The 215,676-nt window shown below is 39.7% G+C and overlaps 3 protein-coding genes, 1 long non-coding RNA gene and 1 pseudogene across 13 annotated transcripts; 2 read left to right on the top strand and 3 right to left on the bottom strand.

Moving 5' to 3' along the window:
- Positions 1-51,428: 51,428 nt before the first annotated feature.
- CCDC90B (coiled-coil domain containing 90B) lies at positions 51,429-75,468 on the top strand. Of its 5 annotated transcripts, none has more exons than XM_025355708.1 (9): positions 51,429-51,973; positions 57,936-58,055; positions 59,022-59,125; positions 62,000-62,101; positions 62,751-62,792; positions 62,879-62,950; positions 63,044-63,097; positions 70,249-70,363; positions 73,949-74,841. In XM_025355708.1, the coding sequence occupies exons 1-9, from the start codon at positions 51,874-51,876 to the stop codon at positions 74,002-74,004; spliced, it is 765 nt and encodes a 254-aa protein (XP_025211493.1). In that variant the 5' UTR covers positions 51,429-51,873; the 3' UTR covers positions 74,005-74,841. The 5 variants fall into 5 exon arrangements, with proteins under 5 accessions (XP_025211493.1, XP_025211494.1, XP_025211498.1 ...); XM_025355713.1 differs by having other exon boundaries at positions 51,447-51,746; XM_025355710.1 differs by having other exon boundaries at positions 51,485-52,299.
- Positions 75,469-75,497: 29 nt separating this feature from the next.
- Positions 75,498-153,260, bottom strand: ANKRD42 (ankyrin repeat domain 42). Of its 3 annotated transcripts, XM_025355705.1 has the most exons (13): positions 152,250-153,260; positions 148,499-148,575; positions 146,571-146,573; positions 142,717-142,824; positions 138,462-138,581; positions 137,118-137,253; positions 123,644-123,844; positions 120,953-121,078; positions 105,522-105,627; positions 100,787-100,962; positions 91,448-91,592; positions 83,297-83,379; positions 75,498-75,892 (listed from the first exon to the last, which is right to left on the bottom strand). In XM_025355705.1, exons 1-11 carry the CDS (start codon positions 152,305-152,307, stop codon positions 91,534-91,536), a joined length of 1,170 nt encoding a protein of 389 aa, XP_025211490.1. In that variant the 5' UTR covers positions 152,308-153,260; the 3' UTR covers positions 75,498-75,892; positions 83,297-83,379; positions 91,448-91,533. The 3 variants fall into 3 exon arrangements, with proteins under 3 accessions (XP_025211490.1, XP_025211492.1, XP_025211491.1); XM_025355707.1 differs by lacking the exons at positions 75,498-75,892; positions 83,297-83,379; positions 91,448-91,592; ... (3 more) ...; positions 123,644-123,844; positions 146,571-146,573 and adding an exon at positions 133,353-135,914 and having other exon boundaries at positions 148,412-148,575; XM_025355706.1 differs by lacking the exons at positions 75,498-75,892; positions 83,297-83,379; positions 91,448-91,592; ... (3 more) ...; positions 123,644-123,844; positions 146,571-146,573 and adding an exon at positions 133,353-135,578 and having other exon boundaries at positions 148,412-148,575.
- Positions 139,179-139,483, bottom strand: LOC112607254 (annotated as a pseudogene).
- A 2,546-nt stretch (positions 153,261-155,806) lies between the features above and the next one.
- Positions 155,807-163,563, top strand: LOC112605811. The gene is made up of 2 exons (XR_003115564.1): positions 155,807-155,921; positions 163,211-163,563. It is a non-coding gene; the product is annotated as an uncharacterized LOC112605811 (long non-coding RNA).
- Positions 162,257-191,440, bottom strand: PCF11 (PCF11, cleavage and polyadenylation factor subunit). Of its 4 annotated transcripts, none has more exons than XM_025355701.1 (16): positions 190,803-191,440; positions 187,002-187,127; positions 184,594-184,782; positions 184,015-184,209; positions 181,702-182,816; positions 181,109-181,292; positions 180,522-181,005; positions 178,421-179,988; positions 176,480-176,576; positions 171,036-171,155; positions 170,451-170,556; positions 166,770-166,953; positions 166,037-166,192; positions 165,553-165,645; positions 164,979-165,014; positions 162,257-163,385 (listed from the first exon to the last, which is right to left on the bottom strand). In XM_025355701.1, the coding sequence occupies exons 1-16, from the start codon at positions 190,992-190,994 to the stop codon at positions 163,170-163,172; spliced, it is 5,061 nt and encodes a 1,686-aa protein (XP_025211486.1). In that variant the 5' UTR covers positions 190,995-191,440; the 3' UTR covers positions 162,257-163,169. The 4 variants fall into 4 exon arrangements, with proteins under 4 accessions (XP_025211486.1, XP_025211487.1, XP_025211488.1 ...); XM_025355702.1 differs by having other exon boundaries at positions 170,451-170,553; XM_025355703.1 differs by having other exon boundaries at positions 180,915-181,005.
- Between the last annotated feature and the right edge of the window lie 24,236 nt (positions 191,441-215,676).

Genomic DNA, 215,676 nt, shown 5'->3' with positions numbered 1-215,676 from the left:
AAAAAAAAAAAAAAAAAAAAAAAAAAAGAAACTAGCCAACAACTCCTCTAGCTTCAATAAACTAATAGTAAGTTCTAGTGTATGGTGCATTTCATTACTAGTGAGAATTACACATTCAGATATCCCACATTCTCTAACATACAACAACAGAAGCCTAGAAGGGACATTGTCCAACAATTCAAAGGAATAAATAAACAACATTGATATTGAACCACAACACCCCCTAGCATAAACAACAAAAATAAGTCCTCATTTTCTCTTTTAAAAATCCTGAGCCTTTGCTTCAGCAAACCATTTCTTTTTTTTTTTCCTTTTATTTTTAATTGGCACAAGATAAGTATACATATTTATGAGATACAGAGTGATATTTCAATAAATGTGTAATGACCAAATCAGGGTAATTAGCATATTTATCACCTCAAACATTTATCATGTCTTTGTGTTGTGAACATTCAAAATCCTCTCTTCCAGCTTTTTGAAAGTATGCACTAAATTGTTAACCATAGTCACCCTGCACTATGCTACAAAACATTAGAACTTATTTCTCCTATCTAGCTATAACTTAAGTGTTAAATATTCTTTATTTGATACTACACGTAAACCACACTAAAATGCCTTTCAATGAGTAAAATAAACCATTTTAGATACAGGGAGTTCTAATTGGACTGGCATAGTTAAGACCAAAAATGTAAAGTAGACATCGCTACCTTATGTTCAGCCCTTGCCTTTAAGAGGCAAATGAACACAAAGCACAGATGAATCTTGCTTGGTTCTGAGATAGTGAAGGAATTTCCCCAGTATTTAAATATATTCATATAATCAGTTACATAAATCTAAATATAAAACCAATTTCCAATAGATTTTAAGATGGCATTCACCATCTTTGTGAAAATTTGAACATTACTAATGAAGTTCAGTCCTCTCTTTAGAAGTAGAAAACCATGATAGCATTTACTGAATTAGAATTACTTTTAACATTTAAAAAGGCAAGCTTATTCATTTAACCACAAGTCAGTCTTAGTTAAACCAGGACTGTTCAACAAAAAATATTCTGTCATTCATGATATGAATTCTGGTTTATGAAATCAAATATTAACATACATAAAAAAGTTATGAGACATTTCTGTTTTGTAACAAATAAGGCAGTGGCCAATTCTTACTCCTTAGTAGCTTTTTTGAGATAAGCTATCAAGCCTACCCTTTCTGCCTTTCTTCTTAATGCTGGTGAAGCTCATTTTTGTTCCAGAGATATACTTCTTAGTATTCTCCAAATACTCCATCAGTGAGTACATCCTCTCCCTAGGTGGTACCTTTATTCTTATTGGCATCTGTGTAAGAGAATCCGGCATCCTGACCTGTCTTCTGCCCAAAGGTACCGTGGATATTTGACCCTGTCTTGTGCTAGCCTCCCTTTTCCATGGTGTGGCACTGGACACACTTCTCAACAAAAGTCTTCTTGCCTTTCTCAACATCACCTGTATTTAATTCTCTTTTTTGTCACTGGTGCTACGAAGGTTCCCATTTGGAAGCTGGACATCCCACTCTCTCTAGCTGTATTTTTTGTATCCATTACTGTACCTTTACTTATCTTTCTTTCTCCAACATTTCTTATGCTCTCACAACCACAATTCTACTCTTTACTCCTACAGGGTGTCTCTCCCTCTCCTTTTTTTTGCGGCGGGGGGGGGGGGTCCCACTGTATTAGTCCATTTTCACACTGCTATAAAGAACTTCCTGAAACTGGGTAATTTATTTATTTATTTTTATTTTTTTATTTATTTTTTTTTTTGAGACGGAGTCTTGCTCTGTCACCCAGGCTGGAGTACAGTGGCCGGATCTCAGCTCACTACCAGCTCCGCCTCAGAAACTGGGTAATTTATAAAGGAAAGAAGTTTAATTGACCCACATGCCCACACAGCTGGGGAGGCCTCAGGAAACTTACAATCATGGCAGAAGGGGAAGGAGGAACCTTCTTCACAAGGCAGCAGAAGAGAGAGAGAGGGTGTATGAAGGAGGAACTGTCAACCACTTAAACCATCAGATCTCATAAGAACTCACTATCATGAAAACAGCAGGGGGGAAACTGCCCCCATGATCCAGTCACCTCATACTGGGTCCCTTCCTTGACACATGGGGATCATGGGGACTATACTTCAAGATGAGATTTGAGTGGGGACACGGCCAAACCCTATCACCCACACATGAAGGAGATGTGGCATTTATCTTTCTGCACTTGATTTACTTCACTTAACATAATGTCCTTCGGGCATATTTGTGTTTAGCAAAGCAATTATCAACTACAAACCTGAACAAAAAGAAATCCTCCTGCATTAGTCAAGATTCTCCAGAGAAACAGAACCAAGAGGGTGCATACATAGATTCATTTTAAGGAATTGGCTCACATAATTGTGGGGACTGGCAAGTCTGATACCTCCAAGACAGGCCAGCAGGCTGGAGACTGAGGGAAGAGTTGATGTCATAATCTTGAGCCTGAAGGCAGTGTGGGGGCAGAATTTCTTCAGCCTTGTGGGACCTCTGTCTTCTCTTAATGCCTGCAACTGATTAGATGAGGCCCACTCCCATTATGGAGGGTAATCCGTTATACTAACAGTCTACTGATTTAAATATTAATCACCTCTAAAAAATACCTTCACAGCAACATCCAGATGGGTGTTTGACCAAACAACAGGATATGATAGCCTAGCCAAGTTGATACATGAAATTAACCATCACATTTTCCATTTTCCAAATCTCAGTAAATGGCAGTACCGTGTACACAAATGCCCAAGTAAAAAACATAGACTCTTCTAGATCCTTTCTCCTCCCTCACCTTGCATACCCAAGTACTGAAAATATGAATTCCCAAATATTTCTAGACTTCATTCCTTCCTTTTCTTCCCCATGCCTACTGAAAAACCATGGTCTCTTACCTGATTTGTTAAAATAGCTTCCTAACAGTTCCTCCTGCCTCGAGTCTCACCTTCCTGTTAAATTTCAAAACCATTAAATTGATTTCTCTCTGAAAATGCTTCAGTTATCCTCCATTGTTTACTAAATAAAATTTAACTTCCATAAGGTGTGGCCCACAAGACTTTTCATGATCTAGCCCCTGATCACTTATCCAGCTTCATCTCTCATCACTGCATCTTATTTACCCCAAACCTAGACACCTACTTGCAGGCTCCAAATGCCCTGTGACAATTCAAGTGCTGCTCCCTCTACTAGTAATGTCTTGCCCATCTGGAAAATGTTCACTCCTCCATCATCACATTCCAAATTTTCCTTCTTCCCTGGCCATGCCCACTTTCCACCCACACTTCCTATAATACAGACTTACATTCTCTTTTTTCTGAGTTTCTTTAGTATTTGGCTTACACTTCTATTGATCACATTTCATGTGGACATAAAAATATATTTACATGGTTGTCATCACCATTCGTGTGTGATCTTGTTAAAGGATTATGTTTTTGTCTTTATTCGTCTTTTTGCCTTCAGTTCAAAAGACAAAGCCCAAGAGGGGCTTCAAGATAGCTGACTAGAGGCATATTGTACTTGGCTTCCTCCAAAAAGAACCAAAATAGTGAGTAGATCATCACACTTCAAATACATTGTCCAAGAGAAAACACTGGAATTCAATCGAGGCATGACAGGAAATACCTAAAGCAAGGCAGAAAGGGAAGTGAGGTGGCCTGCTCAGGCGAGACTGGCTGGAAGCCTGGAGAGACTCCCCAGTGTGGGGAAAGGGTAACTGAAAGACCCTCTGGTGGTTCACATTTCCACTGTGGACTACTGCAATCCTAGCCACAGGAGAACCCCTTAACCTTTGTGGGCCTGAAACTGATACAGAGAGCTGCCTGGGGAGCACACAAAGGCACTGCTCCAGAGTGGGAGCTCATGCTTGGCCCCCCAAACACCCTGAGTCATAAACAGCTATAACATGGTACCATTTTGAAAGCCCAACCACCAACAGACCACACACTGCCCTGAGGCTCAACAGCACCTGCATCGCCACATTCCTGGAGCTCCACTGACATTCCGCACCTGCATCACTGCCATGGCTGGCTGCTGCCACCTGGGCCAAAGTGCAAGCCATAGACAGTCACTCTACGGCCTCCAATAGTGGAGCCATCACATATTTTAGTGTACCCAGAGAGAGTCCCCCACCTGCCCAGCCTGGCTTTGCCCACATCCACCCACTCATGCCACAGCACATAGTCTGGGGAACTGGGGATCACCCAGTCCATCACCAATGGCACCTGAGCACTCCTGCTGGGGGCCTAAAGTTGGGTCCACCCACCCTGCTGCTACCACCACAGCTGGCACCTACTTGCATACACGACTTGCAGGCCTGCAGAGTGGTCTGTCTAGTCTATCACAGCCACTGCTATCACCAGCACACATCACTCGAGACACAGAGGGTATTCTTGCCACTGCTAGTGCCATCACTCACACCACACCTGTTTCCCAGGAGCCCAGGAACCCATTCACTCACCCAACTCACTGCTGACCCTATGCAGCATCTGAGCAAGCCACTCAGATGCCCAAGAATCAGCTCACTTAGACCTGCTGACACCAGTGCCAGCATATGCCTCTCAGGAGCCCAAGGACGAGAATGCTTAGCCTACTACTGCCACCACTGGGGCCCAAAGACTGGCCCTCCCATTGTTCCAGTCCTCAGCAAAACTTCATCACAGCCTCCACCAATAACCACACCCTAAGTTACCAAGGAAATCACAGATACCACTGACACTATTTACAGCCAAAGAAATCACACAAAGACTAGACTACTATGTGCATTCAGTATCAAGGCCAAAGTGCCCTGTCTAAACAATACCATAGATATGTCTTCAGGAAAAAGTCTTCCCCTACAAAAGTAAATTCAAAAAATTGGAAGAAGCAACTGTTACACCAGATGTGCAGACATCAATGTAAAAACAGGAAATATGAAAACATAAGGAAATATGACCCCTCCAAAGGAACACAATAATTCTCCAGCAATAGATACCAATGAAAAAGAAATTTACAAAATCCTAGAAAAATAATTCAAAACGTTGGATTTTTAAAATTTCAACATTTGAAAAATTCAACAATAGACTAGAACAACAAGAAGAAAATGTCTCAGAACTTGAAAACAGGTCTTTTGCAGTAACACGGTCAGATAAAAAAAAAAAAATGAGCAAAGCCTAAATAACATATGGGACACCATAATGTGACCAAATGTTAGAATTTCTGGAGTCCCAGAAGGCACCAATCAATAATAACCTTAAATGTAAATGGATTAAGTTTTTAACTTAAAATTCATTCACTGGGTGAATGAATTTTATTTTAAAAAATGGCCCAGTGATTTACTGGTTACAAGAAACATCTCACTTGTAAAGACACATATGACTGAAAGTTAAAGGGATGGAAAAAGACATTCCATGCAAACGGATCAAAAGCAAGCAGGAGTAGCTATACTTTTACCCGATAAAACAGACTTTAATTTAAAAAACATGACAAAGAGACACATAAAGGGATCAATTAAGGAAGATGATATAATAACTTTAAACAGACTTATTTATGCACCCAGCATGGGCGCACCCATATGTATAAAGCAAGTATTACTAGATTTAAAGGGAGAAATAGACTCCAATACAATAACATTTCAAGACTTAACATCTCATTCTCAGCATTAAACAGATCATATAGACAGAAATGTAACAAATATTGGTTACACTGTATTAAGCAAAGTAAAAAATAAAAATAAGAGGGAAACATTGGATTTAAACTGCATTTTAGACCAAATGGACCTAACCAACACATACAGAACATTTCCTCTAACAGCTACAGAATGCAGATTCTTCTCATCAGCACATGAAACATTCTCCAGGATAGACCATATGATAGGATACAAAATAAGTCTCAAAATTTTAATATCAAAATCAGATCAAATACCTCCTCAGACCACAACAGACAAAGCTAGAAATCAGTAACAAGAAGACCTTGGAAACTGTACACGTACATGGAAACTGAACAACATGCTCCTGAATTAGAGTAAGGAAGAAATTAAAGGGTAAATCAAAAAAATTTTGAAAGAGATGAATATCAAAACATAACATACCAGAACCTATAAGATCTAGCAAAACCAGTGCTAAGAGTAAATATTATAGCAATAAGGGCTTACATCAAAAAACAGAAAGATTTCAGATAAACAATCTGGTGCACCTCAAGGAACTAGAAAAGTAAGAACAAACTAAACCAAAAATTAGCAGAATGAAATAAATAGTAAAGATCAGAGCAGAACTAAACAAAATGGAGACTTTTTAAAAAATTACAAATGATCAATGAAAAACTACAAAGGATCAATGAGATGAAAAATTGAAAAGATGAACAAAATTGATAAACCACTTGCTAGACTAATCAAGAAAAACAGAGAATAACTATATAAACAAAATCCAAAATGAAAAAGGAGACATTACAACTGATATCACAGAAATACGAAAGATCATCAGAAACTATTGTGAATAACTATACACTAACAAACGGGAAAACCGAGAAGAAATGGAAAAACTTCTGTGCATACACAACCTACCAATATTGAATCAGGAAGAAACAGAAAACCTGAACAGACCAATAACAAGTAATGAGATTAAAGCAGTAATAAAAAGTCTCCAACAAAGAAAAGTCCAGGACCAGATGGCTTCACTGCCAAATTCTACCACACTTTCAAGGAAGAACACACACCAGTTCTCCTCAAACTATTCCAAAAAATTTAAAAGGAGGGAATTCTTTCTAACTCATTCTACCAGCGTTACCCTGATACCAAAATCAGACAAAGACACAAGAAAGAAAGAAAGCTGCAGGCCAATCTTCCTGATGAATATAGTTGTAAATATCCTCAACAAAATACTACCAAACTGAATTCAACAGCACATCAAAAAATAATATAGAGCAATTAAGAGGGATTTATCCCAGGGATGCAGGGATGATTTAAAATATGAAAATCAATAAACATAATATATCACATCAACAGAGTGAAGGACAAAAACCATATGATCATCTCAATAGATGCAGAAAAAGCATTTGATAAAATTCAAAATCCCTTCATTATTAAACACAAAAAAACTCTTAACAAACTAGGCATAGAAGGAATGTACCTCAACATAATAAAGGCTATACACAACAAAATCTCAGCTAACATCATACTGAATAGGGAAAAGCTAAAAGCCTCTAAGAACTGGAAAAAGATAAAGATGCCCACTTTCACCATTCCTATTCAAGTTATTACTGAAGTCCTAGCCAGAGCAATCAGGCAGGAGAAAGAACTAAAATGTATACAAATTGGAAAAGAGGAGGTCCAATTGCCCCTCTTTGCTGATAATACGATCTTACATTTAGAACAACCTAAAGACTTCACCAAAAAAAAGCTTTTTTAGATCTGATAAATAAATTCAGTATAGTTGCAGGATATGAAATCAACATAGAAAAATCAGCATTTCTATACACCAATAATGAACTAGCTGAGAAAGAAATCAAGAAGGCAACCCCATTTACAATAACTACAAAAAAATTAAAATAGCTAAAAATAAAGTTAACCAAGGAGGTGAAAGATCTCTACAAGAAAAACTACAAATTGCTGATAAGAGAAAGTGAAAAGGACACAAACAAATGGAAATAAATCCCATGCCCAATGATCAGAAATAATATAGTTAAAATGATAACCATTCTGCCCAAAGCAAGCTACAGATTCAATGCCATCCCTACCAAAATACCAACATCATTTTTCAGAGACTTACTTTTTAAAATCCTAAATTCATGTGGAACCAAAAAAGAGTCCAAATGGCCAAAGCAATCTAGAGGAGGAAGAACAAAGCTGGAGGTATCATACTGCCTGACTTCAAAATATATTACAAGGCTATAGTAACCAGAACAGCGTGATATTGGTATAAAACCCACAGACTAGTATAACAGAATAGAGATTCTTAAAATAAACCTACATATTTACATATTTACTTTGATTTTCAGCAAAGGCACCAAGAACATACATTGGGGAAAGAATATCCTCTTCAATAAATGGTGCTGGGAAAAATAAATATCCATATGCAAAAGAATGAAACTAGATTCCTGTCTCTTACTATACACAAAAATCAACACAAAAGAAATTAAAGACTTAAATATAAGTCCCCAAATTATAAAACCACTAGAAGAAAACATAGGAAAAACACTTCAGGACATTGATGTAGGTAAAGATTTATGGCTAAGACCTCAAAAGCACAGACAACCAAAACAAAAATAGACAAATAGGACTACATTAAACACAAAGCTTCTGCACAGCAAAAGAGTCAACACAGTGAAGAGATAATCTGTTGAATGGGAGAAAATATTTGCAAACTATTCATTCAGCAAGGAATATCCAAAACATACAAAAAAAACTCAATAAAAAATGAAATAATCCCATTTAGACATGAGCAAAGGACATGAATAGACATTTCTCAAAAGTAGACACACAAATGGTCAATAGGTATATTTAAAAATGATTACCACTAGTAATCATCAGGTAAATGCAAATCAAAACTACAATGAGATACCATCTTACCCCAGTTAAAGTGGCTATTAGTTAAAAAAACAAGAAACAGACACTGGAGAGGATGCAGATAAAAGGGAACTTATACACTATTCTTGAGAATGTAAATTAGTATAGCCACTGTGGAAAACAGTATGGAGATTTCTCAAAACACTAAAAATGGAGCTACCATATGATCCAGTAATCCCACTACTAGGTATTTACCTAAAGGAAAATAAATCAGTACATCAAAGGGATAGCTGTACTCACATGTTTATTGCAGCACTAATTTACAAGAGGAAAGATACAGAGTCCATCTACAGATGAATGGATAAAGAAAATGTGGCATTCATATACAATGGAATACTATTAAGCTATAGAAATGGATGAAATCCTGTTAGTTGTGCAACATGGAGGAAACTAGAGGTCATTATGTCAAATGAAATGAGCCAGGCACAGAAAGACAAACCTCACATAGTCTCACTCATATGTGAGCTAAAAAGTTGATCTCATGGAGGTAGAGAGTAAAAATGACTGATAGCAGAGGCTGGAAAGGATGTGTGTGTAGGAGTGAGAGATGAAGAGAGGTTAATGGGTACAAACATATGGTTAGATAGAGATAGAAGATATACATTCTTGGGGAAAAATCTAATTGGATTAAAAATGGGCAAAAGATCTGAACAGACATTTCTCAAAAGACATGCAAATGGCAAACAGGTATATGAAAGGTATTTAACATCATGAATCATCAGATAAATACAATAAAAACTGTAATAAGATATTGTTTCACCCCAGTTAAAATGATATATCCAAAAGACAGGAATAACAAATGCTGGTGAGGATGCAGAGGAAAGGGAATCCTTGTACACAGCTGGTGGGGCTGTAAATTATTACAACCACCATGGAGAGCAGGTTAGAAGTTCCTCAAAACACTAAATATAGAACTACGAATGATCCACAATCCCACTGCTAGGTATATATCCCAAAGAAAGGAAATCAATGTATCAAAGAGAGATCTGCACACCCATGTTTGCTGCAGCACTATTCACAATGGCCAAGATTTGGAAGCAACCTGAGTGTCCATCAGTAGAAAAATATATAAGGAAAATGTGATGCATCTACACAATAGAGTGTATTTAGCCATGAAAAGAATGAGATCCTGTCACTGGGAACAACATGGATAGAATTGGAGATCATTACATCAAGTGAAATAAGTCAGGCACAGAAACTTTGCAAGTTCTCACTTATTTGTGGGAGCTAAAAAAAAGTTAAAACAATTGAACTCACAGTGATAGACAATAGGATGATAGTTACCAGAGGCAGGGAAGGGTAGTGGTGGATGGGAGAAGTGGGGATGGTAAATGAATATAGATATACAGTTAGATATAATGAATAAGATGTAGTATTTGATAGCAAAATAGGGTAAATGCAGTCTACAATAATTTGTTGTATATTTTAAAATACCTAAAGAGTACAGTTGGATTGTTTGTAACACAAAGGATAAATGTTTGAGGAGATGGATACCCCATTTATCCTGATATGATTATTATGCATGGTATGTCTCTATCAAAATATCTCATGTACCCCATAAATATGCACATCTCTTATGTATCCACAAAAATTAAAAAAACATTTTAAGTAGAAGTTCTAATGTTCAATAGCAGATTAGGGTGACTGTTATCAGCAACAATGTATTGCATGTTTCAAAGTAGCTTGATGAGAGGACTTGAAATAGTCCCAATAAATAGAAATGATAAATGCTTAGAGTGATGGATAACCCCAAACCCGACTCGATTACACATTCTGTAACAAATACTCACATGTACACCACAAATGTGTATAATATTACGTATCAATAAATACATCAAAGGGAAAACTTATAAGACAAAGTCCAGTATAGTGCTCATCACTTAGTAAACACCCAACAAAGGTTTGCAATGACCTTTTCACTTGTTTGTAAACATCTCCTTCTAGAACTAAGCTTCTTTTGGGGAATAACTGTTTGGTTTACCTTGTGCCTTGCAAAGTACTTGGCAAATAAGAGACATCTAATAAAGATACTTCAAATGATTGAGCACTTCAGTCATTAAATTTGATCATCTCAACCTCATATATGTTCCTCATTTTTCTTATACTGAAATATTCAACTAGGTAGAAAGGTTCTCCTTGGCATGGACTAGTCTTCTACTTTTTTGTGTTCTTTTTTCTACCAATTCCCACCCATCTTAGGGAGTAGCATGGTATCAGGTACATGGTAGGAATATAATTATTTTTGTGGATGAAATGATGAATAGGTTATACACTTGTACATTCTTTTCTCTGAATCAGAGCTTTCTCATGTCAAAACTTATGCCTGGCCCTTGCATCATGAACTATGGAAAACCAGGCTGAGAGAGTCTATCCAACTAGGTCAACTCTGCCCAGGAGAGATGAAATCACTGTCTCTTGTGATTAACCTATACACATCTCAAGAAGGCATGCACTCATACTCTCCAGGAGGATTATATTTCATCTTGATGATCAGACGAAGGATGAGGACAGGAAGAGTCAGAGGGAGGAAAGCCACTGCTAAAGAAGAGATACATGTACCTTGGGACTAAAATGAAGCCATAGCTAATCAGGGTGAATTAAAGGAAGTTGCAGCTTCATATAGAGCCAAAAAGCAATAGCTCACCTTGAACGCAGAAACACTATTACATCTTGGGCAAGCAGCACCAAAAAGGTGACAAGCCCTTTAAATGGTCTTTTATCAGAGTTCCAGGTTTCCTGGCCCTATTTACAGCTAAAGTCCTGGACTCCCTCAGTTTATTCCCACCTTTACTCCTTACTTCTCTATTCCTTCTGACTGTATCTTCTCTTTTGAGGTCCAAGGTCAACTCTCCAGACAAATATGACTTCTCCAATGTGATCCTCAGCCCCTCTCTTGGAAATGCTTTTATAGGATAAGCAGTGTAGCAGAATGGAAAGAGTAGGGGCTTTGGGGTAATCAGATCGGCACTTAAATTCCACTCACAAGCTGTCACCTTGGATAAGCATCTTAACCTCCAAAGCCTCTGTTTCTTAATGAGCTTAATAATATCTAACCCATAGGGTGGTTTTTTGTATCAAATGAGATTAAAAAGAGTAGTTGCTATAATCAACATCATTAGCCCTCTTTATTTATTGGCATCTGTCCTGAGGTAAACACCTTTCCCATCTGGCTTCAGTCCTGGAGAGTCAACCCTACTTTTCCAGGTACCCCTGGTGAGGAATAAATTCAACAGAAAAGTTCTCTGTTTGGGTTATTGTTGGTTCCTTAAAACCACCTTGCTGTCCACAAGAGAGCTTTTAAAACTTGAGCACTTACTATATACACACACCTCAATGAACATGCCCATCCACTGTAAGGTTCTTGAATGTAAGATAAGGTGCTCTGCCCTAGAATGGTAGATGAGAATGAAGTCCCCACCTTTCCAGAAAGGGCTCAAAGCTTAGGAAAGTCACACAGATTGACAGAGATCCAATAGCTGCTGTCTCCCTCCTGTTTAAAGCATAGCCTGGAGAGTCTGACTTTGCAGCTGCCCAGGTTTCTGGTGCTAATTCACAGTCCCTAAGAAAATCAGCACCCTAGGGCACATTAATCATTCTCTTTCACAGAGATAAAATATTTTCTCTACTGATCCTGGACACGGAGCTTGCCTAGAAATGATCTGCATTCTAAGGTGACTCCTTTTAATCTTCTTGTCTCATGGAAATGTTCCAGGGTTCTGCCTGCATCCTGGCACTTCTCCTCATCATTTACCATGGTACTATGGTATTCAGAGATCTCAGAAGTTATGTAATTTAACCCCAAATCTGTACATAGAAAGAAACTGAGGCTCAGAGAGGGGATAAGGCATGACCAAGAGGCAGAGCAGTCAGAAGCAGACTCAAGTCCCAATACTTGTCCAGCTGCCTGTCCCACTAGACAAAGGGCAATCATGCATTGCCAGTACTGCCAATACCACACATTAGAAACCAGCTACTATTAAGAGACTAGGCTTCAAGGATCTTTCTTTCTTTCTTTCTTTTTTTTTTTTTTTTTTTTTTTTGAGACGGAGTTTTGCTCTGTCACCCAGGCTGGAGTGCAATGGCACAATCTCGGCTCACTGCAAGCTCCGCCTCTCAGGCTCACACCATTCTCCTGCCTCAGCCTCCTGAGTAGCTGGGACTACAGGTGCCCACCACCCCACCTGGCTAATTTCTTTTTGTATTTTTAGTAGAGACAGGGTTTCACTGTGTTAGCCAGGATGCTCTAGATCTCCTGACCTCATGATCCACCTGCCTCGGCCTCCCAAAGTGCTGGGATTACAGGTGTGAGCCACCGTGCCCGGCCAAGGATCTCTTTCTTACATGCTATGTGATCCTGAGCAGGTCACTTCTCCTCGCTCCTCAAATGATGGTCCCCAGACCAGCAGCCTCAACAGCACCTAGGAGCTTGTTGGAACTGCAGAATCTCAAGCCCTACCCCAGACCTGCTTTTAACAAGACCCCCAGATTGTATAAGTTGGAGGAGTGCTGACTTAAATTATCTGAACTTCTATTTCTTCATCTGTTAAAGGGGATAATAGTGTCTGCCTTATGAGTTTGTTCCCAAAAAATTGACAATAAGGTAACTTGCAAGCAGTAAGATGCCTTTATTTGAAAGCTCAGAAAATTTTTTTCAAGGAAGTTTAAAACTCAGACACATAGCAATAGTAAAAATCTCTGTATACTGCTTCAATTTAATTCAAATATCTTATAACTTAAGATAATGAATAAAGCAGAAGCTAGAAACTAATTCAAATTATGAGGCAATATATAGTTGTTGGCTCTTGGGTGAGACTGCCTGAGTTTGTGATTTTTTTTTTTTTTTTTTTTTTTTTTTTTGACGGAGTCTCGCTCTGTCACCCAGGCTGGAGTGCAGTGGCGTGATCTCGGCTCACTGCAACCTCTGCCTCCTGGGTTCAAGCGATTCTCCTGCCTCAGCCTCCTGAGTAGCTGGGATTACAGGTGTGTGGCACCATGCCCAGCTAATTTTTGTATTTTTAGTAGAGACGAGGTTTCACCACATTGGTCAGGCTGGTCTTGAACTCCTGACCTCATGATCCACCTCAGTCTCCCAAAGTGCTGGGATTACAGGTGTGAGCCACTGTGCCCAGCCTGTTCATTTACTAGAAAGATAAGCTTGAGCAAGCTTTTACCTTTACCAACCTCTGTTTCTACACCTGTAAACTGAAGCTAATAATGCATCATGTGGTGGTAATGCATCATCTCAGGGAGATAATCAGTAAAGTACTTAGCACAGGGCCTGGCACATAGTATACATTCCCACCATCATTGTAATCATCATCATCATCGACAATCATGTCGATGTTACTCAACAACTGCAACTTGGGAAGGTTTCCACATAGGAAATTTGGGGAAGGCTTCCTCATCAAGAAACCATTCCACTTGGGACGTCTTCTTGATGAGAGACAGGACAGGAACTTCTCCTTCTAATGTGAATAATCAACTGCAGCCTTCATTTCCTTCCTGTGAAGACATGTTTTTGAGTGGTAAGTAAATGCAGCTTTCTCCTATTTAAGCCAGACTTCTTTAACTCCTTACTAGTTCCCTTTAGCCTATTAAGTAAAATTTTATTTTTGTCATAGCTTTTTGTAGGGAAGAGTTCAAGATACTTACACATAGCCTGACAAATATCCTTTTCTCCTTCTTCAACTGCACACACATAATGGCATTTCAGCAACTGAACAGTTATGTTTAGTTTACAATTACTAACTAGATTTTGACCAAGTTTTCATGCAATCTGCAATGTGAATTCTCCATGAGGGCTTTGCAGAATACTAGGATTCTAATTCCCTAACTTATGCCCCTGCCCCCAAAATTATACTAATTGAGCTGCCTCTATCTTTCATATCAGAATAGGTTCCAAAAAAGGAGATTCAACTCAGCTCACATTTTAGTGTAAGCACTATATTAGCTCAGTGCAATCCTTAGGAATAAAGCCTAGAGACCTTTGATAACTTAGTAAACGACATCTGAGTGACCTTGGTAACTTGCCCAAAGTCACACAATTGGTCAGAAAAGATGACACCCAGGTCTTAAAACATACTAAAGTTGCAGAGTGCAGTGTCTCCCAATTCCAAACACCATGTTTGTTCTTCCCAGTGTTTAACCTAACCTCTCCTACTTTGGTCTATGCCTATCTATCCACTCTTACTTTGCCACTGACATAGCACTAAAGATTTCTAAGTCCAACCCCATTGGTCTCAGAGTTCACTACCTTTGACTGAGAGGAGGTGAACCAAGGTGTGGTATGTTCATTCCCTTAAGAGCTGGGGTAAAGAAAGGGGCATCCTGTGAATTGTGAGGATCCTGACATGATAATCTAGGTATCTGTCTCCGAGCAACAGAGAGCACAGGGAGTAATTATAGGCTCTTGCTTTTGTACTGCACTCAACAATTTTCAAAGCACATCCACATCCTGTTGAGCCTCCCAACCATCCCATGAGGAGGGCAGAGCAGGAATTATGATTAATGAGGCTCAGAAAAGGCTAAATGATTTTTCCAAAGTCACAAAGCTAGTGAGCAGTCAGGCTGGGACCAGAGCCTAAGCCAGGGCTTTCTCTCACACACATTGGAAAAGAAAGCTCAGGATGGATCATCCCTTAAGCTATTATTAGAAATTCTCTGATCATCAGCTGATGCTTTAATGGGGCTGAGCTAGTGGTCAGCTGTGAATAAGAATGGTACACAAATCTACCACCATGAGAAAGCTTGGGGAGGGGTAGGATAGAGAAAAGGAGAGAAGAGGAGGGTTCCAAGGACAAACATCTTAAACTCCAATCTACCCTTTTATCAAAGACTAGATCTGACAGTGCCAAACCAACCCCTTTGCAAGCTTTTTCTCCCTCGGTTACTAGACTAGGTGCTCCTGGGAAACAAGAGCTTTGCATCTCCAATGGTCAGTGCCTTGCTGGGCACAGGGCAAAGTCTCATATAGATTTGATGAATGGATAAATGAATGAATCACTATGTGTCCACACTAACTCCAGGTTTTGTCTTTCACAAGGATTCTTACACGCACCTCTGGTTCCACCCCTCCCCAACCCTGCATCATCTCCAATGTCTGACCCAGGTCAGTGTCAGGGCTCCAAATCCAGAAAAGAATTATAGTCTAATAAAGGTCTGAGCACAAGCCCCTGTCATCCTGAGACAGCAGTTTTCAGTTGAGACAATCCAAGCAATTCTATTGCTCATTCTCTTCAGGCATATCAGATTGACATTTCTCCTAGCAGGGGGATTTCTTGTTTCAAAACAAAACAAAATCAATACAGTTTTATTAGCCATCCAATGTAATAAACTTGCCACAGATGACAGCTTCTAGGTCCAAATCTGACCAATCCAAGATGAGTCTGAGATACCAAAGGAATATACCCAAATAGTCTCCAGTTCCCCCGCCCTCCCCTCTCTCTCCTGAGCACCATCAGCCTGATCTTGTTCTTTATCACGTCTGCCTGACCTTCTGCACAGTCTCTTAATCACTCTCCAGGGCTCCAGGCTCTCTGCTCTCCAGTCTTTCTTCCATCTCATCTGAATTTTTTCCTCCTCTCTATGGCATTTGAGGTCCTTCCTAATGTGACCTACCTCTCCTGACTGATTTCTCTCCACTCCTCCCAATCATGCTACAGATCAACAGAAGCATTCCCCAGAAAGCACATGAATTCCCTATCAGGAATTCTCAGCAGGAGAACTCCTCATTTTTCAAGGCCCACTTATTCTGGGAAACCTCCTTCAAAGGCCCCTAAAAAGGAAGTTACTCTCTTTTCCATGATCTGTTAGTATTTTATTCATATCTAATACCTGGCACATTATCATAATTTTGGTTTACAGGCATACTTCATTTAATTGCACTTTGCTTTACTGAACTTTACAGATACTGTGTGTTTTTTAACAAATTAAAGGTTTATGGCAGCCCATGTTGAGCAAGTCTATCAGTGCCATTTTTTCTGACAGCATATGTTTACTATGTGTCTGTGTCATATTTTGGTAATTCTCACAATATTTCAAACTTTGTCATTATTATTGTGTCTGTCATGATCTGTGATAAGTGATCTTTGATGCTACTATTGTAATTGTTTTGGGGTGCTATGAATTGAACCAATATAAGACAGCAAACTTAGTTGATAAATGTTGTGTGTGTTCTAACTGCTCCAATGACCAGCCATTCCTCCAACTCTTTCCCTCTCCTTGGGCCTCCCTATTCCCTGAGAAATAACAATATTAAAATTAGGCTAATGAACATCCCCACAATGACCTCTAGTGTTCAAGTGGAAGGAAAAGTAGCATTTCTCTCACTTTAAATCAAAAGCTAGGAATGATTAAGCTTAGTGAGGAAGGCATGTTGGAAGTCAAGATAAGTGGAAAGCCAAGCCTCTTACACCAGTTAGCTGAGTTGTGAAAGCAAAGGAAAAGTTCTTGAAGGAAATTAAAAGTGCTGCTCCAGTGAATACACAAACGATGAGAAAGCAAAACAACCTTATCACTGATATGAAGAAAATTTTAGTGATCTGGATAGAAAATCAAACCAGCCACAACATTCCCTTAAGCCAAAGCCTCATCCAGTACAAGGCCCTAACTCTCTTCAGTTCTATGAGGGCTGAGAAAGGTGAGGAAACTGCTAGCAGAGGTTGGTTCATGAGGTTAAAGGAAAGGAGTTGTCTCCAGAACATAAATGCACAAGGTGAAGTAGCAAGTTCTGATGTAGAAGCTATGAAAATTTATCAAGAAGATCTAGCTAAGATCATTGATAACAGTGGCCACACTAAATGACAGATTTTCAATACAGATAAAATAGCCTTCTGTTGGAAGAAGATGCCATTTGGGACTTTGATAGCTAGAGAAGTCATTGTCTGGCTTCAAAGCTTCAAAGGACAGACTGACTCGCAGAGGCTAATGCAGCTAGTGATTTTAAGTTGAAGCCAGTGCTCATTTACCATTCTGAAAATCCTAGGACCCTTAAGAATGATGTAAAATCTACTCTGCCTGTGCTCTAGAAATGAAAAACAAAGGCTGGATGACAGCACATCTGTTTACAGCATAGTTTACTGAATATTTTAAGCCCATTGTTGAGACCTACTGCTCAGAAAAAAAAGATTTCTTTCAAAATATTACTGCAGGCCAAGCATGGTGGCTCACACCTGTAATTCCAGCACTTTGGGAGGCCAAGGCAGGTGGATCAGTTGAGGTAAGGTGTTCAAGACCAGCCTGGCCAACATGATGAAATCCCATCTCTACTGAAAATACGAAAAAAAAATTAGCCCAGTGTGATGGTGCATGCCTGTAATCCCAGCTACTAGGAGGCCGTGGCGTGAGAATCACTTGGACCTGGGAGGTGGAGGTTGCAGTGAGCTGAGATCGCATCACTGCATGCCAGCCTGGGTGAAAGAGCGAGACTCCATCTCAAAAATATATATGTATTACTTCTCACTGACAATGCCCCTGGCCACTCAAGAGCTCTGATGGAGATACACAAGGAGATTAATGCTGTCTTTATGCCTGCTAACATAACACTCATTCTGCAACCCATGAATCAAGGAGCCATTTCCATTTTCAAGTCTTATTGTTCCAGAAATATATCTCCTAATGCCAAAGCTGCCATAGATAGTGTATTCCTCTGATGGACTGGAGCAAAGTAAATTGAAAACCTTGTAGAAAGTTTTCACCACTCTAGAACATTAAGAACATTAAGAACATTCATGATTCATGGCAGGAAGTAAAAATATCATTAACTGGAGTTTGGAAGAAGTTGGTTCCAATCTTCATGGATGACTTTGAAGTGTTAAGTGGAGCTCAGGTTGGACTCAGTGGCTCATGCCTGTAATCCCAGCACTTTGTGGGGTGAATCACTTGAGCCCAGGAGTTCAAGATCAACCCGGGAAACATGGCAAAACTCCATCTCTATAAAAAATACAAAAATTAGCTGGACATGGTGGCACATGCCTGTAGTCCCAGCTACTCAAGAGGCTAAGGTGGGAGGATTGCTTGAGCTCAGGAGGCAGAAGTTGCAGTGAGCCATGATCGTGCCACTGCACTCCAGCCTGGATGACAGAGTAAGACTGTCTCAAAAAGAACTGGAGAGATGTGACTAAATTGCGGCAATCTCATGATAAAACTTGAATGGATGAGGAGTTGGAGTTGCTTCTTATGGATGAACAAAGAAAGTGGTTTCTTGAGATGGAATCTACTTCTGGTGAAGATGCTGTGAATATTGTTGAAACAACAATATTAATAAAACAATAGGAAGCTTTGAGAGAATTGATTTCAGTTTTGAAAAAAGTTCTACTGTGGTTAAAATGGTACCAGACAGCATCATGTGCTACAAAGAAATCTTTCCGTGAAAGGAAGGCTCAATTGATGTGGCAAACGTATTTTATTTTACTTTATTTTATTTTATTATTTTATGGTAGGATCTAACTCTGCCACCCAGGCTGCAGTGCAGTGGTACAACCTTGAATTCCTGGGCTCAAGCAACCCTTCCACCCTACCCTCCTTAGTAGATGGTAGTATAGGCATGCACCACCACACTCAGCTAATTTTTTTTTTATTTTCTGTAGACACAGGGTCTCACTATGTTGTCCAAGCTGGTCTTAAACTCCTGGCCTCAAAAGATTCTCCCACCTCAGCCTCCCAAAGTGCTGGGATTTACAGGTATGAGGCAATATACCCAGCCTGTTGTCTTATTTTAAGAAATTGCAACAACCACTCTAACCTCCAGCAACCACCACTCTGATCAATCAGCTGCCACCAAAATTGAGATAAGACCCACCAACAGTAAAAACATTACAAGTAGCTGAGGGTTCAGATATCATCAGCATTTTTTAGTAAATAAAGTACTTCTAAATTAAGGCATGTACTTTTTTGTAGATATAATGCTTCGTGCACTTAATAGAGTTTATAGGGTAAGCATAACTTCTATATGAACTGGGAAACCAAAACATTCTTGTTAATCCCTTTATTGCGATATTCACTTTATTGTGTTAGTCTGGAACTGAACCACATTATTTCTGAGCTATGCCTGTACTTGTCTCTTCCCCTACTCATAAACTCCTCTAAGGAGAGAAGTTGTCTCCAGAACATAAAAGTACAAGATGAAGGAGCAAGTTCAGGTGTAGAAGCTGCAGCAATTTATCCAGATGATCTACGATTATTGATAATGGTAGCCACACAAAACAACAAATTTTCCATGTAGATTAAATAGCCTTCTGTTGGAAGAAGATGCCACCCAGAACTTTCAAAGCTAGAGAAGAGAGTACAAAGCTCAACTTCAAAGCTTCATAGGACAGACTGTAGGCTAGGTTTGGAGTGTTATTCAACCTTCAGACATTCTCGAACACCCCATGCCTACCATAGTATCTGTACCGTGCACACAAAGTGTGTTGGGCTAGACTAAAAGAGGTTACCGAAGATTGTCAAAATGTCAGGTAATTCACATGTTGCATACTGGTAAGAGCTCTTGAAAGTTAAAGAACACCTACCTAAGAGTATGTAAATTATTAAAACATTTTAGAGGGCAATATAGCAATACATTCCAACATTTTAAATATGCAAACTCTTTGACTCAGCCATTCCATTTCTAGTGCATTCTTACATACATGCACTAAGAAATATCTACAAGGATGTGCAGTACAGCTTTGTTTTGTTTATAATAACAAAAAAAGAATACAAAGTATCCATTAATAGGAATACCAGTTAAATATATAATGTTATGCTTATACCACGTAATATTATTGAGTTATTAAGAATGAAATAGGGCCGGGCGCGGTGGCTCAAGCCTGTAATCCCAGCACTTTGGGAGGCCGAGGCGGGTGGATCACGAGGTCAGGAGATCGAGACCATCCTGGCTAACATGGTGAAACCCCGTCTCTACTAAAAATACAAAAAACTAGCCGGGCGTGGTGGCGGGCGCCTGTAGTCCCAGCTACTCGGAGGCTGAGGCGGGAGAATGGCGTGAACCCGGGAGGCGGAGCTTGCAGTGAGCCGAGATCGCGCCACTGCACTCCAGCCTGGGCGACACAGCGAGACTCCGTCTCAAAAAAAAAAAAAAAAAAAAAAAAAAGAATGAAATAGAATTATAGGTGCAAACTTGGGAAAATGTCCAAGATATAATGATAAGTGAGAAAATTAAGCTCCAACACAATGGAAAGAAAGTGCACCAATCCATTAACAATATTATCTTCAGGGTAAGGAATAAGAGAATAATTTTATTCTGAACTCTATATATTTTCATACCTTTTTATTTCTAAGGAAGCAATACATTTATAATAAAAAAATGCATTTTCTTAAAAAGTAGAAGCCCACCCTCCACTCCATCCCCAGATTCCCTTTTGGATGCAGTGGAAGATAAGCACTGGGCTGTTCATGGGCTGGAAAAGCTAGAATCTGCTTTTCTCCAGGTGCTCCATGAGAGAGGCACAGCTCTGATGGCCGCTCCCTCCCAGCTGCCAATCACGCCCTCTCTTCCTCTGATGATTCTACTGTGGGATGGGGGGAGAGCACAGAACAGGATAGGCAGGAGAGGGGCAGGTAGGTGGGAGAGCTCTAACATCAAAAACTGCCTCTGCCTGTCTTTCCCCTCAAGTCTGACTTGTCAAGCCCAAAATTAGAAGAGAAATGAACTGTAGCTAAATCAGCTAACTGAACCAAGAAACAGCCCTCCACCTTCACTTCCAGTGGCATCGATCCAGTGATCCTGGACAGTGGCCCCCAGCAGTAGAGAGTTCTGCAGACACACAGGCTGACCTGCCCAAGTACTGCCTGTAGAAGGCAGATGGGAACACAACTACTTGAAAAGGAAAGGACAGAAACAATTGAATGAATTCCATGATTGGGAAATTGCCTAATCTAATTTTTCTCTTTGGATGAGTGTCCTTTGTCTCTGTTTCAAATGGTGGAAAGGGGCACCAGAGTGAGGCTGCTGCCAGCTTTCTTTAATGACATGCCGGGACCTAGGCCTGGTATTACCAATATTTCAGAATCTAAGGAAAGGGCATTATGCCAGATGAGCCTCTCCCTCCCTCCCACTGTGTAAGCTTTAGAATCTGAACTGGACTGAGAGGGCCTGAAGATTACACTTCTGGTAAATAAAAATAATTCTAATATTATATTATTAGCTCTAGTAATGCTATTATTAGTTAGGTAATAGCTCAATAAATACCACCTTCTTACTCTGTGTCAAATACTGTGCCAGGTGCTTTGTATGCATTATCTCACTTTAAAACAGTCCTATGATAAGTACGATTATTATTCCACTTTTAAAAATGAGAACACTAATGCTCTATAACTTTCACAACATCACTCAACTAGTAAGAAGCAACACTAAGACTGGTTTAGTTCTGTTCTTAACCATGAAACTGTGGTGGTTTGCACAGTAAAATCTTGGCATTCATGAGGAATACATCAAAATGAAACCAAAATACCCTACTAAGAAAACAAACTTACCTCCCTCTTAAAATTTCGTAAAACTGCAAGGAAAGATATTTTGAAAAAAATAATAAACCAATTAACATGAGAGGCATTGGGTATATTGGGTAAATACCCAGACACTAGAGTCAGACTACCTAGGTTCAAATCTCAGCTCTCTACCATCTACCAGCTATGTGACCTTAGCAAACCATTTAACCCTCTGAGCCTCAGTTTCTTCATTTTTAAAATGGGTTGTTTTGGCCGGGCATGGTGGCTCACACCCATAATCTCAGCACTTTGGGAGGCTGAGGCGGGCAGATCACTTGAGGTCAGGAGATCATGACCAGCCTGGCCAACATGGTGAAACCCCGTCTGTACTAAAAATACAAAAGTTAGCTGGGCGTGGTGGCACACACCTGTATAATCCCAGCTACTCAGAGGCTGAGGCAGAGGTTGCAGTGAGCTGAGATTGCAACACTGCACTGCATCCTGGGCAACAGAGTGAGACTCAATCTCAAAAAAATAAGGATTGTTTTGAGGGTTAGAAGAGTTCATATAGTAAGTGTATTTGTTTCCTATTGCTTCTATAACAAATTACCACAAACTTATTGGCTTAAAACAACACTAATTTATTACCTTACAGTTCTGGAAGTCAGAAGTCCCAAATGGGTCTTACTGGGCTAAAGTCAAGGTCTGTGTTTCTTCTGCAGGTTCTAGGGGAGAACTGATTTCTTTGCCCTTTCCGGTTTTTATAAACCACTTGCAGTCTGTCTTCAAAGCCAGAATCTTCACATCACTCTGACCTCTGCTTTCCCTGCACATTCCTTTTTCCGACTCTGACTCTCCTGCATCCCTCTTTCCCTCATAGATATCCTCGGGTCCACGTGGATAATCCAAGGTAATCTCCTCATCTCAAGAGCCTTCATTTGCTCACATCTGCAAAATCCCTTTTACTATGTAAGGTAACATAGTCATAGGTCCCAAGGATTAGGATTAGGATGTAGATATCTTTGGAGTCATTATTCTACCTGTCATAGCTAGATATATATAGAGATAGAGATATATATAGATATATACGTACTAGTAGCAACACTAAAAATGTAAAAGATTACCCATAACCAAATCAGAACTTTTAGGGAATTCCTGAAAGATTAAAACAACAACAACAACAAAAACAAGTGCGATCATATTGACAATATAATCATAGCTCAAAATACAATGAGAAGATTACTAGGGATAGTTCCAGAGAAGCACCAAGCTTGGAGTCAAAATATATAAGGGATAGAAAGGACCCTGCTCAATTAAAGCACTTCAGTAGCAGTATTTGAGTCTGTGGGTCCTGCTGCACCTGCTGCTTCTTCTAAGAGGTAGACGCAGAGTTTTCCCGGTAAGGGTGAGTTGTGTGACGTGATGGTCTAGACAGATGGGGAGCCCCACACTCAGCACACAAGCTACCAGCACAAGCCTATTAGCAGCACCTCTTGCCTCTCCCCTGCCACAGTCACAAAAGCAGAAAACATAATCAGCATTCAAAGACTCTAACAGTGACAAGGTATCAGAAAAAAAAAAAAAAACACTACAGCCCCAAATGTATTTATTAGAAAATAAAATAGAAACTAGATGGAGGAAGAACAACAGTAATTAAACCCATGAAAAGTAAAAAACAGAAATTTTAAAAGTTTTTAAAAAGCAGAAAAAGTTAAGCTGATTAACAAAAATCAAAAGCGAATCCTTGAGAAAACTAATAAAATAACAAATCTCTAATGAGTCTAATCAAGAAAAATAAGACATCAAAGCTAGTGTTAACACAAACATAGGGTGATAACTATAGATATGGGGAAGATTAAAATTAGAAGAATACCTTTTCGAATAGATTTGAAAATCTACATGAAAGGGACTGTTCTGCTAAAAAACATAAATAATCAAAAATGACTCAAGAAAAGGTATGATTCCTGAATAGACCACATATAACCAGAGAAAATACTAAAAGTCCCAAAATATCCCCTTTCAAAAGACACCACATCCAAACAGTTTTGCCAGGGAATTCTACCAAACCTTTAAAGGAATAAATAAAATGCAATAATGACAACAAAGAGCTATAAAATATAAAGAAATAAGCTTATGAATAATATAAACAATAATAGTATAAAATATTAATATGAAATAATACCATGAAAATAAAACTTATTGAATGACATACAGTAAGGTTAGTCACACTATATACTGAATTGGAAGGCTCAATAATATCAAAACGTCTATTCTCCCCAGTCTGTAAATGCAGTTCGCAATCTTAAGTTCATTTCCAAGGGTAACTCCAGCTGGATTTTTAATGGAATTTGAAAAGAATACAGAGTATAAAATGTTATTTACCTATTGGCAAAATTATTATAATTCTGGAGAATCCAATTACAGTATTACTATTATTAAGGACCTAGAATGTAGAAATGACAGTTTCTAATAAGTTGTTTTAAAAGCCAAAAAGCATTTAAGTGTCTTACTAACTTTTGCATTCCCCAAACTTATCATGATATTTAGCCCTGAGCAGATGCTCACCAACTGTTTATTCAATAAATGAGTGATGTATTTAATTAGTTGAGCCTTTCCACTTTAATGCCTTAAATTGTCAATTAACTAGAAAGTTCAAATCAACTCACTTATGTTGAGTTAATAACAGGGCTAAGAATGTGTTGGGTTTTGGTGGACACAAGGATGTAATGTGTTGTACTTAATGTAATTCAAAATCTAGTGACATAACTACCTTTTAATTAGACAAATTAAATAAAGTTAATTTTCATTAATATAAAAAAAAAGAATACAGAATACAAAGATCTTTCAAGTCTGTAAGTTACAAATATCATCTTTGCTTATAATTTTCTTTAGAAAACTTCTATTTTCCAGCTAAAATAATCACTTCTCTATTGCCTCTTGATTTTCATAAGCAGTAATAACAATTGGTTTTCTTTTAACTATATTCTGCAAAAAGACTACATTTATGATATTTATGAGATTAACATATTTAATATTGATTATATTATTTGCATGATATTTATTACATGCCTCACCCTCTGCATGAATGTATAAGGCATCTATTATCTCACGTAATTCGTGCAATCCTGTGTTAAGATATCTTCCATTTTAAGAGGTACCATTGCCAAACACGGTGGCTCACACCTGTAACCCAAGCACTCTGGGCGGCTGAGGCAGGTGAGTTCAAGATCAGCCTCACCTTTTAGAGATGAAATCCCGTCTCTAAAAAAATACAAAAAATAAGCCAAGTGTGGTGGCACATGCCTGTATTCCCAGCTGCTCGAGAGGCAGAGATGGGAGAATTGCTTGAGCCCCAGTAGTCGAGGCTGCAACAAACCATCATCATGCCACTGCGCTCCAGCTCGGGTGACAGAGCCAGAAATATCATTTATTTATGTACCACCAAGAAAGAAACATCCTTGTCATCTTGTCATTTAATCTACACATATCAATTTTACAGTTGATAAAACTAAAACAAAATGCACCTTGGAATCAATGAAGGATGGTAATATCCCTGTGGTAAAAGTAAGAAAATGGAAGCTTGTTCAGGGATTGAAGTAACTTCTCCCTGTTTCTTCTGTGCTCTAGCTTGGAATTGTCCTGCATGGATTGCATTTCTCCTCCCATCCCTGCTACACACCTAAGAGACAGGTGGCGTTTTTTCATTTGTTTTCAATCAAGCATGTCCGTAAAAATTACACCACACTTTTCCTACTAGAAGCATCCCTACCTGAACAACTCCAGAAAGGTCATGACTGCCTGGGGGATTAGGGTTCCTTGTGTTTAAAGGTATTCTAATGTTTCATATGACCTGAAGACAGGACCTCACTCAAATAGTATATTTTATGTACTAACTAAGGCTTTTCTTTTTATGTCAAATATCCCAGTGTGTAGGAGAGGATGACCTGAAAAGAAAAGTAGCCTTCTCTGGTAGAAAGAGCACTTAATAAGGATCCAGAGGCCTCATTCTAGGCCTGATCCTTGGTCCACAGAAGTGGTGAGAAACTATGAAAAACAGCAGCTGCACACCCCCTGCATGCCCTCCTTCATCCACTCAACTTGGAATTGATCCTCCAGGCCCTGTGCTTCAACCCTCATGTTATAATGAGAAAACTGAGGCCCTGATGGAGCAAGTGATCATCCTCTTCACATAGTCCATGGGAAGAGCATGGGTTTTAAGGTCCATCGCAGGCCAGGGATAAGCTCCGATTCATTTACTGGCTATTTATGTGAACTTAACCTCTCTGGAAAAGGGTATAATAATTGTTCCCTTAAATGATGAGAAGTAATGAATATCTGGCACATGGCCTGGCATAAAGCACATGATCAATACAAATCACTTATTATTTTTACTGCCTACGACTTCCCATCATTTACCCCAGTTATGCCTTCTCGAACTGTGCAGAGTAAGTTTGATTTCTCTTTAATACAGCAGCGCAACCTGGTACGATGGCTCATGCCTGTAATCCCAGCACTTTGCGAGGACAATATGGGAGGATCACTTGCACTCAGGAGTTTGAGACCAGCTTGGGCAGCATAGTGAGTTCCCGTTTCTATAAAAAATAAAAAATAAATAAATAGCCTGTAGTCCCAGCTACTCAGGAGGTTGAGGTGGGAGGATTGCTCGAGCCTAGGAGGTCTGGGCTGCAGTGGGCCGAGACTGTGCCACTGCACTCCAGCCTGAGTGATAGAGTAAGACCCAGAAAAAACAAAAACAAAAACAAAACAAAAATATTACAGAAGCCCTTCAAATAGTTTAAGAACACAGTCCTGTCCCCCTAGGCTTATATAGACTAAACTACACAGTCCCTTCAATCCTATTTTGTGTTATGTGATTTTTCGACACCTCAAGGACCCAGCTACCCTCATGGAAAATTCCATTTGAAAATGTCCCTTTAGAATGATACATACCACTGATGGTCAATATAGATAGAAAAAAACTGACAGATCCCCCAAAAATATTCAGAGCCTAAAAAAGAGGAAGAATTATTAACACTATCTCTCTGTTTTAGAAGTGGGGAAACATTCTATACCATACATTACATTAAAAAGAAAAAAAATCAGGCCAGGTGTGGTGGCTCACGCCTTTAATCCAAGCACTTTGGGAGGCCAAGGCAGGAAGATCACTTGAGGTCAGAAGTTCGAGACCAACCTGGCCAACATGGTGAAACCCCGTCTCTACTAAAACTACAAAAAAAATTAGCCAAGCATGGTGGCACGCGCCTGTAATCCCAGCTACTCAGGGGGCTGAGGCAGGAGAATGGCTGAAACAGCCAAGATCACGCCACTGCACTCCAGCCTGGGAGACAGAGCAAGACTCTGTCTCAAAAAAAAAAAAAAAAAAAATTAAGAGCCCCAATTATATGGTTTGGCTTTGTGTCTCCACCCAAATCTCACCTCAAATTGTAATCCCCATGTGTCGAAGGAGGGACCTGGTGGGTGATTGGATCATGAGGGTGGATTTCTCCCTTGCTGTTCTCATGATAGTGAATGAGTTCTCATGAGATCTTGTTGTTTGATAAGGTCTGGTGCTTCCCCTTCTCTCTCTCTCTCTCTCCTGCCTCCATGACTGTAAGTTTCCTGAGGCCTCCCCAGCCATGCAAATCTGTGAGTCAATTAAGCCTCTTTTGTTCATAAATTACCCAGCCTCAGGTAGCATCTTTATAACAGTGTGAGAATGGACTAATACACTAAATGTTAACTAGAAAAAGGATATGAACCCAAAATTCAAACAAGAGGAATTACAACTAGTGAAAAGTTAGAGAAATAATTAACCTCAATAATCAAAGAAATGAAGATTTAACATGATTATGAGATGCCATTCTATATGTCAAATTAGGAAAAAAAGGGGGTTTTACAATGAGTACACATGAACATACAGAGTAGAATAATAAACATTGGAGACTTCAAAAGGTAGGAGGATAGGAGGAGGGTGAGAAAAATTACCTGTTGAGTATAATGTTCTATACTAAAAGCTCAGACTTCACCACAATGCAATATATGCATGTAAGAAACCTGCACTTGCACCCCCTAAATATATAATAATTAAAAAATTAAAATGAAGAGAGTTTTGTCATGATAATATTCAGTGTGGGTGAGGGTATAAGACACTGATGCATTTGAAAATACAAACAGCAGGATAAATTTATACCACCTAATTGGAAAACAATTTGGCAAAATATATAAAGAGCAATCATAAGTGTTTTCTGTTTCTGTGAAACAGTCTCACTCTGTCACCCAGGCTAGAGTGCAGTGGCACAGTCATGGCTCACTGCAACCTCTAACTCTTAAGCTCAAGCAATCCTCCCACCTCAGCCTCCCAAAGTGTTGCTATTACAGATGTAAGCCACCACACCCAGCCTCATAAATGTTTATATTCTTTGATCCAATAAAGTCAATTTTGGAAATTTATCTTTAAAAATAAAAACATTTTATATTGTTTATAAAAGAAGACCAAAATGACCAACAATAAGAGATTGATTTAAAAAATTCAATCTACATTGTTTAATGGTTTAAAAGTCCCTATAGCCACATAAGAAAATGGCAATAATACACAATTTGCATTGAACAGTTAATAAGCAGTTAATAGTTTCTTTAAAAGAAAGCTACAAAATTATATATACACTGTTAAGTATTGTAATTATATTTTAATGAAAAAGACTCATAAAAGACTGTAAAGAAATACACTAAAATGTAAACATTGTTTTATTGGGATAGTGGATGATTTTTTTTCCTTTCACTTCATGGAGGAATACATGGTAGTTGTACTCTGGTGTAGTGTGTATCCATGTACTCTAGGAGGCTATAACTGCAGAAACATCTAACACCTCCACAGGAAAATTCAGTTAAATGAATATTTGCTTTGACTAAGGAATTTTATCAAAAGGGCTTAAGAAATAACAACACATTTATTTCAAAAGCAAGGATGCCAAAAACAATTTTCTTAAAATCACTTTCCTCCAGTATCTGAAGTCTGGTGAAACATACCGGTTTCTGAAGGATGCATACATATTTATATGAAAAGATGCCATGGCTATTCTCATTTGGGAACAGATCTTGTAGTGGGGATTATAAGGCCACTTTGTTTTTCAGTTTTACCAGAAGAAGATAAAAATATTAAAAGGACAACCTGGGTAATATCTCATTAGGAATAACTTCTCAAGCAGCTCTTTGAGAATATTTTACTCTAATACATTTGCTAGGGATGGTGGAGATGGTCTGAGAAACTTGGACCCTAATCCTAATTTTGACAATAAATAAGACCTTGAGCAAGTTATTTAACTTCTGTAAGCCTCAGTTCTCTCATCTGTAAAATGGGAATGATGATAGTTACAAAGGAGCTGCAAAGAATAAATGAGGCCAGGCGCAGTGGCTCACGCCTGTAATCCCAGCACTTTGGGGGGCTGAGGCAGGCGGATCACCTGAGGTCGGGAGTTTGAGGCCAGCCTGACCAACATGAAGAAACCCCATCTCTACTAAAAATAGAAAAAATTAGCTGGATGTGGTGGCGCACATCTGTAATCCCAGCTACTCGGGAAGCTGAGGCAGGAGAATGGCTTGAACCCAGGAGGCGGAGGTTGCAGTGGACCGAGATCGCACCATTGCGCTCTAGCCTGGGCAACAAGAGTGAAACTCCGTCTCAATCAATCAATAAGAAAGGGTATGACCTTTCAAGGACTTATCAAAGTGTATGAGGCAAATAGTTGGGCACAGCACCCCATGCCCTCCCAATGCACAAGGTTCCTGAGGGAATATGCATGCATGGCAAGGTCTGGCAAAAGAATACCCCTGGCTATGAGACCATAAAGGCCAATGCAGCCAGGACTAGGTGAAGCATTCCTTTGTCTAGACAGCCTGGATCATGGTTTCAAAGCTAAGTGGCCTCTGTTAGCCTACAGAAGAATGCCACATCCTACCACTTGGGTAGGGAGGACAGACCAATGCAGAAAGAAAGAGTACAATCAGATAAAAGAGCATGCATAGCTTGCCACGGTGGCTTACACTTGTAATCCCAGCATTTTGGGAGGCTAAGGCAGGCAGATTGCTTGAGCCCAGGAGTTTGAGACCAGCCTGGGCAACATGGTGAAACCCTGTCTCTACAAAAAATGCAAAATTAGCTGGGCATGGTGGTACACAGCTACTTGGGAGGCTGAGGTGGAAGAATAGCTTAAGCCCACGAGGCAGAAGGTGCAGTGAACAAGATTGCATCATGGCACTCCAGCCTGGGCAACAGAATGACAGAATGAGACCTTGTTTCAAAAAAAAAAAAAAAAAAAAAAAAAAAAAAAGCATGCATGGCCAGGCTAGAGAGCCTAGGCAGGCCTGCCTATGCCAGAGCTGGTCTGGGCTGCATTGTCAAGGCCTTCACAGGCTAGGGCAGTAAAATCAGCCCCTGTCCTGTTCTTGCCTCTACAGAGCATGGGAAAGATGCTAAAAGGGCATAAGAGACCAAGAAAGAGAGAAAGCTGTGGTCTTCACTAAGCAGGAGAAACCCAACCCTTCTGGAAGGAAGAGGCTGCCAAGAAACCAGCCCTACCTAAGCTCTGACTTTAAATACTTAGCTAAACTCAGTGGACACTCCACTCTCCAGTCCAACAAAATGAGTTCAGACATGAGTGATCTGTACAGCTCTCCTCCTATGTAGGGTGGGGAGAATAAGGCAGCAGCAGGGACTGGTGAGTCTTCCCCAGTGATTCACACATAGGCCCAATGCACAGTCAATTGCACAAATGCTGTTTCTCTTCCCCACTGAACTCCTGACGTTACTAATAGAGAAGTAACTGTAGAGCTTCTCTATTCCAGGAAGCAGGGCTAGGTCACAGTTAATTAGGAGTAGAGAGGATTCCAGAGCAAGCCTTCACCAACTCTCACTTGGAAAAAGCTCCAAAGAGTGTACCAACCCTGTTGCTGATCTCCTCCTCCAGTCTTGTTCTCCTCATACCCATCGTCTACACTACAACCAAGTTACTTTCACTCATTTGATAATGAGGTATTTCCAAATTACTAATTTGATCATGCTACTCCCCTGCTGAAGGTGCATCACTGTTCTCACTGTATACAGAATACAGTTCCAGTGCTTTGGCCTGACATTCCAGGCCCTTGCCTTCCATGTCAGCCTCATCTCCCACCTCACCCCTGACACTCCACACTGTTGCATGCTCTGCCACTTACTAGCTCTATGGCCTTCAGTGAGTTCATTAACCATTCTATGATTTTGTTCCCTCATTTGAAAATTAAAATAATATGGTCCCTATCTCACAGAGATTGTGTAAGGATTAAATGAGATAACACATGTGTGGTGCTCAGAACAGTGCCTGACACATGGGAAACACTCAAGACTTTTTAGATATCATCATCATCAACACTATCAATATTATATGTTTTTCCCTTTTTATGGAATAACCTACTTGCCCTTTTATATCACCCAGCTCCTACTCACCCCTCAAGATTCAGTCTAACACTTTCACACTGTCTTCTCCAAGCCCTGCCTGGATCCCCTAGGCTGGGCTAAGTGACCCTTTTTGTAATGCAAAGTTCTCATTGCTTAGTTCTATGTACGTGTCTCTAATCTGTCTCCCTCTCCAATCTGGTGAACTCCTCAAGGACAGGGACTGAGTCTCATTTATCTTTGAAGTGACAGGCCCAACAGCATAAACGACACATAGTAAGTAGTCAGTAAATGTTTGCTGTATTGAAATGATACTGAAAGTATCACGTATCCAGCAGCATGTAACATACTGTGAGGGAGACAAGAGGAGACAAGAATGAATCCTTGGACTAGAAGAGTAGATACGCTTATTGGCCAATCCCAAATCTCTGAGTTGTACATAGAAGAGCTCCAAGGTGGTTGTGAGACGAGGTACATTCACTCCTAAGGCCTGAGGACACATGGACTGCCCACCCTGGGTCAGACACCAAGTCAGCCCATGCAGCCTGGGCTCCAAGGGTCTCATCGCCAACAAGCTGAAAAGGAGGCTGGCTGTGACCACACACTTAAAACCATCTCAGAGGGCTGTGGGGCCATAAGTCAGGTCCTCACTGCTGGTGGCTCTGTAAAGTTGTCATAGCATTTGGACAAGCTCAGTTTACTAAGGCCAATTCTGAGGGAAATTGCCCTGCCCACACTCCCTACTGAGGAATGAAGTCCTGCTCTGAGCCCCAGATTTGTCCTTCCTTCTCTGGCCAGATGGTTTAGAAGTGAGAGGACAAGGATTAAAGGACAGCCAATCCAGAGACTGGCCAGCAACCTGTAGAGGAAACTCTACCCAGACAGGGACAATGGTAGTTAACTGAATCCATCTGATTCCCTCAGGAACTTGGCTGGAGAGGAAGGAAAGTCAGACATCTGGGAGAGAAGACTCTAGAATACCTTGCTAGTTATTCTCTGCTTGCCCTTGGCCCCACCATCCCTGATCCAGTCTCCATTCTCCTCTCCTCTCCTTGCCTGTGGGGCTGACCTCTATGAGTGCATTCCCAGGGTCCCTTACCCTCTAGCTTCTAGCCAATGGGGCAACTGGCAGGAGGCTGAAGACTTGAGGAGGGAAATTCCATGGTATTTATTCCCCCACCCACTCCATCCCACCATGTCTGCCTTCCTCTGTGGCCACAGTTCCTGTCAGGCAGCCTTTAAATGGCTCCAACTTCCAATAAGCCTCCAAGACCACCATCTCCCCAGGCCTCAGAGTGATAATGGCTCCTAGTGTTGTGAGAGTCTCTGCCAACACCTTTGCAAATAGTCCCTGCATTAAAAAGTTGCTTCAAAAATCCCAGCCAAGGAATGCCATCTGTGTCCTCCTGGTCCCTAGAATGATCCAAAGACTTCCAAGAGAAACCTAGTGGTGCAGCAACACAGCGAAGAAGCTACAAAGTCCTACTCCTGCAGCCCTGGATCCTGAACGTCCCTCCTGTCCCAGGGCTCATTCTGCCAAGCTGTGCTGAGGACCCCTCCCTTCCCCTGAGCAGAGGCTGTGTCTCTGCACCTAGGGCTGGGCCCACACCTCTGTTTTCCATATTACTACCTGTCTTTTTAATAAATGTTACTGACAGGCAGTTCCCTCACAGCTGCTGTGGCTGGGAGAGCTGGCATAGCATTTGGGAAAGCCTGCTTTATAGCAGCCACCTTTAGCTTAGCTCTGGGATCATCAGAAAGAGGAAAGGACCATCGGAGCCTGGATATGGACTCAGACTTGGGCCCAGAGACTCCACACAGTTATCAAGGAGATAAAAATAAACAAAGCAGGAGCAATTAGTGCCCTGTTAAAAGGCAGGCTCATGGCCGGGCGCGGTGGCTCAAGCCTGTAATCCCAGCACTTTGGGAGGCCGAGACGGGTGGATCACAAGGTCAGGAGATCGAGACCATCCTGGCTAACACGGCGAAACCCCGTCTCTACTAAAAACACAAAAAATTAGCTGGGCGAGGTGGCGGCGCCTGTGGTCCCAGCTACTCGGGAGGCTGAGGCAGGAGAATGGCGGGAACCCGGGAGGCGGAGCTTGCAGTGAGCTGAGATCTGGCCACTGCACTCCAGCCTGGGCGACAGAGTGAGACTCCGTCTCAAAAATAAAAATAAAAAATAAAAAAAATAAAAGGGAGGCTCATCCACACACATTTCCTTCTGTTTAAGGTGGTATCCCCTCAGCCGTTTTTCCTGTGATGATTATCTTCCCATCTCATGTCCTTCAGAGGGGACTCAGCTCAACCTCACAGATTTGTTCACAGCTTCAAAAACCTAGCAAATTAACGAAGCTGCTGTGGGAACTAAACTCTTGCAATTCCTTTGTGTCCTGATTTCATTAACATTTTTAAATTCGCTGTTACTAAATTTTCCATTACACCTGTTTGCATATTTTATCTGGGAGGCAGCCTGCCACAGAGTATTGACCTGTAAAATGAGAACCTAAAGACTAAAAAATAAACCAAGAATCTAGATAAAAGCTAAAAATAACTTCAATCACTCTTCAGAGATGCTGGAGAGGAGAAAGTTTGTGCAGCCATCACAGTTGGATTAACGAACTTCTAAGTCCCCTTCCAGCTCTGAGAATGCTTGAGACAGTGGCTTTTGCCTAAAAGGTTCAGTATCATGCTGGTAGGCCCAGCCACATCCACTGCCAGGATCTGCACCCCTCGTACTCCGGTGATGAGTTGGAGAGTGTTCCTTAGCTTCTATCTGAAGTAACATCCTTACCCAGCCCCTAAGACAGGCATGATAGTTTCTTCCTGACCATCTCTGCACTGTTCCCTTGGATTGTCAGTGTCCCAAGGGCAGGGACTGTGTCTCTGCACCTCTCCTTGCTCAGGTCCTGGACACGTAGGCTCTCAGAGAATGTGTGCTGAATGGATGAGTGACCCTCCCTATGCCTAACCCATATCCTCGTAGGCTTCCTAGCAGCCCCAGACACCATGAGTTGGTTTATTCGAGCCCCTCTTTGGTGTTCCACAAGAAGACTACAATAGTAAACACAGTATTTTCCAAACTTTTTGTCACCTAGATTATGACTGTGATTCAGTTTCTCTAATCAGAAGCACTAGTCTGAGGCTAAAATTCAGAACTGAGTTGCATGGGGAAAGAGCCATAGCAGGAGGCGACAATTATCTTGTACAGATCAGAGCCGAACTGACTTGGCTGTGGAGCCAAGAACTGGGGCAGCAGCTTCCTAAGAGTGCAGCTGCCTGATTTTGGCAGAGGCAGCAACTCTGCAGTGTGATTTTGGGGAGCCATTTCTAGAAGGTCAATTTAGATTGCTTCTTCAACTCTCCCAGCAATTCTGTGAGCTACAAATGCTTTCTCATAAACCTCTTCCTGCTTAGCCAGGTAGAACAGATTCTGTTATTTCTAATTGCACTGCCCTGACTGATCCCTTCACACCCTCTCAAACTGTTCCTGGCCTTCTACCTTTCAAAGTTCTTTCCCACACTCAAATTCTCAAACTCCAGCACAGCTTAGCTTACCTAAGCTATATTAAGAACTCATTCTGCTCCAGGCCCTGGGCTAGATGCTGTAATACATGACATTATTTATGTGAATGGGTCCCTGCCCTCCTGGAGTTTGCAGTCTAATGAAGCAACTAACCATGTAATCAAATAATTTATCAATCAGAGACAGGGAATCCAAGACCGTTTAAATGGAAGACACTGATGTTTCTGCATGTCTTAAATGGGAGATGCTTACATTTTGGGAAGGCAGCTCATCTCTGGTCCACAAGTGTTCATGCGCACTACTCTGAGCATCTTCTGGAAAGTAAACCAAGGACCAGTAAACATTTTATGAGGTGATAGATTTTGAAATCTACCACAAACAGAAAAGAAAACACGGCTCACCACAGTCAGGCTGACTTCCACGAGCACAACAAAATACATCCATGCTCCACTGACTCTAGCCTGTTCCTTAATAACAAAGGCTTTCTCACTCATTGCTTACAACAATGTATGGGACCCTCAAAACTGTTACCCACATTTTCCTTGGAAGGAAAATGCTGTCTGTCTTGGGGTTCTGAGGATTTTGTAGCATTCCAGCTTTATCTCCCATTAATTGCTCCATTCATCCTGAGCTTTGGGCATATCTGACCTTCCCCACCCTGAAAATACAAACTGCCCTGTCCCCATCCCCATGCCTCACTCTAATCCTCCATACCACTCTCCTGCTTTGTCAAAATCCTGTCCACCCTCCATGGCTCTGATAAATGCCACCTGCACCAAAAGCCTTCAACCAATTACTAGAGACAGGATTAATTTGTTCTACATCTGTACTATAGACTCTTGACATTTACAAATTTTAACATTTTCTATTTTGACTATTTTCAAGCAACCCTAAAAGTCCAAGACCCAGACTGATTCGGAATTTCGTTGAGGATAGAATTTGAATTGAGCTATTGAGAGGCAGGTGTACAGGAAAATGTCACTGAGCCAAGAGGGTAGTGAGAGGGTTTGGTATAAATGAGGCCCTGGAGAATAAAAAGGACAGAGAATGACAGAGCATCCTATTTCTACCTTCACCTTTAACCCACCCAGACAGAGAAGTTGGGATTGGTAAGAGAGTGGGATCTAGTTTTTAAACCACAGCAAAAGGGTCTGGGGGTATCAGAAGTTACAGGCAGACCCTCTAATAAGGCAAAAAAGGAAGACTGCCTAGGGGAAATGGTCAAACACTGAGGGAGCAGGACTGAAGTACTGCTGGTTAGGGGCCAGGGCCCAGGCACCAATTGTTAAGTAGGAGCTCAGGGCTGTAGAGCCAATGGACTGACCAGGTACCCAGGAGCTATGCATCTCTATTTCCATAAGCCCTTGTTACATCTACTGATCAAGCCTGTCCTATGGAGGATGCCCCAAGAGAATAGGTCCCAGAGGCCTTGGCAGGTGCCCTCTAAATGTGAATGTCTACTGGATTTGGTGAGTGCCTCCCTCGCAACACCCATCATCTAGGGAAGAGGGGATCCTGCCTCTTCCACTTCTAGACTGGCCAGGCCTCATCGTGGTGATCCTTGTATCTATATATAAGATCACAGATCAAAGTGGAATAATCATGCACTTGTCCACTTGACCAGGTTGATTGGGCCAAGAGTGAAACCAAACTCAACTTGGCCTCCAACTCTTTTCCCCTCAGACATTTGGACTTGGAACTAGGGAACATTTAGTCAGTATCTCTCTGGTGCCTGAAGTCAGATGTAACATGTAAGAGCTGTCAGAGCCTATTTTCCTACCATCTGGAAAAAGACAGTCTGCATTCAAATAATATAAATAACACCAATAACAGCTAACACTTACTAAGCACCTTCTATGTACCAGGGACTGTGCCAAGCCCTTTAAGTGCATTAACTCATGTAGTCCTCGCAACAACTCCAGGAGATAAATGATATGATCATTCTTGTTTATAGATGAGAAAACTGGGGTGCAGCAAGGTTAAGTGACTTGCTCAATATCACATGGGTAGTAAGTAACAACAACCCTCTGGCTCCGGAGCCCATCGTCTCAACCACTACTCTATACCTGGTAGAGCTGGTAGGGAGAAGGGAGTACCACTGAGAGATGGCAAGAGGCATGGTCATTTTCAAGCCCCTGTTCCAGTAGTTCCTGAAGCCAGACTGCATCTGCAACCATGCTACCATGTATCTATAGAGGAGGAAGTTTGTGCGACCAAAATGGGGTTGGTTCACAACATAAGTTTCTGTCACTAGCAACTAAAAAATTCCTGACAAGATACTATCTCTCTAGCATGTAGCATGCTGCCCACCAACAACCTTCTCACCCTGCATCTTATTCTTCCCATCTCCACTGGGCAGCCAAAATGAGATTTCAGTTCCAAATGAAATTGTATCCTTAAAACCCTTCTATATCTTTCTAAAATCCGAGGAGAAAGTCCAAACTTTTCTTTGTAACATACAAGTCCTTTCAGGACTTTTCTCCTGCTTCATTTCTCACCATTCCCTCCTTTCCATGGCACTCTACACCTAGAGGGAGAAAACAATAATTTCTGAACTCCCCTGGGTTCATCTCCCTGCCACCATTTTGTATAAGTTCTCTCCAGTGGCTCACAAGTGGCTCTCCTGATTAGCATCTGCCTTGCTATTTCCTACTCCAGAGGCAAAAGCCAAAGACTATAAGGTCAGGACCTCAGCACACCCACATAAAGACTGCTTACCTGGCTGACTCCCAAACATTGTACCTCGTCATTTCTGTCCACTGTGCTTCAATTCCCTGGGACCCTGATGCCTAATTGAAATGACATATGAGGAAATGCGCTGCACGGTACCTAGATCATAGTAGTCGCTCATCATGTGATATTTCGCTTCCCTCCTTCTTCTCTTCCTCTCCTGGTAACCCTATTATCAAAGGATTATTGTCCTCATCCTGCCGTGTGAAAGCATCTCAAGCCAAACTCCCCACATCATCTGCCCTGTGGCATATCTGAGAAATACCAACTCCTGTCCAAGTTCAGGGATCTGACAAGAACAACTTTAAGCCCTAAGGCCTTGGGTTACAATTGGTGCTACTTTGGGGTCTGGTTCTGTGTCTGCAGGTGGGTGTCAAAGGGTCCGGCCATGCAGAGAGAAGAGGGAAGAGTTCCAGTGGTGCCCACACAGCTCCTTTCCCTGACCCTAAATTCACTATAAAAAGAACTAGCTCAAAGCAAGCTGTTCTTCAAGCATCATTCCATCTTCATAACAATTCTATTTGTGTCTGCAGAAGAGGGCTGGAGCACCTCATTCTGCTACAATTGGAACAATTACCCCATAAATGTGATAATTACAGTTTGATCATTTTGTAGGCAAAGGGAGACTGGTTCCAAGATTTGCTCCTCCTTGTAAATTTCTGTGAAGAAACTGCTTATGTTCCAGGGCCACAGACTTCATATTTCAGAATCAGATGAGTGTCTTCTAGTTCTTTCCTTTCCAAAAGGACAAAGATTTGGACATTTCTCTTTTGTGCTGGCTGGACTGCTAAATTTAAGGGTATCGTCTAAGGCAATTGTCTCAATAATTTAAGCCAGGAGGATTAGGCTCTTTGCACATGCCCGTCAACTCAAGAGCCAGCTGTCTTGTCAAAAACCATACTGTCATCTTGGCATCAATTTGACCAAGGTGGCAACATAAGTGGTGTCTCTCTCAAGGCCCTAAATACAGAAAAAAGCTATATTCAGATTGCATTTTTTATGGCAAGCTGTGTACCTGATCTGCCCATTCTTGAAAACAGAATCTTATCTGTAAAATTCAAAGTGTGGAACCTTACAATGCCTGCAAAAAAAGTTGAGAATAAGCAAGCCCATGCTATGGAATAACCTCTATACATACTACTATGTAAATTATTTAATCTTAAGTATATATATTAATAAAACCAATTATAACCACCACAGTGGAGGATGGGATCTTCAGGAATGGTGAATCCCCTTATCTTTAGCTATACCTTCAGGTATGTCTAAAGACACATTTCTACCCCATTCTTGTCCAGAAGGTCTCCATCTGTCATCCTGATTCTGCATTACGATTCTTCTCTAGGCCCCACAGGGCCCATGTTCTACACATCTGACTTTAATGGCCACCTCCCAGTTTTGAGAATTTGAGAATTTTTCATCTGTCTATTTGTAGCAGTTCCAAGTTCATACCTTAAGTGTGAATTGGGTCACTACCTCAATATTCTAATGGGTCTAGTGGCTTTTATTCCTAATATACCAATGCAAATAACTACAAAATGTTCAAAGAGGTTCACAGCCCTGCTGGCATCTCTGCAGCTGCTGTGGAGCTGAACAGTGTTGCATGTGTCTCCTTTTAGAGAGAACACCACTTACAGATGCAAGTGCCACCTTTAGAAGTTTCCTACACTATCCAGAGGTCCTCTACTATAGAGGCTACTTCCAGTGTTTCACAGACACCCCTGTCTGCCTATAACAGCTTAGAGTATTGGAGTTTCTCCATTTCAAATTCTCTCATGTCTGGTTCACAGATGTTCTCGTGAAAGCTGAAGAGGATATGCTTTGTCATCTCTGGGTCTTCCACCAACAAATGTTCACCTCTTTCACAAAGGATTATCAATCCGCTTCCCTCCAAATGGTCTTAGCAGGAATGTATAATGTGGTTCTCACAGTTTTCAGTCAAAGATTAGGTGACCAATCTAAGCAGAGCCAATCATAGTCCCTTCCCTGGCAACTTGAAATTGGAACTAAGTGATGCCAGACTCAGCTGGCTACTCCCTTAAACAGGGGAGATATAAATGCAGACACTGTGGCATACCATTTTCTATCCCATGCACTAGATATCAGAGAAAACCAATCAACGTAGAGAAATAAGGCAGCAGACATGAGAGAAGTGTGGGTAAGAAATAGAGATAGAAAATTTCCTGGTTCTTAGAAACTTTCCAGGCTCCACTTCCAATCCTTTCTGAGACCTTCATGCATTACTGCCTTTGGATTTCCTGAACTATTCTTATACAGTTATTATTTTATATTTCCCTTCTATGATTTCTGCATTTACCAGTCAAAGTGATCCTGATAAATGCTATGCTGTTATTGTGAAAAATCCCATAACAAAAGCTGGCTATTCATTTCTCATGAAAGGTCAACAACATAGCTGACAGCAGCAGCCTAGAAAGTTCTTGAGGAAGACTGCTTGGTGTAGCAGAAAGACATTCTTTGGGGTCAGACATCCAAAGCTTCAAATCCCACCACTAGAAGCTACATGGCACTGAACAAGTTCTCTAACCATTCTAGACTTCAGCTTCCTTATCTGTAAAAGTGTTGTTCTGGGGACTAAAGCTCATGTCCAAAGAGTGTCTAGCACTGTCCTTGGCACATAGGATGGATGTGATAAGAGAGAACTACTATTTCTTTAAATGCCTATTTTTGGGTTTGCCTCAGGGAAACTGTAACTGTAATGGGTAACCCTGGTTTAAAAGTTTCCAAAATAAAGCCAGATGTCAAAATTGTATAGCTCAGAAAAGGCTGGCTTTCTTCATGATCAACATGTACATCTACACCCAATAAGATCAAATAAATAGAAGTGGATCTTTTAAACGTAGAATTACCACATGACCCTGTAATTTCACTCCTACATAGATACTTAAAAAACTGAAAAAAGATATTCAGACAAGTACGTGTATGCACATGCTCATAGCAGTATTATTCATAATAGCCATAAAGTAAAAAGACCCCAAGTTTCTACCAATGAATGGATGGATAAACAAATCACGGTACTGTATTATGTGCACTAGAATACTGGCCATGAAAAGGAATGAAGTACTGATGCATGCTGCAACGCAATGAACTTCCAAGACATTTTGCTAAATGAAAAAAGCCATATGCAAAAGGTCACATGTATGATTCAATTTACATGATATATCCAGAATAGATGAATCCATAGAGACAGAACGCAGATCGGTGTTAGTCAGGGACTGAGAGGAGTGGGGAAGGGGAAAAACCTGCTAAATAGGTCATGAATTTTACTTTGGAGTGATGGAAATATTTTGGAACTAGATAGAAGTGGCAGTTGCACAACACTGTAAGCGTACTAAATGCTACTGAGTTGTTCACATTTAAATGGTTAATTTTATGTTATGTGAATTTCTCAACAATTTTTTTTTAAGAAATGACCTAAATTACACAAAGAGCTAACAATAAAAGAAAGACCTTCTTGATGATAAGAGCTGAAAACAGGGTAAGGCTGGCAGGAGTAAAATCAATCAAGGGCCTCCAAATTCTCCCCACAGTAGTATAGATCAGTTCTTAGAGATAGCTTTGTGGAGGTCAAGGGCTCTTCCCCAGAGCCTAAGGTAATAGCAGGAAAAGGCCTGAGGTAGGAGTCAGGAGCTGTGATTGTGTCACTAAATAATCAGTGCCTCTCCCCTGAGCTTCAAGCACCCTCAATTGCAAACCCAGAGAACTACCTCCTGGGGCTGTTGTGAGGCTCAAAGCACACAGTGAATATGAAGATTTTCATTACCCATTATAAAAATGCAAAGTTTTCCACGTGGTTCAGGGTTGAAATTCCAGCTTGTTGTGTGTCCCTGGACAAGCTACTTAACCCCTCTAAGTCTTGTTTTTGTCTCTACCTACCTTACATGATTGTTGGAGAATTAGAAATAATATACGCAAAGTGCCTGGCACCCAGTACAGTTGTTGAAGCTATTGTTAAATGGGTGAGAACAGTTTCAGCAAGGAAGGGAAGGAATAAGAGAAAATGAGCAAAATGGGTGTTAGGATGATGATGGGAGTCAGTGAAAATGTCATGGCCAGTGCAGGATTATGGCAGCCCAAGGGGAATATAAGATCTAGAAATGGCTTATGTGCTGCCTCCTTTCTCTCCTGCATTCATAGCAGATATTACCAATCAATCATGTATTCTTTACTGCTGCACCAAGGTGTGGCCTCACAACACTCATCACTTTGTTCTAAGCAGCAACGATCAATTGAAGGGTGTTGGCATGAAGATGAAATCCATTTGTCATTCCTGTACTAACATTTTCTTGGAGGATTAGAGATGATGTGTCCCTAAGAGTACATATAATTTCACAATTTGTGCCATGTACCAAGTGAAAACAAATTGGTGGAAGGAACAGGGGTAAGTTACCTGTGCATGTGCAGCATGATCAATTATGAGTTCTACCACATACTTGCTCTGTGACCTGGGACAAATTACTTCAGCCTTCTGAATCTCAGTTTTCCCATCTATAAAACAGGAGTGATGGTACCCAGCTCATGGAGTTGCCAAGGAGCTCAAATGAGCTCATGTGTGTGAGATAGGAGATAAGGCAACACCTACATATGAGGAATTTTTGAGGAAGAATGCCCCACATTTTTGTTGGGGACAGGAAAGATACAGGCCATGCTGAGAGTTTAGTGAGATTTTTCAGCTCTGCTATACTCCAGTGCAGAAAATGAACTCCAAAGTTAAGACCCCAAAATCCTATTTCCCTGGTCTTTCCTAGTGAGGTCCAAGGCAGCCAAGTCATACAATGCGGAGGACTTCTCCAATCAGGTACCTTGAGGCTGGAGCTGTAGGCTCTGCCAGGCCAGGGGTCTTCTCTGACCAGGAAAGGGGCAGATGTCTAGGGTTTTCCAGATCAGTAGATAGGACAGGGAACCTAGGTGAAATACACAGCTTTGACGGCTAAAGGACTCAGCAAAGGGCAGGCAAACACCCTTTTGGTTTTTTCCCTTTTCTTTTCATGTTTTTGTTTTCATTTTTGAGACAGGGTCTCTGTTGCCCAGGCTGGAGTGCAGTGGTGCAATCAGGGTTCACTGTAGCCTTGACCTCCTGGGCCCAAGAGATCTTCCCGCCTCAGCCTCCTGTGTAACTGGGACTACAGGCATATGTCCCATTGCCTGGCTAAGTTTTTAAAAAATTTTTATAGAGACAGGATCTCGCTATGTTGCCCATGCTGGTCTCAAATTCCTGGGTTCAAGTGATCCTCTCACCTTGCAAACTGCTGGGATTACAAGGTGAACCACCATGCCTAGCCACCTTTCTTTTCAAAACTACTCCCTAGCCTAATGCCCTTCGGTGATTCCTCTTACTCATGAATTAAGTAAAAAAGACCTTGAAGTCATCTTTTCCAACCTCACCTACTGAATTTCCCTACCCTTAACCCATTCCAGCCATTCTCTCCATTCCCAAATGAACCAGGCTCTCTCGCACATACTTCCTGGCTTTTGCAAGTGCTGTTGCCTTTCCACACAACATACTCCACACCACCATTCACCACATCCATTTAACCAAACTATCTTTCACACATCCTTTCAAACTAAAGTCTTCCCATGGATCCCTGGTTAGGGTAGTATAAGCCTCTCTCATGCATTGCCTTGGAAGCCTATACTACCCTTCATCATATTTATTACAATAGACTGTTGACAATCTGAGAGCAGGACTGTGTTTTATATTTATATCTTCATGGCTTAGCACAGTGCCTGGCACGATAAATAGTGTTCAATAAAGAGTCATTCAAAGAATAAATGAGTAATCAATGAGAGACACCAGGTTATGATGTAACATTACAAAGTATATAATGTTTTCACAGCTCTTTCTTCTTGTTTTCCACCATTCTTTTAACCATTCTTTGATTTATTTTAATGGGCAAACTCAGAATCAGGTGTCATTGCCAGCTTCCCTGTAAAATTAGGGAAAAAAAAATCCCCAGATTTGCAGGGAATAGGGGCTGATAGTCACTTTCAAGCCATGCAAAATGTGAAATTAACATAAAGCTACACAAAGCTTTTGTGACAATGGGCCCTCTGACTCAGCTTCAGAGACGAGAGCAAAGAATTGTCTTTTGTTCTTTTCACATACTCCCCCTAGTGGCAAGTAAGCTAAGGAAGAAAATGAAACCCATTTGGTCCAGAGCTCTCTCTTTCTCAATTCCTTATTCACAGGCTTTAAAACACATCGAGATTCCTTCACATCACCTATTCCAAGATAAAATGACTGACAAACGTGAGTGGTCCAGGCTGCATCCTCTCTCCGTGAAGTCACCAGAGCTACAGTCGTAGTCCTGAGTGATCTCTGGTCATCTGATACAACTGTGCCCAAGCTGGGACCCCAACCTCTAAACATCAGAGGAAATAGTACTGGGGCAATGGGGTCCTCAAGAGGATTTGGACATATTAAAATGCCTCAAAAAATTGTATTATCGCTGGAGATAAAATTGGAAACCACCGAAGAAATTGGCAAGTATCTTCGCCTTCCTCTGTAAACGTATCAGCTTACTGTTCAATCAGCACTGCTTATCTCCCACTTACCAACAGTAGCTTATCTTGAATTAATGGAAAATAGGAAAATAAGTAGTGGCTTCATACGTGTCGTTGGTAAAGAGCATAAGTTGTGTTTAAATGGGAGCTTATCAAGGTAAAAAATAATACAAGTGGTTCTTTGCAATGAAAAAAACCAGGACCCACTTCCCTGCTACCCTGTTGGCCTTTGAGGTTTAGATAAACTAGGCTTCTTTCAGCAGGAGAGCATTTCTCATGGCCAGGCCACCTCATCAGACATTGGAAGAGGAAAGGATTCATTTGCCTACACTAGCGAATGGCAAATAGTTATTTTCTAGAAAGAAACTCAAACTGATTTTTATCTATGTTAGCTCAAAAAATTTCAAAATCTCCTGCAAGTCCACTATATGAAATTCAATTTCCTTAGTCTTTTTTATTCTACCTTTTTCATTTTATTCATCCAAATTCCACCCAATCTCCATATAATTCCTATGCCCCAGTCTACCAAGTTTCCTCACCAAACTATGACCATATTTTGAACATTCATTCATTCAACACACATTTACCAAAAGTTTGTTATGGCCCAGGCATGGTAAGCACTGGAGACACCATGACAGATATGGTCTCTGCAATCATGGAGAAAACAAATATTAATTGCAGAGACATGGGAAGACTGGGCTGCTGTATGAGTCCATAACAAAAGTACCAAATCTGCATGTTGTTTGAGTGGGAATGACTTCTTAAAGAGTCACTCTAAAGAGTCACCATTTAAACAGGGATCTGAAAGATATAAAGGAATTGGCCAGATAAAGAGGAGAAAGGGCTCCAAGTTGAGTAGTGATGCCTTACCATATGCAAAGTCCCTGAGGAGGAAGGAGCAAAGAGATGAGTAAATTGTACTTGCTCACTCCAATCCTCTCTCCTGGACTTCTTGCCTTACAACCTCTACTAACAAAAAACCTTAAGGTTCAAATCCTATCTCTTCTTGATAACCATTACCACAAAGCATTTAACCTTCAACTGAAATATAGGATTTATTATTTTCTTAACATTTACGTGACACTGATCTATTAAAGCTGTGTTGAAGGCTGCTAAAATGCTTATTCTATTCTCTCAGTTATTAATATATTACAAATTACTGGAGAGCAGAAATTTTTTCTATCCTTGTGTATCCCAGCAGAAATCCTTGAACATAGTAAGAACTTGAATAGTTGTTGGATTGAACTGGTTTTCTTTACACTCCTCACAACATCTAGCCTTAAACCTAGCTGGCACTCAGATATTTCTGTAAGTAAAATTGGAAAAATGAAAAATGTTTAAAAGTTCAGAGAAGAAGAATACTGTGAAGGGTCCGAGATCTTACCCTACTGGCAAACTATCAAGTTATCCTGTCATAGTTGCATGGATGCTGGTAGAAGACATAAGATTCCTTGCTAGAAACAAAGAACTCAATTACTGATGGTGCAGCGAGCAGCACGAGTATCAGCATACTTGTGTCAGCTCCCCTTGGCCCCAAGTTCCATGGGGATGATGCAGCTGGGGCTACATAGATGCCTGAGCATGTGCAGTACATTGCATTACAGAGAGGAACCCTGACCTATGAGAACACAAATCTTTTATAATAGGCAATAAGCATGAGGCCTTTTGCTCCAGAGAGAGATGCTATATTTCCTAAGGTTGCTCATTATACAAAACTGCCACAACAAAAGGCAGAGAAGACCTCTGGAATTTGCAAAGCATACAGAAACATGAGAGACCTATGGAAATTATTTCCTAACACTGAGTAAGCACATATTATTATTGTTTATTGGGTGCTTGTATGTGCCAGGTCCAGTGCTAAGTATTTTATATGCATCATCATCTCTATTCCTCTCAACAAACATATGAGAAAACATTAACAAAGTTATGAAAAAATATTTTATAAATTAAGATGCTTAGCAAACAAACCATCGCAACATAGGAGAATCTGAAAACAAGAGCATTAGGAGGTCCCTGAAGGGGTGGCCTCCCCCTCCACACTTGTGAGCATTTCTCATTAGGTGGAACGAGAGACTTGAGAAAAGAAATGAGACACAGAGACAAAGTATAGAGAAAGAAAAAGTGGGCCCAGGGGACCAGCGCTCAGCATACAGATGACCCACGCCAGCACCGGTCTCTGAGTTCCCTCAGTATTTATTGATCATTACCATCTTGGAAAAGGGGAAGTGGCAGGACAATTGGGTCATAGTAGGGAGAAGGTCAGCAGAAAGACATATGAATAAAGATCTCTGTGACATGAATAAGTTTAAGGAAAAGTGCTGTGCCTTGATGTGCATAGGCAAACATCTTCATAAACATTTTCAGTGCATAAAGAGCAGCATTGCTAGCACGTCCCACTTCCTGCCCTGAGGCGGTTTTCTCCTATATCAGTAAATAGAACATACAATCTGGTTTTACACCAAGTCGTTCCATTGCCTAGGGACGTTCAGGAGACAGATGCCTTTCTCTATCTCAACTGCCAAGAGGCCTTCCTTCCTCTTATACTAATCCTCCTCAGCACAGACCCTTCACAGGTATCAGGTTGGGGGACGATCAGGTCTTTCCCTTCCCACGAGGCCATATTTCAGACTATCACATGGGGAGAAACCTTGGACAATACCTAGCTTTCCTAGGCAGAGGTATGTGTCCATGGGTACTTGAGATTAACAGAATGGTGATGACTTTTAACCAGCATACTGCCTTCAGGCGCTTGTTTAACAAAGCACATCCTGCACAGCCCCAAATCCGTTAAACCTTGAGTCACCACAGCACATGTCTCTTGCAAGGACAGGGTTGGGGGTAGGGTCACAGATTAACAGCATCTCAAATACAGAACAAAATGGAGTCTCTTATGTCTACTTCTTTCTGTATAGACACAGTAATAGTCTGATCTCTCTCTCTTTTCCCCACAGTTCTCAGAGAGGAGCTGTATCTATCAGCTGAATACCATCTGAACTCACTTCATCTGCTATTCCTGCTTTTCCTTCCTGTACTCCTCTGGCCCGCATGGTAGGTTATGGATGCCTCAAGCTCCTGAACTCACTTGATATAGTTCCAGCCAGCCTCAGAGAATGATTAAGAATCCCTGGATCTAATTGCCAGTTCCATCAAAGACAATATGATTGGCCCAACTTTGATAATCAACACTGTATATTTGTGTTACGGAGATAGCTTTATGGTAAAATAAATAATAGTAACATGTATTAATATATAAAGAGATCCACTTTTTTCATAATTACTTAAAGTAAGTAAAATATTGTGATAACACTTACTGGTCTGTATCTTCCGCTAGCCTGTGAGCTCCTCCAGAGCACGGATCCTATCATTTAACAGAATTATAATCATGTATATAATTATAATTATAATCTTGTATATAAGAATTATACAGAATTAGAATTATGTATACACATGTATAAGGATTTTCCTGTCTCTAAGATTATTTTTAAAAATACTTAATTTTTGTATAATATTCCAAATTGGGACACTTCTGCAAGTTATTTAATCACTTTTGAATATTTAGACTATTTTCAATTTTTCACTATAAATAACATTGCAATAGTCATCCTTTTCAAAAATCTTAGCTACAGATGTGATTATTTACTTTGGATAGCTTCTTAGAAGTGAAACTCTGGGCCGGGTGTGGCGGCTCACACCTGCCTATAATTCCAGCACTTTGAGAGACCAAGATGGGTGGATCACCTGAGGTCAGGAGTACAAGACCAGCCCAGCCAACATGGCAAAACCCCATCTCCACTAAAAATACAAAAGTTAGCCAGACGTGGCAGTGCATGCCTGTAATCCCAGCTACTTGAGAAACTGAGGCAGGAGAATTGCTTGAACCTGGGAGGCAGAGGTTGCAGTGAGCCAAGATCACACCATTGCACACCAGCCTGGGTGATACAGCAAGACTCTGTCTCAAAAAAAAAAAGTGAAACTCTGGCTATTCACTTTTTGGAGTTTCATAAATATATTACTAAATTGCTACAGGCCCAAACTGGAAGCACATTCCCCTTGAGAACTGGAACAAGAAAAGGATGCCCATTCTCACCACCCTTATTCAACATAGTGCTGGAAGTCCTAACCAGGATAATCAGGCAAGAGAAAGAAACAAAGGTATTCAAATAGGAAGAGAGGAAGGTAAACTATCTCTCTTTGCCAACGATATGATTCTGTAGCTAGAAAACCCTAAAGACTCTCCCAAAGGCCCCTGGAACTGATAAATGAATTTTGTAAAGTTTCAGGATACACAATCAATGTACAGAAAATCAGTAGCATTTTTATATACCAATAATGTTCTGGCTGAGAATCAAATCAAGAACACAATCCCATTTACAACAGGCACAAAGAAAATGGAATACTCAGGATCACCTAACCAGGGAGGTGAAAGATCTCTGCAAGGAGAACTACAAAACACTACTGAAAGAAATCAGAGACAACACAAATAAATGGAGAAACAGTCCAAGCGCATGGGTTGGAAGAATCAATATAGTTTAAATGGCCATACTATCCAAAGCAATTTACAGATTTCACGCCATTCTTACCAAAATACCAACATCATTTTTCACAGAACTAGAAAAACCTCTTATAAAATTAATTTGGAACCAAAAAAGAGCCTGAATAGTCAAAGCAATCTTAAGGAAAAAGAACAAAGCAAGATTTCAAACAATACTGTAAGGCTAAAGTAATCAAAACAGCATGATAATCATACAAAAACAGACACATAGACCAGTGGAACAGAATAGAGAACGCAGAAATAAAGCCACACACCTAAAACCATCTGGTCTTCGACAAAATCAACAAAAACAAGCAATACAGAAAGCATTCCCTATTCAATAAATGGTGGTGGGATAACTGGCTAGCCATATGCAGAAGAAAGAAACTGGACCTCCCTACCTCTCACCATATACAAAAATTAAGCCGGATTAAAGATTTAAAAGTAAGACCTCAAACTATAAAACTCCTAGAAAAAAATTAGGAAATACCCTTCTTGACATAGGCTTTGGCAAAGAATTTATAGCTAAGTCCCCAACAGCAATTACAACAAAAATAAAAACTGACAAGTGGGACCTAATTAAACTAAAGAGCTTCTGCACAGCAAAAGACACTATCAACAGAGTAAACAGATAGCCTGCAGAATGGAAGAAAATATTTGCAAACTATGCATCTGACAAAGGTCTAACATCCAGAATCTACAATGAATTTAAACAAATCAAGAAGAAAAAACAATCCAATTAAAAAATGAGCAAAGGACATGAACACACACTTCTCAAAAGAAGGCATACAAATAGCCAACAAACGTGAAAAAATCCTCAACACCACTAATCATTAGAGAAATGCAAATCAAAACTACAATGAGATGCCATCTCACACCCATCAGAATGGCAATTCTTAAGAAAAAAAATCCACATATGGGTTAGGCTATGAAGAAAAGGGAAGGCTTATACTCTGTTGATGGGAATGCTAGTTCAGCCACTATGGAAAGCAGTTTGGAGATTTCTCAAAGAACTTAAAATACAACTACCATTCAATCCAGCAATCCCACTACTGGGTATATACCCGAAGGAAAATAATTCATTCCATCAAAAAGACACAGAGCTGGGCACCGCAGCTCATGCCTGTAATCCCAGCACTTGGGAGGCCTAGGCGGGTGGATAGTTTGAGCCCAGGAGTTCTGGACCAGCCTGGGCAACACGGCAAGTCCCCATCTCTACAAAACATACAAAAATTAGCCAGTTGTGGTAGCGCACACCTGTAGTCACAGTTACTTGAAGGCTGAGGCAGGAGGATCAGTTAACCCAGGAAGTTGAGGCGGCAGTGAGCCATGCACGACTGCACTCCAGCCTGGGTGACGCAGCGAAACCCTGTCTCAAGACAAAAAAAAAAAAAAGAACACATGGAATTGTGTGTTCATTGTGGTGCCATTCACGATAGCAAGGACATGAAATCAACCTAAGTGCCCATCAACAGTGGACTGGATGAAGAAAATGTGGCACATATACACCATGGAATATTATGCAGCCATACAAATAAGGAAATTATACTCTTTATAGCAACATGGATGGAGCTGGGGGCCATTATCTTATGCAACCTAATACCAAGAACAGAAAACCAAACACACATGTTCTCACTTAGGAGCTAAACATTGACTATATGATGGTAAACATGGAAACAAGAGACACTGAATATCATTAGATGAGGAAAGGGGGAGAGGCACAGAGGGGTATGGGCTGAAGAAGCACCTGTTGAGTACTGTGCTTACATCCTGTTGGGATCGTTGGGACCCCAAACCTCGACATACTCTAAGGTTTTGCTTTTTGTGTTTTGAAACTGGTGAGATTAAACTTTTTTACCTTTTCTTTTTTTTTAGATGGAATCTCGCTCTGTCGCCCAGGCTGGAGTGCAATGGTGTGATCTCGACTCACTGCAACCTCCGCCTCCAGAGTTCAAGCAATTCTCCTGCCTCAGCCTCCCGAGTAGCTGGGATTACAGGTATGTGCCACCACGCCTGGCTAATTCTGTATTTTTAATATAGACAGGGTCTCTTCATGTTGGTCAGGTTGGTCTCGAACTCCCGACCTCAGATGATCCGCCCGCCTCGGCCTCTCAAAAGTGCTAGGATTACAGGTGTGAGCCACCACTCCTGGCCATCCTAATGTTTTAAATAGCGATTTATATTTCCTCTTCATGAATTGTCTGTTAAAGCACTTGTGGGCGGAAATTAAGTTTTGTTCTTCTTTCAGTGTGCTTCGGGCCTTAGAAATGGTGTTTGTTAGGTAGCTCTCACAAAGCTTTTAATACATATAGATAGAAACCTAGCCGTAATTGTTTAGAATCTTGCGAGAATAAGCCACTGCAACCGCACAACTGTGTGCCATTTTAGGATTTACCGAGAATATTCATGAGTATTGGTGCATTTTAATACAACTACTGTGCAATGTTGCTTTCAGCATTTTACTATGCGGAGCAAAGTCTTGAGTGAGGTCTGGGAAAGATAAATGGTGAAAATTTAAGGAATTTCTCGCAGAAACGGAGGAATTCATCTTCCCTAAAGAAAGGATATACCGACTAAAATTAGTTGGTCCTCCCGTGCACCAGACGGCGAAGCAGCAGGATGTGACGCTGCACGGTAAGTGAGCGACTCGCTGGACTACACTTCCCAGAAGGTTTCTTTGGCCTCCGCACTACGCAATCGCCCAGAATGCTCAGCGGCCGAGAACTTCAGGTCCCAGACTGCTGTGCGGCTAAATACGACTCCATCTCCCCCGACCCAAGCGCTTAATGGCCGCTGGCAATCTTGGGGGAGCCAGCTGTTGGACTATGCCCCGCTGCCAGGAAACAGGCGCCGGAAGGTTCTCCGACAAGATCCCGCCTTCCTAAGACGGTAAAGGCGTTCACAGGTCGGGAAGGGGCGGTGGGAGTAGCGGGACAGCGCTGAGCATTGCTCGTGAACTGTGGGTCGGCCTGCGAAGAGGCCCAGTTTCGTGGCACCACTGTGGCGCCCGCACTGGAAGGTGGTCTTGTGACCGAGCGAAAACTACAATTCCCAGCATTCCTGCGGTGCCAGAACTACCTTGCCCGAAAGCCTGTGCGAGATTTACCCCGTCTTCCGCCTCCCGCCCGCCGGAAAACTCTGAGGCCATGAATAGTCGCCAGGCTTGGCGGCTCTTGCTCTCCCAAGGCAGAGGGGATCGTTGGGTTTCAAGCCCCCGCGGGCATTTCTCGCCGGCCCTGCGGAGAGGTGAGGCAAGGCGTCGTGTCATAGATGTCTGAGTGCTCTCTAGGGTGACGATGCCCGTGGGTCGCGCCTGCTCGAGCGAACGGGAAGAGAAGGTGCCACACCCTCCTCCCCGATTCACGCCTTGTGCTGGCGACACAGCTGCCTGCTGCCCCGACTTGCCCAGCTCGCCCGAAGGGGCGAGGACTGAGGAAATCAGTGCCTTTCTGTTCTTAAAGCGAACCTTTGAAGGCCAGGGCTTCGCGCCCGGCTTCTTTCTCAGCCCTTGTTTCCCTTTTTTGGTGACAAGAGGCTAGTAATCTGGTAGGTTTGTCTGGAGGCAGCGTAAGGTAATCTGTGCTTGAGGGTGTCCTGATTTCTTTTGTGGCCTTATCTTTAGATTTTGTTTTTTTAAGTGCTGGCCTCGAGCCCAAGTTTTTGGTAGACAGCATCATAAATTTCAGATCACGTCTGCCTTATTCTCGCTGGAATTCTCAGTACTTTTCAGTCACATTGTAGACTTTGGGAAAAAAAGTGAATACTGGAACCTACAAGTTTCCAACCGGTTGGCACCCCTGTTAACAGAGTGTCCTCAAGACATCTAACTTTATTCCGAGAAACGTTTCTAGGGCTAGGTTTTTCTTGTTGTCGTTTTTTACCCCCCGTTTTTAAACTTCCCTCCTAGTTTTTAAACCGTTTTAAGGTTGTCCACAAAATAGGCGAATAGGCACCTCTTATCAACCTTAGCATTCTCTGTTCACCTTTTTGAATCTTCAGTGCCAGGTACACTGAGCCAGTCGGTACCCAAACACTTCCACGCTGTTATTTATGCTCCGTGTTGTTACTTGTGCTGTTTTGCTCATTGTTTAATTTTAATCCACACCAGTAACAGCTGCAGTCAAAACTGCAGTTGTTGATCATCCGTCTGTAAGATTGCTCTTTAGCTGCCAGGATCATTCACAAGGTCTCTTTTGTTAGGTATTTGGGTGTTTAGCATAAATACACATTATGATGGATTTTACAAAAAGGAGGTAGCACTTTTGAATTCCAGGAAATCATCCAACTTTCATCTTTGTTGACTTTTACAGGTGTGCTTCACATATCCAAATGAAAACAAAATTAAATGTTTTTAGAGAATGAACTTTGAAGTGCATATCATAATGCGAAATACATGACCATAAGTAAATGTTAATGTTTTAACATAAAAGTTTTCCCACTTGAGTCTGAGTGTTCTTGGAGAAACTTTAAATCTCTTCTTACAACTAGTAGGATTTGTGTCCTTCCTCACTAAACAAATATTGAATGTTTATTGTGTACAAGTAGTTTAAACTTGCCTAATAATGTCAATAATCAGGGGATTTGAAAACCTTGACCTCTGACCAATGGAAGGACCTTAGTTATTATGATGCAACTAGTGTAGCACATTAGTAGACCAGCATGTAAGAATATATGCTGTAATGCCTGTTCTTTTGAGTTCCTGACAGAAAAGTAACTGACTATACACTGAAGTGTTTCAGCTGTAAAATTAGCAGTAAATTCATATAAAACTTGCAACTTAAATTTAGTGGGACAACATTTTACATATTTGTTTGTTTGTTTGTTTGTTTCAAAAGTAAAATTTGACCTTTTCCAGCAAAGAGGAGTTTGGTGCAAGATAGGCCAGAGTTCCAATCCGCAATCTATGACTTAGTAGTTTTGCCAAACTGGTTAAACCTTTAAACCCTTGAGTTTGTATCTCACTATTACAAACAAACAAATCCGTAAGATATAGCTATCAAAGAATCAAAAGTAGTAACAATGAAAGGAAAGGTTTGGAGTTTTGTACAGATGTTTAAGCCTGTACAAAACTTTTCAAGCTATTAAGGATCTGTTGTTCCACTATGAGCTAGAAACACTGATTCTGGGCACTTCATTTCCCCTACCTATTAATATGGCTGCGAAGACTTATTTTTTTATTTTTTTTATTATTATTATTATTTTTGAGACAGGGTCTCTGTCACTCAGTCTCATGTGCCTTGGTGCCATCTCGGCTCACTGCAACCTCTGCCTCCCAGGCTCAGGTGATCCTCCCACTTCAGCCTCTCAAGTAGCTGGGACTACAGGCACATGCCACCGTGCCCAGCTAGTTTTTGTAATTTTTGTAGGGACAGGATCTTGCCATGTTGCCCAGGCTGATCTCGAACTCCTGGGCTCAAGCGATCCGCCTGCCTTGGCCTCCCAGCTGCTAGGATTACAGGCATGAGCCACTGCACCTGGCCTGTAAAGACATTCTTAATGAGCGCTTATGCATTGAACTGCTCATGACCAGTTGGAATAGTGATTATGAAACCCTACTATGAATATCCAATGGTTTTTCTAGTTGCTTATGGCTTCCAAAGTGGAGTGAAACCCAAAGTTCTACTGCCAGTGGGTGTCAATACCTACCTCATAGGATTGGGAGGACTAAGCAAAGTATTATGTGAATATCTTAGCACATTTAAGGAATAATGTTTTACATATCCTTCTGCATTCTCAGCTCTCCTTAGCCCCATAATAAATAGAAGCCAAGAGAATAGCAAAGGCAGCCCGTGCCTAGATTCTGCTGATTTCATTCATCCTGTCTGGATAACTTCTTTAATATTTAATGTAGCTGTACCATAATCCAAATAGCCATTCTCGATCCTTTATTCTCAAGGAGGGCCAAATGCGTCTCCTTTGTATTATTCATCATTGTGTATACATAATGCCAAGCACAGTGCCTTTCATTCAGCAAGTATCTATGGAGCATCCAGATTTGTGTAGGCATTGGGGATTCAGTAGTGAGCAAGAACAAATGTGGTCCCTGCTCTCAAGAACTGTATAGTTTAGTGCAGGGGTTGACAAACTTTTTCTGTAAAGAGCCCAATAAATATTTCAGGCTTTGTAGGCTGTAAGGTCAGTCACAACTATTTGCTTTGTAGCATGAAAGTAGCCATAGATTAATCCATAAATGAATGAGCTGTGTTCTAATAAAACTATCTAGTTCTAATGAATAAAACTAGAAAAACAGGTGGTGGTAGTCTACAGGCTATAGTTGGCTGACCACTGGTCTCTTGGGGAGACAACTGAGAGTCACATAAATGTGTAAATTGTGAGAGGGTTTGCAAAAGAATCCTATGCAGTACTATGAAAAACCATCACAAGAGAGACTTAACCCAAAGGACTCGTCAGGCTTTCCAGAGGAAGAAACATTCAGACTGAGCTCTGAAGGATAAACATGAGCAGGCAAAGAAAAAGAGAGCTTTCTGAACAGGGCAGGGGCTGGGCAAAGGCCCTGAGAAGGTAAAGCACATGGCATGTTTGTGGAATTAAAATCAAAGAGCCCTTGAAAGCAGAGGACCAGAGAGAGCATAGCAGGACATGAGACGAGCTACACCCTACAAAGATTTATTGGCTTGTTAAGGTATTTGGTCTCTATCCCAAATTTAGTAGGAAGCTGCTCTTTGTGTAAGATATTCAGAGTGTCTGTTGACTAAGTCAGAGGAACTGTACTAATACGCCTAGCTATGAGACCATAAGATCTTGGACTAATTACAGACAGTCCTCAACTTAAGATAGTTTAACTTAAAATTTTTCGACTTTATCATGGTGCAAAAACAGTATGCATTCAGTAGAAACTGTACTTTGAATTTTGATCCTTTCCTAATCTAACAATAATGCATTGGCAGGGGCAGCAAGCCACAGCTCCCCCAGTTAGCCATGGATCACAAGGGCAAATAACCAATACTTAGTATTGCCAGGGTTTTTTGGGTTTTGTTTTTGCATCCCATAATGTTTACAAAATGCCCATTTGGGTGTCTACATGAAATATTCAACACTTTATTGTAAAATAGGTTTTGTGTTAGATGATTTTGGCCAACTATAAGCTAATGTAAATGTTCTTGGCGTGCTTGAGGTGAGCCCAGCTAAGCTGTGATGTTCAGCAGGTTAGGTGTATTAAATGCATTTTCAGCTCAGGATATTTTCAATTTATGATGGATTTAATGGGACATAACCCTTTTATAAGCTGAGGAGCATCCATACTTAGCCCTGAGCCTCAATTTACCTCATCCATAAAATGAGAATTTTAAGGATGGGGTAATAGATGTGAAAACAGTAAAATATTATATAAATATTATTACTGATTTTTTTTCTAAATCCAAATAAACTTCTAATCAGGGATATGTAACTAAGAGTACCATCACTACTCCTAATGCAGTTGTTATTGAAATTACTGAAATCTGCCCCTCTTTCCTCTAATTTTTCTTTTTCTCTCCTACCTTAGGTCTGATATTTACACACAAAGACATGTTTCTTTACCCTACTAGATGACATTCAAGTGAAAAAGATTACTGACCAGTGTACCAATATGTGTGTTTTAAAACATTGCTCCACTTTTATTTACAGCTACTTGCTTTTATCTCTTCAGTTAAATAGAATTTTTTGGAGTATTTTAATAAATCTTTTATCATTTGAATTTAGAGTTTATTGTTAGGTTTTTTTAAAAAACAATATCTCTTTCCCGCCTTCTAGTCTATAAAATCAGTGAGAACATCATTCATGTCTGGTTTTGCTTATCATTTTACCCCTGTGCCTGGCACAAGTTCTAGCACTCAATAAATATTCATTAGGCTAGAAGGATATAAAGAAGGAATCACATTTGTTCTACACAGTACTGGTGGAAAAATAATGCCTGAAGTTGCAGTCTTTTTTTTTTCTTTCTTTCTTTCTTTTTTTTTTTTTTTTGAGACAGAGTCTCGCTCTGTTGCCCAGGCTGGAGTGCAGTGGCGTGATCTCAGCTCACTGCAAGCTCCACCTCCCAGGTTCACGCCATTCTCCTGCCTCAGCCTCCCTAGTAGCTGGGACTACAGGCGCCTGCCACCATGCCTGGCTAATTTTTTTGTATTTTTAGTAGAGACGGGGTTTCACCGTGTTAGCCAGGATGGTCTCCATCTCCTGACCTCGTAATCCCCTGACCTTGGCCTCCCAAAGTGCTGGGATTACAGGTGTGAGCCACCGCACCCGGCCTGCAGTCTTTTAAATATCTAGATATTTTAAGTGGCTTAGGATAAATAAGAGAAACAGCATGGAGTGTAAGATTTGAAGTCAGAAGAATCTGAGCCTGAATCCTAATTCTACCATTGGCTCTGTAAAGGTAACTCCTTTACCTTTCCTAGAAGTTGTTTATGGGCAGAGTACCTTATAATAAATTCATCAGCAATATACAGAAAAGGTCTTTACTGTGTCTAGGTTAAAACTTGGGGAATTTATTGAAATAGGACAAGAAGGGTTATTTCAGAAATGAGAATTTTTTCTTAGGGTTCTTATGTTGATACCAGTAAATATGCCCATGATTTCAAATCAAATTCATTGATTGAATCAACAGTAAAACTTTGTGGCCCAACTATGTGCCAAAGCACTGTTCTAGGTGCTAAAGATACAGTAATGAAAACCACAGTCAAAGCATCATGGAACTTCCATTCTGATCCAGAGATACAAACAGCAAACAAGATAATTTCATATTGGAGCTGAGAACTATGTAGGAAATAAACTGTGGATATATAAGTGAGTGGGAGTATGGAAAGCTACTTTAAACAGGGATGTAAGTGTAAAAAATTCTCATAGCTCTTGAAAGACTGAGCACAGAGAAGAATTGAATTGTGTAGTTTCTGCTTTACAGTAAGTAGAGCTGAGGTGGTGATATCCAAAGCATTTGATGTGTTTTATTACAAGTTTATACTAACTCTTAACATTCCTGAATACCAAAGGAGGGAAAAGAAACATTTATTGAATGTTTAGTATGTACAGAAAAAAGTCAGAGACTTTTCAGATAAAAGAGAGGCTCAGAGGAGTCAATTAACTTGGGTGAGATGACAAAACTAGAAGAGCTGGAACTATATCATAAATGGATGGGGAAAATGCTTTGTAAGCTAAAGTAGGAAACCTTTATCAGTTACTATAAGAGAAAAAAAATGTCTTCTCTTTTCAGACTTCTTCACCACCACAACCAAGGAGGGATATGATAGGCGGCCAGTGGATATAACTCCTTTAGAACAAAGGAAATTAACTTTTGATACCCATGCATTGGTTCAGGACTTGGAAACTCATGGTGAGAAACATGGATACCTCCTGAAAGAAGAAAATTAATAGCACTCATAATAATTGCCTAGTCAAGACAGTATCACTGTTATGAACAATTAAGAGTATTTAAATAGACAATCCAATGAAATATTTTATAGTCACTAAAAATGATACTATTTGAGAAATATTTACTGATATGAGGAATGTTCAAGATATGTTAATTGAAAAAAGCATTGAAATATGTACAGAATGATTCCAATTAAGTGAAAAAGAAACTAGTTTCTAGGCTAATACTAAAGTCCATGTGGAAGTACAAATGTTTGAGATTAAAAAATCGGAAAATAAGCACAAAAAATTACCTGATATCAAAACAGTAATTTAAATTATGTGATATTAAAGGAATAGACTAATAGAACAAAATAGTATTCAGAGACACAGACATGAATTTAATGTGATGAAGGCATTACAAATTAGGGAAAGGAAGGACTATTTAATAAATGAGATAATAAATGACTAGCCACTGGGAAAAAATATATTAGATCCCCTTACTGAAAACTAAATTTCAGATAGATGAAAAGCTAAATAAATGTAAAAGAATAAGCAGTTTTATAGAAAAAAGGGGGCAAATGCTATAAACAAGCATAACACAGAAAAATAAATATAAATAACAAAAAGTATATGTAATGCTTAACCTCTCTACCAACCAAGGAAATGCAAATTTAAGTAACATTAAAATAACAATGTAATACAATTTTTTTTGCCAATTACTCAAAATAAAAAGTCATATCTAGTGTTAATGTAGATGTGGGGAGATACAGAATGGGAATTAAAATTGTAGAGTACTTTTGGAGAGTAATTTAGCATTATCTGTCAATTTTTAAATTGTAACCATTATTTTAAAAAGAGTATAACAATTTAAATGTTGAGGAGTTACTCTCGCTGTTTATTTTGATAAGGATATATACACTTTAAAATACCTATTTGCTGCCTACAGGATTTGACAAAACACAAGCAGAAACAATTGTATCAGCATTAACTACTTTATCAAATGTCAGCCTGGATACTATCTATAAAGAGATGGTCACTCAAGCTCAACAGGTAATACACTGATTACTACCGCTTCTGATACTTTCATTAGACAGTCATTTCATAACTACGTCTCTGTCTACCTAGTGACCTTCCAAACACGCTCGTATCTTCCTTGTTCTGTCTAAAGGGACCACACACACACACAAAAAAACACTGAATAAAGTCAATATTTAGAGAGACTGAATAGTTAGAATAGTTGTAATAATGTTGTGGTAACAGAGATGGTATTTTGCCAAATCTTTGATGGGATGAGATCATTATATTGTGTTATTCATGAGTGGTGGTAGATTGTTAGTGAAACAACTTTTTCCCTCAAGAAAGCTCACCACAGAAGAGCTAATCTTTCTATATATTAAGTATGTTTTATTGCTGCTATACATACATATTGGTTAATTTTCACAGACATAGCTGGAAAGGACTTACATGACTGAGAAGGACTTTATAAATTCCCTAAGACGCTTTAATTTGACTGAATATAAAAATCCTAAAGTCAAATATAAGAATTTAACATGTAAGCGGCACAATGCTGTGTATTTTTCATATATTATTTAATCTCTAACAACCTTGAAAAGTAAGCAGAATTCTATTTGGCCACTGAAGACAGGCTTAGAGAGACTGAGTAATTTACAGGAGTTTTCACTGTGGTGATATGGACAAAAAGCAATCATTTTACATAAAGGACTGAATAAATGAACTTAACTAGAATAATTTCATACTTGATATGAAACTAAGTCAGCTAGCAGGATGGGGGGAGAAAATAAAGTAATAAAGTCTTATTCTGAGAATTTGATTATATTGTGATTCTGATTCAAATCTGAATATTCTCTGATGGCTCCATAGTAGTTACAAAAATCACACTTTTAATATATTTGGCTACTTAACAATAGATTATGTCTTTACATTTAAAGTTGTTAAAGATGGACACCTGTGCAGTTTTGTAGGCTTTTTGAGTCTGTATTTAAAGAATGAGGTAAAAAGAAGCTCTTAAGAGCCACATTAAGGCCGGGTGTAGTGGCTCACGCTTGTAATCCCAGCACTTTGGGAGGCTGAGGTGAGCAGATCACTTTAGATCAGAAGTTCGAGGCCAACATGGCAAAACCCTGTCTCTACTAAAAATACAAAAAAAAATTAGCCACGCATGATGGTGGGTGCCTGTGGTCCAAGCTACTCGGGAGGCTAAGGCATGAGAATTGCTCGAACCCAGGAAGCTGCAGTGAGCCAAGATCATGCTAGTACACTCCAGCCTGAGTGACCGAGCAAGGCTCTATCTCAAGAAAGCCACAATACAATCCCTTATTTTCAGGTTCAGACTCCACAAGTATGAAGTCTGTAATTAGCTTTCCAACTTTTGCCTATGTAATAGGCAAAAATCTCAGTAATAAGAATACATTATTTTTAATGTCATATAATTCCTTTATAGTGATATTTGGGGCAAACAGGACTGCCAGCCCTTAGAGGCCACATCTGTGTGACTTCTGAATTAATTCTCATAAATATGTCACACAGAATTGAATAAAATGAACAACCCTCCTGAGTAATATATGAGGGTTAGAAAAGGCATGCGTCAGCAATGTCTGTTGTACACAGTTAAAAACTTTTATATAAGAAGTCCAAACTTCCTCCACATTAATACATTAGCATTAGACTATCGTGCTTCAGTCATTAGATCTCTGTCCCATCGGTAATAATAATAGTTAACATTTCAGTGATAACCATAGGCCAAGTACTATCTTAAGCATTATACATACATAATCTCATTTAATCCTCAGAACAACTCTTTAAGGTGTACCAGGTACTGTTACTATTTCCATTTTACCAATGAGGAGACCAGAGAAGTTAAATGACTTGCTAGCATCTCACAGTAAATGGCAGAGTTTGGATTCAAAGCTCGACAGCCTGACTCCAGAACTCATACTGTTTTTTTGGGAGGCTTTCTTGTTTTATTTCTAAACCGTTATACAGAGTCCTTAATAAGGTTGTACCTCATCTGCTTTTTCTTTTGGTAAAGGATAGATAAATTAGCAAGCTACATGATTTTAAGAAGTGTAGTGCTACAGGTTGAATATCCCTTATCTGAAATGCTTGAGACCAGAAGTGTTTTAGATTTCAGATTTTTTATTTTGGAATATTTCCTTTACACTTACCAGTTGCACATCCCAAATCTGAAATCCAAAATACTCCAATGCACATTTCCTTTGAGTGTCATGTCGGCACTCAAAAAGTTGCGGATTTTTGGATTAGGGATATTCAACCTGTAACAGTTATATTTTCTTTGTAAGACTGTCTTAAATCATTTCTACAAAATTGTCCTCCCTAATGAAGCAAAAGCTTATAGATCTATCAGGTAAATGCTACCTTTTCTTTCACATATTCTTTGTAGTGCCAAATATAGGGAAGATACCCAGGAATTTAAACAAAATTGGTTATGTTGTGCTGACAAAGGGCAATTATTTTAACTACATATCTATTTTGTTTTACTATCTGACTTCTGAGTCGTATCCAATACCATGGAATTTTCCAGTGGTAGAAAATCTCAAAATCAAAGTAATAAGAGATAAAACCCTTTCCATTTGGTTATTCAAAAAACAAGAACAAAACATTATTGTTTTGAGGAACTCTTAGGGTCTAAGGAAGCATTTTATTGAGATTCTTTTCATTCAAAGACTTACACATTTCTCTCCCCTAGGAAATACCTTTTTCTTCCTTGAATCTTTTTCTTTTCATATTGATATTTCAGATATGTAAGTTTCATATTTACTTAACCAGTCAGCATTATACCTTGTAGCATGTTAACAAATTCATTTAAATTTCATGAAAAACAATTCCATAAATAAAAGATGGCTTTCTGTGGATCACTAGGTTATTTTTTGTTTTGTTTTCTAGGAAATAACAGTACAACAGCTAATGGCTCATTTGGATTCTATCAGGAAAGACATGGTCATCCTAGAGAAAAGTGAATTCGCAAATCTGAGAGCAGAGAATGAGGTGATGCAAATTTTAATTTATTACTCATAAAATAACTGATCTCATAATAAGCATCCTACTTAGTGAATAAGTTAATAAGACCAAGTAATAATTCCATGTGGTTAGTAAACAATAAGTTTTTAGATGTAAAAAGTACTATTTGTTTAACCATACCTAATCTTTTTCTATATAAATCATAGTGCTTTGCATACTGACGAAAATAAGAGTTACATTTTATACATATAAAACCACATAAAACAGAAAATCTTTGAGCTATGTATATAAAATTTCTATATAATGGTTTCAGAGCTGAGAGTAATGTGGCATTTTCTATTTTATTTAATCCTGTACTAAATGTCTTTGTGACTTAAGAGAAAAGTGTATTTCTGTAATTAAGTCAGAATTTTAAGTTATGTTATCCACTGTAGCTTTTTAAATTTAGAAAATCAATTTTTAAAAGTATAATACAAAAACAAATGCATTTTGCTCATAACAATTATTTTCTGAATACAGTGGCTTACTAGTTTCTTTTGAAGATTTTTTTCCTTATCAATTGTGTATTAGAAATCCATAGATTGTCCAAATTTTGGTAATCTAGGGTTTCAGATTTTTTTAATCATAATACAGATTTGGTTTAATGCTAATTACATGTGATCTTTCCTGTACCTAGAAAATGAAAATTGAATTAGACCAAGTTAAGCAACAACTAATGGTAAGTGAATTTTTTTTCTAGCTGTTAATTTCAGAACAAATATTCATAATAAGATCATTTTTTAAATATCTTTATTTTCTTTAAAGCATGAAACCAGTCGAATCAGAGCAGATAATAAACTGGATATCAACCTAGAAAGGAGCAGAGTAACAGATATGGTATTGTGCTTTTAAATGTACTTTCTTGGTTACTTACTCCTTTTTAATTTTAGTCTTTTTTTTTTTAACTTCCTGCTGCTTCATATCCTATAGTTTACAGATCAAGAAAAGCAACTTATGGAAACAACTACAGAATTTACAAAAAAGGTAAGGTAATATGTAAAAATGTCTCTTTTGTACAGTTCTTGTGCCTTGTATAACTGCTTTTATGTGTACCAGTTTATAAGTTTGGACTTTTAAAAACTAGCCCTGTAGAATCTCTGGCTTCCTCATAACTATTATAGTTAGCCAGCACTTCCAGGGAACCTGGCACCAAGTAGATCGTCATCCATGAGCCATGACCTTGAAGTAAGAATCAAGCTTTCCACATAGTGTGCCTTTTTAAACTAAATTACTTCTATAATAGAAAATAACTATTTTTTGGGCTAGGCACAGTAGCTCACACCTGTTAATCCTGCACTTTGGGAGGCTGAGGCAGGAGTTCAAGACCAGTCTGGGAAATAGAGCAAGACCCTGTCTCAAAAAAAAAAAAAAAAACTATTTTTTAAAAGACAAAGATTCACTATTGGTATTTCATAATTGGTACTTAAATGAGTGCCTAGGTTCAGTTAAATAATTATCTTAAGGTTTTAAAAAAGCTATATATTAATAATATATAAACACTTATATTTAGTGTTTATTAATGTGCCAGATACCATTTTACATGCTTTACTTATATCTGTTACATCTGTCAATTAACTTAATATTCATATCAGTTTGTGTGATGTAGGCACTATTATTCCCATTTAAACAATTTGGAAAATGAAGCACAGAGGGGTTAAGGTCCCACAGTTAATAAGTGACGTCACTAGGGAAAGAACCTGGATTCTAAATCCCTAACTTGGAAGTACTGTTCTCCTTCTCAGTAATGCTACAATGTAATCATGACTTCATCTCTGTGGCTTGAGTAAAACCCAGCTTTCTGACTCAGCTTTGTCCTTTTCTTAAAAGTTCAAAGCCATTTGTCCACATTCTAACAGAAAATATATCACTCTTGCTTATAATTTAATAGAAGAGAAGGTCACATTTGTTCTTTCAAAGATCTTACTGTCTTCCCTTACTTCTTGGCCAGATAAAGGAGACAAGCAACGAAATCATCTTATATATTTAGGTATCAAATATGTTATTATGAGGGTTTTAGAATATGCCCAGTATGTGATACTCCTAAAAGATGATCTCCAAATATGAAAGTAGAAGGAATGTAATTCGTCAGTTTATAGTGTTTTTTTATAATTTTTTTTTGATACTTTAAGTTCTAGGGTACATGTGCACAACATGCAAGTTTGATACATAGGTATACATGTGCCATGTTGGTTTGCTACACCCATCAACTCATCATTTACCTTAGGTATTTCTCCTAATGCTATCCCTCCCTCAACCCCTCACCCCCCAACAGGCCCCACTGTGTAATGTTCCTGTATCCAAGTGATCTCATGGTTCATTTCCCACCTATGAGTGAGAACTTGTGGTGTTTGGTTTTCTGTCCTCGTGATAGTTTGTTGAGAATGATGGTTTCCAGCTTCATCCGTGGCCCTGCAAAGGACGTGAACTCATCCTTTTTTATGGCTGCATAGTATTCCATGGTGTTTATGTGCCACATTTTCTTAAACCAGTCTGTCATTGATGGACATTTGGGTTGGTTCCAAGTCTTTGCTATTGTGAATAGTGCCGCAGTAAACATATGTGTGCATGTGTCTTTAGAGTAGCATGATTTATAATCCTTTGGGTATATACCCAGTAATGGGATGGCTGGGTCAAATGGTATTTCTAGTTCTAGATCCTTGAGGAATCGCCACACTGTCTTCCACAATGGTTGAACTAGTTTATAGTCCCACCAACAGTGTAAAAGTGTTCCTATTTCTCCACATCCTCTCCAGCACCTGTTGTTTCCTGACTTTTTAATAATTGCCATTCTAACTGGCGTGAGATGGTATCTCATTGTAGTTTTGATTTGCATTTCTCTGATGGCCAGTGATGATGAGCATTTTTTCATGTGTCTGTTGGCTACATAGATGTCTTCTTTTGTGAAGTGTCTGTTCATATCCTTTGCCCCCTTTTTGATGGGGTTGTTCTTTTCTTGTAAATTTGTTTGAGTTCTTTGTAGATTCTGGATATCAGCCCTTTGTCAGAAGGGTAGATTGCAAAAATTTTCTTCCATTCTGTAGGTTGCGCATTCACTCTGATGGTAGTTTCTTTTGCTATGCAGAAGCTCTTTAGTTTAATTAGATCCCATTTGTCAATTTTGGCTTTTGTTGCCATTGCTTTTAGTGTTTTAGACATGAAGTCCTTGCCCATGCCTGTGTCCTGAATGGTATTGCCTAGGTTTTCTTCTAGGGTTTTTATGGTTTTAGGTCTAATATTTAACTCTCTAATCCATCTTGAATTAATTTTTGTATAAGGTGTAAGAAAGGGATCCAGTTTCAGCTTTCTACATACGGCTAGCCAGTTTCCCAACACCATTTATTAAATAGGGAATCCTTTCCCCATTTCTTGTTTTTGTCAGGTTTGTCAAAGATCAGGTGGTTGTAGAAGCATGGTGTTATTTCTGAGGCCTCTGTTCTGTTCCATTGGTCTGTATCTCTGTTTTGGTACCAGTACCATGCTGTTTTGGTTACTGTAGCCTTGTAGTATAGTTTGAAGTCAGGTAGCGTGATGCCTCCAGCTTTCTTCTTTTTGCTTAGGATTGTATTGGCAATGCAGGCTCTTTTTTGGTTCTATATGAACTTTAAAAGTAGTTTTTTCCAATTCTGTGAAGAAACTCATTGGTAGCTTGATGGGGATGGCATTGAATCTATAAATTACTTTGGGCGGTATGGCCATTTTCATGATATTGATTCTTCCTATCCACGAGCATGGAATATTCTTCCATTTGTTTGTATCCTCTTTTATTTCGTTGAGCAGTGGTTTATAGTTCTCCTTGAAGAGGTCCTTCACATCCCTTGTAAGTTGAATTCTAGGTATTTTATTCTCTTTGTAGCAATTGTGTATGGGAGTTCTTCACTCATGATTTGGCTCTCTCTCTGTTATTGGTGTATAAGAATGCTTGTGATTTTTGCACATTAATTTTGTATCCTGAGACTTTGCTGAAGTTGTTTAGTTTAAGGAGATTTTGGGCTGAGACAATGGTGTTTTCTAAATATACAATCCTATCATCTGCAAACAGGGACAGTTCGACTTCCTCTTTTCTTAATTGAATACTCTTATTTCTTTCTCTTGCCTAATTGCTCTGATTGGCCCAGCCAGAACTTCCAACACTATGTTGAATGGGAGTGGTGAGAGAGGGCATCCTTGTCTTGTGCTAGTTTTCAAAGGGAATGCTTCCAGTTTTTGCCCATTCGGTGTGATACTGGCTGGGGGTTTGCATAAATAGCTATTATTATTTTGAGATACATCCCATCAGTACCTAGTTTATTGAGAGTTTTTGGCATGAAGGGCTGTTGAATTTTGTCAAAGGCCTTTTCTGCATCTGTTGAGATAATCATGTAGTTTTTGTTTTTGGTTCTGTTTATATGATGGATTACGTTTATTGATGCATATGTTGAACCACCCTTGCATCCCAGGGATGAAGCCGACATAATGGTGGTGGATAAGCTTTTTGATGTGCTGCTGGATTCGGTTTGCCAGTATTTTATTGAGGATTTTCGCATCAATGTTCATCACAGATATTGCTCTAAAATTCTTTCGTTGTTGTGTCTCTGCCAGGCTTTGGTATCAGGATGATGTCAGTCTCATAAAATGAGTTAGGGGGATTCCCTCTTTTTCTGTTGATTGGAATAGTTTCAGAAGGAAACTATTTTGTACAGCTCCTCTTTGTGCCTCTGGTAGAATTTGGCTGTGAATCTGTCTGGTCCTGGACTTTTTTTGGTTGGTAGGCTATTTATTATTGCCTCAATTTCAGAGCCTGCTATTTGTCTATTCAGGGATTCAACTTCTTCTGGTTTAGTCTTGGGAGGGTGTATGTGTCCAGGAATTTATCCATTTCTTCTAGATTTTCTAGTTTATTTGCATAGAGGTGTTTATAGTATTCTCTGATGGTAGTTTGTATTTCTGTGGGGCTGGTGGTGATATCCCCTTTATCATTTTTTATTGCATCTATTTGATTCTTATCTTTTCTTCTTTATTCGTCTAGCTAGCGGTCTATCAATTTTGTTGATCTCTTCAAAAAACCAGCTCCTAGATTCATTGATTTTTTTGAAGGGTTTTTTGTGTCTCTATCTCCTTCAGTTCTGCTCTGATCTTAGTTATTTCTTGCCTTCTGCTAGCTTTTGAATGTGTTTGCTCTTGCTTCTCTAGTTCTTTCAATTGTGATGTTAGGGTGTCAATTTTAGATCTTTCCTTCTTTTTCTTGTGGGCATTTAGTGCTATAAATTTCCCTCTACACACTGCTTTAAATGTGTCCCAGAGATTCTGGTATGTTGTATCTTTGTTCTCATTGGTTTCAAAGAACATCTTTATTTCTGCCTTCATTTCGTTATGTACCCAGTAGTCATTCAGGAGCAGGTTGTTCAGTTTCCATGTAGTTGAGTGGTTTTGTGTGAGTTTCTTAATCCTGAGTTCTGATTTGATTGCATTGTGGTCTGAGGGACAGTTTGTTGTGATTTCTGTTCTAAGTCTCTAAGGACTTGCATTATGAATCTGGGTTCTCTTGTATTGGGTGCATATATATTTAGGATAGTCAGCTCTTCTTGTTGAATTGATCCCTTTACCATTATGTAATGGCCTTCTTTGTCTCTTTTGATCTTTGTTGATTTAAAGTCTGTTTAATCAGAGACTAGGATTGCAACCCCTCCTTTTTTTTTTTTCTTTCCATTTGCTTGGTAGATCTTCCTCCATCCCTTTATTTTGAGTCTGTGTGCGTCTTTGCATGTGAGATCGGTCTCCTGAATACAGCATACTGATGAGTCTTGATGCTATCCAATTTGCCAGTCTGTGTCTTTTAATTGGGGGCATTTAGTCCATTTACATTTAAGGTTAATATTGTTATGTGTGAATTTGATCCTGTCATTATGATGTTAGCTGGTTATTTTGCCCATTAATTGATGCCCTTTCTTCCTAGCATCAATGGTTTTTACAATTTGGCATGTTTTTGCAGTGGCTGGTACTGGTTGTTGCTTTCCATGTTTAGTGCTTCCTTCAGGAGCTCTTGTGAGGCAGGCCTGGTGGTGACAAAAATCTCTCAGCATTTGCTTGTCTGTAAAGGATTTTATTTCTCCTTCACTTATGAAACTTAGTTTGGCTGGATATGAAATTCTGGGTTGAAAATTCTTTTCTTTAAGAATGTTGAATATTGGCCCCCACTCTCTTCTGGCTTGTAGAGTTTCTGCCAAGAGATCCACTGTTAGTCTGATGGGCTTCCCTTTGTGGGTAACTCGACCTTCCTTTCTGGTTGCCCTTAACACACTTTTTCCTTCATTTCAACCTTTGTGAATCTGACAATTATGTGTCTTGGGGTTGCTCTTCTCGAGGAGTATCTTTGTGATGTTCTCTGTATTTCCTGAATTTGAATGTTGGCCTCCCTTGCTAGGTTGGGGAAGTTCTCCTGGATAATATCCTGAAGAGTGTTTTCCAACTTGGTTCCATTCTTCCCATCACTTTCAGGTACACCAATCAAACGTATATTTGGTCTTTTCACAGACTCGCATATTTCTTGGAGGCTTTGTTCATTTCTTTTTACTCTTTTTTCTCTCACCTTGTATTCTCACTTTATTTCATTCATTTGATCTTCAATCACTGATACCCTTTCTTCCACTTGATCAAATTGGCTATTGAAGCTTGGGCATGCATCACAAAGTTCTGGTGCCATGGTTTTCAGCTCCATCAGGTCATTTAAGGTCTTCTCTATGCTGTTTATTTTAATTAGCCATTCATAATCTTTTTTCAAGGTTTTTAGCTTCCTTGCGATGGGTTCGAACATCTTCCTTTAGCTTGGAGAAGTTTGTTATTACCAACCTTCTGAAGCCTGCTTCTGTCAACTCGTCAAAGTCATTCTCCATCCAGCTCTGTTCCATTGTTGGCAAGGAACTGCAATCCTTTGGAGGAGAAGAGGCGCTCTGATTTTTACAATTTTCAGCTTTTCTGCTCTGGTTTCTCCCCATCTTTGTTGTTTTATCTACCTTTGGTCTTTGATGTTGGTGACCTATAGATAGGGTTTTTGTGTGGATGACCTTTTTGTTGATGCTGATGCTATTCCTTTCTGTTTGTTTTCCTTCTAACAGTCAGGTCCCTCAGCTGCAGGTCTGTTGGAGTTTGCTGGAGGTCCACTCCAGACCCTGTTTACCTGGGTATCACCAGCAGCGGCTGCAGAACAGCAAATATTGCTGCCTGATCCTTCCTCTGGAAGCTTCGTCCCAGAGGGGCAGCCACCTATATGAGGTGTCTTTCAACCCCTACTGGAAGATGTCTCCCAGTTAGGCTACACGGGGGTCAGGGACCCACTTGAAGAGGCAGTCTGTGTGTTCTCAGAGCTCAAACGCAGTGCTGGGAGAGCAACTGCTCTCTTCAGAGCTGTCAGAGACATTTAAGTCTGCAGAAGTTGTCTGCTGCCTTTTGTTCAGCTATGCCCTGCCCACAGAGGTGGAATCTAGAGACAGTAGGCCTTGTTGAGCTGTGGTGGGCTCCGCCCAGTTCAAGCTCCCCAGCTGCTTTACCTACTCAAGCCTCAGCAATGGCGGACACCCCTCCTCCAGCCAGGCTGCCACCTCACAAGTTCCATGTCAGACTGTTGCGCTAGCAGTGAGCAAGGCTCCGTGGGAGTGGGACCTGCTGAGCAAGGCGCAGGAGAGAATCTCCTTGTCTGCTGGTTGCTAAGACCTTGGGAAAAGCACAGTATTTGGGCGGGAGTGTCCCGTTTTTCCAGGTAGTCTGTCATGGCTTCCCTTGGCTAGGAAAGGGAAATCCCCTGACCCTTTGCGCTTCCTGGGTAAGGCAACACCCTGCCCTCCTTCAGTTCACCCTCTGTGGGCTGTACCCACTGTCCAACCAGTCCCAATGAGATGAACCAGGTACCTCAGTTGGAAATGCAGAAATCACCCATCATCATCTGCATCAGTCACACTGAGAGCTGCAGACCGGAGCTGTTCCTTTTTGGCCATCTTGGAATGCTTAAAATTTTTTTATACCACTATGCTTTTACTGTTTCCCTAATTAAGACTTTTGTATCACAATTAGCCCATAAGTGAGGGTTTCTAATGTAAATGCTTTTGTCCATTTAATACAAAGGAACAAAATTAAGTTCTCTTATTTATTCTGGTTTACTACAGGATACTCAAACCAAAAGTATTATTTCAGAGACCAGTAATAAAATTGACGCTGAAATTGCGTCCTTGAAAACACTGATGGAGTCTAACAAACTTGAGACAATTCGTTATCTTGCAGGTAAGACTGTCAGAGAAAGAAATTGCTGCCATCTCATTTTCCTGTTAGTTCCTACCTACCAAGGTAACTGAGCAGGCACAGGAGAAAAAGGAGGAGCTATAAAACACGGCTCCTTTATTGCTTGGTCCCCTGTAGTGCTTAAAGAAGGTTCTAGTCTCAGGATATTTTTTGGATTATTGGGTTTTTTTTTTTTAAATACTTCTAATTTTTATTATAGCAGATTCCAAATTAGACACAGCCAAAGGAAGGAACATATAGGATGTAGTATGGGACAGTTCTAAATGTTAAGCTGCTTTCGTCCTCACAGATAGATGTGTTACCCTTCAGAATATAAGTTTAGCAGGCAATTCTGCAGCTTACTAATAGAAAAAGCATGTGGATATAAAAGAAATATATAAACACAAGCACAAAAATGATAGAAGGATAAACTCTGTATTCTACAGTGAAAAAACAAAATGAAAATTTTCTTTGTATTGCTTATGTTCTTCCATAAAGATTCGAATGAGGTTAGAGAAAAAAGATCAAAAAAGTAGATATAAGCCCATTAAAAACCTGGAGGAGGGGGAGATGACCTTACCTTAAATCAACTGATTCAGCACAGATACTACCCCAAAATTAGATTATTTGTCACATACTGAGCTCCTCAAGTACCATTTGACCTGACCCAATTACAGGGCCCAGCCCAGTGATTTAGAAAGAATGCCCTAGTCAACTATTACTTGTCTTTTTTCTTTCCTTTTATAAAAAGTAATGTATTTTCATTATAAACTATTCACAGAATTCAAAAGCAGTAAAAGTGAAAGCACCTCCCTATGTATATTTACTATTAGTAGTAAACATTTTCTAGTCTTTTTCTTCTATATATAAACATCTTATATACTTTATAAAAATAATTAGATCACGTATTTTTTATAGTCTACAACTTTTGAAAATTTGACCAAATGTCCTATTTCTTTCCACATCAATACACACAGACATCTTTTTATTAGAAAGCACAGTATTCCCTATATGAAAATGCCGCAATTTATATATCCAGTCCTCTATTAACAGGCATTCTCCCTCCAGTTTTTCATTATTAAGGACAATACTGTATTGAACAGCCATATATATGTGTTATGTTTGAGTAAATATACATACACACACACATATCTTTGTACCCCCATGCTAGTATTTCTATATAACAACTTGCTATGTACATTTAAATTTTGGGGTCAAAAAGATATGCACATTTAAAATGTTTGATATTAACAAATTGCTGTCTAAAAGAAAACTGCTGGTTTATACTCTTAGTCATTTTCTGGGCAGTCACCACTGATGTTGAGGTGCCAGCAGGGTTGAAGATGGAGCCCCCAGCCATCAGCTGAACCATGGAAGGGGCACAAGTGAAATAGCCTACCTACAAGCATAATTGGAATCAGAACTTACTGTTTACATCTGTGAATGTGTGCCTCAATTTCTCATACCAGCTTTCTCCATAAGTTGGAAACATTAGCACCTAGACTCTTTTATCATTCCACTTTAACTAATCAGGAGAGATTGCCCTCTTTGCTTAGTTCCAATTTGTGAAATCCTCAGAAAGAAGTCTGAATGGTTCATCCTGGGTCAGACACCACCTTTTGATCCAGAACACTGCCACCAAGGAATAATAGCAATTTCCATTTAATCTATGTAGATAATGTGGCAGATTTTGCTCTTGGCAGATAAATAATGAAAGCTAATGTTTACAGAGTGCTTAAAATGTACCAGGCACATGCTCACCTAAGCATTTTACATATATGTAGAATGTCTCCCTAGACAGGGTATAGAGGATAAACAGCAAACTTAAATAATTTGGAGATGGCTCCATAGTTACTACAACAACAGCCATGAGAAATAAAAGCTGAAATAACAGCAGCAAGACATGAGAGAGAAACTTAAATGCAGTAACGATTCTATACTCTACTGAAGGAACAAAATACCTCCTACCTCACAATAAGTAAGTGTTCATTTGGTTATCTAAAACTTAATTTATCAGCTGTTGAATCAGCAAGGATGTAACCACTTAGATAGCACTATGTGACTCAAATAAATGACAGATTGAGTTTTTCAGGTGTCACAGTATGTAATAAGGATAACAAATTTTTTGTGTGTTTTTTTATTAAAAGAAAAAAAAAAAACGGCGTTGGAGTCAAGTACACTTAGTCTTTTTTTTTTTTTTGAGATGGCGTCTCACTCTGTTGCCCAGGCTGGAATGCAGTGGTACAATCTCAGCTCACTGCAACCTCTGCCTCCCAGGTTCATGCCATTCTCCTGCCTCAGCCTCCCAAGTAGCTGGGACTACATGCGCCCGCCACCATGCCCAGCTAATTTTTTTTTTTGTATTTTTAGTAGAGACGGGGTTTCACCGTGTTAGCCAGGATGGTCTCGATCTCCTGACCTCGTGATCTGCCTGCCTCGGCCTCCCAAAGTGCTGGGATTACAGGCGTGAGCCACCGTGCCCAGCCCAAGTACACTTAGTCTTAAATCCTGCCTCCACTATTTGCTAGCGATGTAACTGGGTATATTACCTCGTCTGTACAACAGGGATAATACCACCAATCTCCTGGTTACTGTGTAATTGCTCAGCATACTAGCATACTACCCAACACGTGGCAAATAGTAGCAGGATCAAATGGGAGAATATATAATTGCCCAGTGGCAGTAAGACTAGAAACTTTGTGTTATTACTTCTCAAATGTCCTTCTCTGTATTTCTTAGAGATGCCTAATCCCATTTATTAAAACTGAGACAATGATCTTATCATTAACCAAGTTTCAGTAAGTAGTAGGATCAAATGGGATGGTGTACAAATGGGTTTATACATTATGAATAACTTTACTTTGAAAGGCTAATTTCTTGTGTCTTTATTCACAAAAGTTTTCTCTTCATCTCTAACTTGTTTTTAAAATTCATTCATTGGTATTTTAAACAAACTGGAAACTAGGGAGTCCCTAAAGGCCACACACAGACTTACCTTCTAAAAGCTGGGAAAACTGAATTTTTTTTTAATCCAAAATTATGTAACATAAAGTACAGGTAGTATATTAACTATTTTAAAAACCTGATGCTGCTTCTGCCTTTTCTTCTACCTCATTGAGTTTAAAGAGTTTTTATTAAGATATTTTTTTTAACAATTATGAGAAATTATTTTAAAATGCACTGAAAAGGCAATTAAAATTCTCTTCTCATAGATATATGTATATTTTACTAGCCTAACTACATAATTTTTAATACAAGAAAGATTTCATTTATCATGAGATCTGAAGTTAGAGCTTATAATTCTTTATAGTAGTCAATAATGCTAATGTTAATGATTTTAAATACAGTTTATATGTTCTAAATGACATATAATTTACATTTGAATATACAGGTGCTTTTAAGAATTGGGCATTAATGCTGTCCTTAAGAATGTCTTTCATCCTTAATTTTCTAGGGAATAAAAAACAGGATAGAAAATTGCTTGGATTTCCTGGTTTTTTGCTCTTCACTTAAAGATAACATTATTCTCATTAGCTCTGCAAAATAATACAAATACAAGACCTATAACACAGTTTCTTCTTTTCACAGCTTCGGTGTTTACTTGCCTGGCAATAGCATTGGGATTTTATAGATTCTGGAAGTAGTAGTAATGCTCATACTGCCATGGCTGTTGGCTTCTTAGAACACCAAACCAGGAGAGATTTACTTTGAACATTGTCAGTTGCAGCAAAAATTTACTACACAAGATTATTCAAAGTATATATGGACTAAAAGAGGACTATTTTAGAAAGAGATATTTTGTCTTTATTGTGTGTGTCTTTAGTATATTGAAAAGCTGTCATTCAGACCTGGTTTGAGATGGAAGAGCATTTCGCCCTTTTTGATAGTTCATAGAAATCGAACCAGAGTTTTCTTGTGTTTGCTTGAACAATTGTGTAAATCATACAGGATTTTGTTGGTATTGGTTGAATATTTGAAAACTATTCCCTAGCCTACATATTTATTACTGAATTAACTTTCCTGATAACCATTGCATAATTACATTTTTTTTTTATAAAATAAAAGACTATTACAACAAACTTGTGTGGGTTTTAAAAGTGACTTACCATATAGCTGGAGATTGATTTCTTTTTGGTAATGAACTAAAACAATAAATTTTAAAATGATTGATAGGCCAGGTGCGGTGGCTCACACCGGTAATCTCAGCACTTTGGGAGGCTGAGGCAGGCGGATCACTTGAGGTCAGGTGTTCTAGACCAGCCTGGCCAACATGGTGAAACCCTGTCTCTACTGAAAATACAAAAATTGGCCAGATGTGGTGGTGCATGCCTGTAATCCCAGCTACTTGGGAGGCTGAGGCAGGAGACTTGCTTGAACCTGGGAGGAAGAGGTTGCAGTGAGCTGAGATAGCGCCACTGCACTCCAGCCTGGGTGACAGAGCAAGACTCCATTTCATAAATAAATGTGTGCTTTAGTGCAAATGTACACCACTTAATATGAAATCTGTAGAGTTGCTAAATATTGAGCTCTGATTATTACATGTATTTTTAAAATATCTGATACTCAAAAACCAGTTTATCCCTGCTTCTTAATCTAGTTTAAGTTAACCCATCTTAAATTTATTACATAAAACAAAACTTTCCTTAATGACTTAAATTCAGCAAACATTTATTGATATCTAGTACCTACTCTCAAGAAACTCATAGGAAAATTTAAATTCTAGTTTTGTTATTAGATGTATATTTTTTCTTACAAAGTAATATCTATTAGTAAATCATAAGTAATTTCAAAGAAATTTTAAAATGTCCTTTTCATCTTGGTTCTTCAGTTTTATCCAGATCAAGAAGACAAGACCAAAAAGTAAACATTTTGATTTCATAATGCCTTGGTAATAGCTATAAAAGTTGGACAAAATCAGTTATTCAAAATAACCTTGTCATTTGTTTAGCTATAAACAAACAAACAGGGAATCTGCAGCATAGAGTAGTCAAGAGATTGGTCCATATGGTCCAGTGAGTTAGCGAGTCAGAGGCTTTCCAACTATATTTTCCTCAAAAATCTAACTGCTGCTTTGTTTTCAAAAGAAAAACTCTTGACATTATCCTGTTGCATTGTGATTCATTTTTATCTCACAATCCTATTGCCTAAGAGAGTTCTTAGCACATTGTACATGAATTTCTACTGGGTCAATTAATAAGTGACCATATATATTAAAGTCCACTGTAACAAAGTACACTGCATTTGTTCAGTTAACCAGTATGACTGCCTGCTATATGCCAAACAGCATGCTAGTCCCTTTGTGCACAGAGATAAACATGGTTTTATTCTTATTGAATTGATAATCTTAGTGAAGAAGAGAGACATTAAGCAAGTAAATAAATTAGTAGTCTGTTAAGATTTAAAATACTCTAAAATATTAAGAGGGAATGTGTCTCTCCTCCATGTGAAGGAAGCTCCAGTAGCATAACTATCGTCATTCTTCATCCCCTTATCCAGTCTGCCCTGGGTAAAGTGACTTGCCCAATTGTAAATCTAGTAGAAGAAACAAGGCATAATTAGCCTACTTCCTCCCCACTCCTATTTGGGACCAGCCTATCTGAAGAGACATTCATTCTATTCTGCTTCTGTGGGATCAGGCTCTGCCTCTGCAGAGACAGGGTCTCATCTGTTGCCAGGCTGGAGTGCAGTGACTATAGGCATGATCATCTTTAGCCTCGATGAACTCCTTGGCTCAAGCAATCCTGCTGCCTCAGCCTCCAAAGTAGCTAGGACTACAGATATGTGCCACTGTGCTCAGCAAGAGAATATGGGTTTTATCTTAAGGCCAGTAAGCTTCCTATCACTGAACTCTAGAATTGGACAGATTTACCCTGTCTCAAGCATTGCTCTACTGGGCCAGACCCTTAACCTGCTGAACTGGTTTCAGCAATCAAATGCACTGTTGTCACAGCAAACTATTTCTGGTGATATTAGGTCAGAATGACTTTAGTATCCACATGAAGTACATGCAAGGGTCCAAAGGGTGGGCAGTCTATGGAATGGTGAGATGGCTGCTGCCACGGAAGCCCAAAACCAGTGACAGATCTTCAGGGGGAGACAAGAGCGACACAGCTGGCCCCAAGAGAGTCATAAATCTTTCCTAGCTCATGGAGGGAAGAGAAGAGAAAAGAGAGGGGGGTAGGAAAAAAGAGGGAATTGAAGTCAGAACTGAACTGAAAAGCCATAGCTGTTTTTTAGTTGGCCAAGCACTACTACTCTTTAAGATCAAGGGGAAAAAGAGGAAAAACTAAAGCTAAGTGTTTCTTATCCTGACCAATCTGCCTCTTCTCTATATTCTTAAAAACCTTGCAGTTATGTCATTTGAAAAAAAAATTTTTTTAAACATGTCCACACTAGAAGTGAAGGGTACTCTCTAGAAAGTGAAAGAAATAGAAGATGGCCGAATAGGAACAGCTCCAGGCTATAGCTCCCAGCATGAGCGACACAGAAAACAGGTGATTTCTGCATTTCCAACTGAGGTACCGGGTTCATCTCACTGGGGCGTGTCAGACAGTGGGTGCAGGACAGAGGGTGCAGCCCACCGAGTGAGAGCCAAAGCAGGGCAAGGCATCGCCTCACCCAGGAAGTGCAAGGGGTAAGGGAATTCCCTTTCCTAACCAAGGGAAACCATGACACACAGCACCTGGAAAATTGGGTCACTCCCACCCTAATACTGTGCTTTTCCAAGGGTTTGAGCAAACGGCACACCAGGAGATTATATCCCACACTTGGCTGGGAGGGTCCCACACCCATGAAGCCTCTCTTATTGCTAGCACAGCAGTCTGAGATCTAACTACAAGGTGGCAGTAAGGCTGAAGGAGGGACGCCTGCCATTCCTGAGGCTTGAGTAGGTAAACAAAGTGGCCAGGAAGCTCGAAAAGGATGGAGCCCACCGCAGTTCAAAGAGGCCTGCATGCCTCTGTAGACACCAGCCAAGTGTAGACTCTGGAGATAAGGCATAGCCAGGGACAAGGCACAGCCAAACAAAAGGCAGCAGAAACCTCTGCAGATTTAAATGTCCCTGTCTGACAGCTTTGAAGAGAGTAGTAGTTCTCCCAGCACGGAGTTTGAGATCTGAGAAAGGACAGACTGCCTCCTTAAGTGGGTCCCTGACCCCAAGTAGCCTAACTGAAAGGCACCCCCGAGTAGGGCAAACTGACACCTCACACGGCCGGGTACCCCTCTGAGCCGAAGCTTCCAGAGGAACGATCAGGCAGCAACACTTGCTGTTCAGCAATATTCACTCTTCTGCAGCCTCCGCTGCTGATACCCAGGCAAACAGGGTCTGGACTGGACCTCCAGCAAACTCCAACAGACCTGCAGCTGAGGGTCCTGACTGTTAGAATGAAAACAAACAGAAAGGACATCCACACCAAAACCCCATCTGTACATCACCATCATCAAAGACCAAAGGTAGATAAAACCACAAAAATGGGGAAAAAACAGAGCAGAAAAGCTGAAAATTCTAAAAATCAGAGTGCCTCACCCCCTTCAAAGGAATGCAGCCCCTTGCCAGCAACAGAACAAAGCTGGATGGAGAAAGACTTTGACGAGTTGAGGGAAGAAGGCTTCAGATGATCAAACTTCTCCGAGCTAAAGGAGGAGGAGATTCAAACCGATCGCAAAGAAGCTAAAAACCTTGAAAAACGAATGGCTTAGACGAATGGCTAATTAAACAATGTATAGAAGTCCTTAAATGACGTGATAGAGCATGGCACAAGAACTATGTGACAAATGCACAAGCTTCATTAACCAATTCAATCAACTGGAAGAAAGAGTATCAGTGACTGAAGTTTAAATGAAATGAAGCAAGAAGTAAAAATAAAACAAAGAAAGAATACAAATAAATAAACATAAAAAATAAAACGAAAGAGTAAAAATAAATGAACAAAGCCTCGAAGAAACATGGGACTATGTGAAAAGACCAAATCTACGTCTGACTGGTGTACCTGAAAGTGACAGGGAGAATGGAACCAAGTTGGAAAACACTCTTCAGGATATTATCCAGAAAACTTCCCCAACCTAGCAAGGGAGGCCAACACTCAAATTCAAGAAATACAGAACACCACAAAGATATTCCTCGAGAAGAGCAACTCCAAGACACATAATTGTCAGATTCACCAAAGTTGAAATGAAGGAAAAAATGTTAAGGGCAGCCAGAGAGAAAGGTCAGGTTACCCACAAAGGGAAGCCCATCAGACTAACAGCGGATCTCTCAGCAGAAACTCTACAAGCCAGAAGAGAGTGGGAGGCCAATATTCAACATTCTTAAAGAAAAGAATTTTCAACCCAGAATTTCATATCCAGCCAAACTAAGTTTCATAAGTGAAGGAGAAATAAAATCCTTTACAGACAAGCAAATGCTGAGAGATTTTGTCACCACCAGGCCTGCCCTACAAGAGCTCCTGAAGGAAACACTAAACATGGAAAGGAACAACCGGTACCAGCCAGTGCAAAAACATGACAAAATGTAAAGACCATCAATGCTAGGAAGAAACTGCATCAAATAACAAGCAAAATAACCAGCTAACATCATAATGACAGGATCAGATTCACACATAACAATATTAACCTTAAATGTAAATGGGCTAAATGCTCTAATTAAAAGAGATACAGACTGGCAGATTGGATAAAGAGTCAAGACTCATCAGTTTGCTGTATTCAGGAGACCCATTACATGTGCAGAGACACACATAGGCTCAAAATACAGGGATAAAAGGAGATCTACCAAGCAAATGGAAAACAAAAAAAGGCAGGGGTTGCAATCCTAGTCTCTGATAAAACAGACTTTAAACAAAGATCAGAAGAGACAAAGAAGGTCATTACATAATGGTAAAGGAATCAATTCAACAAGAAGAGCTAACTATCCTAAATATATATGCACCCAATAAAGGAGCACCCAGATTCATAAAGCAAGTCCTTAGAGACTTACAAAGAGACTTAGACTCCCACACAATAATAATGGGAGACTTTAACACCCCACTGTCAACATTAGACAGATCAATGAGACAGCAAGTTAACAAGGATATCCAGGAGTTCAACTCAGCTGTGCACCAAGCGGACCTAATAGATATCTACAGAGTTCTCCACCCCAAATCAATGGATTATACATTCTTCTCAGCACCACATCACACTTATTCCAAAATTGACCACATAGTTAGAAGTAAAGCATTCCTCAGCAAATGTAAAAGAACAGAAATTATAACAAACTGTCTCTCAGACCACAGTGCAATCAAACTAGAACTCAGGATTAAGAAACTCACTCAAAACCACTCAACTACATGGAAACTGAACAACCTGCTCCTGAATGACTACTGGGTACATCACGAAATGAAGGCAGAAATAAAGATGTTCTTTGAAACCAATGAGAACAAAGATACAACATACCAGAATCTCTGGGACACATTTAAAGCAATGTATAGAGGGAAATTTATAGCACTAAATGCCCACAAGAGAAAGCAGGAAAGATCTAAAATTGACACCGTAACATCACAATTGAAAGAATTAGAGAAGCAAGAGCAAATACATTCAAAAGCCAGCAGAAGGCAAGAAATAACTAAGATCAGAGCAGAACTGAAAGAGATAGAGACACAAAAAACCCTTCAAAAAATCAATGAATCCAGGAGCTGGTTTTTTGAAAAGATCAACAAAATTGATAGACTGCTGGCAAGACTAATAAAGAAGAAAAGAGAGAAGAATCAAATAGACGCAATAAAAAATGATAAAGGGAATATCACCACTGACCCCACAGAAATACAAACTACCATCAGAGAATACTATCAACACCTCTATGCAAATAAACTAGAAAACCTAAAAAATTGGATAAATTCCTGGACACATACACCCTCCCAAGACTAAATCAGGAAGAAATTGAATCCCTGAATAGACCAATAAGAAGCTCTGAAATTAAGGCAATAATTAATGGCCTACCAACCAAAAAAAGTCCAGGACCAGACAGATTCACAGCCAAATTCTACCAGAGGCACAAAGAGGAGCTGTACAAAATAGTTTCCTTCTGAAACTATTCCAATCAACAGAAAAAAAGGGAATCCCCCCTAACTCATTTTATGAGACTGACATCATCCTGATACCAAAGCCTGGCAGAGACACAACAACGAAAGAATTTTAGAGCAATATCTGTGATGAACATTGATGCGAAAATCCTCAATAAAATACTGGCAAACCGAATCCAGCAGCACATCAAAAAGCTTATCCACCACCATTATGTCAGCTTCATCCCTGGGATGCAAGGGTGGTTCAACATACGCAAATCAATAAACGTAATCCATCACATAAACAGAACCAAAAACAAAAACTACATGATTATCTCAACAGATGCAGAAAAGGCCTTTGACAAAATTCAACAGCCCTTCATGCCAAAAACTCTCAATAAACTAGGTATTGATGGGCCATATCTCAAAATAAAGAGCTATTTATGACAAACCCACAGCCAATATCGTACTGAATGGGCAAAAACTGGAAACATTCCCTTTGAAAACTGGCACAAGACAGGGATGCCCTCTCTCTCCACTCCTATTCAACATAGTGTGGGAAGTTCTGGCCAGGACAATCAGGCAGGAGAAATAAATAAAGAGTATTCAATTAGGAAAAGAGGAAGTCAAATTGTCCGTGTTTGCAGATGACATGATTGTATATTAAGAAAACCCCATCGTCTCAGCCCAAAATCTCCTTACGCTGATAGGCAACTTCAGCAAAGTCTCTGGATTCAAAATCAATGTGCAAAAATCACAAGCATTCTTATACACCAATAACAGACAAAAAGAGAGTCAAATCATGAGTGAACTCCCATTCACAATTGCTTCAAAAAGAATAAAATACCTAGGAATCCAACTTAAAGGGATGTGAAGGACCTCTTCAAGGAGAACTACAAACCACTGCTCAATGGAATAAAAGAGGCAACAAACAAATGGAAGAATATTCCATGCTCATGGACAGGAAAAATCAATATCATGAAAATGGCCATACTGCCCAAGGTAATTAATAGATTCAATGCCATCCCCATTAAGCTACCAATGACTTTCTTCACAGAATTGGAAAAAACTACTTTCAAGTTCATATGGAACCAGAAAAGAGCCCACATTGCCAAAACAATCCTAAGCCAAAAGAACAAAGCTGGAGGCATCACACTACCTGACTTCAAACTATACAACAAGACTACAGTAACCAAAACAGCATGGTACTGGTACCAAAACAGAGATGTAGACCAATGGAACTGAACAGAGCCCTCAGAAATAATGCCACACATGTATAACCATCTGATCTTCGACAAACCTGACAAAAACAAGAAATGGGGAAAGGATTCCCTATTTAATAAATGGTGCTGGGAAAACTGGCTAGCCCTATGTAGAAAGCTGAAACTGGATCCCTTTCTTACATCTTATACAAAAATCAATTCAAGATGGATTAGAGAGTTAAATATTAGACCTAAAACCATAAAAACCCTAGAAGAAAACCTAGGCAATACCATTTAGGACATAGGCATGGGCAAGAACTTCATGTCTAAAACACCAAAAGCAATGGCAACAAAAGCCAAAATTGACAAATGGGATCTAATTAAACAAGAGCTTCTGCACAGCAAAAGAAACTACCATCAGAGTGAACAGGCAACCTGCAGAATGGAAGAAAAGTTTTGCAATCTACCCATCTGACAAAGGGCTAATATCCAGAACCTACAAAGAATTCAAACAAATTTACAAGAAAAGAACAACCCCATCAAAAAGTGGGCAAAGGACATAAACAGACATGTCTCAAAAGAAGACATTTATGTACCCAACAGACACATGAAAAAAATGCTCATCATCACTAGCCACCAGAGAAATGCAAATCAAAACCACAATGAGATACCATCTCACACCTAGTTAGAATGGCGATCATTAAAAAGTCAGGAAACAACAGGTGCTGGAGAGGATGTGGAGAAATAGGAACACTTTTACACTGTTGGTGGGACTGTAAACTAGTTCAACCATTGTGGAAGACAGTGTGGCGATTCCTCAAGGATCTAGAACTACAAATACCATTTGACCCAGCCATCCCATTACTGGGTATATACCCAAAGGATTATAAATCATGCTGCTATAAAGACACATGCACACGTATGGTTATTGTGGCACTATTCACAATAGCAAAGTCTTGGAACCAACCCAAATGTCCATCAGTGACAGACTGGTTTTAGAAAATGTGGCACATACACACCATGGAATACTATGCAGCCATAAAAAAAGGATGAGTTTATGTCCTTTGTAGGAACATAGATGCAGCTGGAAACCATCATTCTCAGCAAACTGTCGCAAGACAGAAAACCTAACACCGCATGTTCTCACTCATAGGTAGGAATTGAACAATGAGAACACTTGGACACAGGGTGGGGAACATCACACACCGGGGCCTGTCGTGGGGGAGGGGTAGTGGGGAGGGATAGCATTAGGAGATACACCTAATGTAAATGATGAGTTAATAGGTACAGCACACCAACATGGCACATATATCCATATGTAACAAACCTGCACGTTATGCACATGTATCCTAGAACTTAAAGTATAAATAAAAAAAAAAGAAAGTGAACTATAACTAGATTTCTTTTGATTACTATACCAGCTATTTTAAAGCTTATGTAAATACTTGTAAAATTAATTACTCATAAATCTCTTGTCTTGCCTGTGTAGAGTTATATAAGAATAATATCGGGAGAAGGTGTGCAACTGAGTCCATGTCATTTAAAAAATCTCTAAATCTCTGTAACATTTCTGCCTTCAGAATTGGAATAGAAGCATATCAGAGTAATTCTGAGAGAGTTTGTATAGACTTACATTTATATCAATTTTTTTAATGAAAGAGAAAAATCTAGCAGGTTAATTTAGTCATTTCACTGATTAGTACCTTCTCACAAACACTCCTCCAGAAGAAACCTTTTTTTTTACTCGCCTTTTCTCTTTGTTTGACTCACAAGAAGCGCTGTCTTCCTATAAACAAAGGAAAAGAGGGTCAAATACAATTTTCATGCTAGCACACATTTTCGTCTTTCTACATTGCCTATTCAAAAGAAAAAAAATTAACCATGCTAGTATTTTCAACTCTGATTAAATTTCTTTTAGGATTTTTTGTGAATAAATTCCCAAATCTGAAGTACCAGTGTATTATATTGTGCTGAATCGTATGACTAGGAGGCAACTTAAGAACTAGAGAAAGAATATAGAAAATTTAGTGGGTAAGAGGTGGCTACTTGTCAGATATAGCCAATTTTCAATGTTATCTCATTCAGTTTTATCTCTACCTAAAGATCCCCAGACACTAATATTTAACAAGATATTGGTAACTGAAAGTGTTAGTATGTCATCTGGATTCTTTTGCCAGTCCCATAGTGCTGCGAATCATTCCCTAGCTTCCCCATTCCCTCTTTTGTTTTTGTACTTGATCCCTCTACTGCTCTAGTCTCATTGTGCACTTTGCCTAGTCTCCTGGTCTCACTGTTTCTGAATATTTCTTGTCCATCTTGGTATTCTTAAGACCCAGCACGGAAGAATCAATAAATACTATGGTAAGGAGCAAGCAGGGCTGGAAACACAATGAGTGGTCACTAGATGTTAATTATCTTTGAGTAATTCTTCCAATCAAAAATGCTCTGCATCTAGTTAGGCAGGACAGCTCTGAACACAGACGCTCTAAGAACAGCACAAGGACCATGTCCCTGGGGAGAGCCCATGGCTGGAGTTAGTTCCCCAGGGTGTTCCTGCCCACACCTTTTCTAATGAGTCCAGTTAGTTTAACTCAATAGTGTGTGAACATGGAAGTAAGCTGCCATTATCCAACACCGCCTGGAAAAACAACCATGCATCTGGTCCCTCCCATATCCCTCAGCTGCAAACTTGAGAGTAGGATAAACTTCTAGCTTTCTCTTATAGTGGCCAGGTGTTTGTGGGCATAGGGCAATACAGATGGTCTCTTCTCTTGGAAAAAAAGCTTAGCGGCCAGTCTGAAGAAAAATAACAAACCTTTGATTGGGACTCAGCATATGATACAACTGTTCTTCGTACTATACATAAAAAATAAAGTGTAGTGAGTAGCATTACCAATATTTTAAAGATGACGCCAGGTGCGGTGGCTCACGACTATAATCCCAGCACTTTGGGAGGCCAAGGCAGGCAGATCACTTGAGGTCAGGAGTTCAAGACTAGCCTGGCCAACCCTATCTCCATTAAAAATACAAAAATTAGCTGGGCTTGGTGATGCATGCCTGTAATCCCAGCTGCTCAGGAGGCTGAGGCATAAGAATCGCTTGAACCCAGGAGACAGAGGTTGCAGTGAGCCGAGATTGTGCCACTGCACTCCAGCTTGGGCGACAGAGCAAGACCTTGTCTCAAAAGAAAAAAGAAAAACACTCAGGTGGGGCAGGAGTTTAACCTAATCTAACTAGATGGAATTAGAGAAAGAATATAGAAAATTTGGGGGGAAGAGGTGGCTACTTGTCAGATATAGCCAATTTTCCAGTGCTTTAATAAGAGTTATGACTTCCAGAAACAGGCAGGGTATGGTGGCTCACATCTGTAATCCCAGCGCTTTAGGAGGCTGTCGTGGGCAGATCGCTTTGAGCTCAGGAGTTTGAGACCAACCTGGACAACAATCCCCCCTCTCTACAAAAAATACAGAAAAAATTTAGCTGGGCATGGTGGCTCATGCCTGTAGTCCCAGCTACTCACGAGGCTGAGGCTGGAGGATTGCTTAAGCCTGGGAAGTGGAGGCTGCAGTGAGCCGAGATCATGACCCTGAATGCCAGCCAGGGCACAGAGTGAGACTCTGTCTCAAAAAAATTAATTAAAGAGTTCCAAAGACAGTAATACTTATTTTTCTTTACCTTTTATATATTAGAAGAGACCTTAAGGATTCCAAATTTTCTAGAAACAGTGGTTAAATAACAAAGTCCCTCCTAACACCAAATATGTAACTTGTTCTATCAAACCAAGTCTTAAAATACAACTACTTCAAAAGAAAATATGTGCTTGGCATTCAACAGGCCTTCCATAATTGTTCACTGAAGGTTCCATATCTCCAAATTTCTAAAAGCTTCTGCATTTGGAGAACATTTTTCACCAAGATTACTCGTTTCTTTATCTTACATTATAGCCAAGAAGTATATTTCTCCCTAATACATGTTTTCTCCTAAACTCAACAGAACTATATATTAAGATACTAAATACATGAATCATAATGCTTAAGCACCAAAAGCAATTCTAAATGTAAATGCAATCTATTACTACAACAAAATTAGACAAAAATCCTTGTGGTGAAAATGTATATATTTTTTTACCCTGAAAGAATTAACAGGTTTGTTGAACAGATTAAAATTCTACACATAAAACTGTTGACTTTGTGGATCTACCAATTATTGCTGGGATATATGGAATTCTTATTTTTCAAAAAGCCTATGCACTCTGAAAATTTTAGACAGCATATGAAACTATAAGAGAATTCCACCTTCTTGCTTACCAGTACAGACTCTTAACAGTGTCAAAACCAACCCTTCTCCCCCAAAAAAGTAGGGTATAAACAAAGAGAAAGAAAGGCAAATCACAAACTTTTAGAACTTCCCCAAGCCAAGAGTTAAATGTGGATAAACTCCCTGAAATCCTCAAATTACTCCACGGGCCACTCTAGGTACATAAGCTAGGATGTCATAGGTCAGAGAGAAGCCCAGCAGAAACCATATCAAAGTTCAACCTTATTCCAGACCTTTGTAGGTAGAAAATAAGGTTAAGTGAAACATGGAAGGTAACCGTGGAATATTGCCAGTTCCCGGTTAGCCATTCTTGATTAGCAAACATGGCCCAAAGCTGTAGATCAAGGACTTCCTGAATAATACTGGTTCTGGAGACAGAAGCTATGAGTTCAGTGCTACATAAATCTCTCTGTGGACAGACAGCTCTGCCAAAGCTATTACATTATATTTAAGTATATATTTAAATATATATATATATAAAAAATACTTAAAACATTAGTTTAAATTTACTGTTTTAAGTACTATATATATATATATCAAAGAGCACAAAGGAAAAAAAGGTACAGCTTGATGCATTTTGTGACCATGACTGAGATCAAGAGATTGGACATTACCAGCATCCCAGAAGCCTCCATTTGCCCCTTCCTAGGCACTACTGACTTATCTTACCGATTTGTGGACTACATGGAATCATACAGTATGTACTCTTTCATATTGCTTTCTTTTAGTCAGCACAGTGTTTGTGAAATTCATTCATAGTGATGTGTAGAGTAGTAATTCATACATTTTCATTGCTATATAATATTCCATTGTATGAATATAGCAAAATGTATTGATTCTTACTGTTGAGGGAATTTTTAGATGATTCTAGTTGGAGAGATATATATAATAAGGCTGACAAGAACATTCATGTATATATTTTTTGGTGTCCACCTGTGTACACAAAGAAACATGTACTAATTCCACTAGGAATTAATTTTCCAAAGTGGTAAAGCCAATTTACACTGCCACCATTGGTATATAAAATCTCCAGTTGTTCCACATCCTCACCAACATTTGGTAACGTCCATTTTAATTTTTGCCATTCTGATGGGTATATATTGGTATCTTGTTTGGGTTTTAATTTACATTTCTAATAACCAGTGATTTTGAGCACAATTTCATGTTTACTGGCCCACTTGGATATCTTCTTTTGTGAAGTGCCTATGCAAGTCTTGCCCAGTTTTTTTACTGGACTGTCTTTTTCACATTGATTTGTATAAGTTCTTTATATATTCTGGATACAACTTTTTCAGATAGGAGTGAAGAAAGAAAAGCAGAGAGAAAGAAAGGAAATATGTTTTTCTACACTTTGGCTTGCCTTTTCAAATCTATTCATATAATCTTTGATGAACTGAAGTCTTATTTTAATGAAGTCCAGTCTACCCATTTTTTCCTACCCCAAGGTCATGAAGATATCCTATGTTATATTTTATCATCTCAACTTCCAATTTAAGACATATCTTGAAATATATGTTTGAACTTATAGTGTAACATTTTAACAAAATTATTACCAATTTTTAAGTTTTCATAAGTAAATTAACCCTATTAAAAAGCTATCATCAGGCCAGGCACAGTGGCTCACACATGTAATCCCAGCACTTTGGGAGGCGGAGGTGGGTGGATCACAAGGTCAGGAGTTCAAGACCAGCCTGGCCAAGATAGTGAAACCCCGTCTCTATTAAAAATACAAAAAAATTAGCCAGGCGTGGTGGTGGGCGCCTGTACTCCCAGCCACTCGGGAGGCTGAGGCAAAGAATTGCTTGAACCTGGGAGGTGGAGGCTGCAGTGAGCCAAGATCACGCCACTGCTCTCCAGTCTGGGCAACAGAGTGAGACTCATCTCAGAAAAAAAAAAAAAAAAAAAAAAAGCTATCATCAGAAGTTTTCAAAGAAACAGTTTCAAAATAAATGTTCCTAAAAGCACAGAAAGAGGGAGTGTGAGGGGTTTATAATAGCAGTAACAAGTGGTGTTAAAAGCATAGACTTGGGGCTAGACAGGTTGAAATCATGGCTAGCCATCTAACAAGCTTTGTAACTTTATAAATTGTTCATTTTATCTGAGAGTTGATTTCTTCATTTGTAAAATGAAGATGGTATCTGCTGAATATAAAGTCTTAACACTAAGCCCAATATACTCAAAACCTGTTGTTAATGATGACCAAGATGATGTTATTAACATAAGTTAAATGATCTCAAAAAACTTAGATTTTCAGTACTGTGGGTAAACTAAGTACCCAATCATGCTGTACTACAAATGACAAGAAGCCCTCAGACCAGTACAAGGTGCTTGATGGAAGGAGAGATCACGTGTGACCAGGGAGACTAGGAAAGGGGTGATAAATGAGACGGTTCCTAGGGGATTTTACAGAGTCAACAGGCAGTTTTCAAGGTATATGGATAAATTGAACAAAGGCTTAATGATGGGAAAGCATAGGGTAGCTTAAGAAAAAATAAGCTATTAATATATGTAGGAGAATAGACAAAAATAAGGTTGGTGAGGTAGGTTAGGGCTGAATGTCAAACTGAAGAATCAGTACTTATTCAGGTAAGGAAGATTTTCAATCCAAGGAGTGACAAGAAAATCAAGCTGACCACTGTGAGTCAAATGGATTTGGATAGGGAAGGAGTAAATACCAAAATTCTATCACAGTAGTTCAGAAAGAAAGATATAGAAACCTAAACTAGGGAAGCAGTGAAAGTAGAGAGCATGTTCCCACCTACGGGATGGGCTCACTTTTTGTATGACCTAAAGGAGAAAACATAGCTAATCATTAAGAGTCCAAGACTGGGTAGTTGAGAAAATAGTGATGCCATTAATTTAAATGCAGAGATAGGGGAGAGAATCTGGTCTTGATATTGAGCTTGGTTCTGAACATTTTTTTTTTTTTTAATTCAAGCACCACCGGGAATTTCAGGTGGAAATGTCCAGTTGACAAGCAGTGAGAAATACAGGTGGGGAGCCCTGGTGGGGACAACAGTACTAAAGTATGGATTTGATAGTCATTTCCACAGAAGTATTAGAAAAATATAATCTGGAGGCAGAGATTCTGAGTTTGCTCTTGCCTTATACTAGCTGTATGCTCTAACAAGACTCTCAACTTCTCTGAGCCTCTGCTTTCTCATTTATAACACGGGATCAAATATATATATATCATTCTATCTCCTCATAGGGTTGATGCAGACTAAAATGAGATAATATCTGAGAAAGTGCTATAAAAACAGCTGTTATCAAAAAAGTGCTTTATATATGTCAAACTATCCTAGGAAACTATTCTAAGATTTTTTTTCTCAGTAAAAATTGTACTATTGCTGATTATTTTGGGGTCTGAGGATCTTAAGGTACAATAGAATGCAATCATAGGTCCTGACCAGAAGGTGGCAGGAGAAACACTTAGAGCTTCTTGAGGATTCCATATTTATAGTTCTGAATGATAAGTTCATTTTACTTATACTTTATATATAATTAGACTCCCAAATAAATTCTTCCTATCCTTAGCTGCATGTGGCTCTACACGTTTATTTATCCACTGACCGTATCAATTCATCTGTAATACAGAAAATGGAAAAAAAGAAAGGGAGTAAATAATACAACGACTACTACTATATAGTGAATACCTCTGTGTGCTAGAAACCGCATTCAGGATTTCTACACAATATTCCATTTAACATCAATACAATCCTATGAGGTAGGTATTATTATTCCTCATTTTAAAGACAAGGAAATTGAGATTCAAGCTTTTGCAAGTGAAAATAAACAGTGCCAGAGTTGCAGCTGCCATGAAAGCTCAGTGACATTTGCTTATTTACAAAAATTAGGTATAACCTAAAGCAAGAATGCAAAAAACAATGAATTCTGAGCACAGGGACCTTGAGTCAGCTCTCCTGAAAGCCTACACATTGTTGGTAAAGTGAAGTTTTAGGGAAGCAAAACTGTGGAGTATGAAACCAGATCCAACCTGAGAACAGATGCTTCTGAGTAAGCAACGAGAATTTCTAAATAGCTAAAAGACAGAAAACATTTCTAAGTAGACAGTTTGGAATGGTTCAAAAGAAAATGTGTAGCTTGGGTGACCACCCCAAAATATTGTCCCACCTAGGCAGCTGAAGAACAACAACTTAGCCTTGACAACAAAGCAAGATCCCGACCTTACAGAAAAAAAATAAAAAAAATAAAAAAAATTAAAAAAAATAATTGGCCAGGTGTGTTGGTGCATGCCTATAGTCCCAGCTACCTGGGAGGCTGAGGCAAGAGGATCAGTTGAACCTAGGGAGTTTGAGGCTACAGTGCCCTATGATGGCACCACTCCACTGAAGTATGGGTGACAAGAGCAACACCCTGTGTCAAAAAAAGAAAAAACAAAGAACGACAACTTACCTTTCTACTTTTGAGGAGACTGGGAGTCACAGAGTCCCTGCCACAAGGTGGAGAGGTAACAGATTTGATTGGAAGCAGTAAGTTATAAATGGTACTGTGTCCTGTAGCCCTCTAACCAACACATGACTGTATAGCTGGCCTCTCTGATACTAAAGTTTCCCCATGTGCTAAAGGTTGTACAAGAAGAGGGTTGCAAAATGAAGAGAATAGATTAATTATTATAGTTAATTATATTTCTTGGAAAATCAACCACTGGTGAGACACCAAAACCCAGAGAAACTGAGGAAGTGATTATATTTGCATATGCATAGAAATACACATGCATGTTTGCAGATAAATAGAATTTTGTCTAATATGGTATGTACTAAATTGTTAACAATAACTTCTTCTGGAGAGTGGAACTTAGTGTCAGAAGGAACATCTATCTTGTTTTTAACACTATACAACAAACATGTTTTATTATTTTAATATTTTTAAAGTGGTTATTGAAGAGACCAATGACTAGTTTGTGCAAAATAAAAAGAAGCCAGGAAGATTCTATAATATTAATAGATCAGATTTGAGGTGACACAAGCCTCAAACAGAATTAATTCATCCATGATGACTGATGAAGAAACTTCCCTATGGAAAGAAAATATGGATTCCATTCAAAGCACTTTATTTTGGTTATTTAGAATATTAAAATATACATATCCTCTAGCTGTCTTAGAATTCTTATTGATTACTCTGCTTATGAGAATATTTTCTCCTTCTATGGTACAATATTAAAAATAATACTTAGGAACCAGGCTGCTGTTTGAAGATAGATAGATAGATAGATAGATAGATAGATAGATAGATAGATAGATAAGACAGATGTGTGTGTGTATATAGAAAGTTACATAGTTACATATAGTGTGTGTGTGTACATATATTCCTTTAATCCTGTCATCAGCTCTAGAAAGTATAAGTTATCATCGCCAGTTTATAGCTGAGGCACAAAAAGGTTAAATGAGTAGCCCAAATCAAAAAAGACTATAGCCAGGATTCAAGTCCAAAGAGCCCCAGCCCAAAGCTTGTACTCTTAGCTACTCTTGTATATATTTGTTGAGAAAAATAAATGTATTAAAAAGGACACCAACCATAGCCACAAAGTTGGGGACTTGAATTTTTTCCAGTGTTTCCCTGAGTTGATCAACCTCTGCTCGATATTCATCAAGCTGACATTCTAATTTTTCTCTGCGTAGTCGCTCATACTCCAGCTGGCCCTGCAGTTCTTTGATGGTCCTATCAAAAACAAAAATTTTTAAAAATCAATCACCAATGTCAACTAACTATTTTTAATAGTGGAAAGCATTCATGCATTGTATTTAAGGCAAATAAAACAAAGAAATCATTTATTCAACAAATATGTATTAAGGTTCTACTATGAACGAGCACTGACCTAGGTACTAGGGATACAGTGGTGAACGAAAGGCCCAAAATCTGCCTTCCTGGACCTTACTACTGCATAGTAGAGATATGCAGACAATAAGGAAAATAAATAAGTAAAATATATGGTATGTTGGAAGGTAGTAAGTGCTAAAGGAGAAAACAAAAATAAAGCAGGAAAGAGTAGTATAAAATGTTGTGGAAGAGGGGCTTAACATTTCCTACAGTGGCTAGGGAAGGCTTTACTGATAAGGGGGCTTCTAAGCCAAGCCCTGAAGAAAATAAGAGAGAGAACCCTGTAGACATTAGAGGAAAAGCATTCCAGACAAAAGGAACAAGTACAAAGGCCCTAAAGTAGAAGTATGCCTGAAGAAGTACAAGAAAAACAGAGGCCAATGCAATAGAATCGTTTAAAGAATAAAAGGGAGGCCAGGCATGGTGGCTCATGCCTGTAACCCCAGCACTTTGGGAGGCTGAGGCAGGTGGATCATTTGAGGCCAGCCTGGCCAACACGGTGTAACCCTATCTCTACTAAAAATACGAAAAAAAAAAAAAAAAGTCAAGTGTGGTGGCACACACCTGAAATCCCAGCTACTTGGGAAGCTGATGCATGAGAATCACTTGAACCCAGGAGGCGTGGATGCAGTGAGCTGAGATCATGCCACTACCCTCTAGCGTGGATGACAGAGCAAGACTCTGTCTCAAAAAAAAAAAAAAGAGAGAGAGAGAGAGGCCGGGCACAGTGGTTCACACCTGTAATCATAGCACTTTGGGAGGCCAAGGCAGAAGAATTGCTTGAGCCTAGGAGTTCAAGACCAGCCTGGGCAACATAGTGAGACCCCCATCTCTACCCCCAAAAACATTTTTTTAAAAATTATCTGCGGTGATGCACACCTGTAGTCCCAGCTACTTGGGAAACTGAGGTGGGGGGATCCCTTGAGCCCAAGAGGTCAAGGCTGCAGTGAGCTGTGATCATACCACTGCACTCCAGCCTGGGTGACAGAGTGAGACCCTTTCTAAAAAAAGAAAAAGGAGAGGGACAGTAGTGTGAGTCAGAGATGTAAAAGAGAACCAGAGTAAATAAGACCTTTTAAATCATAGTAAAGACTTTGGCTTTTATGCTGAAGGAAATGGGAAGCCACTGGAGGGTCCGAGCAGAAAAATGGCACAATCTGACCTGTAATGATTGCCCTGGATACTGTTTTAATATGATTACAATAGATATGATAATGAGTACCCTGTTTTAATATGATTACTCTGGATACTGTGTTGAGAATAGACTACAGGGTAGGGGAGTGGGGGATATGAAGGCAGGGACAGGAAGTAGGAGACCGATCAGGAGGATGTCGCAATAATCCAGACAAGAGGAGATGTAATTTGAACCAGGATTTTTCTACCTTATGGCTGGATGGTGAGGGGAAACAGAATTCCCAAGGCATGTTAGGTTGGGTCCTGGAAGGGCAATCTAAGAATATACAGTAGTAGCTCTGGTACAAAAGTGAGTAAGGTTAAGATTGGGGATAGAGAGGAAGAATGTCAATTGTGGAAGTCTAGAAGTTCGGCAAATAAGAAGGGAATATCATCCCCAGGACAGAGTAACACAAATATGTTTTATTGTATTGAGAGATTGGTCTAACTGATGGACAACAACAAAAATCAAAAGATATCCCTCAAGCCAATACTTGTCCAGTTTTTCTTTACAACTATATCCAAGATCAGGAGTTTGTACCCAAAGAATAAATGTCTTAAGATGCACTTAACACAGCGAGGTGTGGTGGCTCATGCCGGTAATCCCAACACTTTGGGAGGCCGAGGCAGGTGAATCACTTGAGGCCAGAAATTTGAGACCAGCCTGGCCAACATGATGAAACTGTATCTCTACTAAAAATGAAAAAAAAAAAAGTCAGTGTGGTGGCTCACGCCTGTAATTCCAGCACTTTGGGAGGCTGAGGTGGGCAGATCACCTAAGGTCAAGAGTTCAAAACCAGCCTGGCCAACATGGGTTTCCCTACAAAAATACAGAAATTAGCTGGGCATGATGGCATGATGGCAGGTGCCTGTAATCCCAGCTACTTGGGAGGCTGAAGCGGGAGAACTGCTTGAACCCGAGAGGTGGAGATGGTGAGCTGAGATCACACCATTGTACTCCAGCCTGGGAGACAGAGCGAGACTCAGTCTCAAAAAAAACAAAAACAAAAACAAAACAAAACAAAACAAAAAAAAGATGCACTTAACGCAAAGTGGAGAACAAATGCTAGAGAAGAATTAAAACTCACTCAGGGTGGAATTTAGAAGAAACACTGCCATCTCAGCTGATATGAAAATGCATTCTGGCATAAACATAAAGCAATTTTTTTAAAAAACTCTGTTCAAAAATCACTTACATTAATAATATTTCACACTGAGCGACTAATGCATAACTAGTCGACTAAAAGTTCCATTAAAGACTATTAAAATTATAATGATCTTAAACAGGGTTAGAATCATAGACTTAGGCTCAAATCCTGGCTCTACCCCCTCTGTGACTTTACCCAAGTTACTTAACCTCTATATTAAGTCTTGGTGTCCTAATCCGTATAGCTCATGGAGTTGTGAGGATTGCCTGAGATAAAGTATGTAAGGGGCTTCTCTGGTGCATAGCATATAGTAGTGCTTAGAAGTAATACAAATAGCTGTAGTGGTAGTATAGTAATCTGCTTTAGAAGAAAAGTAAAGGAAACCAAAATTTAAAGCTCATTAGTAGGAAATAATTTTTCCACCATGAAGTACTTTTCTAGACTACAAGGAATCTAAGAACTTTCAGCTAGGCTCTTAGACCAAGGTTAACACTAAAAAAAATTCTACATCTCAAAACACTTCAAACAATGTAGAGGCAGTGGACAGCCACCTATACGATATGATTTGTGAGATACCAAGAAAGCCCCTGATTTAAAACAAACAAACAAAAAAAATCAGTCTGCCACAGCTTCCTAGTGTCTAAAATCAAAATCACATCAAGAAGTAGTTTCAGTTAATAGGGTAGCAGGGAAAAAAAAAACAGAAAAAAGAGTATTTTGGCCTAATGTTTTGCCTTCTGTTTAAATTCCCAAGTACCTATCCATGGAAGAATGACACATTAATCCTTATATTATTTTTTATTTTCTTTCTTTTAAACTAGAGCCAAATGTCAGCTTAACTACATTAATCCTTATCAAAGATTTAGATGTTACTCTGAATACAGTTAGCAGACCTCTTTCAGAGCTAGATTCGGAAGTGGGTGGAAAAAGGGAAACAGGCAGTTCTAAGAGTGTGACGGAACAAGACACAACCAAAGGAAAGGGCAGGAAAAGCAGAGAACAAAGAAGGGAATCCATGTGTGGTTCTCTTTCCGGACCCATGTTTGATTAAATCCAAAGTTTCCTCTCCTATCTCTTTCTGTTCCCTGTCCATTCTGGAAAGCAGATAGACAAGCAGAGAGACAGTAGGATGAAAGAAGCTCACAGCATCCTCTATCCCAGCAGCTATTAACTACAGTAGTCCCTCAGTATCAAAGAGGAATTGGTTCCAGGAAGCCCCAGACACCAAAATCCATGGATGCTAAGTCCCTTACATTAAAATGGTACAGTACTTATGTATCTGCATATAATCTATATGCATTCTCCTGTATACTTTGAATCATCTCTAGATTACTTATTGTAGTAGTATACAATAAGTTGTTGTAGCACATTATTTAGGGAATAATAACAAGGAAAAAAAAGTCTATAATGTTCAGCAAAGACACAACCATAGTTTTTTTTTTCCCCTGATTATTGTATCTCCAAGTTTGGTTGCATCCACGATGTGGAGCCCACAGATACAGAGAGCCAACTGCAATTAGAGAGGTACCCATCATCCAGAGAGCCAATTTAGGGTGCAGGAAGTGAAAGGTAGAGACAACCATCCACTTGCTCACTGCCTCTAGATGCAAGAGCATTCTCTGATGGGTACTATAATCAGTGAACATAAGACCTAGTCTCAGATTTATGAATGGGCAGTGTAGCCTGATGGAAATGTTCAGAGACTACATTAGAATGTCAGTTTTGCAAGATGAAGAGAGTTCTGGAGATTGGTTGCACAACGATGGGAACGTACTTAACACTACTGAATGGTATACTTAAAAATGGTTAAGATGGTAAATTTTATGTGTATTTTATCACAAGTATTTAAAAATCTTAACTCCTTTGCCATCTGGAAGCTTAGGAGAAAAGCAGGATGGAACCTAACACCCTTTGGCAAGATGAAAGAAAAAGTTGCTGATGAACAAACCCTCACATGGCATTTACAGAGGTATTTAAAAACAAATCATTAAAGTTTTGAGGACATTACTTTTCAGACTCGAGCTGTTCTTTCTTCTGCTTTAAATCTTCTTCTGTTATGCCTCCCAAGTGTTTGTAGTTGCTCTCGGCAATTTCCAGGAGGTGCCTCAATTCTACAATTTTCTTGTAAGCTCTCACTGCAAAACAGAGTTGAATAGGAACCTAGTTAGACATGTAACAGCTCATGTGTCCACTGGGTGCTGGTCTTCTTGAGCATATTCTTCCTCTAGACTAGTGTCTGTATGGTTTGGAGAGGGGGTGGAGGAAGGTTGGTATATACAAAGAAGGATAAATATAAGTAACAGAATACTAAAATGAGCATGCAATGAAATACCTAAATGGAGGATTCTTTCTCTGCTACTGGAGCATGTATCAGGTTGTTATGACTATTAATGCTATGAACAAGAAGGTTTTAAAAGACTAGCAGTATTGGCCAGGCACGGTGGCACAGGCCTGTAATCCCACCACTTGGGGAGGCCGAGGTGGGTGGATCACCTGAGGTCAGGAGTTCGAGACCAGCCTGGCCAACGTGGTGAAATCCCGTCTCTACAAATAATAAAAAAAGTAGCCAGTGTGGTGGTGCATGCCTATAATCCCAGCTACTCACGAGGCTGAGACAGGAAAATCACTTGAACCCAGGAGGCGGAGGCTGCAGTGAGCTAAGACCATGCCACTGCACTCCAGCCTGAACAACAGAGCAAGACTCTGTCTCAAAAAAAAAAAAAAAAAAAAAAGACTAGCAGTGTTTTAGGACTAATGGTGGATTACAGGACCACGTGCAATCTACTATGTAACAGAAAATTAGAAAAACTGAAATAAGTACCAGCCACAAATTTTGTGATTGGTCACTTGTAGCACCTATGCAAGAGAATAGTAAGAGAAGGAAGTATATTGAGAGATACTCTGAACTATTCTCCAACTATCAGAACCATGACATCTCCATCTTTTATGGCAGTGGTTCTCTATCTGGGGTGATTTTCTTCCTCAAGGGTCATTTGGCAACCTCTGAATAAGTTTTGCTTGTCACAGCTTGGGAGTGGGAACAGGGAGGTGCTGCTGGCATCTAGTAGGCGAAGGCTCAGGATGCTACTAAACATCTCACAGTGCACAGAAAACCCTGCCTCAACAAAATAATTATCTGGCCCAAATTGTCAAGAGTATAGAAGTTGAGAAACTCTGCTTTACAGGACCAGCTTAGCAAATCACAGCCTCTTCTTCCTAACACCAATGATTTATCTACCAACAGGTTAGAGCTGCAGGTTCTAAACTGCATACACCTGAATCAAATGGGATGCTTTTTAAAAATGTATGTGCTTGAGCCCCATTCCAGACCTACAAATTCAAGAATATGTACTTAATAAAAGCTCCTCAGTCAGGAGCAGTGGCTCACGCCTGTAATCCCAGCACTTTGGGAGGCGGATCACTTGAGGTTGGGAGTTCAAGACCAGTCTGGCCAACATGGTGAAACCCCGTCTCTACTAAGAATACAAAAATTAGCTGGATGTGGTGGCACATGCCTGTAATCCCAGCTACTCGGGAGGCTGAGGCAGAAGAATCACTTGAGCCCGGGAGATGAAGGTTGCAGCGAGCCGAGGTCATGCCACTGCACTCCAGCCTAGGCAACAGAGTGAGACTTTGTCTCAAAAAAAAAAAAAAAAGGGCAGCCAGGTGCGGTGGCTCACCCCTGTAATCCCAGCACTTTGGGAGGCCAACGCGGGCAGATCACGAGGTCAAGAGATTGAGACCATCCTGGCTAACACGGTGAAACCCTGTCTCTACGAAAAATACAAAACAAAATTAGCCGGGCGTGGTGGCAGGTGCCTGTAGTCCCAGCCACTCGGGAGGCTGAGGCAGGAGAATGGCGTGAACCCGGGAGGTGGAGCTTGCAGTGAGCCGAGATGGCGCCACTGCACTCAAGCCTGGGTGACAGACCGAGACTCTGTCTCAACAACAACAAAAAAAGGCTCCTCAGACAATTCTAAAGGGCAGATGGGTTTGGGAACCACCATAACCACTAGTAAGAAGGTAGAGGGGATTAAGATTAAAAATGTCAGAAAAGAGTGAAAGAGCAGTATTTAGCTTATATAATAATTTCTTTATTATTTGAAAGTCTGTGTTTTGTAAAGCCTGTTCTATGGGGTCCTCAGAGGCAAGAACTAAGATTAATTGGAATTAGCTCCAGGAAGAAAGATTTCAATTCAACAAAAGAGGAAGTTTCCAATGAAAACAATAAAAATCATGTATTTATGCAGTGTCTGTGATGTCGAGATACTACACTAAGTACCTTATACATTTTAATCCTCACAGAGAAGAAATGCTTCTCAGAAGAAGACATACACACAGCCAACAAGCATATGAAAAAATGCTCAACATCAGTAATCAATAGAGAAATGCAAATCAACACCACAGTGAAATGCCATCTCACATCAGTTAGAATGGCTATTATTAAAAAGTCAAAAAACAACAGATGCTGGGGAGGTTGTGGAGAAAAGAGAACATTTATACACTGCTGTTAGGAGTGTACGTTAGTTCAACCATTGTGGAAAGCGGTTTGGCAATTTCTCAAAGAACTCAAAACAGAATTAACACATGACCCAGCAACCCCACTATTGGTATGTACCCAAAGGAATATATATCATAGTATATTCATACTATATTCACACTATATTCATACTAGAAAGACACATGCACACATATGTTCATCGCAGCACTATTCACATAGCAAAAACATAGCATCAACCTAAATGTCCATCAACAGAAGACTGGATAAAGAAAATGTGGTGTGGCCGGGCACGGTGGCTCATGCCTGTAATCCCAGCACTTTGGGAGGCCAAGATGGGCAGATCAGAAGGTCAGGAGTTCAAGACCAGCCTGACCAACATGGTGAAACCCCATCTCTACTAAAAATTCAAACATTAGCTGGCCATGGTGGCACACACCTGTAGTCCCAGCTACTCGGTAGGCTGAGGCAGGAGAACCACTCGAACCCGGGAGGTGGAGGGTGCAGTGGGCAAGATCGCACCACTGTACTCCAGCCTGGTGACAGAGTGAGACTCTGTCTAAAAAAACAAAACAAAACAAACAAGAAAAAACTTACTACCATTCACCGAATTCCCCAGGCCAGAAATCTGTCATCCTTGATTACCCTCTTTTTCTAACACCTCATAGCCACATCTATCAGCAAATCCTATCATCTTTCTCTTCTAAATACACCCAAATCTCACCACTTCTCATTATCCCCATCATCTCCACTCTAGTCCAAGCCATAAACAACTCTCTCCTGAACTATAGCCATAGCCCCCTAACTGATTTCCCTGCTTCCACTCTTGCCCTATGAAGGAAAATGGGCTTTCCACAACACCAGAAATCTGGAGGCAAAAACAGTCAAGGCCAACAAGATCTTGGCTTGGCTTTCACTCTATCTTCCCAACAAGGTATGATCTTACTGATGCTGATTTTTTTCAAGAACCAGGATATATATATAAATATTGCCTTAAACAAATACATAGAATGTTAATGTAAGCTCTTCTTAAATGGTGATGAAAGCCTCTAGTATAAAAAGGCGGAAGCAAAACAAGAATGGAGATATCCCATATCACTGGTAATTACAGGCCTACATCAGGAACTCTAGGAGCCCAGGAAATCTGTGCAGATATTCTACATCTGCTCTTGTACAATTCTAATTTAGTATCCTTGGCATCAGGATATAATTATATCAGGAACTTCATCCAACCTTATATAGTTAGGTGGAGTATGTTCTTTTCCCACCTAATTCATACCCCATATGAAATGCTATGCTCTTGTCCACCTCCTAGTCTATCACCCACTCAACAGGTAGAGTGACACTGTTTTTAAATGTGAATCAGATCACATCATTCCCCACCCTGAATCCCAACAATAGCTTTCTATTTAAAATAAAATTTATATGCTGAGATTTTATAGTGAAAAACGAGGAAAAATGAACAAATAAAAATCTAAAACTAAAATTCTTATTAGGCCCTAAATAATCTGACTGGGTCCCTGCTTACCTTTCAAACCTGTCACCACTTTCTTAGGGATTCTACTCAAGCCACACTAACCATTCTCAATGCTACATAATGGCCTTTACATGCACTGCTCCCTCTGCTGGCATGTTCTTCCAAGATCTTAATATGACTCATTCTCATCACTCAGGTCTCTGCTCAAACATCACCACCTCAGAGAGGCCTAATGACTTTCTTATCTATAGCACCACTCTACCCTATTTTCTTTATATATCTATTTTCTTATCAATTATTTATCACCCTCCCCCTGACTACCACCATTCAAATGAAGTTCCTTTGTATTGTTCACCATTATTTCAATACCTACAACAGTGTCTGGCACATAGTAGACAATAAATATTTGTTGCTATTATTATCTATAACAATCATTTGCCAACTAACCATGGAAATCCTTGAGATGTCTCTTTCCCTGTTTCCTTGATCCACTAAAGAAAATACTTGAGTATTTTCTTATATAACTTTCTACCCCCTGAGGGACAGAGGTTATGTCTTATACTTTTTATATGTTCAACAACCCTAGTACAAAAACTTATATTAGTTCTGGTTCCTGCAAAAATATCAAATTATTTTACTTGTAGGCAGTATTTGTCTTTAGAATAGTTTCCAAACTTGTGGTAAAAAGTGGCTATGTTATTTCTGAAAGGATAAATCACAACAGAGGCAGCATACTTACTTCTGGCATCTGTTTTATCCAAGTCACTCAGACATAAATCATCCTTGGCATCAGTGCTTCCCTCAACACCATGTCTTATAAAATATTTCACATCATTTTCATCAATTTCATTTTCATCATCTATATCATATTTCTGTAGCTCCTCTAACAGCTTCACTGCTGCCAAATGGGCAAACCTGTAGAAAAGAATCAATAACTAACCAGATCCACAATCTTCCTGAAACTGAAACTGCAGCTTGCACTTAACTTAGGGAATTACACTCTGTACACTCTGCCATCAATCCACTCACCAGGCAAGGAGCCAAAATCTGAAGGTCAGTGACAATTTGACATATATTCAACTATATGAGAAACTTAGTTACTTGACACTAAGGACAATTATTCATATTAAACACTGATTCCATAATTTTTACTGGCAAAGATACACTGGGAATGGAGATCCAATATCAAAGGAATATGTGGTATGCTCTCAAGCAGAGCTGCTCAACTGAATAGAAGACCCAGAACCACCCTCCTTGATTACCTACAGTTATTGCCTTTTCTTGGCCTAATTTAGATTATAGAATTCATTTTCATTTCAGTTTTAGGGCTAACTATTAATATAGCTCTAGCCCCCTCTATCTTCACCCTTCCTCAAGCCAAAGCATTTGGTATGACTTTGAAATTTAATGAAAAAATAATGACCTTTCCATTCATGTTTTCTAATTCTCCTTAATCTTTCCTGCATCTCTATGAAGGTTCCAGTAAGGTACTCTTAGTTTTGGAGTTGTTGTTGTGATTGTATGTAACCTGCATATTTTTCCACAATTTTTCTAACTGGAATTTTTAATATATTTTCTTACAACTTGAAGAATTACTAAACATAAAAATCTTAAATCCTGTTTTCTTATATTTACATAACCAAACACGCACATTACCTTCTACCAGGTACTGCATATCATTAAAGACATAGTAATAAACATATGCAGGAAGTTGTAAGGTTTATAGAATTCATTATCTCTACTACTAGGTTGTAATTTCACAACTGTCATTTACTGAGTGCTTACTTTACGCTAGATTCAAAGTTATATCTAAAATAACACTACACCCACACCAAGCATTTTGGTGCATGAGAAAAAAATGTGGGCCCAGAAATTATGGAAAACTTCAGATACACCTATAGTATTCAATCACCTATTTGATGTTGATACAAAAATATACAAATAGATCAATGGATAAAATAGTTCAGAATTAAGCCCACACATACATTGAGAACTGATTTTGACAAAGGCAGTGTAGAAATGATAGTCTTTTAAACAAATAGTCTAGAACTGGATATCCATATGCAAAAAAAGAACTTGGACTCATACTTCGTATCATATACAAAAATTAACTCAAAATGATCACAGACCCCAATATAAAAGCTAACACTATATAACTTCTAAAAGAAAACATAAAAGAAAAATTTTATGACTTTGTGTTAATCAGACTTCTTTAGATATGACACCAAAATCATAATCCATAAAAGGATAAATTAGTAAGAAATTTTGCTCTTCAAAGACATTAAGAGAATGAAAAAACAAGACACAACTGGTAAGAAAGGGAAATCTTTGCAAAGCATATATCTGAGAAAGAACTAGTATCCAGAATATACAAAGAACCTTTAAAACTCAACATCAAGAAAACAATTCCATTTTTTAAAGTGGGCAAAAGATCTGAATAATCACTTCATCGAAGAAAATATACAGATGGCAAGTATGTATATTTAAAAGATGCTCAAAATCATTTTTCATTAGAAAATGCAAATTAAAACCACAATGAGCTACCACTACATACCTATTTCATTACTGGAATTAAAAAAAGACCCTAACAATACCAAATGACGGTGAGAATGTGGAACAACAGAAACTGACATCCATTGCTGACAGAAATGCAATTTTTTTTTTTTTTTTTTTTTTTTTTTTGAGATGGAATCTCGCTCTGTCACCCAGGCTGGAGTGCAGTGGCGCGATCTCGGCTCACTGCAAGCTCCACCTCCTGGGTTCACGCCATTCTCCTGCCTCAGCCTCCCGAGTAGCTAGGACTACAGGTGTCCGCCACCACGCCCAGCTAATTTTTTGTATTTTTAGTAGAGATGGGGTTTCACCATGTTAGCCAGGATGGTCTCGATCTCCTGACCTCAAGATCCGCCCGCCTCAGCTGCCCAAAGTGCTGAGAGTACAGGCGTGAGCCATCGCGCCAGGCCAGTTTTTTTTTTTGAGGGTCTAGCTCTGTGGACCAGGTTGGAGTGCAGTGGTGCAATCTAGGCTCACCACAACCTCCTCCTCCTGGCGTCAAGCAATTCTCCTGCCTTAGCCTCCCAAATAGTAGCTGGGACTACAGGTGCATGCTGCCACACCCAGCTAATTTTTTTATTTTATTTTATTCTATTCTATTCTATTCTATTCTATTCTATTCTATTCTATTTATTTATTTATTTATTGAGATGGGGTTTCGCTCTTGCTGCCCAGGCTGTGGTGCAATCTCGGCTCATGGCAACCTCCACCTCCTGGGTTCAAGCAATTCTCCTGCCTCAGCCTCCCGAGTAGCTGGGATTACACGCATGCACCACCATGCTTGGCTAATTTTGTATTTTTAGTAGAGACGGAGTTTCTCCATGTTGGTCAGGCTGACCTCGAACTCCCGACCTCAGGTGATCTGCCCACCTCAGCCTCCCAAAGTGCTGGGATTACAGGCGTGAGCCACCATGCCCAGCCTGAATTTTTCTTTTTTAGTAGAGACGGGGTTTCACCATGTTGGCCAGACAGGTCTCAAACTCCTCACCTCAAGTGATCCACTGCCTTGGCCCCCCACAGTGCTGGGATTTCAGGCATGAGCCACCGCGCCCAGCCCCTAGAAACGCAAATCTGTATGGCCACTTTGGAAGGCCCTTTGGCAGTTTGTTATAAAATTAAACATACACTTTGCATATGGCCCAATAATCCTACTCATAGATTTACCAAATAATTAAAAACATGTTAACACAAAAACCTGTATAGGAATGTTTACAGCAGCTTTATTCATAACCACCAAAAAATGATACAATCAAAATGCCCTTCAACCTGTGAGTGGATAATCGAATTATGGAATGCTATGGAATTCTACTCAGCTGTTAGAAGGAAATGAACTACAATCAAGATGTCCTTCAACCTGTGAGTGGATAATTGAACTATGGAATACTATGGAATTCTACTCATCTGTAAGAAGGAAATGAACTGCTAATACACATAGATGAATCTCAAAATAATTATGTTGAGTGAAAGAAGCCAGACATAAATATATATTGTATGATTCCATTTATATAAAACTCTAGAAAATGCAAACTAATCTACAGTGACAGGAAGCAGATCAGTGGGAGCAGTCAAAGGGAGAGAGATTATAAAGTGGCAGGAGACTTTGAGGGTGATGAATATGTTCACTATCTTAATTTTGGTAATGGTTTCACAGGATATGCATATATCAAAACTCATCAGTTGTACCGTACAAATATATGCATTTTATTGTATGTCAATTATACCTTAATAAAGTCATTTTAAACCAATAAAATAGACTTGAGTTGATAATGATCCCAGGTACATGGTACAACAAAACCACACTCCAAGGCATCAAAGAAATTCCATAAACAAAATTGTAGGGAACATGAGCTCACAAACAAAAGTTGCATGGCAACTTAGCAAATGATTGGACCACAGCATACTGTCAAGCCTCATCTGCCATTGTTAGCCCATACTCCTAGTTTAGATTCCAGCTTTCTACTCCACATGCAGTTCTTCAAACATACAAGGTGTTATCTTACAACTCCTCCTTAGGTTTACACTTATGCTTACAAGTATCAACATAAATGTTTTTTTCTTTGACCTCTATCTAAATTCCGTCCCCATGCAGTTTCCTTCATAACTTTTACCATCCTCTGTATTAAAGTTTCTCCCTTACAACTTTCCAACAGAAAGACTTTTTTCTATGTTCTTAGTGTACCTTACACATACCATGTAATACAGTATAATGATTAGAATTAATAAGAATTTTATTTGCATATTTCTCTCTCCACGATACTGTAAGCTCCTTGAGGGCAGTGACTGTGTCTTCTCCCCTTTGTATTTCTACCACTAATCACAGAACTTGGAACATGGTAAATATATGGGAAGCTGAATGAAAAAACAACCAAATGAACAAACAGATGGACTAAATATTTCTTGAGAACCTAACTTGAATGAGCTGGCTATGTTTAATAATACGTGCTATATTTAATTCAGATGTAAACTGCAAAATATGTTTCAAAATCCATGTCATTTATTTTTCTATTATTAATGCTATTTATTTTTATCACATAGCATTTCTTAACAGGGAATGCTACAGGCATTTGGATGGGACAAATAGTGCATTACTGTTCTGAGCACTGCAGAATATTTAGCATTCCTAGACCTGACCTCCAGTTGGTGAAGGTCTCCTGACCTCCAGTTGGGGGTCTCCTTCCCCAGCATTTCCAAAGACCCCTCCCATGAGAAAAGGGGAAAATATTACCTCCCAGTTGAGAATTACTGCTTTAAAGAGAAAAGCTGATATAATGATGGCTGTAAATTCAGCTTGAAAATTGTCATTCCATCTATATTTGATTGAGTCCTCTAAAATTCCATCAAATCTTCAGAGATTTTTGAGTCCAAGAAAGTATATGCAAAAGTATATGCAAAAGAAAGGAGTAAAGAAGACAGATTTATACCTCTTTGCCACATCACTGGGTCTCTCCCCTGCTTTGTTGGTAATATTACTGTCTGCTCCCATTTTAATTAACCATTGCAAACACTCTATGTGGCCTTGTCCAGCAGCTGTTCAAAAAAAGGAAAAAGAACAGGAATTACAAAAAAAGTTATAAGTAACAATTTTCTAAAATTTTGGATAGTACCATTATAGAGTACTTACCTAAGTATTGATCCTTGCAGTAACTGGCAAAAGTACATTGGGCAAATATTATTTTCTCTATTTCACTTACTAATTCATTAGACAAACATTTAATCAACTGTGTTCAGGCCCCATACAGATAATTTTACATACGGATATAAAAGCTGAAACTCAAAAAGTTTTTTTATATATTTATTTAAAATCACACAGCTAGTAAAAAGTAGTTTGAAACTAGAACCCAGGCTTTTCTAATACTATCCAGCACTTATCTCCTACTATAAATAGCTTCTAACCAATCTTGTATTTCACAAGAACGTGAGCACATTCTAACCATAAGAACCTACACAGACTTCAAAAAGTCTTGCTTCAGCATATATTTATATGATAGATGTATGGTATATATGTATTCTTCTGATTCTTACAACTCAAAATTTATAGGCCTGTAAAACCACACTTGATTACCTCAACTGTTTACCACCTTTGTCCAAATCTTTACCTCAAAACACATGCTGTCTTTATTTTCACCTTCACAACTCTGCTTAATGTGTCTTCCCACCTAAAGCCAATCACTCAACAATGTGCTCATTTAACCTGTAACTATTCTTCTTTATCCATCTTGAAACTCAAGGAAGCTGAAGAAAACAAACGGAATAGACTTAAAAGAAAGACTTGAGTTTAAGTCTTTTAAACAATAAGATGTGAGGACAAGGCTGTAATCTTCATATCCCCAGAACACAGCAAGTGGCTGCAACTTATAGACCCTCAATAAATGTCTAAATAGAGTTGATGAGTGAATGAATACATTTAAAAAATGAAATCTCAGCTCTGCTATTACTAGCTATATATCTAACCTCAGTCAAGCCACCTGACTTCTCTAAACATCAATTTCCTCATCTTTTACATAGATGATTATTTCATAAGCAAAGCACACTGCTGCTTTATAAAACTGCAGTAAGGATTAAATGTGATAAGAGCTTTTCACTCTGTAAAGTAGTATATAAACATCAGGTATTATTACCAAATCCCTATGAACAGTTCCTCAATAATTTGATCCTTAGCAACTTCTTCACCCTTCAATTCCTATTCCTATGACATGTATTTTAACAACCTAATTATTTTTTGCCATTAATTGCATCCTATCTTAAAAGAAATCTCTAGTTCTTTTATGGTATAATTATGTAACTCTTTAACAGTAAGGTCCAGATCTCATTTTGGCTCACAGTACAGGCACATGGTTGGTGCTGAATATGTATACATGACCTTGCAAAATGAATCAAAGAGCGAGAACTTTTGGTATTTATTTGGTGCTTTAAAAAGCAAACCCACCTCCATTACTGGCAACAGAGAGGACACAGAGCAATATCAAGGGACTAAACAACCCTATCACTACAGTCCCACAGCCCAGCTGGCAAGTCTGTAAGAACTCTTGTTCTGTTGTCCTCTGCCTCAGAGCCATCTGCCAAATTACAGGCTGGCTTCTGCAGAGTCTGGGGCTTCTCTCTTTCCCACAGAGTCTGGGGCTTCTCTCTCTCCTACAGCCTATCTAACCCACTAACACAGAAACTTCACAATTTCTCAGACTTCTATTAATAACCCCACTTTAGACAAAAATGGCAACATATTGATCTTTCTGTCATTAACAGTCACAAAATCATATTTATGAGCATGGATAATGCTGAATTTTACAAGACAGAATGAATTTAGCCCAACATTTCATTTTATCACATGGGAAATGTTTAAAAACAGGAGGGAGGGAGGTTAAGTTATATATCTACAATGAAATGCAATAAAAGGATTTACCTAAGATTTTTACTGAATATTGATTAGGATATGTTGACTAATTTGACCAATGTTTTATAAGGAACAAGACAAAATTATACAGGTGTTAGAAATTTTTAAGAAATGACTTGAAATAATTATGATTTAAGAGCAAGTTTAAAAAGGGGAAGTCATAGATCTAAACAATTATTAAATAACTAAGAAGAATGCCTCAATAATAAATACCACAGCTTATCTCCTAAATGCAATTAAAACTAAAGGAAAAGGCAGTCTGACAAAATGTGAGAAACATGAATTAAATTATAAACAGATATCAACTTTTATATGACCAATTTTAGTACAGTATAAACATACAGATGGTACCCAAGAAAAGGCTAATGTCTTAATGTACTTCTGAATGACTGGAGGATCAATGAAAAAATTAAGAAGGAAGTTGAAAAATTTCTTGAAACACATGATAATGGAAACACAACATACAAAAACCTATGAGATACAGCAAAAGCAGTACTAAGAGGCAATATTGTAGTTTTAAGCGCCTACCTCAAAAAAGAGAAAAAACTTCAAATAAAAAATCTAATGAGGCCAGGCACTGTGGCTCATGCCTATAATCCCAGCACTTTGGGAGGCCGAAGCAGGTGGATCACCTGAGGTCAGGAGTTCGAGAGCAGCCTGGCCAACATGGTGAAACCCTGTCTCTACTAAAAACACAAAAATTAGTCGGGCATGGTGGTGTGTGCCTGTAATCCCAGCTACTCGGGAGGCTGAGTCAGGAGAATTGCTTGAACCTGGGAGGTGGAGGTTGTACTGAGCCAAGATCGCACCACTGCATTCCAGCATGGGTGACACAGTGAGACTCCATCTCAAAACAAACAAACAAAAAATCTAATGATGCATCTTAACAAGAAAACCAAGAGTAAGCCAAACCCAAAATTAGTAAAAGAAAAGAAACAATAAAGATCAGAGCAGAAATAAATGAAATTAAAATGAAGAAAACAATGCAAAAGATCAATGAAACAGCTGAGTATTTTTTTGAAGAGTTAAACAAAACTGACAAACCTTTATCCAGACTAACTAAGAAAAAAAGAGAGAAGATCCAAACAAATAAAATCAGAAATGAAAATGAGATATTACAACTGATACTGCAGAAATTCAATGGCTCATTAGTGGCTACTCTGAGTAACTATATACCAATAAATTGGAAAATCTAGAAGAAATAAATTCTTAGACACATCCGACCTACCAAGATTGAACCGGGAAGAAACCCAAAACTTGAACAGACCAATAATGAGTAATGATATCAAAGCCATAATAGAAAGTCTCCCAGTTAAAAAAAAAAAAAAAAAAAAAAAAAAAGCCCAGAACCTGATGGCTTCACTGCTGAATTCTATCAAACATTTAAAGAAGAACTAATACCAATCCTACTCAAACTATTCTGAAAAATATAAGGGAAAGGAATACTTCCAAACCCATTCTACAAGGCCAGTATTACCCAGACTCCAAAACCAGACAAAGACACATCAAAAAATAAAACTACAAGCCAATATATCTGATGAATATTGATGCAAAAATCATCAACAAAATACTAGCAAACCAAATCCAACAATACATTAGAAAGATCATTTCATCATCACCAAGCAGGATTTATCCCACGATGCACAGATGATTCAACATATGCAAATCAATCAATATGATACATACCGATAGAATGAAGAACAGAAACCATATGATCATTTCAATTGATGCTGATAAAAGCACCTGACAAAATTCAACATCCCTTCTTAATAAAAACCCTCAAAAACTGGGTGTAGAAGGGACATACCTCACCATAATAAAAATCATATATGACAGACCTACAGCTAGTATACTACTGAATATGAAAGCCCTTCCTTTAAGACCTGGAACACAAGGATGCCCACTTTCTATTATTCAACACAGTACTGGAAGTCGCAGCTAGAGCAATCAGACAAGAGAAAGAAACAAAGGGCATCCAAATTGGAATGGAAGAAGTCAAATTATCCCTGTTTACTAATGATATAACCTTATACTTGGAAAAACCTAAAGACCCCACACAAAAAGACCTATTAGAATTGATAAGCAAATTTAGTAAAGTTGCAGAACATGAAATCAACATACAAAAATCAGTAGCATTTCTATATGCCAACACTGAACAATCCAAAAAAGAAATCAAAAAAGTAATCCCATTTATAATAGCCATAAATAAAATTAAATACCTAGGAATTAACCAAAGAAGTAAGGGATTTATATAGTGAAAACTATAAAACATTGATGAAAGAAACTGAAGAGGATATCAAAAAATGGAAAGATATTCCATGTTCATGGACTGGAAGAATCAATATTGTTAAAATGTCCATACTATTCAAAACAATCTACAGATTCATTGCAATCCCTATCAAAATACCAATGATATTCTGCACAGAAATAGAAAAAAAAAAAACAAAAACCTAAAATTTATATGGAACCACAAAAGACCCAGAATAGCCAAAGCTATCTTAAGCAAAAAGAACAAAACTGAAGGAATCACATTACCTGATTTCAAATTATACTATAGGGCTATAGTAACCAAACAGCATGATACTGGCATAAAAACAGACACATAAACCAATGGAACAGAATAGAAAACCCAGAAACAAACACACCTACAGTGAACTCATTTTTGACAAAGATGCCAAGAACATACACTGGGAAAAAGAAAGTCTCTTCAATAAATGGTGCTGGAAAAAAACTGGATATCCATATGCAGAAGAAAAAAACCAGACCCCTATCTCTCACCAGATACAAAAATCAAGTCAAAATGGAATAAAGACTTAAATCTAGGACCTCAAACTATGAAACTACTAAAAGAAAACATTGGGGAAACTCTCCAGGACATTGGTCTGGAGAGTTTTGAGCAACACCCCACAAGCGCAGGCAACCAAAGCAAACATGGACAAATGGGATCACATCAAGTTAAAAAGCTTCTGCACTGCAAAGGAAACAATCAACCCACAAAGTGAAGAGATAACCCACAGAATGGGAGAAAATATTTGCAAACTACCCATCCAACAAAGGATTAATAACCAAAATACATAAGAAACTCAACTCTATAGGAAAAACTCTAACAATCTGATTGTTTGTTGTTGTTGTTGTTGTTGTTGTTGTTGTTGTTACAGAGTCTCGCTCTGTCACCCAGGCTGGAGTGCAGTGGCGAGATCTTGGCTCACTGCAAGCTCCACCTCCCGGGTTCACGTCATTCTCCTGTCTCAGCCTCCCAAGTAGCTGGGACTATAGGCACCCGCCACCACGCCCGGCTAATTTTTTGTATTTTTAGTAGAGACAGGGTTTCACCGTGTTAGCCAGGATGGTCTTGACCTCCTGACCTCATCATCCGCCCACCTCGGCCTCCCAAAGTGCTGGGATTATAGGCATGAGCCACCGTGCCCAGACCAATAATCTGATTTTTAAATGAGCAAAAGATCTGAACAGACATTTCTAAAAGAAGACATGCAAATGGCAAACAGACACATGAAAAGGTACTCAGCATCGTGGATCATCAAAGAAATGAAATCGAAACTACAAATAAGATATCACCTCCCCCCAGTTAAAATGACTTATATCCAAAAGGCAGGCAATAACAAACGCTGGTGAGGATGTGGAGAAAAGGGAACCCTCGTACACTGTTGGTGAGAATGTAAATTTGTACAGCCACCATGAAGAACAGTTTGGAGGTTCCTCAAAAAACTAAAAATAGAGCTACCACACAATCCAGCTATCCCACTGCCGGGTATATGCCCAAAAGAAAGGAAATCAGTATATCACCTTCACTCCTATGTTTGTTGCAGCACTGTTCACAATAGCTAAGATTTGGAAGATTTGGAAACAATCTAAGTGTCCACCAACAGATAAATGGATAAAGAAATGTGGTACATATACACAATGGAGTACTAATCCACCATAAAAAAAAAAAAGACTAAGATTAGCCGGGTGCAGTGTTTCACACCTGTAATACCAGCACTTTGGGAGGCCGAGGCAGGCGGATCACGAGGTCAGGGAAACAAGACCATCCTGGCTAACATGATAAAATCTTGTCTCTACTGAAAATACAAAAAATTAGCAGGGCGTGGTGGCACACCCCTGTAGTCCCAGCTACTCAGGAGGCTGAGGCAGAAGAATTGCTTGAATCCAGGAGACAGAGGTTGCAGTGAGCCGAAATTGCGCCACTGCACTCCAGCCTGGGCGAGAGAGCGAGACTGTCTCAAACAACAACATGGATAGAACTGGAGATCATCATGTTAAGTGAAATAAGTCAGGCACACAAAGACAAACTTTGCATGTTCTCAGCTATTTGTGGGATCTAAAAATCAAAACAATTGATCTCATGGACATAAAGAGTAGAAGGATGGTTACCAGAGACTGGGAAAGGTAGTAGGGGAGTCAGAGGGAGGTAGGGATGGTTAAAGGGTACCAAAAAATAGAAAGCATGGGACTGCATGTAGTGGCTCATGCCTGTAATCCTAGCACTCTGGAAGACCAAGGCAGGCGGATCACTTGAGTCAGGAGTTCGAGGCCAGCCTGGGCAACATGGCAAAACCCTGTCTCTACAAACAATACAAAAAATTAGCTAGGCATAGTAGCATATGCCTGTAGTCCCAGCTACTCAGGATGCTGAAGTGAGAGGATCCCCTGAGCCCAGGAGGTCAAAACTGCAGTGAGTCGTGATCGCCCCATTGCACTCAAGCCTGGGCAACAGAGCGAGACTATCTGGTAGCACAACAGGGTGACTATAGTCAATAATAACTTAATTATACATTTTTAAATAACTAAAAGAAGGTAACTGGATTGTTTATAACACAAAGGATAAATGCTAGAGGGGATGGATACCCCATTCTCCGTGATGTGACTATTTCACGTTCCACGTCTGTATCAAAACATCTCACATACCCCATAAATATATACACTTACTATGTACCCACAAAATTTAAAAAGAAAAAAACGATAAATGTCCCCCAACAATGCCCTTTTCCAGCTGTAGTGACTTATAATCCCCCTCCACCACACCATCTGATCCACTTCTAGCCGTAGGTATACTTGATGGATGGACTCATGAAGAGAGGGTGAAAAGCAAACTCTTTTGGCTCCTCATCACGTTCACCTTCCCACCTTCCAATATCTATATTAAAAACACCTTGTTGTTGTAGAACAGTCTCTTTAGAACCTGCTTCCAGATTCCTCATTTCTCTCTCAGTTCAAGTGGTGAAGAAATGACTAGGACAGGCTAAAAACTAGCCATCAATGAAATTTAATTTACTGTCCCCACAAAGATGCACTATGAGCACCATGAGTGAGCCTATCTTTTGCTACTGTGTCTAAATGACACTCCCACACACACATTAGCAATCAAAAACATATCTAGGATATGAAATGGGGACTGTAAAATGGATGTGTTATAGGAGGAATTGTGTTCCCCTCAAAATTCATATGCTGAAGTCCTAAACTCCAGTACCTCAGAATGCAACTGTATTTGGAGACAGGGCCTTTAAAGTGGTAACTAAGGAAAAATAAGGTGATGTAGGTGGGCCCTAATCCAATTTGACTAATTTACTTATAAGAGGAGGAGATCAGGACACAAATATGGTCATGCACAGAGGAAAGACTATGTGAGGGTATAGCAAGAAGGCAGCAGGCCTTCTATAAGCCAAAGAGAGAAGCCTCAAAAGAAACCAAACCTGCTGCCACCTTCATCTCAGACTTCCAGCCTCCAGAATTCTGAGAAAATAAATTTATGTTGTTTAAGCCATCCAGTCTGCAGCATTTTGTTATATCAGCCCTAGTAAACTCATACAGGGGTTTTGCTCCAAGAAACCACATTAAAAAAAAAAAAACTTGGGGGCGGAGCAAGATGGCCGAATAGGAACAGCTCCAGTCTCCAGCTACCAGCGCCAGCAACACAGAAGACAGGTGATTTCTGCATTTTCAACTGAGGTACTGGGTTCATCTCACTAGGGAGTGCCGGACAATCAGTGCTGGTCAGCTGCTGCAGCCCAACCAGTGACAGCTGAAGCAGGGCGAGGCATCGCCTCACCTGGGAAGCGCAAGGGGGAAGGGAATCCCTTTTCCTAGCCAGGGGAACTGAGACACACAACACCTGGAAAATAGGGTAACTCCCACCCCAATACTGCGCTTTACCAAGGGTCTTAGCAAACGGGCACACCAGGAGATTATATCCCACACCTGGCCAGGAGGGTCCCATGCCCACGGAGCCTCCCTCATTGCTAGCACAGCAGTCTGCCATCTAACCTCAAGGCAGCAGCGAGGCTGGAGGAGGGGCACCCGCCATTGCTGAGGCTTAAGTAGGTAAACAAAGCCGCTGGGAAGCTCGAACTGGGTGGAGCTCACAGCAGCTCAAGTAGGCCTGCCTGTGTCTGTAGACTCCACCTCTGGGGACAGGGCACAGCTAAACAACAACAACAACAACAAAAGGCAGCAGAAACCTCTGCAGACGCAAACGACTCTGTCTGACAGCTTTGAAGAGAGCAGTGGATCTCCCAACACGGAGGTTGAGATCTGAGAACGAACAGACTGCCTGCTCAAGTGGGTCCCTGACCCCTGAGTAGCCTAACTGGGAGACATCCCCCACTAGGGGCAGACCGACACCCCACACCTCACACGGTGGAGTACACCCCTGAGAGGAAGCTTCCAAAGCAAGAATCAGACAGGTACACTCACTGTTCAGCAATATTCTATCTTCTGCAGCCTCTGCTGCTGATACCCAGGCAAACAGGGTCTGGAGTGGACCTCAAGCAATCTCCAACAGACTTACAGCTGAGGGTCCTGACTGTTAGAAGGAAAACTAACAAACAGGGAGGACACCCACACCAAAACCCCATCAGTACGTCACCATCATCAAAGACCAGAGGCAGATAAAACCATAAAGATGGGGAAAAAGCAGGGCAGAAAAGCTGGAAATTCAAAAAATAAGAGCGCATCTCCCCCTGCAAAGGAACGCAGCTCATCGCCAGCAACGGATCAAAGCTGGATGGAGAATGACTTTGACGAGTGATGAGAGAAGAAGGCTTCAGTCCATCAAACTTCTCAGAGCTAAAGGAGGAATTACATACCCAGCGCAAAGAAACTAAAAATCTTGAAAAAAGAGTGGAAGAATTGATAACTAGAATAATTAATGCAGAGAAGGCCATAAACAAACTGACAGAGATGAAAACCATGACACGAGAAATACGTGACAAATGCACAAGCTTCAGTAACCGACTTGATCAACTGGAAGAAAGAGTATCAGCAATTGAGGATCAAATGAATGAAATGAAGTGAGAAGAGAAATCTAAAGAAAAAAGAAGAAAAAGAAATGAACAAAGCCTGCAAGAAGTATGGGATTATGTACGTCTGATTCGGGTGCCTGATTCGGGTGCCTGAAAGTGTCTGATTCGGGTGCCTGAAAGTGAGGGGGAAAATGGAACAAAGTTGGAAAACACTCTTCAGGATATCATCCAGGAGAACTTCCCCAACCTAGTAGGGCAGGCCAACATTCAAATTCAGGAAATACAGAGAACGCCACAAAGATACTCCTCGAGAAGAGCAACCCCAAGACACATAATTGCCAGATTCACCAAAGTTGAAATGAAGGAAAAAATTTTAAGGGCAGCCAGAGATAAAGGTCGGGTTACCCACAAAGGGAAGCCTATCAGACTAACAGCAGATCTCTCGGCAGATACTCTACAAGCCAGAAGAGAGTGGGGGCCAATATTCAACATTCTTAAAGAAAAGAATTTTCAACCCAGAATTTCATATCCAGCCAAACTAAGTTTCATAAGTGAAGGAGAAATAAAATCCTTTACAGATAAGCAAATGCTGAGAGATTTTGTCACCACCAGGCCTGCCTTACAAGAGACCCTGAAGGAAGCACTAAACATGGAAAGGAACAACCGGTACCAGCCATTACAAAAACATGACAAAATGTAAAGACCATCGAGGCTAGGAAGAAACTGCATCAACTAACGAGCAAAATAACCAGTTAATATCATAATGGCAGGATCAAGTTCACACATAACAATCTTAACCTTAAATGTAAATGGACTAAATGCTCCAATTAAAAGACACAGGCTGGCAAACTGGAAAAGAGTCAAGACCCATCAGTTTGCTGTATTCAGGAGACCCATCTCACATGCAGAGACATACATAGGCTCAAAATAAAGGGATGGAGGAAGATCTACCAAGCAAATGGAGAACAAAAAAAAGCAGGGGTTGCAATACTAGTCTCTGATAAAACAGACTTTAAACAATCAAAGATCAAAAGAGACAAAGAAGGCCATTACATAATGGTAAAGGGAATCAATTCAAAGGGAAGAGCTAACTATCCTAAATATATATGCACCCAATACAGGAGCACCCAGATTCATAAAGCAAGTCCTTAGAGACTTACAAAGAGACTTAGACTCCCATACAATAATAATGGGAGACTTCAACACCCCACTGTCAACATTAGACAGATCAACAAGACAGAAAGTTAACAAGGATATCCAGGAATTGAACTCATCTCTACACCAAGCAGACCTAATAGACATCTACAGAACTCTCCACCCCAAATCAACAGAATATACATTCTTCTCAGCACCACATCACACTTATTCCAAAATCGACCACATAATTGGAAGTAAAGCACTCCTCAGCAAATGTACAAGAACAGAAATTATAACAAACTGTCTCTCAGACCACAGTGCAATCAAACTAGAACTCAGGACTAAGAAACTCAATCAAAACTGCTCAACTACATGGAAACTGAATAACGTGCTCCTGAATGACTACTGGGTACATCACGAAATGAAGGCAGAAATAAAGATGTTCTTTGAAACCAATGAGAACAAAGATACAACATACCAGAATCTCTGGGACACATTTAAAGCAGTGTGTAGAGGGAAATTTATAGCACTAAATGTCCACAAGAGAAAGCTGGAAAGATCTAAAATTGACACTCTAACATCACAATTAAAAGAACTAGAGAAGCAAGAGCAAACACATTCAAAAGCTAGCAGAAGGCAAGAAATAACTAAGATCAGAGCAGAACTGAAGGAGACAGAGACACAAAAAACCCTCCAAAAAATCAATGAATCCAGGAGCTGGTTTTTTGAAAAGATCAACAAAATTGATAGACCGCTAGCAAGACTAATAAAGAAGAAAAGAGAGAAGAATCAAATAGACGCAATAAAAAATGATAAAGGGGATATCACCACTGACCCCACAGAAATACAAACTACCATCAGAGAATACTATAAACACCTCTATGCAAATAAACTAGAAAATCTAGAAGAAATGGATAATTTCCTGGACACTTACACTCTCCCAAGACTAAACCAGGAAGAAGCTGAATCCCTGAATAGACCAATATCAGGCTCTGAAACTGAGGCAGTGATTAATAGCCTACCAACCAAAAAAAGTCCAGGACCAGACGGATTCACAGCTGAATTCTACCAGAGGTACAAGGAGGAGCTAGTACCATTCCTTCTGAAACTATTCCAATCAATAGAAAAAGAGGGAATCCTCCCTAACTCATTTTATGAGGCCAACATCATCTTGATACCAAAACCTGGCAGAGACACAACAAAAAAAGAGAATTTTAGACCAATATCCCTGATGAACATCAATGCAAAAATCTTCAATAAAATACTGGCAAACCTGACCCAGCAGCACATCAAAAACCTTATCCACCATGATCAAGTGGGCTTCATCCCTGGGATGCAAGGCTGGTTCAACATACACAAATCAATAAACGTAATCCAGCATATTAACAGAAACAAAGACAAAAACCACATGACTATCTCAATACATGCAGAAAAGGCCTTTGACAAAATTCAACAGCCCTTCATGCTAAAAACGCTCAATAAATTCGGTATTGATGGAATGTATCTCAAAATAATAAGAGCTATTTATGACAAACCCACAGCCAATATCATACTGAATGGGCAAAAACTGGAAAAATTCCCTTTGAAAACTGGCACAAGACAGGGATGCCCTCTCTCACCACTCCTATTCAACATAGTGCTGGAAGTTCTGGCTAGGGCAATCAGGCAAGAGAAAGAAATAAAGGCTATTCAGTTAGGAAAAGAAGAAGTCAAATTGTCCCTCTTTGCAGATGACATGATTGTATATTTAGAAAACCCCATCATCAGCCCAAAATCTCCTTAAGCTGATAAGCAATTTCAGCAAAGTCTCAGGATACAAAATCAATGTGCAAAAATCACAGGCATTCTTATACACCAGTAACAGACAAACAGAGAGCCAAATCATGAATGAACTTCCATTCACAATTGCCTCAAAGAGAATAAAATACCTAGGAATCCAGCTTACAAGGGATATAAAGGACCTCTTCAAGGAGAACTACAAACCACTGTTCAGTGAAATAAAAGAGGACACAAACAAATGGAAGAACACACCATGCTCATGGATAGGAAGAATCAATATCATGAAAATGGCCATACTGCCCAAAGTAATTTATAGATTCAATGCCATCCCCATCAAGCTACCAATGAGTTTCTTCACAGAATTGGAAAAAACTGCTTTAAAGTTCATATGGAACCAAAAAAGAGCCCGCATCTCCAAGACAATCCTAAGTCAAAAGAACAAAGCTGGAGGCATCATGCTACCTGACCTCAGACTATACTACAAGGCTACAGTAACCAAAACAGCATGGTACTGATACCAAAACAGAGATACAGACCAATGGAACAGAACAGAGTCCTCAGAAATAATACCACACATCTACAGCCATCTGATCTTTGACAAACCTGAGAAAAACAAGAAATGGGGAAAGGATTCCCTATTTAATAAATGATGCTGAGAAAATTGGCTAGCCATAAGTAGAAAGCTGAAACTGGATCCTTTCCTTACTCCTTTTACAAAAATTAATTCAAGATGGATTAGAGACTTAAATGTTAGACCTAATACCATAAAAACCCTAGAAGAAAACCTAGGTAATACCATTCAGGACATAGGCATGGTGAAGGACTTCATGTCTAAAATACCAAAAGCAACAGCAACAAAAGCCAAAATTGACAAATGGGATCTAATTAAACTAAAGAGCTTCTGCACAGCAAAAGAAACTACCATCAGAGTGAACAGGCAACCTACAGAATGGGAGAAAATTTTTGCAATCTACTCATCTGACAAAGGGCTAATATCCAGAACCTACAAAGAACTCAAACAAATTTACAAGAAAAAAACAAACAACCCCATCAAAAAGTGGGCAAAGGATATGAACAGACATTTCTCAAAAGAAGACATTCATACAGCCAACAGACACATGAAAAAATGCTCATCATCCCTGGCCATCAGAGAAATGCAAATCAAAACCTCAATGAGATACCATCTCACACCAGTTAGAAAGGCAATCATTAAAAAGTCAGGAAACAACAGGTGCTGGAGAGGATGTGGAGAAATAGGAACACTTTTACACTGTTGGTGGGACTGTAAACTAGTTCAACCATTATGGAAAACAGTATGGCGATTCCTCAAGGATCTAGAACTAGAAGTACCATATGACCCAGCCATCCCATTACTGGGTATATACCCAAAGGATTATAAATCATGCTGCCATAAAGACCATGCACACGTATGTTTACTGCAGCAAACATACGTGTTTGCAAAGACCTGGAATCAACCCAAATATCCATCAGTGACAGACTAGATTAAGAAAATGTAGCACATATACACCATGGAATACTATGCAGCCATAAAAAAGGATGAGTTTGTGTCCTTTGTAGGGACATGGATGCAGCTGGAAACCATCATTCTCAGGAAACTATCGCAAGAACAGAAAACCAAACACCGCATGTTCTCACTCATAGGTGGGAACTGAACAATGAGATCACTTGGACTCGGGAAGGGGAACATCACACATCGGGGCCTATCATGGGGAGGGGGCAGGGGCAGGAGGGAGGGATTGCCTTGGGAGTTATACCTGATGTAAATGACGAGTTGATGGGTGCTGACGAGTTGATGGGTGCTGACGAGTTGATGGGTGCAGCACACCAACATGGTACAAGTATACATATGTAACAAACCTGCATGTTATGCACATGTACCCTAGAACTTAAAGTATAATAATAATTTAAAAAAAAAAAAAGGCCGGGCGCGGTGGCTCAAGCCTGTAATCCCAGCACTTTGGGAGGCCGAGACGGGCGGATCACGAGGTCAGGAGATCGAGACCATCCTGGCTAACCCAGTGAAACCCCGTCTCTACTAAAAAATACAAAAAACTAGCCGGGCGAGGTGGTGGGCGCCTGTAGTCCCAGCTACTCGGGAGGCTGAGGCAGGAGAATGGCGTAAACCCGGGAGGCGGAGCTTGCAGTGAGCTGAGATCCGGTCACTGCACTGCAGCCTGGGCGACAGAGCGAGACTCCGTCTCAAAAAAAAAAAAAAAAAAAAAACTTTATGTACATGTTAAGCCTCCTCCCCATACACATATCTCACAGTAGAGAGTTTAACTCCTGGATGACCAGCAGAAATGGATGGAGTGAGATATTCCAAACATAGGGCACAGAGCTCACCAATCTGTGGACTCTTTCTGTGTAGGAGAAAACATCTTCTGCATCCCATCTCTTCCCATTTCCCCTGCTTATAAAACTATTGTTACACATAGTGCTTAGATTCTATACTTTGAGATACATTATGGATTAAACAATGTAAGCTAAAAACCTAACCAATGGGAACATAATATATGATCTGAGGACTGCCAGAAGTTAATTTGTGAAATAAAGTCCAATTTAAACACATGATTATATTAATAAGCCTACTATCATTTTACTCTAAGAGTTTAGTAAGAATCACCTGCCATCAGGCCAGGCTCACGCCTGTAATCCTGCACTTTGGGAGGCCAAGGCAAGTGGATCATTTGAGGCCAGGAGTTCAAGACCAGCCTGGCCAACATGGTGAAACCCCATCACTATTAAAAAGACAAAAAAATTAGCCTGGTGTGGTGGCACATGCCTATAATCCCAGCTACTCAGGAGACTGAGGTGGGAGGATGACTTGAGCCCAGGAGGTCTCCACCTGCACTCCAAGCCTGGGTGACACAACAAGACCCAGTCTGCGAAAAAAAAAAAAGAGAGAGAGAGAGAGAGAGGGATGATTTCTATTTTAGTATTAATTAAAAGGTCATTTAAAAAATGTTATCCTAAGAAACTTCTCTAGCAGTACATTTCACATTTAACTAACATAACAATGTCGCTATAGAAATTTTATTGGAATTACCCTTGAATAAGATAATGCATGAATATCTGGCATCATAAAAGAAACATTACACTTGAATAGAGAATTAGGCATTCTATATACCACACAAGGTAGACTGATATCTGCTAGGGCATCAGAAAAAAGTTTTATGTTTCATGTGTTTCTGATTGATATTTACTTTAAAAGATTAATAACTCAGCAGCTATTGTATCCAAACTGAAAGGAGAAATCATAACTCACCTTTATGCATAGGAGTTGATCCATTATCAGCACGCTCATTAATATTGATTACTCCATCTTCTACTAACTTCTTAAGCATCCCCAAATCACCCTTAAAGGCAGCCACATGACCTGGAAATGCTAAAGCTATGAATAAAAAAATTCAGCATTTCAATAAATATCAGAGTTTATTCTTTTCCCTGTCTTAAGCTGTCATATATTTCAGGTTTCAATATTTTCTCAAATAAAAGGCTGTTGTAATGGAATGAGTTCAGTTGATGACTAGCAGTAAAAAGAGAATTATCAAATAAGATTATTACTAATCATTCTACTCTTTTTCCCCTCAGGACTTCAAACATGCCAGAAGTATTGTACCAGGACAATTTTTAGCCACATTCTCTTTCTCTCTCATATCACCACAAAACACAGGGGATGGTCATTTAAAACCCTTTGTATAAAGACACACTTGGAAGCTGGGCATGGTGGCTCACGCCTGTAATCCCAGCACTTTCGGAGGCTGAGGTGAGTGAATCATTTGAGGTCAGGAGTTCGAGACCAGCCTAGCCAACATGGTGAAACCCTGTCTCTACTAAAAATACAAAAATTAGCTGGGTGTGGTGGCTCATGCCTGTAATTACAGCTACTCAGGAGGCTGAGGCAGGAGAATCGCTTGAACCGGGTTGCACAGACCGCTCCTTCTCTACTTGCAAGACAGTGAAGACAGCAAAATAGACTAGAAGCAGATAAGTGTGTATGTGCACATACATATAGAGTCATCCCTTGGAATCCTAAGGGTTCTAGGACCCCCCAAAGATACCAAAATCTGTGGATGTCCAAGTCCCTTATATAAAATGGTATATTTGCAGATAACCTATGCACATCCTCCCTCCCATATACTTTAAATAATCTCTACGTTACTCACAATACCTAATACAATAGAAATGCTATGTAAATAGTTGTCACACTGCTTTGTTTTGTTTAGAGATAGGGTCTCACTTTGTCACTGAGGTGTGGTCACAGCTCACTGTAACCTTGAACTCCTAGGCTCAAGCAATCCTCCCGCCTCAGCCTCCCAGGTAGCTAGGATTACAGGGATGCACCATCATGCCGTACTCTTACTGGTCTTTGTTGTATTCTGTCTTACTGATCTGTATGTCTGTTTGCCATTACTACACACTGCCTTGATTACTGTAGCAATATAGTAAGTCTTAAAATCAAGTAGTGTTAAGTCCTTCCAACTTTGTTATTTTAAAAATATTCTTTGGCTATTCTAGATTGTTTATTTCCATATGTAAAAATGAGAAAAGTCACATTTCAGATTTGTTGAGAGGGTAAAATTATGCAATTCTTTGGTATCCAAGTATCAAGAAGATCTTATTTTTTAAAAAGACAAAACAATGCAATCCTTGCAAGTGCTTACTACCATGTCTGGCATTTTTAGTAAGGACTCAGTTTATGTAGTTACTATCATTAAAGACATTTTATTAAGCATCAACTATATGCTAGGGATAAGGTTAGGTGCTTTCAGTTGTGTGTGTGTGTGTGTCTGTGTGTACACATGTATGTGTATAGATGCACAGCTGGCCCTCCATATCTGCAAGTTCCATATCTGCAGATTGAACAGATGGAAAATACTTGAAGGAGAAACCAATAAAAATAACAATACAACAATAAAAAATAATGCACATAAAGAACAACACAGGGTGGATGCAGTGGCCCATGCCTGTAATCCCAGTGCTTTGCTGGGAGGCTGGGGAAGGAGGATCACTTGAGGCCAGGAGTTTGAGACCAGCCTGGGAAACATAGTGAGACCCCAACTCATATACACAACTAAAATATAAAACCACAGAATGGAATGAAAAATCTAAAATAATAGTTCACCCTTGAGGAGGAAGAAAAGGTGATGGTAATTAGGGAGAGAGATCCAAAGGGCTTCAACTCTATATTTTATTCTTTTCTTTTCTTCCAAGATGGAGTTTTGCTCTTGTTGCCCAGGATGGAGTGCAATTGCGTGATCTTGGCTCACTGCAACCTCCACCTCCCGGGTTCAAATGATTCTCCTGCCTGAACTTCTCAAGTAGCTGGGATTACAGGTGTTAGCCACCATACGTGGCCTCTATATTTTATTCTTAAATTTAGTGATTCACTGCTCATTATGTTAATTTTTTTTTTTTTTTTTTTTTTTTTTTTTTTTGAGACAGGGTCTCATTTTGTCATGCAGGCTGGAGTGCAGAGGTATAATCAAGGCTCAGTGTAGCCTTGACTTCCTGGGCTCAATCCATCCTCCCACCTCAGCCTCCCAAGTAGCTGATTACAGGCATGCCTCCACATCCAGCTAATTTTTGTATTTTTTGTAGAGATAGGGTTTTACTATATTTCCCAAATTGGTCTTGAACTTCTGGGCTTAAGCAATCCACTCACCTCAGACTCCCAAAGTTCTGGGATTACAAGCATGCGCCACTGCAACAAACCTCTACACATTTTTGTCTAAAGTATTTTATAATAAAGAATCTGGATGAATGTATTGGCAATGATATGTAATAAATTTTAATATGTTATATATTAAACATGTTTATATTTTTACATATAACATATATAACATTTGCCTTATATCTTCTTTTCCTATTTCATTGATTCTACATCAATGAAAGTATATCATTATATCATCATCATCATCATTACATTATATGCTAGAACATATCACTTACTTACTTTCCTGATCTTCTAAATCTTTTCCTTCATACTCAGCCCCCTGGATAAACTGTAAAATGTTCTGCTTGAAGAACCTCTGGGCCAAATCCAATACATTTTCTCCGTTATCATTGAAAGCTTTTAAAACTTGTGTCGCACTGCTCATTCTACTGAATAGGAATTTGAAACAGTGAAGGTGGCCTTCCATGGCTGCTAAGTGAACTAGAGGAAAGAAAAAAAAATTTAATATTTTTAAAATACGTATGTATGTATGTATGTATGTATGTATGTATGTATGTATGTATTTAGAGACAAGATCTTGCTCTGTAACCCAGGCTGGAGTGCAGTAGCACAATCATAGCTCACTATAGCCTCCAACTCCTGGGCTCAAGGGATTCCCCCCACCTCATCCTCACAAGTAGCTGGGAGTACAAGCAGGAGTCACCATGCCTGGCAGAATTTATTTTTTAAATTGAAACTAAAATAACTTGAAAAAAGAAATAACACATTAGCTCTACTCCTCATAGGGAGATAATTATCCCTGCCCCAAATGACAGGAGCAGAGATGAGACCTTTTTCCCAGCCTGCATTTCTTTACAGTCAGCCTTCTAGTCACTTCAAAGCAGTGAGTAAATGGTTCAATAGTTACACTTACCATGAGTCTAGAGAGATCAGATGAGGGTCACCAAAGAGCAGGCCCAGAAAGTTATGTTAGAAAGTGAAATCCCAATTATACAGTTTATAATTACATGATAAAATGCTTATTATGTAAGTAAAATAACTAAGTAAAATTTAATATTTTGGGAAAAAATGGAAGAAACCAATCACTGCAAATAAGAATATTATAATATTTTATCACTATGCATTTGTCACTTTTCTATAATAATTTATTCTTTTTATTATAAACAAGAAGAATGGATTGAAATGCAGACTAGGTATATACACTGACTTCATCATTTACAGCCTTTCAGAAAATAACAGAAAAGGTATTTTTTAAAGCTATAAAAAACTAAAGAAACAAACAGGAATGCTATGAACAGACAAGAAATTTTAAGGAATCCCTGAAAGAAGTATATTGGATGAGACTCAGGGACAGCCATAACCTAAAATTTTATGGGAAAAAAAAAAAAAGGAATGCATCTGGAGTTGTTACAAGCTTCGAGGCAATGATTACAAAGACCACGACAGTCTTTACACTTAAGAAATGACCGCTTGGGAAATAAGCCCAATTCACATATCTTGATTATGGAGAGGCAGGGTAATGCCCAAGTGGCCAGTATAATTGAGGTGAAACAAGAAGTCCCAGATAAGAAGTCCAGAAGACAAATTGCTGGCACATATCAATCTATCCTCCCTCAGCTGCCCCTCATACTAACCCCTGCCCCCCTGAAACTGCAGATTCCTCTAACTGCTTACTCATCGTTTACACTTAAAAGTCTTATAGGCATTTCTAACATATGTCAAAAGTTGAGCTCCTTAGCCTCCTCACACACATTTTCCTTATATTGTCTCCCCATCTCGGTTAATGGAAGTTCTCTCAACATTGTTCAGGCCCATAAGCCTTGGAGCCATCCTTGACTCCCCTTTCCATTACTCCCCACATCTAATCCATCAACAAATTTTACTGGCTCCTTCAAAATATACACAGAACCTGATTACTTCTCAGTACCTTTGCTGCCTCTATACTGGCCAACCCAAATAGTAGCCTGAATTATTGCATCAGGTTCCCAACTGCTCTCCTGTTTCTTACCCATGCCACTACCACACCCTCAACTGCAGTCTATTATAAACACAACAGCCAAATGATTCTTTTATTTTTGTTTTGAGACAGGGTCTTCCTCTGTTGCACAGGCTAGAGTATAGTGGCACAATCTTGGCTCACTGAAACCTCCACCTCCCGAGTTCAAGCGATTCTGGTGCCTCAGCCTCCCAAGTACCTGGAATTACAGGTATGTGCCACCACACCCAGCAATTTTTTGTATTTTTAGTAGAAACGGGGTTTCACCATGTTGGCCAAGCTGGTCTCGAACTCCTGGCCTCAAGCAATGCACCCGCCTTGGCCTCCCAAACTGCTGGGATTACAAGCATGGGCCAACGCGCCCAGCCCAAAATGATCCCTTTAAACAACAGGTCAGATCATGTCACTCCTGTGATCAAAACCCTCCAATAAGGCTGGGCATGGTGGCACATGCCTATAGTCCTAGGTATTCAGGAAGCTGAAGCAGAAGGTTTGCTTGAGCCCAGGAGTTCGAGTCTAGACTGGGCAACATACTGAGAAAGATAGAAAAGATGGAAAGAAAAAACAAACAAACCCTCTAATGGCTCCTCTTACTTCTCCAACCATAACATCTAATACCCCCTCACTTCTGTTGGAACTACACTGACTTACTATTACTCAAACACACCATGCACATCCCTGCCTCAGGAGATTTACACTTGCTGTTACCTCTACCTGAAATGTTCTTCCTCCAGGATATCCACAAAATCCGCTTCCTTAACTCCTTCAGGTGTTTACCCAATTGTAACTTCCTCAGTGAAGGTTTTCTTGATGACTTATTTCAAATTTCATCCCCTCTCATACTCTCTACTCGCCTTTCCTACTTTACATTTATCTAAACACATATCTCTATATAATATATATTTTGCTCATTCATTTAGATGATTATCTGTCTCTCCCCTCACCACCACATGTAGGTAGGACTTTGTCTTTTATTTGCTGTAATATCTCCAGCACCCTGAAGAACTGAGACATAGTATGTGCTCAATAAACGTATGTCAAATTAATAAAAATTTTTGAGAGGGTTTCTACTTCCAAAATGGCCCTGAAGACGCAAGCTAGTTTCACACTCTACCAAAGAAAACAAAAACAAATATACAGCACTGAGATTATCACTAGCAATAGCCCAGAATTCAAATATGAGGATGAGACAGGTCCTGGGGCCACAGTCAAGTGAAAAACCTCTGAGCAGACAGTAACAGAATCGGACTTCCATATCCAAGACATGCCTCCCCCAATTCTGCCCAGCACAAAGCTCATGAAAATTTCCCCCAACTCACAGTTTTTATACTGGAAAAAGTGAGATCAAAGTAAGCAGCTTCCCTATCATCTTGGGCTCCCTGGAAGAAGACCTGTCCCTGCCTCAAGCCACAGGAAGCACTGGGAGTGCCTGAAGACAAATATATCCCTGAGGATAGCCAGAGACAAAGGGGAGAGGTAGGACTACCATCCTGAGTCCTGGAAACTCTGCTCTGTAACTAAGCCAAAGGAGACACCAAATCAGAGTGGCTGTTTAGCATCACCATACTAGGGTTCTTTCTACAGGTCCCCTCGGCACAAACTGCTAGCAAGCATTCCCATACTGCTGAGATCCCTTTTGGGACCTCCCCAGTTTGGAATGGGCTACACTCTGATTTATTTACTAGAGTCAAGGCAAACCTGAGCAGAAGGTGCCATTTAGGGCCAAAAAGGAAGCAGAGACCTACCTGGAAAAAGAAAGAAAGTCAACAAGAAAATTACAAAGAATCTCTAAATGAACATACCCCATAAAAACCAAAAGAAGCCAGACAGCGAAGACTGGAAAAACTAATCCCTCAATGCAAAAACATAGATGTACATCCAAGGGAAACACAACCTACCCAAACAGACATAGTAATAAACCACTGACTGACTCCAACAAGATGGCAATATGTGAGTTCTTGAAGAATTCAAAATAGCAGTTTTAAGGAAACTTAGTGATCTCAAAAAAAAAAAAAAAAAAAACATAGAAAAGCAATTCAGAAATTGATCACAGAAATTTAACAAAAAGATTTTAAATAATTTTTAAAATCAAACAGAAATCTTAAAATTGAGAAACATATTTGCCAAACTAACAAATTCATTAGAGTCTCTCAATAACAGAATGAATCAAGCAGAGGAAAGAATCAGTGAGTTCAAAAATAGGCTAATTGAAAATACCCAGTCATAGGATAAAAAAAAATGGAAAGAAATGAAAATCACCTACCAGAAATAGAAAATTATCTCAAAAGACCAAGTCTAAGAATTACTGGTGTTCAAGAGAAAGTGAGCAAGGACAAGTGGTAGAAAGCTTATCCAAAGAAATAATAACAGAAAACTTTCTGAAACTTGAGATAAATATAAATATCCACAAATAGTAAGGTCTCAGAACACCAAACAGATTCAACCCTAGTAAGACTACCCAAGGCATATAATAATCAAACTCTCAAAGGTCAAAGACAAAGGAAGGATCTTAAAAGCAGAAACAATAAAGAAACAAATAACATACAAAGGAGCCCCCGTTCGTCTGGCAAAAAACTTCTCAAGAAAAACCACACAGGTCAGGAAGGAACAGGACCTTTTCAAAGTGCTGAAAGGAAAAAAACAAAACAAAACCCTGCCATCCAAGAATCCAGCAAAGCTTCTTCAACTATAAAGAAGACAGAAGGGCTACCCGTTCCGGACCCCTTCCATGCTGTGGAATCTTCGTACTTTCACTCTGCTCAATAAAGCCTACAGCTTTTTCTCTCTATTGGTTCATGACTCACCGCAGTCAGCTGCCACACCAATTCTTTGGTGTGGCTAGGCAAGAACCTTAGGTGTTACATTTTGCGAGGCAGCCAGGAGTCTCCAGGAAAGGCATCTACATCGTCACGTGGTGAGTACAATTAGACCTCTTTCACTTGCTATTCCGTCCTGTCCTTCCTTAGAATTCAGAGGCTAAACCGGGCACCTGTCAGCCACTTAAAGGCAACTAGCACAGCCACCACACTAAAGACATGGGTGTCAGGCTGTCTGGAAAAGGGCTCTCTAACAACCCCCACCCCTTTGGGGTTGGGAGCGTTGGTTGGCCTGGAACCAGTTCCAATTCTTTCGCTTTCCGTGGTGGTCCCAAAGTACACCCAGGAGTGCCCAGTGGACGTCTTAGTCTCCTAGATATCCTGGTTGAGACCATGGTCCCACAAGAATCTCTCCCTGCACGGGTTACTGAGCGTGAGACAGCCACATCTGTCTCCTGCCTCCTGGGTCCTAATGTCTGCCGGCTAGACTTCTTTCCTCATCTTACAAGTAAGGTTATTCCCCCTGGGCAGGATCAAGATTCCCTATTTAGAAGTCTTGAATGCTTGGGGTGGTGCCCAGAAGATCCCTGTTCATGGTGCCCTCCAGGGTTTAGGCAAGTGTCGCCATTTCATGGCCATTTTGAAGGGCCAGTTCCCCACCATAGTGTATGGTCCCCCACATCAGGACAATTTAAAGACAGGTCTGTAATTTTCATGTGGATAGTAGAAAAGCCTTAGGACATTTCCTCCATTGCTCCCCAGATAAACTTACCCCTTTCTTGGGGCCTCTCAAGTACAATCTGGTGCATAGGCACAGGTCTTAAAGCCATTGTTGTTTCAACCATTCAATAATTGGTATTGGAGGGAAGAAAATACAGTCATTTGGGACACAGGATACTGGTACCACCTTGAAAGGGGGGCTTACTCCTTTGATGGCAAGTGGGGACAGAAGGCTAAAGTACAGCAGCTGTTCTCTCAGCCCTGGCCTAGAGGACATCCATCACCCCCTTTAAGCTTACTATACACCTCCTGTCACTAAGTCAGAGATTTCTCCTTAAAGGACAGTTTTATAGCCAGGACCACATAAATTGGGCCTTAGCATGCAAGCATCAGTGGTGTCCCAGACCCAGGCCTTGCCACCCTGGAACAGGTAGGACGCATTGGCAGAAGGACCACAATAAATCCAACAGTCCTTGTGCCCCATTTAGTGGTCAACAGGTGCATGGCAGAGGCAAGGGAAGTTTCCATCCCGCCGGTAAGCATGGTTAAATCCGGTAGATGAAGAGCTCAGGAAAAGGGACCATGAGCTTTGAACACAATTGGACCTGACCCTTATGGGATGCCCTTAGGGAAGACGAGTCCCAGGACTAACCAGGGTGCGGACATCCCTGTGTTTAAAATTCCGGATAAGCACCACACCTTCCAAACTGGACACTCCCTTAAGATGTATCCTGAATTACTGGGACAAATTTGACCCTGAAACCTTAACAAAGAAGTGGCTAATTTTCTTCTGTACCACTGCCTGGCCACAGTATTCCTTACAAAATGGAGAAACTTGGTCCCCTGAGGGAAGTATTAATTATAACATCCTTCTACAACTAGCTCTTTTCTGTAAACAGGAAGGTAAATGGAGTGAAGTTCCTTATGTACAGGCTTTCTTTGCCTTTCATGACAATACTGCCCTGTGCGAAGCCTGCAAGCTTTGCCCAAATGACAGAGGCCCACAGTTACCTCCATACTCAGGGCCTCTTCCCTCAGCCCCACTCTCCTCCCCCACTGACTCTCCTCCATCCAGCCCCACCAAAGTGTTAAAGGCACCCCAGAAAGAGAACACAAACTCCACAAGCCAGGCACCCAAACTATGTCCCTTACAAACAGTAGGAGGAGAATTTGGGCCCATTCACTTTCATGCGCCCTTCTCACTCTCAGATTTAAAACAAATAAAGGCAGATTTAGGGAAATTCTCGGATGATCCCTCTAACTATATAGATGTTTTACAAGGGTTAGGGCAGTCCTTTGATCTAGCATGGAAGGACATCATGTTGTTCCTTAATCAGACCTTAAGTCCTACTGAAAAGGAGGCAGCTTTAGCAGCAGCCCAGCAATTTGGAGATTTATGGTATCTTAGCCAGGTAAATGATTGAATGACTCTGGAGGAAAAGGGAAAATTCCCCACAGGGCAACAGACAGTACCCACTGTAGACCCTTATTAGGATACTGACTCAAATCATGCAGATTGGAGCCACAGGCATTTGCTAACTTGCATTTTAGAAGGGTTGAGGAAGACTACGAAAAAGCCTATGAACTACTCAATGTTATCCACAATTATGCAGAGAAAAAGAGGAAAACCCTTCTGCTTTTCTAGAAAACTAAGGGAGGCCCTAAGAAAGCACACCTCCCTAACTCCGGACTCCCTGGAAGGCCAACTTATTCTAAAGGATAAATTTATCACCCAATCAGCGGCTGACATTAGGAGAAAACTCCAAAAGTTTGCCTTAGGCCCTGAACAAAATTTGGAGGCATTATTAAACCTGGCAACCTCGGTGTTCTATAACAGGGACCAAGAGGAACAGGCCAAAAGGGAAAAGCGAGATAAGAAAAAGGCTACAGCCTTAGTCATGGCCCTCAGACAGGCAGACCCTGGTGGCTCAGAGGGAACCAAAAGAGGAGCAAGCCAATTTCCTAGTAGGGCTTGTTATCAGTGTGGTTTGCAAGGACACTTTAAGAAAGATTGTCTAACCAGAAACAAACAGCCCCCTTGCCCACGTCCAATATGCCAAGGCAATCACTGGAAGGCACACTGCCCCAGAGGATGAAGGCCGTCTGGGCCAGAAGCCCAACCAGATGATTCAGCAACAGGCCTGAGGGTGGCCAGGGCAAGCGCCAGCTCATGCCATCACCCTCATAGAGCCCCAAGTAAGTTTGACCATTTAGGGCCAGGAAGTGGACTTCCTCCTGGACACTGGCGCGGCCATCTCAGTTTTAATCTCCGGCCCCAGATGACTGCCTCAAAGTCCGTTACTATTCAAGGAATCTTAGGACAGCCTAATAACCAGATATTACTCTCACCTCCTCGGTTGCAATTAGGAGACTTTTCTCTTTTCACATGCCTTTCTTGTTACGCCCAAAAGTCCAACACCCTTATTAGGTAGGGACATGTTAGCCAAAGCTGGGGCTATTACCTACAAGAATATAAGGAATAAATTATCCATTCATTGTCCCCTACTTGAAGAAGGAATCAACTCTGAAGTCTGGGCCTTAGAAGGACAATTCGGAAAGACAAAGAATGCCCATCCAGTTCAAATCAGGCTAAAAGACCCCACCACTTTTCCTTATCAAAGGCAATGTCCCTTAAGGCCTGAAGCTCACAAAAAATTACAGGATATTGTTAGACATTTAAAAGAGGAGAAGGAGCTTGAACATTCAGTACCCTGGAATATGTTTAACCAATGGATATCTGGCCTCCTCCCCTTTCTAGGCCCTGTGACAGCCATCCTACTTTTACTCATCTTTGGGCCTTGCATTTTTAACCTCCTTGTCAAATTTGTTTCCTCCAGGATCATGGCCATCAAGCTACAAATGCTCTTACAAATGGAACCTCAAATGAGCTCAACTCACGGCTTCTACCAAGGACCCCTAGATCAACCTGCTGGTCCCTGACTGGCCTAAAATGTTCCCCTCTGGAGGACACCAAAACTGCAGGGCCCCTTCTTCGCCCCTAACCAGCAGGAAGTAGCCAGAACGACTGCCGCCCAGTTCCCAATAGCAGTTGGGGTATCCTGTTTTAGACGGGGAACTCAGAGGAGGGGCTAGCTGGGCATCCTGGGTCAAGTAGGGGCTCAGAAAGCTGTGAAACTCACTCATTTCCTGCATCAGAACTTACTTTGGTCCTGGATAGATAATATTGAAGATATATGGTTAAAATATTCCTAACACCAAAAAAAAAAAAAGAAGAAGAAGAAGACAGAAAGCCTTTCCCAGACCAACAAAACCTGAGAGAGTTTACGATCACCAGAACCATCTTATAAGAAATGTTAAAGAGAGTTCTTCAATCAGGAAGAAGAAACACTAATGTGCAAATGGAAAACATTTGAAGGTATAAAAATCACTGGTGAAATTAAAAACATGGACAACCCTAGAATACTCCAATAATGTAACTGTGGTGTGTGATAACTCCAGTATGAAGACTAAAAGACAAATCTAACAAAAACAATAATAGCTATAGCAATCTGTTAAGAGATAGGAAATACAAAAATATATAAATAGGTGGGGCGCAGTGGCTCACACCTGTAATCCTAGCACTTTGAGTGGCCGAGGAGAGTGGATCACTTGAGGTCAAGAGTTCGAGACCAGCCTGGCCAACATGGTGAAACCCCATCTCTATGAAAAATACAAAAATTAGCCAGGCGTGGGGGTGGGCGCCTGTAACCCAGCTACTTGGGAGGCTGAGGCAGGAGAATCTCTGGAACCCAGGAGGAGCAGGTTGCAGTGAGCCAAGATCGCACCACTGCACTCCAGGCTGGGTAACAGAGCGAGACTCCATCTCAAAAAAACAAACAAAAAAACCTCAAAAATATGTAAATAGAGACAACAAAAAGGCAAAATGTGGGAGAAACAGTTAACATGTAGGGCATTTTGGTTTTTCCTTGTTTCTATTCCTTTCTTTGTGACCTAAGGTAAGTTGTCATCTCTTTAAAATAATCTGTTATATCTATAAAATGTAAGACTCATGGTAACTACAATGCAAAACCTATATTTACTAAAAAATAAAAAGCAAAAAAAAAAAACATACTACCAGAGAAAATCACTTAACCACAAAGAAAGACAAGAAGAAAGGAACATAGGAGTTACAAAACAACCAGAAAACAAGCAACAAAATGGCAGCTGTAAGTCTTTACCTACCAATAACAACACTGAATGTACATAGACTTAACTCTCCAATTAAAAGGCACAGAGTATAAAGAAACATGACCCAACTACATGCTGCCTACAAAAAACCCACTTCATCTATAAAGATACACATCAACTGAAAGTGAAGGAATGGAAAAGATATTCCATGCAACTAGAAGAAAAAAACAAACAAGAGTAGCTAGATTTATATTATATAAACTATAAGTTAATTCCACTACTGTGTATATATCCACAAGAAAAAAATGTCATTATATCAAAGAGATAGCTGCACTCTCATATTTATTAATACACTATTCACAATAGCCAAAATATGGAATCAACCTAAGTGTACATCAATGATGAATGAATAAAGAAAATGTAATGTATATTCACAATGGAATATGATTCAGACAAAAATGAATGAAATACTCTCACTGCCACAAGATAGATGGAATTGGAGGTCATCATGTTAAGTAAAATAAGTCAAGCACAGAAAGACAACTATTATATGTTTTCATTCATATGTGGGAGCTAAAATATGCTGGTTTCATGAAGATAGAGAGTAAATTGATTGGTGGTTATCAAAGGCCAGAAGGGTAGCATGGAGAGAGGAAGAACAGAGTTGATTAATGGGTACAAATATAAAATTCAGTAGAAGAAATAAGATCTAGTGTTTGACAGATCAGTAGGGTGATTATAGTTAACCATAGTCTATCGTGTATTTCAAAATAACTAGAAAAAAATAATTCGAATGTTTCTAGCATAAAGAAAAGAACTATTTAAGGGATGGCTACCCATATTACCTTGATTTGATCTTTATACATTACATGAATGTATCAAATTATCACACGTACACCAAAAATATTTACACTTATCAATAAAAAATAATTTTATGAGAGTGATTTGAACACAAGCAGTCTAGACCTAAGGCCACATTCTTTCTTAACATCTATATTATTATAAATACTCTACTGGTTATAAATAAAAGAATTATACCTGTTTAAAGAAACAATTGGATTTTTTAATGACCAGACAAGACTAACAAAAATGATCAAGTATACTTGATAAAGGACAATACAAAAATAAAACTGACCCCTACCTTGTATTACACACAGAAAAGTCACTTCTAAGAGGATTGGGAATATAAATGTGAAAGTAAGATAATAACATTTCTAAAAGATAACATAAAGGAATGTCTTCATGATCACAGAATAGGGAAAGTACAAAAAGCACTAACTACAAAGGAAGAGATTATTAAAATGGATTACATTAAAATTAAAACCTCTGGCCAAGTGTGGTGGCTCACACCTGTAATCCCAGCACTTTGGGAGGCCAAGGTGGGTGGATCACAACGTCGGGAGTTCGAGACCAGCCTGGCCAACATGGTGAAACTCTGTTTCTACTAAAAATACAAAAATTAGCCAGGTGTGGTGGCGCATGCCTGTAATCCCAGCTACTCGGGAGGCTGACGCAGGAGAATTGCTTGAACCCAGGGGGCAGAGGTTGCAGTGAGCCAAGACTGTGCCACTGTACTCCAGCCTGTGCAACAGAGCAAGATTCCATTTAAAAAAAAAAAAATTAAAACCTCTATTTATTAAAAAATACCAAAGAATGAAAAAGCAAGCCATAGAGTAGAAAGATTAGAAAGATATTTGCATGAAAAGATATTGGTAATAAACATAACTGACAAAGGGCTTGTATCTAGAATATATAAAGAACTCCTACGACTCAATAAGAAAAAGACATACTCCAATAGCTAATAGGCAAAAGATCTGAACTCCTACTTCACAAAAAAAAATAACTAAATAGCCATTAAAAATATGAAACGATGTTTGACATTTTTAGTCATCAGGAAAAATGTAAATTTGAAACTGCAATGAGATACATCCATCAGAAAGACTAAAACTAAAGAAAAACTAATAATACCATAAATAATACCATATGCAAAAATGGAGCAATTGAAAGCAGTCTGAAAAAGTGAAGGAAGCCTAGCATAAAAGAATTTTTTTTTTGGTTTTTGGTGTTTTGGGTTTTCTTTGCAGTTTTTACAGGTTTATTTAAACATAAAGCATGCCCATGAGGTAGCTACTCATTTTCTTCACTGCGCAGCCTGGCATTGGGGTTGGTGACTATGATGGCCAGCTGGGCAGCTCATTCCACGATGGCTTTGCGGTTCTTGGAGGAAACATCTCAGCACAGTAAGATTTGTTGCACATCAGCAGCACTTCCAGCTCCTTGACGTTGTGGACCAGGAACTTCCAGAAGCCACTGGGCAGGATGTGCTTTGTTTTTTTTTTGTTGCTCCCACAACCAATGTTGGGGCATCAAGATCGACCCTTGAACCTTCTATGAACCCTGTTGTCTATACCTCTGAGTTTCTGCCAGTTACACTTAATTCTGACATATTGGTCAGTCTGGTGCCAGATGAACTTCTTAGTTCTCTTTTTGACGATCTTGGGCTTTACAAGGGGTCTAAGGGTGGCCATGATGCCAAGGAGGAGATGGCTGCCACCTCTGTAGGCACTGCCGAGAGAGGGGCTTTTTGTTTTTTGGGACTTTAATTTAAATTTTACTTTAAACAAACAAACAAAAAAAAAACTTACAAAATACAAAGTAAAAAGAATGAGAACAAAATAAATTTTCAGATACACAAAAATTGAAAAGTTCATACCAAAAGACTTCACTAAATGAACACTGAAAGATGAACTTCAGAAAAAAGCAAAATGATCATGGACAGTAATTTAAAGATATAGAAAGATGAGGCCATGCAGGTAGGTAGGAGCCAAATTATGTAAGTCCAGCATGCCAAGCCAAGGAATCAGAGGCTCCACAGTGATCCAGGGAGGTTCTAAATGGGAAAGTGATTTGATCAGTCCTGTTCATATTATTCTGCCCTTCCTCTTTCTATGTTTGCTTCTTTAAAGTATCATTTAAGTATCATTTTCACTCCAATCTCACTGTGATCTATCCTTCAGAATTTCTAGACCACTTTTTAAAGAAGGTGGAGTCTAGGTCTCCACTGGCCACTTTACTGTAGGTTAGACAACTGAAGTAGCAAATTAACTAGTATCCTCCACTTATGCAGTACTGTTTAAAAAATGAAAAAGTTGGGCCAGGTGCAGTGGCTCCTGCCTGCAATTCCAGCACTTTGGGAAGCCGAGGCAAGCAGATCTCTTGAGGCCAGGAGTTCGAGACCAGCCTAGCCAACATGGTGACACTCCCTCTCTACTAAAAATACAAAAAGTAGCCAGGCGTGGTGGCAGGTGCCTGAAACCCAGCTACAAAGGACGCTGAGACATAAGAATCACTTGAACCTGGGAGGCAGAGGTTGCAGTGAGCTGAGAGCACACCACTGCCACTCCAGCCTGGGCAACAGAGCAAGACCCTATCTCAAAAAAAAAAAAATTTAAATTTAAAAATAAATAAGTTGTCTATGAGGCAGAGACAGGTGAAGTTAAAAAATAAAAACACTAGATAGCAGATGAAGGAAACAATTGGCAGGAAGAGCAAATCTATGCTTAATTTTGCCAATTTATCTTTTGCTGATATGGTTCCAGAAAAAAAATCGATCAAACGTAAGGTACATAAGATGGGTGTGATGTAAGATAAAAAGTGTTCATGTCAATATATACACTACTTCATTTTGTGAGGGACTAACAGAATAATTGGTTTCAATGTCTTTATTTTTTAAGAGATGGGGTCTCACTTTGTTGTACTGAAGTGCAATGGTACAATCACAGCTCACTGTAGCCTCCAATCCCTGGGCTCCCAAATCCTCAGCCTCCCAAGAAGTTAGACTATAGGCACACATCACAACACCCAGCTTTTTTCTTTCTTTCACTTTTTTTGTAGAGAGAGGGTCTCACAATGTTGCCCAGGCTGGTCTCAAACTCCTGGCCTCAAGTGATCCTCCTGCCTCAGCCTCTCAGAATGCTGAGATTATAGGTGTAAGCCACCATGCTCAGCCAACAGTTTAAATTTCTTAAACAAGATCAAACATTTAAAAGTTTATATCAATGAAAAACTAAAACATTTGCTTTATTTAAAATACCTGGAAGGTTTCCATTGTAGTCCACATCTTCTATGCTACAACCCCATTTAACAAGAAGTTGCAAGCAGCCAAGCCGTCCATGAAAAGCTGCATAATGTACAGGTCTCCATTCTCTCTTATCGGTCACACTGGGATCCTAGAGGTAACATTCACAAGGACTTAGTTTCTCCCTATTTTGTAGGGAAAACACTAAACCTAGCAGCTTAATTCTATAAATAAGAATTGGAGGCTGCTCTTAATACAAGAAGGCAAACACTTAACATAATAGAAAAATGCACTGCAACCACTAATTTGAATATATGAGCTAATAAAATACTAGTAAAATTTTATAAAACAGGCTTTTCAAAAGAACGAGTCACATAAAATAGTTTTTAAAAAGGAACTTAACTAGTCATCTTACCAGTTAGATTCCTGACCAATAAAATGAAAGGGATAGATTGAATGATCAAATACTATCATTGAGAATATAAACAGAATTAATAAAAAATATTTAATAAGTTTTCACTCTTTCTCAAACTATAGAAACACCAACTCTCAGCCGGGCGCGGTGGCTCAAGCCTGTAATCCCAGCACTTTGGGAGGCCGAGACGGGCGGATCACGAGGTCAGGAGATCGAGACTATCCTGGCTAACATGGTGAAACCCCGTCTCTACTAAAAAATACAAAAAAACTAGCTGGGCGCGGTGGCGGGCGCCTGTAGTCCCAGCTACTCGGGAGGCTGAGGCAGGAGAATGGCGTGAACCCGGGAGGCGGAGCTTGCAGTGAGCAGAGATCCGGCCACTGCACTCCAGCCTGGGCGGCAGAGCGAGACTCCGTCTCAAAAAAAAAAAAAAAAAAAAAAAAAAAAAGAAACACCAACTCTCACCACAATGTCTTCAATATATGTAGTTCTCTTCTTCTATGTTATTTATTACAACTACTACAGATAAATATTGCAATAAACAAAATTTCTGAAGAAATAAATCACTTTATAAATCAGTATATGAAATAAGAGTTTCAAAACAAACACATAGGTAGACATACAAAAATTCATAAAGATTTACAATCACCTGGTTAAGATTTGTTTGAAGCTTCGTAATCTAACCAGTTAAACTCTGAACTGGCATGAAGAACCCAAAACCTCTCAAGTACTTTGTAATACTAAATTGTTTTTTGGGGGAGAAGAGAAGATTTGTCTGAATTATTGCTTCTATGTTTAAAGATAGAAAAGGTAGAGAGAAAAATTAAATTAGCTTCCCAAAGTCATATAAGAGATCTAAAAAGTCAGGAAGAGACAACTAGACTACCAAATGCTATTCCATCTACATTATCATACATTAGCACATATTAATAGGAGTCACTCACCACTCCACTTCGGAGCATTATTTGTAAAGTAAAAGAATGTCCGTGAGTTGCAGCAAGATGTAAAGGAGTGCATCCCCGGTCATCCTGGGCTGTCAGATTTGCTCCATTCATTATAAGAGCCTAAAAATAGAGAAATAGGAATGACTTTACATGAGTATAGATGTTAAACCATAAACGCAGATGCAGATTATACAAAGGCAATTTATTAATCTATAGCTAAATTATTATGTATGTTCTTACATGTGTGCTACAAGCAAATCGTAAGAAATTCTTAGCTAATACTAAGAAAATGTTTTGTTTTGTTTTTTAAGATTATAGAAACTTCCTCTCTAATCAAGGCTTTTAACATGAACAGGTTTCTCGAATAAAATGGAAAGTTTCCAGTACACTGAAACATAAATCCACAAGTTGCCTGGCAGGATAAAACACCTGGCAGGATAAAACAAAAACAGCAAGTTTACATGATCCCTGTAACACCCATGGTCTCAAACTCAGATGCTTCCTCCATCTGCCAACTGTGTTCTGGATACAGAGCACATCGTGGCTTCTGGGATCACACTCAGCTGAGGCTCTGGGTCCACAGAGCACTCATCTGGCTGGGCTATGGTGGAGGTGGCTCTACTCAAGAAGCAAAGCAGTTACTAGCACATTCAAACAGTGTATGGAACATATTTTAAATATCAAAGTGAGAAACAAGAAGGCAACATAATAATGTTATCAGAAAGATGTTAGGAAGTAAGGAGAGCCGTGTAAAGCTTGAGGCTGAAAAGCAGCTTGCCAGCTTCCTTTCTTTGGCTTCTTGGGTAGTGGGTGCCAAGACAGCAAGATGTGACGTTCTGGTTCATGGATCATATAATGGACCCATCCCTGACTCTGCTGAATGCCAAGATTCCTCCATTCAGATTCAGACATCAAATGGGTTTTACGGACCAGCTTGGCTGTGTCCGTGGGCAGCATGACATGTTGATACTCAACTCCTCATCGTCATATTTGTCCGAATAGTAAATTTGTTTGTGCAACATGATCACTTGGTTTGCTAGCCTTCAGCCCCGTGCCGCCAAGCAACTCCCAGCAGCACGTGCTCCCACCCACTTTGGCCTCAAGAAAATGTTTTAACATTGCCTAGAAGACATTTATAATATTGGTTTTACATTTTGATTTGAGCATGTGTATATAATTTATAAGACACATCTTTCATGAGCACAGATAGCCACTAAGTTAAATTCTTTAATTCTAACCTAATAAAACTGAAATTTAAACCTTCACTAATTCAAAAGCAGAATCCTTTGTTAACAAGGTTTTGGACTCAATCAAAGAATTAATTAAAGTGACAAGTTCTAAGCTCCAAATCAAGTTTCTAAGTACATCTAAAGAGGTCCCATCTGAATTTGCAATTGGCCCAGTTTCTATATATGGGTTATACCATATACAGAGTAATTGGCTTAAAAGAATTATTAGTCCCGGCCAGGAGCGGTTGCTCATGCCTGTAATCCTGACACTCTGGGAGGCCGAGGTGGAAGGATGACTTGAGCCCAGGAGTTTGAGACTCTTCTATACTTCACCATTCCTGTAATCTTTATCTCCAGCCCCCTTTTCAACCGCCTGGACCCTCTTCTACCTGGATGACCTACAGACACATTAAACTCAATGTATGCCAAAATGAAATCAACATCTGTCTTCCCAGTGTTCCTTGCTTTTCAGATTTCCCTATTCATTCCATCATAATTATCTGTTATTCTGACTCGAAATTTGAATTTTCACTACACTCTGTCAATGTTTGCTTTGCAAGATATCTTGCCTCATTTTCTTTCTTTCCCTCTGCCACCACCTATTTTTACCCTCTCTGGTTAGTGATTACAGCAAAAAATCTCTAACTGACCTTCTTGTCTTTAAACTCTTCCTTCATCCTAGTAATCCTGGACACATTTTGCTAGAATAATTCCCTGAAATACTGTTTTCATTATCTCATTCCCCTGTTAATGTCCATGTGGATGTTTATGTGTATGTATAAATATATATACAGACATATTTACACACACACACACGCACACACACATATAATGTATATAAAAACTCTCTTTTCGCAGCCAGATGCAGTGGCTCATGCCTGTAATCCCAGCATTTTGGGAAGCCAAGGCAGGAGGATCACTTGAGCCCTTGAGTTCAAGACCAGCCTAGGCAACATAGGGAGAAACCCCTGACAGACATCTCTACAAAAAAAATTAGCCAGGCATGGTGAAGCATGTTGGTGGTCTCAGCTACTTGGGAGGCTGAGGTGGGAGGATCGCTTGGACCCGGCAGGTTGATGCTGCAGTGAGTCATGACCAGGGCACTGCGCTCCAGCCAGAGTGACAGAGCAAGACGCTGTCTCAAAAAACAAAAACATAAACAAAACCTCTCTTTTCTTTCCAGGTAATCACAGGGTTGAGGAGGGGGAAAAAACTATCTTTCTATAAAATGAATCCAAAATCTTCATTCTATTTCTGAGGCACTTTACAAAACTGGTCTACCCAAGCATGGTTCTTAACAGTCCACACCATAAATAATCTAAACTCAGTAAAACTAACATAATGGTATATCCTCTGAACATAGCCCAATTTTCTAATTCAGGAGCTTCTTACAGAAGTATAGCATAGAGATTAATGGGACAAGTCTAGGTTCAGATCCTAGCTCTGTCACTTGCTTAGGCAAGGTACTTAACACTCTGAATCTGTTTTGTAACCTATACAAAAGTGAACTCATAGAACTGTTTGTGTTGGATGAAATGATACATGAGAGACTGACTGACACACAATAAATCTTCAATGAATGACAATTATTATTTTTATTTGCTCCTAACGTATTGCCTGCCTCTATAATACTTCCTCATTACTTAATCTTTAAAATCAACCCACTCTTTTGGGCTTAACTGATGTTTTATTTCCTCCATTTATGATCCCTCTACCTCCTCCTAAATTATACAATTCTTCTCATCTGTATTTTTCATTAGAACTTTAATCATAGATTTTGCTTTGTATCGTTTTGCAACTCACTGAGTAGAGCTCCTGACCCTTCAAACAATCTCATGCTTCCTCCTGGCAGGAACTGTGATGTGGATTGGCTGTGTCCCCCCTCAAATCTCATTTGAATTGTAGTTCCCATAACCTACATGTGTCATGGGAGGGACACGGTGGGAGGTAACTGAATCAGGGGGTGGTTGCCCCCATGCTGTTCTCATGATAGTGACTGAGTTCTCACGAGATCTGATGGTCTTATAAGAAGCTTTTCCCCCTTTGCTCAGCAGTTCTCTCTTCCTGCCATCCTGTGAAGAAGGACGTGTTTGCTTCCCCTTCCACCATGATTATAAGTTTTCTGAGGCATTCCCAGCCATGTGGAACTGTGAGTTAACTAAACTTTTTTTCTTTATAAATTACCCAGTCTCGGGTATTTCTTCATAGCAGTGTGAGAATGGATTAATACCAACTGTTTGCTTATATGACTCTGTATTCCTCCAAATTCCAGTCTATTTCAAAACACTGAATAATAACAATTACTCTAATATACTAGATCCCACCATATATTAATGTGTCACCCTGGTCAGGCAATACATTAAATATGAAATTTTAGGCATGGCCAAATGTCTTAGTCTGTTTAGACTACTATACAAAATATCATAAACCGGGGAGCATATAAACAACAAAAATTTATTTCTCATAGTTCTAGAGGCTGGAAAGTCCAAGATTAAGGTGCTGGCAGATTCTGTCTGGTGAGGGCTCATTCTGCATGGATAGTGCCTTCTCACAGCATCTTCATATGGTGGAAGAGGCTAGTGAGCTAGCTCTCTGAGGTCTCTTGCAAAAGGACATTAATCCCATTTATGAGGGCAAACCCCTCATGACCTAATAACCTCCCAAAAGGCCTCACCTCTTAACACTATCACCTTGGGGTTAAGATTTCAACATATTTATTTTGGAGGACACAAACATTCAGACCACAGCAGCAAGCTATAAAGGAGATAATCTGGTCATGACTGTGAGATCTCACAAAACAACCCAGATAGCCAACTACATCAGAGATAAAAGGATTTCTGGTTGCACACCATTTATTTAAGTGGATAGCTGGTATCAGAATATCTGAGTTGTGGAATCCAGTAAGTTATTGTTTAGAACATAAAACTAAATCTATTGAGTCAAATAATTAGAATAATAGCAATAGCCCAATAGAACTATGTTAAAGTAATTGAGCTTACTGAAAAAAAGTAATAAGGTATTATTACCTGTACACAAGCATCCTGACCCCTGATTGCAGCTATGTGAGATGCTGCCCAACCTCTCGTTGTTACGTGTGTGATATCAGCTCCATGCCAGAGCAGCCAATGAAGACACTAAGAAAATAACCATGTTAACAAGTGATAAGGTGGATGTTTTTAACATTTTTATCTTTTAAATTTGGTGTGTTATCATAAAATAACAGACTGTAGCACAAGAAGTATCACAAGTGAATGAGAGATCCATGTATAAGAAAAACAAAAGCACAAGCACAGTGACACAGCAACCAACATTTGGCCTCACTGTTGGGTAAACAATAGAGACTAGTGGGAACTGTGGCAAACTGGAGACCATATTTCTTGTCTGTAAGGTGTAGATACTACCAATTACAGTTAGTGGTTGCTATGAGTGAAATGCTTATCTGATGTTTGTAAATATTCTGTTTGACCAATACTGTGCAGGCCAAAGAAAACAGATTTAAGAATCAAATTCACTTAAAGGCTGCCAGTTTTCAATCTCGAACATAGATCTTTAAATGGGTCCAGAGTTTTTGCATCGGAGCACACATTGTTATTCTAGTGATTCTAAAAAACAAATAATTTAAAAAAAAAAAAAAGAGAAGTCAAATGTATCTTTCAAGATTTTTAAAAATTAATCTAAATCTCAATATAATACAGTACTTAAAGGTCTGTACCACATACAGTGTTACTGTCTTTGTATAATCAAGTTTGTATATTCTACCACCTTTCTTTTTAAAAGAATTGATCATATCATTGGGATACATTGTCATAGAAGTCATAATCATATTATTTGATAAAAAGGCTTATCAAGTAAATATCATTTGCCTATCACAGAGACTAATGACAATAAAATATAAAAAAAACCTCAATCTCAATAATTATCATAGTAAGTCATTCATTTATTCAACAATATTTATGGAAAGACTATTATGTGAATTGTTCAGGTACTAGAAAATAAAGCCACTGTCAACATTCATGTACTGGTTTTACATTTGTCTTGGGTGATTATGTAGAAGTGAGACTGCTAGGACATAAAATAAGTATATATTTAACTTTATTGTAAAAACTCCAAACTGTTTTCTAACATGGCTGTACCTCTTTACATTCCCACTAGCAATGTATGAGAGTTCCAGTTTCTTGATATCCTTGTAAACACTTTATATTGTCATTTTTTTCAGGTTTTGTTTTTTCTGCTATTCCTATAGGGATGCACTGGCATCTCATTGTGGTTTTAATTTGCATTTGCCTAATGGCTAATGATGTTGAACATCTTTTCGTATGTTTAATTGCCATCCATATGTACTCTTTGAGAAAGTGTCAATTGAAGTCTTTTGCCCATTAAAATTTCTTTCTCTTATGCTGAGTTCTGAGAGTTCCTTATATAATCTGGTTACAAGTTCTTAGGTACATGATTTGCAAAGGTTTTCTTCTCTATTTTCTCTATAAGTTTTATAAGTTTCACATTTATCTACAATCTGTTTTGAGTAAATTTTTGCATACGATACCAAGTATGGCTCAAGTTTCATTTTCTTTATTTTTTTAATTTTAGATTCAGATGGTACATGTGCCAAGTTCGTTCATTTCAAGGATATATTGCATGATGCTGAGGTTTGGGCTTCTATTGAACCCATCTCCCAAATAGTGAGCGACCAGGTTACCAAACAGGTAGTTTTTCAACCCTTGCCTCCTTTCGTATCTACTTTTGGAATCCCCAGTGTCTATTGTTCCCATCTCTTTGTCCATGTGTACCAAATATTTAGGTCCCACATATAAGTGAAAATATGTGGTTTTTGGTTTTCCTTTTTTGTGTTAATTCACTTAGGATAAAAGGTCCATTTTCTTACATATGAATATGTGTAACTGTGCCAACATCATTTAATGAAAATATATCTGCTCTCCACTGAATTACATTTGCATCTTTGTTAAAAATCAATTGACCGGCCAGGCGCAGTGGTTCACGTCTGTAATCTCAGCATTTTGAGAGGCTGTGGCAGGTGCATCATTTAAGGTCAGGAGTTCAAGACCACCCTGGCCAACATGGTGAAACCATGTCTCTACTAAAAATACAAAAATTAGACAGGCATGGCGGCAGGCACCTGTAGTACCAGCTACTCAGAAGGCTGAGGCAGGAGAATCACTTGAACCCAGGAGGCAGAGGTTGCAGTGAGCCGAGATCATGCCACTGTACTCCAGCCTGGGCAATAGAACCAGATTCTATCTCGAAAAGAGAAAAGAGAGAACAGAGAAGAGAACCGAACCAGATGGAAATCTGGAGTTGAACAGTATATCTGAAATGAAAAGTTTACTATGGGCTCAAGAGCAGATTTCATCTGAAAAAAACTGAAGTCCAATAAAGCATAGTTTTCACCAATTGTTAATTTAGTGATTATTTCTCGCAACCAATATATAAATACCAAAAATCTTAAGAAAATTCAGAAAGGATAAAAAACTGTAAAGGTGTTAATGTAGTGCTCAAGTAAAGATTTAGGGCCAGGCGCGGTGGCTCACGCCTATAATCCTAGCACTTTGGGAGGCCGAGGCAGGTGGATCACAAGGTCAGGAGTTTGAGACGAGTCTGGCCAACATAGTGAAACTCCGTCTCTACTACAAATACAAAAATTAGCCAGGTGTGGTGGCACGTGCCTGCAGTCCCAGCTATTCAGGAAGCTGAGGCAGAAGAATCATCTGAACCCAGGAGGCAGAGGTTGCAGTGAGCAAAGACAGCAACAGAGCAAGACTCCCTCTCAAAAAAAAAAAAAATTTAGGAGATGACCTTTAAGTGGGAATAGAGGAAAGCACTAAAATCTTTGGTTTCTGTTTATGTTTGATAAAATCCAACAAACAGGCTGGGGCATGGTGGCTCACACCTGTAATCCCAGCATTTTGGGATGCCAAGGCGGGTGGATCACTTGAGGTCAGGAGTTAGAGACCAGCCTGGCCAACGTGGTGAAACCCCATCTCTACCAAAACTACAAGAAATTAGACAGGCATGGTGGCACATGCACCTGTACTCCCAGCTACATGTTAGGCTGAGGTGGAAGAGTTGCTTGAACCTGGGAGGCAGAAGTTGCAGTGAGCTGAGATCATACCACTGCACTCCAGCCTGGGAAACAGAGCGAGACCCTATCTGGAAAAAAAAAAAAAAAAAAATCCAACCAACATTTATTGAACATCTGCTGGGCACTGTGCTAGACACTAAAAATATGAACAAATAAATTTAATTCAACAAATTCAGCAACATGAGAAACATTTATTGTGAACCTATGATGTGACTCCTATAATATGCTAGACACCACGCTAGGTATTGTGGAAAAAAAGACGAATAAGACTCAAATGGTATCTTCAAAGAGCTCAAAATCTAACAGAGAATAAAATTTAAAGTGATACACTTTTAAAATTTATAAGATTTAGAGGTAGCAGTAAGGAGTCAGTAACCAGTTGGGAGATATTGAGGGCAAAAAGAGAAAGCTTTACCAAGTGGATACTGACTGACCTGGATTTCAACCAGGTAACCAGTGGGAAGAGATGAGACAGGCAGATAAAACAGCACGTGCATACTGCCCAAAGTAATTTACAGATTCAATGCTATTCCCATCAAGCTACCATTAACTTTCTTCACAGAATTAGAAAGTACTTTAAATTTCGTATGGAACCAAAAAAGAGCCCATAGAGCTAAGGCAATCCTAAGCAAAAAGAACAAAGCTGGAGGTATGATGCTACCTGACTTCAAACTATACTACAAGGCTACAGTAACCAAAACAGCATGGTACTAGTACCAAAACAGATAAATAGACCAATGGAACAGAACAGAGTGCTCAGAAATAACACCACACATCTACAACCACCTGATCTTCGACAAACAGGACAAAAGCAAGCAACAGGGGAAGGATTTCCTATTTAATAAATGGTGCTGGGAAAACTGGCTAGCCATATGCAGAAAACTGAAACTGTATCCCTTTCTTAAGCCTTATACAAAAATTAACTCAAGATGGATTAAAGACTTAAAAGTAACACCTAAAACCATAAAAGCCTTAGAAGAAAAACTAGGCAATACCATTCAGGACATAGCCATGGGCAAAGACATCATGACTAAAACACCAGAAGTAACTGCAACAAAAGCCAACATTGACAAATAGGATTTAATTAAACTAAAGAGCTTCTGCACAGCAAAAGAAACTATCATCAGAGTGAACAGGCAACCTACAGAATGGGAGAAAATTTGTGCAATCCATCCATCTGACAAAGGGCTAATATCCAGAATCCACAAGGAACTTAAATTTACAAGAAAAAAACAAACCACCCCATCAAAAAGTGGGCAAAGGATATGAACAGACACTTCTCAAAAGAAGACATTTATGCAGCCAACAAACATATGAAAAAAAGCTCATCACTGGTCATTACAGAAATGCAAATCAAAACTACAATGAGATACCAGCTCATACCAGTTAGAATGACAATCATTAAAAAGTCAGGGAACAACAGATAATGGAGAGGATGTGGAGAAATAGGAATGCTTTTACACTGTTGGTGGGAGTGTAAATTAGTTCAACCATTGTGGAAGACAGTGTGGCAATTCCTCAAGGATCTAGAACTAGAAATACCATTTGACGCAGCCATCCCATTACTGGGTATACACCCGAAGGATTATAAATCATGCTGCTATAAAGACACATGCACACATAAAAAAATAAAATTAATTAAATCTAAGGACATGGTTACGAGGATGGAGCCCAATGTTCAGATTTGCATTAAAATACTCACTAAGCAGTTTGTACTAGCTAAAAATTGAAACCAAATAAATATCCAACAATCCAAAAACAGATAAATTCTGATACCAGTCTAAGAATAGAAAAACAACATGGCTGAAGGAAATGAACTAGAGTACATATATGTAACCACATGGCTAAAACTCAAAAACATATTGTTGAACAAAAAAAGCAAACTAAAGAATAATACACATAATGTGGTATCATTTATATAATGTATAATGTCATTCAAAACAATGATATAATCATATGTAATAACAGCATAAAACATAGATGGGAATAATAAACACCAAAATCAGGGTAATAGTTATCTCTGGAGTTGGAAGCAGAGGAATGGCACCTGAGAGGGGTACTTAGGGACTTCAAATGTACCTGCAACATTCTATTTCTTTTCTAAAATCTGACGCTACTAAAGCAAAAATGTTAGAATATGTATTCATTATATTATCCACTCCAAGTTATCCTCTATGCTTGCCTCTGGAACCCAGTCACCATATTGTAAGGAAGTACAAACCAGCTCACATGTAGAGTCGTCACAAACAGGCCCACAGGAATGAAGTTTAAGGTGCCTAATCCATAACCAGCATCAACCACCAGAGACATCTTGAGTGAACAAGCCTTCAGAAGAATCTAGCCCCAGCTTTTTAATATTCCAGCTGAAGCCCCAGATATCATGGAGCAGAGACAAGCTCACGTTTGTTCACGAGTATAACTAAATCATTATTTTATTACGCTAAATTTTGGGATAATTTGTTATAAAGTCCTAGCAAAGTGGAATACCCAAATATTAAATGACTATGACTGAAAAGAAAATATATGCAGTACCTACCAGAAGGTCTCAACCCTGTTTGCTAAATTTACAAAACTGTTATTGCTATAAACTTAACCTCGGTTTAGTGGTATGTATAGTTCCTTACCTCCAAACTTCCAGAATGTGCTGCCCAATGTAAAGGGGTAAACTTATGGAGAACATCAACTTCATTAATGCTGGCTCCATGTTCCACTATTTCTGAAAGCTGCTTTACATCTCCAGCTCGTACTGCGTCATGTATGCTGCCAAAATGCACCTTCTTCCTGGAACCTACTGAAAAATCAAATTATTTACAATGTACTACAAAACTGGGAAAGAGAAAAAAAGACTAAAACAGTGATCTAACAGAAAGCACAAAATTACTTTGGTTTTCCAAATAATTTACTACAAAGACGTTTGTCATTAATATCTTAAACAGACTTCTGGTTTCAACACTGACATGTAAAAAGCATGGAAGTTGACATTCCCATCCTTATAGGGAAAAGTGAATAAACAGAAAATGAACAACTTTTCTTGGACCCATCAGAGAACTGAGGTCTCAGGGCAAACTGCTACCCCAAATCTGGAGAGACAAATACAGAAAAATATAGTCCTAGAGCAGAAGCACTGGAGTCATAAAGTGATAGAAGCACTTACGTGGTATTTTGATGACTTGCCAGAGGTTGAGTACATACTGGTCAAAGAATGAGAAACTTCTAGGGGTCACACTCTTACTTAGGGAGCCACTACACTTTCATAGATTTTACCTTCACAAACCTCACCAGGTTACCATGGTGAAAAGCCAGGAACTCACGTATTTGGCAGTGAGAAGGAGAAAGTAACCATTTTGAAATATGCCTAATGTGTTCTCCATAACAAAGGCCTCCCTAGTGAAAAAGACTTCACCAGGGCCGCCTCTCATACATGCAGATATATTTTATCAACATCTTTCTTACATTTCTAATTTATGTCTTACACTATGAAAGGAATGGCAGGCTACAATTTTTAATTCATATACTGTTAGTGCTTCATATTTTATAATTTAATTAATAAGCATTGTGAACCAGAGGCAATAAAGGTATCTAAGCATGAACAGACAGCTATTAGAGAAGGATGAAGGAGTAAGCAGTTCAACTGCAGCATTCTCTAAATAAAACAGGCATGATTCCTGACCTGAAGCTGATTTGAAAACAGCTCACCAACACTTCTGGCAAATGATCTGTGCAACCTTGTACTACTATTTATCTATGTACCTGTCCTCTCTCCACAATCAAAATATTAATTTCTTAAGGGCAAAAATCATATTTTACACTGGAATTATATCTTACTTTTATTACATCTTTTTATATACTCTAATTATATCTTTGCTCTTAGCAAAATGCTATAAATGTACTCAAAAAGCCTTTCTGAACATCTACCGTGAGTCAAGCACATCATAGAAAATGGACATAGATTTAATACTTTTTTTTCCACCAACACATTAAAATCTATTTGGATAAATACATAAAGAAAACAAAAACCTGACAGCAATGTCCTCAGAGAGTACAGGTAAAATTAAGGAGAAACAAAACAAGTCATACAGGAGGAAACATTCGAGCAAGACCTTGAGGAACAATTAAGATATATGGCAAATGGGAACAAGAGCTTATGTAAGGTGTGCACACAGACACATACACACACACCCCCCTTTAATAAACATTCAATGATGTTAATCCCTAGGCCAGAACTTCATTCTTCTCCTTTAAACTAGCACAGCTAGACCTACAAGTGATGTTCTATCCACTCTACTTATTTTACACAGACACTCCTCTAATCCATCTTATACAGACCAACTATCCTGATCACTTCATGCCCCTACTCTAAACTGCTACTGGTTGGCCACTGCTAGTCTACAAAACAAAACCCAGACTCTCAGTATGACCTCTATGGCCTCCCATAATTTGGCTCCATCTAATTTTATGGCCTTTTTTCTCACCACATTCCATCCCAATTTATTCACTCATCCACCCATCCATCTACTCAACATAAGTTTGGTATCTACCATAAGAATAAAAAGATGAAGACACCCTCAAGGAACTCACAGATTAGTAGAGAAAATACAAACACAAAATACAAAATAATGTGGTAAAAGCAATGATGGAAATACTCATAGGAACTTGTGGAAGCACAGATGACTTCAAACTCAGCTAGGGTAGGAGGGAAGGGGAACAGAGAAGGATTCCCGGGGAAAGTAACATCTAAGATAGAATCTTCAAAGATTAACAGGAGTTTGCCAAGGAAAGTGGGAGCAGTGAAAGGCATTCTAAACAGCATGAACTGTCAAGAAATCTCACACACACATACACACACACACACACACACAAATCCTATTACTAAAGTATTAAGGGGAAATATTGCCTAGAACTAGACAAGATACAGACAATGGTGAAACTTATTTTTAAAAACTTGGACTTGAGCAGACAGTGGAGAATCACTGAGGAATTTTAAACAGAAGAATTATAATGATTGAGAGTTGTAAGGCTGAGTATACAAGGCTAAATTCAGGGAAGAGAATTTATTGAATGGGGAGCAAAAAGGCAAAACTAGAGAGTAGGTTGATTGGTCCGGCACGGTGGCTCACGCCTGTAATCCCATGAGGTCAAGAGATGAGACCATCCTGGCTAACACAGTGAAACCCGTCTCTACTAAAAATACAAAAAATTAGCCGGGCATGGTGGCGGGCGCCTGTTGTCCCAGCTACTCGGGAGGCTGAGGCAGGAGAATGGCGTGAACTTGGGAGATGGAACTTGCAGTGAGCTGAGATCGCATCACTGCACTCCAGCCTGGGGGACAGAGCGAGACTCTGCCTCAAAAAAAAAAAAAAAAAGAGTAGGTAGATCATGTAAGAATACACTTTACAATAGTCTAGACCAGAAAAAATGAGATCCTGAACAGTGGGAAAAGAAAAGCAGACAGATTCAACAAATATTAATAAAATTAGAATGAACTAAACTAGAATGGATTCAGTGGGTGAAATAAGAGAAAAGTAGTGAGATAACTCCAAGATGTCTGGCTTTGTCATCTGAGTGCTGTGGTGCCATTAGTTGAGACAGCAAACACTGAAGGACAGAGAGGATATATAGATACAAAATTACAATTTGGACATGCTGTTCTTGAGGTACCCAAGGAAGATTTCCAGAAGGGAGACACATGTATACATCTGCAGCTCCGAGGAGAGATACAGAATTCAGGTCTCAGTGTTACGTATGTCTCTGCATTACAATGTTTTTTCTGACACCCATACTCACCCGCTACTGGAATCAGTGGCATTCTACCATCCTTTATAACACTCACCTTACTTGTCATTATTTGCTCAGTATTTATCTTCCTCACTAGAAGGTAAAGAATGTGCCTTGTCTTCTTTACTGATAGTTCCTTAACACAGAGCACAAAGTAGGCACGCAGTAAATATTTACTGGATGGTTGAATGAGTAACAGATTTGAGGGCCATCAGTAGGACTGAAGTCACAGTAAATGACAAGAAGAAGAGAACCAATGATGGCATCATCAAGGGGGGAAAGCTGCATTTAAGAGGGCAGAAGAAAAGAAAACGGCAAAGGAAAGGGTCACTCAATAGAGTGAAAGAAGAAAACTAAGTAAGTACTAATTTGTCGTCTCCACAGGGTCAAATGCTTCAGGGAAACCAAGGAAGAACTTAAAAGAGTCCATAAGACTGAACAAGAGTTGATGTTAAGCTGGGCAAGAAGACTCGGAGGACTGGTGTGGATGGAAAAAAGGAAAGAAAGCTGAAATAATACAGAACAGGGGAAAGTTGACAGCTTTGGTATCTCCAAAAACAAATTAGAAAGGGAAACGGGGAGCGACACCTGAGAAAAGGAAATGCCAGAAAGGGCTAAGACTGTTGCACGCTTAAGTAAGAAAAGGAATGTGGCAGAGATGAGGGCCAACGACATAGTCTGACTCACAGGGGTTTGCAGTCTCCCTAGAGGAAGTGGAGGGGCCTGAATTAGCCACCCCGGGCATGATGCAACACCTCCGACTCTGGGGAGTAGTTGAGTCCAGGCCCCTGATGCTGCCGCGGTCTTCACTTGCTCTCACCCACGAGCCACGGCAGGGGCAGCGGCCCTCTTCTCCGTCGTCACTAGGACGGGGCCCAAGGTCCTCTCTTGCTCTCTCCCAGAAGCTGCAGCAGAAACCTTCGTCTTCACTTTCTCTCTCCCAAACGCCACTGAGGCGGCAGCTGGCGTCTTCACTGCCGCTCACACCGGAGGAGTCGCTGGCTGCGTAGCCGCAGTCTTCACTTACTCCCTCCCAAGAACTACCGAGGCTGTGGCCGCCATCGACACTCCCTCCCTCCCAGGAGCCACTGAGGCGGCGACTGCGATCGTCACTGACTCTATACCCGAAGTCACTAGTTCGCGGGTCCCGGACGTCACTGACTCCCTCCCAAGTATCACTTAGGCGGAGGCCTCGGTCTTCTCTGGTAGTTCCCCTGGAGTCGGCAGTTTGGTGGCCTCCAACTTCACTAAAATTCACGTCGCTGCTGCAGAAGCTGCGGTCTCCCCTAACTCTCTCCCAAGAGCTTCTGTGACTGCAGCCACTATCCCCCCTAACTCTCTCCCCAGAGACGCTGCGGCAGTGGCCGAGGTTTTCACTGACCCTTCTCAAGTCACTGCGGGACAAGCCGGCGTCTCCACTTAGGCTTCCCGCAGCGACCCTGGAGCGGCGGTCACCCTCTTCACGTTTTCTTTCCCCGTCGTCGCTAACTCTTTCCCTTGACTCGGCGCTGGAATGGCCGTGTAGGCCGTTTATCCTCCACACGTGGTGGCTAGTGCGGCGGCCGCCGTCTTCGTCTGCTACTCCCTGAGAGTCGCTGTGGCGGCGGCCGCCTTCGGCTGGTACTTTCTCGGAGCTGCTTTCCAGCCTCCCGACTCCAGTCACTTGGCTGGAGAGGCAGCAAGGCCGTCGCCTTGGAAACGAGTACACTTCCGACGTGCTGAGGTCATTTCCCGTTCCTCACTGCTCACGCCATTTCCGGTTTCCTTTCCCTCAGCTGTTTCTTGGCTTTTCGTCTGGACGAATCGGGTGGTGGTGTGAACTGGTTTTCGGTAAAATTCGGCTCGGCCTCTCACGAGCCTATCTAGGTCCGTCTCTGGAGTGGCCTGTCATCGATCGCGCCCTCCATCGCTGAGCGACACAAGTGGAACCTCCCAGGACTGCATTCTGCGTAGGTGACCTGTGTGGCGCGGACCGGGCGGGGCCTTTTTGTCCTTGAGCAAACCTAGTATACTTTCTCAGTGGTGGTTGGAAGGAAATTTGTTACCCTGTCATTTCGCAAGTATGGAAAAAGACCTAAAGGAGAATTTAGCGGCTGCAGCCGCTGTTTTTATTGAGTACTTTACTAGCGCCAACTCTTAAATAATCGCTTGTTAGATGTTACCCCTATTTTATAGGTCAAGAGACTCAATATGTCGGTACGTTGGTAAGGCCAGGCAGCAGGTAAGTTGTAAAACCAGTATAAAAACACAGGTCATTAGTCAAAAGACTGCTTCAGGTCTCCTGACTCCAAATCCGAGGTTCCTTTCACTGTAGCATGTTTACTGCTCAAATATTTCTCTACAACCCTATTGCTTAACAACAGGAATGAATTGTTTCATCATTTGTTGGAAACATATGGGTCACGTTTTGTACCAGCAGCAGAAAATACAGAAATTAGTAAGAATTCTCTGCCCACCAGAGGCATCACCAACCCAGATTCCCCTCTCGGCCCAGTTTTTCCACCCTTATTGCCTTCTCCCTTCTGGAATAACGAACTGGTCCTAGAAACATACCATACTTTTTAATATCTCTGTGCCTTGTCATGTGCTGTTCGTCTTACCAGGAAACTACCCTGCCTTTCCCCCAGTTTTTGTCTGTGAACACATTTGGGGAATTCTCCTGATCCTACCTCTACTCTCTTGAGGTACAGTAAATTGTCTTTGACTTCCATCACCTTTTGTAATATTACTAATTGCCATTTATTGAGTTCCTATGATCTGCCTGGTACTGATCTAAGTGCTTTATATTAGTTTTCTTGTTCATTTTTTTATACCAACATAAATGAGTTTGACTCAATTCTTATTATAACCTGCCAAAATAAGTATTCCTCTTCCTTTTTACAGAGAGAGAAACAAGGAACAAAAAAGTTAATTGCCTGAGGATACACTGCTAGTGTTGCGGGACAAATGAGAGACGGGAGAGGCCGAACAGAGTTCAGGAGAGCTCTTTATTATTAAGGTGATCACTGGCTCAGTCGGACTAGGGTCCAGAAAGACTGAGTCCGGAACAAAGGGATCAGTTACCTTTTAAGCAGTTTGTGGCGGGAGTTTCGTGCTGCAGGAAGCCTGCTTGCAGAAGCAAGAACAAAGGCAGATAATTACTCTTTTACATTTGTTACAGCACATGCCTTATATCCTTGGGAATACATGCTTTTGTAGTAATTGCTTATCAACCTTGTGACTTTACAGCCGCGCTGGGGAGGGAAGCAAGACCTCGCCGTGCCTCAAGGAATGTGAAACCATGGAACACAGATAAGCCTCTCCGTGCATAGAGGAGAAATAAGCAGTTAATATTCTTTCCTAACCCAGGCCTCCAGACCAGGGGGCTATATTACATTCTACCTCTAAGGAAAAAAATAAACTTCTTGACTAACATACTTATAAAATTCATTAATTCCCCCTTCAGTAGTAAGTATTAAATACCTGACTTAGGATTCCAACATAGGTCTTGGATTTTGCTGCAGGAGCTCCTCAAAGTCTCTGAATTCCCACAACCTTTTATTAGATCACTTATCCCGTTGTATTATAATTATCTGTTTAACAATTTTTCCTCAACCCTCAAGGACCCTGAGCTTCCGGAAGGTAGGGATTGTATCTTAAAATCTTGGCATTTCTGACATCTAGAATATTTCATTTAAGAGAAGGGCTTAGTCACTGTTGTGTGGGTGAGTGGGTGGGTTGATCAGTTGACTGTCAGGCAGGTGAACTAATAGGCTGAAGATAAAGTTTTTCACTGTTGGAAGTGAATTTGGGATTAGTTGTCCTAATCCCCTCACTTTTAGAAATGGGGCAACTGGGTCGGGCACGGTGGCCTGTAATTCTAGCACTTTGGGAAGCCAAGGCGGGTGGATCACCTGAAGTCAGGGATTTGAGACCAGCCTAGCCAACATGGTGAAACTACTAAAAATACAAAAATTAGCCAGTCGTGGTAGAAGGAGCCTGTAATCCTAGCTGCTAGGGAGGCTGAAGCAGGAGAATCACTTGAACCTGAGAGGGGGAGGTTGCGGTGAGCTGAGATCGCACAATTGCCCTCCAGCCTGGGTGACAAGAGCAAAACTCTGCCTCAAAGGAAAAAACAAAACAAGAAATGGGTCAGCTGAGGCCTTTTGCATACCAGGCATTTATCGAGTTACTCATGTGGGCCAGTTTCTGTGATAAATGATTTGCAAATAATACCCAACCTAATGTGTATTGTTATTTTTATTTTTACAGACGAAGAAACAACTCAGATTTGACCAAGATCACACAAGTAGGAGTTGAGGAATTGGAACCCACTATGACTTCAAATTAATAGTGTTTATAGCCACTTACATAGTAATGGTAAAGGTTTTATTTTTTTCACTATACAATATGTAGTAGATAAATTTACTGAGGAAATGAGACAGCATGTCACAAATCCTTAAAGGATACACACATAACAGGAAGGATTAGAAGAGGAAACAGAAACAGGTAACAGAGAAGCAGAAAAAGTAAAATCTCCCAAAATAAAAGTAGAAGGAATTAAAAATAAAAACAGAGTCCAGGTGCAGTGGCTCACGCCCGGCACTTTGGGAGGCTGAGGCAGGTGAATCACTTGAGGTCAGGAGTTCGAGACCAGCCTCACCAACATGGTGAAACTCCATTTCTACTAGAAATAAAAAAATTAGCCGGGTGTGGTGGCATGCACCTGTAATTCCGATTACTTGGGAGGCTAAGGCAGGAGAATTACTTGAACCCAAGAGGCAGAGGTTGCAGTGAGCCAAGATTGTGCCATTGCACTCCAGTCTGGGTGACAGAGCAAGACTCCATCTCAAAAATAATAAAAGCAGAAGTTAATGAAATAGAAAATAAAATTGATGATAGTAATTAACTGGTGTGTGAAAAGAACAATAAATAGACACTCAACAAATCTGAGGAAGAAAAGGAAAGAAAATGATATTGGAAACAAAGGAGCCCATGGAGGGAGGATGACTTGAGCCCAGGAGGTTGAGGCTACAGTGAGCCATGATTGCACCACTGCACTCCAGCCTGGTCAGCAGAGCTAGACACTGTCTCAGAAAAAAAAGAAACAGGCCAGGCATGGTGGCTCATGCCTGTAATCCCAGCACTTTGGGAGACCAAGGCAGACAGATCATGAGGTCAAGAGATCGAGACCATCCTGGCCAACATTGTGAAACCCCATCTCTACTAAAAATACAAAAATTAGCTGGGGTGGTGGCAGGCACCTGTAGTCCCAGTTACTCTGGAGGCTGAGGCAGGAGAATCGCTTCAACCCAGGAGGCGGAGGTTGCAGTAAGCTGAGATCGCGCCACTGCACTCCAGCTTGGCAACAGAGCGAGAATCCGTCTCAAAAAAAAAAAGTGAGGGTAAAGGACATAGTACAGATATGAAGGAGACTTTGAAAATCAGAAGCAAATTATTTTGTGTAACATACACATTGAGCACCACTTACCCAAAATGCTTAGGACCAGAGTGTTCCAGATTTTGGATTTTGGAATGTTTGCATATACATAATGAGATGTCTCGGGTATGGGACCCAAGACAAAACATGAAATTCATTTGTTTTATGTACACCTTATACACAAAGCCTGAAGGTAATTTTATACAGCATTTTAAATAATCTGGTACATAAAACAAAGTTTACATTAAGTATTTATGTGTGGAATTTTCTACTTGTTGCATCATGGCAGTGCTCAAAAAGTTTCAGACTTTGGAGCATTTAGGAATTTGGATTTTCAGATTAAGAATGTTCAGCCTTTACTAATCTTGAAAATTCGGCTGGGCGTGGTGGCTCACGCCTATAATCCCAGCATTTTGGGAGGCTGAGGTGGGTGGATCACTTGAGGTCAGGAGTTGGAGACCTGCCTGGCCAACATGGTGAAAACCCATCTCTACTAAAAATATAAAAATTAGCTGGGCATGGGGGCAGGCACCTGTAATCCCAGCTACTCAGGAGGCTGAGGCAGGAGAATCACTTGAACCCAGGAGACAGAGGTTGCAGTGAGCAGAGATCATGCCACCACACTCCAGTCTGGGTGACAGAGCAAGGCTCCATCTCAAAAAAAAGAAAATTCACTTGGCTAATTTTCTTGGAAAAGACGAGTTTCAAAATATTGGCTCAAGAGTCAAAAAACTTTAATAAATTGGTAATTATTAATGTCATAATCAGTCCCCAATAAATGTCACCAGGAACAAAGCATAGAGAAAGATGGAGTACTTCCCAACTCTGAAGCTAGCATAACCCTAACAGCTCTAACCATGGTAAAATTTCATTCACATTGCCCATGAACCAACTGGTTGTGAGATCTTCAAAATAAGTTGCTCAGATGTATGTAGTATGATAGTCACCATAAAACTTTGTGATTGTGAATAATTAGAAATTTTAATATCTATCAGTAAAAGAATAGCTAAATTATGCTGCAGTCATCATACAAAATACTACACAGTGGTAGAAATGCAGATCTGTGTACCTTAATCTACATGGAAAGAGTTGTAAGGTATAGACAATGAAAAATGGTGCAAAACAATACATATGTGATCTCATTAAATTTTTAATTTTTTTTTAATTTGGAAAGGGTCTATACTGAATTGTTAACCCAGTAGTCACTTTATAGACCAAGAAAGAGGGTATAGAAGGAGACTATATTTTATACTTGCATTATTTGATTTTTAAAATGTTAATCCTAAGTAAAAATACAGAAGAAGAGAAAAACATGTGCCATCACATGAAGCAAAAAAAGATAGTTCTAAAGTGAGTGTGGGCTGGGCACAGTGACTCACGCGTGTAATCCCAACACTTTGGGAGGCTGGATTACTTGAGGTCAGAAGTTTGAGACCAGCCTAGCTAATGGGGAAACCCCGCCTCTCCTAAAAATACAAAAATGACCTGGGTTTGGTGGCGGGTGTCTGTAATCCCAGCTACTCAGGAGGCTGAGGCACGAGAATCACTTGAATTTAGGGGTCAGAGGTTGCAGTGAGCTGAGACCACGCCACTGCACTCCAGCCTGGGCAACACAGCGAGACTCTGTCTCAAAAACAATAAAGTGAGTGTAGTCCAGAAGAGATTAAAGAAGCTAAGAAAAGCACACTGGTTTTAGCAAGAAGTCATTGATAATAAGTAATTTTAATTAAAAAGCTAAGATGCAATATCCAGACTGCACAGGATTTCAAGGTAAGTGCCTGACTATGGAAGAGGTTTCTTACGTGAAACAGGGTTCCGAATACATCCTGGAGTGGTCATCTCAGTATTCTCAAGAATTGGAACTTCTAGCGAGTAGGAAGGTATGATTCCAGTTAGTAAATATGACTAGTCCTCCACTTCTACCTCAGTATTTCCAAAGTGGGGTGATAAAGCAGGAGATCATAAATCAGCTTTTTACATCTCGTTTCAGAGAAGGGAGCAGGGCCAACCCCAGGCAAAAAAAAAAATGAAGTGGATATTGGTGACGGTCTGTACTTCTTTCTGCCTATATGCCATTTTCTCTTGTTTCCCAGTCATTCTTGTTCTCCCTTTGGTGCTCACTCCCAAATCCTCACTGGGATACTTCATGGGTACCTTTTGGCTCTTACTTAGCTACTCTTCCCCACCTGCTCAACATAATGCCCATTATCTCTGGGAGCTGACCCCATTTAGGATAAGGAAAAAACTTCCCAATTCTAAAAGAGTTCAGATCTTTCTTGATAATAGTCTTTATTTTCCATTTCTACCTCCAGTTTACCAGAGTCAGCTACATTTTTCCACCTGCAGCATGGTAGATGCTTCCTTAGAGTTTCCTGAATATTTTGTATAAACCTCCATTAGGGTACTTAGTACTGAATTGTAAGGTCAGTCGTATAAAAAATATGTATATACTAAGCTGTTATATGAGAATGTTTTAATTTTTTATATGTAATTATTTTTCTTCTCAAAGCTTATTTTTAGCTGAATTGCAATGAGATTGCTTTCTATTTTCCAAAGCATCGAAGTTGGAAATTTTCAGTGGGAAAATTAAAACCAGGAGTATATATACTTAATGAAATCTTTAGATTTTAGGAAACATATGCTATTCCTTTTATTTGTTCTCTAAAACTTCAACTCAATTTAAGAGAAAATGTTCCATCATTTCTGAAGCTTCCTTTAGTTTACTGCACTTTATGGTGAGAGATTACTAATTCTAGCTAACAGTGTTATGTATTGACTCTATTTTATCTTTGGGGATGCTGTTGATCTGATGCTGATTTCTGAATTATTTACCAGATCTGGCTGTTCGTTAGAAAAAACTATGGAGCTTCTTAAATACTAGAAGTGCCCTGGATGAGAATCAACTCAATGAGACTCTCCAAAGATTAGGAATCTCTTAATATTCACTAATTCTAAGCCAGGTGTAGTGGTATGCACGTGTAATCTAGTTACTTGGGAGGCTGAGGTGGGAGACTGGCTTGATCCCAGGAGTTCGAGGCTAGCCTGGGCAACATGGTAAGGCCCCATCTCTAAATTTTGTATTAAAATTCGTTTTAAATTCACTATAAGTAATTCTAATGCACAGCCAAATATGGGGCAGAACTGGATCACTGCCTTACCTCTGGCCTTCTACCTCAAAGAGAAAATAAGAATTGAACTCAATCCCAACTGTAAATACTAGTGGCCATCTTGGAGAACACTGGCCCACCTCCATTCCAAAGCTAATCCTTCCTGTGATTTCATTTTTTTTGCAACGTTCCTCTGGTTTTTCATATATTTGGTAGAGACGGAGTTTCACCATGTTGCCCAGGCTGGTCTTGAACTATACTCAAGCAATCTACCCACTTCATCCTCCCAAAGTGCTGGAATTACAGGCATGAGCCACTGCCCAGCCCTTCCTGTGCTATTGTTGATGCTATCTCATTACAACCTTGAGACTGGTATACTGGTCATCTCCATCTTCAACCCATTTCTCCACTGAGCTCCTCTTAACATGCTAATGCCTTTCCTATTTGTCTAACTACAATTTAATCTCTGGAGTTAAACTTCATTTAAAAAAAATAGCTTTTAATATTTTGTTACCTCTCATCCACACTACCCATTGCACCAGGTGTTGGCACCCATACTCAGCTGTTCTTGGGTCAACAGAGTATTTCTCAGTCTTACATATTTTCTTGACTTTATTTTGTTGACTACCTTGTCCATTGAAATTTTCTTCCCGCTCACACCTGTAATCCCAGCACTCTGGGAGGCCAAGGCGGGCAGATCACTTAAGGTCAGGAGTTCAAGACCAGCCTGACCAACATAGTGAAACCCCGCCTCTACTTAAAATGCAGAACAGCCAGGCGAGGTGGTGGGCGCCTGTGATCCCAGCTACTTGGAAGGCTGAGACAGGAGAATCACTTGAACCTGGGAGGGGGAGGTTGCCGTGAGCCGAGATTGTGCCACTGCACTGATCAGCCTGAGCAACAGCAAGACTGTCTCAAAAAAAGAAAAAAAAATTTCCCATTGCTGGTTTTCCCATTTGCTTTCTGACCTTCTCACCTACCAGTCTTTGTTCCCCTATCCTTGACCCTCTTCTCCATGTGGATACCATTGATACACTTTTAGGTTTGCATGTCACCTTCCTTTTAGAATGTTCCATACCTGTAAGCAGTTGATAAAAGCTATGATGGTTTCCCCAGAAAAATGTACAACAGGAAGGTTTGCCTGCATTTTTGGATTCACAGACCTCAGTTCTATGGCAGTGTTCATATACTTAAGTGCAGCTGTCACCTGTATTTACAACTCAAATCCAATGGCTACCAGTTTTCCCACTGGACCTCTCTGCATTTAGCAGTCTCTAAAATTGTATTCACTTGATTCTTAAAAAACAAAAACTTAAATGCAGATAGGATGTCACCTCTGTTTAAAATTTCTAGTTGCTGCTCTGGTCATCAGTTTAATAAAAATTCCTTAACATGACCAAGAAGGCTCTTCACTACTTACAAATAAAGGCCGGGCACGTGGCTCATGCCTGTAATCCCAGCACTCTGGGAGGCCAAGGCAGTAGGATCACTTGAGCCCAGCAATTCGAAACCGGCCTGGACTACATAGTGAGACTCCATTTCTACTAAAAAAAAATTAAAAATAATGGTTCATCATAATATCCTATTCAAAACTGAGTTTTAACCATAAGAAGTCAACTTTTGAAAGCACAAAGTATTTCAGGCCTTTACATTTGCTGTTCATTTTCCAAAGATACCCTTCCTATCAGTATGGACTCTACTCCTGGTTATCCTCCAAGACTCAAATATCACCACATTTGTAGTATCTTCCTTAAGCCACCTTCCAGTAGTTTGGTGTGCTTATTTCTATCCTAACAATTTGGGGGTATCTTTTGAAATTGCAGAAATTGTATGGAATTAGATGAAACAAAGCCACGTTCAAATTCTAATAAAAATTTTGAAGTGAGTGGCTTAATTTCATCTGTAAACTGGGGACACCATCTACCACATAGTTATTGGATGTGAATACCAGAGAAAATACATGTAGAAAGTGCTAGTGCCTGCCACATAGTATGTGCTCAATAAAACTCAGTGTTTTATATGCTTATGTCCAATAAATGGCAGAAAAGACTAACCTGTCTCAGAGTGCCTGGCTCATAGCAAGTACCATGTTCATGTTTTAAAAAACAGATGAAAGACAACAAAAAAGTCACATTCTAAAGCTTTTCAATAAAGAAATACAAACAAAGTTTCTTCATCATTCTATTTATTACATGTATGAATATTAACATCTCATGGTGTCCATCTAAGTCAAAACCAACAAAAGAAAAAAGTTAACCATATCTCAAGCGAACATTCTTACAGATTCCCGTTACTTAAAATAGAAATATGTTCATCTGCATTAAATCATTTGACAATTTGAAAAATGTCTTCCAAAAAAAATCACCTTTAGTACTTAAATATATTTGTTAATTGTTTGATGGCATCAGTGTCCAAGTTCAAGAATAAAAGTTGCTTCATTAGATATTTTCAAAAGTGAACATCTGGATGGTTCTCTATAGCTGGAGATGTGTGTGTGTGTGTATATATATATTCATATATATATATATCTGCAAATATGTCCTATTTTGTCTTTAAAATTTTTTCAAAATCTGGCTTTTCTATTTGAGAAAAGCCCTATGGTGCTCTCTCACAACCCCCTTTTGAAGGATGAAACTTCAAACTTTGCTTCTTTAATCAGTGGGAGGCTACTAGAAAAAAAATCTTATGTTGAGGTTGCTGTTCAATTCCATTTTTACCCAATAAAAAGTACAGAAACTATTTGATGGTGTGCATAAATATTACACTCCATGAATAGCAAAAATATTTTTTATTTATAATTTACAGTTGCACAGTGAAAAATCGTACATTTTTACACATACAATTTCATTTTGTTAAATTTGCACACATCTACAGAACTTTCACACAACAAGCACCTGAAACTCTGCAGGCAGTAGGAAATGCAAATACTAAAATGTATTTATTAACCAAATGATAGCTGAAGGCCCTGCCTCAGCTAGACAATTTATATAGATATGTCTATATATACATAAAAAAATTCTTCACCTTCTAGATCCAACAGCAGCTTTTTTAAAAAAGAAAAACATACCTTTCTCATTTTATTTAAACTGACTCAACTGTGTCATTTTCTGTTTTAATTTCAGAGGGTGTTGCTATGCTTTCCTCTGTACAAGCTGGTGGTGTATCAATTCGTTCTTCCTTAACTTTGGGACTTTCACAGGGTTCCTGCAATTCGTTTTTGACAATGTTCAACATAATATTCAAGGGGTTTTCAGCTGGTGTCTTGCTGGGAGATGGTGTACAATCAAATGAAGATGTCTACAAAATGAAAGGCCCTATGAGTACTGATGAAAGTTAAAAATTCTCACATTAAATGACATTTAGTTTTGTAAGACCCTTGTATGGACAAGAGAACACACAACCAAATGCAAATGAAACACCTGCCTCCCAACAAAATGTGCCATAAAGACAACCAAAAATAAAATATATATTGCACATTCAATATGTACTCAGCAGTGAGCTAAGCAGCAGCTAAGTTGGAGGACATTATACAGCCAAAAAAAGTTGATTAGACATGCTTCTACATTTTAATCTCTACATAGATGTTAAACTCATACATATATCCTGGGACTTGTTACTACCCTAATTTCAAATAGTCTGAGGATTTTTTAAATCCCCACAAACCATGATCCTCAACACTAGTCTTCTGACAACTTAAATAAACCTTCCAAAATGCCTCCAACCCATTATCTCTAAAAACCTATTTGTTCCATTACTTGGTTTTAAAAACAGCCTACAAATATGACCATTTGAACTTTTTTTTTTTTTTTTTTTTGAGATAGAGTCTCACTCTTGTCATGCAGGCTGCAGTACAGTGGCATGAACTCAGCTCACTGCAACCTCCACCTCCTGGGTTCAAACAATTCTCCTGCCTCAGCCTCCCAAGTAGCTGGGACTATAGGCACCCACCATCACGCCTGGCTAATTTTTGTATTTTTAGTAAAGACAGGGTTTCACCATGTTGGCCAGGCTGGTCTCGAACTCCTGACCTCAGGTGATCCACTCGCCTCGGTCTCCCAAAGTGCTGGAATTACAGGCGTAAGCCACCACGCCCAGCCGACCATTTGAACTTTTAAGGCCAAAAACGTATCGTTTTTAGATTCCATATGTGATCATTAAATAAAGTATACCTATTTTGGCCGGGCACGATGGCTCATGCCTGTAATCCCAGCACTTTGGGAGGCCAAGTGGGGGTGGATCACTTGAGGTCAGGAGTTCAAGACCAGCCTGACTAATGTGGTGAAACCCTGTCTCTACTAAAAGTACACAATTAGCCAGGTGTGGTGGTGCACGCCTGTAATCCCAGCTACTTGGGAAGCAGGGGCAGGAGAATCGCTTGAACCCAGGAGGTGGAAGTTGCAGTGAGCTGAGATCGCTCCACTGCACTCCAGCCTGCCCAATAAGAGCGAAACTTTGTCTCAAAACAACAAAAAGAATATACCTATTTAGATGGCTGAATAGAGATGGAAGAAAAAAAAAAGTAAATGCTACCCATAGCTCTAGAAACCTATCTCCACCATGATCCTTATCTTCACTTTTCCTCACATTTCTTTGGGCCTAGTGGACTAGTAAAAGATACCATGATTCAAGTGAATAAAATGCAAGGAATGATAAATTTCAAAATTTTAATTGTTTGCGTATCACAGAAAATGATATTCATATATGTCAATTCTGTCACTCTGGCACCAGTTTTTACTGAACAACCTAAGTGCTACATCAAAAAACAAAAACAGTTCAATATATTAAGTTTAAAGTAACAATACTGCTCTGATGCAAAAAAAAAAAAAAAAACTGAAAAGCAAAATTTATTAATGCAAATGAGAGCAAATACAGTAACCAAAAAGAACTTACATTTTGATAATCTTCATAACATGATGGATGATAAATCTGAAGCAAAAAGAAAAAAAGTAAATATGTGCATATTCATTTCTAGTGGGCTATTCTGATACGATTTTTCTTTTTAACTTTAAACCAGAAGATAGTCTTTGGAAAGAAGACAAAAATTATTTGGTCCTAAAATGGATAAAACCAAATTTTCATCCTTATGCTTAAAGAGTCTGAAAAACTCTTGGCCCTAGTATTTAAGTATCTTTGCTTTGTTTTCAGCACAGTACAGTTTGATGATGAAACATAAATCCACAATCAAAATAGTGTGGGTGGAGAGAAAAACGACTAGATTCAGAAGACCTAGTCCTGGGTCTGTCACTGACTAATAGTGCAACCTCCTATGTAAAGTGAGTACAGAACCGGGTAACTGCTAAGATCCCTTCTAATTCAAGCATTCTATTACTAAAGTCCAATACCTTTTTTATTATGACCAAAAATCAAACAAAAAGTATTACAAACCCCCTCCTTTCAAAGTAATGTGTTAACCCAACAAAAAAATACTAATCTTAACACTTCCTTATAAAGAAATGAAAATTACCTTTCCATCTACTCTAATAGCATTTTTCAAATGCCATTCCTCCTCCTCTTCATCCCAGTATTGTTCAAATTGTTCTTGACAGATTTCACAACTCTAAAATATAATCATATAAAATGAAATTTACATAATAGGCCATATTTAACCCCATTAAGTAAAAATATACAAACATTTTGTTAAGTGGAGTAAGCAATTTATGAGCGTTCCAAACGTTTGAATAATGTCCAATATATACTATGATTCAAAATACATTTACAGGATTCTGTCAATCTTTCCAGCAAAAAGAGTAAACATTTCACTTCTTGTGGCCACTGTAGTTATGAAACTCAAAGCTAGATTATAAAAATAAAATTGAAGAGTAGAGCTTTCAAGAAGTCTTAAAATCATTAAAACAAGGATATAAATATAGTGATATGTTTATGAGTATTTACTTAAAGGAAGTGAGGGACACTCCCACTGGGAGAAAATTTAAACGTTCTTCTCTTACCTCAACTGCTCCAGCTGGTCCAGCAGGTACACTTTGGAACTCTTTTTCTTTAGCAGCCTCTTGAGTTTTGAGCACAACTTCTTCATGCACCTTTTCAAAAAACTGGCTCTTTGCCCGTTCTTCCAGATCAGCTATCTCCTCAAATTCTATCCAGTCCTTAAAAGGAGTTGATTTTCAAAAGATTATTCCATTTATTTCTAAATTTTTACTGTGTATCTTCAATATAATGCCATTTAAAGGTAGGGGTACGTTATTTTCTACATTATGCTCTAATATTATTTAAAATTATACTTTGAGACATATAACTAATGACAACATAAAACAACCAATAATTAAGATCTTTTCCAGTAACTCTATAGTTACAACTACTAATTCAAAAAAGGTAAGTTTCAAATACATTGTTTTTTACAAAAAACAGCGCCAGAGCCTTGGAATTTTAGAGCTAGAACAAGCCTGTATGCTACACTCTAATCTTAATTAAAAAATTAAAAAAATCTTCAAAATTCATTTTTTTAAAAATCTGTTTATATTCTAGAGGTCAAATTTTATTCAAGAAATTTACATGTTAGAGTCCAACAATTATTAAAATTATTAAATTTTAATTATTGAATTATTAAATTATCTATTAAAATCATTAAATTTTAATAATTATTAAAATTACTAAAATTAATATACTTTTAGAATGATATAATTTAAGCCTAAAAGATACTATGGAGGCACATGGGTTACTTACTGTTAAACTGTAGTACCAACGTCTATGAGTGACTTTTCTGCTAACATCCTTTTCAGTTCTATTTTGCCGATAATGCCAGTCCAAATGATCCGCATAAACATCTGTCTGTGATGTTGTAAACCTCATTCCACAAGAGTAACACTGAATACCAGTGTACAGTCGATTTATAACACTGTCATAACGTCTATTTTGAAAAAGAAATAATCTTTAGTGTTGATAATATGGCTTAATGGCCTTTAAAAGCCAATTAAAAATATTTCAGTTTTCCATATCGTAACAATGGTGAAACCAAGAGCTGGCTGAAACAGTTAATACCCAAAGATCAGTATTATTCTCTAACAATGTGATTGACCTTCTTTACCTTAACTTTGGTGACTTTTGCAACATGGAGCCTGTCTTCTTATTGATAGCCCTGACCCAGTTATTTATTTCCTTTTAGCTAAAAATGAAATGATCCTGTGCTAGCTAACAAGGCAATAGTTAGCTTATTCTAGTTTGGAGTCAAGATGGACATGCAGTACAGTTAAATTTCACCTCTCTAGATCTTTGGCATTCTGAATAATTCAACTTCTCCACTCTGGTGTAACAGTGAAAAAAGTACAGAAGAAATAATACTATGGATAACTAAAGAGAAAACTTAGAAGACCACTGGGAAACACGTTTGCCGTGGTCAGCAAATAATTAAGTTTTTTAAATTCTGGGCTCCCTATTTGGGAAGAAACAGGTATATATAGAAGACAAAGTAAGAGAACAAACAGAGCAGTTATTAACTCCAAGAAAAAAAAAAATAGTCGGTCACGGTGGCTCACACCTGAATTCCAGTACTTTGGGAGGCCAAGGCAGGAAGATCACGAGGTCAGGAGTTCAAAACCAACCTGACGAACGTGGTGAAACCCCGTCCCTACTAAAAATACAAAAATTAGCTGTGTGTGGTGGCACACGCCTGTAATCCCAGCTACTCAGGAGGCTGAGGCAGGAGAATCACTTGAATCGGGAGGCGGAGGATGCAGTGAGTCAAGATCAGGCCACTGTACTCCGGCCTGGGCGACAGAGTGAGACTCCATCTCAAAAAAAAAAATGGTAGAATAAAGCAAAGAACACGGGTACTTTGTTATAGCAACAAATAAACATCTAGTCACAATATTAATACTGAATAATAAAAAATAGTCTTATAACTACATGGAGGGGAGTTAGTAGGACAGGACAAGAGTTGGCTAAATCCACCCCCTGCCCATTTTTTCGGAGACGGAGTCTAGCTCTATGGCCCAGGATGCAGTGGCCCGATCTCAGCTCACTGAAGCCTCCGCCTCCTGGGTTCAAGCAATTCTCCCTGCCTCAGCCTCCTGAGTAGCTAGGATTACAGGTGCCCACTACCACGCCCAGCTAATTTTTGTATTTCTAGTAGAGAAAGGGTTTCACCATGTTACCATGTTGGCCAAGCTGGTCTTGCACTCCTGACCTCAGGTGATCCACCTGCCTCAGCCTCCCAAAGTGCTGAGATTACAGGCATGAGCCACCGCACCCGGCCTGAGCCACCGCACCCGGCCTAAATCACTTTTGGAAAGTTAAGAGATTGGCCGGGCGTGGTGGCTCAAGCCTGTAATCCCAGCACTTTGGGAGGCCGAGACGGGCGGATCACGAGGTCAGGAGATCGAGACCATCCTGGCTAACACGGTGAAACCCCGTCTCTACTAAAAAAAATACAAAAAAAAAACTAGCCGGGCGACGTGGCGGGCGCCTGTAGTCCCAGCTACTCGGGAGGCTGAGGCAGGAGAAAGGCGTGAACCGGGCAGGCGGAGCTTGCAGTGAGCTGAGATCCGGCGGCTGCACTCCAGCCTGGGCGGCCGAGCAAGACTCCGTCTCAAAAAAAAAATTAAAAAAGAAAGTTAAGAGATTATGTCCAGATGTGATAAATCAAGAAACAGAAAATTATATATATTATAAGAAATAGGTGGCTCAAACCTGTAATCCCAGCACTTTGGGAGGCCGAGGCGGGGAAGATCACTTGAGCCCAGGAGTTTGAGAACAGCCTGAACAACATGGTGAAACCCCATCTCTACTAAAAATACAAAAATTAGCTAGGCGTGGTCATGGGTGCCTATAATCTTAGCTACTCAGGAGGCTGAGGCAGGAGAATCACTTGAACCTGGGAGGTGGAGGTTGTAATGAGCCGAGACAGTGCCACTGCACTCCAGCAAGGGTGACAGAACAAGACTACGTCTCAAAAAAAAAAAAAAAAAAAAAAAAAAAGAGGTAAATGCCAGAAAAAATAGTTTGAAAAGATAAACAAATAAAATGATTGCCTCTAGGGTACAGTGTTGGGTGAAGGAAAAAGGCATGCCATCTTGTATTAAAAGCTTTTATGTGCAAGTATTACTTTGAAAAAAATGATTTTACATTATAGTATCCAATTCAAATTAAAAAAATGATTCTGGCCGGGCGCGGTGGCTCAAGCCTGTAATCCCAGCACTTTGGGAGGCCGAGACGGGCGGATCACGAGGTCAGGAGATCGAGACCATCCTGGCTAACACGGTGAAACCCTGTCTCTACTAAAAAAAATACAAAAAAATAGCCGGGCGATGTGGCGGGCGCCTGTAGTCCCTGCTACTCGGGAAGCTGAGGCAGGAGAATGGCGTGAACCCGGGAGGCGGAGCTTGCAGTGAGCTGAGATCCGGCCACTGCACTCCAGCCTGGGCGGCAGAGCGAGACTCCGTCTCAAAAAAAAAAAAAAAAAGAAAAAAAAAAAAAAAAAATGATTCTAAGAATGAAAAACTCATTTGCTGTTTTATTTTTTATAAAGTACTCACAGGATTAATGAATTCATTCACTAGAAAAAGCTTTAAATATTTTTTATAATACAATAGAAAATTATGAAAAGATATGCACCATATGTTAACATCTGTTATCCATAAAGTGAGAGTTGTGTTTTCTTGATTTTATTTACAGTATGTTCTAATTTTCCACAATTAACATTACTTATAAAATGAAAAATAGATTTTAATTGTAAATGCTGGACTACGAAAATCTCATTTCTAAACCTCAAAAATGTAAGAATATCAATACAGAAACAATGATAAACAGAAAATGAAACTAAACAGGAATACATGAGTTATCAATACCTAGTATTTAAACTCCCTAAGTTTTCTGTATCACAAATTAAAAAATGAAAACTTTGAGGGGCCGGGTGCGGTGGCTCACACCTGTAATCCCCAGCACTTTGGGAGGCCAAGGCAGGTGGATCACCTGAGGTTAGGAGTTCGAGACTAGCCTGGCCAACATGGTGAAACCCTGTCTCTACTAAAAATACAAAAATTAGCCAGGTATGGTGGCACATGCCTGTAGTCCCAGGAGAATCGCTTGAACCTGGGAGGCAGAGGCTGCAGTGAGTCAAGATCATACCACTGAACACCAACCTGGGCGGCAGAGTGAGACTTTTGGGGGCGGCCTTTGGCCAAAGTACTTGTACACCAGACATATTTTAAAAGAAGATTTAAAAAAAGGTTTCCCAAAGACTATGTTATGTATATTTTACCACAGTGAAAAAAAAAAAAAAAGACTTCCTCAATGTTAAAACAGTAAAAGGGATAAGGGAAAGGGAAAGCACTAATAGTAACAATGTCCACTGTAACAGTGTTATTAAAGTCACTGCCTCTTTATCTTAAAGAAAATTAGATTACATACTGTTTCAATTCTTCAACTGTAAAATTAGTAAGATCTGGAACATCTTGATCTTCATTTTGATCTTCCTCCTCTTCAGGGGGAGGCTGAGCAGCTACTTCACTTACTTCTTCAATTAAGAAGAGACACACAAATTTCTTAATACCATTCTCCATATATTCTTATAGAGAAATCTACCTAATCTATTCAGTGCTTCTGATCTCAAGTTTACTGGCCAACGAACCTAATACAATTTTTTATTTTGATATATGATGTTAACTCTGTTCTCTTAAAAGTCATCTATAATAAAAGTCATTTATTTCATCAATATTCAAAATCTTTTCAAAAGTTAAATTAACATAAAATTACTGGTAAAAAGCCTGCACATTAGGTATGTTAGTTAACTGAAAAATATGTCCACTATAAGATAGTTCAATCTTAGGAAATCTAAAAGAATTTCATTATAAACCAAAAATCAAAACTAAAAGGTATACCTACGAATTCAATTATTGTAAGGACCTTTATCATAACTTATATCATTATATTATATCATACATTTCAAAAACTTAATGAAGCTTTGTGTACATTTAAGTATAAAATCACACTTACGTGTTGTAGCTGAATCAGGTTGGGACAATTTGAGAATTCCTGTTTTTAGCAATTTTGAAAACAATTCATTTACATCCACTTGACTGAGATGATTATCAGGATACGCCTTAGGGAGTGCTCCTAACAGAAAAAAAAAAAAGAAAAAGAAAAAAAACCACTCTTAAAGTGAATGTAGAACTTAAAGATGCAAATTATACTAAGCATTTTTCAAAGTTTTCTTCAAGATGTCCTGCCAACAGTAAATTTGACAAAACCTTATTAATTAGTTTAATTTCAAAAGTCCCTAAGATTATCCTTTTAATTTAGGTCTACAAGTCAGCACGACTTGAGAATGTATTCCTTTTTCCTTTTTTCATTTTTTATTATATTTTTAAGTTCCAGGGTACATGTGCACAACGTGCAGGTTTGTTACATAGGTATACATGTGCCATGTTGATTTGCTGCACCCATCAACTCGTCATTTACATTAGGTATTTCTCCTACTGCTATCCGTCCCCCAGCTCGCCACCCCCCGACTGGTCCCGGTGTGTGATGTTCCCTGCCCTGTGTCCAAGTGTTCTCATTGTTCAATTCCCGCCTGCAAGTGAGAACATGCAGTGTTTGGTTTTCTGTCCTTGTGATAGTTTGCTTAGAATGATGGTTTCCAGCTTCATCCATATCCCTGCAAAGGACATGAACTCATCCTTTTTTATGGCTGCAAAGTATTCCATGGTGTGTATGTGCCACACTTTCTTAATCCAGTCTATCATTGATGGACATTTGGGTTGGTTCCAAGTCTTTGCTATTGTGAATAGTGCTGCAATAAACATACATGTGCATGTATCTTTATAGTAGCATGATTTATAATCCTATGGGTATATAACCAGTAATAGGACTGCTGGGTCAAATGGTATTTCTAGTTATAGATGCTTGAGGAATCGCCACACTGGACTTGAGAATATATTCTAAAACAAATGCTGAGAACAGTGAAAACAATGACCCTTTATGCTCCCTTCTCCCATGCAATGCAGCACCACCCCATCTCCAACTTTCCACCTTTCTAATTCTCTCTTCCTCATCTTCTAAGTATACTGGAAAAGGTAGTTTTATATAGATGAAATAGTTTATCACCTCTTAGCACTAAGCCTAAGTGGAAGTACTCCTGACCTCAATGCTCCCTGACATAACAGAAGAACTGAAACAGGGAGATCAATCAAATGGCTCAGAGTATACCTGCTCCTATGACCTTTGCTAAAAAGTATACTGCCCTTGCAAAGCAGCTCAGGCTATTGCTGAAAAGGTGTCATGGTTACTAAAGCTTCAATAACTTGAATAAATTAGATAAGCCTAACAATCTTGTTTTGCTTGATGAGGAATCCTCATTGGTGAGGAATCATTCCAGTCCCATATTTTTCCAAGCACTATTCTAATAATTGTGATTCTTTGTGTGTGTGTGTGTGTTTTGAGATGGAGTCTCGCTCTGTCGCCCAGGCTGAAGTGCAGAGTGCTCGGCTCACTGCAAGCTCCACCTCCTGGGTTCACGCCATTCTCCTGCCTCAGCCTCCCGTGTAGCTGGACTACAGGTGCCCGCCACCACGCCTGGCTAATTTCTTTTTGTATTTTTAATAGAGACGGGATTTCACAGTGTTAACCAGGATGGTCTCGACCTCCTGACCTCGTGATCTGCCTGCCTCAGCCTCCCAAAGTGCTGGGATTACAGGTGTGAGGCACCGCGCCCAACCATAATTGTGATTCTTTAACTCAACTATGAAAACAATACTTTAGGCCAGGTGCAGTGGCTCACAGCTACTCGGGAGGCTGAGGCACGAGAATCATTTGAAACCGGGAGGCGGAGGTTGCAGTGAGCCAAGATCTCACCACTGTACTCCAGCCTGGACAACAGAGCGAGAAGACCCTGTCTCAAAAAAAGAGAAAACAATATTTTAATGTATTCGTATGTCACTGTGATGCATCTCACTACACCTAAAGTTCTGAACCACTAAAAATTCCTCTTAATGGCAAAAATTCAATTTGCATCCACATACACATAATCCCTACCTTTAGACACTGTATACTCTACACTTACTCTACTGCCTTATATATAGTAAGCTAATTAATGTCTATTCAAACTAAATGTCTGAATACATGAATGAATAGATCAACTTCAATAGTTAATCAATTACAGTAACATTTAGCTCACTAGTTTAACCTTTACTTTCCATTAAATCTAAGATGCATAATTAGCTATTCACATGTCTGAGGGTAGGCAAGTCTAGTAACCAAGCGCATAAACTGTGGAACCAGACTCCTGGGATTTTAACCAGAAATTCCACTTTCTAGTTGTATGACATAATCAAGTTCCTTGTCTATGCCTCAGTTTCCCATGCCTGTACAAAGGGTAATAATAGTTCCTACCTAAGTACCAATCCTAAGATTGTTATGAGGTTAAATGAATTAATATTTGTAAGGAACTGAGGTGTTTAGCATTATTATGTGGTTTTTGTTAAACCAAAAAAAAAAAAAAAATCAGTAGCCTTTCTATACTATAAAGCTCTTTGAGGTCAAGTGTGGTGGCTCCCAATACTTTGGGAGGCTGAGGTGGGAGGACTGCTTGAGCTCAGGAGTTTGACACCAGCCTGGGCTACATAGTGAGCACCCTCTTTAAAAATAAATAAATAAATAAATAAAAATTTAAAAAAAACTTTAAAAATAAAGCTCTTTGAAGGATGAACCTTATTAAATTCATCCTAGCATACAGCAGATGACTAATATATGTCTGAATGAATAAATGAACATGGGTATATTTCCTACTAGAAAAGGGATGTTTACACTTTCCAGTTAGAGAAGGAACCTTGAGAGAAGCTAAATATAGCACACTGAAAACTGCTGACACCTCTTGTAAGAGTAAGAAGAACTTGAAGAACGAAGACACACCTAATGTCCCATTCAATACATCCAAACGAGGGGAATAATTGTGATTTCCTCTGTGACACTGCTATGCCCTGTACACATACAGATAGAACCCAAGGTTGTAAAAGCAAAACAAGGCTGGGCACAGTGGTTCATGCCTGTAGTCCCAGCACTTTGGGAGTCAAGGCAGGTGGATCACCTGAGGTCAGGATTCAAGCCACCCTGACCAATATGATGAAACCCTGTCTCTGTTAAAAATACAAAAATTAGCCAGGTGTAGTGGCATGCACCTGTAGTCCCAGCTACTGGGGAGGCTGAGCCCGGGAAAATTGCTTGAACCCGGGAGGAGGTTGCAGTGAGCTGAGATCGTGCCATTGCACTCCAGCCTGGGTAAGGGAGCAAGACTCGTCTCAGAAAAAAAAAAAAAGAAACAAGAAAATTTGTGGATTCTGTAAAGCATCTCATGCCACTAACGCCAATATAACAAATCCTCTGCTCAAAACAAAAACTGAATTCTAAAGGAAAATACATTAACATAACACTTGACAAGTTACAAAGTACTTTTGCATATACTGTACCATTCGATTCTCTAAAAAAAATAAAAAATAAAAAAACTGATACTACCATATCCTGCTTTTTTTTTGGCTCCTATTTTTTTGTTTTTTGAGACAGAGTCTCACTCTGTTGCCAGGCTTAAGTGCAGTGGCATGATCTCAGCTCACTGCAACCTCCTCCTCCTGGGTTCAAGTGATTCTCCTGCCTCAGCCTCCTGAGTAGCTGGGACTACAGGGGCCTACCACCACACCCAGCTAATTTTTGTATTTTTAGTGGAGATAGGGTTTCACCACATTGGCCAGAATGGTCTCCATCTCTTGACCTTGTGATCCACCCGCCTCAGCCTCCCAAAGTGCTGGGATTACAGGCATGAGCCACCATGCCCGGCCCATATCCTGTTCACAGAGGAAAAAACTGAACCTCAGGGGAGATACCTGCTTAAAGCCTGCCCATTTATAAAGTAACAGAGTAGAGATTCCAATCCTGGTCTTCTGGGCTTTAGATCCCAAATTCTCTCCTTCTCTTTTCATTATAGTAACAAAATAATAATAATAACAAATATTAATTAGTTGTAATTGTCCATGTAGAAATTAAAAATTAAAAGCTTCCAAATTAATTGAATTTCTTGACACAATTTAAGAACTAATGTATACTGGCCGAGCACGGTGGCTCACGCCTGTAATCCCAGCACTTTGGGAGGCCGAGGCTGGCGGATCACGAGGTCAGGAGATCGAGACCATGGTGAAACCCCGTCTCTACTGAAAACACAAAAAATTAGCCGGGCGCGGTGGCAGGCGCCTGTAGTCCCAGCTACTCGGGAGGCTGAGGCAGAAAAATGGCGTGAACCCGGGAGGCGGAGCTTGCAGTGAGCCGAGATCATGTCACTGCACTCCAGCCTGGGTGACAGAGCAAGATCCCGTCTCAAAACAAAAAAAAAAAAAAAAAAAAGAACTAATGTATAAAAAAGATATTGGCTAGGATTTCCTAATTACTTCAGAAGTTTTGGAAAACTCCATAAATTTACTGTAAACTGATTAACTCAACGCTACAATAAAACATGTTTCTGAAACAGCTGTTTCAATGATTCAGAAATGAAAGCAAGTATCACTAATGTATATACTTCCCATTTACCACATATTAAAACTAAAATTCATTCTGCCAGGCATGGTGGCTCACACCTGCCATCTCAGCACTTTGGGAGACTGAAGGGGGCAGATCAGTTGAGGTCAGGAGCTCAAAACCAGCCTGGCCAAGATGGTGAAACTCCGTCTCTACTAAAAATACAAGTTAGCCGGGTCTGGTGGCACGCGCCTGTAGTCCCAGCTACCCAGGAGGCTGAGACAGAATTGCTTGAACCCTGGAGGCAGAGGCTGCAGTGAGGCAAGATTGTACCACTGCACTCCAGCCTGGGTGAGAGAGCAAGACTCTGTCTCATAAATAAATAAATAAATAAATAAAACTAAAATCCATTTTAAAAGTCCTTTTATCTAGTACTAAGCCTCACCCCATAGTAACAAAGATGCTTATCAGTGAACCTGGCTAGGAAAGCCACTTTTTGCTGTTTGAGTGCCCATTAAAAACATAAAAATTAATCAACTTTTTAATGCAGTATCCTCAGTATTCACTTAATAAATTTTTACTGGATCATAACACGTACTCGAAACATCAAATAATTGAGATTTCTGAGGTTTGTCATTTATTTCATTCTATCTCAACACAGATGTCATACCTTCCTTCCCACCTCCCAGTTTCCACCCAATAGGTTTCCTTCCCTCTGTTCTGTGGACTACAAGTCCCCGCTAACCATCTCTAGCTGTAAATAGGGTCATCCACAATGTAAATAAACTTAGAAAAGGAACAAAAATATGTCAGCCAGATTAAATTTCTCTAAATTAAATATACCTTTGCAAAACTGTCATTTCCTAAAATTCACCAAGTTAGCTATTCAACAAAACAATAATCATTTGTCTTTTGAAAAACAAAGTTCAGAAAGTACATACCTGAAGGATTCTGAACAAATCCAGGATTTTGTGGATGAACTGGTAAAAACTGTTGTCCTTGACCAAAAGCTACTGGCTGAGCAACACCACTCAGAACCTTTAAGAAAAACCTTAATTTTAAGAACATACTTTCTACATTTCAAGTAAAACTTTGAACATCCTAATTACATAAAAATATTCATAGATGTCACAAGGCCTGGCTTAGATTAAGAAAGATAACTAAAGATTTAGTTAGTTTTAGATTTAGAAAAGTAAATCTAAATAAATAAATAAAGATTTAGAAAGGTAACTTGGCTGTGTCACTTCACTTCTAGGTCTTCTACAAACAGGAACAATAAAATCTTCCCTTACCCGTTTCACTGAGGTATAAGTTACTGAGAATGGGTTAAAACTTCTTTGAAAAGTTTAAGGTACCTACTAGAGAGGCAAAGTAAACCCTCAAAAAGGAAAATGTAAGATACCACGCAAACATAAGGTAACTAGCTGTGTTACTTTACACAAGTCACTTTACCTTGCTGGTGCTTTCCCTTATTTCACAAATAGAAGAACTGACATAGAGCAATATGACCTATACACAATCACAAGGGCTAGTTAGGAGCAAAACTGAGGCCAGAACTCCTCACCCTTGCCCGTTTTCCAGATATCAAAAGCCTGTTTTAATTAGCAATCTGAATTACCAAGCAGGTAAGTATCCTGCTTGGCCATTATCTTTGTGTACAGTTATAGCTACATTACAAAGTAATCCTGTAAAAGGTCTTGTAAAAGATGTCAAAGGGAATGTTAAAAAATAGAACAACCATGGAGCAAGAACTGCACTGGCAGACAAATACGGTATTTGCAGTCCAGAGGGAGGCAGGACTTCTACATGTTGCTGGTATGTAAATAAATGTCCATTTATAATCCTTCTTCAGTATACATGTGGACTTTTGGTGGTGAGTACACATAATAAAAACCCCACCAATTCTGTGCAATGTAGAAACAAAACTAAGTACCATTCTAGAGTATGTGTCAATTTCTTTCAAGGGTATACAGTAGAATAGATCTAGACAGGTCAACTGTTTTTTCATACGATTAGAGATGAATAGAAGGACTACTTTCTATTAATAATGTTCCTAATGTGCTTTTAAAATCTTTCTTATTTTGTATTTTCTTCCATACAATCTTACTACTATAAAATAAATCTGTCCTAGTAAGAAAATGTCAGCACCTGGAAAAGAAATAAAACTCGGCCCAGGAGAATTTCAGCACGCAAGCAAAAGTAGTCATTCAAAACCAACCAAGTTAATCACAAATTGTAAACATACTACCTTAAAGTTATTTCAGTATGCATTTTAAAATGTATACAGAACAAGTGTAAAAGAATACCAACAGGTAACTGCATGCTTCATAACCAGAGTGTATTTGGAAGGCTATTTGCTACTAAGTTTGCTATGTTGACATTAATATCAAACAATTGTGTTTAACTGAAGTGACTGGAAAGGTGGTAAAAAGTAGAAAAACAGGACAAAGAAAAAAATTGCACACTGTGAAAGCATGGACAAAATCTGATCTTCTTATTTAACTCAGGTTAATGAAATTCATGGTTAAAGAACAGTCCAAGCAATCAGTTCCATGGCTACTTTAAAGCACATCAGGGCCCAACAGTTCTACAATGCAGACCTCTATGAAACACAATTGTGTAATATTTCAAAAGCTTTAAAGCAAAAACAAAACAAAAAAAAAAGCAGAGTTGAAGGTGGGGGTTTGAAACAGCTAAAATCAATTTTGGATTTAAGCTGCAAATTTCATCCCCAAAAGACGTCCACTTCCTTAGCAGGTGGCTTTAGAGTACATTAAAAACTTCTTTCCAATCTATACAATAAACTATGTCCTGAAAATCTTTCTAGAAAGATTTAAAAATGGTTATCTGCATACAACCCAAATTTAGAATAACAGACTTACCTGTTGAGATGCCTGAATATTTCCTACTGTCATTGGAGCAGGTATATTGCCAAAGTTTCCAAATTGAGAACTCTGAAGATTTTTTTCATCAAAATAGTGTCCAGAAGCTCTGTTAAGTGGATTAGAGAAACTCTGGTTTCCAGGGCCATGTGGTCCATTAAAATTTGGTCCTTGAGGTGAATCAAATATTTGTTCATGTCTTTGGAACTGCAGTCCTTGAGATGGGGCATTAAAAGCATTGCCAGGTGGATCATTATATGGACCAGTCTGATTGAAAGATACTGATTCAAGCCTTTGTGAAGGATGATTGTCAAATCTTGTGCCTTGAAGACCAAGAGGAATATCAAACCTTGATGTCTGCTGATGTTGTGGACCATCAAATCTTTGAGGTACACCATCAAATCTGGGCTGAACCTGCTGTCCAGGTGGTCCATCAAACCTCTGAGGGCCTGGCTGACCAGGAGTCCTTTCAAATCTAGGACCTGGCTGACCATGTAATCCATCAAATCTTGGCAAGAGTGAAGGCTGACCTGGCTGCCCATCAAACCTTAAAGCATGACAACCTTCAAATCTTGGACCACCTTGACCCAGAGGCCCTTCAATTCTCAGGCCACCTCCTGGTACAGAAGGACCCTCAAACCTCATTCCACCTCCTTGTTGGACTAAAGGGCCTTCAAACCTGATACCAACCCCTGGTTGGCCATGTGGACCCTCAAACCTAAGGTTTCCACCAAGTTGATTATGTTGTCCCTCAAATCTCAGACCAGCTACTGACTGACCATGGGGGCCCTCAAACCTCATTCCAACTCCTTGCTGTAGCAAAGGGCCCTCAAATCTGATTCCACCTCCTGGCTGACCATGAGGTCCATCAAACCTAATAGCAGCCCCTGATGGACCATGACCCCCTTCAAATCTAAGTCCACCTACAGGCTGACCTCGGGGATTATCAAATCTAAGTCCACCCACAGGCTGACCATGAGGTCCCTCAAACCTTAGACCACCCACGGGTTGACCACGATGTCCCTCAAACCTCAGACCACCCACAGGCTGGCCCCCTGGTCCCTCAAATCGTAAACCACCTGCAGATCCCTCAAACCTCAGACCAGGGGAACCTTCAAACCGAAAACCACCTCCTCCTGCTTGACCAATTGGGCCCTCAAACCGCAGAGGTGTCCCCACTGGTCCTGGAGGACCTTCAAATCTCAAAGGACACCCACCTCCTAGCTGACCTTGTGGCCCTTCAAATCTCAAAGGGCCTCCTCCCCCCATTTGTCCTGGTGACCCATCAAACCGAAGAGAAGCTGGTGTGGGAGGTCCATCAATTCGAGGGCTTAATTTATTAGGTCCTTCAAAAATCATCTTGGTTGGGCCATCTCTTGCTACTGATGGCCTACTAGGTCCATCAAATAATGGTCTGTCTTCAGCTAAAGCTGTAAGTCGCTGATTTGTATCCAGGCCGGCGAATCTTGATGCTGGGCTATCTACAAATGGTTTATCTGAATCTTCATATCGAGGTCGCTTAAGTGGAAAACGATCATTGAATGGAGATCTCTGCTCTTCTCGCACACCTTTTAAAAAGGAAAAAAATTATTTTCACTAAATCTAAAGTTATCTTAAAATCTTCTCTTTTCATATAAATGTTTAGCCAAAGATATAACTATCTCACTATATTAGAGGGGCAGGAAGAGACAGACAGCATAAAGCAGCAGATAAGAGGATGCCCTCTAGAGTCAGACACACCGAGTCACAAAAAAATTCCCATCCTATCAACATACTAATTATTTCATTTTGAGAGCAAGTTATTTAACCTCTCTTTTATTTCCTCTCTGTAAAATGGGGAGAATATATACTTCGTTGTGTTGTTGTGAGGATTAAATCAAATTACATATTTAAAAAACCTAATGAAGTACCTGACACACAACTGGCCTTAGAAATATTAGCTCTCTTCCCTTCCCTTTCCTTAAAGGGAAAAAAGTAACAAAATAAATGGGAAAAAAATGGTACTCTGAACAGTCACAAAAATCCATCCCCACTTAGCTTGTTCATTTTCCCTTCACTGCTGTGTGATTCAATAGGCATAATCTGATTTAACTTTTTCTACCTTTAGCAGAGACTTGCTCGTCATGTCTTCTCCGGCCCTCATGGGGTGAAAGATTCTCAGCATAAGTACGACTCCCAGATATAGGAGAAAGACGTCTTGCTCTTTCACTAAATTGTTCTTTTCTGTCAAACTGTGCTCCACTATTCCTACTTGCATGTTTACTTTTGGATGGCTCACATTCTATTCCAGACAACAAGGCATCAGTCAAAGGGTAGTCAAAAATATCAGGATCTAAGAGATCAAGTCTTGGAAATGAATGCTGAACCTGTGTCCTTTTCAGTTTTGCTTTATGTTCATAGTAGGTTAATTCAGCATCAGATAAGAGAGGTTTCTTTTTTAATCCACCTTTATTTTCTTCTGTAGGACTATCCCGTACATTGCATCTATGTTTACCTTCTTGATACTGAAATAGCTGTCGAATTTGATGCACAACAACAAGGAAGTCATCCTGTGTAATTTCACCAGATGCTAAACGTTCACTCGTCTGTATAGGGGTGATAAAAGGAAATAAAATATTTTAAATATAAAAAAATACCAAAAAAATAGACAAAAGAGAATAATGACATGGGATTAATCATAGTAACTACCTTTTGAAGTAATTCTCTTTTGCTTGCAAGAGTTAACTCTTTAGGAATCTGAAGATTGGCATCTACACTTAATCGATGCTGTTGCTGCTTTGGGGCTCGAGGCGATAAAATTCCTTTAGTGCTTGACCAGCTCTCCCTATGCCTCAGATGAGGAGGTTTACTATGTTCATCAACCTGCTGTAAGCTGAAACCATAAAAGCAGTATGTTACTTTGAAATGTTTTTTAAAATAATACTCAGGACCATATTTAAAGATTCTTTTCAAAAGGATATGGTTAAAATGGGCATATGTAACCACAAAAAGTAATTAATTAAATGATTAAGAGCATGAAATATGCAATCAGCAAAAACAGATATGAATTCTGACTCTTGCATGTCCTGGACTGCAGCGTTAGGTAGATTAGTTAACCTTTCTAAACTTCAGTTTCCTTATCTGTAAAATAGAAATAATAATAGTATTTAACCCACAGAGATGTAAGAATTAGATGGAAAAAAGTACTAACAGCACCCAATAAACATTTTCCAATTTTTAAATTAACACTATTTTTGACACATATACACTATTACACTTGACTTAAAATGTTAACATCATACCTTTTATTTTCTTCCCAACCAGATTTCCATCTTTTGGCAGACTTGGAACTTTGCCAGTTTTCTACATTCTCCTTTGGTTCAGTGCCTGACTTTGTAGAATGCTGATTTGTAGTTTCTTGTGGCCGCTCCTCTTCAGTCTTTTTCATTCGCCTTGGATCCCGAATATCCTGTTTAGTACTTCTCTTAGCATTTCTGTCTTCCCTAGAAGGTGGTGTAAACTCTTCCATATGTGACTGCTTAACTCCAGATTGGCGAATCTTTCCAGCTTTAGGTGTCGATGTTGGAGATATACTTCTTTGCCTTCGTTTGGGTGACCGCCTATCTCTTCTCTTTGGGGAATGTATAATTGGTGACCTAGACTTGGGTGATCGAGATCTTGATCGCTTTCTAGTACTCGATCTCCCTGGTTTTGTCCCCTGTTTTTCTGACTCTTCTGTTATTGTATCCTGTTTTTGTACAATGCCATTTATGATTTTATTTCTACTTCCAGCCACTCTGTGTTCGGATGACTTCATGTGCTCATCTTTATCCTTTTTTTCTGCAGTTTTTCTCTTCTCTTTCACATCATCGTCTTTGCCATCAGTCTTATCCTGAAGATGTTTTTTTAATCTTGGGTCTCTCTTGTTCATATCAGACAACCTCATACTTTCTGATTCTTGATTTTTCAAGTCTTTTGTGTGAGACAATTTGTTTTTCAAAGGTGATGGTGATTTCGATTTCGATTTCGATTTAGAATCTAATTGTTCAAGTTCTTTCTTGGTTATTTTTTCACCTGATTTACTTTTTTCTTGCTTGGATGAATTTAGTTTTTCAGAGGGTATAGTTTTACTTGTCTTAATATCAGACTGGTTTAATGTGTTCATTAGAAATTCTTTCCTGTGACTTTGATCTTTTCCATGAGAATGTTGGCTTATCCTGTTCAGACGAGGATCCCGGTTAGTTCCTTTCACATCCTGAATTTGTAAGGATGGTCCTGGACGGCTTTTCTCAGATTGCACAGGAACCTGATGAGGAGCTTTAACTGCCATAGGGGGAATCTGTGAAACATGTAATTTAGATGGTGCAGATCCAGGACCTAAATTGGATGTTTCCTGCTGAACACTAAGAGAAACTGCCTAAAACACAAAATAAATGTTCATGTCAACACTGTGAAACATGAAGATTGTCAAGAAATTGCAAACAACTGAAGAATATAATGCTTTATTCAATAAATATATTTACTCAACACTATATTTAAATTGTACACGTCTAATGTATAAATTGAGATTACAATGAAAAGAAAAAGTCCATGATTTAAGTTGCCCATTATTTCTTACTAGTATTTTTTGAGATTTTATAATATAATCTCTAAATAGAATGAAAAAAAATTGTTTCTCTTTCTAATTATTCAGGATTCTGAGCCATACTGCTCCTAAGTAATTGCTAAATCACTATACTCCAGCTGCACAAGAATCAGAGTCATTTCAGCTAAATTCTAAGTCCTAAAATTTAGTTTCTCCCAAAGTGGTGCTATTAATGAACTTATAAAATTCTGCCTTCCTGTACCTCACTGTCGAATAAGCTCAGATGCTAAGCAAAATAACTTAGTATAAAGTCATTTCATGTGTCGAAATATATAATCTTCCTGGCCTCTTTAATTTTGTCATTTCTGCTCATGAAGTATAAGCTCATAAAACATTGAAGACTATGCAGAAATATTTGCCACAACATGCCTACCATCTTGGGACTGAAATATTAAGTCCACATAATGTAATGATCAAACAAAACTAAGATGCTAATTTATAAGATGGCAATCTAACAGAAAACTATTTGGAGGAAATAGTGTAGTTTTTTGTTTTGGGGGGTTTTCTTGAGACAGGGTCTTGCTCTGTCACTCAGGCTAGAGTGCAGTGAAGCAATCATATCTCACTGCAGCCTTAAGTGATCCTGCCAACTCAGCCTCTCAAGTAGCTGGGACCACAAGCATGCACTACCATACCTGGCTAATTTTTTTTGTTTGGTAGGGCCTCACTATGTTGCCCAGGCTGGCCTCAAACTCCTAAAATCAAGCAATCCTCCCACCTCAGACTTCCAAAGTGTTGGGATTACAGGCATGATCCACTGCACCTGGCCTATGTGGTTTTTAACCAAGTGAATTTTACAATAAAGATATAAAAGTATTATCTAATAAATATACTATGATTTGTTAAAAAAAAAAAAGTTAAAAGAGTACACTACTAATAAAAGTAACATTAATAAAATTCAAACATAAACATTACTTCTCTATTGTTACACAGGTTTAAAATATTTAAAATGCCAATCTCCCTTACTTACCAGTTGTGCCTTAGCTTGCTCTAGCTCAAGCTCCAGCTTTTTCTGCTGAAGTTCTAACAACTGTTTTTGCTTTGCCAGTAACTGCTGCCTTATTAGTTGTTCTTGTGTAAGATTCTTTTGTATATCAGGAACAATTGGAGGAGTGGAGATGCTAGGGGAACTGACCACTGTACCAGGTGTTGAAGGCTCCTCGGGCTATAAGAAAAGACAATTTGTTTAAGAAAAATACATCAGCTAAAAAGGAAGCTAGGGAGTAAATAAAAATTATCAGTTTAACTCTCAATAATTATCCAAATTCCTAAATATCACACAGAATTTAACTCTTTAATAATTATCCAAATTCCTAAATATCACACAGAAAACTTATCAGGAATTTAAAAGCCAAATTAAATGTTACATAATACCTAAACAAGGTGAATACATTTCTAAATAAAAATTCCAAATATATACATATTATTTTTTTTTCAAATTGAACCGATTCACTATATTCTATTTTGGCTTTCTGGCATTAAGTTCTCTAAAAGAATTCAAAATGTGATACTTAAAAGCATGTTACATACTATTCATATTAAAACTTACCGATTTATTTAAAAATTTAGGATTCACATGGATGCTAGACGTATTCACATTGGGGGGTAGAGGTTTAATAGGCCAAGCAGGATCTAATGAATTGACTCTGACATCCAGGGCATAAAGTTTCTTCAAAGGGAATATTTCATCCCATGTGGAACGTAACTTAAATAAACTTTTCCTAGTATTTTCATCCACCTAGAACAACAGAACAATTCTATGGCTTGTTAAGTTACTATAGAATATTTTCTATATTAAATGTAAGTTATATAAATCTGCTCTACTTCACATATAGAACTGTACTACCCATTGGTAAGTATATTCAACAGTAATAATTTATTAAAGGTGCATTTCTCCTTCAAAAACAGAATAATTAAAGCCATTTTCACCTAGCCTTCATGCAAGCAACCAACCAGGCGAGCCTTTCTATATACAAAACATTTCCACATCTTAGAGCGTAGTATAATATTCCTAACATTACTCTTACTCTGGAAAAAAATATAAAACAACTAGAAAATATAAAACTAAAAAATATAAAACTACTAGAAAAATTGATTACCTGATGGCTTAAATGTTTTAAATTATTTACATAGTAGTACAAAGTTAAAATTAAGGCAAAACTATCTCACTAACCAATGCTCAGCAATACTGTATGGTTGGGTACCTAGGAATAAGTTATTGTGGTATGGAAAGCACTTTAACAACTGAAATTTACAAAATCTTAACCACTGATAAGCCTTAGTTTTAAATAACTTATCTGTTCACGTTTGTGATGGCCTAACAATTTTTAGAAAATCTGCCACTGCCAGGCACGGTGGCTCACGTCTGTAATTCCAACACTTTGAGAGGCCGAGACAGGTGGATCACCTGAGGTCAGGAGTTCAAGACCAGCCTGACCAACATGGTGAAACCCCTTCTTTACTAAAAATACAAAATTAGCCAGGCATGATGTCTCATGCCTGTAATCCCAGCTACTCCAGAGGCTGAGGCAGGAGAATCATTTGAACCTGGAAGGCGGAGGTTGCAGTGAGCCGAGATGGCGCCATTGCACTCCAGCGTGGGCAACAAGAGCAAAACTCCATCTCAAAAAAAAAAAAAAGAAAAAGAAAGAAAATTCACCATCAAGAAACCTAGGACTTGTGAAAACTGAGTTACATTTTCAACATTACAACAGACAGTAAAGCCTTAACTATATTTTAAGTCTTCATATAATTATTTATTATAAGGTCATTTTAATCAATTGTCATGTTAATGCCCACTTAGATTCAGTAAAGGTATGCTACCAAACACCCAAGTGAATTTGAACATACTGAAACTGAAACCAAGAGGTTGGTTAAGCTTCTCCTTAAGACTATAGCCTCTGGTTAGCAGTATTCAGCAAATGTCTACAATATTCTATTAACAAGCATTTTAATGCTATCTGATATGGAGCTTTCCAAATTTCTTCTATATATACTATTTCTTTTCTCTAAGAACTTAAAAACATTTCTCAAATAACAACTACCTATTTTCTAATAAACATGTAAAATCTAATAATAGTTCTTCCAAAAAAAATTCCAATTCTACAAATCTGACAACTGACACACAGGTGTTCATCTACTAAAATATAACTACCACCAAATACTGTCATTAGGAAACAATCTTTAAACCTAAATATCTCATAAGTGCCTTTTTGCTCAATGTGAAAGATACAGCCTGACAGGCAGAGAATTACCTCAGCAAATCCCTTGTCTTCCTCAACATAATACTGCTGTAACCAAACCACCACATATGTTACAATGTTATGGAAGAAATTTACAATCTCTAGATATGAAAAATAAGCCTAATTTCTGAACACTAAGGTGGAGGGAAAAGTATTTCCAGAATAACCTATAGCAATTAACTGGTCCACCATTGACACATACCAACAACATTCACCTAAAACATACTTGAACAATGTAACAAAAGAGTAAACATTTCCAGAAAACAAAACAAAAAAACACAGAAGTTTCAGGAACCAATCACAGGTTGAGACACTGAGGGATTATGCTTTTTTTCCCCCAGAGAACAGTCAACATCCTACCTAACACCAGAAATTTAAACAATGAAATTTTAATTACTCTTGATGATTTCAGATCTTTTTGCCTGGTTTATAAGTGATGAAACAGATGTTCAATGAACAAACTCAATTTTTTTAAAAAGCACAATTCTAAAAGCAAATCCATCTATTCTTAAATGGACAATGTAAACTAGAATCTGTTCTAAAAATCTAACATAAAACATTAACTTCAGCCTCTTTCTTTGAAATGGTACTAACGATAAATGTCCAAAAGTATAAAACATTTCACCACCCAAGAAAACCCAACACAAAGCAAGTATTTATTTAATCAGGAACACATTTTTTTTAAAAACACAAATGTTTCTAAATGCGTATGTACCTTTTCAAACACACAAATAAATGTTGCAACTAGATTTTTAGTAAAGGCAGTGAGATACTCTCTTCCAACGTTTTTCACAATAGAATCCATAAGGTACATAACAGGAAGCTTCTCTGAGGAAGGAGCCTGAATAAAAAGAAACTGAGAAGTTTAGTATAATGAATTACCACCAAATAATTACTTTTAAAAGTGAGTTTTTAAACCTACAATACAGACCTCTATTTTTGTTGATACTAAATACTTTTGAAGTAATCTTTATGAAACTTAAGTGTTCAATCAAGTTCTCAACTCTTACAATCCTTAGTTGAGCACACAAAAGCTCAGAATTACCAGGATGAACAACAGCTGTAATCCCTAATATACTCATTTAACATTCAATGAAATTTCAAGTTCATGTGGTAAAAAGACCTGTGTTTTAAGTGACAAAAATAAAGAGGAGGCGAGGGAAAATTACTTTATGTAATCCAAGTGTCAGTTTTGGGACCCATATTAATTTACAATGGTGTGCCTACACTCAAAGCAGTTTTTAGACCTCTTGTAGAAACTAATTTCCATAGGCATATTTTATATGTTCAAGTCTATGAAGCTTTTGTTACCTGTAAAATCACTAGGATTACTTCTCTATAATCCAAATGAACAAAAATTAAAAACACTTCACCTAGGAAGTCAATGGCAAAACACTGAAACTTGCACAACAACATGCAGGAAGTTGCAAGTTTGTTACTCAGACAAGAAAAACTGGATGGAGCAGCCGCTGAATCATGTAAATCAGGTTGAACTTGACTCTGGAAACCAGGATTTGTCCTGAAGATTTTCTTCACAGCCTGGACTCTCCGCCGATAGTTTCCTCTGACATGCACAAACCAGGGGTTATAAATTTGTGCAGAGCCAGTGTGGTGATGCTGATATACAGGTGGCCCTTTCCAAAGTAAAGAAATGTTGCCCCAGTTCAACGGCAATGCCTACCCACCACTGGCTTTTAGAAGGCACAGCAAGCTTCCAGAAAGCATCAGCAGGTTCACAGACTTGTTGAGGAGCATTAAGACACACCATAATAGTCTTAACTCTGACTCCAAAGGAGTACCCATGATTTTTTAAATACAAAACAAAAAACTTAGGTTATCCCCATTTACCCACCCCACGTGTATAGGAATCTTAACCCTGATAACACTTACCCATAGCTGCCTGAAGGCCTGAAGCTAGGGTAGGCTCACAGTTCTGGAGTACACAATGCCATATTTAATAAAACCAATTGCCCATACAAGTGTGTGGAAATGCTCTTGCTTCTGATAACACCTTTACGACCAAAAGTTGGCTAAGGAAACCTTTGAATAACTTTATGAAAACTTTCTTTTAAAGTACTGTCCAATAAAAGGGTTCACCCACTGCATGTGGGTCAACTATATTAAGTACGAACATGTCAAATGGTTTACCGCTGTGTCTTTACCTTACCATGTCATGTTTTACACCACTTTAGTCATTATGGTACTTATGAAGATAAACAGGCTCTCTTTAACACCAGTCTGTTAAGTAGGCTAATTTTTTATTGTACAAGTGAAGTCCTTATATGTATTATTTTTTGCTACTGCTCTCTCCTGGGAGGAGTCAAATTAAGTGTGAATCCTTTAGTAACGCAGAGAAGCTAAAGAATAAGGACACAAACATTCACCTCCAAAACACAAAACCAGGCCAGTTTGCTACCAAATAACGGAAAATCCCTCCCCTCACCCTCGATCCCAACCAGGATTAAGATAGTTTCCCCAAAGTGCCTTTTACATCTTTTCCTCAATCTGGCTTTACAAAAATAAGCAGGAAACGTGTGCCCCCAAAATTTCAGTCTTTTACCAGCAAATAGCCCATCTATTTTCATCACTGTGTAGCGATATACAAACACAAGTTTTATGTGGTCACTATATTCAGCATTTAGTTTTCGGTCCTCGAAGGTCTTCTGGATCCATTAAAAACCAGCAAGGAAACTGTTCTTTTGAGTGACAACCTGAGCTGCTCAATATTAGGCGCTGTGGAATATTAAATCCCAAGATACGAGGTAATTAATTTTAAAACTCAATGTTTTTGCCTTAAAAACATGAGTGCTTTAAGGCATTTAATGTCAAGTTAAGCCTTCAACAAGGCAAAAACTAAGTTTTCATGTCCAAGATGTTTGTGGTATCAATAAAAAGCATGTTGAGTATGAGGAATGCTTCCTTTTTAAATCTCATACTTTAAAAAAAAATAGCTGTTTTACATACACATTCACAGGAAAAAGTGAACGAAAACTTGTATTTTAGCTGTCACACTGAGCATGATAAACTTGTTGAGGCCCTTAAAAGAAAAAAGGAAAAAAACCTTCCTTTTCGTCCTCTTTAAAGTATGAAAGGACCACCTGAAACCGTGTATCTTGTGAGGAGGTTTACCCAAAAGAGTGGATGGAACCTAAAGAAGAATGAACCCAAGTCACTTAAAGACTTTTGTTTAAAACACACAACCACGTAGATAAAAATAAGTCTTGGAAACAGATTCTACACCTTACAAAGGTAAATAAAAAAGACAAATACATATTTTATATGTTTTATTCACAAATTTTATAATACCAGTCACACATTTCAAAACCATTTATTAGAGTCAGACCACTCAGTTTTACACTAGACAGAAACCGTCTCTAAACAATATATTGGTGGTTGTTGTTAAAGTGGCCTTTAAAAAGGGGTTCACTCTGCTAAAAGGAGGCTCATCCTGATAATTGCAATCACTAACAACTAGAAAAAACTAAACCGTAGGTACAAGCTTGAAAAATAAAATGTAGCACTGGGACGCTATTAAAACTCATTGTAACTAAGTTTAACAGTAACTTTACTTAAATGACATATCGCTCCCATATGAATCCACATAAGAGGAGGACTACAGGGAAATATAAGGTGGCAGAGGACCACTTCTGTCAAGGGGTAAAGAAAAACACTCCTTCGCTATCAGGGAAGGGAGAAAAAAAGAGAAAAGGAAGAGGAGGAGGGACTGAACTTTTCAGAGAAACTGCAAGTACTTGTTACCCTCTGGGCCAGTTCTCCACCTACAGGTTGGATAAGATCTCCTCCCCCCACCCAAACCCCACCCTCAACCCCACTTGCCCCTATTTTGGGACAAATTAGACCCTCCAATAGGAGAATAAAAGTTTTATCTAGCCGCCCCCACCCCAAAATGGGGCTGACGGGTGTGAGCAGCTGCCTGGCTGGCAGGGAATGGATTCTCCTCTCTTCCCTTTCGCATCATGTGCTTTTCAGGCGCCATGTTGGGCTCCTAACAGGCGGCTGCTCCACTCGGGGCCAAATCCCTATTCCCACCCACCAACAGCTCGCTCCCAGGTCCCCCTTCACCTCCTTCCAACCCACAGAACACAATTACCAAAAAGGTTGCTGGGGGAAAATGGGAGACCCACTCTCCCACTTCCCAGGGGATTAAAATGGCTTATGTTAACTCTTACTTCCCCAAACCACAAACTGCCTTTAAGTCTCCCCCACCCAAAAGGGCTCTATTCAAAGCGTGTGTGTGTCGGGATATACAATGCGGTGGCCTAAAAAGGGAGTTGGTAAGCGGAAGTGGGACTCCACCCTTTATCCTCCCCACTCCCTCCCCCCGAGAGGCCCATGCTCCAAGCCTGGGCCAAAGACCGAGCCTGAGTTGGAGGGGGGTGGGGGGTTGGAGAGAAGGAACACTGTCCCCCTTGGGATGGAAGCGAGACCTGGGATGAGGCTGACACTAAAATCAGGGAGTATTAGAAGAATAGGAGGCTGCGGGGTGTATAAAAACCTTGGCGGTTTGGGCCTCGATGAGAGAGACGATCTCCTTGGCGAAGGGCAGGTTCTCCTCGGCTAGAATGGTCAGCATATTGATGTGCGGCTTGCTATTGAAGGTCAGGTCTTCGAGCGATGACTGATAATCCCGACAGGCGTCCTCCCGGGCCCCCGCAGCACCGGCCTCGGCCGGCGTCTGCTCTGACATTGCGCCGCGGCCCCCCTCCGAGGTCCGCCGCAGCTGAAGCTGAAGCCGCTCTGGATACCCCGCCTCCCTTCCGACTCCTCTTCCTCTCCCCGGATCTCTCGCGGCTCCGGCTTCACCACATGCTGACCGCGGAGGGGGGATGGGGGACGACACAGGGGGAACCTCGGGTATGAAACGCCGCCGTCTCGCGGGTGATCTCCGTCCACTTCCAGCCGCCACAGAAGCTTCTTTCTCCACAGACACAAAATGGCGGCGGCAGTGGCGGCTCCAGCTCCGAAAATGTCTGTGTTCCCAACCGCTGCGTCGTGCGAAATGAACTAGGGGAGGGGAAATGTGCGGTAAAAGGGCGGGGCCGCTGATAAAACCAGGCGTGATTGGCTGGCCCGGTAACGTCACGAGCCCCGCCCCCGGCCCTTCCGCAGGACGTCCTGGCACCGCCTTCTTCTCCGGCCTCTACCCGGACTTTCGCAACATCTACGGCTCGGAGGTGCGCTGGAAAAGACGGCCCTTCTCATTGGCCGATTCATAAGGGACTGTTCGGTCATTTGTTACCATAACAACCCATTCAGGGAAGCCAATAGGCCTGGGGAAGGCAGTTCCCGAGGCCCAACCCAACCACTTTAAGAAGAAGGCTCAGCCGTCCCCTCTTCGTCCCTCCCTCTAGCTTCCCAGCCACTGAGCGGGCCTGTCAATCATCTTTCCTCCCGCCTGCCCCGTAGCTGCTACCGACGGTGGGGGCTGGAGGGGGCGGAGGCTTTCTGCGACCGCACCCCCTCTCTGTTAGCGTCTCAGGTGCTCTCGAGTGCCTGGGAGGGTCCAGCTGCCGGGGCCGGCTACCCCTCTGGGAACTGGAAAGTGAGAGGGAGGTGCTGAATTTACCCGTAACCTCGAAAAGCACTGCTGGAGAGTTTATTCCAGCACGCCTCTTCCCACACCCACAAAAATACCTAGGCGAGCTTGCCTGAGTTGAATCCCCAGGAAAATGCCTTTTATTTAGAGGTTAAGTGTGAAAGGCTTTTTCCTTGGGGGTTTGGAGGAGCTCTTTAAGGAGCCCACTCTGAGCTCTAGGAAGAGTGTTTCTCAACAGCCACAGCCAGCCGGACCCTAATATCTCCACTGTGAATCTGCATTTCAGAACCTGCTTAGCATACACTGTTTGGGGCAAGTAGGAAGACACACACGCATACACTTTTTTTTTAAACTTGTGGGGCTCTCTTCCCAGGTTGGAAATGATGCTCGCAAAACACACAAAGCTTTCAAATAAATAGTTCACTATGGAGCTGCGACATAACACAAACCAAACGTAATTTTTTCATTGAGTAGCGATATTGACCTAAATATAAGCTTTTAAAATGTGTCAATTACGGGCTGGGCGCGGTGGCTCATGCCTGTAATCCCAGCACTTTGGGAGGCCGAGGCGGGCAGATCACGAGATCAAGAGCTCGAGACCATCCGGGCCAACATGGTGAAACCCCGTTTCTACTAAAAATACAAAAATTAGCTGGGCGTGGTGGCATGCGCCTGTAGTAGTAGTCCCAGCTACTCGGGAGGCAGAGGCAGGAAAACCGCTTGAACCCGGAAGGTGGAGGTGTCAGTGAGCCTAGATCTCGCCACTGCACTCCAGGCTGGTGACAGCGAGAGTCGTCTCAAAAAAAAAAAAAGTGTCAATTACCTAAAATTGCTTTTCCACTGCCTTCCGTAGACTACTAGGCATTTGAGAGATAATTTGTTGCTCCCTAGAAGAAATTGCTCTTAAAAAATAAACTTAGCCGGGCATGGTGGCGGCCGCCTGTAATTCCAGCTACTTGGGAGGATGAGGCAGGATCGCTTGAACCAGGGACAGGGAGGCAGAAATTGCAGTGAGCCGAGATCGAGCCACCGCACTCCAGGCTGGGCGACAGAGTAAAACTCTCTCTCAAAAAACAAACAAACTACCTTGTCCCATAGAAAGTAACATTTTCGTTTCTTCTTTTTGTTTGAGTTTTTTAGCATCTTTATTGATGTATAATTGAAACATAGTGAACTGCATAAAATGTGCTGCAAAGTTAAGTTTTGACATGTATTTTCCATGTTTTTCTTAGGGTGATATCACACATGAATGAAAAGTAAAACCTGGGGAGGAAAACTGGTCTTCCCTCATTTGAAGCTAAGGAATATTGTTGAATAAGTATTTATAATCTCAGTAATTTCACACTATTGTCAGTGGTGATATTTAGATATACTAGACAGTTTAATAACATTCAAAGGTTTTATTTTCTGGAGGGAAATGACCAGGGTGAAATAGTCCTCTGTGCATTTCCTTTTCATTTTAAAGGTGAATTTCATTATAGAACTATCTGTCTTTTACAGTTTTAACTTTCTTTTAACAGCAAAGTGAACTTCTAAAAAAAAATGAAAGGCTGCAAAGCTCTGATTTGGCTTTTATTGTATCCCTCATAGACTCTATACAGAGTAAACAATTAATATATTTTAGCACATAAATCAACAAACCTATGTCCCCACAAATGACATGGAAAACTCAAGTGACTAGCAATCATTTTCAAATCATGTGCTGTACTGTAACAAGAATATTTTTTCTTTAAATACTCAGGACAGGGCACAAACTAGATAACTGAAATTTTACATACAAATAAGTGCGCAAAAATTCTCTCATGGATTTTCACTGCCAGTTCTTTCGTCAGAATATGCAACTAATTTACTTTCCACCAACATTAAGCCCTGGTTATTTCCTATCTCTATGCTAGGTGCAGTGGTGAACAACATAGCCCCTTGGCCATACCTTCATGAAATGTATACCTCAGTCATAATCTCATGTAGTAATGCAAAAAAGTACTACATTTGTCCAGGAGCCAGTGGTATCCCAGAACTATTTTCAATAATCAAATCCACTAATTATTGTGTTTCTGCAGAATATGAAGCATTTCCATTGTTTTCGAGGAAAATAACTATACCCTTCCCTTGGTTCAGAGTATTTACAGGAGGAGTTAATTCCTCCTTTAAAAAAACCTCTCAGCCTGGAAGTGGTAATAATTATCAAAAAATTAATTTAATTATTTTTTGGGTTTTTTTGGTTTTTTTGTTTTTTTTTGAGACGGAGTCTCGCTCTGTCGCCCAGGCTGGAGTGCAGTGGCCGGATCTCAGCTCACTGTAAGCTCCACCTCCCGGGTTTACGCCATTCTCCTGCCTCAGCCTCCCGAGTAGCTGGGACTACAGGCGCCCGCCACCTCGCCCGGCTAAGTTTTCGTATTTTTTAGTAGAGACGGGGTTTCACCGTGTCAGCCAGGATGGTCTCGATCTCCTGACCTCGTGATCTGCCCGTCTCGGCCTCCCAAAGTGCTGGGATTACAGGCTTGAGCCACTGCACCCGGCCAAAAAATTAATTAAATTATTAATTTAAATTTTAAAAACCTCTGTTCTATCTAATCAATAATTTTTCTTATGTAAGTTTTTGATATCATTAGAAAGATAGAAATGTGGATACTAAACACAAAAGTAGAAAGGACATAGGCCAGGTGCCATGGCTCATGCCTATAATCCCAGCACTTTGGGAGGCCCAGGAGGGCGGATCGCTTGAACTCAGGAGTTCGAGACCAACCTGGCCAACATGGCGAAACCCCGTCTTCTACCAAAAATACAAAAAATTAGCTGGGTGTGGTGTTGTATGCCTGTAATCCCGGCTACTCCTTTAAAATTTATAGACCAGGTGCTGTGGCTCACGCCTGTAATCCCAGCACTCTGAGAAGCTGAGGTGGGAGGATCACTTGGGCCCCAGAGGTTGCACTGAGTTGAGATCATGCTACTGCCCTCCAGCCTAGGCAACAGAGCCAGACTGCGTTTCAAAAAAAACGAAAAAAGGAAATAAAAATTAAAAGCCAATCCCTTTAAAATTAAATAGTTATCGAGCACTGTCAGCAGGTAGAATTTCCCCCTTTTATGTGTAAATCCAGCGTGTGTAGATAATATGCAGCAATAATATTTACCTGTTATATATTATATATGCATATACATTTATTTATTCTTGCTAGAAATATGTAGTTTACTTATATAAATTTTTTTTTTTTTTTGGAGACAGGGTCTCACTCTGTCACCCAGGCTGGAGAGTGCAGTGGCGCAATCTGGGGTCACCGCAACCTCTGCCTCGGGAGCTCAAGGGATCCTCCCACCTCAGCCTCCCGAGTAGCTGGGACCACAGGCATGCACCACTACACCTGGCTAGTTTTTTGTATTTTTGATAGAAGATGGGTTTTCAGCATGTTGTCCAGGCTGGTCTTGAACTCCTGGGCTCAAGCAATCCTCCCACCTTGGCCTCCCAAAGTGTTGGGATTACAGGAGTGAGCCACTGCTCCCTGCAACATTATTATTTACATGTTTTATAACCACAAAAGTAATGCATGCTTATTTTAAAGAATTCAAATACAAGTACACAAAGAAAAAATGAAAACTCCCTCTCTCTGCCCTTGACCATAAGGTAACCACTGCTCACAGTTTAATATCTATCCTTCCATGTCTTTTTTAATGAAAATACACATAAACACAGTGTATAAAGCTTTTTTGTTTGTTTGTTTGTTTCTTTAATTTCACCATCTTTCTGACTGGGAAGTGTAAATCTTTTTATTTTTGATTTTTACAAAAGCATAATACACGTGTGCGTATATATCTAATATTAATAACTTGCATTTATTTATTTATTCTTTATATTTATTTTATGTATTTATTTATTTATTTTTGAGACGGAGTCTTGCTCTGTTGCCCAAGCTGTAGTGCAGTGGCATAATTTCGACTCACTGTAACCTCCACCTTCCAGGTTCAAGCAATTCTGCCTCAGCCTCCTGAGTAGCTGGGACTACAGGCACCCACCATCACTCCCAGCTAATTTTTGTGTTTTTAGTAGAGACTGGGTTTCACCATGTTGGCCATGTTGGTCTTGAAGAACTCCTGACCTCAGGTGATCCACCTGCCTTGGCCTCCCAAAGCACTGGGATTATAGGAGTGAGCCACAGTGCCCGCCCTAACCTGCATTTTAAACTCAGGGTGTCACAGACAGCCTTTCAGGTGCATGGACTTCCTTTAAAGAACAGTCGAGATGCTGTATAATTCAAAGCATTTGTTTTTAAAGTTTGTGGCTTAGAAGGATAGCTATAGCAAAAATCAAGCCATTCTTATACAGGCTCTAAAATTGGCATCTAGTAGATATTCAATGAATATTTGTTGACTGATCCAGGCCGTGATTTCAATTTCACCTTGCTTGTCCATTGTTATCCTCCAACAGTATGAATAGACAAATGCAGCATTAGTCCAGAACCTAGGGCGGAGGTTGAACTTGGTGTTATGGAGTTTAGAGATAGTGATTATCAGGAAAGGACCCTGGCTCACAATTCAAATGCGTGATAACCAAATTCCAAAAACCAGTTCATTGTTTTAAGACTTAGAAATTATATGTTGCCAGCAATCTTTTCACTCATTTGCAGAAAAATATGATTTAGTGAACACTAGTTCTTAATTTTTACTCCCATATATTTATCTTAACTATTGGCATCTCCTTCCATATATAGATGAAAAAAGCAAAAGAACAAGCAGCAAATGAATACTAACCCCCAAAACATGAATTCATAACTAATTATATGCATAATAATCTGCATTGTTATATATTATTATCTGGGGTCTCTCTCTAGAAATAGAGAATAAAAAGTCTAAACTAATAGAAAACTTCTAAAAATATTATTTCATAACAAATTTTATTTATAAAATATATAGCATTCTCTGGAATATATATATGTGTGTGTATGTGTGTGTGTGTGTTTATATACATGTATTTAGAGAAAGAAAGAGAATAAAAGATTTTCTTGGGAAAAAAGTTGCTTCTGTTCATTCTTTCATTTGTTCATTCAGTGCGGCCCATGCTCTCAAGGAGCTCATAGTCACCTGGGTAAGATAAGAAATTAAGGCCGGGCGCGGTGGCTCAAGCCTGTAATCCCAGCACTTTGGGAGGCCGAGACGGGCGGATCACGAGGTCAGGAGATCGAGACCATCCTGGCTAACACGGTGAAACCCCGTCTCTATTAAGAAATACAAAAAACTAGCCGGGCGAGGTGGCGGGCGCCTGTAGTCCCAGCTACTCGGGAGGCTGAGGCCGGAGAATGGCGTGAACCCGGGAGGCGGAGCTTGCAGTGAGCTGAGATCCGGCCACTGCACTCCAGCCTGGGCGACAGAGCGAGACTCCGTCTCAAAAAATAAAAAAAAAAAAAAAAAAAAAAAAGAAAGAAATTAAACCAGGGTGGGGCACCGTGGCTCACACCTGTAATCCCAGCACCTTGGGAGGCCTAGGCAGGCAGATCACTTAAGGTCAGGAGTTCGAGACCAGCCTGGCCAACATGGTGAAACCCCGCCTCTACTAAAAATACAAAAAAAAATTAGCCAGGCGCGATGGTGAACGCCTGTAATTCCAGCTACTTGGGAGGCTGAGGCAGGAGAATGGCTTCAACCCGAACTTAAGAGGCAGAGGTTGCAGTGAGCTGAGATCACGCCACCTGCACTCTAGCACTCCAGCCTGGGTAACAGAGCACGACTCGTCTGGAAAAAAAAAAAAAAAAAAAAGGGTCATCTCCTTTGTGTGCCTAAGTAAAATATAATGTTGCCTAATGAAGGGTAACAGAGTGGAAATGTCATGGGGAAAAAGTAAATGTACTGTATATCATATATTTGGGGGTGTTGCAATATTGTTTGTTTTACACGCTGTCATGGTTTGAATGTCTATTTTTTGTTGTTGCTTCTTTTTCTTTGTCAAATATGCTATTTTGACATATGGGTTTGGTTATAAAGTTTACTCTAAAACTTATGTGAATTAGCTAGTTTTGTTTCTTTTGAGACAGAGTCTTGCTGTGTCGCCCAGGCTGGAGTGCAGTGGCGTGATCTCAGCTCACTGACAACTTCAGCCTCCCAGGTTCAAGCGATTCTCCTGCCTCAGGCTCCCAAGTAGCTGGGACTACAGGCACGTGCTACCACACCCAGCTAATTTTTGTATTTTTAGTAGAGACAGGTTTTCACCATGTTGGCCAGGCTGGTCTCTAACTCCTGACCTGAAGTGATCCACCCACCTCAGCCTCCCAAAGTGCTGGGATTACAGACGTGAGCCACCTTGCCATGCCTAAAAATTATGTGAATTAGTTTTAACTGCATTATATTCTAAAATTCATTTCCTGGCTGGGCAAGGAGACCCCATCTCTATGGAAAAAAAAGTTTAAGAAAGGAAAAAAAAATAGTAAAATTCATTTTTCCAAATTGGTGGTGGTTTCTGTGAGTCAAAATAAAAGAGCTCATTCTCATCGCATAAGTGGTTTTCTGCTAGTGATTCTTGCTTGAGAGGCCTGGTTCATCTGCTTTCTCCAGAGCTGTCCTGTGCCAGGAAATAACTTAAGCCAAGGCAAACATAGAGCCTGTTATCAGACAAGTGAGTTAAACCAAAGGGATGTATACATGGATTATTGCATGGAGAAACCATAATCAAAATAGTGGTTTAAAGCATGAAGTCTGATGAAATGATTGATTGTCTCTGCAGCAGCTTCTTAGCCTCATGACTTTTAGGAAGTTATTTAACTTCTGTAAGCTTCTGTTTTCCGATATTTAAAAAGAAAATGACAACTCTCTCCTCGTAATGTTGTTACAAAGACGGAATGAGGCCGGGCGCAGTGGCTCACGCCTGTAATCCCAGCACTTTGGGAGGCTGAGGCGGGTGGATCACGAGGTCAGGAGATCGAAACCATCCTGGCTAACACGGTGAAACTCCGTCTCTACTAAAAACGCAAAAAATTAGCCGGGTGCGGTGGTGGGCAGCTGTAGTCCCAGCTACTTGGGAGGCTGAGGCAGGAGAATGGCATGAACCCTGGAGGCGGAGTTTGCAGTGAGCCAAGATCGCACCACTGCACTCCAGCCTGGGCAACAGAGCGAGACTCCATCTCAAAAAAAAAAAAAAAAAGACGGAATGAGATGACATATCCTATTGTGAGACTTTACCATTGTATATTTGACCCAGCAAACTCACTAAAGACAGATTTACTCAAACACTGGGAAATAAAGTACATAGATTATGCATTTCAGGATAGTTTCAATTTGTTGTCACAAATTGAAAACAATTTAGGTCTGGGTGTGGTGACTTATGACTGTAATCCCAACACTTTGGGAGGCCACAGAGAGAGCATCACTTGAGCCCAAGAGTTTGAGACCAGCCTAGGCAACATGGGGAGAATTTGTCTCTACAAACATTTTTTTTTTTTTTAATTAGCTGAGTGTGGTGGTGCATACCTCTGGTCCTAGCAGCTACTCAGGAGGCTGAGGAGGGAGGATCACTTGAACCTAGGAAAGAAAGGCTGCAGTGAGCCATGATCCTGCCACTGCACTCTGGCCTGGATGACACAGCAAAACCCTGACTCAGAAAAAAAAACACAATTTAAATGTCCAGTAGTAGAGGACAAGTTTATTTATAGTACCTATATGCAACAGAACAGCAGTTCTCAAACTTTTAAGTCTCAGGGCCATGTTATACTCCTAAAAATTAATGAGGACCCCAAATAACTAGTGTATATGGATTTCATATGTTAATGTTAATTATTTTATAAATTAGAATTTATAAATTATTTAAAACATTTATTTAAAAATAACAATAATAGGGCCAGGCACAGTGGTTCATGCCTGTAATTCCAGCACTTTGGGAGGCCGAGGTAGGTGGATCACGAGGTCAGGAAATCGAGACCATCCTGGCCAAGATGGTGAAACCCCATCTCTACTAAAAATAAAACAATTAGCCAGGCGTCATGGCATGCACCTGTAGTCCCAGCTACTCAGGAGGCTGAGGCAGGAGAATCACTTGAACCCAGGAGGTGGAGGCTGCAGTGAGTCAAGATAGCACCCACTGCTGCACTCCAGCCTAGGCGACAGACCAAGACTCTGTCTCAAAAATAAATGAATAAAAATAACAATAATAAATCCTTTGCATGTTAATATAAATAATGCTTCTTGAAAAATAACTATGTTTTCCAAAATACAAAAAAATCAATGAGAAAGGCTGCATAATTCACATTTTTGCAAATTTGTTTATAATGTCTGGCTTAATAGAAGACAGATGGATTCTCAGGTCTGCTTCTGCATTTACTCTTGCAATAACACAGGTCATGTACCTTCTGGAAAGCTCAATTGTACTCTAGTGAAAGAGTGAAAAAGGAAAATAACATCTTGGGCTCCTTATGAAAATAATTTTTACTTCAAGCCCACCTGTTACGTTGGTGACTACTGCGTTGAAATATAATACTATGTGCCTTTTTAAAAGAAAGAAGAAACAGTGCTACTGTAGAGCAATCTTTAAGATATATTTCATTTCAACTATACCACAAGGCAACCATTAAAAAAAAATGCATTCATTGAAAAAATAAGTAGGCCGGGCGCGGTGGCTCAAGCCTGTAATCCCAGCACTTTGGGAGGCCGAGACGGGCGGATCACAAGGTCAGGAGATCGAGACCATCCTGGCGAACACGGTGAAACCCCGTCTCTACTAAAAAAAATACAAAAAACTAGCCGGGCGCAGTGGCGGGCGCCTGTAGTCCCAGCTACTGGGGAGGCTGAGGCAGGAGAATGGCGTGAACCCGGGAGGCGGAGCTTGCAGTGAGCTGAGATCCGGCCACTGCACTCCAGCCTGGGCGGCAGAGCGAGACTCCGTCTCAAAAAAAAAAAAAAAGAAAAGAAAAAATAAGTAAATAAATAAAGGCAAGATACAGAACTGCTTATATGGTATTCCAGCACTGCATTAACTAAAAAAAAATTCAAGGGAAAAGAATATATACATGTAAATATGTATTTGTATGTAGATGTAACATCACTGGAAGAAAATAAAAAAGAACTGGTAACAATAATTGCCTATGGACCAGGCAACCAGAAGACAGGGCAAGAAGAAATCTTTTCAGTTCTCTTTTTAGTGTTTTAAACTTTTTACCTTAAGGGGCTGGGCACGGTGGCTCACGCCCATAATCCCAGCACTTTGGGAGGAAGAGGCCAGCGGATCACCTGAGGTCAGGCATTCAGGACCAGCCTGACCAACATGGTGAAACCCCGTCTCCACTAAAAATACAAAAATTAGCCAGGTGTGGTGGCACGCGCCTGTAGTCCCAGCTACTTAGGAGCCTGGGGCAGGAGAATTGCTTGAACCAGGGAGGCAGAGGTTGATGTCAAAAAGAGAAAACAAACAAACAAAAAAAAAACTTTCTGCCTTGTGAAAGTATTAACAAATCTTAAAAATAATTTGCTTTTAAATAAAGAGATTATATTATATATATAATATAATATATATAAAATATATATATTATTTTATATATATATTATTTATGCTTTCCACATGCCTGGTAGATGTTCAGTTGATATAATGCCTTTTGATTCTGAGATAAAACCATCATTTAAAAAGTTTTTTTAACAACAGGAAAAATGTAAAACAATTGAGCATCTTTTATCCTGAATGCACACTTATTAAACTGCCTTAGAATTAAATTCACAAAATCCAAACATCCTGATTATTGCAGTTATTTTAAATCTAGAATGATCATAATTGTGGAGATAGCCAAATATGACTCTAAAAATAATGTCCAAGTCAATCAGGCAGTAAATATGAGCTATCTAGTCAATCCAATGACGAAACCTGAAGGTGAATTATAAAATTTCATAGAGCCAGGTCAGCATAAACTTTTAAAAAATGTTTTATAAGGGCTGGTGCAGTGGCTCATGCTTGTAATCCCAGCACTTTGAGATGCCAAGGCAGGCAGATCACTTGAGGTCAGGAGTTCATGACCATCCTGGCTAACATGGTGAAACCCCATCTCTACTAAAAGTACGAAAATAGACAGGAGTGGTGGCAGGCACCTGTAATCCCAGCTATTCCAGAGACTGAGGCAGGAGAATTGCTTGAACCTGGGAGGTGTAGTTGCAGTGAGCTGAGATTGCACCACTGCACTCCCGCCTGGAGGAGATTGACACTCCGTCTCAAAAAGAAAAAAAAAAAAAAAAAAAGCAAAATATTTAATAAGAACAATTGATTTGACAGTTTTTGCTGCCTATCAATCAAGTTTAAACTCTCAATAGCTTATAGCCACAAATATTTATTTCCTCTCTCATAGTTCTATAGGTTGGCTGTGGCTCTCCTATGCTTGGCTGGAATCCACTGGGTTTGACTTCAGACTGCTGATTAGGTTCAAGTCTGCTCTACATATTTCCTCATTCTCCTTGGACCAGTGGCTACCTCGGACATGTTCTTCTCATGAAGGGTCACTGGAGTCCAATAAAGTAAGGAGAAACATAAGATGCCCCTTGAGATACTGGCCTGGAACTGGCACACTTGTCACTTTGGCCCATATCTCATTGACCAAAACAAGTTACAAGGCCAAGCACATCATTAGTTGGGAGAGGAGAGGTATTCTCTGCTTAGTCATGTGAAAGACACTAAAGAGTTATGTGGTAAGGATATAGATGGAGAATGCTAATACAGGAAGGTCATGAAGCATTGGAATAATAATTCAATCTATCACATCATTTTAAAAGAGCTACACGTGGTCCTTAATGGCTCAAGAACAATGGCTCTGGGTATATGCAGCCCAAGACACAAAATCTCTGGTCCATAAACAACTTCATTCTGCTGAGCTGGTAACCCCAGTTTCCTTGGATTGGTAAATAGAGAGACAATGAAGTAAATCAAAACCATATAGGGATCATCTGTATGTATTTGGAATTTAAAGTCCTTATTGAAGGAGAAGGGAACAAGAAAGTGGCAGCAGTAGGGGTTTGTGGCCAGGGTAAGCTGCCACTTTGCTCTGTCACCCAGGCTGACTCGTCAGCCTTTCAACCTTATTGAGTATGTCAGCTCAAGGTGCTGTTGCTCCCACACACTGAGTCATCCTGGAAGACGGGAAGATCCAGCAGCAGGATTTTGGCTAAGCGTGTAACAGAGCGTAAAATTGAAACCCTCTATTATACATAAAATCTGTATTTCCCTCGAGATGTTTGAAACCAAAGATGAGATGGAACTAAAGATGCAGCCCATCCCTGACCAGTTCAACTATTGATTGAATCAAAGTGATCAGTTCCTTACCCTAGATTCCTGACAGAAAGAAAAAGGCATGTCCTGGATCAGGGGTAGCAAGGTGTTAAATTATATACTTCAGTGCATAATTTGGTTGGCTGGTGGCATGTTTTGTTCAGTTTTGTTTTGTTTTGAGACAGGTTCTCTCACTATGTTGCTCAGGCTGGTCTCCAACTCCTGGTCTCAAGTGATCTTCCTGCCTCAGGCTTCCAAGTAGTTGGGACTACAGGCACATACTGAGTCTATGTTTTTTAAAACAATATCTTGCAGTCAGAAATTAAACATTTTAAAATTTAAGATGATGCAGGCAACGTGACTAAAAAAATCAAAGGAGAAAGAAAGGTCAATAAAAGTAAATGACCCAGATGGATTCGCGTACAAGGACATTAATAAACTACTATAAATGTATTCAAGGAATATGAGAAGATATAAATGAATGAATAGAAAGAGAAACAATTTCAACAGAGAAATGAATATCTAAAGCAAGAAAAAAGAACCAAATGGAAATCTCAGAAATAAAAGAAAAAAATCTAAAGTTAGAAACGTAATTCAGTAAACTTCTGGCCATTATATCCAAGTCACCTTGATTACATAAGTGAGATAGTTTGACATAACTGATGGAGACTTGAGAAACACCTTGATCTCATCAACAGCACGTTAACATTCTAGCTCTTTAGTGAATCCTTTGCTCAGAGAATTTGCTTCCTTTTCTTTCTCTTGGTGCGTATTTTACCTTTTATCAAAATCTGTTTTGGACTCATGATCTCCTTTACACCTTCACTATCTAGAACATTTAAGAGGTATTTCTATAACAATAAAGCAAATACATGCATTTATTTTTAAAATAGTTTTTATGTTTACGATTAACACAGAAAAATCAGCTGCTCTATGATCACAGAGGAGCCAGGATTTTCATATTTATTTATGTCTATTCTTTTTCAAAAGAAATATATATTTCTATTTATTCACTTCATTTGTAATCAAAGAGATTCTGTTTGCAAGTTTCCATGGTCTTATTTGTACCATCCATGAAATGTTTTTACTCCTCCTGTTACAAATCAAAGGCCTCAACAACCAAAGACTCTAGAACTTGCTACCTTTGAATCAGAATTGTGACATCATACCTCAGATAATCTATATCTCCAATGATACATGCAGAGACTCTTGTTGTATTTGAGATGTGTGGTGTTATTTAAATAAATCGAGTATTATATTAATTTAGGCATGTCATTCTTAAAAAGTACTATTTATAATTTTAGATAACTTTGCATTTTAGATTATCTGACACTTGACCTTCCAATTCACAATGAAAAATATGTAATTGAGTGATTGATTTTAGGCTTATAAAATAATTTTACTGTTTATAAATAGTATTCCAATATTTAAAATAATTTAAGAACTTAGAAAGGTTTTGCTTATATGGCCAACCATTTAAAGTGCTTAAAAGCAAATAAAATGGGCTGGGTACAGTGGCTCATGCCTGTAATCCCAGCACTTTGGGAGGCCGAAGCAGGTGGATCACGAGGTCAGGAGATCGAGACCATCCTCGCTAACATGGTGAAACCCCGTCTCTACTAAAAATTCAAAAACAAAATTAGCCAGGTGTGGTGGCAGGTGCCTGTAGTCCCAGCTACTCGGGAGGCTGAGGCAGGAGAATGGCCTGAACCCAAGAGGCAGAGCTTGCAGTGAGCCAAGATGACGCCACTGCACTCCAGCCTGGGGGATGGAGCGACACTCCGTCTTGAAAAAAAAAAAAAGAAAGAAAAAGAAAATGTATTAAATTTATAAATGCAATTTAAATGTTTAAAGAAACTCAAGTTGAAAATAGGTTTAATTTAAATTTTTGATAAAGATTTATTTATTCAAATTGAGTTGACTGAACATTAATAAGGTAATTTAAATATTTTACAGTATATAACTAGAATAATTAACTTTATTTTAATTCAAAGTCCTTCAATTGTCATCTTCATATATGGAATATTAATTTTTTAAAACTCATGAAAAGTCTTTCCTATGTATAAAAACAATTCTAGGGCCAGGTGCAGTGGCTCATGCCTGTAATCTCAGCACTTTGGGAGGCTGAGGCAAGCGTTATCACTTGAGGTCAGGAGTTCGAGACCAACCAGGCCAAAATGGCGAAACCCCGTCTCTACTAAAAATACAAAAATTAGCCAGGCATGGTGGTGCGCGCCTGTAATCCCAGCTACTTGGGAGACTGAGGCAGGAGAATCACTTGAACCTGGGAGGTAGAGGTTGTAGTGAGCCAAGATCATGCCATTGCACTCCAGCCTGGGTGACAGAGCAAGCGAGATTCCATCTCAAAAGAAAAAAAAAAAAAATTCTAGAACTGTTTAAAAATTCACATTAACAAAATCCTTTGTTAAGTCAGATTAGGTAATAAAAGTTAAAAGTATCTCTTATTATTTGAAAAGAATATATCAAATTTTTGTTTAAATACAATAATAATCAGCATGTTAAATAATGCAACTTTCGTATGCATTCCTGACAACCTGATATTCTTCATTTGAAACCATCAAAGAACTTGGAGGCTACACAGTGTACTGTGGGTTCCTATTTCTTTATTCTGCAGCCAGAGCCATCGTTCTAAACATTTGTGGCAAAAACTTAAAATTTTTTTTTTTTAATTTTTATCCCACACTACACTGATGTAGTGCTGCAAAAACTTAAACCCCTCTACAGCTTCCCATTGTCCCCAGGATCAAGTCCCAAATCCTACAAGGTACCACTTACTCTGGCCCTTGCCTACCCCTTAAACCTCAGGAAGCCAGTCTTCCTTGGTTCTCTCTCTATTCCAGCCACATTAGCCTCCTTTTCACTAGGGCTTTAGCAATGCCATTTCTTCTGCTTGGACTGTTTCTCTCTAGCATTCCCTCCCCAAAACATATACTTGATTAATGTCACTTTCCCAAAGAGGATTTTCCTGACACTCCAGACTTAGTGAGGGACCCCTGGTTTTAAGTTTTTGAAAAAGCTTAAAAGAAATCACTTTTCTTTGTCATAGGTTGTTCAGGCAACCTTAACTTCTCCCTTCTGAAGTAAAATATATTTCAGGTGTTTATAGTATTTTGCTATTATAAACAATGACCCAACTAACACCTTTGTACATTTATCTACTACAACAGATGCTGTGGGTGCCCCACTGATAGTCCCTTGGCACTCATTGTTTCCTTAAACATAGTGAAATATTTACTTCGACCACCTGTGACTATGCCTTAGGCTTTCTCAGTGGTAGGAGACAGCTTGGTCCACAGTGGGCAGAGCATTAACAGCCCCCTCTCCCCGGTAGCCCACCATCCAATGATGGATAGGAATTTGTAAATATCCCAACTTCCTTGGGTAAGGCACCGCTGAGGCAATTTTTTTTTTTTTTTTTTTTTTTTTTTTTTTTGAGACGGAGTTTTGCTCTTGTCACCCAGGCTGGAGTGCAATGGCACGATCTCGGCTCATTGTAAGCTCCACCTCCTGGGTTCAAGTGATTCTGCTGCCTCAGCCTCCCGAGTAGCTAGGATTACAGGCACCCACCACCACGCTGGCTAATTTTTTGTATTTTTAGTAGAGACGGGGTTTCACCATTTTAATCAGGGCTAGTCTTGAACTCCTGACCTCAGGTGATCCACCTGCCTCAGCCTCCCAAAGTGCTGGGATTACAGGTGTGAGCCACCATGCCCAGCCCGATGCAAATTTTATGTAGTCTCCTTGAGTGGGATTGAGCCTCAGTTTCCCACATCAGTAACCTTGCATTCTGTATGGTCTACCTTCCTTTTCCTTTCTCATTTCGCCACTTCTTCAACAGTGATTCTGGGGTTACTGTCCAAATAAACTACTTAAATTCAATGCCTTGTCTCAGGGACTGTTTCAGGAAGAACCCAGCCTAAAAACACTGTATTTTCCTATTTAGAGTCACTCAGTAATTACAAAGGTGGAATTGCCAGTTCAAGGGTTAAGCATTTTAAATTTTGATATGTAATGCCAAATGGCTCTCCATAAAAGTTGCTGTAAGAGGCTGGACACAGTGACTCATGCCTGTAATCCCAACACTTTGGGAAGCCAAGGCAAGAGGATCACTTGAGTACAGGAGTTCGAGACTTGTGTGAGCAATAGAGTGATACCTTGTATCTACAAAAAGTCAAAAAATTTGCCAGGTATAGTGGTGCTCCTGTGGTCTCAGCTACTCGAGAGGCTGAGGCAGGAGGATTGCTTGAACCTGAGAGGTCAAGGTTGCAGTGAGCCATGATTATGTCACTGCACTCCAACCTGGGCAACAGAGCAAGACCCTGTGTCCAAAAAAAAAAAAAAAGTTGGTGTAAGAAACACCTATTTTGCAAGGACCACAACATTTTTATTATTTAAATGTATATTCTATTTTATTTCATATGGGATTCAAGATATATTTCTAGCACTGAGCAACTGTTAACCAAATTACTACTAGCATCTTTTGGTAACCTGTTGAGAGAACAAGGGCTTTGGAGTCACGGAAACCCAGGTTAGAGTTCCACGTCTTACTTTTTAATTATGTGTTAATATGACTTCTTAACTATGTAATCTTGGCAAGTTATTAATATATCTAAGCATGAGTTTCTTTATGTCTAAAACAAGCAAAACAAACAAAAAGCAATACCATAGATTATTTGAGGAATAATTGTGATGATATATTTTAAAAACAAAGACTGAAACTTAGTATAGTGCCTGGCAAGTAGTTAGAGCCCAATACATGGTAATTATTACTGTAGCAAAAGAACAATGACATTCGTATTCATGTCCTATAGTACTAACGACAGTAACAAGGACCTAGAAAATGCTCAAATGTGGCCGGGCGCGGTGGCTCAAGCCTGTAATCCCAGCACTTTGGGAGGCCGAGACGGGCGGATCACAAGGTCAGGAGATCAAGACCATCCTGGCTAACACGGTGAAACCCCGTCTCTACTAAAAATTACAAAAAAACTAGCCGGGCGAGGTGGCGGGTGCCTGTAGTCCCAGCTACTCGGGAGGCTGAGGCAGGAGAATGGCGTGAACCCGGGAGGCGGAGCTTGCAGTGAGCCGAGATCTGGCCACTGCACTCCAGCCTGGGTGACAGAGCAAGACTCCGTCTCAAAAAAAAAAAAAAAAAAAAAAAAAAAGAAAATGCTCAAATGTTATTGAACTGAATTACCTAGTGTATACAGTTATTGTAGAGATCAAATGACAGAACGTGTATAAAAGTGTTTCAAAAACCAGAAAATATTGGAGAAATGTGGTGCTACCTGTCCCCTACCAATGAGTCAAAGCCTCAGTTTTTATTTTTCAGGAACAGTTGGCTAGATATGTGTCCCTCTTCCTGCTCCTCTCTAAAATCAATATTTTGAGGCATTTTTAGACTTCACTGTGTGAAACTACCATTTCTCCATCTATCCTGCTTGCAGCTGCCCCACTTAGCTGTCAGGAGCAACTGCTTTCAGTATGGAATCTTACTGCCAATCATCCTCAATCAAGCTCCTCTAAGCCAGTGGGTTCGTGCCACAGGCAGTCATATTGAAGCCAGGAGTATGTAATTTTGATTTGGATATTTTGAGACAGTCTAAATTTCAAATATTCTAATATTTTATTTTGTTTTGTTTTATTTTATTTTATTTTGAGACAGAGTCTTGCTGTGTTGCCCAGGCTGGAGTGCAGTGGCATAATCTCTGCTCACCTCAACTTCCTCCACCCAGGTTCAAGAATTCTCCTGCCTCAGCCTCCCAAGTAGCTGGGATTACAGGCATACATCAATACACCTGGCTAATTTTTGTATTTTTCATAGAGATGGAGTTTCACCATGTTGGCCAGGCTGGTTTTAAGTGATCCACCCACCTCAGCCTCCCAAAGTGCTGGAATTGCAGGCATGAGCCATCGTGCCTGGCCTATTATGATATTTGAAACTGATTTTTGTGAATTCTTATAATCCATTTTATATACATTTACTATTATCAATGTATTTGTTCTATCCTTGGATTTTTGTTGAATACCTATCATGAGATAAGCACTGTCACAATGTTGAACAAGACAGACATGATCCTTGTCCTCAAGAAGCAAGCTCTAGATGTGGTTTAATTTTTATGTTTTTGTAAGACTTTCTATATGAATAAATTCACAAACTGGAAAAAAGTTTTTCAAAGCTAGTGTCCAGATTTTTCATTTGTAAAAATATGGCCACTTTAGTTGTGGAGAGACACAAAGAAATATAACCTTCTGAACAGTCCTCTCAGAAAATAGAGGAGGAAGAAAGAGAATTTTACTTTAAAACCAGGCACTTTACTTAAATTATCTAATTAAATCATAACAACTTGTGAAGAAAATGTTCTTATCTCCATTTTAAGAAGAACTGAGACTTAGGCTAATAGTCTTGCCAAAGTCTACCACTAACAAATGCCATTACTAAAATTAGAACCCAGTGTTTCCTGGTTCCCCAACCCAAGCTTTTTCTCCGACTCCATTCTACCCCAAAGCAAGCAACCAACTATTAAGCCAGAGAAGTATTATGAAATGTTACTTACAATGGGTGGGATATAAAAGAACATGTTTCTTAAACACAAGGGGCTGAAATCTGGTTGAGACACAAAAATAACGTGAACTAAGCTAAGCGACTTCAAACATATTAAGAGTTCCTGGGAAATACAAATGGGTATATTGAAGATTTCAAGGTAGTTTTCATAGAAAATATATAAATTGCCCTAAATTCTCCCAGGCATCTGTATTTCCCATACCACTAGGTGATTTGTCTGATCACATTGTATTCCATTTGTTTTCTTGTCTTTCTTCCCTCCAAGAATGTGAACTCTGTGAGGGCAGAAACCGTGTTTGTGTATCATTAGCCTTGTGGCCCCATAATCTAATGCAATGTCTACTTCATAATAGATAGTAGGAGTTTGAGAAAAGTTGAACTAAAGTGAGATGTCACTTGAGAACTGGGTATGAAAGCATGATTTAAGATGAACAAGAGAAGAGCAATCCAGGTGGGGGCACTAGTGGAGGAAAGAAGTGAGGAAGTAAGATCAAATGTGATATGTGTGGTAGTAGTAATCTGGATGGAGGTAGAAGTCTGAAAAATTGAAGGTCATAGCTATTCCAGTGTTGATAGGGCCACCTGTGAGCTGGAAGGGAAGACTTCTTGCCAGAAGGCAAACTTGGGATATTATAGGCCCCATAAGCGAAATGGGAAAAGGTATCCACAACCATCGTGAGAACAGAAGCAGTAGGAGCACTGCAGAAACTTGCAAAGCGCTCATGATCTCCCAACAACAACACAGACTCTCTGTGTGCGGCCTGCCCAGAGGAATCAGACTGTGGCAATTGCTTCATCAGTGCTGCTAGACTGCATTCCAGGGCTGAGTTAATGATCCCATCTTTCCATTTGATCCTAAGTATAGCTCTGGGCGAGGTCCAAGAAAACATCCCTGAGTGCTAAGGGTAACAATTGGAAAGCACCTCTTCTGGCCAGGTGTGGTACTCACACCTGTAATCCTAGCACTCTGGGAGGCTGAGGTGGACAGATCACGAGGTCAGGAGATTGAGACCATCCTGGTCAACATGGTGGAACCCTGTCTCTACTAAAATACAAAATATTAGCCAGGCGTGGTGGCGCGTGCCTGTAGTCCCAGCTACCTGGGAGGCTGAGGCAGGGGAATCGCTTGAACCCTAGAGGCAGAGGTTGCAGTGAGCTGAGGTTATGCCACTGCACTCCAGCCTGGCGACAGGGTGAGACTCTATCTCAACTAAAAAAAAAAAAAAAAAAAAAAGAAGGAAAAAAAGAGAAAGCACTTCTTCCACTGCAGTCTTCCCCCTGTCTCTTCATACGCCCTTCCCACTAAATCCTGACTGTCCCTCAGAACTCAGAATCCATTGGCTGAGTTGCTAAATTCTTTAGCCTACTAGAGCAAATCAGAGTGAGACTTAAAGGACCAGCGTAAAACAAAATGAGTGTGATGCTATATTCTTTCTCTCTCTTTCTCTCTTTCTTTCTCTCTCTCTTTCTCTCTTTCCTTCCTTCCCTTCCTTCTCTCTCTTTCTTTCTTTCTTTCCTTCTTTCTTTCTTTCTTTCTTTCTTTCTTTCTTTCTTTCTTTCTTTCTTTCTTTCTTTCTTTCTTTCTGATGGAATCTTGCTCTGTCACCCAGGCTGGAGTACAGTGGCTTGATCTCAGCTCACTGCAAACTCCGCCTCCCAAGTTCAAGTGATTCTCCTGCCTCAGCCTCCCAAGTAGCTGGGATTACAGGCGCCCACCACCATACCTGCCTAATTTTCACATTTTTAGTAGAGACGGGATTTCACCATATTGGCCAGGCTGGTCTCGAACTCCTGACCTCAAGGGATCTGCCTGCCTTGGCCTCCCAAAGTGCTGGGATTACAGGCATGAACCACCACAGCCGCCTATGTTTCTTATCTTACTCTGAAGAGGCCCAATTTTGAGAGGCTGAGAGGAGGAGCCTTCCACATGCTGGAGCCATTTAGCCCAATTTTCAAGCACAAGAGGCATCAGATTTTGGCTACTGTTTGGCGTAAAATTTTCAGAGGGTAGGGAAAGCCCTTATTGTAAATATCAATCCTAAATAAACATATGAATCCCTATGACAAGCTATATTAAAGGGAAGAAGACTAATTCAAGATAAGGGGTCTCAAAATTTGAAAGCTGTTCCAGCTTCACAGAGGCTCTTTCAAGATCTAAGAATAGAGAACAGACCAAAACTACTGCATATTTATCTATGTGCCTAGAGAACTGGGAGGAGAATTTTATGGGGATTATTGTTGTCTTAAAAAGGACAAACTCTCTACTTGGACAGTTTTAAGTTTGTTCTTGCCTAAGAGTACAGTTTGCAAAAAGAGCTTTTGTCCACGGTTGTTCACTTGAGCTTCACAACAGCCCCGTGAGGTCATTATATCCCAGTTTATAGATGAAGGGTCGGATGTTCAAAGAGGCTACGGTCGCTGGGTAGGAAGCTCCAGGATTGAGACCAGAATCCAGGTTGTCCTTCTCCTGGTGCAACGCAGGTTGGGGTTTTGTTTCCCACTAAACATGTAATCCAAAAGTGTCTTTATAGTTTTTATTTCCCACTAGCAGATTCAAATCACATCCTCAGACCTGTGATCTTACTAAGAACTTGGCAAACATACACAAGTCTGACCATTAGCCAGGCATTAGGCCAGGTCCTAAGAACACAGAGGTAAGTCAGTCGTATACTTTACCCTTAAGGTCCCAGAATCCAGTCTAAGAGGCAGACATATAAACAATTAGTTGTAATGCAGTGTGCTAAGTGCTATGATTCAATTAAGAATTGGATATAGAGTTGAATAAAGAAAGATCAACTCTACTTGTGGTGACTGTGGGATAGTCTCCTGGAGAAGGTGATGATTAAGGGAAACCTTTAGAAATAAGTAGGAGTGTGTCTGGTGGGCAAGGGGGAAAAGACATTCTTGGCAACATTAACAGTTCATGCAAAGGCATAGAAGTATGAGACAGTATGATGAGTTCAGTGTTTCATTATACACTAATGGGTGCAAAAGTTATACTTCCTGACGTGACTCTTTTGAATCAGCAGTGCCCACTCCTGCAGTCTGCAGTTCCAAGCACCATTCATTCATTTAGCAAATATTTACTGAATCCCTACTATATGGTGAGCTCTGTTCAAGGGGCTGGAGATACAAAAATTCAAGCAAAGTCTCTGCCCTTAAAAACTCTAGTGGGAAGAAACAGGCAATAAAAAATAATAATACATTAGGGGGTGATAAGGGTTATGTAAACAGGTAGCTGCCACCACCACAGAGAATATAAGTTCTGGAAATACATTATTCAAGATTAGTTTGGCTACACATAACAGAAAAATCCAATATAGTAGAGATTTACACAATGCAGAATTTATTTCTCATGTAAAAGAAGTCTTGAGATAGATAGTTATGGCAAGTTATCAGATTATCAGAGGCCCAGGCCCCTTCTCTCTAGTCCACATCCTTAGCAAGTGGCTTTAATCCTTATGTTCCAGGACAGATGCTGCAACTCCAGGAATTCTATCATCGTATAGACAGCAGGATGGAGAAACAAGGAAGGGTGGGCCTTCTTCCTTTTAAAGAGATGTAAGAATAGGCAGGGCATGGTGGCTCACGCCTGTAATCGCAGCACTGTGGGAGACTGAGGCGGGCAGATCATGAAGTCAGGAGTTCGAGACCAGACTGGTCCACATGGAATACAAAAATTAGCCGGGTGTGGTGGTGCACACCTGTAATCCTAGCTACTCAGGAGGCTGAGGCAGGAGAATTGCTTGAACCTGGGAGGCGGAGATTGCACTGCGCTGAGATCGCACCACTGCACTCCAGCCTGGGTGACAGAGAGAGACTCCGTCTCAGGAAAAAAAAAAGAGAGAGAGAGAGATGTACGAATCATATATCATTTCTAGTTACTTGTGGCCCAACGTGGCTACAAGGGAAACTTGAAAAATAGAGTTTTTCTTTGTTATCTTTTTTTGTTATTACTGTTTTTTAAGATGGGTAGAATGGGCCCGGCTAAAATGAACGTTCTGTTACACCTTGTGTTTCGCATCTAGTCCTCTTTCTGTCTCACAGGTCTTCCTCCTCTGTATTCCTTCTTTAATGATCCTATGCTTTCTCCCTGCCTATTGCTAATTATACTATTTTGACTCTTCCTGATTTGGGTTTTACCTATCCGAAAGACAACACTTCACTTCCAACCTCTTGATCTAGAACTAAACACTCCCTGACACAGAAACTATCCTCATGGGGTGAGTTCCCACTTTGATCTATTTCTATCCTGGGAACAAGACAGTCCAAACTTCATAGAAATTCACAAAATCTCAAGTATAGAGAGCTCATGAATAATGATGAAAATTTACTTTAAAGATCAGCAGTCTTCAATTTCAGACTAATGACTAATTTCAGAACTTTGGTCATCATTTTGCATTTTTACTATTTTTTTCAAATCTGCTATTAATTGGAGTGTCCTGTTGGTCTTTTTTTTAGATAGTTTAATTCCAGGTGTCAGCTAATAATAATTTTAAAAACCCATAAATACTTCCTCAGGCTTAACAATCACTGTCTTGGTGTTCCCTGCTGAAGGTACTGATAATGAATCCAATAAATAAGTCCTGGAAACAGGGAGGTCAACCCAGGCACAATATCTGATTATCAGATAAATATCAATGCATATGGGGTAACCACAAATCCTAGGAGAAAAACTTTGGATGCTAAGCAAAGATAGAGCATTTCTGAGAATTTTCTCTTTTATGGTTGGTTTTTGTGGGCAGTCTGTGCAGTCAGTAACTACAACTTCCACCACCAAAGCTGTTCATTTTTTCTAAAAACAATGCAATGATTTAAAGTTAACAAATCCTAAGATCATAATTAGTTTATTTCTATAGAGAAACCACCATTAAAACTTCAGTATTTATATACTTAGAACAGAATTAGTAGAATTAGTTTCAATATGGTCCCAACCACTTTGTGTGACTTCAGGCAAGTTACCTCACCTCCTAAGCCTCAATTTCCCAAATAAAATAATAGTAATAATAATCCTATAATCCTATATCAGATGTGTCTCAATTTTTTATTTAGATGGCTTCCATAGGTGTACTAGGCCAAAGTATCCAAAAAGAAGGTAAAAAGTCCAAACGACAATAAGCAAGAAGGGAATATAAAGCTAAATTACCTTATAGAGCAAGATAACTCATTGAAAACCTGGGTGTACATTATGCAATCAATTTTTCTGTAGTGATACACTCCGTAGGTGCTTTGCACAATGTAGACTACATTTTAACCAGGGTCTTCTCTAGCTAGAACCACCAGTTCACCTGGCAATTTGTTTACAAATGCAGATTTCTGGGCTCTACCCTGGATATTTTCATTCAATTGGTTAAGAAGACAACTTTGGAATCTATATTTTAAAAGTGTAGGTGGGGCGGAGCAAGATGGCCGAATAGGAACAGCTGCAGTCTCCAACTCCCAGCGCGAGCGACACAGAAGACCGGTGATTTCTGCATTTTCAACTGAGGTACTGGGTTCATCTCACTGGGGAGTGCTGGACGATCGGTGCTGGTCAGCTGCTGCAGCCCGACCAGCGAGAGCTGAAGCAGGGCGAGGCATTGCCTCACCTGGGAAGCGCAAGGGGGAAGGGAATCCCTTTTCCTAGCCAGGGGAACTGAGACACACAACACCTGGAAAATTGGGTAACTCCCACCCCAATACGGCGCTTTAAGCAAACAGGCACACCAGGAGATCATATCCCACACCTGGCCGGGAGGGTCCCACGCCCACAGAGCCTCCCTCATTGCTAGCACAGCAGTCTGTGATCTACCGGCAAGGCAGCAGCGAGGCTGGGGGAGGGGCGCCCGCCATTGCTGAGGCTTAAGTAGGTAAACAAAGCTGCTGGGAAGCTCCAACTGGGTGGAGCTCACAGCAGCTCAAGGAAACCTGCCTGTCTCTGTAGACTCCACCTCTGGGGACAGGGCACAGTAAACAATAAATGCAGCAGAAGTCTCTGCAGACGCAAACGACTCTGTCTGACAGCTTTGAAGAGAGCAGTGGATCTCCCAACACGG

This window comes from Theropithecus gelada, chromosome 14 (assembly GCF_003255815.1).
Source record: "Theropithecus gelada isolate Dixy chromosome 14, Tgel_1.0, whole genome shotgun sequence".
NCBI classification, from domain to species: domain Eukaryota; kingdom Metazoa; phylum Chordata; class Mammalia; order Primates; family Cercopithecidae; genus Theropithecus; species Theropithecus gelada.
This window is presented reverse-complemented; position numbering and strand designations above follow the sequence as displayed.

Bases quoted from the DNA above. Each gene is read 5' to 3' on its own strand.
- CCDC90B (XM_025355708.1), top strand. From the start codon at position 51,874: ATGAATAGTCGCCAGGCTTGGCGGCTCTTGCTCTCCCAAGGCAGAGGG. The intron at 62,951-63,043 runs GTATTGTGCTTT...CATATCCTATAG, and splicing joins GGAGCAGAGTAACAGATATG to TTTACAGATCAAGAAAAGCA. The intron at 70,364-73,948 runs GTAAGACTGTCA...TTCTTTTCACAG, and splicing joins GACAATTCGTTATCTTGCAG to CTTCGGTGTTTACTTGCCTG.
- ANKRD42 (XM_025355705.1), bottom strand. From the start codon at position 152,307: ATGCCCGGGGTGGCTAATTCAGGCCCCTCCACTTCCTCTAGGGAGACT. The intron at 137,254-138,461 runs GTGAGTGACTCC...TGTTACCTCTAG, and splicing joins TAATGCTCCGAAGTGGAGTG to GATCCCAGTGTGACCGATAA. The intron at 105,628-120,952 runs GTGAGTTATGAT...TTTTTTGAACAG, and splicing joins ATCAACTCCTATGCATAAAG to CTGCTGGACAAGGCCACATA.
- PCF11 (XM_025355701.1), bottom strand. From the start codon at position 190,994: ATGTCAGAGCAGACGCCGGCCGAGGCCGGTGCTGCGGGGGCCCGGGAG. The intron at 184,210-184,593 runs GTAAGTTTTAAT...CTTTTCTTATAG, and splicing joins CTAAATTTTTAAATAAATCG to CCCGAGGAGCCTTCAACACC. The intron at 165,015-165,552 runs GTAATTTTCATT...TTTTTGCTTCAG, and splicing joins CTATTAGAGTAGATGGAAAG to ATTTATCATCCATCATGTTA.